Source organism: Brachyistius frenatus, unplaced genomic scaffold, assembly GCF_029030835.1.
Source record: "Brachyistius frenatus isolate BFR_SWC_R1_liver_20210118 unplaced genomic scaffold, ASM2903083v1 Contig_10, whole genome shotgun sequence".
NCBI lineage: Eukaryota > Metazoa > Chordata > Actinopteri > Embiotocidae > Brachyistius > Brachyistius frenatus.
Genome location: NW_027210609.1, coordinates 6,159,038 through 6,447,395, shown reverse-complemented (window position 1 = coordinate 6,447,395; position 288,358 = coordinate 6,159,038). Strand labels below are relative to the sequence as shown.

At 40.1% G+C, this 288,358-nt stretch overlaps 7 protein-coding genes across 18 annotated transcripts; 3 read left to right on the top strand and 4 right to left on the bottom strand.

Annotated features, from left to right (window-relative positions):
* Positions 1-578: 578 nt before the first annotated feature.
* Positions 579-9,913, bottom strand: slc16a1a (solute carrier family 16 member 1a). Its single transcript, XM_069691092.1, has 5 exons — positions 9,657-9,913; positions 5,228-5,496; positions 2,712-2,855; positions 1,748-2,521; positions 579-1,640 (listed from the first exon to the last, which is right to left on the bottom strand). Exons 2-5 carry the CDS (start codon positions 5,442-5,444, stop codon positions 1,405-1,407), a joined length of 1,371 nt encoding a protein of 456 aa, XP_069547193.1. The 5' UTR covers positions 5,445-5,496; positions 9,657-9,913; the 3' UTR covers positions 579-1,404.
* Positions 9,914-120,977: 111,064 nt separating this feature from the next.
* tafa3a (TAFA chemokine like family member 3a) lies at positions 120,978-210,498 on the bottom strand. 2 transcript variants are annotated; one of them, XM_069691099.1, is made up of 6 exons: positions 210,016-210,498; positions 209,222-209,342; positions 158,053-158,165; positions 131,201-131,350; positions 130,262-130,386; positions 120,978-121,920 (listed from the first exon to the last, which is right to left on the bottom strand). In XM_069691099.1, exons 3-6 carry the CDS (start codon positions 158,162-158,164, stop codon positions 121,909-121,911), a joined length of 399 nt encoding a protein of 132 aa, XP_069547200.1. In that variant the 5' UTR covers position 158,165; positions 209,222-209,342; positions 210,016-210,498; the 3' UTR covers positions 120,978-121,908. The 2 variants fall into 2 exon arrangements, with proteins under 2 accessions (XP_069547200.1, XP_069547199.1); XM_069691098.1 differs by lacking the exon at positions 209,222-209,342 and having other exon boundaries at positions 210,016-210,496.
* A 7,596-nt stretch (positions 210,499-218,094) lies between these two features.
* ppm1j (protein phosphatase, Mg2+/Mn2+ dependent, 1J) lies at positions 218,095-234,378 on the top strand. Its single transcript, XM_069691059.1, has 10 exons — positions 218,095-218,613; positions 225,418-225,532; positions 226,610-226,939; positions 227,228-227,340; positions 227,478-227,562; positions 227,967-228,085; positions 228,492-228,555; positions 228,947-229,054; positions 231,654-231,805; positions 232,872-234,378. Exons 1-10 carry the CDS (start codon positions 218,351-218,353, stop codon positions 233,017-233,019), a joined length of 1,497 nt encoding a protein of 498 aa, XP_069547160.1. The 5' UTR covers positions 218,095-218,350; the 3' UTR covers positions 233,020-234,378.
* A 1,967-nt stretch (positions 234,379-236,345) lies between these two features.
* Positions 236,346-254,730, top strand: rhoca (ras homolog family member Ca). Its single transcript, XM_069691058.1, has 5 exons — positions 236,346-236,490; positions 246,869-247,026; positions 249,358-249,478; positions 249,924-250,054; positions 251,610-254,730. The coding sequence occupies exons 2-5, from the start codon at positions 246,871-246,873 to the stop codon at positions 251,781-251,783; spliced, it is 582 nt and encodes a 193-aa protein (XP_069547159.1). The 5' UTR covers positions 236,346-236,490; positions 246,869-246,870; the 3' UTR covers positions 251,784-254,730.
* Positions 254,731-254,837: 107 nt separating this feature from the next.
* Positions 254,838-266,388, bottom strand: mov10a (Mov10 RNA helicase a). Its single transcript, XM_069691057.1, has 22 exons — positions 266,010-266,388; positions 265,815-265,920; positions 265,516-265,685; positions 263,749-263,990; positions 263,403-263,649; positions 263,000-263,140; positions 262,722-262,884; positions 262,013-262,164; positions 261,764-261,934; positions 261,447-261,594; positions 260,236-260,397; positions 259,615-259,718; positions 259,388-259,485; positions 258,372-258,470; positions 258,068-258,176; positions 257,847-257,964; positions 256,770-256,961; positions 256,595-256,666; positions 256,212-256,337; positions 256,025-256,113; positions 255,755-255,873; positions 254,838-255,284 (listed from the first exon to the last, which is right to left on the bottom strand). The coding sequence occupies exons 1-22, from the start codon at positions 266,129-266,131 to the stop codon at positions 255,220-255,222; spliced, it is 3,015 nt and encodes a 1,004-aa protein (XP_069547158.1). The 5' UTR covers positions 266,132-266,388; the 3' UTR covers positions 254,838-255,219.
* A 1,812-nt stretch (positions 266,389-268,200) lies between these two features.
* Positions 268,201-273,482, bottom strand: capza1a (capping actin protein of muscle Z-line subunit alpha 1a). Its single transcript, XM_069691095.1, has 10 exons — positions 273,395-273,482; positions 271,318-271,381; positions 271,167-271,218; positions 270,882-270,945; positions 270,546-270,752; positions 270,365-270,444; positions 270,145-270,223; positions 269,962-270,033; positions 269,706-269,768; positions 268,201-269,071 (listed from the first exon to the last, which is right to left on the bottom strand). Exons 1-10 carry the CDS (start codon positions 273,428-273,430, stop codon positions 268,931-268,933), a joined length of 858 nt encoding a protein of 285 aa, XP_069547196.1. The 5' UTR covers positions 273,431-273,482; the 3' UTR covers positions 268,201-268,930.
* A 1,744-nt stretch (positions 273,483-275,226) lies between these two features.
* Positions 275,227-286,895, top strand: ncoa5 (nuclear receptor coactivator 5). 11 transcript variants are annotated; one of them, XM_069691075.1, is made up of 12 exons: positions 275,227-275,321; positions 277,108-277,152; positions 278,777-279,044; positions 279,257-279,364; positions 281,446-281,509; positions 283,442-283,681; positions 283,780-283,904; positions 284,305-284,434; positions 284,620-284,819; positions 284,939-285,143; positions 285,340-285,431; positions 285,643-286,895. In XM_069691075.1, exons 3-12 carry the CDS (start codon positions 278,876-278,878, stop codon positions 286,212-286,214), a joined length of 1,905 nt encoding a protein of 634 aa, XP_069547176.1. In that variant the 5' UTR covers positions 275,227-275,321; positions 277,108-277,152; positions 278,777-278,875; the 3' UTR covers positions 286,215-286,895. The 11 variants fall into 11 exon arrangements, with proteins under 11 accessions (XP_069547176.1, XP_069547175.1, XP_069547180.1 ...); XM_069691074.1 differs by having other exon boundaries at positions 284,617-284,819; XM_069691079.1 differs by having other exon boundaries at positions 283,758-283,904; positions 285,643-286,159.
* The last annotated feature ends 1,463 nt before the right edge of the window (positions 286,896-288,358 follow it).

Genomic DNA, 288,358 nt, shown 5'->3' with positions numbered 1-288,358 from the left:
TACACGTTAAAATAACAAGCACAACTGTAATGTTCAGTTTAAAACAGTCAAATGTTAAACACATGTCTTCCAATTACTTGACATTAGGTCTCATTAAGCAAGAGATAGACTAATTAGACAAGGGACAAAAAGTGTTAGGTGTTATGAATTTTGGGTGAATGTCATTATTTTATGAGAAAAAAACAATGTCACACTAATTGGTAACTTGGAAAGCATCAACACGACATAATCAGTTTGGCACATGTTAAAATTACAGTGTTTAACCCGTGAAAAATAATCAGAGGTTATTACTGTCTGGCCAATGTTCTAATTGACTTTGCATTGTATGAGGAGGAACACAATTAGATAAACCGATGTAGTGCTGCAGAGGCATTTATCTTAATATACATGTGTCACAAATGCCTCCATTTGATCTAATCACAAAAAAACACATTGCATTTTGGATTCCTTGAAAAAAAAACCTATATATTTTCAGAGCAGAGCTAATCTCTCAGTTTGATGAGTAAGAGAACACAGTGGACTTTTATATTCTTGTCAACTGGCCATTTATTTGACTTCCTGATATGTGTTCCATATATGTATATATATATGCACACAGTTTTTTAACTTGCAGTCAGTGGCACATTTTCCTATCATGTTAATGCATAGGGCTATGCGCAAGCTTTTACTGACCTCAGAAAAACATATATAATTGACTTCATGCATACTAAAAAAAAAATCGACCGAAAAACATGTTTTGAAAAGATATTAAGAATTAGTATGAATACATTTATGGAATAAACTGTTATAATGGCAAAAAAAAAAATTGGGATAATTGCAAACCTTCAAAATTTGCATTGTGGCGTCAAGTCCTTGTAAAGAGGAAAAAGTCTTGTGTTTGAGAGATAGTGGAGCGAGCAAAGTGGGCGCATACTGTCAATGTGCACATTGACAGGGAAAAATAAAGTACTTCAGTAGTAAAATTAACATTAATTATTTGATGGTACATTTTAGAAGAGTAAAATACTCTATATATATCTATGTAATGTGCAGCAATAAAAATACATGGGAGCTAAAGTGATATTACCTGACTAAAGAAATGCCATAATTTCTTTTAAGTGACATAAAAGGCTGAGCAAACTTGAATAGTCTTCCAGACACATCTATCAGTCTTGTTAAGAATATAAGAGGTATTTAATGTGGGTTGTTTATTAAAGTTTGAAGAGCTTTAATACGTGTTAATATTTGACATGGAATTGCAAGTGAGGCTATCATTTCTATGACTGTCTTCAAAAACATTGCATTATGAAACAGAAGAGGAATGTTGATGTGGCCTGTTTCACAGAGGCATTTATTTTTCATGAAAATCCACCTCACTGACAGCACTAAAATGAAGGAAAACGTAAGCTGACACGGTGCAGAACATTAGACGGTGTCCTCCGTGCTCTTCGCCTCTGCCACCTCTCTGGCAGCATTGTCCCTGTTGGACTTTTGTTCTCTTATTCCCACCCTGCCCCTCCTCTCTTCTTCTTTTTTCTCTTTGTCCAGCAGGCGATAGTTGAGTCCCATTCCAGCAAACAGGAAGACACTGGAGACAATAAGGAGGATCCCACAGGCCTGGTACGTGTACCTGTAGTCATGGTAGATGTCTTTGAACTTTCCTGTGAAGACAAATAGAGTCGCATTTCATTTTTTGTTGCAACATTTTACTTTGGTAAACTACACAGAAAAAAAAAAGTATTAGTTGTTAGGTGAATGCTATACTCACCAAGCAGTGGGGGTCCTAACAAGACTGGGCCACACTCCACAATGGTCACCAGCCCAACAGCACTGGAGAAGCGCTGGGCTCCCACAAGATCCATCAAGGTCTCAAAAAGCACTGAGCTCAGCCAGCCAAAAGCAAACCCAAAGAAGATGGCATAAATAATAAAGCCCTTGTAGTCTACTGATATCGGAGCTAGAACGTGACACACACCGTTGTAAAGCACTGAGGCAGCGAAGAAGTATTGTATTCTGGGCCGGACCCACTTGGTGTTGGCCACCATACCCATTGAGGGCCGGGCCACCATGTCAACAATCGCCAGCACAGACAGTAAGAAAGCTGCCTTGTCTTTAGGGATGTCTTTACTCTTGGCATAATTAGAGAGGAACACCAGCGGTGTAAAGAGACCAAAAAACATGATAATGTTGCCCATAATGTAGAGCAAAAAGCCACGGTGCTTGAACAAAGAGAGGTCGATGAAGCTGTTGATGGTCTGCACCACAGTCCTCCTCTCGGTCGTCTTCTCTGGAGGTTTGGGTTTCGGTCCTATGGGCCGCATGAGGGAACCAGCAACACAACAATTGAAGAGCAGGCCACCCAGGATCAAAAAACTTCCTCTCCAGCCAAACTTGTCAAAGAGCCAGGTGTTAAGAGGAGCCAGGGTGGAGAGAAAGACAGGGCTGCCAGCCATGGCGATCCCGTTAGCAATAGGTCGCTTGTTGTAGAAATACTTTCCAATCATAGTGAGAGCAGGATTCAGGTTGAAGGCCAGTCCCAAACCTGAAAGAATCAATCAAACATTTTTTAAGTGTATAAAAAAAAAAAAAGATTTGAGTGTTTGGAGATCAAGGTATTTATTGGGGTTCTTATTTTTGAAGAACACTAGGTGGCAACAGTGCACAGTAAAAAAAACAGAAAAAAGGGTGAGTCATGACCAAACTTGAAAATATAGAAAGTTAAAATTAGGTACCTCCCACCACACCAATGCAGAAGTACAGTGCTTCAACAGTTTTGCAGAAAGAAGCAGCCACAAGGCCCAGTCCAGACAGGCATCCTCCGGCCATCATAACAGGACGACTCCCATATTTATTAACCATGATGCTGCTGATAGGACCTGCAGCACAAAAAGCACAGCACAAATAATCACACACACATATGAGATGCAGAAAGATGGTGGTTTCCATCCTGTCACATGCACAGTTCTACATTCAACCACGAGAGGGCTCCGGTGCCACAGCTGTGGTTCGGCAAATTCAAACAACTTCTACAATCATTTTTGTCAGTGCTGCACTGCAGTAGATGTGTTCTCATGCCATTAATAATGCGGTTTGTCGGAAAAGCCACGAAAGCTGCGATGAAATAATCATTTATTTGACAAAGAGATTCATAAAAATTGACAAAGAAATAATTTGTTTGGGAATTCTTTTTAAATGGACTCCGGATGCATTTGAAATGATTATTAGAAATATCTCAGCACAGACAAGTGGGTGGGGGTATTAGTGTGTGTGTTTTGAGGAGGGGGGTTTGGCTCTGGTGTGTGCTGGGCTTTAAAACAACAACTGAAATCTTCTTTTGTACATTTCTGACAGTTTTGGCACCTGGTGCACTTGTTTCAGAGAAGGACTGACTGAATGGGGCGACAATAAATCAATCTGCGAAGATGCATCCATACAGGATTCAACATCAGCTCAAGAAAATTACTATGACTTGCAGACAAATGACTAAAATGCACCGAGGGTTCAGGTCGCAAAACACCATCTCCATCTACAACTTATAACAACCAGCCTAAATGAGTATGAGGATCCACATGGAGGACACTTCTGCCTTCCTGCCAAATCCCTGCACTACCCAATGAACCTAAATGGAAACTGACAGTTTTTGTTTAGAGGTTGTCCAGACTCATTTACCAGCGCGGTGTAAGACAAAGGGTTTATAAATTGTAATGCAGGCCGTCTCCACACAAACAATGAGTTCTTTCCTTCTGCTTTGCGGGGAGAGTTGCTTAGGATAAAATGGTTGGAGACGAACCAATGTAGAATATTATGAATATAATGAATCAAAAATTGAAGGAGTACAGAGGTACGCAACGGTGGGCCGTTAATGAACTCCTCCTGCTGATGTGTGCAGAATGTTTAACATACAGACTCGGCTGTCATCCACTCACAGCACTGACAAACATTTCTTCACCTATACTTAATTACCATGCACAGCTCGCATTCATTTGTGCATATTTACATCTAAACATTTGCATTGATTAAGAGCGAACATGTATACCTTGACCTCTGCAGTTCATGACTTGGGACACGAGCAGATCTCACAAGAAAGAGTTGATAAAGTAACACAAGCTTGGATCCATTATTTGTTGCCTTAGATACAAAGTATTAAATAACACGCTGCCAAGTGAAAGACAGATTAAGAACAATCAGATCTTCTTACAGTGTAGCTCAATAACCTCTTATCACTGTTTCTACTGCCTGCGTGTCACTCTGCAGCTGCATGTTTAGGGAATGTGTTGCTGAACAATAAGCAGCATTGATTCACTCGCGGGGAACACAATACTTCCGGCATACAGGAATGAAGGCTGAACTTTAATGTGATGTTTTGCACATCTTTAACGTGTAACAGCCTCCCGTTGTAAGTAAATAACAGACATGTGGCAACTTTGTTTTACAGGATTTATGTAGCAAAAATAAAATAAGTAAGTATGTTTTGATGTAATGTGTTCAACATCTAAAAACAATATATTTTAACTGGATAGGAAGTCTGTATATGGTGTTATATTTTCCACTTCACATCAGTTTGGCACACTAAAGCAACTTTCCTGAAACTTCCCTGAGATTAGATGCTTGACTCGTCATTCTTTCAGTTTCATGCATTTATCTAAAGAGAGCTGCTGTGTTTTGATTTCAGAGCAGACGAGCGGGACGAGGAGGGATTCTTTGAACTCTCCGTGTTGAATATCAAGCACATGAATTGAGACTTATCGTCACCTGACTGACCAGACCTGTGTGACATCATCCAGCTTCTCATTCATCTCATTAGTGCAGGAACACAACGAAACCCCCGGGGGTTCTTCCACCCTCAAAGCACAACGGAAAACAATCAGCAGGTGTCCAAGGTTAAAAGCTATTCACGTGCTCCAGAGACTGATAATGTTGCAACAACACTTCAATAGAGCAGTTAGAGTATTGTTTTATCGCAGTATGAAATGTTTGATTTAATTTGCACTATAATTGTGAGAATCTGTGGCCTCTGTGTGGACAAACTGACAGGCAACACCGTAAGTCTGTTTTTTTTTTTTTTTTTTTTTTTTTTTTTTAGCAGAAAGCAATGCATTGGCTTTTAACTTAACACTGCAGGAATAAATCTTTTAGAGTTGTGCTAAGAGCCAGAAATTGATTCAGCCTATAAATCTTCTTGATGTGCTAAATGTCAAGTGTTAACAAACCCATGCTCAGCTGCTTGTATTTCTGGGTTGAAGCTCACCTCCACCGTACATAACTGCCAACATGATGGAGGAGATCCAGGATACCTGGCTGCTCGTCACATCGAAGATCACCTCAATCTCTTTGAAGAAGACAGTGATGGACTTGGGAAATGCGTAGGAGAAGCCAATAGAGATGAAGGCCCCGGCCACCACCATCCATCCCCAGCCACCCTCAGGTGGTGTGTAGCCCACAGGACCACCGACGGCAGGCGCCATTTTGCCTCACAGAACTCCTCTTCAAATCAACACGTTTTACAGATACGAGAACCTGTTCAGGAGAGAACAAAGCCACAAAGAGTGTTACTTGATTAGTTGATAAAAATGTAATAAATTTTTTTTGGGGGGTTTATTATTCATGGTGCAGAAAACCTTTGGATAACATTTTGAAAACAGTTTATTGACTTAAGTTAACTGTTTAATAAGTTAGATTGTTAAAAGACTTGAAATCTAATCAATCCATCAACAAATGTGCCAAAAACATTTTGTTATTTCCTGTACATGTTATAGTTAGTGATACTTTGTTCACTTTAATTACCATCTTGAGTTGAACTTGATATTTTGCCCTCAGCTTTGAAACATTTGACATAAACTGAACATTTTGGTATCAAATCTGTAAATCATAAAAGTCAGCAACAGTTTGCTTTTGTATTTAAGATGTTGTTGTTACATGCTCCCTCCTAAGGATGACTGCAAATGGTTACATATCATTTCATCAACAGACATTTAATTGGACCCAAAAAAGATGATCTAGAGAGCGTAAATATATACAAAAGTGTAAATCAAATTAAAAACATTTTTAGTTGAATTCGCAAAGATATTTTAAACACTTTTCAATAATAAGCTCTCTTGCACTTGCCGGCACTTGAACTACTGCGCCTTTAAAATGCATATCATTTATTTTATTGTTTAATTTTATGCATTTGATCTGTTCTCATGCATCTCATTTCTTATCTATATTTTTAAATGTTGCTTTATATCCATTTTATGTGAAACACTGTATGTCATATATAGCTGTAAAGCACTTTGAGCTGCATTTCTTGTATGAAAGGTGACATACAAATAAAGTTTGTGAGGATGTATAATAAGCTATGATTACTTATCCTCATAATTCTTGTAATTCTTTGAACTTTTCACAATCGCAGCAATGAATCATGGGTGTTATCTTATGTTAAGTTCCCCAAATTCTCTCTTCTCTCACACTTTTAAAACCTGGTGCTGTAAATCTAATTTAGTAGTTAGGAATGAGGGAGTGGTTGATGTATACAAGTTTTCCTGTTGCTGGAAGGTTTTACATGAACATTTGATACAAGACTGCTCAAAGGTGCCTTGGTAACGTCAAAATCAGTCTTAAAACTGAGGCAAAAGCACCATGTTCACATAATCACACATTTACAGACACAAAACAATTATTGTACTCACTATGTAGAAGATATATGCAAACTGCTGTCTGACTGCTGTCTTTATCTTTTTCTTCTATCTTATGCCTTTTGATCTCAGTACTAACTCACCAGACTGGTTTTCCTACTCTCTGGAGGCCTCTTGCCTGTTTCACTGCATGCGGCATACAATGCATGCCTTGTATACTGACCTCTGAGCTCCCTTGAGTAGCCCTGCTTTGCTGATATCTGATGTGTATATGAAAAGAAACTCGATTTTTCTAAAAATATTTCCCTAACTCAATAACAGAGATTTAGATTAAGGATGGCATTGCTGGTCTTTCTCTGCTTTGAACATCTCTCTGCATGATTTCACTGGGATCTCACAGTTTCATTTTAGAGGTGATGAATAAGAGTCCATCTGCAGAGTCAAACAACTTACTGTAGTGTTTACACAGGGGAGACTATCCAGCGAGAACATTGATTAGACCATGAATACAGGTTGAATTCACACTGCTCAATAGCTCTGGGCTCTAGAGTGGGTGATGATATAGTGTTTTTCAGCCAAGGAGGACTTGATTTGGTTGATGAATTGGTTTAGTGCTCAGAAAATGTATTGGATAAGCCAGTTGTGTACAGCAAGTAGTGAATATTTAATGTATTAAAGAACTTTTGTTATTGAGCTGGGATTTTAGTTGCTGCTGTGCAGCTGTAAATGTGTCCCCTGCATTTTCCGACAGATGCGATAGGTAGTGGAAGAGAAATAAGAACTTAAAGTTTCTCTCTTATTCATTCATTGTGGGCCACTTGGAAGAATTAGATATGAGCCTCTTGGGTGAAACTGATTAAATGTATAAAACGGATATATAAAGATACCATAGTTCAGCATGAAGGAGGTGTGTGATGCTTTGAGTAAAAGTACTCTGAAAAATGACAGAGACATATCTGCTGTTTCTAACATAAACGGAAATGTAAAAAAAAAAAGACAATTGGTGCTTTTGAGGAGAGTCAAATGGTGGAGCAATTTCTTGATGGTGGTGCCATTTCTCCTTATGTCTTACTGCAGCTCTATTCTTTGATGGTGACCCCTACATCTCACTCTCAGAGTGAGAGCGAGCAAGTGTATTACACATACATAATAAACTATTCACACGAAATGCTCATTGTCTCATAAGTGACTCTCTTTTTTAATGTGTTGTCTCCAGTTTTATCAGGAATGTTTCCAACTCCTTAGAAGGTTCCATATCGATTGATGTTAAATACCTGCAGCTTCATGTAACACACATTTCACATTAAAGTGGATACGATGCTGCAATATTTCAAAAGACCTACAGTCTGTCTCAACTTGGGACACCATCAGTCTAATTAAAAACATTTTTTTTCCCAACAATTTGTACAATTAGGATTTTTGCTTTCATTTCTTCATAAAGGTTTTAATGTAAAACTTTATACCTTGAAACAACAAACATTCCTTGTTATTGTTGTGAGTAGATTCTTCTCAGATATTTCTACTGATGACACTTTTACTTGACACTGGTGTTGAATTCACAGTCCGATCTCAAAGTGTGTAACACACCCATCAATCCACTGGAGGAAAGCGTGTAAGTGTCACGTTTTGCTTTGTTTTTGCATGGAAAGTACATGCATGTATGACCACGGTGGAAGAAGGCGGTCATGTGATGAAGTACAAAGAGTGACAAAAGTGACAATTTTTCATGTGAAAAATTCATTTTTGATAAAGCAAAAGTCAAAAGGGATTTCCTTTGAGGAACAGAAGTAATAAAACAAAAGTTATTTAGCTAACATAACGTACGTTATGTGAACGATGTGACGTAAGTGACATATCTCACATAAAATTACTTCTTTAAACCCGAACCATGTGTAATCACTTTCGCTCTGGTTTTCCCTTTACCACGGTCACTTTTCCCACCATGAAAATGAAAAGTCTGCAAAATTACAAGAGAGGTCAGTCAAAAGATTTTCACTGTGAAAGCAGATGCCACACATCCACCAGGCTGCCTCTCAACTAGGACAGTATGCTGGGGAAATGTTCTTTCCTGCGGCAGACACAGCGTTGTCTGTATTTTTAAACAATGAAAAATTCATTGGTTGACATTAGATGATGAATGGAGGAACGAACTAAGACAGACAGCACCCCCCAGATAAAATGGCAAAACTGCAGAAATAATGAATAAAACAGATAATTTCATACCGAGGATTGATCACTTGACTCTAAACTGGTGAGCAAAAGTATAAAAAAAAACTCCATAAAAACTGCAGCGTCCATTCATTTAGGCTATAAGTAGAAGAAAGAAATAAGGGGCAGAAGCATGAAGGTTAACCCCTCTTACACTGTAAAGGTCTAAATAAAGCAGTCAAAGTGGGTGGCCTCAATGTGCCACTCAACAACATACACATTCCAGCACAAAGTGGAGACATGAGTAGAGCTACAACAGGAGTTGGGGTTCATGCTTAAGTGACGAGGCTGAATTTTCCTAACTAATGTATTTAAAATTAATGTGACTAAGTTTGATATATCAAGCTGCTAATCAAATAGAAATACAATTCAAAGGGCCCGCCTCTATGGATCCTGTCTAACTTCTCTTTAGCTTGTTGATTTAGGGTTTATGTTTTTGTTTGACTAAACAATAATTAATTAAATGGTCAAATTAGATAGGTTGACAGGATTCAAGTAGCTTAAATTATATTGAAATAACACAAGATTTAACATGTCTGGGTAAATTTTGGTGCTTCAAGCAAAGGAGTTTTCATTAATTCTCCCTGCAGCCATGCTTTAGGCCTCCTGTGACCCCGTGTTTCTAATAGCACTTATTAGACCTAGTGAGTTTGTCTGATTAATTATAGATGAGATGAGTGTGTTAAATATTTGCTCAGGGAAATTGCACACTCACATAATAAGGATTGTTATAACCCTGACAAAGAAATACATTTTTCATGAATATCCAGCCGAAATTGGTCTACTTATGCAAGTAATTATTTTCTAAAGTGAAGACTGGCAAATATTAAATGTACATAGTGTCAAGCATCTTACCTTGGCAGGAGCTCTTGGACGGGGACAGATGAGCTCTGCAGATAAAGTCTTGGAGGCACGTTAACACAGTGCAGACATCATTGAATGGGACAGAGCGACTTTGAATATGTATGAAATACAAAAAAAAAAAGCCACTGCATATGTTTCACAGATACTCCAGAAGGGATCTATGGGTCTCCAGCCACTATGACAGTCCAAAAGTTGCCAGGGGCACCTCGGCGCCACACTACATCTGTTTCACTGGATAAAGTAAACTTGAGTGGACTCAGTGCCGAGATCAAACAGCTGGACCATGTGGACACTATGGTGCTAAATGGAGAGGTCAGGCAACTTCTTATTGGCTGTGCGAGACTTAATGTCATGCCCCGACAATGCTTTCTCCACCCCTCTGTCATGTGCTGAGCTCACACACAAGGTCAGAGTAATTCACTGCTCAGCACTATAGTCTGTGTGGACTAAGAGGATATCAAATAGGGTCTGCACTCTAAGAGATAAGATGCATTACGAATTGCTGATTTCCTGTTTTAGCTGATTTATCACTGCAATTCAATTGGATATTGGAGGTTTCAACTATAATAAAAATGATTTGACTTCGTATCAGGCATTGTTTTCCTGAACCACCTGAAAGAAAGACTTTGGAAAACTTCAGGGGTCAGTCCTGGTTGAGCCTTTCTCCCAAACTCCCTGAGGAGCTATTCATGATTCTGTATCAGGGCTTAGGACAGGAAAGGCCTGAGTGCAGGAGGTTATTGAAACATACTTGTAAAGTGCCTCTAAATTCTTGACACCCTTGGAACATTATTTCTCTTTGTTACGATCTTTTCTGTTGTTTGTTTTATTTTAATTTTTTCTGCTCCAATGCTTTTATTGCTTTTCAAACAGAGGATGCAATGGAACAACACCTACGATTCAGTGTTTTCTCCTGGGCTGACGTTTATTCACAAGTGCAGTGTGTGAAGAATGGAAATGGATTTGGGACAAAAGCATTGATATGTATGCACACACGCACAAACACATACACAGGCAGGCAGGCAGGCAGGCTTATGCATTCATGCAATCTGACACTTCCTCTGAAATCATATTTTCGAATTCTAATCACAGGTTCCTTTTGTTAAAACTCTAATTGCCTCCTTTTTGTTTTTGAGTCACATCAGCGGCTTTGCTGCTATTTAATAGATTGCCATGACATTTTGTTTAAAAATTCATGGTTCCCAAATGATAAGAGTTTTTACTTATTCACTGAAGTATGTCACCATCTACTTGACAGACTGATTATGATTCCCAGAAAAGGAGTTCAAATAACCTCTACGGGTGCTTTCAAACTTACCCTTTTTGCTCCAGATCTTCGAACTTTTCAGGTTGGTCTAAACCAAAATAGCAGGTGTTAAAGGTGCCTCAGACCACGGTCTTGATCAAAGGAACTAAAAAACAAAATTTGGTCAGACAGAAAGAGATGTTGTCAGTCCGGATCAACCTGAATCAATGTGTGGCTGGCTTGGTGTGAAAGCACTTTTTGGATGGTCCAGGGTTTTAAACAAATTACAGGAATTCGAGGCAGCGTATCACCCCCCATTAAACATTACAAGACAAAGAATTGGAGAACTAAAGATTCATTGGCTTTTCCTCTTGTGCCGGTATGATGTTGATGCTTTTGTGTTTTGTTTTTCTTGACAAGTGCTTGAATATCAAACCAGGATTGCTTTGATTCACTAACGCTTTTCATTCGGAGAAAATGTGTCCAATACTTTACTTATCTGTAAAACTAATGTCAATCCCAGCTTCAGTTGTACTTGTTGCTTGGTGTTATTTAGCATTTTAACGCACTAAACTAAAATGGAATATGCGGTAAACATTGATCATGCTAAGAATCCGCACAACAACATCAAGGTGAATGTGTCCATTAGCATTTAGCTCAAAGTGCTGCTGGGCCTCTCGGAGCTGTTAGCGTGGCTGTAAATTTGTAGGCTTGTTTTGCATGCACAGTCACTGTTAGCTGCCATTTCTGCTTTCAATCCCAAAAGGACTCCAACGCCTCTCAGATTAAACCATATCACCCCGGCATGCTCCTACTCTTGTTTCTCAGAATGTATCTTTTGTGACGGTCTGTACAATATCTATCACTGTCTCCTAATGCAGTCCCTTGGAGGAAACTATCACATTTCCTCTCATGCAGCTTCTCAGCACAGAACCTGCCCGCCTCATCAGCAGAAACACTCTGAGCGAGCCAACTCTCAACTCAAAGACTCGGGCACAATGACGTCACCCTCTCTCCCATCTCATCCCAGAAGATCTGGTCTACGTGTCGAACCCACCATTGCCTTGGGAGTGAGGCTAATTGTTCTAATCCTATTGTTCAAGCAGCCAGGAACCAGAGATGTTTCTGACCACACAGGCGGGGAGGTTGTGAAAGGGGGATTCGGGGTGTGTGTGTGTGTGTGTGTGTGTGTGTGTGTGTGTGTGTGTGTGTGTGTGGTGGTGGTGTGTGTGTGTGTGTGTGTGTGTGTGTGTGGGGGGGGGTCATTACTCACGGGTTTATGTCTATTAAACCAACCTGCAGGTCACACAAACAGTAGCCATGGAAAAAAAAATACTTTAAGTTTCAACAGTGCAGCAGTGTGAAAGAGGCTTTAAACTCTGACGTAAAAAGGAGAAGGTATGTTGTACAGTGTAACAGAAAAATAGAGATAATAAAAACTAGCGAAACAAGTTCAAACTCTGCTTATTTTATAACCTTGTGAACACATCTGTTCGTATTGGTCATGAAGTAAGCATGACTGTTGACTTCTCTGTTTTAGAAAGTAGCAGAGATTGTCTGGGGGATATAAGGGGCATCTAGGTGAATAATGAAGATGATGGATTTATGACACCATTTAATGATGACCTACTTTAGTTCAAACCAGCTTGTCTGTAGTTGGATGATTACAGAAAGTGATGAATACATAGAGAATCATAATTTTTCAATTATCAACTTAATGAATCATAATACTTTCTCTCTGCTTGACTGAAAACTGTTTTGAAGTGCAGAGCCTGGGCTTTAGGAACCACTTCTGTAAAGGACCTTATTCATTGTCAGAGGGATTAAAATTGATTAGCTCAGCTATGTGAAACGCCGCTCCTATACATTATAATAAACTTCGGTGAGAGCTATATGTTCTCCATCAAACGAGGACATTCTCAGTCAACATACACCACCAGTGTTCGTTACCTTCACTGATTTCTCAAAAAACTTGCCTGGTTTCCAGCGCAATGCTTTGCTTACAGTATGAAGCGTGCAGCACGAAACTCGAATGCTACAAAATAAATACGATCTGGCGCGTAAAAAGCGTACTGGAAAGCTGGTTATTTTAGAAACCAGCAGTGTAACTAAAATAACCATCGCATCACCTTTAGCTTCAACTAGACTGGATGTTATTTACTGCGGGCCACAGAATTGTCACTCACAGATCAAAAGTCGGTGCCAATTACCTGTTGGCCAGGCAAAGGGCTACGGATGAAGGTGAAGTAAATCCTGGCCTGCTGCACTGAGAGCAAGCCGGGTCTTCATGAAGGTCAACATGAGGGCATAATGTAGCAAAAGCCAATTAGCTCACACATACAAGTTGCAGTGACAGGAGCATTTTCAGCTGTTACAATGTGTAAAGAGGCTACTATTGCACCCCATTACCCCCACACACCTTCACCGCACCACCCACATACAGCATACAGGCGGTGTGTGTTTCTCTGTTCATCCCAGGACTGAAATACTGTTTTTGGCCCACATGTTCTAACTGTGGAACGAGGCCAAGCACCGCAGTCACAGAGACACTGAGCCTGAAAGTGACTGAAGGTCCGTCCAGCTCTTGGCTTCGACGGCAATCCATCATTTGTCCAGGAAAGCAGTTCAGAGGACATTAGTCTCTTGAATGGCTTACTAAAGGATACAATGTACTTATTAGGTCCTTGAGACTTGAGGCAATACACTCATCCTTCTGGGAAACATTGCAGTTTTTCATCCCGACAGTGTGGTCTGTTTTATGTTATCTCAGGCTATCCAAACTGGAATCACAAACACATCTATGGCTGCATTTCTGGCTCAAAATACCGACTGATCAAAAACTGTCAAGTACCAAAAGTTAGCATTGACTGATTTGTCACATCTTCTTTACATATTTAGATACTTTCACATTTAAAGAAATATCTGAAAATAGAGGCCTGTGACCATGAAAGCACGATACAGTGAGCAAAAATGGCTAAACTAGGGGGCTCTTTTCTATTTCCTTTGGTCTGACTCAAGCAGCAAACCACTGTGACCATTGGTTTGTGAACTGCTGTTTTGAAGGCTTGAGATTGGCATTTTGGCTGTCGACATCTTGATGTTTGGAGCCAAATCTGACCATATTTGGACAAGCTGGGGAGTAGAGAAACCATCAAAACATAGCTCTCTTTGAGGCATAATATCTAAATAATTATGGAATTATTTTGGGAAGGGCCACCAGAACACTGATCAGAAGGACTGAATTTAGTTCAATACACTATAACAACGTGTGGAAAAAATGTATTGGCAATGAGAGAAGTTTAAGTTTTTTGAGTTTGGGAGTTGATAGGAGTCCGAGGTTTTTTGGCACCAGCCCCTAGTTGGCCTCAAGTGTTATTGCACTTCAAGGCACTTCTGCATTGGCTTCACTTCATCTGACCCAGAGACTATGTCCATTTTTTTATATACGGTCTATGACAGGTGTTTTTGAATTATTTATGTAAACTTTAAACCTACAATAACCGATTTTTAGCTACATTGGGGTAGAAAATACAAGCCCTACATAAAACAGTGGTAAGTTGACGTTGCATGCAGTTGCTTACAACCCAGCAGATACAGATCAACATTAGCATTAACTTTTATTTGGAGTCATGTTTCTATGCACTTTGGTTTGGTCATTGAGGTTTATCTGCCACCGCTTCAGCTGCTGAATGCTCGATGTTCATCGGCGAGTCATTGTCTTTGTCTTCTGTTTGGCACTGACCAGGCAGCACAGTCAGTTTATCTTGGCTTTTTTTGTTGTTGCTGATAATAGCTGCAAAAACGACTGATGATAGCAGTGCGAGTGAATCAAAATGAGTTAAGCAAATGATCTGTAAAGATGAAGGGTTCTGCATAGAGGGATAATTATCTGACTGTTACTATTAATGACTCCTTTCATATACAAGTGGTCATGCACTCAGTTGTTGATATAAAAATATTGATAATATCTGCTGTAAGTTTATTTGGGAAGTTTTAGGTGACTTGTCCCAAAATACAGTTAACATGACCCACAGTAGGAATAACACCAAGTTGAAAAACAGGAATTTTCCGAACAGGAAGTGTTAACTTACCTTAAAGCAAGGTATTCATACTGACACCAGTTCTAATTCTGAATTACTTTTCCCCATCTTCAAACTTCCAACGTAAAAGTACGATTAAAAACCTGGTGTCCAAACTAATTTGAAAATGAAGCTGATCATGTATCTTAAGAGCCAACTGTGTCTACATTCGGTGGTGCGTATCCCAGATAATGATTACAACAGCTACAACACTCAGTTATTGTCTAGATACACCTGAATGCATTTGTGCCATAACACAATTTAATCTCTCTAATTTGTACTGTGTTGTGTGACGTAACACGCGGGTGACTGTGCATCCTAATGTGAACAAACACACCAGCATACAGGTCTGTCTGTTCCAGGGCTCCTGCATCCAGTACAGAGGTATTTTATCAAATTACAAAGCGTTTTGGGGGGTACTTGAGTGCATTGTTACAAGTCAGAGCCCATTTCAATGTTATCACGCAGATTTTGAGTCACACATGGTACAAAGGGACACACACCAGTGGGCGCCACAAAAAGAGGCAGGTGAAAGGATCGGAAGCAACAAATCTAAAGTGTAAATACCTCGGTCACACAAGCTTTGTTTTGATCCTTTGTTTGTTTACAAGCCTCCACCCCCTCCATCAAACACATACACACTGTATACTTTCTCATATTCTTACTCTCTTACTCACTTCAAGCACTCCTTTGTGCTGACAGATATCCGGCTACACAATACTGCCTGACATAAAGGCCTCAATTTTGGCTCAATATAAGTTATGTTGAATTGAGGGCATGTGCACTCAAGTAAAAAACACAAACTCAATTTCCCCTTTTGCTCTGAACCAGTCTGTACAACTGCCATGTCTATGTTAGCTGTATTCTTACTTCCATTTAAAAATACAAATTTGTGTTTTTATAACCACAAAGTTTGCAGATACGGTTGTTTTTACTCTAAATTTAAATTTTCCTGTGGAGAAAAAAATCCTGAGGTCTAACAAATGTGCTACATGCATTATTTCCACTTAAAGCATTTAAATTATGAAGTATTCAAAAACAAAAATCAAATTGTCCTTTCAATATATCTATCAACCTGCTTTGCAGATGCGTTGCTCTGCCTTTTTAAACATTAGTGCCACCAGCTGTCAATCAGCAGAAGAGTGTGAAACCAGCGGTAGACCAGCACACACAATCTGAACAAAACTCATTCAAAAAACATCGCTTCATACTGCTGTCAAAAGTGCTTAGGGTTCCTTTAAGTAGGCCAATTGTTCTTATACAGTTTTCACTAATTATCAGTCTTTTGAGAAGAAGCATGCAGCATGAGATTCAACATAGTTTTCAGGCTAATCGTTTTTAGCTTCACATAGCAGCAGTTTTGAAGATTCTTATCCTATAATGCGGTTTTCTTTGGAAAAAACTAAAATTTAAAACCAACATAATCAAAACTTCCTTAAAATGTCTAGGAAAAAAAAGAAAATCTAAACAGCTCCATCTGCAGGAGGAAGATTGTGTGATTCAGATAGGAAGCTACAACATGATCCTCGAAGATAGAGAATACACTTTAAACCTCAAAACTTTTTCTTGTTTTCTTAACTGAAAAGTTTATATATCTAATCAATTCTTCTACTCACTGCATAATGTCACCTGTTTATGCAAAAATGATCACGTCAGGAGCTTGTAGTACATTTGGATTTAATTAATTTGAATGTGTTACACAATGCAATTATCTACTTTGAGAAAAAACTCCTGCAACAGAGGTTTGACAGTATATCTGTGATTTTCACGTAGACATATAAGCCTACCTCTGGCACAAGCTTTTCGATAGCTTTCAATATTTAATATGAAAGATGTGTGGATAATTTGGGAACATGTGTATGAATGTATGGACATAATGAAGGTATGTGCCAGCTTCAACAGTGAGACATTATTCTTCAAGGACACACAGGTAGGTTGGTAGAAATATGGACGAATTCATACTTGGCTGATAAAATGCAAACTTATAAATAATTAGACGAATTACAATATATCAAAAGAAATTTTACAAGAAAATGAATTCCCCGTTTCTGACTTAGATCCATGGAGCAACAAAGACCATGTATGTGTAGTTATTCATAGTTTTATCTTCATTGTGTTCTATTGTTGTACTATCTTTAACATCCTCTGTTCTTGCTCCATTCTTATCTATAAGTGATTTCCTGCAGCCACAACAACCCAATTTTCCTATGGGGATCATTACGGATTCATCTAATCTTTAAAAAAAAAAAAAAAAAAAAAAAAACTAATCTAATCTAAATACCCCCACGCGTAAAGCACAGAGATTCGTCTCGAGAAAAATATTAAGGCTAAGACAAGTTGAAATAAGTTTATCTAACGTGTGTTTCATGGGGAATGTACAGGCTGGTGCAGATTTAACATACATCAAACACTGCAGAGCAGGTTCCTGTGTATACAGATAAAGTATCTGTGGAGGGGGGGGGCTTGTTCCGTCATCGCAGGGGTCCCATTGTTTCACGGAGCAGCATTTTAGGAAATGATGGGAGGACCCCTGACGGCCCATCATGCAGCTCGAACATGTGGGAGAGTGCAAACAGGTCTCTTTGGAGTTTTGTTTCCTGTTCCTTTTTATGCTGCTGTTAATTATCGGTATTTGTCTTTCAACAATGACAACAACACGTTCTGGCTTCATCATTAATCATTTAAAACAAGAAAGAAAAAAAAACTTGATAAGAAATAATAAAAACATATTTTCCCTGTTACAAACAAACATATAAATTAATTGCACTCCAGGGATGCATGATATTGGATTTTTTTTCCCAGACATTTTCCCACTCTTTTGGACGATTGCCGGTGTTGATATGGACGACCGCGCATATTCTCTTTGTTCTTTACAAAGTGGGTTTTATGATCTGGGTAATAATTTTTAACTTGGGCAATTACATTTGTAGTGTTGAAGGAATGCGATTTGGCTTCTTACAAGACTGACATGGAGCCATTATTGCAAACAATAACACAATGTTGCAAGAGACACGAGAGCGCTCTCACGCCAGGTACATTGCCTCGAGCATTTAGTCGCATATTAATTCTTAATTAAAGCACCATTTTATCAGCCTACCATATCAGCAGAAACGTTCATGCCGAACCATTTTAAAGCCTTTATTGGTCATTGTACAAATGACACGTAGTTATTATCGTGCATTCCTTTTCAACTCAATACATTCAGGAATTTGGACGCTACAGGCTTACTATACAGCCCGGTCTCATGCCAAAGCAGGCAATACGCCCGTCAATGCACAAGAGGATAACGCGTCAGTGTCACATGCTGTCTCATTTAGGCGTGAAAAGTACTTACGTGTATGACCGTTGAAGAGGGAGGTCATGTGACAAGGCTTAAAGAAAGGTAAAGTCGATGTGGGAGGAGGCCGGGGGTGATTGGACAGAAAAGACACTGGAATTATACTGGGACGACTGGTGTTCAAGTCTATGAGGAAGCAATGTGGATTTCTTTTGAAATACGTAAGCTACTTACACAGTGTAACGTTTTCAACTTCCGTGACATACGCAACCAAAACTGAACACATCTAACTTTTCTTGCCAGGGTGAGGCAAAAACGTGACACTGACACAGTATATTGTAGTGGAGTGACAGGTGTATTACACACTTTGACGTGATGCTGGGTTTTACAATATCTGTTATTAACGGTAGCTCATGTCATGTTCAATTATCACTTAATTTGAGCTGTGCACAGCAATAGTATTTTAAAATTTGGCAAATACACACATTTGCTTTCTTGCCAAGAGTAGATGTAAAAGCTGGTACCACCAAACTTAATTAACATCAGGACAGGAAACAACAAGCTTGGCTCTGCCTTAGGGTCACAAAATTTGTCTCGAAGCACCTCTAAATCTCATAAATTAGCATGTTAGATGTCCGTTGTTTTATCTGTACATAAAACAACTGATATCCAACATGTTAATTAGTGAGCAACAGAAGTGCTGGTTTACGAATATTGTTAGAAGAGAGAAAAAAAGCCAGAAATGTCAAATTTTTTCCTGTAGCTAGCGAATGCCTTTTTTTTTAATGACATAAAAATAGCGGTCATTTATTTTTCTGTTGATCAACCAATTAGTTAATTAATCACAATTTTATTTCCTAGTTACAAATTCAATCGTGTCTCTATGTACATTATCCTACAGCCTAATTCTGGGATATATAATGTCCCAAATGTTATTAATACTTGATTTTTTCATCATAAATGACTGATGTTTAGATGAGGACAGAAAGATGAGTTCAGTATATGTTTACTGATACGTTTTCTGTGATTTGGTTTCTGATGTTGTTACTGGTGTTGAATACTTCAGAGGAAGAAAATGACAGGGTACTTACTCTTTATATAAAATAAGTCTCTTTTAATAAAAATGCACACAGCCTATGTTTACCTGACAAGGATTTGTTGTGGCTGAGCGAAGGTAAATGTTGTCTCTTATCGTAAATAGAGGTGACAGTACAGCGGCATGACGTTGTTATAAGAATCATGTTTGATAGGTGAGTGTACAAAATGTCAGTCAACAGCTTTGTTTTAGTGCCCAACGTATCATCTTCTAAAGTATGACAGGCATTTTATTTTAACATCTTTTGGGTTTAATAGTATTTCTAAACCTTGATTCTCCTTGATTTGAGGCCATTTTGTGTTGTCAACATGTTCTTTCCCCTCTAACCCCTGTGGTTCTGCAGGAAGGTGGTTGTAGTCATTAACGTATCTGAAACGTGATTGGAGCACAGGGGCAGAAGGGTGGATGCTCGAGGGCTGGAGAGCTGGATGTGCGGCGGGCAGGCGGTAACAGGAGAGCTGTTCTGCTACTTTGTCCAACAGCACAGAGAGCTGACCTTGAGGGGAATGGAGAAAATTGACAGGGGGGAGAGCGGTAACAAGGGCCAGCAATATATCAGGGAGGCAATTTGGAGCGGTTTATCCGATGAGGGTCAATTCCTGCTGCAGTACCATAGATCAGGGTTTTGGAGCCTGAGCATGCCTTCATCGAGAGAGGTTAGGATAGATCCATTTTTGAATGACAGAGCCACTGATCTAGCCCCCATAAATCATTCACACAAAACATACAAGAGTGGGGTAATCAAGAGGATTTGTGATGGAGGAAAACGTGCATCAGCAGGTTTATCTTCTGCTATTTCTGGCCTTGCCGCTCTGGCTCGGGTCCAAATCAAATCCTTTTTAAGAGGCAATTTCACGATGTTCCCTTCAATTATTTTAAATATCAAGGACATGGAACAGGTGATTATCGAGGAGATACAGGCATTAATGTTATTATTATTACTGGCAATAAAAACAAATACCCTCATTTGTGACCAAAGCATATTCCTCCACTGTATAGAATAGACATTAAAGACGTGTACTAAATCTGTCACTGTGTTACGGTGCAATGCCAAGAGAGTAATTTTACAGATACCTTGACTCAGTGTCTGACCTTTTCTATTACTGCTTCTATTTTGGATCAGTGTGTCTCTGCACCTCTGAGACTGGCCAGATGGCAGGTCTATTGAGTGATAAAATTTGAGAGACAAGAGCACTGTTACACCACGAGACTGTTTGGCTCGGGCCCCAGCTTCAGTCGAGGTTGGAACGAGCACATAACTCCAGCACAACATTTAAATTTCCTTCATTATTTCCCCCTCTGCGTGGCCAACAGACTGAGCCTTGTTCAGATATTCTGGGCGAGAAGTCAATATAACGGTGATGGTGAGTTATATCACATGTCCACATGCAAAGTTTTCAAATTAAATGGATTAGTGCAGAGGAGCTCTGATTTTCCTAAATAAAATCATTTTTGTAAAACATACTCATGAACTTAACAATATATCTGAGTGGTGACATCATGTGGACAAAGTTTACTTTGCGGCATATGGTTCAAATACTAAAATGTTGCTTCAAATGTTATTCAAAGCAACTCCTTTCCCTTTTTCCTGATATCAGTTATGCACTTCAATCTTTGTCAAAACATTTCAGCGAGTAGGTTGCTAGGTCAGACGTGTTTGCTGTTTCCTGTTGTGAGAGGGAAAACGGTAGCACACAATAGGGGGTACGTGATCAGTGGTAGGATTACACCAATATTTTACATCCGATGAGTAAGAGGACAGTCCATCTAACACACACACACAAAAAAAAAAAAAAAAAAAAAATGTAGGATCACCAAACGTTTTAGGGTTAATCGACAGGGAACCATGACTGGCTGTGCCAAATTTCATAGCATTCCACTGACTAAAATTGCTCTCTTTTGCAGCTTTGTAGCTTGTGTGGCTCAAAACAGAAAATTCTGAAAATAACTGGTTAAGAAATATATATTTATATATGACAATGTTTTACATTTCCTGGCAGCTATTCTACTGATGAAGTGCATTTCCAAGTACTGCACAGTTTTAAGCCTTATTTAAAAAAAAAAAAAATCTTATTATAATTCAAATATCATCCTTGTGTGACTGCTTAGGTCAATGACTAATTCATTCTCGTCATGTGTTGATGTTAATACCTGCATCTATTAGTCTCTTTGCAATGCCATTTCTGCATCACAAGCGTCTATCCAGGCTTTAGTAAATCCATTTATCCATGAATTTGTAACTAAATGGCTTTGTCAGGTCTATATATATATATATATACATATATATATATATATATATATATATATATCGTGGGCAAATAACTAATGAAAGGACAACAAAACCAAATCAGAGCCAGAAATGGTTGGATGAGCCAGGTATATTACCATGGAGCTCGTGCGAGAATATTTATGCAATGTGATTCGTGGTACAGTCAGTTCCCTGCTGATAGTCTACAGGATTTTCACTGTATGCCATCATAAAGCAGATAAACTACACAGTCGACAATGCATTTCTGCATCTTATCTGTGCTCTGCTCATTTTCCGCTTGAGGAAGTTGGGAAAATTGACTTAGAATTGCTCCATGCAAAGCAGCTGCGCTTTCCACTCACATGGTTAGACACAGGGCATCAGACTGTGGCAGCAGGTATGCATGGTTTTCAACAATGCAAGAGACCCTGAGCGGCCATGTTGAAAATAAAATACCATCAACACTCATGCTCACATTAATGTCCTGCAGGTTGTAGGGAAATTTAGGATGCAGCTTCTTCCCTCTAGAGACAAAAAAAAAAAAATGCTGTTTGCTTGTGTGAAATAATGGAATATGTTGCTGAATTGTTACCATGGACTCCTTTGGAAACTTTTCTTGTACATGTAGGTATAGTTCTTTGGATTTTAAACTTAATGTAGATTTATAAACAATTTCCCATATTGGCTTTTATTTGAAAAGCCTGCTCTTTACACCCGAGTCAGTGCAGTTATCTGATTAAATCCCTTAATACATCAACACACAACTACATAAATAAGTACAAGTTTCTCGTGCAATGCGTGCATGCTTTTCCTCTTTGGATAAAGAGTTGTATAGCGTGCCACACAACTAAATCCATCATAATAATTTCACATTTTTCAGAGAATAAAAATGGTAATTTGAAGGCAAACACGGAATAAACAAAGTTCTGAGTGAGAGAAGAAGACGGTAATACAATTTCATTTGCATTTCCTACATCTGTTTCCATGACAGGTACATACAATCCTTTATTTTTGCCTTGCAGAACTTTCTCTGAATGTTAATTCTGCCTTGCCGTCAAAAGCTTTGTCAGTAGCGGTATGTAGTCCTGGGCTGTCTGAAAAGCTCCTAATGAATAATTAATTGGTGCCACTGCAGTTAGGGCATAATTTACCTCACCATTCCACGGTGATTTCATTAAGGGGCCGGTGCAGGCTGGCTAGTCAAGTTGGAATCCATGCAATATTCATAACAGAAAAAGATGCATGGGACAACAGCCCATAGCCTGAGGATTTATTTCTAAAAAAAACAACAATGACATCAACAAATCTCCTGTAAAATCGTGGAATGCTTCACAGCTTCTCCGGCCAGTACGTGGCCAATTTGTGGCAACCTTTCTGCAGGAGGCCAAATGGCTTGAGAGGACCTGTTCGCATACCTCATAATGCCACGATGGCCTCCGGGCATTAAGGCAGCAGAATGGTAGTGTAGAGTAGGGGAGCAGTGAACGCACCCATATTGTCCTCTATGTGTTGTACATACTGTATGAGCTAAAAAAAAAAAAAAGTTCCACTTCTTCATCCAAAACCTGCTTCAGTTTCCCTATGTGCTATCAATAAATGTTGTCATATCTCATCTTATCTTATGGAGGGATGCAATGGAGGTCCAGCAAGGTTTTTCAATATAAAATCTGCAGTGACAAATGTAATCAAAAGATGGTCCCTTATTTTGTTCAGTAAATTAAAATCCATATTTTTTTTTATCATGGGAGGCAAACAAATGACTAAATGCAGCTTCATGACCGATTTAAACTCACGAACAATCCTAACCCTTGATACAGGAAACACCGCGGATCACAACAGGGTTTTAATGCAGCGAACATCTGTATGCAGGGAGGAAAGGTTTGGTAGGTAGGAAGGATGAAATATTCATCAGTTGCCTTCTTTTGACAATGAAGCTACATGACAATGGTCTCACTTTCAAATGTCTGAGGTGCACCAATCCAGAAGGGAACTTACCTTACATAATTTCAGCTTGTTTCATTCAGTGCTCAAGTGCCAAAGCAAAATAGACACTTGAAATTCAACAGTACAATTAAATGAGAGGTTAGTGAATCACAGTGATAAAAACACTGCCCTTGAAAAAGGCTCACCTACAGAGATAAAACACATTGTATGTAAATATGAGGAAAGCAGCCCATGAATATTAAATTTTCTACCAATGTAGCACAGAAGATAAAAATAATGCTTCGTCCAAGTGAGGACCTCTTTATGAAATTGGGGTAAAAGCTATTCTGTGTTATCAGATTTTCTATAAGGCCCAGCGTTTCTTTTTGAATTGCACCATCTTTTATTTAAATGTCAGGATCTGGTTCTCTGCTGCTGGTGTTAGATGATGACTCTTGCTTTTCACAGCCTGCTGAGATCAGGTGGATGAGGTGGACCAGAGAATTGGATTTGATTGAACTTGGAACACAAAAGGTCACTATAAAAAAAAAAGGCAAGCACAATTTACTTTTTTGTTATAGAAATGATTTTTTTTTTCCTGTGTAAAGTGTAGAGGATTGTTTCCTTTGAGCACTAATAATTATACGGGGATCTAATTTTCTAAAACCACTCACAGTCCTGACAGATACTCCATGTTGCCTCAATGTCTGATGTGTTCAGGATGAATTTTAAATACCAGATTACCATAAACAGCTGGCACTCAGAAAGAAACCATGTAAAACTGAGTATGAGAGAAATAGGGTTGGCTACAAGTAATAGATTAATCAATTTCTAACCCGAAATGTTCACCTGACTAATCTTTTTATATTTTATTTTTTATATCAGAGATAAGGTTTGAATATACTGGGGTTGTATCATATTTGAGAATGAGACAATTACATTTTAGTGAGAAAAATCGGATATTCTTCTCACCCTGTGAGTGTGTTGAAGTTCATTTACAGTGAGTCTTTTAGAGTTAGTCAGCCCTAAAAATGCTTCGTTAGCACAGTTTACCCTACGGGGGTTTCTAAAGGCTTGTGGAGCGTGTGCTGCTGCCAAGGAGGAAATGAATTTATGATGAGTGAAAACGACTCAAAAGGTTGTACCAGCTTCAAAAGCACAAACACACCAGGGACGAAATAATCTCAGAAGCAGCCGACAATTACCAGTCGCAGATGATGAGGTGCCCAAAAAATACAATCTGAACAATGCTAACTTCTGGAGGAAATTATTCCAAAAGAAGAGATTTATTTTTCCCACAAGAGATCATGGCAGTTTTGATAACACTGTTTAGATAACAAAATATTCAAGAGAAAAGTAGGTTTTGGAATCAAAGTTTCTCATTGCCGTGTTTTGGCGTATTTATTTTTGGGATGTTTTCATATTGTTAATTTTGCAGCTTTGCTAAAGTTTCATGAACGTAAGCTGATTTCTATGAATATTAGCAGTTTTGAACTCTGTGATTTATCCTCCTTGAAGATATGGACTGACTGCAACAAATATTTTTCATCATAGCTTGATTTTTACAGAATGATTCATGTAAGAGGTTTGAAAGAAACGGCATCAGGAGTCTCACCGTCAGTCACGATGCAAAAACATTTGATTTACATAAAGCGGTGGTTGTCTATCATTTAAAATGTACCAGCATTTCTTCAAAGACAATTTTCAACATATGAAACTTGTTATCTTTTCAAAGCATTGGTGTGGGGGAAAAAAGAGCGTTGCATTTGAGACTGTTGAATTTGATATCATCTGTCGGCACTCTTCTGGACCATTGCTTTGTTTTTAGGACCAAAGGCACTTCAATTAAAAGGTCATGTACTGCTGGCCAGAGGTGTCAGTGCTGATGCAAAACTTGCATAGTGTCTTGCAACTACTGCTCCCGCAAGTCCAGTGCAAACAATTCAACGGGTAGCTGCCTGCTTGCTGCTAGAAGAGACTTCTCTCACCACAAATTGTAAATGTTGACAAACTTACAACAGTTACGGCTTTGTTTAAAAATGATGACTGTCAGGAAGTGGGGAGATCATGCAATGTGATATCATGATATGCTCTATACATTTAATAATTGACTTTAAACCACATCAGGTACTGTTTTCATGTGAACACACACCAACATCACATAGATGACATATACATTTTAATTGGGACAATACACTTTTGTCCTAGTTTCATCCAAATAAAATTCTGGTGTTAAATTTGATTGAGAAATATTATCTGCATACTGGAAGTGTATGGCTGTTTATGCGTAAGACTTAAGTGGCACTCTGTCTCCCTCTTGTGGCACTGATGTCTCTTTTCGTGCTGCAATGCACCTTTAGGTCTTACCACAGCTGATCATTTGTCCCTTGTCCCCCCCATGCTGTGTCTTTGACTCCGTTATTATTGTGGAGCAACAAATAGTCTGGTCTCACTTTAAAGATGCTTTATCATTCAACAAGAGACTTTGTGACTTAGTTTTATTGTAAATATGGGTTTTAGAAACTGCTCAAATAATTCTTTATCACGTCCCTAAATTGCCCCTCCCCTGCAACACAGTTTGTGAAAGTCATCACTTGATTTGGATCAATATCTGTTTTTATGAATGAGTATATTTTGAGTGATATAATTTGCGATTATAAGCCTAAACAGATGAATCTATCAGTAACGCCCCACCTCAAACCGACCACTATGCCCGCTGTTACCTGTTACATATAAAGAAAAAAAACACTTAACAGATAACAGGCAGAATTGTACATATCCAAACATTTTACCAAACCTTAATCACAGCATTAAAGTGCTGCTCTGCTCTCCTGTGGTTTTACTGCTAAAAACCCTCATAAAGCCAATAAAGATTTCTTGAATGGTTTTAATCATCATTTCAATATCAATAATTCAGTACATCTACAAAGCAACAGGAGCCCATAGATACTGAGGATGAAATCTGACTAACGTTTTTGCAGACAGGGTGACGGTGGCGACGTTGACACGTGTGGGAGTTGCCATAGAGACGTCTCATTAGGCCGGACACATAAAGACAAAGGCAGTTGAGGTGCGACAGATTTTAAGAACAAGAGATTCCGTCTGTAAGGTGGTTATTGCAAAAGCCAGAGTGGTCTGAATTGGATATCGATCCTCTCGGGGTAACAGTGTGGAGCGCGTAGTAACTTGCTGAAACGAGCCTCGATTCATTGAGAGCAGGCACGATGACGGCCTTGGTGAAATTCACACAGTCGTTTCAGTACCTAAACTCTGGGCCACTGCATAAATCACAGCGTGCAAGCACGGAATGGCAGGTTTCTTCTGAGTAAAACTCCAACACAGTCTGCACAGTAATATCTAAAAAGTTAGCCTTGAATGATTAATTAAAAATAATTTAGAAATGACGACTCATATCTTTCCTGAGGATCTTATGTAGCAGTATGCCCTTCAGAACAGGATGGTAAAAGTTTCCAAATATTGATTGCTGCTCTCTGCACATGATCTTTGAGCTGTGATTAAAAATAGTTATTGGTTAGGTTAGGTTAGGTAGTTACTTTATTAATCCCCGAGGGGAAAATTTTTAATTTTGTAAGAAAAGAGTGACTTGACATGTAGAGCTGCAGTGTCGAGCTCGCATATTGTTCTGCCCTGTAAAAAAAAAAAGAGAAGAACCCTTTGATTACAAATTAGTTTAAATAGGTTCAAGTAAGTGATTAGTTAGTCTGCAGAGGAAATTAACAGGAGAATAAAATGACTGTGCTTCTAAGTTTGAGGGTAATTTGTGCTGCAACTAACAATTACTTTCATAAGCAATGGAACTGCTGATTATTTTCCATATGGATCAATCATTTGATGTAAAATATTCAAACATAACACAGAAATGCCCTTCTCGCTTTCCTAAAGCTCAAGGAGACATCTTTAACTCACCTGTTTTGCCTAACTAACAGTTCAAGACCCAAAGACATCCAACTCACAACTGCACAAGACATAGAAAAGCAAGAAATCCTCACATTAGAGAAGCTCAAATTATAATTTTTTTTTGGCATTTTGGCTTGGAAAATCACTTAGCATTAATTGTGCATACATTTTTTTTATTTTCTGTCCACTGAACAATCAATGAATAAATTAATTCAGCTTAATGCGTTGTATTTGTTCACAAGTGACACGAGCAGTTGCAAATTCAAATATTTTGGCTCCATCTGTAGAGAAAGTAAGACCTCTCTGTGATGTACGTATATGAATACTGGGATTTAGGTTTCAACTCATTTTCTGTCAAGTAAAATGGAGCAATCAGCCGTATCAAAGGAAATGTGAAGATCAAGAGGGATTAAAACAGAACAATCCTCAACACTGGCAGCCAGGAGAAGATCATTAGTGAGTTTATGGGCAGCTGTTTTGGTGCTGTGAAGGGCTTAAAAGTCAGATTGATTAAAAATAATTCTATTTTTATTCATTAATACAAAGGCTTCAGGGAAAACTTTTCTATAGTTGTTGATTAAAGACCGAGGTTTTTAATTGTGAAGCTGAAGTGGAGACAAAGATGCTTTAAATGATACGCAGAGATTATGTCGGCTTTGTACAATAGCAACTGTTTGCATACGATACACAACACATCAAATTTGAGCTGAATGAAACAAATAATCACTTAAACTCTAATCTAATACAATTAGTGTGTTACACGAACTCAAAAGAAGACTGTGGCAGGAACTAAAACTGTTTTAAATTCTACTTTCTCATTTTTAAATGTAAAAAAAAAAAAAAAAATGCAACAAAGGACAGCCAGAAGAGCTAGTATTACCGCCTCGTGGTTGTCTGCCTTCATCAACCAGTCAAGCTGAAGTTTATATCCATAAAACGCAGCATGTAGTGAGACTTTGAAGGGATGAAACAAAAGGTACTGAATGTATTTGGTGAAATTAAAGTTTTCACTAGATTGATGAGTCCACTAAAATATTTCCAGAGAGAAACATGGCATCTTCACTTCACAGACTATTTTTAGAGCAGAGTACAGACCACTGATAGAGAACTGCAACAGCAATCACCTAAAACTCAACATCAGCCAAAGCAACAGGAGGCTCCCTGTCCCGGTTGCCATGGCCACAAACTCCTTGTATGAGAAAGCGTACTTGACGATAAATCCAATTCTGATTCGGAAATGTGTTTTGGTGGTCAAAGTGACCGTTGGTGGTTAAAGTGACCTTTGACCACCAAAATCTCATCGGTTCATCCTTTAAGTTTATGAGAATGAGATGGATGGACAATATTCAAAAATAATGTCTCTGGCCACGGTTGAGACATACAAACATCAATCTGAAGGAAAGGAAAATGGAAATTAAGAGGGAGAAGAGAGACAGTTGATGTGCTGCACAAAATAAACTATGCAGTTATTGACAGGAACAACTGGGATATCTGTCTGTATATGTCTGTATGAACAATAGCACAGACAAGCTGTCTTGACAGATCAGATGGCTGAGGGCAACAAACAACCCCAAACTAAACAAACACACCTACCATTATAGAGCGTAGCTCTTTCAAAAATGTTCCAAGAGATTCATTATTAATGATTAAAAGAAGAAAAGAAAATCCAGTATAACATATGAATGTAGACCGTGACAAATGTTAGCAACGGTCACCAATTCAAACAAAAGTGGAAAACAAAATCTATATTATTAACAAGATTAACAGTTTCCACGCTAACATGTTTTAGAGGATAGGCTAATATTTGCTAAGTAGCTCTGAAAAAATAATGCTGAGACTACCTTTACTCTTGTGTGAAGTACAAAGTATTGGATCATGAACTAATAATTGAATACATTCAACTTGATGGTACGGGTAGAAAAAAAAAAAATCAAAGGATCACCGTGATAACTATAATTATTATCGACCTCATGGTGGAGAACAGTCAGAGGATTACTGAAGTTACTGGAATTTATTGTCTGGGAATCATGAATGTCGATACAAAAACACAATCAATCTACAATTTTCTTTTTTAAATATAGCTATTTCAGTCAGGACCAACTACGTAGATAATTTGTTCCAAATGACGTACTAATGTGCTAACACTCACTGTTGTGAGTTCATAATACTAACAAGTATGAAAACAGGCAGTGTACTACAAGGAATTGGATGATGCACTCAAAACTGTTCAAAAAACACGAGTGTGAAACATTGAATACTTTTCACCCTCAACGGTCGCCATCTTTGCTACGTTTTGGGAAGGGACGGACCACCGACTGTTGCTGAACACTGCACAGTTTTTATCTCTGACTAAGTACCACGATAATGCTGTTGAATTAAAGCCATCAATGTGTTCATTGAGTCTGTGAACCAGAGGGCACGAAAACACGTTTATTTCTGGGTGAAATCATTAAAGCCGGCAGATATGTTGGTGGGTGATTCGTATGCTACTGTTATTTCCAGTAAGTGCAGAATGACCCTGTCGACATTCAAGTACTGCACAAGTAAGAGTCCTAACACGTTCTGTAACACAAATTCTGTAACAACTAAACTGTCATAGTTGTTTCCTTAAAAAAAAAAAAAAAAAAAAAAAAAAAATTCTAGATAAATTGAAAGACCCAGGAGAACAGCAGGTCTGTTATGGAGGCCTTTCATGGCCCGTCACACAAGACTTTCTGAGGAGAGCTGTGTGTCTGAGATACAACGCAATCAAGCCAACAACAACTCCTCGGCTCTGGTGAGTTTATAAGACATGTTGCCAACAGATAGTGATTGATGATAGCATCTGATGCAATTTACTCCATGTCCAGGGTTGCTGGTTCACATTCTGTGGTTAATGGTGAAAGCACGGGTTGCAAAGAAAATCTCCTCTGAATCTGTCAGCCGGAATTGAACTCTGGGCTTAAACAGCGAAGCCTGTGGATTGGATTTTGTGTTTATCTGCAAATGCAGATGGGAAAATTCATAGAATTTGTGCCATGTGTAAATGAAAACTGCACAGGATTCTGGGTACTTCATATAATCATACTGACTTGTTAGAAAAAACACAAACATGCACAATATTTGCATGTAACATTTAAAAAAAAAAAAAAATCATCTACAGACAGTGAAGAAAAACGGCTACGAATTTGTATTTATGATGTGTTTTTCGAGATACAATGCACTCACCAGAACAACAACAGGAACAATTTGTACATCAATACAATCAGTGTGGCTGGCTCTCCATTCGGAAGGAGGAGTGTCCACAGAAAGGCCTTTGTTGGGGAAATGAATCGTTAAAATCTGAAAAATTACCACGTTAACTAGATTGGGCAGGGCAACTTATCAAGTAATCTCTTGATACGCTATCTGAACAGTTTGATGGATTGTGTGCTGTCTTTTTTTCTCCAAATGTATTCTTAATTGCTCCTTGCAATTAGGCGTTGCAACAAAAAAGACGTCGAATGTCCTGTTTTCCCAACACTGTTTGCATTTGAAGTTGTTTCAGGGTTCCCGACAGTTTGCGCTGCTCTTCATGCAAATCAAAGGATCCATACAGATCTGTCTCCTCAGATCCAGGGTTACGTTTTTAGCAGCCTGGCTTCAAATCAAATGGGTTTCTTTACTGTAAACAATATAACCGAGCTGCAGGCTGATATTAGCTCATCACTGACACATCAGATTGGTGTGTGAAGAATATCGGCAACTAAATGATAAGAAATTTCAGTCCAGAAATGCAGAAGATATGTTTAGATATTGTTGATTAAGTGTCTGCAGAATCGTTTGTCCACTAAAAGAGCATTTCTCAAATGTAAAATGTCTCTCCTAGTACAAATCCTGCTGAAGAGAAGATCAATACTACTTTCATGTCTGAGGGAGGGATCAATCTCCTCATCTTTAAGAAAGCAAAAAAGTGTATAATACTAAAAATGTTGAAGGATTACTCTGAAAAACACGAATTCCTCCGCATCTATATCTATAACTGAAATATTGATATCGTTACAGTCTGAGCTCAGTTTGCAAGATGTGTCGGCTCCTGACTAGTTTTTAGATAACTCATAATATTGAATCTGTCCTTCATTGGAGATTGAATTTGATGTAAATGCCAAAGGTTATAACTGTGCAGTCAGAAGATGTGGTTTGAAAAGAAACAAGTGGAAAATCAAGTACGCTGTGTTGACAGAGACAGAGGTGGGTGGGGTCTTTGTTCTGAAAGGACATTACATTTCTATCACAACAGAACCTCAGAGAGTTAAAGATGTAAATAGAGTGTGTGTGTGAATGAATGTGTATGTACCTTAGCACTGAATGAAAGAATACAGTGGTCCAGAGGTAACTGTGTGTGTGGGTGGCTGCTCCAGTGAGGAGAAGACTCTGCTCCTTAAATGGCACTTATTTTAGGTGCATTAATTTGATGTCAGTCCCAGTTTCTGAAAATGAGAATGGATTACACTGACCTCCTCCTAAGTGAATTAACATGGGTGATTGTGGATGTAATTGCTAATTAGCATGACTCACTGATTCTACAGTCTCACAGGTGGATCATTTTCACTCTCAGAGGGTTTTTAAAAAGCGAGGCAACCTTGTGAACAAAGCTGTTAGATTAATGCCAACTTTTCCTTAATGCGAGAGCTGCTGCTCTTATTTTTGGGAGCTGAAATGAAAAGTGGCTCATGATGCAGCACCGTGCACATAACTATAGTAGTCCAACACCAGACAGACCCAAAGATTTATATCACTAAAGGTTAACAGAATAATTTTTCTTTTGACAGCAAAGCCTGCAATCATATTTCTCTTAATATCTGGTGGCACACACCACCTCCCAGCCATCAAATACTTCCGAGACAATATCATAATGGGAGACACAAACAACCCTCTTGCCCCTTGACCTCATGATCTCATAAAAAAAAGCCAAAAGATCCAAGCTCCACTGCTCTTACTGTCACTCCTTCTGGGGGTTGAAATAGGTGAGCACTTTTGTTTACTTAAATCAAAATCCAATACAAGGCCCAGGCAGTTTCTCTCCCTGTTTTCTTGCTTTCCCAGCACTCAGCTGTGGCACAACTCAAACAGATGCCCTTGACTTTTTTTCATTAGGTTATTAACCTTTCGCGAGGTAAGCTATGATTCAGGGGTGGGCCAGGAGTCCCTGGAGGCAGCACTGCAACACAGCCAGAAGATTCAGGCAAAGAGAACGGAGCAGATGTAACGAGAACGAGCACGAAGGGTGGATGAGAGGAGAGCAGGTAGGGCAGGTGTTTCTGACAAATAGAAAACAACACATTTTAAAAGACTTGAGTGTTGAGTCCCAGAATCACTGCCTGAATGCATAAAGTCTACGACTATTGTTCACAGAGGAATGAAAAACAAATATTTTGTTGGGATAGATGTTAGTATCACACATCACCACTTGGATATCAACTTCTAATGCAGCAAAAAGCTCTTCTACTTTACCAGGAGGTTTAGCTGGGCTTGGCCAAAGTTTACATTCAAGCTCTCACATTGACAGAACAGGATTGTACAGTGAAATATCAAAAGATGCCATGATGCCTTAATAACAATAGTGTCCATGATTTGGACAGACTCATTCATGGGATTTTATGACAACGAACACATTATAGAAGACAAGTTTTAAAAGTGGGCTAATGGTTAATGAGATGTCTTTGTCACACTTAGTTGTTGTTTCAAAGAGAAGCAGGTCTTAACTACATGTTCGAATATTATCAATAAAATGTGGTTGAGACAAAGGTTACCCTAATTTGGGCTCAATTTAAACAAGACTTTTAAATGTCTTTTAATCTACACATTACCGACAGTGTTTCATTTATTATATATGTGGCAACGGTGCAAAGCCTGACCCCAAGAAAACGAATATGCAACAGTTGGAATGATGTACCCAGCAAGTGCACCTGTGGCAAATACAGGTAATTAAATGCAGCTAACCTCGAGTATAAAAATGTGGGCTAAGCTGACAGAAAGTAAATGGGAGGCACATGTGAACCGTTTTGAATGTGCAGGAACGTTGGGGGAAATTGCTTGCCACGCTCTGCTCTTCAATGTCTCAATTATACCCTGAGGTATCTTTGTCAGTTCTTTAGATTAAAAAAGAAAAAAAAAAGAACTCATTCCAAAACCTGCTTTACACCTTCACCATGTGATGACAAACAATAGTGAAAGCCAGCAGTGATCCATAAATCCACAACAAAGGACTATTCATAATCATTTAACCTTCACACCCAATTTCATGCAAATATAAAATAAGAACTTGACTCTTTTCTTTTGACTTTACACCTGTATTACGTGCACACCGGCTCCCGTAGAGCTTCAGGGAGCAACAAAGGAGAGTTCCACATTAAATAAAGAATGAGCAAAGCGAGGGAAGTTTCATTATTCATCTCACACTGGCATGCCCAACTCCCCAGCTTCCCAAAGGGAACACTATGAAATTTCAATTGGCATCATTCTATGTGTTGAGTTTTAATGTCAATATTGCAGACAGTCTTCAACAGCCTCGCAGCCTCCCTTCTGACTCCAACAAGAAACTTCAAAGGAGCACTTCTCTGAATCCCTCAGTCTTGCATTAAAAATGTTAACCTTGGAGACATGCTAACTACCCAATCGTGTACGTTGCCGAATTCCAATGAAGATTCTGATCATTTGAGACGAGGAAGAAAAGAGGAGTTAACCATGCCCTCTGCCTATTGGTCTGTCCATCTTTCCATGACCATCAGCCTGCTTCTCTCCTACAACTTACGTGCCTTTGTGCTCACATCACTCTTGGAAAGAATGCTGTATGAGTGGTGCTTCTTAAAAATGTAAATCTGCTGACATTTAATGTAAGAAATCCGCATCGACGGACACTCGTAAACACACTGTTACGCATCAAAGTAAATGGAAGAACCCCTCGCTCAATAGGATCTGAATGCCAAAAAAAAAAAGCAACAACAACCGCAAGGATAACTGAGCTAGTTCGGTTGGTGCTTGTGTGACTGCTGCTCACTTAGCCTCAGGTGTCGAGCTCTAATGGTTGGCAGCAAACACTCCATCTCAGTGCCAAGGTACCCATAATGATGCCAGAGCTTTGGAAGTAGTATCAGACGTACACTGGCAGAAATATCTGTGCAGGTGCTGACGTTACACTTTGGTATACTACACAGCGAGTGACATGGTGTTCTCCAGCAACATCATGTAACAAGACATAAAATCCCATAAGACAAAAAGAAAACTTTAAAAAAAAAAAAATCCAGAAGGTTCAGCATTTCAGCAGCAGATAATTTTTTTTTAACAAATTTAAACAGATTGAAAATTTGGCATTGCGCAAAAACGGAGCGCAGCACAGTGGTGTACCGAGAGCAGGTGGAAGCAATACATTTTGGGAGGAAGTATTGCAAGTTACATCACTTGATCAACATCAGCAAGGCAACCTGAAACTTGAGCAGAGCGCACTCAAATTCGGTGTCAAACTTGGAAAATCGTCAACGGAGAACCTTGAAATGCTTAATACAGCCTAACAGCAACGATGCAATGAACCAGGTTTTGTGTGGCATTCGTTTTTCAAGAGTGGCAGAACTTTAATGTCAGAAGCCGAAGAAGGATTGTCAGGTCAGGAGTGCAACCGGTGGATGGTCTTAGACACTCACAGGCACAGTGAATTCGTTCGGCCGCCACACAAAGTTGTCTGAAGTGTCTGAAGGTAAACGTTCAGCGCAAATGACCTGAAATGTGGCGCAAAGGCAATTGGGTTGTCCAAAACTACAACAGCTCACAGTGCATTGAGAACGTGCAAGTTTCTCTGCCCAGAACAATACTATCGTCATTCCCGACCAACCCTCCTCTCCATGTTCGCCTAAATGCAACGTCTCTCTGTTCCCCAAAATAAAGTTCAGGCTGTAGGAAATCCAGCGCTTATTGCAGATAGTGCTTGACGCTCTTACAGAAAGGGACTTCCAGGGAGTGTTATGAGCTTTGCAGGAAAAGGTATCACCACTGAAGGAAACTACTCTGAGGGTCATGGCAACCAGAATTTAATCAGGTGTAGTTTTTGGTTCTTAGAAGTGCAGTGTCAGAACTTTTTAATTGCAATTAGCATGTAATTTCTCTGCACACAGTACTTTTTTATGCTAACTTTAATGGTGAGCTGAGGAGGGAATAGTCATGTGCAACGTGTAATTAGAAACTGCCTTGACCATGCCAGTCAACTATGCTGTCAACACAAAGCGTGGTTAACAAACAAAATGCTTAAAGTTATTTCCAAACTCTGTAGTATTTGATCACAGGATATGACAACTCTAAGGACCAACCTCCAAGATCTAATTATCAGTGCGATGCCTTCAGGGTTTTGAAATTGTTAATATTTGTAGTAAGCTGCATGGTCATGAATTATTCATGACTTAGAAGTGAAAATGTTTTATTCAAGGGGAAAAAGTATTTTGTAACTACTAGGACAGCAATGGCATAAGAAAGATCTAATGCAGTGAAAAAGTTGGTTTTGATTCCGAAAAAAAAAACCTTAATATTGAAAATATGTCTATGTTTCAAATTTCAGGTTAAACTGAAAAACTTAAAAACAGTTCTATCTACAGAAAGCTCCAGGAACTTGCAGACCCTGCCCCATATGCTACAGCTGATGATGGGGCCAGTACTTTTCAATAAAAATCTGTCTGGATGTCAGTCTGCCCTCATTTCATTTGAATTAAACTCCCTGCAAAGACAGAAAAAAAAAAAATCCTCTTTCCCCTCTTGCCCTCACTTAATATATGGAGAGGTTCGAATAATCCTCATAAAGTTCATCTCATGCAGCTGGGAATCTCAAGAAAAGCATTTATACATAATGCGAGCTGTCCATCTGATAGACCTGTGAGGAATAGATTATCATCATCATCCCTGCACATTTGGAACACCCACACAGTCTCTCAATCGTCACATTTAGAGAGAGCATGAATGGGAAGGAAAATGTCATTAGTGAGATAGGTAATCTGTTTCTGGAGAGGAATCAAAGATCATAATTGGATTTTCTTCAAGGCTGCTCAAAGCTTTTCAGAGTGTCAGCCCACTATCATATTAATGATTGTAAACTGACTGAGCTTGAGAGTGAGCTTGGTAAAAAAAAATGGCCTCTACAGGTGCCCTCCTATAACTTAAATCAGAATACAGCAACTGTGCTATCACAGAATGCCTTTCAAGGAGGTATGGCTATCTAAGTGGATTCACAATATGGACATTGAATATTATATAAACGATGAAAAGAAGGAGGGAGGAGTAGTATTGGGTAGAAAAGTGTTTCACCACAAAGTGAAAAATCTATGACAAAGTGGGCTTATTCTTAAGTACACTAAAAGACTAGTGTTACCACCTCACAGGTGTAAGCTTCCACCAACCAGTCAAGTTACAACCCGGTCGGTCCAGACTCATACTGTATATGATGAAGACTTTGAAGGAATTTGGTATAATGGCAACACAAATTTGTTGCCATGACAGTAGACAAAGCATACAATATAGATGTTTCTGCATCTTCAACCTATCGGCACCAAAAATCTATACAATCACCACAGTTTCAAGGTGGACGTCCAATAGTGTCACCAATTCAGTATCTGACCAAATGTGAAATATGGTCACAACCTCCCCGACTGTTCCTTAGTAATGGCATCCCCATCGGAAGAAGAAAAATTGGATGAAAGTGACACAACAGTGCCCTTAGACCATCAAAAACTTAAGTTCACTTCATTCTTGAGACCAAGTGAGCATTCGTGCCAAATTTGGTCCAAGTGAACGTTGGTGCCAAATTTGAAGAAGTTCCCTCAACATTTGTTTAGATATCGCATTAATGAGCTTTGTAAAGAGGGACATACGGACGACCTGACCACATCAAACCTCCGGCCGCAGCTATTGCTGTTACGGAGGCATAAAAACACAATGGCAAAAATATTATGTAAGCAGCATACTGAACTTAGTACCTACAGTAATGACTTAATGTTTTTTCCAAGGTGACATAGGTTTAAGGGGTAACAGGCTATGTTATAAAAGGCACACTTAACATCCATTATGCAGTATTTCCCCACTGCGTAGGTAGATAGTGGTTCTGAGTGCTAGCTGAATGACTTCAGCAGCTGTTTTGCTCTCGCTGCATTTTGGTAAGTTTACACCTCAGCAACACAAATCAAAATCATCCAAGATTATAGTATGTTGGAAAAGTTGGTTACTCGTCCTCCTTATATTTTTCCTTTCCACATAATAAGGACAGTTTATACGCAAACACACACATGCACAAAATATACATATACAATCAAAGTGCAGATCCATATATATCAGAACATACACACCAAGAATAATGCATTCCCTGGACTATAATATTGCACAGATGTTCTACATCAAGATGTTGCATATCCCCCCTTAAGGGCCATAGTGTCCCTTCCCCTCCCTTCTATATCTATCTCTCTCTCACTCACACACCCACACACCCACATTTCCTCTCTTACTATGCAGTAGTTTGATTGATAGTTGAACTAAAGAAAATTTATACCTGTTCAGCTGAGTTTGGTAACCTGTACCTTCTGCCCGAAGGCATCAGCTCGTACTCTTTGTGAAGGATGTGGTTTGGTTCACAGGTGATTTGAAGGCCATGCCTCACTGTCTCCTTAAATATATCCTGGAGAGAAGATGGGGTTAGCATGCCCACTACTTTTTCCAACCCTCCTGATCAGGTTTCAGAGTGGTGATTTGAGCTTGACGGACAGCTTACCAAACCACGTTGCAATGCTATAACGAGTGATCGAGTCAACGGCTGCCCAGCTGAACACTAACGTCATGCTTTTATCCACCGAGCCTTCGCTGAAAATGCAGATGTTGACTGATTTGTGAACAAACATGCTCCACCTGATGAGCCCATTGTAACAGAAAATCAAAGTGAATACCTGAGCAGTTGTATGTTGTTACCTGTTCAACTCTCTTTCTGACTGAATTTGGGCTGAAATCCCAAACAGATCCCGAAATAAAAGACTATTTTTTTATTTTTTATTTATTTATTTATTTATTTTTTAATGTTTAACATCAAGGTTGTGTCACTCACATCACGACACAACCTCTTTGATCTCTGAGTTATACAAAGCAATATGTGATCTATTTGTTTTTCCTTGTTGAATTGGAAATAAAGACTTGATATATCAGGAATCACTTGTATTTGATGAGAAGGGAGGAGGGGGCGGAGAGGGGCTGGGGGGGGGGGGCGGCTCCAGTTGTAAGAGGGAGATGAGATGACTTTCCCCTGCTGTTGTGTTCCTATGAGAAATGCATAGTACCATCTAATTATACAGGGGTTCACCTTCATCTGTTTAGACTTATTTCACAGGAAATTGGGGATTATAGTATTATACTATAAGAAAAAATAGTCTAGCATTAGCTGTAGGAATTTTAAGGGACGATAGTGTGTTGTAGAGTTTAAAGCATCAACATTTCCTCTACCATGTTTATAAGCAAATTGGGAGGTTCGCAGTTTTCTTAATCTGGTTGAAAATCATTTACATTTCTTTTCCGAAGATCAAATCTTCTCTGAAGCAGCCCTGGTTGTACCTCACTTTGTAGTTTCTCACCCATAATGCGTTCATTATTTCATCATTACTGATGTCAGTGCTCCTGGTGTAAATCCAAGACTTTTTTTTCTTTCATTTTCTGGAACGGGAATAACGACAGCTTTTTTCATGCACATATCACCCGCGAGGTGGATTAGGGGGCTCCAGGCAGGGGTCAGTCCATTCTTCAATCCTGTCAGGCCTACATGTCTTCTTAGTGTGCAATATATTAAAAAAGCTTAGCCACAGCACTTGGATTAATTACTATTTTTTGTTGGATCACATTTCACAGTATTAAAGGGTTTGAATGTTCTGAATTCTGCAGAATAAAAACATTTAAAGAAGTTGTTGAGTTTGTTTGCTTTTTCTAGTTCATACAGCTACATGGATTTCTGTCTCGTCAGAGGTCAGGTTGGTCATTTCTTTCATGGAGTCCCACAGTTTTTTGAAGTTCTTGGTTAAAAAGGTTTTCCAGACGAAGCCTATGTAACTCTTGCGCTACCTTTAATTTCCCCTTTAATTCACTTTACAGCTCTCAGTTCTATTATAACGATGTTCCAGAAGACTTGTTTTTTTTTTTTTGCTTATGATGCAATGTTTGATCTGAGGCGTGATGTAGTCTTTGTTGTTTGGGTATATCCTCAGGGTGCTTTTTTGGCACTGCAGTGTCAACATAAAAGTGAATGCACCCTGTGGTCACTTCAGCAACGCTGTCAATATTATTGCCTTGTTGAAAAACATCCCAATTTATGGCCAAGAAGCAGCCTCTCAGCCCCTCCCTCCTTTTAACCTGCCACTGACAGCATTAGAGACAAGTTTGCTTCTTTAAAGGTCAAACCTCAATCAGGGAATTAACTGGATGCCGTTATAATCGGAGTTTGAATGGAAGGGGGTCTGATCTCAGCAGCATCTTTATTGTCGCCGTGGCATTTGTTCAATAGCTTATATTTCAGAAGTATTAATGAGTTCTTTGTTAATGCTTTCCTTCTAAGTATTTCCTCAGACGCATTAATAAACAATAATTCTTTAATTAACTCTTCTCCCAACATCTTAATTATTTATTGCGGGGCAAATTGATTGCAGGGTTCCCGACGATAACAATGGTGGAATTGCCCTGCAGGTCTCACAAAACACACAAAATGTAGCTTTAAAACTGAGCGAAATTAAGTCAAACCTTAATTTGACTATTGTAGGAAACACAGCAGGACCGTGAGGGTATTTTACTCCATTGCACTTGAACAGTGCTCCATTCTCAGCATATTTAAAATTGAATTGCTAAATGTCAAAAATTCCTCAACACATAACATTCGGTTAATCTCATCGGTCTTTTTAAAAAGACTGATGCATGTACAGGTATGTGAAACAAGACAAGAGTGTGAGGCTACATCATATCCCTGCTAGATGTCTAAGCAACTGGTAGTTCTGCAGTTATGAAAGAAGGTAGCTATGAGCTGAGGTGCTACCAATCTCAATTGATTTTGAAAATTGCTGTAATAGTGCAACACATGACGCTCCATTACAGCAGTCTTATTTTGCTCACAGTTGAGGTCTCAAACTTGTGTTTTATTACAATTATACACAAGGATTCTGAATAAAATTCCGACAGAGCAGCGGAGGCATGAATTTAAAGAATAACCCGCATTTTCTGCCAGGCGCAGGTCTGTCACGTGTTGCTGTGCTGCTTTGCTCCGTCCTCTGCACAGCTTCAGACCCATTTCAGTAGCAAAGCATTTTGTCCGCTCATTTGATTATTTCCTGATTTGGTCATTGTCCCTTGATTATTGTACGGACTACTGGGCTTCTAGCAGGTAAATGTTGTGACATGTTTTTTTATTTGGCCATTTTCTGTTGGTTGCCTTTGTGCTGCAGCATACAGACAATTTGCTGTGCTGTGTTTTCGTTGTTTAAAAAAACCCCATTCCTTCTCCTCTTGAATTACTATTTCCCATACAGTGCCTGCAGCTGGACGAGAATGCATTTCTTGTCCCACTTGAAAGAGAGCGGGGGTAGATGTTTATGTAGTGATGTGCTATATTATCGTGGGCTGCACAGGGTCTTTTTATTTTGAAAATTGACCAGAAGCTCTTTGTTTTCCTCTGTCTGACTTCCTGCTGAGCTGATTTGCTCTGTTCGGCTAGTTGTCCGGTGTTGTGTTAAAAATAGTCTCTGCACCTATTTTTTAGTGCAGCTGACCACCGACCCGCTTCTAGGATGCTTCTGGGACGCACGCAAAATAGCGACAGGTGGGTTATGAAGCACTTACTTGAATGGTGGCGATCAGCTCCGGTACAGAATGCAGACGGAACTATTGAAAAATAACCTTAACAGACCAAAACCATATCAAACTTGGATACCTTTATAACTGGTGAACATTTTCTCCTTCGGAATAAAAATTGTAAAATCAAAGGTGTATCTCCACTGATATAAAATCTCTGGAGTAAGAATTTATTGAAAATGACTTTTCTTGCAGTTCATTTTCCTCCCACTTCAGCCTTGCTCCCGTTGGTTGTTGGCTGGATTACTTTTTTGAAATCTCTCGTCAATTCGTGGAAAACTTCCCCTTATGCAAGCCTGGACCTGATAAAATCAAACGGGCTTGAAAAGTTGTGGTACGGCTCATGCCGGTGTCAACTGGCCCAAGAGCTTAAAAAGAAGTTGAGAAAAGGATCCAGATAGAAAACAAGGAGAAGCGGGGAGATTCAAGAGATTTCTGTTTGCTGCGACAGGCAGACCTGTGGCAGTCCAGACGTTTTGTAAACCAGCTTTAGGCAGGTTGTCTTTTCTGTATGTTTGCAACATCTTATAATACCAGAAAGGCAAACATGTGCATCTCTGTGCAGCTTCAGTGATGGTCATCTGGCTACCTCACTCACCTCACCACTAACACCAAGAAATAGGCTAACCCCCCTATTGTTTCACTAATTCATGATTTAATATAAACCAAAGTCCAGCAATAACAGCAATCAATATTCCCCTCATAAGGATCATAATATTCAGTTGTTGTTCAATCTGATTGAAAGAAGAGTTAATTAATTTAATGGTAATTTCACAGACTGTAATTTGTTGTGCAGTTGAACAGCTCTGGGCTGTACTGAGAGGTGTTCCTAATATTTTGCCCTCCCTATTCGAATGAATTGGGTTGACTTCTACAACTACGATCGTCAAAAATCTTCTGCGTAGAACTCCTTTAAAAGACTAAACAAAGATGAGATGCAGTGCAAACGCTGCCTGGTGAAGCTGGCATATCATAAATCTACCAAAGCTATGCACAGTTTTTTGAAAGCGCTGTCTACCTCAAAGCCAACATGGAGCTTAGTCAGAGACTCACTAGCGCTAATCCTCTTCCTCAGGTTGACCTTCCTCTTTCATCCTTTCTTATAGTACAGGCAGAGGTTTAACATTATGCAGTTAAAGGTTTGACATTTTAAAGAACTCCCAACTACATGTATGAAAGTGTGGCGGGCAGCTAGTACTCAGCTCAGGTCAAACACGGGGGAGACAAGCCAGACAGCCTGGATCTATCAAAACAAGGTAACAATATCGACTTACCAGCACCTCCAAACGCGGACTAAACAAATGCATTGTAAATACATATTGTGATACATGATAATAAGTGAGCTTAAATGTTTTTGGATTCAAAGCATTCTTAAGATTATACAGTGAATAACATGTCAACCAATGAGCTGCTAACAAAGTGGAAACAAACCATCATGTCTGTCTATGTGCCTGAAGCTCGAGAGGCCCCCACAGCTGGCGTGAAATGGCCACAGGGAGCACGAGGCAGAGTTTAATACCTCCGAGGGATTTGACTGTCAGGTTGCATTTTTGTTGCATCATGTCTCTCTTGCCTCTCTGGCGAGAAGCTGCTTGTGCTGACCCATCCTCTGCACTGCATTATGTCTCAATAAAAAGATGTCATTAACCGCTTCAAAGCCAGTGAAGACTGAGGAAATGTTTAACTTGCTTTAAATGTAAACGCGGAGGTGTTTGCTGTGTGTGTTATCACAGAGGGGAACATGGTAGCTGACTCCTGAAGGCAGCAGTGTTTAACCCTGCTTCCACATTTCACAATTTACACCTAATTGATATCATGTTATTGCACAGGAAGTAGTGCTCTAGAAAGAAATTGACGTACAGATTAAAAGTGTTGGCTTTGCATGCAGCGTGACATCATCTAGGAAGCTGAAGTTTACATCCTCTACCGCATCTGCTACTCTCGTGTGGATTTTTAATTTATGACGATCTTTCCTGAACTTAAGCCAATCGTTTTAGTTGCCAAACCTTACTATTTGTCTTCTGTGGCTCACATGGCCACAACAAGTTCCCTCCATTGTTCAATATCCTTGGCAACATGTGAAGCCAAGTTAGGTTAATCGTCATCATAGTTTTCCACCAGATCATTTCTCTGCAACTTTTTGGGTGGTGAATTCCAAGCATAATACCCCATTATCACATTTCAGCCTCATTGTCAATCTGTCAGATTTTTTATTTTTTTTTATCTTAAATCAAATTTATAAATAGCCTGCTGTACAGAGTAGCATTAGTTACATCTTTGTGATGTTCTACATTTATATACTACCAGTGAAGATAGTGCGACTGTCTATTGTGTATGCAGGAAGCTGTTAAGTGCATTATCTCTAAAGCCTTTTAGAAAACACAGTTTCTCGCCACTGTGCAGGGGAAAAAAGTGCTAATTTCTATTCTAAAATCTCTAAGAGAGCACAGTTGATTTGAGTCTTTAATCACATTCAGGTACACAGAATCACCTGTAGTCGTGGATTTGCCGGGACCATTTATATTCAAGGTTGATTACTTGTAGGGTGTCATTTGCATTATCAGAGACTCAGCACTAATGAGACTCCTGGTTTTAGGCCTTAATTGGATTGCTTCACCATAGTCCCTTATTGATATTTGCATGCCACAGTTCATCATGATAAGTAATGAGAAGATTATTCACTGGAGGTATCCAATTGCCAACTCCATCTGTGAAGTAGAGGGAATAGTGTCCATGCTATAGTTCCCATGGGCCCTGAGAAGGGACTATAGTATGCAATGACAAGCTTACATGGCAACACATACAACACCATAGATAAGAGTCTGATGACTGATCCACCCTTAGATCCAGCATCAACTCCTGTTTACAATTTCAAGAGGCAGTTGTTGTTTACCTTCTTAGTGTTATTATGGCTTCTACCAGAAATAAATTACTGCTGTGCGAGCCAACCAAAGGAAACGTCTGCCTGGGAGCACGGTAAGGGGATTAGAGAGAATGTAGCTACCTTAGAGAAACATCCTCTGAAAAGAAGCATTTGCAGAATAAAAGACCAGGGATTGGAGAGGCTCGGGAACCAATACGGCTAATTTCTTTCACCTGATAAGAAAACACCTCCACTCCATGACTGGACGGCATAAAACACTCACAAAGCCAAGAATCACAGTCACAGAAGGCATCGCCGAATTAATAGATTTCTCACTACAAAACAAAACCAGCAGCTCACTGGAAACATGGTAATAAAGCTGTGGGATGAAACCTTTGACTCATTAAGGCACATAATGAAACAAAAATTGCTCATCAAGAACGCATTTGTCTAAAATTAAAAATGGTTAAACGTTTCTGGATTGCTGTGCAGATGGTGCTTTTGCTGTGGGCAGAAGAGTGTGGAGGCACTTTGGCAGGAATTCAAAGAAATAACTTTATCATTTTACCTTGTCAGTTAGCTTGGAAATAGCTGGGCATCTGTGGAACAAATGTTGTTTTTCACAGTTGTCATCATATTGTAAATTGAAACATGCTGAGATTTGTATCTGCAGAGGTTTCTCTAGCGGGATTATTCACCTGGTTATCCATCTTTCATTTTCAGAGAGGAAATCTTGATTGTTTGTTTGTGTATGCAGCACATGAGATGCGAGTATTGCATACAATGGGATTTGCACATGCACAGTGCTGTGGCATTTTCTGTAGCTTTACAGTCACCCAGAAAAACTAGTGATTTGGCTTCCAGATCGAGAAGAGAGGCATCCTGGCATGTGCTGCCTCATCCCTGCTATCATCAATCCTCTGAGCTTCCACTGTGGACAACTTTGAGATCCATGACTGCTGATTTGGTGCAGTATGACTCCCATTAAAAACATTTCTCTCTGCTCGATAGGCTTTCAGGAAAATAAAACGGGGCTTGCAAGGGAAGCACATATTGTTATTGTTTCACAGATATTCAAATTTTTCCCAAATGCATTTCAGCACTGGTGGGGTTGATTAAATGGATGGATGGATAACATGGCTTTAATGGTTCCATGTGCACATAAAAATTTGCTGTGTTCTGGCTGGACCGCAACAGCAGGGCCAGCCCTATCATCGCAAATGGGGCTGAGTGAGTGAGTGAGTGAGTGAGTGAGTGAGTGAGTGAGTGAGTGAGTGAGTGAGTGAGTGAGTGAGTGAGTGAAATTAATGCTGCTTTTGCACATGCACTGCAACTCAGAACTTATCCAGATATTATTCAGAGGTTTACAAGAACATGAATGTCCAAATCTGTTGAACTGACATTAAACAGAAGCTACCCTGTACAAAGTCTGTGTAATGTCTGACTGAGCAGCCCATTTTTATTACAAGGGCATTAAATACCTTCATTTTGTCAAAGCCATTGGCAGCAGAGAGATGCAGTAAAAAGGTCATGTGACAAGATAGAAAGCAGGACAAAGTCCATGCAGGGGTTGGTTGAATGGAACAAACATTGGACTTTCGCCTGGGAGGCAAGTGTTTGAGCAAAAATCAAGATGGGTTTCCTTCATGTAATGTATTTAGCTCTGGTAACAGAGGTAACGTAACACAAACAATTGTTTTTTTATGTAAAATTATAAAATTTTAATCCAAACCATGATCTTTTTCTTCCCAAGTAAGTTGTTTACCTAAGCAAAACCAAACTGCGACTGAGTCAGAGTTAATCCGAACCATTATCTTTCCCTAAGCCTTGCCTCGTGGTTTTTGGTGCTTAAACTGTGTGTTATTTATGCATGTGTACGACACGCCGAAGGGAACTTGTGCATATTTCTGACATATGACTGAACGGCAGTATTTGACAGTGTGGAATGAGAACAGGTTGGTTTTAGCCCATGTGTGAATAGAGCAGGTCATATTCTGGTTAATTCACAGCAAAGCGAGTGGTTGTGTTGTTAATGTTTCCATCGGGCCTCCTGCACACTCTACCCAGGCGCTACCCCTTGTCTAAATCAAACAGAGTAATTCCAGTAGGTGAGAACTCATCTGATAGATCTGATAATCTTTTTTAGTAGGCAACATGTGTGAATGGACAACAACAGCTCCAGACATTGCCCAGTGCTCATATCAGAAAGTCACAACTTTGTGTATCCGTTTCAAATTATAAGCCCGATTTCATACATGGTCCAAAACCACAGTATTAACGCACATACTAGGTTTTTACCATAGACTTGTTAAATGACAAGCCATTTTCTTTCTTTGGCATTCGCATCTTCAAAGGACATCCTGTTTGTGTACAAAAAAAGCAAGACTCTTTTGCTGCAGTGTTTTCAAACCACATTGTCATGTCAGACATCATATGGCTACATCTTCAACTGTCAAAGCATTGGTCTCTTTTGACCTGAACTGGGAGAAGGGAATACGCCCAGAGCAGTATTTGACACCTCAGTGAATCTCATTTCCATAAAGCAGGGTCGAGGAAAAGCCACACTTACGCAGCATGAAATATATAACAGTGTCCCCCAGCCAGCTGTGCTGTCATAGCTCATGGTCGAGGCATGACAAGTGACACAAATGAGCAGGAATGTTTTGTTTTGGAAAATGAATCGCTGGTAAAAATGTTTACATGAATTAACATGGTTACTTGTGGTGTTTACTTCCTTTTGAGGTGTTGTGAATGGATAAAAGCGATGACAGCCTCCTGCAGTGCTTGCCAATGTGATGTCAATCTATGAGCGGTCAGTGCAGCATAAACTTGGCTATGGCTCTCACCGCTTGGCCTCTCCTGCTTTATCTAATCACTCAGACATGGCCAGGCCTCAGGCATGCTGCCCTAACTCTACACTAGCTTCGGGCAAGGTTGAAGCAGAGGGTACATTGGCTAAAAGCACATCCAGTCTTATCCCCAAGATTATCTACAGTAACACCCAGACATCCTCTGCACTTCTCATCTCTTTCTCCACTCTCACCCTTTTATCTCACTCAGGTTAGTTTTATATTCAAGTAAAATGGACATCTGTGTAGCACAGCACAGTCCTTGTGAAAGAAATATGAAATATATGAGCAGAACAGCTGATTAAAGGTGCACAACGATTGAAATGTGAAGTTAAAATCGAACGAATTCTGAGTAATTCTGCTCAGACCTTGTTCATACAAGACAAATAAAAGCACAGGAAAACCTTTAATAAATCCCACAGACTGAATGAGAACACAAATTATTTAAAAGTAGAGGTAAAATTCATCAGTAGTTTTGGTGTATTTTAGGGAAACAAATATTTTACACGTGCAAAAAAACTTTAGTTTCCTCTGGATATGCCAAGAAATAAATAAGCTCATAAAAAAAAAAAGGAAAGGTCACCGGTTTGTCAACACTAAAATATAAATCTCACCACCACCAAAGATGTAATTAATAATTGCATTATAAAGCTACAAACTTGAGGTTGCTCGTGAAAGTTCTTTTTAATCTGAGTGTCTGACTTTCCACTGCTGCCCCGAAGCGCATCATCCAGCTATAAACTGAGATATGTTGCATCAGTAATCTCTCCACCTCTCTTTGTGTCTTATTGGCCGCAGGTCTATTGAGGCATCAAAGCAGCAAGGGATCTCAGAGAAGAGAGGCCTCCTCTGCGCACTTCCTCTGATGGTCTGGCAGATGCAGCACTTTCAAAGCAGAAAGGAGTGGGCATGGATGAACGACAGTTGAAGGCTTCCAAAGGAGAGCCGGCTGCCAGCTGCAGCTTTCTCTCTCTTTTTACACGCTTCAATAAAGGTAATGATGAAAATACTGTCAGAAATGAAACTAAGCAATAATTTGTTAAGTGTTAGATCTTCAACAAACCATGACATTTGCTAACTGAATTTCTATTTTAGGTATATTATAAAATAAATGACTGCCAAAGTACACCATCATGAAAATGTAAACATAAAGACATGTAGCAGATTAAAATACGTAAGGATGTAATGATGGCCTTTATGTTTAGGAGAACGGGAGAAGACTTTTCTGATGGGGTTTGCTTACAAAGTGCTCGACTGATAATCATCTCCTGGTTCCAGCTTCATACTGAACAGATGGACATAAAAGTTGTAACTCTCCTCTAATCTAACTTTCCACTAGAAAGTAAGAAAGATTATTTGCCAAAATGTTGAACGATACAATTTCTTTTCAATTCATTCTTTGCAAGTAATATACAATTGTAATATCCATTCGGACCAAGAGTCTGCCTTTAAATTAGCATGTTGGATATGCATCTAGACGCCTTTCAAGTTTAGATCATAAAGCCTGAGCTGCAAGCTTCAACACTATTTCAGTACCCAAAGCAGAGGCTGCAATTAAACCCACAATGAAATATCATTTTTAGTCTCTGCAGACAGCACAGATTCCTGTGCTGCCAGCTAAAGTATGTGGGGTCAGGCGTCTCTCAGGCGTGTTTAGCTGGGCTGCCTTATCCCCTGTTCAATCTTGCCTTTTGTTTTCCTTCATGAAAATAAATGAAACAGTGCAGTCATCTGCAGAGGCGAGCAGAGCCCTCTTGACTGAGGAGGCCTTCGGGCTTCGTCAGGCTTTTCCAGCACGTTGTCATGGCAGTTCAGAGAGAGTGAGGGAGAACATTGCAGCCCAGTGCTGCTGTGGAATGACAATAGGAAAAGGGCTATGGAGGGGATTGCTAATGCAGAATGCCAATCATAGCAATGTTGTTCTAATGGGCTGTATGAAAGACAGGTAATGGAAGCCCGAGAACAAGATCCTCTTGAAGGACAAAAGGCTGACAGAAGAGGATTGTGGTAGAGAAATGATGCTTTATATATCTACATTTATACATATACACACACACACACACACAGACATACACATATTCTGTTGAACTGCACTGTTTTATACCGAGAGGTCTTTCTGATATTTTGTAAAATTAATTAATTTAAACAGGAGGAATAAAATATTAGGGGGACCACATATTACAGTGTCCAAAATGACCATAAAAAAACAAAAACACAATTAGACTGAATAACAACTGAACAACACACACCTTACAAGGCAGGATTTATTACTGAGCTGTACTATACTTTTGCTTTACCTGTCAGTGGTTCTAATGTTACGGCTGATTACTGTATACAAACATATAGTAAGGATGGCCATTTCAGGCAAAAACACTATTCGATATTTGAAAAGAACCAAATAGCAAACCGCTTACCCACCTGCGCAGGTATAGTACCTGGTGGTAGTAACGTATTAAACCAACAGCGGCTAAAACAGGAGCAGAAGGGAAAATAATGAAGGATGATAATCGCATAATACTATTAAACCTTTTATATTATAATTAATATTTGTATACTATGACCTATGCCTCACACAAAACCAAAACCAAAATTCAGTCCTTCAGTTGTGAGGTTTATATTTCTCTGATTTGTTCAAGACCTGAGTGTTCCAACTGCTTGCAATTAAAAACACTAAAGACCTTGTGCTATTATTTCCTCTGTGACTGTTAACCCACACGAAAATGAAAATAACAGGTCTGATTGCAAAGGAGAACGATGGGTGTAACAATGCTTAATGACGGAGTTCAAATGGGCTGCCCTCAAGTTGAATTCAAGCTGTTAGATCAGAAAGTTTCACAGAGTTTGCGGAGGTCTCATAGTTCAACCTTCTTATATGGCTTTATTTGCTCAAAGGCTGCAAGTTTAGAGGGATAAGGAACCAACCCAGGAGAGAGCAGTGAGGTCTTAATGAGTTACGTAACTTCTCTGGCAATGCACATCCTCTGATGTAGCACCAGCCCAAGGTTTTGGAGGACTTAAATCTAATCCACAGATGGAGGGAGATTTACAGGTAGACAGGCTGGAATTCTTATTTGATGGCTTTCTTTTTCGAAGCAGAGAGAGATGTCAGCATCCCCCTTTACGTAGTGACAGATGAAGAAAGCTGCTTTTGTATTCGCTTCAACTTCAAGTGTTAGCGTACAGTAGTCTGCAAAAGTTTGGGCACCTTGGGCAAATTGCACATTTTGTTGATTTGTGAAGTGAAAAGAAGTAAATACAGTACAGTAGTGTACAGACATAAAAAAAAAATGAAAATCAGTAAATGTGGCATGAGCAAACCCGATGATATTCGCATCCAGAATTTGCAGGTATTTATTGGATTTCATTCTTCCCTCTGTCTGTGCAATGCTTCCAGCGACACTGGCTGCCAAACAATCCCAGAGTAGAATATTTCCAAAACCCCATGTTAAAAAAAAAGTTGGCAAGGTATTCATTTAATCAAATGCTGCTTCTTTTCTGCTCCAAAAATACATTTGATTATTATGGCCAAAAAGCTTCCGCCTAACTTCCTCTGTCCACAACAGTTGTTTCCAAAAGATGATCTTTCAATATTGACTCCTGTGATGAGGCTGCAGGTAAACTTTCCTTCTGATCATTTTCCATGTGGACTGTTTGTTCATCCAGGCTGCTCCACCACTCCTGTGTCAACTAAACTCTTCTGCAGGTCCTTTAGTCTTTTGCTTTGTCGCTCTGCCCAGTTTATGTGCAGTTTTATCTGAACGATTTCTTAGTCTGTCACATTTTGTCTTGACGTATACAGTTCCCCCTTAACTGCCATTTATTTATCAAATTTTTAATAGTGGATACTTTATATCGGAAGGGCTTTGATGTCTCCTTCCCCTGCTTTGGAGGCATCAATTAGTTATTGTGGCAGCTCCGGGGTTGGCAGGAGATTGAGCACAGGGAACTGGTGGTTAGCTTTGTGGCATGGTGTGGGAACAACCACCTCCTCTTCAATGTGGCCAAGACAAAGGAGCTGGTTGTGGAGTTTAAGATGAGAAGGACTAATTTGAACACCAGGGAGAAGAGGTGGATGTGTAGTGGAGGACAACAGACTGTACTGGAAATGTAACACTGACACTTTCTACATGAAGGGACCGAGCAGATTCTTCTTCTTGAGGAAGCTTCAGTCCTTTAATATGTGCAGCAAGATGTTCCATATCTTCTACACGTCTGTTGTTGCAACTGCAGTTTTCTTTGTAGCCATCTGTAGTTGCAAGAAAGCGAAAACGAGCGACAATAAGAAACTGAACAAGCTGGTAAAGAACAGCTACGTGTTGAGGACTGTGGCTGTTTAGAAGATGTCGCACAAACGTCTCAACATTTGATCTACTCGTCAGACAGCAGACTGCTGTCATTGTTTACCTTCTTTATTAGTCCTAACAAGCCAATTAAAGCCAACGAAATTCTGAGAATGTATACATCACAGGGGTTTCAAACTTTTGCACATGTCACAAACACTGTTAAATTGTTTATATTTTTCAAAGTTTATCAAATAAAAAAAAAACAAGTGCATTAACATTTGAAGAATTTTGCTGCAGTGGTTGTATTTACTTCATAAATCTGCAGAATATGTAATTTTTCACAATGATGCAGACAGATTTACATATATATTTAAAATGTATCTGTCATTACATGTTAGCATGTTCAAAGATGTCACAGAACCACTGTCAAAAGTTAAGGGAAAAATCTTTTGAAACTGATTTCAGAAAATACAGCTCCAAATTAAAATGACAGAATATGTCCTTTTGCTTGTAAATTTATTAAATTCATTAATTATAAAAATAGTTGCAAAACAGGTTTCTGTCAGTAGATTAATCAATTAACTGACTAATCTATGAAACTCTAGTGTATACACACACATCCTGTGAATTTGAGTGCAACCTGACAACTATTTTCTTTGACATCCACCTCACTCAAAACATGGTCCATATAAAAGTTGAAAAATAATGACTCTGAAAATATTTCACAAAACTAATGACGGGAATTACACATTTTTTAAGAAGTTAAGCAGATAATTAAGAATCAGAATTTGAACATTGCTCAGAGGACATAATGTTAACCACATCTAAAATAATCCAGAAATTGCAAAGACAACAAGATAGTGGGTGAGACTACTGATTTCTGTACAGAGTAATTCAAGTTTCCAGACATCAAGAAGTTACGATAGCTTCTGTGTAACAGAATTCAGTATACAATTTATTTATAAAACGTATAAGTTAAAGGTGACTGGGAAAAGAAAGGGCAAAAAAGAATGGCAAAGATATGTTTTGGGAGCTTTATTATTGTTATAAGAACCTGTCTGGACCAGTGTTTAAAACAACTGTAAACATCAATCATAAAACCTCAAGAGTGCAAAGCCAATTATAAACACAATAAATAAAAAGAGACATCCCTGTAATTATTTCTCAACTTTCCATCCAGTGTTTTGTAATGTCAAACTTAGAAGGTTTCCTCTTTGAAAATCAGTTCAACGATTTTAGAGAATCCGTTAAAGTGTGACCACTTGGGAAATTGCAGTTTTGAAGTAATTAGTGATTAATCTTGAAATTAGTCCAGATTATTCCATCCCCTGGCGGATGCAGATGAATCTGTGCCTGCATATCCTTAAAATAGCCTTCTTACAGCCTCCCTCACTCCGACGGGCAGCAACACAGCAGGTGAAGGCACTGGCACAGTTCTTTCATTTGTAATTTCCGGCCACATGCTTTCTGATGAAACAGATTCCTATTTAAAACTCGGAGGTTTGTACCACAGAACAAAATGTGCAGACTTCAGAATAAAAAAAAGTGTAAAGATAATATTTTGTTTTCGTAGAATGCTCATATTAATAGTCCTAACACCTGTATCCTGGAGCTGGAAAAGATCATGGAGGGGAGATTTTCTGCTTCTATTTCTGGTGCCACTAAAAGTGTCCAAAAGTGTTTATTTTGTTTTCACTTTCAAAGGTGTTACAGAATCTCCATCATCGGGCTTAATAAAACATAACCTCTCCGGGTGTGGGTCTGTGGTGTTAATGGAGGAGATGGGAGAGTCTATCCGAGGCAGAGCGGGGCTTGCAAATGGCCACCAAACTGAGGCATGCACCGCACGTTGGACCTGCCAGGGAAAATAAAGTTCACCAGATCACAGTTCACTCTGGCCCTGTATGTAATCAGTCAGTGGTGGGGCCTGTCTGTCAACCCCCTGACAGCTGCCTGTGCCGTTAATGTGCAGAGATCAGTGGTCGTCAGAGCCCTTCGTGTGACAGCCTCTAAACGAGGACTTTAAATTAGTTCCATGGGTGGTGGAGCATTTCGCTTGAGGTCCGCACCGCACCGCACACACACACACACACACACACACACACACACGCGCACGCGCACACGCACACACACACACACACACACACACACACACACACACACACACACACACACACACACTCCAGAAACCTCTATTTCCATCACCACCCCGAGTTCCTCTGCTTCGCCTGCCACTGCCAACCAGACTGTGATTACATATCATTAATGGCCCTCTTCACCTGATATTGCAGTCTGTCTGTCACCATGCTTCTCCTTTCTGGCTGTGGACACTCAACACCCTGCTCACTGGAAAGCCACTGTTCAGTATCAAAAAGACAACAGCATTTTGTCAAGAAGTGATAATAAATACCTCACGTTATTTTTTTTTCTTACATTGCAACCCTGTCTCTCATTTCCAAAAAGTGCTTTTGCTGCCTAATCATATGAGAGACTCCCGAACCCCAGTCTCTAGTTTGAAATTCCACCTCCATTCAGTGCTGGCCAAGGTCTTTGTTTCTTAGAAAACATGCAACACATAAGCAGCAAATACATTTCCCTCATAATCTACCTGGCCTAGAAGAATATATACACAACACAGAGGCTTTAGGACCCTTTGCTCTTGGCGAGTAAAGCAATTAAGTTAGATGCTGCACTCAAACAACATTTCCGCTAGACTGATGAGTAAACAGCAGTTATTGCTAACGGTAGGTATGTAGTGATAACTTATGAATGCAGCTATAATCAGTGAAGTACTGGAAATCGGAAATACCAGTAAAAATTCCCAGTGGGCTGGTGGACTGTCAAAAACTCCATGAAGTTGTTACGGCCCCCCCCCCTCTATCTGTTGTGTGCTTGCTATTTAGATTGTGCATGAGATCGTGCTGAGGGTAGACCGGCTGCAGATAAATCCAGGGCTTGTGCACCTCTGTATAGCATTACTGACAGTGGTAATATGTTTAGCAAGTTGTTTGTTGATACGTGGTTCAGACCAGTTAGAATAGCTGTATGTGATATGTCTCAATTAGCTTGTTATCTAGCCATTTACCAAACTAAGGCAATTTTATGTCACAAACAAACGCATCGTACTGACCTTATTTGTATATTTGTATATCTTAAATGCAACGAATGAAAACACAAACAGAGCTAAGAAAGCGATAACATAAACTCCAAGCTTAGCAGCCATCTTTTTTAACCCTACTGGGTGCACACAGTCTGACTTTACAATCATGTAACCATTAACGGTGGAGAAAGAGTACGTAAATCTACAAAACTGCCGAAACACTGAGAGCCAGAGTTACACCAGAACCTGTCGCATCCTGATATTCTTTCCCTCACTCCTCATACCTAAACCTAACCAACACTGGAGGTCACAGATTTCAATATAAGATTAAAGTGAGTGAGAGGGCCTGGATGCTACTGTAACTCACTATCGCCTCCTAAAGTGCAAACTGCAAAGTATTCACACTAGATGGGAGTGAACTTTTACAAATCACGCCTTTAAGGACACTGAGGATACACCTGATGCAAACCTGAAAACTCTCTGAACAGAGGACTTTGTTCCATTGACACTGAAGCAGTCCCTCACAATGTTTGATGACGTAGCATCCTGAAAATGCAGCCTATGAGATGAGAATACTCACTCACTCCCTGACAGACGTGTGTTTATAGGACTGGCCCTGCTGTTGCTGACCATCGAAAAAAAAAGACCAAAGAGAAACGGACAAAAAGAGAACATGACTTTGTCTTCTGTTTACAGCCTAAAAAAAAGCATATTTTTCTGTGACAAACCAACAAGGCAATCTTAAGAGGCCCCGTTCACCGTTAATCCTGTGCAAATTTCTGTAAAATCTAACCCTGTGTGGTCTCCATAATCTAGGATTACATTGGGTAGAAAAGGAAAAAGAGGCAATCAATCTTCTTTAAAGGTTTTAATCCTTTATGAAATAGACTGGATTATTTCCTTGGGTTAGGCTTTATGACCAGGATTTAATTCCCTCGAGTTTCAGTGCCAGCTCTATGCATTTCCCCTCTCACCATGGGTCTCTCTCACTCTCCGCCAGGGGATCCTTGATTTATAGATATCATTTGACCTGTTAAGGCAACAGTCTGCCAAAAGTCCAAGATTAAGTGCCAATGTCTGGGCTGACAGGGGTTCCTGCTGCTAATTTTACATGATCTATGGGGCTAATACCTGTAGTCCATCCGCCCCTCTACATTCTGTAGGGGGCCAGTGAGAAACTGTCTATACTTCAAACCATCAAGCAATTATTAGAGCCAGTTTTCGCACTCAACTTGAAAAACGTAGAAAGGGAATTTTAGTCGATGTAACAGATGCCCTCCAAGAATGACTTTGCAGAGGGATATAACAGGTTTACCTCCTCTCCACCGTTTCAAAGTGTCTCCTATCTGCAGATTCTTCAAACAGTCCTCATACATTTCTGTGGGTTGCTACTGCGCATCCATATATGTGGAGTCATACAGTGTGAGAAAGACTTGGGGGAGACGGAGAGAGATAACCGTGTTCCAATTTAGGAGCTGTCTTCCTCCAAATCCACATATTAAGACAGAAAACTCTATTGTGAGTCAACAGTGTTGTTTCATTACAAGCGAGCCTTTCAATGTAGTTGAGAAATGCAGCCAAACTTGGAGAACACAACTTGTTTTTCATTTGTGACCCTCAGGACTCGAAAATCCACAACTGGAACTTGTTTAAGGCTGTTTTTAGACAGTGCTTCTAAACTGACATTTGGGTGACCAATTACAAAGCCATGGGAGTCGAATAACTCCATCTTTGCCTTGGTTTTTGTTATTAATCTCCGTCAGTTCAATATTATATAGCATTAGCTCATGAAATGACTTCGCCAGTCATTTAAGGGGGCAACTTCCCGGATGCTAACATAGAAATGTAATTTCTGTAATTGTACAAGGAATTCGTCAACACCACATAAGTTCTGATATCTAGGAAAATCGGGGCAGTGATACTTGGCGAATCCTCTTCACACAAAGTGAATTATTGTAGATCACAAACATTGTATTGCTTAGTTTGTGTAGGGCAAAACAGCATGAACTAAACGTACAAACATTAGCTGCACTGATTGCATGTGCATGCGCTATGCTTATGTGGCAGCTTAGGAGCTGTATTTTCTTCTTGTCTCTGCACATTCATTAAGCAGGTCATGCAGCCTCAGGATAAGCGTAAATCTTTATCTAAAGTTTTTAACTTTTGTGCAGTTGCATCTTTGCCACAGTTTTCCAACCCTGGGCAAATTTCGCTGTGATTTACATTCACTTGTCTTTGCATTGACCCTATGTTCAATTTCCTTGCTTCTAAAATGGGCTTTATGTTAAATTAGTCCTTCAGGCTATACTTTCGTATGATGCACATTTCAAGGGAGAAAAAAAAACCTTTAATGTGTCATGTGCCATAGATAGACACAGATGATAATAGATGACGATATAAAAAGACTGATAAGGCGAGTGAAGAGAAACAGGAAGCATATGATTGACAGATTTCCTGTTGGCACACAACATGATTGAAATGCAGTGTCGATAACTACATCCTTTTTTCATCATACTGATACTCATCATCGCCTTAAATAGCAGTGTTACATTAAAGTCTCCTTTATCCAAATCACTGTTTTCTCATGAAGGAGTCTTGCAAGAAGTGAAAACAGAAAGAAGCCAGAAAACTGTTCAAAACACTGCAGAGACTTTGTGGCAAAATCGGATACATCTGTGCAGCTGACAACTGTAATAAACTGCTTCCAGCTGGTTTGAATGACAGTAAATATGTATCCCTCAGTGAGGAGTCTAAGAGTATTTAGCTGTCTGGTTCGTTGCACACCATTTACGACCGTAAGCTTTAACATAACAGAAATCTAAAAGTGAATGAGTGTAGTTTTATAATGATATTGCAAATTATTTTGATACAAAAAAATTCTCAGAATGATCAAAAAGTACCATCTGTGTCAGTCATGAAGGACAGAAAGGTTTGTTAAAAAAAAAAAAAAAAAGGGAATGAATTATATCAACAGGAACCAACAAACAACCAACAAAAAGATGTAGGTTTACATTCAAATGACAAAAATCTCTAGCAGCGAAAGTAATTAGGATGTGAAGTTGGGGTGGATGGATGGCTCCACAAAACACGTAACAAGGGAAACAGCTGTTTGTTTCCTGTTTTCAACTGTTATCTTTCCATAAAGCTAGCCAGACTTGGTGTTTATCATGAAACTGCAGCTCTATGAATGGTGAACCACATCAGAATCCTCTGTTTCTGGTTTTAGAACTAGTTCAACCCACCAACAATAAGTGAAGAACCATAATAACTGTATACAATGAGAGACAACTGAGACATTTAAAACACCTCTACTAGATGAAACTTTGTCCCACAAATTGTAAAAAGGTTGGAGGCAGAAGCACTTTGAAGATCTGAGAGGATTTTCTCCCCTGTAAGACTTACTGAGGCATATTACACCCTTATTATACATGTATGTAGGGATCACTTGAAGCCTCTCTATGAAACACGACTATCCTTCTGTACTGAAAAAGGAATGCAGAAGTGTTCCTTAAATTATAAAAGCAGATGTAATCTTTCCCCTTTGTCTCATCTTCAGCGATATTACACCTTCATCTTAGAGTCAGCTGTAATAACGGAACACATAGCTCAGGTTAAATGTCAAGAGAGACTTGGCTGAATCATTTACTTAATCGTTTTCCTTGATAACAACATCCTCTGTTGCTGTGGGCTGCCACATTACATTAATTAATAGCTTTCTCTATCTACAGTGAAAACATCTTGTCCAGTACAATCCCAATTCAATTAAAAGTATTTCTATGTCTAGATTTACCTTTACACAATGTTTACAAATGATTTTGTGTGATTTTAGTTTGCAACCAGCCAGTCAACTCAAACAGCTACGCTTTAATTTTCAACTCATGCTGAGAAGCTTTATGCCATGAAAGCATTAGTGACAGCACATTGCTTACAGATTTAGAATCATCACTTTATCCCAGACAAGAGCTTGTTGTATTATTTATAAATATATTTGAAGATTGGAAATACAGGAAAAAAAAATGCTTTATTTAAAGACTATGGCTGGCAATATCTTAAACTGTTCTTACTGTCAACAGACCAAAACTGAGAATGAATTAATAGTATTTCATGTGTATCCAAAGCCTGATATACACTCATGGATTCCGCTGAGCCAAGAACATTTTCTTTACTGTGATAATTCTTTCTGCTTCAAAAAGCACCGTAACGCTTCACTACAAGTGTGACACGATGAGCCTTTCCTTTTTTCAAAGCACAAAGTGTATAACTCTATGGCTGAAAGGAGTTTCCCACAAATTCATTCACTCCTGTTTGAGTAACATTTCATAAAAACTGCAGTTCCTATCTGCTTTAGGAAATTATTCACAACTATTCTGTCTATTTGTGGCCATTTTTTCAAGGTTTCGTCTTCAGTAGGGATCAACGGGTTTGGGGTTGAGTGCAAAAGAAAGGGCAGGGAAAATGGACAAATAGATTGTTTTTTGTGTTTTCATGGGGTTGCTTAAAAATTGCAAAATTTTAAGACCATTAAATGAACAATCATTGGGTTTAAGGATGAGAGCCATTTGGGAGAATTTTGAAATATAATAAATCTCCTTGTCCTTACCACAATGTCAGAGTGAGACTTAAAAAACTCCAGCTAAAGTTTGTATTTTTACTCCAAAACTGTAAATAAAAAATACCATCCCTGATGATATGCATCTCGACCAAATCTGTTGCAACAGAAACGAAGCTAAAAAAAAAAAAATGCTGCTTAAATTTATGTCATCATAGTACCTGGAGGCCCCTTCAGTGAACGAGCCAATCTCTGCAACTTTCAAATAAAGGCTGCCGGTTGTGTTTTTCTAAAAGATATCAACTGGTCCTGGTACTAGGACCTCCATGGTGGAATGGGATGAAGGCATTACGAAAGGGTTAAGGGGATGTTTGCTTTAAGTTGAAGCAAACTTCCCTCACATTCCCGCAACATGAAAAGAAGAAACATGGGTGTCCAGTTTGTGCTGTTCTTCTGTGCTGGAGGAATTTGACATCTAAGTAAATTCATTCCCCTAAACTATATCACTCATTTGAGTTATTTCTCATTTCTTTACCGTCTGAGGATTACAGAAATAGAGGGTACTGCAAATTAATGAAGAATTAAGTTCGATTAAGCGCCAGCCTTGCACGAGTAATCTGTCTGAATATTTACGAGCAATCATGATTTATTTAAATAAAGAGCCAATGCATCTGAAACATAAGATAAAAATACACATTAGAGTGTTTTACAGCATTTCACAAGACACAGAACGGAAGGATAAATAAGAAATACATTATTTATTCTGTTGACATCCCATGATAATACCACCTCAGAAAAACACTGAAGACTAATGTTAATGACTTTCTGTAAATCCATTAAAATCTTTTCATAACAACTGTGCTCTCTTTTATGAAAATCCAGTAGGCCTATCTCTAAAGAGCATATTGGAGAAAAGCTGTCACATAGTGGGACCACAGGGAGTGCCTGCGATGTGTTTAAGAAGCGACGTATTATGCTGCCATATCCAATTTATAAAGATAGCTATAGAGCAGCCGGTCTATCTCTGCCATGACAATTCCCTTCAGTCTTCACACATAGAATCACACATATACTCTTTTTTAGACCAGCTCACACACAAAGATCCTCACACGCAATGTCAAATATATTACGTGAAGTTAAAGTGCTGACTTTCATCAATACCAGGCAAATGGTAAAACTGCAGCCCTTTTTTTTTTTTTTTTTTACAAACTAAGTGAATGATTGGCTGGTCAAATGTTTTCTAGATTTAATTCTATGAGCGACATTTGTATTTGGAGTCATCTGTCTGTCAACATGAGGGGCCAAGAAGTGGTATGTAAGCAGAACATAAAGAGGATTTTAAAATTAGCACACACATCGGAGCAAAAATGATCAAAATATCTTTGTAGTCAGGGAGTTGAAATCAAGTGTTTGAAGGATGCATTGGTAAACTCTGCACTATCCTACCATCAAGAGTAAACTACACCAGCATGACTAGTACGTGCCACAAGATGTTTAACCCTGGTAAGCACAAAAAAAAAATTGAAAAAAAAAAAAAAGTACCAAATGAAAGAATGAACTAATTTTGTTGTTGCTAGTTTAGACAGATTTTCAAAGAGCTGTTGGCATCGAAAGTCATTTTCAAATCTTGTGGCTGTGTAGTTCAAGAGTTTGCATTGCGTTACATCCGTGTACACTTGATCTCTAGTCAACTTTTATCTGCAGCAGTGTTAACAGTGTTAAATGTAAGTATGTGAGAAGGGAGGGTGTGAAAGGAGACGAGGAGCCCATCTTGGACCCAATATCTCTGTGATGGAGACAGATTTCCACACAAAATCCAGATTGAGCCTTGCTGGCTGGGGATCCCTTTGATATGAGAACAGGGCTAATCCCTCTAGTTCTGGCTGCTGCCATGTCTTCATCCTCCCAACCAGGTGCCCTTTCATTAACCTTTGACTCGCACTGGCACTGTGTTTGAAGAGGCTGGTATTAAACGGGCTTATCCTAGATTGCTGCTGTTGCAGCAGCAAGAGGACCCGCTCTGTTTCTCACAGGTCTTTTAAGGTGCTGAATAGTACAACAGTAACATTATGTAACCAGCGGTTACCAATTGGCCCGGTCTTCACTCAACTGCACCCTCGGTGGCGGATAAGATGTTGTTAAACTCAAAATAACTTGCTCAATGTATGAAAAGTCAGAAAAGCGCAACGTTTAACAATTTTCAGGAGCCTGTCTGAATTCCTGATGTTTTTCTTTCCCTTTGAATGATGAGAAAAACTCATTGAAAGTCCAACAAAGTTGTTTGTAGGAAACAGTGATTCTCTGCTTTTCTTTTGACTTTTCCTGGTTTTGACATTTTTGTTTATTCACATCTTTACAACATACGAGGGTGGATCAATAAGTTCCGAGACTGCTCCCGTTGCGTGTGAACGATGAAAAAAGCATGCATGTATCTCTGAATGTGAATCTTTATATTGCTGGATTAACAAAGAAATAAATATTTGTATAGGAATAAGTCTTTTTTAACCTGATTTTCCAGAAGTATTACTGTGACATGATATTCTGTATATCAACAGCACAATATGTTTTATATTCTGTAAAGCAATAGAAAACTATTTTGTTTCCACATTCCCGCACTGAAAAATTTGGCATGATGGGTATCTGGAAATACAGTCCATTTAAGGTTCAGACAGAAATATCTCAAGAAGTCATCTGCAGAGTTTACAGCATCCTTGCCCTGTTTATAACCCCACACATTCAGAAATACATCCTAGCTTTTTTCATCCTTTCATTTTAGTTCAATGTTGTCTCAAGAAATAATTTATTAGCATTACAGCCACTAGATTTAGAACATTTCACCATAGGATTCTAACAAAAAAGCCTGTCTCTTTGAATCCTTCTTGCAGTTTGAGGGACAAATATAGGTTTTGTCATGTCAGTGCAGTTGTACAGACTTTTAATAGCCCAGGAGACACAAAGCATTTAAAATGACTGACAACATTTCTGATTTATGCTTGGATAAACTAAATATGAGGGAAAAACCTTGTATGTTTTTTGGAATGATTTCCAAATGCACTATAGACTTAATTGAAATAGCAAAAAGTCAGATGTTGTGGCAGCATTAGCTTTTTGCATGACAAACTGACGTCCCTCAGTTGACGCACTTGATTTGTTATATTTTGTGTGTCATAAGTGATTTTCAACACTAAGAGGATAAAATAGATTTGAACTTAAAGTTGCAGTAATCACAAACAATAAAATATTTGAAAATGCTTACCAGACGCCTTTCTATTATTTTAGGATATTTTTGTACTTTTTATGAGACAAAGGAAAAGAGGATGAACGAGCGAAAGAAGCCATGCAGTGCAGGGACATCGAGAACCTCAAGCGTTTATCATTTTTGTTCAATAATCTACTTTTTTTTACAAACTGAAACTACACCAGATGTGTATAATCAGCTGCTCACTTTGAAATGAGAACAGGGTGGACATTGAGCATTGGTCCCTGAAATTACAATTTTGTTGTTCAATTATCCATGACATCACAGAATGATACATCTTGGCCAGAGGCCCATGTGGTCAGTGGCCTTCTGTGAGAGCAGCCTCCCCTTTATTTGAATGCTGGGAATCATATAATTGAGTCTAAGTGCTTTGTGAATGACACACATATGAGAATATTTATTAGGATATAACATGCACAACGGCTGATTTTGGATAGATCTCATGCATGGTCGAATGATTTATCAAAGAGGAAATTGTGGGCTCAGCAGTACAACAAACAACAGCATTAGTAACCGTCTGTGCATGAAATTATGGCCATTAAGATAATAAGATCATTAATTCTGTTGAACTGTGAAAATGTACGTGGAAAATGAAAGGGCATGAGTGTTTGGTGGCATTTCTGATACCAGCGTGAGGACCTTAAGACCATAGAATCAGAAATTTCAAGTACAGCAGAATAAAATCAGAGATGTAATCTAATTACTGTTACACCTTTGTCGAAGAGGAATTGTTTAAAAGGTATGGATGGCTGACAGTATTTTCCAACCTGATAATCCTGGCTCAATGGCTGTAAAGCAATGTTGCATCAGTGTCTAATTTCTCATGGCCCTTTGATTTGAAGCCCACCTTACCCCTTCCCTAACCAGTCACCTCTTCGATGCCTCACCACAACCTAGCTCCCAATTACATCGGAAAAACAGACTTCAAGTCAACAGGGTCAGTCCACCAATTTTACACCTAACTGTCAGTTTGGTCATTATGGGGGAGAACATCCTGTAAAACCAAAATAATGATTTCTGTAGTTCTGGACGCATCTTTTTGTGTGAATGACATCTTATATATGCTGTATATTTTCATGATGGATTTCAGTATTAAATGAAGGATACCTTGGTAAACGACTATCTTTTTATAGGTTTGTGATGGTTGCTGTACACATTAGAAAACTGAATCTATACCGTGTCTTCTTTTCATCATTTGGTTCTGCGGCGATGTACAGTTGTGTATAATCTGCATAACTTTGAAAACAGACTTTGTGCTCTCTAATGATGTTCCCCAGTGGCAGCATGTAAAGTGAGAACAGTAAAGGGCCGAGGCAGCTGCCCTGTGGAACCCCACAGCAGCTGTCATGTTTCTCAGACACATGATCTCCAATGCTGACATAAAACTTCCTCCCTTTGATGTATGTTTTGAACCCGTTTAAGACACTGTCGGACAGACCAACCAACTTTTCGAGGATAGATCAGGACACCGTGGTCAATCGTATCAAAGGCTGTCTGTGGTGGGACTGAGTCCTTGTGTAGGAGGATTTTTTTTACTGCGGTCGCTCTTCAAGCAATGTCTGACCCTTTGGCTTCACTGCTTCCCTTGCACCACTGATTGACAGCCTCGAATCTGACAACCGTAATCACAAACACTCTTAGTATTCCAACATGTTTTCTGCTGATGTGATGGACTAATCGATGATTTCAAAATGAATGCCACCAGCAGAAAAGCATATACTGTACTTTATACACCTTCTCATTTTTTAAATATACTAACTGTGCATTCATGATGAGCACACACTTGTGTATGTGCAGGAACACACTGTCAATCAAACTGGTACTGAAGAGCCGCAGTACTTGTAACACGATCACAATCAGTCTGGCTACAAGTAATACCACTCTGTCTTTCTCAGAGATAGATGAGCTCCTCTTTTCACAGTAGAGTTCAATAAGAAAAGGCTGATATACCCAGAGGCGAATCTGTACCACCATCTCACTCTCGCTTTCTATCTCAGAAAAGCACTGAGGCACAAGTGCATCCAATGGACAAAGTGTTCTTACTGATTTGAGTTATGTGTTTTGGCATCAAACAGATGAGGATAATTATATCACGTTCATGTTATCAGATTGCTAAATATTCTACTACAAAAACATGGTTCCCAAGGTGCCTTTTCTAATTGTATTTCAAAAGTAGTGTGGTGATTTTCTAATACACCTCTCACAACAGCCAACCAAAATATTATTAAAGCTCAAATAAAGAAGTGTCAAAAAATAATCTCACAAGAGGCATCTGCTTGCAATTCACGTTTTTGCATTTGAATTAATTTATTATGCCACTTTCACAACGTTCTCTTACCAATTTTCACATCAACTTGAAAAAAATAATAAAATAATGGAGCTGAGACAAAGCAAACATGGAATCTTTTCCTCATTGAAAGTCAGGTTGTGCAGGTTTTCTTCCACATGATGACGGTGTTCTGAAATCTCCACTAAAAACTAATTTGCCAATGCCTTCACAAGTCTACACATCAATGTGTTTTTACTGCCATAGAAATGCTTAATACTAAAATTGGGTCGGGCCTCTGTTTACTCTCAAACATCCAGTTCTTGGTTCCATGGATTCCACAAGATGTTGAAAAATATCCCTTTGAGGTTCTGCTTCATGTTGACGTGATGGCATCACATACCTTCTGCTACATGTCAGCTGCCAATCTACCGTCGCATCCCAAAAGTGTTCATAGTGGATTCAGATCTGGTGACTCGGGAGACTACTGAAGTACATCAAACTCCTCGTCATGCTCATGAAATCAGTTTCAGGAATCTCTTGCTTTGTGACGTGGTGCATTGTCATGCTGGAAGTCAGCAACAACACTCAGTCTGTGGCATTCAAACCATGACTGATATGTTTTAAAAGGCCCAAATATGCCAAGAACACATTCTCTACACCATTACACGTCCACCACCACCAGCAGCCTGAACTGTTGACACAGGGCAGGTTGGATCCATGGTTTCATGCTGTTGATGTCAAACTCTGAGCCCTCTGCAGCCTCAGCAGAAATTGAGCGTCATCTCACCAGGTTACATTTCTTGTTCTTGTCCAGTTTTGGCGAGCCTGTGCCCACTGCAGACTCGGATATCTGTTCTTGGCTGACAGGAGTGGAACCCAACATGGTCTTAAGCTGTTGTAGCCCAATCGCCTGAAGATATGACGTGTTGTGCATTCTGAAATGCTTCTCCACTCAACCGTGCAGAGTTATTATTCGAGTTAGACTTTCTGTCAGCACCAACAAGTCTAGCCATTTTACTTTGACCTCTCTCGTCAACAAGGTATTTCTGTTTGAAGTACTGTTGCTCAATGAATGTTTCCTGTTCAAGTCAAAATCTTTCATATGATTAAAAAAAAAGATCCATGTTGCTATGATAGCAATATTCAGACTTTTACTGTTATGCAGCGTATCTGTATGACGTATGTTACTTCAATAACTTACGCACAGCAGCACCAAGAATGGCTGAAAGCGGCACCACTGTAGAGGAGTTAGCACCAAAAAGAGGTTTGGTTACAAAAGATCAGTGAGAACAAACCACGTGAATGTTTTTTTTTTTTTTTTACTTTACTTGAAAGAAAGATGTTACATTTATACTGACATGTAAAACTATAACACATTTTTTTTGGGTGCAAAAATAGGCCCCTACTATGGAGACTGTTGAGGTGAGCGTCCCAGGACATCAGCATTTTCCAAAATTACTAATCAGCCCATCTGCCACTGAAAATCACACTGTGGTGATCAGTGATGTTGGATCACTGATGAACATGAACTGAAGCTGTGCTACAGCTACTTATGTACTGCATTGTTGGCATATGATTGGCTGATTGAAAAATTGCATAAAAAAAAAAACCCCAAATCTATTGGTGTTCCTAAGAAACTGCTCACTAAAGAGTGGAAACTAGCACGAATTGATAACTTTTCATAACTGAAATCAGTTATGGATTAAAAGTAAATCATTGGAAAACCCAGTCAAGTTCCATCTGGCTGTACCTGAAGAGATGCAAGTGATGTAGAAGACCGCGGTGTCTTCCTTTCCAACCCTTTCTTCGTCTCTGTCTTTAGTTCTCACCTCTCTTGTGGAATGAGCAGACACCGCAGTGTGGCAGCTTGTAAGTAACACCTGCACCCGTCCATCACGACTCCGTTTCATGGTGTCGGCTTCAAGGGGCTGCCCAAAGGCGACATCCACCCATCAGTGGTTTTCACTCTGAAAATAAGGAATGGACAGTTTTTAACTAAATAATTAAAGACAATTACGTATAACAATGTTTATTTTATCTACTGTGGGTCTCTATCGTAGATTTCACAACTACGGATGAAACAAAGGTGTTTGGCTAACTCTGTTATTCACTGATGTACTCAGTCTGTTTGGGCAAAAAATATCTGTATGTCCCATACTGATTTCAGGTCTCAGAAACACAAATTTAATGCCGTAGAGGCGAGTTGGCCTGCGGCTTTAAAGGTGTGGCTAAAGGAAAAAGAACACAAAAATAGCTACAGCGTTCAGATAGGATGTCTAACAGCAGTCGTAAATGCAAAACAGGAAAATGACTTTGTCCTTAGATAAAAAATATCTGACCAAAAAGAGTCCATGTGTCTTTGTACATCACTGAAAGAAATTATCATTTCAAATAGTCCAGGAATGTAATAACTGTAGCAGCAGTTAATACTTGCACCCAGCGAGCCATCGTGGGACTGAATAACATCTGCACTTACAGATCTGCTGAGCGAGCCATCTGCTCCTTCATCTCCTGCGATCAGTTTTTTAAAGATGTTGTTTCAATACAGACTTCTTATCAAAATTAGTGACAATTTTGGGGGCATAAATTTGTTCAACTGACGTGGATGTAGGTGGGGATAGTGGTATACCTCGCCGACTCAAGGTAAGACTTTGCATTGTAGCTTCAACTCAATGACTAATGCTGCAACAGTACTGTCCTGTAGGTTTACGTTATAAAGTGCTACAGTTTGTTTTCAGTGCTGTTCATTTTGTTTGTGTCAATTCTTTGTTTTTCAATTTTTTATGTTTTCTTTTATGACATCTCTTCAAGTTTGTTGGAGGGGAAAAGTGTGAGCGTGGGTGTGTGTGCAGTCAGAAAGAAATCTGATCACATCAAAACAGGATCCAGATATTATGATATTGCTACTCATATGTTCATGATGTATGCATCAGGTAAATGGGTGTGAAAAACATTTATACATAAAAAAAATTTAAAAAAAAAAAATGTGAGAGAAAATATTTTTTCCAGAATCGTGCAGCCCATTTACAACCACTGACAACAGCAAAGAAATATGAGTGCAGTAAGGACTTCCACGCCCTGCTCGGCAACATTTAAATAAAGTCTCATCTTTGTGAACAGTACAAAAAGAGTGTAGTAGTAGAAATACTACTTCCAACACTACTATCACCAGTAAGCTAGTACTTTACGGTATCAATAACTGTTATAAAAAAATAACATGGTTATATCCCATATTCTGTCTACTGAAGCCACATGTAAAGACACATGCAGAACTAATCATCTTTGAACCAATATCTCATTCAAAAATGGTGTCCCCATTAATTTCTATTACTGTTAGGTCGGAAAGCCTTTTCCTGCTGCGTTACGCACTCATTCACAGTATCATCAACACTTAACAAATGTTTTGGACCAAATCAATCATCAACTTAATAAACCAAAATGTTAATGTCGTGAGGCAGGTGGTGATGCACAGCATGATCCAATTTTACGGCTGCTCTTTTTCCAATGATTACATATGGGAAGAGGGCAGCCTGGGCAAATGTGTGTCACACGATGCTACCGGAGATTGAAATGCAAAGTGCAGTGAGCTGTAGGAGAAGATGGATGCCATTTTTTGAAGTTTGGCTCGTATCTTGACATTTGAAACAAGAATTTGAAAAGATTGCTCAAACTTATTCTCAGAGGACCAATTTGCAAGAAGCAGAGAGCTGCGGGGTGACATGCTGACATGCTGACATGCTTAATGTCTGTGCGAAGTGACCAACACAAAAGTGCTCTGAGGGACCGACGGTTTCTCTGCCAGACATTTCTCCATCCAATCTAATTGATAAGCATCTCAATGGGGCGTGAACCCTTATTCCTCCTCAGACGGTGGCAACTGAACATGAAACAACCCTTTAAATGATACAGTGTATGTGGCTGGTTTCATGGATGATTTATGAAACTCATTGAGAAGTGATGGTCACAGTAATAAAGGAGCACACAGAAGTGTCTGCACTGTCTGTTCCAGGGAAGGCAGAGGCATCCACAGCTGTATCCAGTAGGATCTGTACTTAGAAGAAGAGAAGGCCTTTAAAAAGTGAACTGCATTTTAATCTCTTTTGAACATGTTTCCCTCTGGCGCAGAAATCTTCTCCATGCTCTTTCCCATCATCTCTGCTTCACCGGGGCATATGATGGGAGAGGTTTCAGTAGTGTCCCAAGGTAGCCGATCTTTGAGAGATGACAGGCCACAAGTTCCATTTTTATTATGATTTATTCGAGCCAGCCAGGTTTCTATAATGGAAATTCATTAGAATCAACGCCCCTTTGCAGAGCCAAACGGGAACCGTTAGTGGCCATCTGTGAGCCAGGAGACATGGAGACGGGCCCCATTTTGCAAAATGAAAGCAACCGTTCTTAATGCAAACATTCGCCAAGCATGAAGATGTGAAAACTGGGGTCGAGCCCCATTTTGTGGGCCTCTGTTTCCTTCCCACCATGTGGTGGGAAATACTGAGAATATGATTTTCTCTTAGCTTTGACAAGTTTCTGACTTTTTTTTTTTTTTTTTACAGAAATCTTAGCATATCTCATTTTACTAAACTGAATTTTTATTTACCTTTTTTTTTTTTTTACAGTATAACTGCCAATAATGTCCACATTTTCCTCCCCCCCTCCCCCGCCCCCGCACAGAGCTTGTGTCAGGGTATTTGCAAGATAACAGAATGACAAATTAGCTACGTCACCTCGAGAGAGCAAAAAGCTGTTGAGAGCGACTTGTAAAGTCAAATCTTAGATCTTGTGGCTTTGTGAAAGTCTAGCAAAGTGTTTAGAAGACAACCCTGTCAAAAGAGGAAAACATAGCACTAGTACAGCACCATGTAACTCAAATTATTCCAGATGTGAATGCAAATATGATTTGAGATAGTTTTACATGTTCACCGAGACACTGATCCCTCCAAGTGAAACAGAAGATATGAGACAGGAGATAAACTGCACATACTGTATTGCAGGGAAGGTCAATGAGCTAAAGATAAAATATTCAGTCGAATATTTCATTATGGTAAATAAATGTAATTAAACCATTAGTTCAAAAGCCATGCATAATTAATCACTTTCTGCAGCAACTCTTGGCTTGTGGATGTCAGCGTCTGCAGTTTGTTTACATGTAATATTTAGCGATAAACATGTATTCAATGTCCAGTTTTACCACACAGATTAAAAAAAAAAAAAAAAAAAGACTTAAGACTTAAGACTTTCATAAAACTAAAACCCATCTAATTCAAGTTTTTCAATTAAATGTCAAAAGAAATGCAGTTGCTTACACAGTGTTTTGTGGTAAAGTACTTGCATTAAATCACATAAAATCCGCTCACCGCTGCTCATGGTTTGATGGAAAAAGGCAGAATATAATGTTTGTTTGACTCCAAGCACCTACGAGTTGTCCTCCCGTTGCATTTCCTACAAATTATTATTATTATCACAAAGTAGCTCAAGGTGTCGCCAGATGTTATGAACAGTCACCACATGGGATGGAATTTTTTGATATATTGTGGTTCAACATTAAACTAACTTTCATGCTATTTTACAGTATTTTGGAACTTCGTATTAGCGGAGTCACAACAATACTACTTTCTAAAGGACATTTTTTTTAAATTCATGTCCTACTGAAACTGAACTTAAGGTGATGATGCCACGAACAGGAGCTCTTTTTTGCAGGGGTGCCCTGCAAAGAACATGTGCAGTAAGTCAAATTTATGTGCCAGACAAACCCACCCAGTGACTTATTCTCAATGCTGGTCTGAGCAAAAAAGGATGGATGTTTGAAAATGTGATTACTTTAAATTTAACCACTCTGTCATGGCGACAGCTGCTCCATCCTCCTCTGCCTCCAGTGCGCCGAATCATCGACTGCAGCGTTCGAATCAGTCTGTGCTTTGTGTGCAACTGAGATTTTCCTGTCATACGAGGTCTTGTCATACCTCACCTGTCCACAAGTCACCCACCTCTGCGGTAACCTAGCTACTAGGAAACTCGTGCTTACATGCAACACATTAGTAATCACAAATCTCTGATCAGATTATTGAACAAAGATGGACTTTATGTGTATTGGTGATATGAAAAGCTGCCTTTTTTTTATTATTATATTATGCAAATGTTTTACATCTGGCCTCTAATTTGTTTTCTTTGGAAAATAAAATGCTATTCAATATGATTGATGTGATTTTGCTGCGCTTGTGGTTTTTGGTCTCAGAGCATTAGAGACTTTGTATTTACTGCAGTCTATTCAGTCAGTTTTTTTTTTTTCAACGCTGCGATTTATTATCTAATGTTCAGCAGTGGTAATGGACTTCTTTGAACTTCTAATGGAAACTCTCCTTGATTTTATTATTTGCTTTGTTTTCAGTTTTATTATTAATTTAATCATGTTTCCTTTACTGCCACGCTGCTGTCACTGATATATTTTCCTGTCTCGTGTCCCTGCCAGTAGCTTATACATTACCAAGATGTTCAAATTTTCCAGCAGAAATGTTATTTTGATTAACCAGGCTTCCATAAGCCCCCTTTCTAATTTGCAGGAACTGGTTCCCTGCAAATATTTTGTTGAAGAAATCTGGTTTCCGTAAAGAGCCAACACTAACCTGGTTAATTATATGCGCGTTAACACGCTATGCTGCCTTGTTGCAATGACACTCCAGTCTCAGATCGCTTTTTTTTTTTGTATGTTGATTTACATAATCTCCATGCACGTAAAGTTCTTCTAGACTGTTTGCAACTTCTGTGTCAGCCTTGAGGACCAGCTTTGCGCTCCCCATTGTCTTGCAGTTAGACATTCACAAATCCTAAATTAATGCCCTCCTTCAAGTGATACAGTGCCAATTTAGTTTCATATTTAAAAGTAACTAACAAGAGACTCACAAGAGCACAGCTGGATCCTACATTTTCCATGATTTAATAGTCTTTCATTTCTTGATATAATTAGGGTTAGTTTTCCTTTTCTTTGAAAAGGTCCCTCCAGAGAAACAAAAAACATTGTACAGCTGTTTAAAAAAAAACAAAAAAAAAACAACAACAACAACATTGTACAGCTGTTTTAAAAGAAAAAAAAAACACATTGTACAAGTATTTCCAAAGGCTAAATAGAAGTCCTTCAGGCAAGTAAACTGAGCATCATGTCTTGAATCAGTGGAAGATCAGTTAGATGTATTTGCTCCTGTGAGGACAGACACTGAGGCAGTCCTGTATTCTGAATAGTGTAGGCCACTTGTAAGTGAGATTACAGGTGTTATTAAAACAAATCTTTTTCACTTTTAAAAAGTAGAGTAAGGCCTAAGTGTCTGTTTCTAAATGCGCTGGATTTCTCGTTTACAAAATAGCTTCTCAGCTGAACCTCAAAGCTGAGCCCAAATATTGAGCCTTTGTTCTGCTTGGTTTCAGGCCCTCAGGTGCTGTCTGCGTCTGTGTCCACAGAGTCTGGATTCAGTGTCAGCCGCAGTGAGACATCAGCGCTTAGGGCCGTCATAAGCTTCTCTGTAAATGTCAAGTGACAAAATGTGAACTCTAGGCGGCATAAAGAGGGACAACCCTTTAAAGGATGACTTTGTATAGATGTGACAAATGTATCATCACAGTGTCACTGGGTTCATCCATAATTCAGTGCTTGTGTGCTTGTTTGTGTGTGTGCGTGCGTGTGTGTGTGCGTGTGTGCGTGTGTGTGTGCGTGCGTGTCTGAAAAAGGAAGCGAGTATGATGTGCCAAGGAGAGGAGACATATGGAGGGAGACAAACTGAGTAGAGTACAACCTGGACATGTTCCAGCAGTTATGGACTTCACTCTCTGACGCTCTTCCTCAGTTGATGCGAGGCTGTTCCGGGGTGTGCGTGTGTGTGCGCGTGTGCGTGCACGTGTGCGTGCACATTTGTGCACTCTCTGTGTGCTTGGCCTAAGAAAGACGAATATTGAAGATGATTTCAGTCACTCAGAAACTGATGTTTTCCTGAGCAAGAGAGGCACCCAGCTTGGCTGAACGCTCGCTGTCATGTTCTCGACCGGGATGTCAATCACCCTCGATGAGTAAGTTCACTGCAGTCGCTGACTGTCAATGGAGCTCTGAGGAGATGGTCTTCATGTACTGCAGCCAAATACAGTAAAGCACAATAGACGGCAGCATTAGATTATAGCTCAATACTGTGTAATTAATTACAGCATTTTAAATGAGGTTCTTCAAAGCAAAGACAACGAAAGCAGTCTTTCTGAAAAAGCATTGATCGAAGCAGAAATTTTCCAATAACTTCTGTTCATAACATATCAATTATAATTGCTCCGTTTGATTGAGAGTCTGTGTATTCAGGCGCACTGTATAAGCTTTCACCCACATAAGCTCCAAACTAAATTATATGTTCAATACACCAATAATACATATCACTCTTTTTGACAGTTGATGCGGTTTAAGTGGCAGCGGATATGAAAAGCAAATAATAGAGAAATGTATGAATAAAACATTGGCATTTGGAAAACATATAGATAGGGTAGATATGTCTTATGTAAATATGCTAAACAAATATCATTCCAGGGTATATACATAAATGGAATCTTCTTTAGGACTAGGGAGCGAGAGGATATGCTTTGAGAATGGAAATCTCATTAGTTTGATATCAAATAAAAGCAGTCATCTGGAGGGAATGGCACCGACACTGCACTGAGGGAGCACAAGACACAGAGGGAGAGTGAAATTTGTCTTTGAAGTCAATGGTATTTACACAGGAAATTTTGGGCTATTTCAAGCTGTTTTCGTTCTGAAAAGGCAGCATGTGTATTCTTGCAAAAATTTGCCTCCAATGTTCTGGATAAAGTGGCAACGACACGCTTTTTTTTCAGGTTGTAACCTCCAGGCATCCCATTTTTATTGTTGTTTCTTCGCCAAAATAAGATTGTCAGTTCCCCTTCTAACACCTTTCATTCATCGTATGTTCGTTTTCTACATCAAGTATCGTGTAAAACATACTAACAGGGAGGTTTTTTTTTACAATGACATTCTGCTACATGAAATACAATTGTTAAGGCTTTATACCAAATGAGTGTCTTACTAATGACAAGTGTGTGTCAGCCGTCAGATATTTGTTTACCGCTGCATTATCATTCATCCCATCGCCGCGGTGGTCCAGTCCATGGGGGATATGATCAAATAACATGCAAATAATTTTTTTGACATAGTCATAATTACAATTTGCATTTGCATGATGTTGATTTATATTTAATTGTCTCACAGCTTCGTTCAAAACATGTCCCACTGATGACAAAGTCATCTGACAAGTCGGGCCTAATGAGGTAAACCATGACAGTTAATCTCTCCAAAAACATTTCCACAATTCGAGTTCAAGGTGATGAGCAGATTAAAATCAACAGTTACATCAGATGAAACAAGTGATTATCAAAGAAATATCATAAGCCGTCTTGAATCTTTTTTAGACCACTTAGCAGCAATAATGACAATGTAAGCACTTCATCATATTATATAATTTTTTCAATACAAAAAAAAAAGTTTGTGGAATCGAAAATCTTAATGTTTGTGTCATTGGTTTTCAGAACTTTCAGTTTTCAATTTATGTGCTATATAATGTGGTTTTTACATCTGAATTCATTTTATGACCATAAAATGTATTGTTGGGTTCCCAGCAGGACACAGGAAGGACACGAGAAACCCTGTTCTTACGATGATTATTCCTCAGCGCTATAAATTGAAAAGGTCTAGCTTGCTGTTGTGGTTGCTTCAGGACATTGTCTGGTCTCGTATAATACATTATTCAGCCCCCTACAACACTGACAAGGATCTAAAGGATGAGTGCATCTATTTATTTATTAATCCAAAATACTATATACATTGAATTTCAATAAAATGTTCTTTTCATTTTTGAGACCACCACTACATCATAATCACCGTCATCACCACCAGCAGCAGCCACATCATCCACTATGATATAAAAAGCCCAAAATGGGGCGTGTTGTCACAGCCCATGATGGATTCAGGGGGCAATGCTGAATGTTGATCAAGGTGAGGCATGGAGGAGGCCCTGCTTGTCAGGGACCCGCCAGCATCCCCAAGCAATCTCTGCAGTCAGGAGATGGAAAGAGCACCGCTCTAAAATCCATCATGTGCCACCTACGAATGGAGCATTGATAGAGAGGAGCTGCCGTCCCCTAAGTAACAACATGTGACTGATTTGGGATTTCGGAACCCGTGGCACAATTTCAGGAGGAATAATTAATTAACAGTGCCTGTTTGCAGATGCAGAATAGCTTCTATTTTTTGCTCCCCAAATAGGGAAAAGAAAACAAGAACCAATGCACACAAATGTGTGGTAGAGTGTGTGAATTAGCTTTAAAATATAACACTGAGTTAGACCCCCCCTAGACTTCTTCTGTTGCACTGGCTGATCACAATATGCAGAGAAAAAGCTAAATTTCCTCGAATCGTTTCCGGCTGCAGTAATACAAATTGGAAAAAGGAGTGAATGATATTGTGTTTGCTATTAGGAAATACTGTAAATACTTTTACCAATATTCAGCCATGCACTGCACTTCATTATTGAAGAAGCCTGTTTCCTTTTCATGCAAAAATCATTAAAGAACAGGAATGTTTCAAGTGCTGCAGACTTGCTTTAGATGTAAAAAATAGTAAAGACCATCGATTGCATATAGTATTACTGTAGTGTATGCTGAAGGTATTTGGAAATGCCATACTTCCCTCATATGTCCGATACATGGATGTGGTTTCAGTGTTGAGGGAGAAGTTTAAGGAATTGACTTTGCAATAGTTATCGCAACATTTCTGAGAGTCCATAAAGGAGTTGGTCTCATATCATGCAGATGGAACAAACCCAGATCAAAGCATGTAAATAACCATTAGAGGACAGTTTCCAGTGGGGGAGGAGAGCCAGAGATTAAGGGAGTTGGTGAGGAGTAAATGAGTCATTTCCTGAATAAAAAACACAAATTCAGCTGCAATATTTGCTTGATTTGAAACTATAAACCAACATAGGGGAGGGAGGGGGAGGATGTCAGACTTGGACTGGTGCTCAAGGTTGAGGTTGTCAATACAGTCACAGCATTGTTAGGCAGAGGCGGGAGAGGAGCCATCCAGAAATAGCATAGAGTCCAAACCATTGTCGTGAAAGTCGTCTCCATTTCCCTTGGGTCGCAGAGAGAGATAGAGATCTGAGAGGCAGCGCCTTGATAAAGATCACAGATTGACTGGGAAGCCTCCCCCAGGATTTAATTGAAGTCAAACCAAGTCACAACATCTTAGATCTAAAAGATGACCCAAGCCACACTCAATTCATCATTCTCTATTTTTATCAGTAAGGCTCTCCCTCATACGTTTATTTGTTTATTTATTAACATACGCAACGTCCAGTTTGAAAGTCAAACAGGACTCTGTTAGATTAATCTGAAAGTTGTTTCATGATACATCCCCACTGTTATTGTAAAGCACGTTGTATTATGTAGTTGTGGTTCTGGTTAAATGGGAAAATATGACATATAGAAGTTTGATAATGCAGAATGTGACACTTCAATTTGGTCTTTTATGTAAGAGTTACTCAGTGTTGAATTTACCGATAGGAAATTGAGGACTCTCAAATCCTAGTATATGGCTGGACTTTGCATGAAACCCAAGGGGCTTTTAATTTGAAATCTGGGCTTTTAATTTGAAACAGATACAAAACGTCATGGCATTGGTCTGAGCCGTTATCACTCGGTCAGTCAGTGGCAAACATTTTCAAGACCTTTTTTGTGCTCCTCCAAAAATCAACCTCATCGTTTTTTTTGTGTGCAAGATGCTTATTATGACACACGGTTATTGTCCGTGTTAAAGTTACGTGACCTCGAGCGGTCTTTTAAATACCAACAGTCCGGCATCCTGGAGAAGTGAGGCAGTTAAGATGAGGTCTATATGATGCGAGTTTTCTCTTGTGGGGACAGGTGGCTGTTTTAATACAACAGTGTACTCGGGTACACACTGTTCAAGTCATCACTTAAACCCAAACCATTATCTTTAACTCAAACCAAATGGCTGTGAGCGGAATTTTAGGTCGTTTATTTAGGTCGTTTATGTACAACACACAGAAACCTTCCTCCAAATCCCATGAAAAAAATTATCAATTTATTGACAAGACAAAGCTGCCAACCATGTCCAAAGTTTTGTTGACTGATCCATCCACCTGATCCCGACGTGAACACTGTCACTGTAATAACGTCACTTACCTTCCTCCCTTGCTCACATCATAATTACTACAGCTGCGACAGGGATTTGTAATTTAATGTTAACATGTTCTGGGCTCTTGCTGAAATGACTAATCATGTTCTTCGAGGCAACACCGTCAAGCAGGACAAATCCTAGATCCTATAATTCCCATAATGCCATTCCTCAAATCAACCAAAGCCCATCTTTTGAGGTAATTCAACCGAAGCTAAGTTACTTCCACAAAATAGTGACCACAGGTAACAAATACTGAATAATGACAACTGACAAAACATAGCACAGATGAGCGTTCAAACTTACCGAGTAACGTCAGTTGCGATGCAATAACTACCTACAACACTGGTTCTGAAACTTTTTCAAACCACAGCACCCATATGCGATTTTCTTTTCATGGACAACCCTTCATACTTGCAACTGTGAGCTTTCATCACTGATCTGGATGTTTGCTCCTCAGTTTTGATATATTTGGGGAAAGTATACACACAACTCCTGTTGCACAGTTGGCACATCTTCATGACACCACATATTTTTGTGGCACTCTGTGTAGGAAACACTGACACTAACTTTGCTAACATTAGCTAACTTTACAGCCACTGTTCACACGAGACCAAGAAAGTCAGTGGCAGCACATTTAAACATATTGAACGGAGCAAGGATCTGTTTGTTTCTTGGATTGGAACTTTTTGTTTACAGGAAGAAAGAGTTATTTCTTCTTTCCAAAATGGCAGTCTTACTGTGTGCTATATTGTCAAAGTTAAGTATTTTCACCCTTCCTCGCCAAACATACAACCACGACCATGTCTGGCATCTATCCTATATAATTTGGACATTGAAGCCTTTATCTGGTAAACAGACTTAGTCATCCCTTACTCCAACGTTTCCCTCTCCTATTGTGGGTTCCCAACACCCGTCACTGCTCAGGCTTTGCTATGACAGTTATACCTCCTTCATCTGTCGACATTGTCAGACAAAGTAAAGCCTGACAGTCATTCAGGCATGTATTACTGCTGTCACGCATTAAGTCTCTAATCTTAATTACCTACTGTATACTGCCTGAGCCAGCTCGGACCGATCCGGCTCAGGTTCAAGTGCGTCCTCACGGTGGGACACGGCTCCGGTTGTCTCCGAGCTGAGCTGTCAGAGTGGGACAAGGAGTCAGTGATTGATGTATTTCCCAGAGTGGCGGATTGTTCCGCTGAGTTGCCTCATGCACCAATAATGACACATGATGGAAACCCCTGTCAGTGAGCCATGATAGGAAATGAAGATGGATAGTGTCTTGGATGGGAAGTGATTTTGTTGAGCAGGAAGTTAAGAACATTTTTGTAGTGATAATCTTGCACAATAACTGCCTGCAGTGCAGCATTTTGAGTCGCTGACGGCAAATTCTGGGCAACATTTTTTTACGCCTAATATGTTTGACTTTGTTCAAGTATGTTTTGTTCGGGTTTTTTTTGAAGAAATTTGAATGTTTTCAATACCATACTGTGTGACTGTTTCTCTTTATACTGAGAAAGCAGTTGCCAGTCAAAGGATTTCATGTTTATGTAAAGCTTTTTATTTTTTTTAAATATTTTTAGAGATATATACACACTGTATAATAAAGCAGTGTTTCAAAGCACACCCATATGAGGAGAAAATAATGGGTGCTGGACTGGGGATTAATAAGCCTGCAGTACGTTTAATACTCCCCTCGCAAAGAAACGTGTTTATATTCAGCGGATTAATCATGTTTTTCATCATTAATGGATTACTCTTGCATCTGTGTAACATGCTTGTCACCGTCACACACATTTCTACCCATTATGAAAGACTAGGAGCCTGCAGTGTTAATCATCAAACCGGGAACTCCTTAAGAAATCACAGCACGCAGGAGGTGACGGGATTCATTAAGCAATTTCGTATTTTTAAACACCGCTGTGTTATCTTAACATTCTCACTGATGACACGTTTGAGTGGGCAGTTGTCTTTCGCTCACACTATAGAAATAAAACATTTCGTAGCCACAGCTCACTGAGTAAAGCTGTGAGCACAGTCGGCATGTACACAATGTGTACTTGAGCCGGCCTTGTCATTGGAAAACAGAGCTAGCACCCTCCTCCTTCCCCTGGTTTATGGCTTTAGTCTCTTCACTTGAGCTGGGTGATTTTAATTTGTCAAAACTGTTTACCAGCATGCCTCCAAGGCTATTACTGGTATGTCATGAGGGAGCAGATAGGTAATGAAAAGCATACAAATGGCAGATAAAAAAAAAAAAAAAGCATTGCTGAGAAGGGAGACGGGTTGGGCGGATAGTGCAGGGGGATCTTTCATGTAAGAGAAGGCCGGCAGTGATTTATTATTCCATCTTTTCTTGAGAATCAATTACGCTAAAATGCTAATCGAGGACATTATGAATTTCTCCATTTGTTATGAATAATTCAAATATTTATTGGGCGTGGGCAGACATCTCAAACGACTTTGTCCTTAGTACAACGCATAACCCACGCAACCTAATGAGGTGATGTCGGCTTGTCCTCTTTTCACCCTTCTTCTCTGGGCAATGATTCACCTTTACGCAGCGCAATACCAATAAAAGGGCTGAACAGTCTGTCCTCCGATACTTCAAACTGAATACAGCTCTAACACACAACTCACCACGTAAACACCCATCCAGTGGCACAGAGCAACGCAGCCGTGAGTGTGGAAGAGGAGAAGAAGAGCAGCGGAGGAGGAGGAGGAGGAGGAGAAGTGTCACTGGCCAGAGTAATGAGGCCACACAGACACAAGGATGACAAGGACACGTCTGGCTGGCTGTCGTCATTTAAGTCCCACAGAGCGGACCACCACACAGTCAACCCGCATTAATGTCACACTGGTCCATCATGGAGAATTAATTACACACCTGTTAATGACAGGCAACTGGAACGGTTCCTTCTAATATCCATCTGGGTGTGACACCTGATCGCATGATGCTACGGCGGTTACTCTAATCAAAGCATCTACCAATGTGCCTGTGATCACGCTAACTACCGCAACATATGCCATTTCTGCAGATGCTTTTATCACGATCGCATACATTTCAGTATGGATGCTCCAGCAGGGAATCAAACCCCTCGTATGAACAAGGAAAGCACAACCTTCTGGCCACTGAGCTGCACAGTCGGGACATAACGAACAATTATCTACACGGTCAGTTAATCTTTTGATGAATGGAATAGTCTTGAAAAAGTAGATTTTTTTTTTTTAATTTTTTTTTTTTAACTGTCAGTCCAGAAGACATTTGAAGCCGTTTCTATTTCTTCCAGCAAACCATAAAGTCTTCCAATACTCATCCCTTAATCACTTTACAACCGTTTTTGGGAGAAAAAAAATTAATAAACAATATTAATGATTACTGCTTTAATGGACCAACAGTCAGCAATCCAAAGAGGGATGTAAATGGCATTAAATATGAAAAAAAAAAAAAAAAAGAAAGAAAAGAAATCAGCAAATTCTGACACTTAATCAAATGAAACCTGTTTTGCATTTTGGATTACTGCAAGAATTCATTACAGCTACAACTAACACTTATTTTCATGAATTAATTACTTGGTCAAAAAATATCAGAATATATTGGCAAATGCCAATGTAGAATTGATATAAAACAGAAAAGAAAACAGCAAACGCTCTCCTTTCAGCTTTAAAATCAATTTATTTAGTTGATTTGTTAACTGTAATTTTATGCTAAGCAGCAAATCATTTTAGCTCCATCACAAAGCGACACATAAAACAAATTTACAGGAAGTCCTCCACTGCTCTGTACGTTCAATCCTGTGAGCACTGCCCTATCAGGACCATCCAGATGAGGAGAGAATGGCAGTCAAACTATGTTTTGAGGAGAATTCAGTGACGAAGTGGAGCAATGACACACTGGTGTTAATTGGACAGCAGCAATTGAGGGATCGCTTGATCCAGTGCTCTGGCAGCCTGGTAATCAGGTCACGCAGATTGATATGATAATCCCAGGGGCACAGCATGAAAGGAAAGGCTAACTCTGCATTGGCAGGGTGCGAGCCTCGGATGTGAGGGGGAGATATCCTTCTGAAGTCAGAATCATTCTCAGGCCTCGGAAGGCAAGTTGAGTACCAAGGAGAGAGATACTCGTCGAGGGAGAATAAGAGAGGGAAAGAAAAAAAATTCCTCCTATATAGATAATAATCTAAACCAATACAGAATTTCAATCAGGAGAAGAAGCTGGGGCCTGACATGCACAAAAAAAGGCAGATGGGACTCAAGACATGTGACCGAGGATCACAGCTTTCTATCTTGTCCAGAGTCAAGGTGGTAGGAACCAAAAGAAAATGGTGCAGAAATCTTCACAGCAGCTTCTTCGTAAAAAGTTGCACTTAAAAGAGTGCAACTAAAGAAACTGCCTCACAAAAGATGGCCAACATTTGGCTTTGCGCTCAATAATCATTCAGGCTTCAGGGTCAAAAAGGCAGTCACAGGCCCTGCAAACATACTTTTTAATTATGGCTCGTGTTTTAAAGTGAGCAAGTAAGTAATTAGCTCACCAGCTAACTGTAAACACATTCACAATCTGGCCCTGCAAGTATACGTCAACAAGTATGTCAACAACCAAATAATTTACATTTTCTGTTCTATCACTTTCTGGTGTAACCAGGCTTTAAATCTGGAAATAACATGGGTGCAGATAACCGGGACATTTTCCCAAACTTTCACTGTGACTGACGCTTATATAGTCATTGAATATTTTCGGTAAACATAAATACTATGGGATGTTTTCAGGGGCAAAGTAAGCAACACTAAAACTGAACTGTAGATTTTATGAACACATGTATGACCATCTGCAGCTGGTAAAGTGCACTGAATACTTCATTTCACGTCAGGATTCTTGTGAAAGTACGAGCATCCTTCAATCTAACATCGTGCCACTTCAGAGACACGAACAGCAACAACACGCATATGAAACACCGGCCGACGTACATGACGAAGAGCACAGATCAAATCCAGTCAAGCTTTGATCTTGATAAGCTTTCACTTCACAAGAGGGATCCACTATTTTCCAGAAAGAAAGGCACTTTGTGTGGCTGCTTCAGAGCCACATAGGTTGCCGACCAAAGTCGCTCATCAGCAATGCACTTTTCTTGACATTTGCAACCACGTCATTACAAAAGGGTCTCGCTTTCCTGGCGTGACATTTAGGCCCTGAGTGAGATATACTGTATCAAAACAACATGGTGCAAGTGGGGACCGATATCTATCCTGCCGTCATAGAAAATGTTAAGAAAACAGAGTTGGGGTCATGTAAAACTTTTAATAAAACAACGCAATTTTATTTTTGTTGTACTCTATATAGAATTAATTCAGATTTCTGCCTGATATAACAAATGTGTGAAGCACCTAAATCTTCATTACATCACTGGAGATATTTGGGGGTCAAATTTGAAAAAACTGGAGAGCCAGCCATCACCAACAAAGCTGTGTGTCCGATTTGCTACAACAAAGTCGTAACAAAAGCAGATAACATCAAACTCTCCAAGGGTGGCCGCAAATACCTCTGAAGGCAGACAAACCACACTAATCATCTTCTTGGCAAAACTTAGCTCAGCTAGATCCGCACTAAACCAAAGGTTGGTCCATTACTGATTTATATGTGTGGTCTACGCTGTAATTAACCTAAATCTGAGGTTCATGAACTTTTCAGACCATGTACCAGTACACCAAACTTAATTTGCTATGCACAACTACCCACTGAAATTACCAACATTTTTCTTGTCACAAAATAATATTGACAGAAAGGCAAAACACCGTTTCAAAAATCAAAGAATACAAATTAATTAGAGCATTCACAATAATCCCTCAAAATTAGCCCGAGAGAGCCTGAAGACACATAGCTACAATACATGTACAGACCATGTATGCAAAGGTGACAAGGCTTCTAATAATATCTGATTACTTTCTGCTCTGTGTCAATAAAGAGGCCAAACACTCAGAGGTCAAATCACATTTTGTGTTTCCTGAATATCATTTCAGAGGCTAATGAGCAGTCACCAGAGGAAAGAGATACACAAGCTGCAGCGAAAACACAATGTTCAGCAAAAGGGGGAAAAAAAGGAAATGAGTGAGAGAGAGAGAGAGAGAGAGACACAGGCAGAGAAAGACGCGTTATCAGATGCATTTTTGACAGCATGTAACCCAACTGAACGGCTTTGCTTTAGAGAGGCTGCCATGACCTTTTCAGTATTCATCACCACATTGCATCTCCAGCTCCTAAACCAATCAGCAGTGTGGAATTTCCAGGTCAGCGTAACCACCTTAAAGCAAAAGGTCAGTATGGAGGATCCTGGGTCCGCGATTACTTGGGAGACTGTGCATGGCGAAGAGGTTTATCTACCTGGCAAATGACATATTACCTCACCGCGGCTTAAGCCCACTTTACTCAGCTGCAGGACGACTTTGGCTGGCTGCAGAAAATGGGGTTTTCATCTTAAAAAAAGTGCTGCTTCAGAAGGTGTCAACCTCAATTCAGATTGTGCTGATACACATTATGCAGACTGCAGAAATAAGCACGTAGCTATTTGTGCAAAGTGGATCAACTGCAGAAATATTGATGTGTGATACTTGTAAAATATTGATTTACGAGTAGAACTGATAGAGTGATTGTAAACTATGTACACCGTAAAAAAACGGCTGTGAAATCCACAGTAATTTACTGCTTCTGAACAATAAATTTATGTGAATTTCATGGTAAGTTTTTAACAGTGTAGTCTTTTTTATTTTCTTCACAAACACATTATTATTGTTTTGTCGACTGTTAAACTGCAATATATGACAGAATCACTGTCAGCTGCTTTCAAAGAAGACAAACTGAATCTATACAATGTGGAAAACAATGGTTTTGTTAGAACATTGAGAATCACGGACCTGATTCAGAGGGTCAATTTATTGCAAGTGGAATCAAATTCATTCATACGAGTTATCCGGATATCCAGGCACATATTAAACTAATCAAATCAAGTTGTATTCCATTTGCATGTGACAGTTAACAAGATCCTCCAACAACTCACTTTCCAATTCGTTTGAAGTTTATTACTGCCTTAAATAGCATCTCCTCCACACTGATCACGCTATACATGCGACTGTTTCTGAAGTAAGGCTTCTGAAATAAAGGTTAAAGATGTTGTAAAGTAGAAATGAAAATTTGTTTTAAGTTCATCACCTCACAGAAGTATGGGTTGTTAACTACCCATCCAAATTTGAATGAAAAAAACCCACAGACAAGTATGTTAAATTAGGCTTTGAAATAGTGTGAAAGTCATCAGTCTTCTCTGCTCTGAGACTGGGGGGGCGTGTCCCCTGAAGGCTGAAGCTCCGCCCCCTCGCTGGAAGGTGTTCAGTGTCCTGTAGGACAGTCCTGTGGCTGCAGTTCTTTTCCCCACTAAGCGGTCCGTCTGACATCCAACCTCTCCGGTGACTTCATGCATGATGTCCCACTGGTCCTCTGTCTCTCTGGTGGACGGAGCAGCCTGCTTTGTGAAAACAGAATAGAATTAGAATGTATTTGTCCAATGAGTGAAACATACAGATGCGAACAAATCCAGCTTGTCCCCCCGAGCTGTAACACAGGAGTCAAACTGGACACCAGAGACAGCAGACAGTGAGTCTCCAACTACTTCTAACGCACCTGCATTACAACAGTGGAGATAATAAGAGCGGAAGAGTTGCCTTAGTTCTGTAACAACTGCAACATGAACAACGCTGCATTACATCACATGTTAATTCATTACATCACATGTCAATTCATTACATCACATGTCAATTCATTACATCACGTCAATTCAAACTTTGAACCTGCTCAGGTCCAGCCCAAAGTCTTTCTCTTCCACTGATGTCCCTTCACCTCCACCTCCACCTCCTCCACCTCCACCTGCTCTCTGCAGCTTCCTGCACATGTAGTTGTGCTCGTTTATCCGGACCGGTACCGGTACATGTAACCCAGAGGGTCTGTGATTGTAACATTACACCGGAGTACAAAAACAACAACCCTCATTAGTCGGGAGGACAAGGTGTCCTCTGGTCCATGTTCACCATCACCCCGACACGTAAAATACAGAGTTACATATATTATAGTTCCTGGTCGTAGCAAGATGGACACGCATTAAAAAAAACCTGCGGTTATCGGAGCATTTTCCTCTGAACTCTGCTCGGCTGCGAGCTCAATAGAAGCTAATTAGCATGTTAGCTCCCATTTCATGAAAATAAAGTTATTATACATCGAGGGAGGGCGACGGTCGGTTCAGCGCCGCGCTGCAGGAGAAGTGGCGTGTCCGTGGACTCTGTCCGTCTCCAGTGGAAGTTGGTGAAACAATCCGCTGTGAAATGGCTGTTGGTGTTAATCCTAAGGTTTTGCGAGGCTCTTCACGAAATCAAGCCGCCTCTTTTTCCTTTCTTCACCAGTAGGGAATGTAAACAGCGATGCGGCGCTGCTCTGGAGGTTCTCGCTTCCAGGAAAGATGAACTTGCGGGTGGAGGGAGACGTCCTGCAGCAGCCGGCTGATGTACAATAACAATCTGACTACGGCAGGAGCAGCAACTGAAGTGGAGTGGGATGACGTCTTATGGAAATGAGCTCCAGGCTTTTATAGCGTTTCACCGTGTGAGGAGGAGGAGCCACGCAGAAGGTTTTATAAACCGTCTGTTCGGTAGCTCGGTGACGTACCGAAGCTGGCTTTTATCCCGCCTAAAAAAAAACGAGCTGAAGGCGGACGAGAAACTGTTTAACGGTCTAACTCCACATTTCAGTGCGACAATGTTCTCAAACTTTGCACATGCTTTCAGAAACTCTTTTGTTGAATTTGCTTTACAGCATCTTTAAAAAAAAAAAAAAAACAACCCTGCCAGCACAGCTCCATTGATCTCCACCAATAGTTGTGTATCTGGAGTCTCCAACTCCACCACACAGCTATAGAGATCAAAGCAGTGATATCAAAGGGCACACGGGAGAAAACACGGTTGGATTTCATCCACCATCACTTCGACTTACTCCAGAAATAAGACTCGACTAAACACTTATTGCCCTTTCAACATGAAGACATGTCACTTATCACCTACTTGTCTCATTACAACCACACTTTCTTTAATCAAGGTTATCAAGCGTGTAAACTGGCATGTAATCGCAGTCATTATGCAACAGTAATTCAACATCAGTCACAAGCTGAAAACAAATTGAAGCTCACCGTCATTGACGTGCTCATCATTTTGTGAGAATTCGTGAGCATACTGGCATATAATGCAATGTGTAAACATATTCTGTGACACTCAAACAGGCAGACGACATTTTAAATCTTATAGCAAGACAGCTCAAACGTCTGGAATAGAAAATCCAGCTCCTCGTCGTTTCTTTGCATTGCTGAATCACAGCGTGTGCGGTAAAGTGAACACGCTGGGCCTTAAAAACAGTTAGACGTAGTGTCAGTTCAATTAACACTGAAATGTAATTTTTTTTTTTTTTTAAATAAGTGTGAATGTATGGTAAAAAGGAGTGCTTTGGAAGTAGTGTGAGTTATCTTCAACAAATAATTTCAATGACACTCTAAATTAAATCTCTGATCTTCTAAACAGGTGCTTTACGAAGGGTGGATCCGCACAACACGGAGCTCCCCACGCAAAGCAATGGAGAGGATCAGCTAAATATTTTTGGCACGTTACGTTACTGCAAGCAAAAATAATCGTGCCACAGAAGCCCAAAAATGATTTATCAATGGACGAATGGCCAAAACATCTGATGATGTATCTGACGACAGTTGCAAGGAACTAATTAGAAGCTCTGCTGCTAATCCTGGTGCAGCCCTCCTGCTGATACAGCTGCACCCTCCCCAGCGCTTTATGCAGAATCTTACAGAGTTCCTGTTTTTGTTTACTAAAGAACTAAGAGATCCTTTTCGTTTAGTTTTTCTAAATATTTAAAGACAAACTGTTGCCGTATGCCAACATATAGAACTATAGCCTAACACTTATTTTGTTGAAATTGTATGTAATGAAAATCAATCATCAAATATTTTTCAGTATTTTTTTCACATCATGAAAAATATCTATAGCACATAGATATTGTAATATTATTTGAGCTTATTATTGGCGCTCCCCTAAATCCCATCACACAAAAAAAAGTCCCAAGAAACAAACTGGATTTTTCTTCCCATAAGTGTAAGTTACAGAATTGAGCATCTAAATATCTATAGATGTGCTGTGATTGTAAGATGGGCTCTTAAATGGATTGGCAACAAGTCATAATTTGTCAATATTCACACATTTCTTTAAGCAAAAATGTCTTTATAATTTTACCTTCTATCATGTGAGGAGAAAATAGTACAACAATCATTTTGGTGGTTTTTGGCAGAAGAAAACAGGCACTTTGTGAATGTCACTTTAAATCAGGGTCCTCAACCTTTATTCCTCAGAGCTACTTTGACAAAATGAAAGTGTCAGACGCTAACCGAGCTCCATCAAACCAGCTGAATAAACTTCTTTTACGTGAACAATAACAAATTGATCCTCAACACACCCATATTTAACCTCACACTTAACCTTTAGATTGTGGGAGGTTATAACAAGCATTTATATTGATAGCTTTACATTTTTATAGCGTTCAATTAATGCCTAAAAGGAATACACTTTTATGGCATTATTTTTGTTACTTCTGGCTTAACAACTGATTACCTAAGAGTCCGCTGGGACCATTTTCCGTGAGCCTGTCAGCATATGGTACCTGGAGCATCGAAAGCTCTCATTACTTGTGTTGACATGGAGCTTCTCAACGGCTGAATATGTCACTCGGGGTTGCGTCGTACGAGTCGTCCTACGTGTGCACCGTCAGCAGAATTAAACATTAGACATTAGAGGCATCTCACCTTACAAAAGGGTGACTTCATTCAGCATCTTGACAGATCTACATGCGGATCTTTTCTCCCGACATATAATGAAATGAAAGCTACGCCAGCTGCACATAAATACAGTGTGCGCTTTCATTGTGCAGTGCATGTGCTGTCCACGGTGAGGGTTATCAGTTTCCTTTTTTCCCCCGACAGCCTCGGCGTAAGAACTTTGCTTTTATTATCTTGACTCTTCGATTTTTGCTGCTACATAGGAGTGAATTCCATCATGAGAGCACGCAGGATTTGATAAGTAGGAGTAGAGGTTCTGCCTTTGCCACAGACAGTTTCTTAATACCTCTCTGCTGCCGCCACTAATGGTCAAGAGTGGCTACTAATACTCTACTGCTGGATATTTAATCACCCAATCAATCTTACCTGTGACAAAGGCTCCTTAGCTACACTTGGCAAGAACATCTCTGCCTGCAATCTCCACCACATTTCCCCAGTCAAAGGGACGGGAGAATAGCTGGAGAGGAGAAAAGAGGGGAGGTGAGGGGAGCGGAGATGGGAAGAGAGAGAAGGAGGAGGGGGTGTTTAATCTACTGATTCAATTCCTGCCAATGCTCGTCACTCTCCCTCTCTGTCAGGGAGGGCAAATGGAGCATGCAGCCCAAAACACCCAGACCAAATCACATTTTCTCTCAACTTCTCAGTTTCTCTCTTGCTGTCTCTCTTGCATCTCTGTCGATCTCCAAGTCCATCTCTCACTCTCTCTCTCTCTCTCTCCATCTTTCTGTCTCCCCACTGCATCTTCCTCCTTTCCCGTCAGCCACTCACGGGTTGATTCCTTCTCCACACATCCTTCAGTCCAGGGAAAACAAAGCTTTTGAATCCAGCGCTTATCCGAAAGAATACGACTTTCTGTTAGTTGGTCTAAATCACAGTTTTCGCCGTCCACACCTCAAAACCATACCTGAAAAATAAGACATTTCGCCATGTGGCAAAAGCTGCAAAAGTTATCACACTCTCCATCCATTTATTATATGAATAATAAATGTAGTGGGTGATGGGAGTTTACCCAGTCAGACACATTTTTCAAAGAAAAGTCGAGTGGGGAAACATAATGCCGACAGAAGTACTACTGAGACAAAGAGCTGCAGATTTCTAAAGTTTTTTTCTTTTGAAACAAATGTGTCATTGCGAAAGGTGTTACATGCAGCGATGAACCTGCAGAGAATTATTACCCAAACGTTACTGCTGGCAGACAGTCAGTCAGTGACTAGCTAGTGAACACAATTGAAGAGACCAAAATCACAGATTGAAAAAAAACATAGAGGGAATGCTGGAATACATTTTTTCTGCTGGACAGAAGCACGACTAAAAAAGATCATGTTGTTCTGTGTCTGCTGGATGTGTACGGAGGCAACAGTTTGGGAACACGTTTTCAATATCAACTTAAAGGGTGATGACATTACATTATGTTCATGATGTTCAAATTCCCACAAAGAGCCCCCCAAAAAAATATTAAAAGTTTAAAGGATCAATTTGACATTTTTGAAAATGCACTTATTTGCCTTGTTGTAGAGACCGAGAGCAGACTATCTACACCGCTCTCATTTTGTCTTTTTGGTTTTTGTCTTGTCTGTGTCGTGAGGTTGCTAGACAACCAGAGGGGGAAACAACATGCAACGTGTTAATTAAGATTTAGAGAAGCTGGTAGGTGGATTATGTCACTGTGGGGAACAGCCATTCTAGCTGCTGTATGTTAAGCTAACCACCTGATGGCTCCATCATCATAGTTCGCGAACATATACGAGTATGAAACATCTATTGATATTGTGATGAGACTAGATATCGTCTTAACTTTTTTGGTATTGTAATATCGTGACTATAAGTGTTGTCTTTTCCTTGTTTTAAAAGGCTGCATTGCAGTAAAGGGATGTAAACCTCAATATATCCAAATTACTAGTGATTACCTATCAAACGTGTGTAAACATATTGTGAAAGTACTAATGGTCCCTTTAATATTGTCGCACTAACTACATTAACAATAATTAACAATGTTTGGTGAAAAAAAAAATGTAATTCTTGAATTTGTCCATCTGTCCCAGCTCTAGAGCGAGGTATGAGACTTCTCATCTAACGCTCAGCAAGAAATGGAAAATACATATATTACAAACTGTCGTGAGATACGATGAGCCTCTTATGATGCATTGTCATTGATACGACAAATTAATAGGTCTATTAGAATCAATATTTGTTAGGGAATGATAGCCTTTTATCGTGCTTACGTGTAATTTTCCTCTCGCCTTAGTTAAGTTTAATTGTTCACTGAAACCGCAACGAGGCTGAATGACTCCAAACTCACACATTGTCAGATGGACTACACTCATACGTTTTCTCAAATCATCTGTTTAATTATTGTATCACTAAATGTTTAGTATAACAGGTTTCCATATCAGAGACAACATACAAATCTAAAAGCACACATACAGTATGTAATTAGGAAAAATGTGTCTCAATGTAGCAGCTTTGCTTTGCACTGCTAGAGATGAAGCAGCTTTATTCATCCACTTGCCAGCTTACTGAGTTGACACATTAGCATACATGCCTTATGTTCTGTCTTTTCCTCTGTCCTCTTTTCATCTGTGCAGAGCCTCAGGCTGAGAGCGCCACTGTGCCGCTATAAGCTTTGTCACCCTCACATGGGGCCCCTGGCTAGCCACGCCAGCTCTCTCTTCAGTCCTTTCATTTACACCCGGCATAATTAAGAGCTTCGACCCTAAAAAGCTGGTGACTCTTGTAGAAACAACTCCCAGAGGATTTCACACTAAAGCTGCCGAAGCAGCTGAGAGACTGAAGTCAGAAATAACCGTGCAAACTTTCAGTGAGTCAGACCTCCTCTTCAGTGGAATTACAGTATACGAAAGATCCAACAAGCAGCCACCATAAGACACCGCAGTATACATACATATTTTCATTACGTCTGCATGCCAATGTTCGTATACTGGGCAGAGTGGAGCTGTTATCGCTCTAGATTTCAGTTGATGTTATCATTTATAGTCAACTTGCGCACTCGCTTTATGCAAAGTTGTTGTTTGTGCAGAACAGGAGCAGCACTAGAAAACTTAACCAACAGACACTATGCATGCCATCAACTAAAACCACGCTAAGCCTCGCACTGCATGTTAGAAAGAGACCCTATCCTGAAGATTTCAATTAGACATTTTGCTGATGGTCGGCGATGTTAGTGGTAACTTACGGAAGCAGGTGTTACCAGCCGAGTCTTTCCCTTTGGGAAAATGGCATTGTGGGTAGCGGGTGTCATAGGGCCAGTGGGCACCTCGTGGGAAGAGAGCAACGCTCGCATGCATGAGAAGCAACATTACACCGTGACGTGCACGTCAACAGCGATGACTAAGTTACTGCAATAAGCAACAAACGGTCGAGATGAGCCCAGGTTTCAGTAGAACAGCTTTTTAAATGGTTTCGTTCACTCCCCCCCCCCCCCCAAGAAAAAGGAAACAAAGGCCCGGTTCAAGGAAAGTAACGACGGTGTCTCTGCATCCCATCATAACTGCAGAGTTGCTCTGGAGATTAGGTACCAGCTGAGAGCCATAGAGGCTCGAGTAAAGACCCTACCACAGCCAGGAGCCATGGATCCAGGAAAATCAACACATTCCCTGCGATAGGCTTTGGAATATAGGCGTTCTGAATTGTGTGTACTTTCCACCTTCTATTCTTCACTCTGTCACTCTCTCTCAAACACACACAGAGCCTGGAGGGTGCAGATCCTCTGTGCCCGGGCTGTCAATAATGTGCTCGTCGTCTAAACACGCATGCCGTCAGGAAAAGATCAAATATACTTTGTGGAAACAAATGAACGATATATTCAGTCTCCTTGCTGGCTGTTCCGACACATTCAGAATCATTACTGCTTTTACCATTAGCATTGTCGTTAACAGGCAGCTCACTTAGTCTTTCAGTTTGTAAAAGTTATATTTTAAAAGCTCATTGTTATGGTTTTGTATTTCTCTGTAATGTAGCACACTGTTAACAACCTTGGTTATTAGATTCTTTGTCAGCTCTGGAACTTAACCCGTTTTTTTATTCCCCAAAAATATACATATTTAAAATAATTGATTTAACATCATAAAAGTGTCACAACGAGTTGAATTTTGGCCTGAACTAATGACTACTAGTCGACTAGAAGAATCTTTGGTCTGGAGCTGCCCTTATAACGAACTGAGGCATACTTCCAAAATCAGTATCGAAGGTTAAGGGAAGACAGAAATCATCTTTATGGTAAGAAGGAAGCACTCGTCTCTGGTGTTCAGATCAGATTGTCTCTATTTGATCCATCCCAACCTGCTCTCTCAGACCTTTTACAGTATAAGAATGTCAAATAGACTACTTCTAAAAACAGACTTAACAGTTCAAGATATTTTTACAAATATCTAACACTGTTGTTTTACATATAAATGAGCGTTCCTTCCATTCAAGCTTTTGCCAAATGAGTTCTCGCATTGCTAATCGCCGGCATATAACTCAGTATCTCACTGTGAACTGAGTTTTTACATCTGTTGTCTGGTTAAACATTCCAGCACTGGTCACAATGCAAATTGCACGTAATTTAAGTCTCCAGTTTAACCTTATGCTGACTTGAATAGGGTTAAAATAACCCAATCATGCAGCTCTTCTAGACTTTCCAAATGTCATATGACTGACTGGATCAACGACTGATAGTGAAATAAATACATTTGTGGGAGTTGTGCCTACAAATGGGAATTTCAAGCAAAACCATACGATAAACGATCTGTACGATTCGACTAATAATAGAATTGCAGACAAAACATTTTGACGGCTCTTTACTTTTAGGTGCATTACCGCCATTTTCTGATGGGAGTCATACTTTACAACCAGGCAGTAAAAACAGGGATATAAGGAAGAACGGAAGTCACACACACTAATAGATTGAATTTTTTTTTAACTATTCAAATATTCGCAAATCATGACCCATCCCTAGCTGTGACACCTTTCACTTCCTTCATCCCCCCACATTTTATCCAGCATTTTACAGAACCAACAGTAGTGTCAGAGTGGGCTACGGTGAAGCCTATGATGTAAGAATGTGTCAACAGGGGTTTTCTGACCACCACTATGTCTCGTTCGCTTGGACGAACACATTGAGGACAATTCGGTGTGAGGAAGGTTCCTTTGTGTGTCTGAAGGTAGCCTGTCTTAATGCATCCCGTAATTCAGAGGATAATCAACAAGGCCAGTTTTACACACCAACATTCTCTGACCTTCCTTATTATTCCATCAACAAAAGAACCCATACTAACAGTAAGATTACCAACAACACACGTGTAATGTATACAGTTAACAGCTGACAGGTGGCCCATACAATGTGCAGAATAACAACACCCGTCCCCGCACACAGGCTGGAGAGATCCCCCATGTCGGAGATTAAAGAGGTGACCCTTATTTCCCGTCGGAGCACTTACATCCCGTCTCCCTCCAACCCCCAAATCCCCACTGAATACATGATCGTTGCCGAGACGGCTACCTGGAGGATTGGATGTAAACATCCCAGAGAGAGAGGAAAAGAAGAAGGCTCCTCGGAGCTCCTTTATCAACTTGATAGGAGGTGTTATTTCTTAACCAGGCAGTCAATATCCACGCGATCTGTCAAGGACGGGCAGAGGAAGGTTGGAAACAGCCTATGACAGCATGTTCTTTGGAGGTGCTTACGTGGGTATATCCACATCCACATATACATACTAGAAGTCCAGGCACAATCCAACAATAGTAAGGATTAAAAGATCTCTATCCTGAAAATCCTATGTCATTACATGAGGGGGGATTTCACTCTGGATTGTGAATGGGTGATCACATTCAAATCACGGCATTAAAAAAACGACTGAAAGGCTACCAACTACTGCCACTGTCAACATTACACGGCGTCGTTTTCTGTGCAGGTATCCAAGAGAGCAGAAATATGAAATATGAGTCATTGCATTCCCCCACACAGCTGTCTTCTGGCTTTGTCTTTCGCAGCTGACATACCTGCTTGTCATATTTTATTGATGTCATCTGAGATCAAAGTCATCCTCAAATTAACCGCTGATATTCAAGGTATATCATATACACCACTATTACAAACATCATACTGCACATAAGGTGACTGTCCAATTACGATGACACATATATTCACTTAACATGCTTCCAGAGTCCTCCAAGAATACTATGGCTTAGGTCCTCGGCAAGCATTAGTCAAACATGTCGAGGGCGTAAAAATAAGGCAAAAGAAAACACCGCCTGGAGCTGCGTTCCCGACTGTTACCTTTTTCTGTAACAGTGGAATTAAAAATGTTTTCAAAACATTTTGCCGAGCTTTCTTTTGAAATATTTGCTTTCTAAAGGCGGGATAAGGATCTTTTTAGCACAATAATAATAATAATAATAATAATAATAACAACAATAATAATAATCTTTATTTGTATAGCACTTTCCTAAACTTCATTCTAACAAGTCTTAACAACACAATGATCATGTAAAACAATCATTAAAAAAAAATAATTTAAAAACCAATTAAAACGGGGTATAAAAGAAATAAGAATTGATCAATAAAATCAACTAAAATCAGCAAAAGCCTCTCTGATAAAACTGTTTTAAGAAGAGACTTAAAAGTCAACAGTAAAATCAATTCTAAAACATACTGGGAGCCGGTGCAAGGAGGCTAAAAGGGCGTGATGTGGTCCCTGTTCCTGGTTTTAGTTAAATAAACGGGCCATGTTTACTCATTAATATTTGCTTGTCTAATATATTAGGAAACAGACCTTTATTTTCAAATTGTTACGACAAAAAATGTCCTATCTTGAAGATCTACGTTTTCATTCTCAGCTGTGGCGATAAGCAGTTATTGGCTTTATATATATATATATATATATATATATATATATATATAGTGTTTTTGGACTCCACTTTGATTCTCAGAGAACCAAACAGTGTCGTCTTAGTAATGCCAGTCAGCAGATTTGAGGAGTTGGTCCACCAACCCTCTCTGGAGGAACAGCCGCTGCTGGGTGATGGAAAACGCATCACTATATGCGCCCTGCTTGTGATTTTTGTCAGGAATGTCAGCTGGTTCAGTTCATAATGATGCAAATGTAAAGGGTCCTCATCAGTGGGCAAGAGGTACCATTGTGTTACCATATTCGGCAAAAGATAGTGACTTAAAACATGTATTCCAACTTTTAAAGTTCTTGCCCCGAAAAGGAAAACCTGAAGAGCTAAAAAGCTGAATGATGGAATCTGGACTATTAGGAGCTACAGAAATAAGTTAGCAGACTAAGCTCGCCAAGTGTTAGCCAAGCAGTCTATAGTACAACATGCTATGCTAAGCATGTAGGTCAGAGAGTTGGGAAAAACAGACTGGAGTGCTCTGGAGGACAATCTATAAATTGTATTTACCGTTTTTAAATGACTGCAAACCTTTGGGATTTTTGTGCTGCAATGTCTTGGCCTTGGTAGTTTGTGTAGCTACTTGTTTGAAAACAACAAAGATTATGTTCAAAATTATTTCTCAACAGGATACTTTTCAGATATATTTTTTTCTCCTAGTGGTCTTAGTGAGGATTTTGATGTAAAGCATTTTCTGGAAACTTCGCCTGCTGAAGCCATTTAGAGACCTGGCATTTATCTTTATTTATGTAATGGCTTTTGAATCGTATGATGGGAAGTTGATATGACAAAGTCCCCGCCTTCTTTCCCCTCTTATGATTATAATTTGAAATGCAGTCATTTTAGTGTCAATTTGGTCTATTAGTTGTTTTAAAGTGAGTTTTGTATAGATTTTTATGGTCTTGCGTTGCTGTACATTCCTCTCATAATTATTACATTTTACAAAAAATGTTGACAGTACAGGATATGCATGAATGTGGGAACTGTGACTGTAACATGTGATTTTCTTCCATCACAGATAATGATTTTACTTCATGAACTGTTCATGTTATGGCATCAGCATAATGTAACCAATTTGTATAAGTGATTGCTCTGTCATATTGGCCGTTACCCAGGAAAAGACCCAGCATCATCAAAACAGTCCCTTTCTACATATCCAATAAATTGTTGAGGACTTTGTTTCAGTGCGCACACTTCTTTTTTCCCCTGAATGCTTACTTAATCACAGTACAGTTTTTCAGTGATACGGGAAACTTTCAATGTTTGTGCACAGAACAAAAGTGTTTTCTTTTTCCAGTTATGATTGCTTTTGAAAAACATGTACAATAACTTTAGAAAAGCATTATGAGGCACACATTTTTCAACAAGCCCAAAATCCCATAATATCTGGTTTACAAGTAACGGTGTCTGCCAAGTGTGATATCTTGTGGTTCTTGACTCATTTTTAACAATCACGATAATTGAATCTGCAGAACATCTGCCTTTACACCAGAGGTTGTTAAAAAAATTAAAAAAAAAAAAAAAAAAAAGGCAGTGACACAGAGAATTACAAGTGATCCATGATTCTGTCTTTTATCAAAAATGTAATCTGGCTGTTTTTTGTGGCCAGACTAGTAGGACACGCTAGTCTTGTTCAGTCATTTTTTTATAGGTTAGCCCAGATGCCCCTCGGTCCAGGGGTAGCTGGTTTATTATCAGGGCCAGAGGGGGATGTCAGGGGCCAGTAGAACTGTTGAGTTGGATGTCCCCGCTTCACGGCTTGTTGCGCCCACCTCTGCGACCCACAGCACAGGGCGCACGGCTCCGAGCAAGGACACCAGAGAGAGCTGTGCGCGCGTAGGTGCTCTTGTGGTTTGTGTTTGTGTGTCATTAACAAGACAGTGTTTGCACAGGCTAGTCGGCATGTGCACGTGATGCATGTGTCCTCCCTAATTAATCTCCATGTAGCGTAATTAACAAAGTGTCCCGAAGGTAGAGTGCATCACTAACTAAAACATAAAAGTGTGCCATGTTCCTTTAAAGTGACCACAGTCTATATTTTTGGGTTGTTTACCTGTTCACGTGTCCTGGGTTCATCTACTAAACATCAGGCGGTTGGTGACTGCAAACATAAGCAAGCACAAGACAATCTGAAATGCATTCATCTGAAGTATGGTGGCATTTCTCCAGATGTTTAATTCAAAGCACACACCTGTGTTCTCGACAGTTGCCCCCTCCCACACTCCCTCGTTGTTTTGTATTCTGCCATGTTCCTTCCCCATGCTATAATTATTCATTACAAGGACCTTCAATCCACTGTGACAGAGCTCCATTATGATGAAGTAGGCTTTGTTTGAGCTTTCACAGCTGGACAATCTGAATACGGAGAAAATCCACTTCTGCAGGTGTAATGCTGCCAAGCTGATCAACTTTTTGAGTTTGAACAGATCTACAAAGACAGTATTACTGAATGGGTCGATGCAAACGAAGCACAATGTCTTTGGTGCCCAGATTGTTTTGGGTAATTTTTTTTCAATCTTGAAAACAAGTGAGATAAATGAATTTTGACGCAACAGACATCCAAAAAGGCCAGTCAAGTGATCTTAACGCAAATGATTTATGACACTTATTAGTGAGCAACAAACACAAGCGGTGTCTATACAAATGTGACTGTGTGGAACTGAGTATAATGAGGAACAGCAGAGAAAAGGACCCATCTAGTAGGGCAAATTTTTTTTTCTTCTCAAAATACAACTGACATTAATTAAAATTGCCAACTTTTAATCACCACCTTCAAAACTACAAAGAGTTTGTCTTTGAAAGGACATCATTTTAAGAAAATCCTCAGCGATTTGGTTTTTAATTTCCTAAATTTTTTAAAAATATTTTGAAACATTGTTAGCTGGAAAAGTAGCAGTAAAGATGTTTATAAACCAAAAGTATTACACTATACAATGATCAATTCCATTACTGATAATCCAGTGTTGAAATGTTCGAATGGTATTACATTTGGTGAACAGCACATAGCCTCAAGTCATGGACTTTAGTGCCAAGACTGGAAGTTTAAATTTGAACTCCCCAAGCAATAACTTGGTCCCACCTGTTTATGGTGTAACTGATGACTACATATCTGTGGGAACATTTCACGACGAGGAGACAAAGCCAAACCGCTGAAGCGCTGAACTGCCTCCAATGTTATTTATTGTTATTCATTAATAGTTAACTTTATAGAGGTATTGGATTTCAGCAGCCATGACTTATCAAGCTGATGCACTATGTATCCTAAATGATGGAAATAAACATTGAATTTGCTTGTCATCCTGTAGACGTTTACAGCAGCTGAGAGCTGCTCTTGCTAACTCTTGCATTAAAACACGACAACAGAGAAAACCTTCACCCTTCAGAAGCTAGATGAGCTGATTATACAAGACATACTTTTACAAAATTAAATGGTATAAATAATCAGTTTTCTTCACTTTGTATCAGCTATCATCCACAGTCTTACCAAATATGGTGAAGGGGAGGTTCATTCAGCATCCCCACCACCCCGTCGTAAAGGAATGCGAGGGGTAATGAGTGGAAAGGGCAGGGTTCAGGACACGTAGGAGGTTGATCTGTATTCTTCACAGGCAGCCAGGACCCTGGACCCCTCTCTGGGGGTCACGCAGCTGCAGCTGTTGCATCCCAAACCAAGGCTCTGGCACCTCCACTGGGAGAATAGAAGCAAGGTAGAGGAGGGCTAATGTTCTACGGACTTAATATGAAAGTTGTTTATTTTTATTTTTTTAAACAGCATGCCTGTTCATCAGTACCTTGAATTTCTCATCTGGGTAGTTTGCTTGGGAGGAAATGGCAGGGGAGGGTATAGAGGGCTGAGATCATACCAGCTGGGTAAGCATAATGTTACACTAAATGGGTCAAACGAGACAGCACTGATTACTGGAAGGAACTGCATCGAGTGTGGGTGGTTTGCCCCTAAATCTACTGTGTGGCAACCTGAGAATGTATTTATGGAAGCTGTTGCCATCGCCCCAGTCACAAAAACTCTAAATACTTCACCAAAAAGGGCCACAGGGATTTGCTTTTGCAACGGTTTAATTCGCAAGATACTCAGGCGAGTACATTTGATACTTTACATCACATACAACTATGTGCACTTTAATGGATTTTTTTTTTTATTTTTAAAGCTCTTCTTTGTGTCCTTCATAGTGAGTCAATTTGCAGATCCGCTCTCAGTGTATGCTGCATCTTCACCGCAGCCCGTCACCGAAACAACTAGGTTAGACATCGTTCTGTTGCCTTCGATTTCATCGCAAACTTGTCCTCTCACGCTGTTTCCTTGCTGTTTGTATTATCATTTGCCATCACCGGCAGCCTGCCCAGGCCTGTCCCTCTCGGTCTGTCACTTTCTAACTCCGAAGACTGTTTCTTTTGACTTTTACCTTACGAGCCAATGAACCGCACAAGCATCACATTCACTTACTCTAAGAAAACATAATCTTCTCAGGGTGGGAGACTATTTAATCAATGCAAAACTTGTTCTGTGGATCCTTTTTCATCAAATAATTGATGCTTCACACACATGTACCCTTGATTAAAAAAAACTAAATAGAATGTATCTGCATTCACACTGCTGTGAGATAAAAGAAAATTGATTAAAAAGGGATAGCTGAAATTAAACAGAAAGGGAGGGACCCTCGGGGACATGGTTAGCATATAAATGGTAGAAGGAAAGAGCGGAAACTTCAGCAAAAGTAATTGGTCCAATTATTTAACTCCATTCCTTGGGGTTTAGTGGTCTCTATTTACTGGAGCAATCACACCTTTTATCACTGACACCAACAAGTCTGTCACGTCTTAAACAAGACTGCGCCAGTCATTAAAACCTTGGAAATGAAATAATGATCTCGTGCTAGAGGACAGAGAAAAACACTGCAGTTACTAAAGAGCAGAATCGGACCATTGGTGAACCCTGCGTAAAACCCCACAGCTAACACTGGACGTTATGACAGTCTTAAAGGTCCACTGCCAACTTATGTTAACTATGATTTAGCCTCTAGTGCCTGATGTACTACAGAATTGTAAATTTGTTAGTTTTAAATATATAATTTATTTTTTTCCATCGGTGGGCATATAAACAGGAGGAATCCCTGGCTTTTCAAACCACCCAGAATTCCCATTGTAAATTTTAAATTCTTTCACCATTTGTTTTATTTAGAACTTTTATTTTAATACAGTGAAACACTTTCATCCCTACTGTCATCTTTCTCATCTCATGGCTCAAAGGAGCCCTCTGAGCTCGCTCTTGATATAGTACATCATAGCGCTTCCTAGTTTTCTCACCTTACCCACAGCGCACTGTGAAAGCCTGCACATCACACCAGGGAGTGATGATGGCCCACTCAGTCACACAAGGGCATCTCAGACACCAGTGGCTTAGCATGCATTAAGTGCATACACTCTGCATCTCAGTGCCTCAAAGAAAAAAATATATATTACGCATCCTCGTGTTCTCACTCTAAAAATGCAATATGGTGCTTGGAAATTCTGGCAACACCTTACAAAAAAAGAAAGTGGAAGGTTCATTAAGGGTGGATGGGAAAAAAAAGACAGATTAATGTGTGGTTTTCATCTTCTACGAATCTGAAATTATTTGCAAACGTCAATCTATGATTTTTGTAATGATGTTCGTAAAAAATGTTATCTTGATGGATCTACAGAAGTTTGCAGCTGACCACATGGACAAAGAAAAAGCTTTCCGGAGACGAGAAAAAGTTGTTTGGCCACAATGACCAGAGGTATGTTTGAAGGAATAAAGGTGAGGCCTTCAACCCCGAGAACACCAACTCTTAAGTCTTTAGATGGTAGATTCATGTTCCAGTGCCGTTTTGCTGCCAGTGGAACTGGTACATTGCACAAAGTGGATGGAGTAATGGAGGAGAAGTCAACAAATGTAAGGCAACACTCACATATTTGGGCTAATCAGGTATTCTTTCCCTGCAGCGCTGTAGAGAACTCTCAGCGTAGTTTTTTTCTGTTAATTTGGCTAAACTGTTGTGCAAAAACATTCATATAAAAGCAGCATGCAACTTCTGACTATATACGGTATATTTCTTTGGCAGTGATCATCAAAAGCAATGAGTAACAATAGTAGGTAGTTGGAAGAAAAATAACAAGGCAGAAAAACAATACTTGAAAATAACAGCGGACACTTATGAACAGATGCAGATTACCCCAGATTCCAACTAATCTAAATTATAACGAGAGTTAGTATTGATAGATTTTGGTATTGAAGTTGCCTAACTGATGGAGAGGAGGATATAAATAACAATAAACTAACAAAGTGTTTTGTTAAACCAAACTTTAAGACTACAATAACTACAAAAGAGTTTTTTGCCAAATACCTTCTGTTTTAAAGTGGCACATTGCAGCAGTGAAACACCATCACTATTCTTACTGCTTTGAGTTGTAGCTAAAGTTGTACACTTTCCTGGACTGGTTACGCCCACAACTCTGACATTTGCTCCTCCAAACACCGTGGTAGAGTCTCCAAATGCAGAGCATGGATTCATGCAGTATATTTACCACAATGCTGGAACAGCCTAACATTTTAGGATATATACTTGTTCACCATCTTGCCCCGTCAAGAGGCTCAATATCTACATCATCCAAGTTTAGCCTAGCTTAGAGAATACGTGCAAGGGAAAACAACCAGACTAGTAAAAAAAAAAAAAAAAAAAAAAACATGGTCATATTCTTCTAGTAACTTCCATATTGTTCTTTAAAACCCAGTGTGGAAGACTCGAGATAACTTCAGCGTCAACCTGTCCATATACAAATACAAAGTAGGGATAACATTTGACTTCTCTTGCTCAGATAACTAAATGTAAACAGGACCTAAAAGCCCTAAAACCCTCATAAAACCACTGTGTGTTATGATAATCTGTCAATCTCTGTACCAACAAGTACTATCCAGTTGTTTCAATCAGGTGATTTGGCTACATCCAGTCAAACAACAACAAATCCATCAACCATGATCAAAACGATGTGAGTAAAGCTGTCGGATGATTCTCAGTAGGCGGACCTTTCCGCTTTAGTCATTTGAATACCTGTCAATATAAAAACTATGGCAATTTTAAAGCGCTAAAAATGTTTATTCCATAAACAAAAAACGTGTACGATTTGTATTCTGAAGACATGCTGGACATGTTGATCAAAGAGTGTTCCTACACAAACACGGAGCAGCTTCTTCAGCATGCTGAAAGATTGATCATCGTATATAGAACAAATGGCAAGCAGATGTCTTTCATTAACTCTTCTCCTAACGAAAGTCACAGAATTCACTCGCTCTGTGACTTCTTGTACATTTTAAATGCTCCCTTTCATCCCTCAACAAAGGCTTCCATCTCAAGTTCAGAGCCTTTCTTAGTCTTCCAGGATCATGCATGGTCCAGCCTTGGCTGTCGCCGTTTCTTCTTACCTTTTGATGACGTGCAGCTGGACTGATGCTCTTTTTGTGTTCGAACAGTTCTTGGGATCATTGCGCTGTTGCAGACTCCGTGTTGTGTAATCATCTCCCTAAAGGGGACAACACAAGGCATTAAATCACACTTGATCTTCTATTCTTTTTCTTTTTGCTCTTTCTTTTGTTTGGACAGAAAGCCTGTTTGTGTTATCCATTGTCACGCAAGTGAGCAATGAAGCATCTGGATTATGAATCGGAGTAATACAAAACATTATTTATAAACCACAAAGGATTAACTTCTCATTCTATCAGACATCTTGAACTTTGTAGATTGTTGGGTTTCTAAAATTACGAATCATTTTGTTGATCTTTTTCCAACCCTCTCATTTGAGGTCTAATTTGTATGCCTACACTCAAGACTGATTGCAGTACCAATCAGTTCAGTAACTCTACTTTGAGAACAGAATAATTGATTTGCTTCATCATTAATTAATCTGCCATCAATAAAAATTACCGAATTTACCCACTGTGGGATTAATCAAATCGAATCTAATCGACATGTCAAAAGGTTGAATGTTATTCTTGCAAAATCATCATGTAAACATGTTTTTGTGTATGACCTTTGTGTGTGCATTTATATCACATGCAGCTTCATATATATATCTGATCGCCTTTTCTGATATGACTTGCTTTTTCTTCTCACTTCTCCCTTGAAGTCAGGTTAGAGGAGAGCCGCTGCCCCGCCCTTCACCAATCACTTTAAAGCTGCAATGTGTTATTGGGGACACACAAAGGACAAACATCAAAGCTAAGGCCCCAACTTGTCAGCAGTGGCGGCACTGCACTGCATGGGTACTGTATCATTTAAAGAAAGGGGCATAATGACAGGGACAGGAACATTAGGGCATACAGGTCACTACAAACACGCGTACAGTAAAACTTACATCCCCTATAATTGAAGGTGAGCGTTTCTCCTTGGATTATCAAAGACCTCCCTGACAGGTATGCAAAGACGAATGCATTAGATATAATGGTGATTAAAACAGAAAAAAAATATGACTCTGGGAGAATCACAAATAATCATTTTTTTCATGATAGATTATTTACATTTCTCAAAAGATCCACCCATATCAGATGCTGCAAAGTTTGTAGCTGTAGTAGTTCTTAAATACAGCATACAACTCTTGTGAGCTACCGGTTGGAGACCCCTGCAATACAATAACTTTTTTTTTTTTATAATGAACAAAAAATACCTATTACAATTAGGGTGTTACCTTGTACTCAAAGTACAAAGTGACAGCATACAATCACTTGTTTCGTAAATAATCCCCCAAAAATATTTGTCTACCAAAACAGGAATTTAAAAAATATGCAAATATTGACATCCAAGCATGTACCCAGAGAATATTTGGCATTTGTGCCTGAAAAATCACTAACATGACTTTATCAAATCATTTTCTGTCAACAGAAATTTACATCCCCTTACATCCCCTATTCTGTCCACAGAAAATTATTTAAGATAATTAATTAGAGAATTAATTAAAAAAATAAATAAATAAATAAAAATTAATACCATGTAATTTATATATATATCCTTTAAAATGTTGCCCAAACAATGTCTCCCTTTGATCTTCATCTGCTTAACCATAATTCAGCTGCTCCACTTTCAGCGACTGGGCATAGGGCAGCACCGTGCAGAACAACAATACCAACATCAACAACAACAACCACTGGCTGATGAATGACTGTCGAGATGGAGACGGGGATCGAAGGGATTGATCCGTGCCCTGCTATCTCATCCCTGTTTTTACCCTCTGTCAAACAGGTGCCGAGGGGAGATGGATTCTGTCTGCCAAAGGAGTGGATTAATGGCAGTGGGAGAGGGGGGGTCTGGCTGCACCCTGGACCCAGCCGAGTGGTGCTCTCCTCTGGGCAGAATCGAGGCAGCAGAGGTGTTATTGACAAGGCTCCAGGACAAGAGGAGTTGCCAATGCCTCTGGTAGAGTTGAGAGAGGATTGGGAGACGACAAACTCTCTCCACGCTTATTCATACGCCAATACACACACACACACACACACACACACACACACACACACACACACACACACACACACACACACACACACACACACACACACACACACACACACACACACACACACACCACTGCAAGTGTACCTCTACAAGGCATAATGATGGATGGTAAGAAGGTTCAGCCTCTCATTCACCTTTGTTCAGACTTCTTGCTCTGTAAATTAATTAGTCAAGGTAACACATGCATACATAGATGATGTTCACAAGCTCAACACAGAGCATATGAATTGCCAATTGCCCCGAGTTAATGACACAAATGTAACCCTTTGTTCAATTTCAATTGACTTATTCTGGGCAAAGTTAATTGTCTGGCTTTCAATTACAATGGATATTTTTAGTGAATGGAGATGTATTCTGTAAACATAGATTACATTATTCTAATTGAGGGAAAAGAAAATGTGTCGAAATCATTCCTGGTATCACATCAGCGCTAATGGCAAAACAAATGGAGCGAGCTCGTTCGTCTTTGCCGAAAATAACTCAATTAACTGTGCAATAAACGATACATTTAAATGTTGAAGTGGTCACACCTGATTGGTAACCGTGGTAAACTTTGAAGGTCACAGTGCAGGAGCTCTGCTTGTGTGGAAAAGTGTTATGGATTCGCTCGCTGGCTAGGAGGCCCCGAGTGTTGTGAGGAGGGAGAGCAGAGAAGCTCAGTATGCTAACGGCATCCGTCTCTTTCACTCTCAGCGCATCTCTCCTGTGAAACATCACTGACAATTTCTCAATGCAGCAGAAGTGCTAATGCTGGTTTCTATAAAAGATGCTCAGCAAGACAACAGGGTGTGCCCCGTCTCAGATTAATGAGTACTCAAATGCAAGCAGACAGGAGTGGAATTAACAACCTCATCTCCCTCCATCTCTACCTCCTTTCCTCTCTCTCTCTCTGCTGTTTTTTTTTTTTTTTTGTGTGTGTGTGTGTTTGTTTTCTTAAGACTCTGGCGACTAATTAAAGAAAAGGCCTTGTGAAATGGGTGCTTCCTTCTTATCACCCCTTTAGCCCTTCATCACTGAGAAAACAGCAGCGACTGTCAATCTCCCTCTCACTGCTCCACTTACGGCATGACATACTTGTTGATGTTTACTGTGTGAAGACCTTTGCGTGGTCTCTCACTCAATGACAACTAAAAAAAAAAAAAAAAAAAAAAAAAAGTGTGAAAAACCGTGACCACCCCTCCTCTCCCCCCCCCCCACTGTGACCGACAGATGAAAGGAGATAAAACAGCTGGAGGTAGACACCAACATCGCTAAATCTTTTCAGGTGTAATTAAAAGGGTGCGATATCACCTCTACAGCCCAACAAATTAAGCGAAGTCCTGTTTATTTATGTCGTTTTAAAATGTTCGAATGAGGAAGCAATAAACACTGTTAAAAGGAGAGGAGATGTTTAATCACACATGACAGCCTCCGATTCACAGATACAGAAATAGGCCAGAAGCATAGACTTCACAATGAGGTGCAAGGAGCAAAGTAACTGTGACTTTAACCTCAGGCTATTGGAACTGCAGCATCTACAGCACGTACATTTAACATATCTAAGGGTAGACAAAAAAAAAAAAAAAACACTTAGGCTGCTGTTAGTCTTTATTTTTCTTATTATCAACAAATTTCATCAAAACAATCCAATAATATTTTCTGGCCTGCCCAACCTGTAGATCTCAAAACCAAAGCTCATTCCTTCCTACTGAAGTTGGTACACAAGACAAACACACAGAATCAACATATATATATATTTAAAAAATAATAATAATAAATATATATATATATATATATATATATATATATATATATATTTTTTTTTTTTTTTTTTTAAAGGCTAAACAACCAAAACAGGTACCTACATTATTAAAACAGGGTAACTAGTGAATGTGTTGGGGACTATTTTCAGTTGCTAAGTGTTACACTAGTCAGTATTTACAACAGTGGGGTAGTTTATGTGGTGCTTACTCCAAATAAACAACAGTGAAACTGTTCATTTTAAAGAAGGAGCATGTCACTAACAGCGTGACTTTAGTTTTCTTCTTTGCATGAGATTTGTTGAGAATAAGAAACATTTAAGTATTGCCTTTTTTTTTTTTAAATCAATACTTAAACTTAATTACATTCCCAACCACTGTTTTAAAATGAGGTTGTAATATTTGAATGATCAAATGTGATTAACTACATTTTGTCAGCCACAAAGGAGGTCGGGTGATTAGTTTTCTTTTGTGCCCAAACGGTAGGCGAGTCAGCCCAAACGCTGCAAAATGATCTGACTTCCTGTTTTGTAGCTCAGTCTTTAAACTCTTGATAACATAACGTAGACAAATCTGTGTCAGCCCAGGTTAAAAGTAATCGGCAAACAGTTAAGAGGAGTTACTATGTAATTATGCAACCTAACAGACCCACTTTGTGTTTGCAATAGAGATTTAACTCGTTATTTTGGATTAAATGTTTTGATGAAGCTAATTACCTCCTAAACAACATAAGCAGATTAGCATTTCAAGCAGAAATACTATTAAAAATCGTTTGGAAATATGCAATTATATATTCGCTTTCATGTGCATTACCGCCACCGTGTGATGGGACGCGTTACAACCAAGTGCCGGTAAAAACAGGGGAAATAAGGAAGAACAATAGTCGCGTGTACTTATTATTATATTAAATTAAATTACATTTAATGACTCTTCGAATATTCAAAAATCACATCCCTTCCCTAATAAGCACACAGTGTGCCACATGGACAGAATCTGAATGACGCTATATCCATCTCAGGACCCGACTCATCTGTCAGGTGGAGATTAACCTTTTGCCAAGCGACTAGTAAAGCACCAGTTAGCCTCAGCTTATCTTCGAGCTCCTCCTGTAAAGGGATTACAGGGTTCTTGTGCCCACGATGTGCCATTCAGTCACGAGAGAAAGCGGCAAAAAAGCGAGGATGGATGTGTGGGTGGGACTGGGATTGGGATTTAAGCGATTTGCAGACAAGGCAGAGGCACAGGCAGAGGGGGTCGGCGGGTGCCTGATGGATTGTTTTCTGTGAGCAGGCGAGAGGACTTGGAGTACTTTTTCTACTGTCCCCAATTGTCCCATTTGTCTGTGTCAAAGCGAAATACAGATGTCTGAGTGTAAGAGAGGAGTTAATTTCAAAGAGCGTTTTGCTGGAAACCACATCCAAGTGATGATCACTTCGATCCGCGACTCCATCGAAACCAGAAATTCACACACAAGTCCACAAGGAAAGCTCCATTTATTAACATTTTAAGTTTGAGTGAAAGGTGCTACACGTGGTGTTTTACCATCAGTAACTCATTACTACATTAATTTTGAGTTACTAATAGCTGGAGAAAGGCCTGAAGCCAGATTTACAACATGTTACCCTCTCTAGTGTAGAAAAAGAAAGACATACGCTTTGATCCAAATGACATACTTCCCATAGTACATGAACAAATAGTGCTCTTCTATGTTAGGACTACTTACTAATTTTGACAGGGTGGTGCTGTTTCAATCCGCACACTGACGTTCCGCACTGACTGGAAATGACCTCGGCATGTGAACACATAACCCGTCAAAATATCTGCAGCTTTAATTATTCTACCCAGAAACCAACGTGTTTTTCTGCGCTCTGTTTAACACTCAATAAATCCACCGTTTCTTCTGTCCAGCAGCAGTGAAAAAGAAACACATTTGTTCAGGAACAGCTGCAGCTAACCCTAACCCCAGACGCCTTAATTTGAAAACTATTCACGCCGGTGGCCCCACCCCTTCCTCTATGGAGCCAAGATGGCGACCGTATAGGGTGGAAAGTGTCTAGCGTTTCACACTTCTCTGGGAGGCGTTTTGAGCGCACCCATTAGTACACGGATTTGAACTTCTGATCGGAAGTGCGTGTGTGACAGAGCAGCATAAAGCGCAGCTCAGCAGCTTAAAAGTAGAGCAAGCTGTCACATAAATCTAATGTTTGGACACAATACAATCTCTGATGTTTGCTTGGCTTAGTGTGAAGTGTGAGGAGAAAATGTGAATGTAACTACCGTACTTTCCGGACTATAAGCCGCTACTTTTTTTCCCCCCACGCTTTGAACCTCGCGGCTTAAACAATGACGCGGCTAATTTATGGATTCAACGGGTTTCGAAAGGCTGGACTGCTGCGTGTTGAAGAGGGCAGCATGAGCTCAGCGGGGAATTTGCCTCCGGGTGAAAGTAACGAGAGCGACAATGAAAACGATCCAACATCAGATGAAGCAATTCTGAGGCTGTTCAACTCCGACACCGAAGGAGGTGACTTCAGTGGTTTCAGTGCACAGGAGGAGGAAGATAGTGACCAATGACTTTCTTGGTAGGCTACTGTTTACCACTCATTTTTTTTATTTTTGTTACAAGCCGTGTTTCGTTAAAGCCTGTGTAAAGTTCATTTGTTTCAATGTACCGGTAGGCACCTGCGGCTTATAGACATGTGCGGCTTATTTATGTTAAAAAATAATTATTATTTTTTTTAAATTCAGTGGGTGCGGCTTATATTCAGGTGCGCTCAATAGTCCGGAAATTATGGTACCCCTGCTCGGTGTGACAAAGGCCACGTTGCGTTTCCCCATGAAACAGTGAAGACATTATGTAAATTTACCATCACTCACATTTACATTCCTAATGCATATTCAATATATATATATATATATATATATATATATATATAAATTATAAATTATATTCCACAACAACATTTTCAGTGAACCTTAAAAACAAAGGCAACAACAGTAGGAAACAATGCTGCAAAATTAAGTCAGCACAGAACCACAATACAAGCAAAAACTACACCATTTCCCCACCACACAAATCATCAGCACGAGTTATAGCAATTTAAAAACAGCAAACCCAGAAAAAGAAATTAATTCTGCAGCAAACAGTCACAGCACACATCCATATCACAATAAGCATGAGAGCCGAAAACAGCAGCCAGCAGAAGCCAAGACATTAAGCAGAAGAAGGCAATGTGACGTTTGTGCACACAAGCAGTTCCCAGATCTATACATACTAATTATATACAGTATTTAGCCTTATAATACAAAATAATCAACGTATATTACTGCTTGTATGTTTTATTAAGACTTGTCTAGACTCTGAATTATATTCATCTATTTAGTTATGGCAGTACCATTTCCCCTATTTTTGTGCTTGAGAATTTATTTCAATTTTTTGTTTTTGTTGTTGTTTTAACTGGAGTGGCACCATTGGTGGTAACACCTGTGATTTCCTATTAGACAAAGTCAAAATGTGGGACAATTATGTCGCGCTAGCACACAGGAACCCAAACATTTGGGGGTACAAACAAGTCAGTGACTTGAGTCCAAAACTTTTCCAGAATGAAAACTAATAATCAATACCTGGTTACATTCAGCACAATGTACGGACTTGGGACACCGCTATGGACGCGTTAAAGAAGCCGGACTTACTTGATGAAGAGCGGCGTTTACTGGTGAAACCGGTGGTGTGGCGCAGCAAGACCGCTCCAAAAAGTGACTGAGATAACGATCAGCTCCAATTAGTCTTTCCAAGAGGTGCGTTTTTTTTTGTTTTGTTTGTTTTTTCTTCTCTGATTTGATTGGCGGATCGCAGCCAACTTGAATAGGTGCATACCGCCACCTACCGTAAAGGAGTTTGTAGTTTCAGGGTGATATTTTCATAACTGTTTTAAATGATAATTTAAAAAATAAAAAAAAAAAAAAAAGAAATCCTACAGCCTAATCCTGTTTCTTTAAGAAAACAGAATAGTGCCCTGCAGCACTCTTCATTCACTGCATCTTCATCCCAACTGACACATTTTCTCCTTCAAAATGTTCCTGTCAGTATTGTATTTACTACACTTTAGGACAACATGCTCCACATCTTCAGCAACGTTACATATAATACACTTATCTGAGGCGATTTTTGCAGGTGTTGTTTTTTGTTTTTTGTTTTTTTAACTAAGGAAGTTACCACGTCTGAGCCTCCAAAATAAATCACGCAGATTCAGTATTTTACAATTAAATAGCCTATGTAAGCCTAAAATTAAAGATGCTGCGTTTGGTGACTTGTCCACTGCAGAGTCCACGATATAGCGCACAAGTGGAGAATCAGGGGCAGTTGTGGAGAACAGTAAAGTGATGCTTAAGAAAATTGTCCGTCTCCATCCTGCTATTTCTTGTCACTGAGAGTGATCCAACCACCACATAATCGAACCTTTACGTCTGGTGAAATGACATCAAATGACGTGTGGAAGTTTTTAGTTGTAAAATATGACACAGAAATCATGTTTATGTGTGTTGACTGAGATTACAAACGTGCTAGTTTCTGTTATTTACGATTGAATTAACCTTTAACCGAGGCAGGGTACTTAAAACGTGAAAACATTTCGGAGGCTCATCGTAACGGAGGCCAGTATACAAAGTAATGACCTTCCTCTGCTTCTCTTTTCTGTCTTTCCGGCTGAGATCTCTCCTCTCCCGGATCTCTGGCACACATCGGCTGAGTTGTCCCTTGCAAGCCTCCTGTCACACAAAATAAATTGCCTTCGCTGTGAATGGGTCAAAACAACACGGAGATGTCATTATTTCACTGCAATTGATCATACCGCGGGAAACACAAGTCAATAGTTTCTATAATTGCAATGTCTCCTGCCCCTCAGAGGTTCCTCCATGAGGGCTCCTTTGTTTCTTTTCATCTTCGCACTGATTACTACTTTCATGTCTGATGTGTTTGCTCTAAAGATGGCAAACATAACAACAGGGTGGGCACATTATGAGAAGATGTATTTTAATGATTGGAAGAGGGTGTTTGCATGATGGACTGAAAACCTAATGATTCCCTCTGGTTTCAGCCTTGGGTGACTATTAACATTTTAGGTAAGCTGTAATTTTCAGATTACTAGAAGCAAAAAGCAGTATACAGAACAGCCAGCGAATCTAAGCTGTAGATTCAGGCATAATAATGGTCTTTTAAGATGTCAGCCAATGTAATTATAATGCATTATTTGCAAGTGTATTTATCTTATAATTGAGTTATTGATTGTTTTAACTGGTCCTCTGGAAGCCCTTGACCTAAAATGCTGAAATGACACATTTCTGGTTATTGTTATGATTATTAAAATAATGTGTTTTGTTTTGTTTCCTTTTGTCCAAATATTTGCAGAAGCTTTCGTACATTCCTCCAAACTCCAGGGAAGAAGTCATTAAATGGGCAGGCACACATAGAATCAGTCGATAAATCATCTTCATCCTTCTTTTTGTCTTTTGATCTATCTTGATGTATGTATTTGCTCATTGTAATATCATTCTTATTCAGAGACCCTCTTCTGACCAAAAAACAAGCCCACGAGAATTTCTGTCCCTGCAGATGACTAATTCATCATTTGATTGACAGTAAATGAACATGGAACAATTTCCATATTGATAAGTGAGCAATTGTTTACATCACTTGTAAATCAACAATGCTGAGCATCTTAACGTTTCCAGCTTTGGGTCAATTTGGAAACTATGATCTTAAAATTAAGATTAGTCAACAACAAAAAACAACGATTAGTTGCACCTCTGAATCCATGTGATAAAAGAAGTTTAGATTTATTATTCACAATGAGGTTTGTTTTATTTGCACACTGCTGCGAAGCTATATCACCTTATTAAATCCACCAAATTAGCATACGGTACATTCATAAACCGGAGTCATGCCGTGGTGAGCCAACCGTGTACAGCAAAATGAAAAATGGAGGTACAGTGCAGAGGACGGGCTGAACAAAGGAAAGTGTGCTGAGACTGGAGTTTAGTGAAAGTGAAGTCCTGCAGTGTGTAGTCAACCAAGCTTTCTGTCAAGCCTCACTTGTTCAGACACCACAGGCAAAAATGTTCCATCTCCATGCGCGAGCATTCCCCTTCTTTGTGGTCAAAACACTGCTGGATTCGATGCATCGCTCAGTGTTTCATTTTTTGCTTTCATATCAAATTCATTTGTACAAATTCATTGACAACCTGAAGTGACAGCGGCAGGTTGTTCACAGCTTTTATCCATTGCACACACAAACACACACACACACACACACAGATACAAGCAATATGGGATCCACTCACATCATCACTTTCCTAATATCCTGATAATAAACACACACATAGCGAGGATGTAATTTATTCACACCTGCGTACAGCCACGCAGACATATTCACGTTGCATTGTGTCAGTATCATCAGTCCCTAATGTAACCATCTGCTCCACTCTGTATTTGGTTTATGCATAAAATGCTAACCAACTTTTGGCCAGAAGCCCTCACTCACCATCTCACATGCATCACAGTAAATTAATGATACCTGAGAGAGAACATGGATAGAGTTTTTGGAGGTCTAATGGGAAATTAAAAAATGGCTAACAACTCTGAATCAGCCAAACTAATGGAGAGTGCTGGTGAGGTCTTTCTGAACGAAGCCCGAAACCACGCCTAGCTGAGAAATAAACAGGAAGACCGGCGCGATGGTTCCATAACCAGCAGGCCTATTAGCAATAAAGGGGGGAAAAAAAACAGGGTTACCCAGCGAGGAGCATGAAACAGAACTTGATTAAAAGGTTTTCCCTTAACCACAAAAAAACAACTGTCACTTATGAGATACGGTCTATCTGTGATGAATCTGCTTGCTTTATATTTATCATTTTATATTTGTGGTGAGCTGTTTCTGATTCACAAGTCTGTTTGTTCCACATTTAGTTCAGCATGCCCACAGATCTTTGAGCTGAGATCATTCTAATAACAATGTCACTTTCAAATTTTTTTTTTTTAATCTCTGACAAGCCATCCCTTGGGGTAGCAATGCCTGCCACAGGAGAGAAATACATCAAGGGATGAAAAATTTCGAAAGAATATGATATGTGTGGGTACAAGGGTGATCATTTTGTTTTCTTAAAACTTCTATAAAGATTCATACCAAAAAAAGAAATTGATCCAACGAACAAATGTTTTCCTGCCTAGCCAAAGTGGGATGTGTCCATAAATGTAAAAAAAAACAACAACAAAAAAAACCATTGACCTATATTGTTGTACTAATGGACATGCTCCATTATTTGGGAATAATGTTTAAATTAATCTGTGGCTGGAAACAGTCTCCTGACAAATACTTAGATACTTGAGAAACATTTGCTAAAATCCACAGCGCCAGCTTTTCAGTAAAGTACAAAGCCTTTAAAAAAAAAAAAAAAATTGTGACACATTTTCTAAGATCTTTGTTGGGAATAAACTGATTCAAGGCAGAGCAACCCTGTGTCACACCAACCCATGTAATACACGTGTCAGTATAGCATGCTCTGTCTGTGTCGAGCTTTGGCGTCATAAAAAAGGTTAGGTTTAAGGGAAAACAAAAATGTAGTTAGCATCAGGAAAATATTTATTTTACAGAAATCCACATGGCTTTCTTCCAGTCTCGAATTCTGGTCTCTTGGGTAAAAGTCCTGGGTTTGATCCATTCAACCATTTAAAAACTGCATCCTGTTTGAACTTTATCACTCTTGTAACTTGTCAAATCACGTCCGTCATGCTAAAGGCATGTTTACTTGACGGTGGATTGACGGGAATAGTAAATGCTTTGTAGTGAGGCTGGGCTGGGCTGGTAGACATGGTGACAATAAAGAGCTTAAAAAGAGTCAAAACAATAATAAAATGACAAAAATATTTGCTTCACACAGTTACAGAGCATGTTGACAACATTCATTTCCTGTGTTTGCATCTACTGTATTGTGTTGTGTTACTAAATTAAGGAATTCATTGTTTAAGGTTTAACACAAAGCGACCAGAGATGTATGATTGGCAGGAAATTTAATGAGCTCTCATTATGTAGCCCCTAAAAATTCTTACGTGAACTGGTTTGAAGCAGGGGACTGCGAATTCAAAGGTGGCAGCATCAACACCCTTCAAGACGCTCTTTTACACCTCCCTTGACTTCATCTCTTCTATCAGCCAACATGGTTTAATCTGAAACGCAAGCCTCGGGTTTCAAAAGTCACCCTACATCTTGTCAGAACAATATTTTCACTGCCTCTTTTTTCCCAGCGGCGATGACCTTCCTGTGTCTCTTTGATCTGTGTAGCAAAGACACCCAGCCCACATTGACAGGACTGCGAAAGGCAGTCAGGCAAATCTTAATCCATTGTAGCTCTGCTTCAGCCTGTGTTGTCCAAGGTGCAGCCGGAGTTCTCTCCGCGTAAAAGAGGGGTTTCCTTGACCAGATAGTCCATTAGTCCGAATGTAAGATGCTAGTACAGGCCGGGGAGATTTAGACAGCTGACAGAAGCACAGGAAGTCTGTCGGCTCATGTTATGCAGCTAAACCCGCCAATTTTCTCTGACTTTCGCCTCCTGAAATATTCAGACTGTGTTTGTGAAGCGCACGCGGTTTCAATTTGCTCTCCATGTAAATGCTCTTTTGTTAAATTATTCATCTGGAATAAATGTACCAACATGCTCATTGTAAGAAACGGTGTTCGGAGCAGAAAACTCATTTTCGTCTCAGATGCTAAACTCTTTTGAAAAGGGATTCACATTGCATTTAAGTCTGCACACTGCTGTTAAAGTACCTTTGAATCATGTCACAAAACAATCTGTTTTTCTGTTTCACGTTTTTTAACTTGTGTTAATTCTACTTATTGAATTGGACGTATAAATTAAATCTGAATGAAAATTTTATGAGTTTGTTTCAAACGTGTTCAGAGGTCTGTTTCTATAAATAGCCACATGGGTTCATCACTGCCTACCTCCCCCTTGTGTTTTGCAAAGCTCACTTGCATGAAAGCTGTAGACTGTTGCTCTTTATATAACTCCTCTCCCGTTGAGCCTAAACAGCAGGACGGAGAGGTGTTTGCACTTGAAAATGACAGCTAAAGGTGTGTGTATGGCATTGTATGTTGCTGGTGGGCTAGTCTGTGCATCTCTGTGGTTCTCTTCACAGATGGAGAGGAGTGCCTCAGGTAAGTGGAGACCAAGCCAAGGATATGAAACAGGGATGACCAGCCTCCCATCGGAAGACAACAGAGGAACTGAGGGATTGTGGGATCTGTGCTACAATAGATAATTAGTCCAGAACATCTGTTGGAGGAAGTTCCCCTGCAACTCATGGGCAGCAGATCTTAAATCACTCTTTTGGCTCAGAGTCGAGAGTGAGCGGCTCGAGCTATTTACTTTGATAAATCATTTGTATTAATCACAGATGTCCACCTGCACACTTCCATATGGATATGACAGGGTGGTGCATGAACTTGCGTCAGTCCCAGTGTGGTGACAAACTAACATGATACGAAACTAAATCAAATATTTGGGCGTTTTTAAGGGACAATAAGTGCCTTTTTATTTGAAATGCAAAAATAAGCATCTGCAAGTGGCATCAAAACTCAATGGAAGGTGGATTTCCACAGTTGTAGCTTTAACAGGGACATGGGTATGACTCCTACTTGAGTGACAGTGAGGTGCTTTGAGTGTTTGTCAAAGTGGAACCAACATGGAGCTGTACTTGATTGGATTCTTCTGTATCCACCTCTCACCATTTCATAAACGTCACTTCACAAGACCATGTCAGTGACGACAAGAACAAAAAAAGAGCCAGCAGCTGTGTGAGGCTGTTTTACAGAAGCGTTTTCACAAGGTAACACATAATAACTAGTACTAGACATAAAATACAATGCGGTTGATTAATTTGGCAGCTAGTTGGTTATCAAATAAAGTTTTAAACAAATAGATTAAATTCTAACTTGATGATTATGCTAGATGAAAAGCCAGAGGAAGATCAGTGTCTGCAACAAATTTCATGCCAATCCATCCAAAAGTTATGAAGACATTTCACTAAGAAAGAAAAATGTCGACCTCGTGGTCTACGGGATTTTATCCTTTTGGGCACAACGAATTTATGTACAAATAGTTGTAACGGTGATATTTTTCTTAAAACAGTAGACTGCTGTAGACAGCATTGCCACTTCTACAGCTAGCCACAAGCTTCACAAAACAATCCCAAACAGTCCATCTGCATCTCACACCAGTCAGAGAAATTTGTAAACCATAAACACAATGGAGACCTCCTTTAGCATAATGACGGTCCATTGACCCCACCGATCTCTAACAGAAAAAAAATATATCGATGCTTTAATTTCATTACCATCATCTTCAGGTCCCCTAAATCATCGCAAGGTCACGTTGGGGCTGCCCTGCTCCTGGTGCAGCGTAACCTGACCATTAGCAAAAGAAATAGATTCTATTTAAAGTGTCAAGAAATGAGGCAAATAAATAGATAAATGCACAGTTACGCATCGTGAAATGGGGCCAAGGAGAAAAAAAAAGCCCGTTAGAAATCCATCAGAATGTCATTTTGTGTGTCTCTGGCTCTCCCTCTCTGCCCATCCAGATAGATATCAGCTCATTGCAAACCTCACTCCCATTAACCCGTTCACAGGTTGCCAAGAGAGGAAGGCAAATTTTTCACCTTTCGATCAACTCCCCTGGCCTGTTGATACCCACTCACCCGCCCTCTTCCTCTTCTTCTTCTTCCCCTACTTTTGGCCTGTCTGAGTAAGTTCCACAAAAGATAATTTCCTTTTCAAATTACAGCAGGCCTTTTCACTGACCCGAGGGGCATTGTGATAATGCAGTTTGGGAGTTGAGAGCATCTCTGATGAGAGGCAGGAGCAAATGCAGCAGCCAGCACTAATGTCTTGTCAACACCGTGCTTGGAAACGGGGCGCCTATAGGACACTGCACAGCTTCAGACTTGCTGAGCAAGGTGGTTCAGTCAGATTCCTCTTCAGCCTTTTGGGCCACAGAATACCCCAGTGTGAAGTATGATTAGCTGGCACTCGCCTCACATAGAACTTGTTGGCGGTGCATGTGAAAGTACAGTATGTGCTATTGTAAACAACCAGATAAAAAAAAAAGAAGATTTGGATTGGAGGCCTCAACAGAATGTGTGAATGACTTGTGGAAGTAGCTTGCGGGCTGTGTTGTGATTCATGAGTTAATCGCCTCTCAGTCCAGCCAGGCATGAGAAACACAGAGGAGGAGGTGTCAGGTACAGCAAGGAAGGCTTTGATATTAGAATTCAAGGCATCTACGTCTTGCCTTGAGCAGGATAATCCCGTTATGCCTCAGGTCACAGCAGTGCACACACAGTGAGAGGCACAACTCACTTCAAAATAAACTGCTTACAGTTGACGAGGAGAACACAAACAGCCGTCAGAAATAACATCAAACTTTGACCAAAACCGAATTAGAACATCCAATTTAGGCAAGAAAAACAGCCCAGATATTGAAAAGAGAGAATAACACAATTCATTTTTTTTTTAAAAAGCAGGAAAGTTTTTCCAGACAGACTTTTACAGTTCATCTTAGGTGTTTTCAAGATCGAGCGGTGTTTCATTACAGTCTGCCAGCTTTCATTATGAAATGAGAAAATCTAATTTTGGTTGGTGTATCTGACAGTTTTTCAAACTAATTCATCCTGTCAAGATAAAGCCGTGGCAAACCCACCAGATGGTGTTTGTGTAACTGAGAGCTTTGTTTTCAGCGTAAGCACTTTGTAAAGTGCAAGACCCTTTTTGATTTAGCTCTAAATATGCACTGCTTTTTGTTTCTTTTTTCTTTGGGTGGGGAAAAATTGTCTCAACCAATCTCTGATTACAATCTTGTCTGATTTAGACAAGCCTAACAACATAAGCAAACTGGTTGTTTGTGCTCCTAAAATGATGCAGACTTATTTAATCATTAATTCTTTTCAATTGTATTTTTTGAAATAAAAAATATGACAAATAGAGGGCTGCAACTCTGAGATATGGTTGAAATTTGTTCTAATATTGTCCTGCGAATAAAAATAGGTCTGGTGAGCCGGTGTCATTCACTTCCAATAAGACGTGTGCACCTCCCTGACCACAGCTAGAAAATACCATTTTATAATTTGTATTTATTATTTCCCACCTCAGATGGCTGACCAGGGGATTTATTCCAGGGAGGAGTTATGGGAGAATTTTAATCAACAGCTTGAGAGGCATCAGTCTGTAAAAATTGCCATGAAACCAGCTGTAAGCTAATGACCTACATACTACAACACACCTGAAAGAATTCCATTAGTAGGAGATACATTGGAGAAGCTTAATGTGCAGGATGATTTAAATGCAATTTCCGAGGTGTTTTCCTTCCCGATAAGAAGAAAAACGGGCATTATGTTGAATAATTTGACAGGAAAATTGCAGCATTTAAAGAAAATTCAGCACAAAAATGCAATGTTATTGGCTGTAGAAAAATATTTACCCTGCAGACATGAGAGTAGACCCATAGGTGTTCAGTGCTTCTTCAAACAAATCTTAAAAAAATGAACTGGATAGACTGAACCGGTAGAGTCACTGCATCCTCACTCAAGCCAAAGAGAGTAATACTGCTGTCAGTTAACCACAAGATACCGTGTCAGTGTCGCGTTTTGTGTCGCCCGGACGAGAAAAGTAAGGTGTCTGAGGTTTGGCCAGCAAAAAACAAGCGGTTACGTTTACGAAAACACGGCTCGGTTCGAGTTAGGACATGAAAATGAAAAATGAAATTGATGTCGCTTCCTCAGAGACTCATCCCTGCTCTCTTAGGTGAACGTTTAATCAATCCAACCACCCTCGATGTACCTCCTTACATCACTTATCACTTTTGTACTTTGTCGCATGTCCTCTGTCACATGACCTCCTTCTTTGATCCGGGTCATGCGTGTGTGTACTTTTCCCACCTAGGCGAGGCAAAACGTGACATTGACGCAGTAACCTCTACTGGACTGATGGGTGATCAGGCTAATCGCTGAAGCAATCAATTGTGTTCAGCAGTGGCACTGGTGACTGAACATTGAACGGTTTTCTCTCAGCAATGATTCACTGTACTTACAGGCTCATTAACAGCTTATTAAAAACACAAAACCATTCATGTTTTGAGAACCGTTTCAAAAACTTTGAACGTCAAGCTAGTAACCATATAAAAAGTGTTTGTACAGGCCTTGGTTTGCTGTGACCTGAACATAAGCCAGATAATCCTGTGTTCACGCTGTCGTCATTCCTGTGTAAAAAAAAAAAATTAAAAAAATTGCACTCCTTGAATAAAGCTACTCTAACTATGCAAGCACTTTTGATGGAAAAACTCAGGGTGGTTGGGCAAAAAAAAAGTTGAACAAGATTAATGCGACAAAGAGCCTCGCAGTGCGATGCACAAAACTGTCAGACAGCCAGACCTCAGATCCACATTGTGGTTTTCAAACACGTAAAAAGGCATTTCCATTCAACTTTTGTTAAGGTTTTTTATGGCAGAGCAACAAAACCCAGAGGAGCTTTGGTATGAAAAGATCTTTCATTATTAATAGAATATTAGCCCACATAAAGGTGAACGACTGAAGAATTGTGTTTCAACACTGCAAGGGCTGTAAAGTGCACAGAGGTTAATTCTCTGATCCAAGGGTAGATTTGTATCATTGTTTGCAGATAGAAAGGGTTTTTCCAGGGGAATGGATTCATGTCTTCTCTCTCCGTTCCTCGGAGCACCCTGGTAGATTGCCTGGTCTGATTAATCTTAATGAATTATGCAAATAACCTTTATCTCAAATGATTTAGCAATGTTTCTGTATTGTTTTATTAATGCACTTTTGAATTACTCTGTATAATCACGTAGCCTTTCCTCAGCCGCTCGCTGTTTGTAATTCATCGCCAGCTCTTTATTAAATCCATGGTGGTCTCCGGTGAATTGCATGCAGGAATGAGAAATTAGTCATTACTGTAATTTAATGATTTCTAACCAAACAAGAGGCAACCTGGATCGCTAACCATAGCAACTCCTCTGCACTCCTCCCCTTCAGCGGCGGTCTCTTGGGTCTGATCTTTGGGAGCAAGCCTTCTACATTTTTGCTTAATTAATTGTGTTTAGTATAAGAAGCATTCTGTGGTGAATGTACCGTTTCAATTACTGATGGAAATTGACTTACAAAGTGTGAAATTCCCCATAAAGCGATGGTTTGTTCGGAGTCTAGACACACTATTAATTGACTGAAGCTTCCAGTGGTTTCAACGTATGGATCCATGCCAGTTTAGCACCAACTGTCTTTTTATTAAAGGAAGAAATCTTTTAAATGAGATGGTATGATGTCATGTGTCTTGGAGTCATAAACATGACAGCTAGAGAAACAATTTACATTTCAAAAATGTATTTAATTACCATATGAGAGGGGGGGTCCCTGCATTATATAATGTGATTTCCTGTCTCTAAGGAGTATGTTACGTGCAGGTGAAATATAACTACATCCCCAGTTGTCTCCTGCCTCCTTACAGAAACCTGTCTCTGATGTTTGGCTTCCACAGAGAGGAGAATGGAGTTTCACGTTGATAGAAACCACATTATACATGTCAGTATGGATGGACATTTATATTTGCCCTTGAACCTCACTGATCCACTTTTCCATTCATCCACTATCTCCCACCCGACCTGCCTGACTCCTTCAGAAGGCGAACTTTCTATAAGATATAATGAGACACGGTAACAATCATTTTGGGGATTTTTAACAGAAAATGCCTCAGGGAATCCCAAAAGAAAGAAACAAGTGGTATAGTTTGGTTGGTGATGGGTATAGCATTAATTTAACAGTAAATACAGGCTCGGATGACACCAACATAGTTTGGGAAATTAATCAGACAGGATGAGGGTTGTTTCGGGGTGCAAGCTAATTAGCCATCTCTCCCTGGAACAGATTTCAGATGGCTTTTTGTGAAGTCTGTTCATTTTAAAAACACTAGTGAGATTTTCCCATTTGTATTTTTGAACATGGCCTAATTTTACATTTGCAGATTTTCACATTTCAGTTCCAACATGAGCACAACCTTGATTAGCTGTGAGCTCTCCTCCTCTTCTTCCTCCTCCTCCTCTTACTCCTCTTCTTCCTCCTCCTTCTGTCAGATTATTTGCTTGACCAGCTAATTATAAGTCCCAACAGCTTCTGCCTATACAGCACTATGTCCTGATATACAAATGCATTATGCATTAACACAGACTGTGGAAAAAAGAAAAATTCTTAACAGCGATATCCATTGAGTTAGATTTATTGAGATAATACTGACATTGTAATGAATAGTAGTCACCAGGCTTTGAAAACAACAGATACCATTAAAATATTTTGGCAGAACTCAGCTATGTTGACCCTTGGTGACTGGTAGTCAAACATCATTACATTTTTTTTCTGGGTTTTATTATTGTGGCATCGTCTTTTGTCTTTGAAAAGAAGACTCGACGACCTAACAAACTTAAAAAAGCCAGACACTTTGAATGAACAAAAATAACCAGAAGAGATATCTGCTCCATAAGGCTAAAAGGAATGGAAATGCTTATGATCTCATGAGATCTTCAACACAGATATGCATCAAGAGTCCTGGGGCTCTTTGTAGCAAGAAAATAACACGAAAGTTTCACATCACATGGTTTTGTTTTAAGGGTGATTTTTTTTTTTCTGGGGTAATCCACAGTCTCTTATTCAATAAATAATATCTTCAATGTTGAGTCTTCTAGTCCGTAGGAATAAAACTATGATACAAAGAGAGATTTGGTGGGCAGTAGAGCTCAGAGACGGCTACTGTTGATACTGGATCGAAAGTCAGGGATCTGTTTGGATATGTCGTCTTACGTGACGCTCCCTGATCCTTCTCCTCCATTTGCTCACTGGAATGTCCGTGATTATTGTCCTCCTTCTTGGTCCCTGGTTTCAGGGTTTCCTCAAAACACATGATGTCCAAATGTCCTACGGTGTTGGTCAAAGAAACAATGTCTAGTTCCAAATAAGGTTATCCTAGAAACAGACGACTATCGGGTGACCTAGAAACAAAGAGAAAGGGAAAAAGAGTTAGGAAACAGAAAAAAACACTGAAATCAAGACAAAAACCCTTTGGTAAAGGTAAAAAAAAAATTAAATCCAAGCTTCTGGCTGTAACTAATGATTGACCAATAAAATGTTGGCTTAGAAAATGTCATAAAACAGAGAAAAATGCCCACAAAAGCTCAAGTTAAGATTGTTAAACAGGTTATTTTCATCAGTAGAATGCAATGTATTTAGTTTAATATGATAGAAGACCAATAAAGTTTGCAAATACTCAAGTTCAATACAAAGAAAACAATAGATTTTGGGTGTTTTTGTATACAAATTTGCTTAAATGACAATTCATTGTTAAAATTTGTCCTGACTTTTTTTTAGCCAGGCTAAAGAATGAATGGCTCCAGAAATGGCAGTGTTGATCTTTTCATCCACCAGACTAAAATAGTTCTATAATTGTGATTGCCTTGACATTCATTACACACACCATCCTGAGAATGAATCCAAATGACTGGATCGTGTCCCCCACAGGATGAATTGTAATAACCCCCGAACCCTTTTTTTTTTTTTTATTTTATCAGGTCACATTTCGTCCAAACCATACGACCATAGTTTGTGCCGACCCTCGAATACGACCCACAGGAGTGTTTCCTAAATTACTTACCCTGGTTATGTTTAGGTATAAAAACCACTATGTTTGCAATATGCTTGGGTTGATGACTAGACCATGTTTTACGCTATACTTACTAGCCCTTTACAGTTTTACAGCAACGGTAAACGTGGTTTTACAAAAGTGTCCCAGCTCATAGTTGTAAACAGGAAAAGAACGGTGGTCTCCCGCTCCCAAATCCACTGCTTTATCCAACCTGCCTCCTTCTTAGAACAAAATCACAGACGTGATCTGAACTGCGTTGCTTCTCCAGGACAACAGATTGTGATTATTTATATGGCCGCGAGAGGTCTTAACTTCAAAACATTTTGTCAGATGCTGATAAGTCAACGTTAGCATGCCAAACACGTAACTAAAGTGGACATAATCATAATCATCTAATATTAAAATATGATGATAACAATACCCACTAAACATCAGCAATTTAGCATTTTCTGTAACGAGGATAGCTGCATTATCATTGAGCTCAAATCACTTGTGTATATGAATATAATCTTAAAGACTCATTAGGATGGCACTAGACTCTTCGTCATGAGTTTGTCTAACAGCTTTGAGTGCATATAATCGTATCTCTCCTTCAAACTGAAGCGATCCTAATAAAACAAGCTTTTGTTTTGGTGCTGCACCACTAGCAATAGTCTATCTGTCAAAAGTGTGACAGGTTCAAGGTGAGCATATTCCCCGCTGGCATGTTTATAATTCAAACATCTGTGGTGTTACCCAGCGAAATTGGGAAGACATTCAGCAGTTAGAAGTCAGATGTAATGCAATGTACATCATGGTCGATGATTTCCATGCAAACACGGGGAATATTATTATTCATGATGGCATACCGCTGGCATAAGTAGGCTCAGACGTTTTCATGAATATTAATCTAAAGGATTGAAAGATACAGTTTGGACTTCTCTCACTTTAAGCAAAACTCTAAATATACTCTGGTGAATGTTGCTCCTTTATGGTCTGCCCTTTAAAAAGTAGAACACAGGTAACTTTTTGACTTGGCCTGTGATGTAGGAAGCACTTTAACACACATACACACACACACACACACACACACACACACACACACACACACACACACACACACACACACACACACACACACACACACACACACACACACACACACACACACACACACACACACACACACACACACACACGCACGCTTGTCTCTCTATATTTGCGAGGACACTCATTGACATAATGCATTCCCGAGCCCCTTACCTTAACCATCACGACTATGTGCCTAACCTCAACCCTAACCTTAACCTACTACCTTAACCTAATTCTATTTTAACCGTAACCCTAAAACCAAGTCTTAACCCTGAAACTCCACTTTAAAGTTGTGAGGACCAGCCTAAGCATCCTCACAAAGTGTTTGCCCTCATAAATATGTTTTTTTTAACCAAAATTTAACACGTATGCACCGATGTTCCCTTGTGAATATTTGCACATTAGTGCCATTCAGTGGGAGATCACTAGCTGAATTAACAGGGCCTTAACACAAACAATTTTGTGAACAACAATTTTCTGAACAATGCAATTCTAAAACTAAGTGTGTGATTTTTCTGTTGCTCTGAGCTGCAGCTGATGACACAGTGCGTGCTGTTTGGGGAGCCACAATTTAATTTTCACTTCTATGTGACCATCCTCGGGAATCATGGTGAGAGAGAATCTGAAAATGAGTCGGTCTCGCTACAGTTGCAGCAGCATGCTGTACACCTAGCATATTCATGCATTAGGTTAAGCCGTGTTATTTCGTCTCAACATTATAAAAAGAAAACATATTTCTACTGCTGCAGCGGTGCAACAAGCACTCGCTGTATCTACAAGCAGTGCGATACTGATTTATGTTATGATTGCTACGTATACCTGCACAAGATTTCTACTTCAAACATGATCGGAGCTTATTATAAACATATAAGAGCTGTCTTTGCGCAAAAGGAAAGTCAAAACATAATAACACAAACAATTAACAGGAAGAGCAGATATTTCACCTCGAAAGAGACAAATGAAAGGAGAAAACACACAAAAACAAAGCAAAAAAAAAGTCATCGGCAACAAAAACGTAAAGCATGGAGAAACCTTATCAAAGCAATTAGCATGCTGTGGTGCTGTGGGTGTCACTGTGAGGGTTATCGGAGAGTAAACACACTGTGGAATCAGATGAACGCGGGGCAGCTCCACAGGGTTTGATGCTTAAGCTCTTTCAGATGAAAGACCACACTTGACTGGTCAGCTGTAGGTTCAAAGTCCCATTGACAAACAAACTAAGACCCTACCTTTGAAGGAAAGCTTCTGAAGCACACGTGTGGGTGCATGTGCACATTTTTGTGTATCCCGAGGTCATCATTATTTACATAAAGTAACAAAATACTAATTATCTCTGAATATTCACAGTTTTAATGCATGTTTGAACTCAGCCTGAGGTATATTCTAAATTTTGTTAGTCTTCATTGCTGCTATAAAATCACAAATAACACGATTTCAGCCTGCAGCGATGTCTCAAAAAACAAATCGATCATCAATGGAACGATTTAGATCCTTTTTTCAAGCCATCCATTGATTGAACATCTCACACCATTTTCCTGCCTTTAAACACTAAATACCAGTTTCATTCACATGTAGTTTCTGACAGGAAAAATACAGTTGAGAAATAGGTTATATACACAACTGACCTCAGCTTCATCAATTTTAATTTGTCATGAAAAAATAAACATAAAGCTAAAATGCTCTTGAAAATGCGCCTTTTCACGCAACCCCAGAAGGTGTTTTCATATATCAGTTCGTTATTTGAAGTCGGTTTGAAGAGTGAGCTGGGAGTACAGCTGCTGATGGATCAGCAAATAAAACCCTCTGATACAGTACATGTGAATTTGGTCTAACCACATGGTATCAGGCTTGTGGGTAGGAGAAGGATGAAACATGCGTCCACAAGACCAGAGTACAGTTCATGTCTTGGTGGCATGTCGTAACAGGCACATCTGATAGTGTTTGTGAGCGATCATGTCATCACAGCAGTGGCGGCTTCGACTGGTTGGTTTGGACAGCAGGAATCTGGGTATAATGGGATCTTCCATTTGAATTATTATCTTCTCGTGAGAATGTTAAATTTGAACTTGATTGTATTGTAAAATCACTGCAAGACAGTAAGTGTTGTGCATTGTAATGACATTTATAATGCATTCACCTCAATATTTCAAAGATTGGCTGGATTTTCAAATGGCTGGAGTGAGTAATGTATGTATTTGGTCGTTTGTTTAATATCTTTGTTATTTCCCAAAATATTGTTCATCATATTGTCTTGGAAATATAAGTTGTAATTTTATGAGTAATAAACTTGGTTTAGAATGTGGCCATAGAATTGATTGTATTCAATATCTGGTTATTATTGCATTATAACTGTTTTTATTACTTTTTTAAACGTGTTTTTATTGTACATTTTTGCTGTTTTTATACAAATTGATGTTTGCCAAGCACTTTGTAACATTCGCTCTATAAAAGGTGCAATACTATACAAACTTTGCTTACTTTTTTATTTTCTCAACCTGTCAATTTCATAGAAATAAACTGCACCTTCAGAGTGTGTTTGGAATACTAAATCTAGAATACACATCTTTTTTGTGGTGCCGCAAATGTGAGGCCTATTTTCATTGTGTCTTGAGAAGAAATCTCTCTCGGACAGCTATCCATCACCAAACTTCAACACATTCCCTGCAAGCGTAATATAACACCTGTCAAGTGGAAAGGCTCTGTGGTCCTTTTGCCTTCTGTCCTCTGATTGATAGGAAGTGAAAAGCAGGAGCCGCCGGGGTTATAATTCCTGACATTACCAGCAGGACTATAAAACTAGCTGCTCCCAGACATGCAAAAAAACAGAGGGAACAACTGGAGTTGTCTGAGAAGGGGCCTAGAGGGCGTTAAGACGTCTGATTTACTGATGTAACTTCATCATGAGGTGAAACGACAACATCATTTCTTATCAACAATGCCACTGTCACAAATCAAAGAAGTAAGGATTTATAGTACTGTATGAGGCATCTACCTCAGTGAGGAGTTTGTTTACATCTGCAGTATCTATGATATTTACTTTACTTCTAATGTTCAAAATGTACAATAGAGCTACTTTACACTCTGCAAAGCTGTAGGCTTCAGAATAAAGTCAAACTTTAAGTTGTATTAACTGTAAATACAGATATTGTCATTTTAGTATATATATATATATATATATGTATATATATATATATACATCTCATAAAGTTGTTATGACAACCATGTTAACCAATGGCTGCTTATCAAGATCAAGAAACAATGAAAACGTTGAAATGGATAACACTAACACCAGTCATTAAAGGAAAAAAGAAAAACAAAACAATGTGCTGAAAGGAACTAAAACACATTGTGGACTGAGGTAATATATTCTGGGGGGTTGTCACTACCCTTTCACAGACACATAATTATTTGATCATATTGTATTCTAAAAAATATTGAATACTACGCAAAAAGAGGACTTAAGACTTGACAAAGATCCGATTGCTACTGGACTAAACCTATCGAACACTTTAAATGATAAAAAAAAAATGCAGGTTATTTTGGTGAGATAATGTGCTAAAATATGGCATATTATGTGAAAACAGAAATGTAAAACACATCTTTAAGTAAGGTTTTTTTCTGTATCTATTAAACTAAGTTGGAAACGAGGCATTATACGTTTGATTTTTGTATGTTGGAAGACATTTTTGAAAAGCTGCTTCAGAGAATAAAAGACAGAAAGGGTCGCTGCACCAAAGGCCCATTTGGGAACCTGAGCTCCATCCTCAGAAAGCCCTCTGCTCATTCCTCAGAATGATGTTAACTGTCCAGGAAGCTCGGGCACAGAGCCCTCCAGCAAACACAAGCCGTCCCTTGCTGGCTCTCTGTGGGAGGCAGCAGGGCCATGAGCATGGAGCGAGCCCCTCTGACTCCCTAATCAAAAAAGAGTCGAGGTTCTGACGGGTTCTACTAGCCACCTGGACCCCTGCTTGTCCGTGGCTGTGTTTCTGCTTTCCCGTGGCTGTGTGAGAGGGCATGAATTATTAACCCAGCTAAAATAAAAAGCTCTGCTTCATCCAGGCCTCCTGTAGCAATGAATAATGGAAGAGGCAGCTCAACTACAGGCATTTGGTGAGTCAAACAGTGGACTGTGATGGATGGCTGAGGGCCTACCGTGCCACCCCCTCTCCTCCTCACCTACCATCCACTCAGGTTTACCACACCCTGAAACCCAAAACACACGTACACATAACCTCTATTAATCCCTAGAAGTGCTACAGCTCGAGCCCTCCTGCCCGGTATCAGCACATCCCACTCGACAATTGTGCTTCCTGGAGGGATTTTTGTTTTTGTTTGTCTTTCTCCTGCCTTTGCTTGCCTTTGTTTTGCATCTCGCTGGCACTTTTGAAGTCATATGCAAGCCTGTTCAAAGGCAGGACGTGACTCGAGCCGGCTCTCTTGCTTAAAAGCTCGGAGATGAGATGGATACATGTGAGTGGGATTTCTGCGAAGTCATCAGCAACATTTTATTATTCCCCAGAGGCTGCAGTTTCAAACTTGTACCTCGCTGGTGTAAAATCACTCTATTACAGAAGTGATAATTGCGTTTCCATTTACAAAGTAGTCTTGTGCTATATGCGTCCATATATCATTTCTCACCTAAACCACCCAATGACAAAAGGGTGTGATGATATTTTTTTTTCTATTTAGTATGGCCTTGTATATATTCTATCAACAGAAAGTTTAGTTCTGATTTAATCATCTTCATATATTCTTTCAACCATGTAATTCAGAGTTTTGTGAAATTACACAGCAGTTCACGCAGAAACAAGACAAATGTCTTGTTGCATATGCTAATGACATACGTCATTAATATTCACAAATAATTTTGACACAAAATATTCTGCGGTGTAGTTAGGTCCTGTCTTAAAACCATCTCAAATGTCAGCTCGTAATAAAAACCCTGAGTTTATTTTATGATTATTAATGAGAACACTGGCATCACAGAACAGACAAACTAAAACTAGTTTTTAAGTACGAGTCACTTTTTAATCAAATGCATTTAATTATAATTGCCTGAAAAATTACAAAGTTTAACAGCTTAAAACTAAAAGTCTGAAAAATGTATCTTAATGAATGACATCATGTCATAAAGAGGGAAAATGACTTCTAAATATTAACAGATTATTCTGAATGATGGTTAACGGTTACTAAATATGCAATAAAGTGAGACAGCTCATCTACTAATGCCAAATGAAGCAGACAATAAGGACTATATTAGTATGAACTTGATAGGCGTAATGAACAGAGATTACAGCACATTTACATACAAGACATTAAACAAACTCCCCATCAACATATGACAGCGCTGCTTCCTTCATTTGTTCAGTTTATATCTGATATAATAGGGTTCACACACGTGTGCAGTACTTTCTGTTTGTCTTCTCTTGTTTCTGAAGATAATATAAGTATAATTTTTTTAAGTCCATGTGGGCTAAGTAAGAAAATATTAATTAATCTATTCATAAACAGACCACTTGGAAGCAGATCCAGAACATCGTCTTCCTCTTTCAGGCAGTCTTAGTCCGCTGGTTGAGTCCACAACAAATTTCAGAAGACAGCTTTCACTCTAGAATAAATTAATCCAACCAAATGAGAAAACATACCACAAATTGTTTGAATTACTGACCTCTACATACGGTTTCTTTGACCTGGTGTGAAACACTAGATAAGTTCAGTGGTTTGGTTTAGTTCTTTTTGCAGAGAATAAATTTAGGCGAACTCCAAGCCTCGTGAGAACGTTCAATCTTCTCACTGGTCTGATGTGAAGAAGACAACAAACTTTGTTTCAAGTCGAGGTCAGACTGAGATTCATCTTTTGACTAGCTGCTCTCATATGTTGATTTTGCTCATTAGTAGGTGCTTTTGTTCACACCGGTATGACTGCTGAGTCTGAAACAAATTGTATCAAGAGGGACAATGAACCAGTCTCAACTATAATTGGATTAAACAATGCAGGTTCAAAAATGTCATATAACAACTTAACATATTCTGACACTTGTCTTTTGTGTTCAGAATTCTTTGGTTTTAACTGTAATGCATGGGAGGGGATGTCTTGGTGCTGGTTTGGGAACAGTTTCACCAGTACATCCTGCTCTGTCACACAGGCTCCTGGGTTGCTGATCTACCTGGCTCAACCCAATTAGCAGCTTAGGTAAAATACAATACCCCACTGTAGTTAGACTTCTACAATAAAATGGGTGTGTAGCTAAATATGTAGATAGCTGAACTTACCTCATCTCTTTCTAGTGTTGTAAGCCGATCACTTCAAGACACACTTCACTGACTCTCCCCTGTGAGTCACATCCTCCTCTCCCGCTGCCTCCCACTCTGTCTACTCTGCTCTGCACTCATTTGAAGTTAATACAAAAAATCTCAGTGCTCACTTTAGCTCTTGTTCCTTTCTTTTACCCTGACGCTCCTCTATTATTCCAAGATCACGTTGTGTTACAACTATTATTTCTGGGCCAGAAATTTGTAGTGACGTCATCAACTCTTCGAATGCTTGTGAATCTATACATCAAGGGTTAGATACCTTAAGAATATCCACTATTTGCCCGCAAATATAGAATTGAACCCACCTTGGTTGTCTTGACTTTGTTTCCTGTACTGCAGCTCCATCCTTTGAGATCTGGCAGCACTTTACACTCCTCCCCATCCATGCAGGGATGCATCTGGCACCACCACTTCTGTGCAACTATGGATGCTGTGAGGGAAATAAAGGAAGAAAAACAGTTAAAAAAAACAACAACCGCTGTTTGAGAGGGCAGTGCGGCTCTGCCCTGGCTGAAGCAACAACAAGGGCCTTCGGCTTCTGTATACATCACAGTGATTGAAGAGAGGGTCTTGATCTGTGGTTGACGGTGGAGACCTGTCAGTCCTGCCCCGGTGTGTTTTCAGGTCTGAATTACAGGCTATGGGTCAATGTCAGGCCGGTGAGTGTTGTGGGCAGGTACGTTCAGTGTGAGGAGGGTGCATGTTTGTATGGAGGAGGGGGAAGAAAGCACACAGGAGGCTGACGCGTCAAGGTCTTGTGTTGCTTTGAGGAGGGCTGCAGGGAAGAAAGAGCTTCTTCTGACATTTCTAAAGTGAAGAGAGAACTGTCAAAATTGAGGAGGCGCCTGTGAGAGCTATTGCAGTGAAAAAGGGACATAGGGATCGATTCACCTGTAACTGAGGCCACTTTTGGCATGATATTAAATGACCTGGCCTTCTGTCTGCTCCGCTGAACACGTCTGATACAGGCTCAACAGACAAAGAGTGGAGTAAATGAACTGGTCGGTGATTCGATTTGGAAGATTATGAGCCTTTGGGTGACACAACAGCAGGATCATGGAAATCTCAACACCATATTTTTTTCTTCTTTCATACAATAAAACCTCTCGTACCCAAATAATCAGTGGAATAAGCACCAGAGGCACAGTGACAGGTGTGACAGATTTGCACCGTGCCACATTTCCAGCCTAATCAGAAGCTGGTCTCAAATCATTACCAAAACTGTAATGAGAAGCCTGGCATACCGTCTACACAGGATGGAGCCGCTCTTGTTGTTCCCGCCACCTGTCCGGGGAAGCAGGAGCACTTGACAGTCTGGGATCTCTCTTCGATCTTGTTCTTGTTGCAGCATCGGTGTGCAGCAATTACCTCACAGGTTCCTGCTTTCACATGAACTGGAAGCACAAATATACACGATGGTTAGAGTGCATACGACAGTAAATCCACTTTGTGTTTTTAATGTTTCTCACCACAACAATAGAGCCACAGCTCGGTAATGATGTGGTTTGTATACACCTCTTTGTATCGTTTCTTTTATGTATGTATAAAACCATTACTTTTTTTTGTTTAATTTGTACAATAGATTTGCATAATGCTGGTATTATTGTATATTTTTTAAATAGTCCATAAAATCACATTAAAATATGAAAAGCATTAGGTCATTTTTATTTACTTTTTTTTTTAAACTTTTTATTTACCTACTGAAGATAAACATTTTTCAAAACTGGTCACAAATACATAGTTTCATTTCTAATATAGTCAAAGTAATGTCCTACAACAGATGGACACTTTAGCTTTTAGCAAACAACTCATTCTCTCTACTTTTAGTAAAGTTAGATGTTTTTATCTAAAGTTTGTTTGTAGTTATTAACTTATATTACTACCAGCATTATTCCATTTTAAATGTCTCTGTTTTAATGTCTCCTGCAAAGCTTTTTGAGCTGCATTTGATGTATGAAAGATGCCATAAAAACATAGTTTATTACTTTTAATATTATATCATTATTACAGGAGTGAATAGTGCATTTGTTGGCGACTATTTACAGCAGTAGGACAATGTATGTGGATCAGCTAAAAATAAAGTAATACAGTGCATGTTGATGGTAAAGAATGAATATAATACCCAACAGTGCAACAGCGTGGCTTACATGTGGTTTTTGGGGGGTTTTTTTTAAAGGTTTTTCAACAACAGTAAAGGTCTGTGGCTAAGAATAATAAACTAAATGAGGCTTTGGCTCCTTAGAGCGCTCACTTCATTGTTGGTTGTCTTCCCTGAGATTATACTTGACACTTAGCCCCTATTTACAGTCTTTGTACTAATTAAGATAAATTAACCAGCTGCAGGTGGTGGATTCATATTTATTGTACAGATATGAGGATATTTTGTATGAAAGCAACCAATCATATTTTCTAAAATGCTCATGTTTTCCTTTAGGGAAGCTGCACAGCCTTGTTTTGAAATATGCTGGCAGTCATCCAGCTAATAAATCTATCAAACCACTCATTTCTAATAATCTCCCGTGTTTATGCTTAAGGTGTTCAAACCTCACCAACCAGCCATGTATTATGTAGAGATCCACAAGAAGGTGTTCATGCAGTGTAGAACATGCAGTTCTGAGCAAATGTTCAATAGAGATGATCACTGAGATTCTTGTTTTGTCAGTAAATAAATCTGGCACTACAGAAGGTCGAACGGAGTCTACGAGGACGCTTTCCTCAGTGAATTTTTGTTTCAAACGTGAACACAATCGCAACTTTAAATCCAGGACATCCCCCAAGTGGAGGAGCCCGGCTTTGAACCGCAGTGCAGCCCCAACTGTCCACATATCCTTGAACAACATACTTAATCCACTGACCCGGCACACCAACCAGAGGACAAAAAGAGAAGCTCTCCGTTGGGGTATGGCCGATGTGGTCAATTACATAACATGAAGAGCATATGTACCTCAAGATAATGACTTGATTAACATTTATGGACTGCTTATTTATGTGAACGAACATCACAATATAAATTACAAGGACACTGTTTTCACTGCCATTAGGTTGGATCAAACATCAATACTACTGTCTATTTTATAGACTCTGTAATTCTGTAACAATTCTGAGCATGTTTGTGTATTATACAATAACAATCAGAACTGGATGAGTGAAAGAAATCCCCCCCAAAAAAGCATCTGAAAAGTTTTGACATTCCTTTCAGATAAGCTTTAATTATGCCTGTAAAGATTTTCAATTTGGAACTCGACTTGAAAATAGATTGCAGCAAGCTTCCATCTTCCCATTAGCTAGCAATCCAGAAATCTCATCTACAACATTAAAAACATTTTGCTTCCAATCAATAAGGTGCTATTCACATTCCCACGAAAGGCAAGACAACAATTGCCGATTGAGTGCTTTTCACTGAGCAGAAACTTACTGATGCAAAAACAGGTCAGGCTCCATGCCCTTGATGTGATTATTTTTAAGCCACCAGCACGCCCCCCGGTCAAAGTTAATTTCAAAAGTTGGAATAGCTTGGATAGAATATTCAAAGTTTGTTTAAGAGATAGATGCGCATGGACAATAGGCAATCACAGGAGGTGGAGTGGGCAAAGACAATTATTGTGAGGGAAAACAAATTTGTGTACAGAAAGTGCTCCGTTGTTTTAAAAGGCCAGTCACTACAAACCTCAAATAAAGACTGTGATGTAAAAAGATAATCGTCTATTACACTATGAAATATAACTACTCAAAAAAAAAGAAAAGAAGAAGGAGCGTCAAGGACCAGATGTCACACTCAAAGAGTTGAAGGGCTTCATTCATGTAGTAATGCTGTGTGTACGCCCGCTCCACCACGAGCAGAACAGCAGGAAGGAGATCTACAGCATGGGCAGCGTCTGGGTCTGGCCTGGGACTCTCGGCTCATTAAGGTGCAGGAAGCAGCTGGTTAGGGTTGCCCGTGTGGAGAGAGCTGCTGATTAAAACCGGAACTGCTGGCCAAGGTCGCTGACTCGGAGGCTGGACCCCAAAACACCATGCAGTGTGGAGAGGATGGGAGGTCAGAGAGCAGGGCGTGGTGGTCAGCCCAGTATCGATCAATACGAGTAGAAACAACCATGAACTGTCTGACTACTGTTGTAACTACATACTGGGTGCCGGCACTGAGACACGACGGAAGCAGGGAAAGCGTATTAAAAAACTCAAGAAAGAATTTAAAGGTATTATCATCAAGATTTTATTGAAAATAAACCAGTTTTTAGTTATTTATGATCGGCATTTTTCCTGCCATAGCCATACAGTGTGTTTGAATACATCCAGTAATACAAAAAGGCAGATTTGGAGCCGCCCACGGGTGCTTCAATGGAATACCCAGGGTGCTGATGCAAATTTATGCTGTGAACTCAAAGCAGTAGATTTCCCCTGTTTGGTCGATTTCTCTTGTCTTTTGTCAGATCATTTCCATCATTTAGAGGAGTTGGTGTCCATCAGAAAAAACACTAACTACCATACCTTATAACATAAAGCTGTTACAAAGCCTTGAGTTTGGATTTTGGCCGTCGCCATTTTGCTCATTCGGAGCAAACTCATTCAGTTCAGGTTTAATAATCCTAGTTGTCTTGTATTCAGCGGACATGTTAGTAACAACAGAGTATGGAAGGTTGTACTCTTTACTCACACGTTGTGCTCCTAAATCATTTTTCCGACTCACACACATCTACTTTTCGGTGAAATACTCGCCCTTTTGAGTCTAAAAAACATGATTACGTACATTTCAGAGCTGCAGCTGAGGGCAGGTAAAAGGTCAATGTTTCCCTCAAGGACACCTCGGCAGTGATGGGATGACCACTGAACCTTTGATTCTCTGGTTGTAAAATGGTCTGTCTAACAACCAAGGTCACCCCGTCACCTTATTCGCACAAACCAGCCTTTATATTTATGCCATCAATGGCAGCAACTGTTGTATAACACATACATGAAGGAGAGAGGCTGGCTGTTGTCTGCTCTGCACGTGACTATCCAGGTAGCCATGTAAATGGCTCAAAAGCCCTGTGATCAATACACTTTTATTAAAGCACTTAGGACTACCATCAGCTTGAACAAGCAGGCACCCACGTCAGCAGGAGGGTGACATGAGAGCCAAAGAAAGGTGGAAGGACAGAGGCCGCTAATGAGAAGTGACACAAGGCCCAACCCTTCAGCCAATCAATACCACTCTGAAGCAAAGCACTCTGTCCTACAATCATATTCATCAAGCCCTGATTGACAAATACCAATATGCAACTAGATCCCACACAGAGCTAGAGAGGGAAAAATAGGGAATCTCCCAATGTTCTATTACAACACCTGCTCGGACATTAGATACTTAGTACAGCAGAAGTAAAGCCTTTGTTTTTGAGGACCCAGGTTGTCCTCCAGCATTAAATGATTGGAATTTGAATTGGGTCATAAAACATGCAAAATCTGAATCTGTATACGTTTAAACTGATAATAATCGAAGAATCTTTTAGATGTTTATTTGCTGTATTTTATTTCCTAAAAGGACACAAGTTTGGCAGCATAGACATAAACTAATACTTTCATCACATATTTTACAAAATACAATGAAAACAACAAAAGAACAAAACTACTATCTCATTTTTGAAGTAAAACACCTTCATCTTAGAGGCTGTGACGTTATTTGAGACAAAAAATGGGGAAGAGTCTCACTGACCAATTAATGGAAATTTGACTGATATAAATCACTTTTATAACTTCAATTTCCAAAACTTCATGAGCAGCAATTCAGTAAGAAGCACCATTTGATTCAGTGTTCCTGTTGTAATCCCAAATTGTAGATTTTAAGATTTCCTGATCGTAACAATAATTCCTACATGACAAAAAGAGCTGCTGATGGAGTGAAAGTTCCATGTACAAAAATTTGATCTAAATCAAATTCTAATTTAAGGGGATATATTTGTATCTGTTTTTACTCAGAAACAGAAAAACAACACAGCTTATTGTTGGTTGTCCTTGTTATTATCTTGTTTTTGTTTTTTTTATCTTCTTAATCACTTCTGGTCTGAGAGTCACCAAACTTAAATTTTCTGTATGCCTAAATAATGATGAATAGATCATAATACGTGTCTTTATTATTTGGAAAAAAGATATAATTTAGGCTACTTAAATGCTATGACCAGGCTAACAGTGAAGTTAGAAAATGGGCTGATTTCCTGTGCTTCCTATTCCAAGATATACTACTACTGTATATGGAGGCAAAAAAAACATGTTTCATTGCTCCTATGACTTGCATGGGGGAGACTTCAGTTTGCATCCAATCACAGACCCACATTTCCTGCAAGCATTTTTCATAACCATTACAAAACCTTAACTGTTTTAGATGCCCAGTTTTAACTAAATATTAGCCCTTTAGTTTATCTGCCATTATCACAGTCTAACATTAACCAGAGCAAAGCTGTCATGCAAAGTTATTGCAAAACCTAAAATGTCTTTAAAAAGATCAAATTCTGGACAGGAAGAATTAATTTACCAAACTTGAAACAATACAACATATGGACAACATAAAAGTAATCCACCTGAGGGAACAGATGAGCTACACTGACTCTGTTACTCTGTAAAGCAGAAAGTCTTTTTTCTTTTGCATTTTTAATGCAAAGTGAAGTTTAACAGCTTTTAAAATGAACAGACAAAGAATGAAAGCCATGTTTCTGACAAGCAGTGAGTAAACTGACTGCAGTAAACAGTGTGTGACAAACAACGTGAACTTTTCAGCACTCTGCACAGGTTTGTTGGGAACATGTAAAAGTAGAAAATATGAACCTGTTATTACTTTTATGGGGGAAAATGCCATTTCAATTTAAAATAATTTGCAGGTTGTGAATCCTCTGATACATAAAAAAAAAAGGAGGAAGTCGAGGGATGCACTCTCCCTTCGGTTTGCTTATTTTACCTGTCACTTTGCCCACTGGCTTTGACTTCATATCTTTCACATAGACACTTGCTAACGTGATGACAAAAGGCAGGCAGGAAGAAGAGAACCATAGCCCCTGAGTTTATTTTTTAAAAAGCAGCATTTTTGCATTTGCAGGCATTTGGTTTTTCAAAAACATATTTTCATATTGCTAAAAAAAAAAACAGTTATGTAAAGCAGGAAAATCTAGTGCGGATAAGGAAATGATCTGTTTAATCTAACAGTTGCCCTTCACATGCACCCACAATTAAGGAATAATACAAAGGCCTGAATAGATTAACTCTGGTTATGCATGAAGAACATTTATTAGAAACTTAAGATATTCACAATTTTTAAAAGTATACCAATGACTATAAATCAAAGATCAAGCTAACATTAAGTTTGTGAGTACAATATTGCTGATCTCTGCAAAATTGTATTTATATAGGCCATATATACATAAATAGGACATACAGTAATTTGTCCTCCAACTAAAAATAAAAACATTTCAAGGGCTTTCTGAGCAGAGCAGAAAGCCCTTGAAAAATTCCACTGGAGACCGAAACCGTTTGGGACAGTGCTGCGCATTCATTTCTAAAAGTTGTCGCCAGTCAGTGTGTAAAGTGCTCTCCTGTTGTCCTTATCACAGACCTGATCCTGTGGCTTAGAACACAGAGCCACAGGTCGCTTTCAGCCTCTACGGCAATCAAGCAATTGATCTAACGTGCAGGTAGAGAGGCTTCAAGAACAACACACTGTTCAGCTGTCAGCTGCATGACTGGCTGCATCGGCCTCACCCGGACAGTCAAGCACAACATACAGTAATGGAAGCACAGCAGGGGATACGAGAAAAACAGAAGCGTGGTGTTCATTCTAATGCTGACAGGGCGACTCCACCGACCGCAACAAACCTGACTCAGAAATACTTCATGTGCCAAAATTGATGCACAGGATGTTTCATTTGTCACGGTGACACTCAGGAACTGTCTCAAAAAAGACATCCAATGTCAACCAGACATCTATTACAAGTCTGTTATCAAGTCCTAAAGAGGTCTGTCAACGAGATGAAATCATGTCTGAACTCCTGGAATTGGGTCATTTTCTTTGTGCAGCAGTTTTTGTTAGCATCTTTTCAAAACTGCTAATTACTTTAACATGTCTGAAACAAGGTACAAAAGAAAGGAAAAATATTATCTAAGACCGCAGGCAAAGTTTGTCTTTATTAAAAAACAAACATCAAAACAACATCACAAAGCACACATGAAAGTCAATAGCCTTGATTTTACCACTACATCGGCAGTACCAGGGCCTTTAATGTTACATCTGAACATTTTTTTTGTTTTTGTTTTTTTTACAGAAATGATAAAGACTGACGACAGAGATACTTGTTAAATACACAGGTACATCCTGGGAAAGCCAATCTACACGTTTGCACTGCAAGAATGTGTCTGCAACAAGAGTAAATATGCCGTTCCTGAGCTGTGCTCTATAGATTAAAGGACAAGCTGACCTTTGATTATCATAAAAACTATGAATTTCAGCACACATGAATACAGATATGAGATTACAGGGATGTCAAAAACAATCCATATACATCTGTATGTTGAAAAAAAAAGTGCAATTTTGTCTTTTCCTTGGCTGGGAGCAGTCTCATCAGCACCATAGAGTTGCCAGGCAACCGGAAGGGACTCCCTCAAGTTACTGGTAAAAGCCCAGATACTGTATAGTCCTGCACACATCACCCTGTCTTTTTTATATCATTTTTTTTTCTTTTTCTTTTTTAAACAGATGAAACAAACCAGACTTACCGATGCGTAACGAGTGTGAATACGAGGTGTTAGAAGGCAAAGTCTGTTTCCTTTAGGCAGAGTCAGGCTGGCTCATTACTCTTGTTTCCAGCCTTCATACTATAAGCTAAGCTAGTTTACTGCTTGTTATAGTTTCAGCTGAGTGGCATCGATTTTCTCATCTAATTCTTGGCACGAAAGTAAATAAGTGTATTCCCACAGAGTGTTGAACAATATATTTTTACAGTATTTGTTCATGGTAATAAAGGTGTATTTAGGGGGTCTATTGGCCTAAAGATTTACGCCAACACCATATAAAACTGCTGCGTTATCAGTTTGATTCCGCAAACTTTTGTTGAATGATAGAAACAAACGACAAACATAATAAATATATAAATTTCATTAAAGATATTAATAATTGACATTTGTATTGTTGTTAAATATTCAGTATTTGACATTATCATAGATCATTTATTTATAAAGTAATTTAAAACTGTCTTATTGCTGATATTTTACAACAATCACTGATTGCAATTGGAAGTGATGACATTTTAATTGTTGTTGTGTTACTACTGTTGTCACCATTATACATGTAGCAGTTGTCTGAGATCAACATCACGCACATCTTTACAACTCCAGTAAAACTCTGTAATGTCAGAAATTCAAATACATAAACGTGACATTTTTTTAAAATTTTATTTAAAGCTTCAACGCTCCAATGGGCAGCCAGAGGAAACAGTGAAGGTCATGAAATATATAGTTTTGTTTTTTTCACAAGTGTACAATGAAATCTACCCAGTCTCCCTCGAGGTCCTCGAGTGAGTTAATCAAGGAAGTGATACATGGTAATTAAAAAAAGACACGAAATATGGAATATCAATGACATAACGTCAGACAGGGGAATATTCACATTGGGCAATTATTTCATGGTTTGCTACACCAGTGTCATGCTGATTCAATGACATCAGAGCAACAACAGTACGGATTATTAACCCTTCAAGCCCTAGAGGCCCCCAATTGGGGACCAGGGAGAAGACTTAACAAAACTACTATTAAAATATGGACATATATACTGACATCTGAACAAATCTCACAAGTGTTCCCTTTATTATTACAAATGTTTTTTGTATATAATTTTTTATTGTGGTTGCATAGATATACTCTTTTTTATTATGGGTATGCAATTTTCGAGCAGAGGCCTAAAAAAATAGGTGTGTTTTTAAAAGGTTAATGACTGTTTGAAAACTAAAAAGAACTAAAGCACTGTAAATCACAAAGTAGGTTATAGTTATCAGCTGTACTGCAAACCTGCTCAGGGAAGTAAAACTGTGTGGGGAAAAAAAAAAAACATGATTAATAAAGTTAATTAAAGCATAATAATTAGACCATATTCTACCATAAGTCACAGGACCTGGTCATCTGAAAGTGCAGAGATCAAACAAGCACGCGAGAGATTCTAGTAACCAGGAGGCCAAATCGATTGCTCAAAAATGTTCAGTTGAATTAACGTCAAACCCAATGTTATTTTTTGGCATCAAGTTGATATGAACAGATGTAGCCACCAAACAGGGAACAAACCTCTAAGGCAGGAAGCAACAAGTCCAGCTTCACTGTGCTTTCACCACAGAGGGACAGAGAGCCAAACACGCAGTGGGCATTTTCTGTTTCCCTCCCGCCTCACGCAGCGTGCTGCCAGTCAGCTTTTTTCAGTCAACGAATGCAGAAGCAGATCAAATCACTGAAAACAGAGTCACGTCTTGGCCACAGGGCCCGACCGCAGAAGCAGCAGCAGCCATAAAAACAGAGGTTGTAGGGCATACAATAGAGACACCCTATGAATTAATAATGATTCAAATCATCCTGTTTGCTCCGAATGCCGATAACTCATTTTGGTCGACACAAAAGCCTCCACATGCTGAACACAGCTAAATGCAGCATATTTTCCAGGTAAAACCGAGCCTATGAAGGACCACAGCTGCCAGCTTCACGCAGCCAAAAGTCATTAAAAGGAGACGTGAGTGGGCAGTAAAACTAGATCCACGTGAAACAATTCAAATGGCCACATTAAAAAAAAAAAATCTGTGAATGTGGCAGCAGAGATACTAGAGACACACTGAGGTATTGGTTTATGCAACATTCATCCCTCTCGCCTGGTGAGAAACACAAAGTGATCTCTCGCAAGACCAGTGTTTAATTGGATTACCATATTCAGAAAAGACTGACTCATTTCTATCCAGCTGTAAACCTGCTGAGCTGACAATCAGGCCCAGCACGCATCAAGAAATGCACTCACATCCGAGAAAGACGGAATTGAAGTTTAGTTCAGAGGGAAATTCTGGTATTAATCAGCCTGGGTGTTATTCTTCATATTTTTGAACATGATGAATATTGATTAAGATCAAATTTAGCTCTCCTCTAAGATTGTAGAGATAAAACAAATGTGGATTCTGGGAAGACACTATAAAGATATAAGGATGGTGAACCTCAAACAGTGTTCAAAATAGTGTTCAAAAAAAAAAAAGGGATAGTAAACATCAGAGCTGGGTAGCCTTCAAAAAAAATACCAGGACCAATACCCTGACTGCACCACCAGCTTCTAATTATTTTTTTTATATGAATTTTATAAAATCCATTTAAAGAACACGATTATTTATATTTTACATCACTGTACAAATCTTTAATTTTCATGCTATTTAGAGGCCACACGTGATGAGTAGATGATCGCTCGCAAACTGGGGCTTATTAAGCTTATAGATATACATTAAAAAAAAAATTAAAAAAAAAAAAAAAAAAATTTTAAAAAACACTCAGTTTTTAACTTAGGTGTAACCAAATGTTTTATTATAATTCTTTATTTCACTCTTTTCAAACAGATTTTTGGCTACATGTCTGTCTAGGTTGGGTGTGTGCAGTGACTTAAGACTTCTCTGATCACTGTTATACACAAGCTTACTAGCACCAAACACAAGACAGACTGTATTAGCGACAAGCTGGTGGACATATAAGAGACAAACATTTCCCAGTTGGAGGAGACCAAAAACAAAGCTAAAAAGAGAACATACGTTGGCCTTAAATTTGCCGGGTGGAAGGAGACATGACTCGAATGTTAATAAATGTTGCTTTGTGTGTGCTAGATATGCAAATAGGCAACTTTCATCTTACCAATTTATAAAATGATGATGTTGTATCGTCAGTGTTGTGTTTACAGCTTGCTGAATTGCAAGTTGACAAAATGGCTAAAAACTAGTCATTGCCTTTTAAATTGAAATGAGATCTTAAATCTGTGTAGCTAAGCATAGCAGACCCAAAAGGGGTCCACTTTCTAGCCAATGTTACCAATTACTGTCAGAGTTTGTGTAAATCAGCTACAGTATGTAGTCTGCTACAACAGCCACCGAAATTTCCAGGGGATCGGTATCTGTATTTAAGACTGGGTGATTTAAGACTGACTTGGCTCAATATTCTTTGGCCAGCAATTTTGCTATTTAAACAGAGTTGTCGATGAATTCTATGAGATTATCTATAAACAAACCACGGAGAAAAAGGTGACGATGGAACAAAAAAATTGGAGAATAACACCCAAGGCTTTGTCCTTTATAGAATCCTTTACATGCAGTGTGTTTTATCCAGTAGTTCAGTAATCCTGTGTGAAAAACCAAACCAAAAATCAAGCTAATCATAACCCAATTTAAGGTTCTGAGAGTATAAAATGATCGAGCAGCATGGAGACTTTCAGTTTCTAAAATAAATTGCTTGCTCAACTGCCTTCATTCTCTTAGGCCATGTGAAAAAGACAAAATGTTCTTTTATTATTTAATCTTTTACTCACTGAGGACGGTCTTTAAAGAGAAAGAAAATAGAAACAGATGAGTGTGCTCTCATGTTCGCAGAGTGTATGCTTTAGTGGTTTAGATGAAGTCCATGTCAGTACCATTCATCTGGCTGCCACAATGTAAGAGCCCACCACTGACTGATCAATTGGAGTCCCTTAAGGAATCATACAGCCTTATAAGTGAAAGGCTACTGAAGTTATTAAATCCAATGACAGCAGCGGCAGCAGCAGAGAGGCACAAAAAGACCTATGCACAGACACAAAGCCCTGTGCAAAGAAAGTGTTGTCTTGACACAGTTACTCATTCTCTAGACAGTCTCTTAAAATGTAATAAGGAGTGTTCAGGTAGACGATCAAACACCCATTATAGTCTTTTTCATCACATGATTTTCCGGCACTTTTAGCATATGGTACTGTATGCAAATTTTTAATGATCTCATTTTAATATTTAACACAAGATTCGATAGAAGGCATTTTTGTTCATTTTCTTTCTTGTTACCTGCAAGTACTCCAGTGAAAACAGCCACTACATGTATTTGAATGCACGTTCAGACCTAGAAACCTAGAAAGTAGAAAAAAAAAATCTAAAGATTGTGCATCGTAGGCTGCTGTATTTGCTCCATTTTTACATTTTGACAGTTAGGCCTCAAAATACAACAACACTGAGAAGTGAGCCATTTCCCTGGCTGTAACTGTTTTTCCTGCATGCCTCTATGAAGTGTAATGTTAGACAGCCAAACTAGATCTTGGTACAAGCATGCTGCATGAGTACTGCAGTATTTCCCACAGGTAAAGCATTTATTTTGTTGGTTGGTGGCACTGTGTGTGACAGACGTGCATGCAGACTCTTGCAGTTTAGAGGGGAAGAGTGTAAACCAGAGTATTGCATTTTGGTGGTTGCCATTTTGTTGGGGTGGAGTGAGGGGTGGATCTGACTGAGAACCTGAGAAGACTATGCCTGCCCACCTATCCTGAAAACCTGACTACACCCCAAGCATGTCAATCAAACAAGGCACACTCTCAAATATACATCTCCGGGAGGACTAATATCTATTGATGGAATTATTTTCACACAGAAAGGAGCTAACTCAAAGGGGCAACTAATTTGCAAACAACACATCACTGCTCTAGTCCCCACTCAGTTGCAGGAGCACATGAAACTCAGAGAAGTCTGTGGCCAAAACAGTGAAATGGGGGGGTTCCTTTGCAAGATTTAATCAGCTGAAACATAGTGGTCTTATTTGGGTGAGCTGCCAAAGTATAGCTTATGTATGGTAAATGCTGTATTGGCTCCCTGACACTCATGAAATGTACTTCTTAGGCGTTGAAATGTGGAAGATAGTATCCACATATGTATAAAAAATTTGGTTCCCAACCCTACTGTTGACACAAAGACACACATTCCTGGCGACTGTTTGTTATGACTTAAGCATATACTAATGCATTTTTATTTATTTTTTTAAAGGAAAACAATGTAAATATAACTGTGAAAACAAAACTCCAGAGGAAATATAACATCAGGGAAGAAATCAACGGTTTCCATCTCATGCTTCAAGCTTCAATATTTAGCCATCAACAAAATTGACCAAGGGCTCAAGTGATCAAAACATATATTGATATGAAAGAAAAACACTTTGCACAACAATCTCAGCAGAATTACTTTTCCTACAAACTACATATTTTCTATTGGAAGGGAGCTCAATATGAACAGACAGAGTTTCCATTGTATGTTAAGTTCACATCAGTGACTGCCCAACTCAACAGAAGACCCAAACCCTTTTATTTATGTAGAGGGAGAATATTCACATTTAAATTCATGAGGTCTAAACCCCACTTCTGTGTATAATAATTTAAATACATGGTATAACTCATATAATGCATGTCTGATACTGGATTTTTTTTTTTTTTTAAGCATTATCAATAGCTCTTTATGCCAAGCTTTCCCCATGTCTATGTTGGGCTCCACAGAGGCAGACAAAAGAGAAGCCAGAGATCCTCTACTCCCGTCTCTGGTCTCTCATCTGACATGCACACACACTGGTTATCTGTCAAGCGGATGTCATGTCTGCTCTAAACGGCTGCCATCTCTGCTCTCCAACTGGATTCCCATGTTTTTCATCTTGGGCAGATTCCATTGATGCCTCTCGGAGCTGAGTGACAGGCACGGTGTCATGAAACACAGAGGATTGGTTCAACTAAAAGGGGGACGAGGGTCTCCAGTTAAACTGTACATTTCTGCAGCAATGACAGAAGCACAGCGATCTGAGATGCAGACAGATCCATCTTCATTAGACGGAGGAAACGATAGACTGCGTTAAAACTAGAGCAACAAGCAGAGTCTGAAAATAAAAAGGATGGTTTGGCTTCAAATTATTCATAGCTGAGCATCAGAGATTATTCTCCTCTAAATCAAACTGTCATGTAATTACATTAACAACGCTCCTAACTGAGAGGTATATTTAACCAGTTGCTCTAAATCAAACCTTGCTCTGGAAACAATATCCTCTCGTTAGTGGTGAGGCAGCCACTGGCACTGATCCCTTGTTGAATTGCGGGCCGCCTGAGGACACTATTAAAGGAGCATCTGACCCGTCCACCCACTGACAGCTCAATATAAATGTTCCTCTTTTTAATAGACCATCTTGCTGAAAAATATGTCGACAAACCTTTTAAAAAAGCCATTTCAGGAGAACTCCAACGGTCCCACCCATTACATTTTATGCTCCAGTCCGTTCACATAAACTTGATGCTCAGCCTCGGCTGCTGTTTTTATGGTCCGACGTGGACACTCAGCACTGCACTTCATTCCTGGGGAGATGTGAGCCAGAAGGCGAAAAGTCATGGAGCGCAGCCGGAAGACGGAGAAAAGCAATTGATGGACTGCATTTCAGAAGCTTATATTTCACTTTATTCAGTCAGTATCCAGCCTCTTGTGAATAACCAGCAGGCCGAAGCGTAGCATTACTTTAAAAGAAAAGAGGAACCTACCCGAGGCTGAACGGCGAAAGAGTTTCTCCTCGACTTCCTCTCATACGTCGCCTGACTACAGATGAGAACTCATAAATGTCCGTTAGGATTTATATGATCAAACCGCACGGAAAAGAGGTTTCAAGGGACAGTTTCTAAGGCAAATTTACGATTGGGGACCGCAAATCTGTAATAGTAAGTACGGGGAATTAGCGTTTAGAGAGGATGTTAAACTTTCCCAACATGTTCTCAGACATCTTGAAATAATAGCATGTGCCAATTTAGAGACAGATGTTTGAGCCGGTGGAAAGCCTTCACCGGCCGTAATGATGGAGGAGCTACAAAAAGCAGCCCTCAGAGGAAAAAGAGAATCCTTCAGATGAATTTCAATTGATCATGACAAACACGTAACGCGACTCAAAGCAACATCTTTCACTTGGAATTGATCTGAAACAGGGGTTTTTAACAGCTGACAATAATGGCTACCCTTCAGACAAAGACAGGCTTTCAAACCTGTTCAAAGTTTTGAGACAGTTCCCATAATGCTTTGGGGGATGTTAACAGACAGTGGTATTGATTCAGTGAGTTGTGGGCTACTACTTGAGCCACTTGAGCTACTTTTGTAGCCTCAATTTGTTTGTAGTTTGCTAAACTGACACGATTAACATTTGCCAATTAGCTATTTGCATGTAGGGAATATTTGCAAGTTATCCATACATACTTGTAAGTAACAATTACTGGATGACTTTAGGGCTGGGTATTGCCACTGATTTCCCAAATCGATTCAATTCCGATTCACAAGGTCCCCCTTTGATTTGATTTGGTTCAGTTACAATACCAATTTTTCTTGGCTATGAAACAGAATCTCAGAGAAATTATTCTGTAAATTGTACAAGGAACCCTCTAACATTGTGCTGACATTAAGACTAGACCCCAAAGCAGTCATATTAATGCACCTTATTATTCAACAACAACAAGTCTTCTCAACAACAAGATTTTGTTTCTGGTATAAACCCCACCCACTGAAGCCGCATATACTTGTGTTCAGAATCTCATTGGCTATACAAAGCGTCGATCATTGTCATGGGAGTGGGCGGTCGGAACATTATGTGACTAAAGGTTCTCTGGATTTATGAATCGATATCAGATTATTCAAGTAAAGTTTGATTTGAGCCCTGTTTGATACAGAAGAACATTCTGATTCCCAGCAATGTTTTATGGGTTTTAAGTTAGTTTCTGTTTTTTGTAACAAACATTGGGTGATATTAGTGTCATATCCATTGCACTTGCTACTAAAGACTTTACATTAGTTCAGTTGACTTGACCACGCTGCAATTTAAATTAAGTTGATACTGGTGTTAAAACCCGAGTTCTCAGGGCAAATTCATAAATAATCAACCACTGTTTCAAAACTTTTGTAACTTATAACTAGGACCACACCAGAAAGATCAACACCTTTGGTGTCTTACAGACATTATTTATGAATCTTTGGCTCAAATTCAGTATAAACTCAGCAGTTGGTCTTGCTCTTTGAAGTTTGTAATCCCCCCGCTCCACAGGAACTGTGCAGACATCAGGTTGTAAATATCAAATATGCTTGATAAGATAGGGGCCTCACAGATCAGTCTGTGAGTCAGTCACTGTAGTTAGGACTAAAATGCAAACCCCCTCAAACTACTGAACAATCTGCTCAGGCAATCATTTCATACCTGTTTCCTCTGTCCCATCTGCTCTGTATGAAAATGTTAATGTTAAACTTTGATGCCCCGGATCTGGATAAGCTGCACTGTTGTGGCAGACTGGATAATGTAGATAGAAAAGGTGTGTGACCCGTGCTGTTACGGCATATGGAAGTACATCATTGAATTTAAAAACCTTCCCTTAAAATTTCAACAAATGGAAAGTCTTTACTGTGTTTATTTTACAGTGTTTTTTGGTTGCCCTTGTATTTTTTTCCTCCATCTAATTGGTTCTGCACTCACACATCTCAGGCTTCTCTGAGTACAGCTGCACCTGTCAGCTTCATTTTCCATCATGTCCTTGCCTAAGCTATTAAACTGCTATGATACGCACTACAGACATATGTGTATCCCTCCAGAAAACACTCAGCTACAGTAAAAAAAAAAAAAAAAAATAAAAAATTCTACAGCATTTAACATGACTCACCCGAGGTATTAACATGTTATATTCTCATTGCTCAGAGCTTCTTCTTCAAGAATGAGAGTCTTTGAAATTTTCTTTGAAAGCACACATCAGATAAGTTGATGGATAATATATGATTTTCTGCTTTAGATTTTTATTTTTTATTCATGAGCAGGACATACATCACCTGCCTGAACATTACAGAGGATGCACGAAGCAGTCTGGTGGAGTCTGAACAACCAATTTATTATGTGACCCTTAACTTCCTATCGAATTGTCTATTTCTCTCAACTTGAAAGTGATTCCTCTGCACATGGCAGGTAAATAGGCTGTTTCCCATTGTTGTCTGTCTATCTATGATTTCCCTGTTTGCGCATTAATTTCAATCACATGTCCTTTATATATTCAATATTCTAACTATACTAGTTATTCCAGTGGTTTTAAACCTGAATGATGCACCGTGACAAGTCGTGTAGTCACAAATTAAAAAACTGTATCGGAGTAATGAGTGTGCTGCTACCCCCTCCTTCATTTAATACTAGCGACGCTACCAGCACATTAAGAACAATATGTTTGAAAGCTGAACAATCGCACTGTTCTGCTTTATGAAACATAAACTGCAGATAGGCAACTCATTCCAAAGTTAATGTTATGGAGCAATATGCACCAAACAGCTGCCCATATAACAGTCTGTGGAGCACTGAATCACCATCACAAACACATTATTCATTTCAAAAACTCCTCAATACATTAAAACTTCAACACGGCACAGAAACCTTGTGATAAGGAACAGAGTCGTGGCCAATTTGAAAGGGGACTGTATCTCCTTCTGTTAAGCTTCACCCAAGCATAGACCATTAACAGCAATGCAATTGACTAACTTTAAAGGAGGTTGCTCTAATTGCTGGGTAAGGGCAGGCCTTTTAGTTTGTAAGACCCAATTACTGCCATGCTGTTAGCACTTTTTCCCTAATTGCATTCATCAGCTCAAATCGTTATCACCAGGCTTTCCTTCGATGACTATCAAAAGCCAAAAATCCTCATTTCTTTTGAGTTTCAGAATAGCTAGAGGTAACTCATAACGTGGCGAGGGATAATGGGTTTACATTTGAGTTGTAATTAGAGAGAGAATGGAGATGGAAGACTTCTGGCGGGTCTGATTCTGACACAGTGGGGGTCCTTTCTGTTGCAAAGAAACACAAGGACAGACTTAACTTTGAGCTATAACGCAAGCCAATGTTTTCTTGAAAACATGTTTGCATGGACTCAAGTATCCCCGTTATGAGGCTTATCTCGGTTTTGATCATATTCGGGATATGGCGCCTGTAACATTTACATGGGACACAGAGAAATCTGGTTATTCATATCCCCGTTTACAGGATAAATACCAATGTCCTGGTTACTGATTACTACATGCTATTTGGCTTAGCACTATTATATGCCACGATCGCATTGCGGCTTTGGCTTATCCACCTTATTGCCAGCAATGGGAGCAGAGACTGACAGAAAATATTAAACATGTCCCCTACTTTGACCGGTGTTAAGATGTCACTGCCACATCGTAGGACAAGGGAGCAGTGCATGAAAACATGAAGCTGTGACTGACGTCCTGTATACAATAGACTTTAGTAGGTCAGCATTTTAATGCTTTTTCCATCTAAACTGCACAGAATATTTAATTCTGTCATTAACGAAAGACAAAACTTTTTCCCTCCAGAAGTTAGTTGCTCTTGTTGCCGCCATTGTTTGTGTTTCGTTACATCACTTGCATAAAGCAATCAAAAACATAAATGGGATACTTACAAACTAATAATAACTTGGATCTTTAAGGTTAAGTGAAGACATTTGTTGATTAGATGTAAATTGACCATAATGTCTTTTGGCCAAAGTTTTGGTTAGATTTTGGCTTCTCTTCAAGTTAAATGTTGAGATCTGGTGAACACTGTAATACCCCAGTCAGACAATCAAAGTGGTTGAGAACAAGCCAACAGTTTATCCAGTGATTTACAGCCACCATCTACAAATAATGTTTTTACAAAGTATATATACTTTTTATAGCCACATATTTAGTTTAGGATGAACATTAAAAATAAAATAAGATTACAAATAAGTGGGATGAACTATCATATACATATTATCACAATATACAGTAATTGTTCAGATTACCTACGAGGTTGTCAGAATAAACAGCTGAAACATCCAGTTTCTAGTTCTCCATGACAGAACCAACTGAAAAAGTTAAATACCAAGAATGAAAATACAATTCCAGGATTGCTACGACTTTCCCAGATTCATATGTGCAGCCACAGAACGTCGGGTTACTCAACGTAATCCCTGGTTCTTTGATAACAGAGCGAGGTGTTTCACGATGGGAATTAGCGCCCCATCACTGCTGTCGTTGTGGCCTTAAGCAGGCTCTGAGCCCCTGCTGGGGGTGGGCGGTGGGCTTGCGTGGAAGGCAGAGGTTGAAAGCCTTTGAAGGTGCTGGTCTCCCTCATCTTCTCCCAGGCTGGGCCGAAGAGACCCTTGGTGGGGTCATAGGCCGAATCCATGACTTCAACCTTCTGAGCGTCACCCAGGCCTGACAGGTTTAACCATAGAGCTCTCTCACCCGAGATTGAGAGCCCCATCACTCGACCAGAACCCCGGACTGCGCCCCTGGAGGAGCGCACAACACAATATGTCATCCCAGAGGACCGGGTTGGGTGTAACTGAATCCAGCTGCCGTCCCATTTCCTCCAGGATCTCACCCTGATAAGCCGACAGCAGTGTGGCAGCGTTGAGGGACCCCACCGACTGCGCTGCATACTTATACGACCTCTGAAAAATGGACGCTGTTAGCTGGTCCATTTTACTAGGCAGGGAGATGCTTGAGGAAGTTCAGATGGAACGGCGGTGAAGTTGATGAGCCACTAAAGGCTCCACCGCTGGGGGCTCGGTCAACCCTAGCTCACCCATCCCTTGGATCTCCAGCTTCGAGCAGCCTTTTGTGGGAAGTTTGCTCTTGAAAGGGCTTGATCAGTAACGGCTCATTGCTTTCATGCAAGCAGGGACTGCTGGTAAAAGTTGCTTTGCTTGAGGCGAAGCTGGTGGAAACCTTTTACCATCGTACAAGTCACGTTCTGCTCCCTCGGCATCCTGGACTACGAGGTTTGTAAACGGGCCGCGGTGAGACCGGGCATACCGTGGCCGGTTTACACACCTCGTACAGGTTGTTGTTGTCCACCGGGGAAAACAAATGAGCTCACTTTGTTACGAAGGACTTACTCGGCAACGTCCAGCTGATGCCCAGCTGACGCCAGGAAACTGCGTTCTGCGACGTGCTCCTTTACGGGACGGCTAAGAACTGTTACGCAGCTAGCCTGATTAGCGCTGGGGGAGCTAATTGTAGTTTCTCACGAGAAGAAAGTTAGAAGGAGTTGTAAGGGGTCGGTCGGCTGTGATAATATGAGGGGGGCTTGGCCCGAGCACGGCTCGACCTGTCTGTCACTGACAGCGACAGTCCACGGGGCAGACACTTGGTTTTCTTTTTAAGAGCAAATCCTTGATACATGTACAGTTACAGTTACTTATAGTTCATTTAGTCATTTTGGGCTCACGGGCACAGACAGTCAATGAAATAAGATTATGTTGGCCCTTGCATGCGGCCAGTCGGGGCACAAGGGAAGTAAAATTTGAGCAGCTGTGAGGTTGGTCAGAGTTAAGTAGTAAAGGCTGTAAACTGTGACGTTTACCTTCTGATTTGGCCAAAAATCACAAACGTATGACCCACCCTGCGTGAAACTAGAACTTCCTTTTAAACTTTGTATTATGGTAATCTAAGCTTCTTTCTTCTTTTTTTTTTTTATCACCGCAACATAACCCCCAGGCTCCGCCGTAAACTTTGATTTCCTCTGAGTTTGTGAATAAAACTATTGATATTCTCTCAGCACATACTGTCCCCCAGCTCCCCTCTGTGGGCTACCCAGCCACACACACAGAGAGGATACAACCCAGGCCACACGCAGCCACTCATGGCTCATCTATACAGCTGCCATTCAGATGTGTATAGCAGAGGACGTTTGATGGTTTTCTAATCTCGGGAACTGCCACTGGGAGATGGGGCGAGCTGACCCCTGTCATCCCCACAGTGCATCTCAAACAGCCCCGCATCTCCATCTCAATCTCCCTCTGCTTGCTAGCTCCCCACCATTGTGTCGTCCACCTGCTCTCCAAATGTCAGGACGAATGCTCCACAGCCGCATCCCTGCACATCCCCAGGGTGGGGGTGACCTGCTCCGCAGCCGCTCGGTATAATGTCATGCTATCTCTGGGCAAGGGTTCCACACTGACCTGCAATGTGGAGTGTGCTGCACGCTAATGTACGCTATCAAACACCAACTGAGGTCCAGATACAGTACATGCGCTGCATTACAAAACTCCTTACGAGCGAGTAAACTGGAAGAAAGCGCATACGGTGAAGCTGCTGATGAGAAATAATAAGGTAGAACATGCACAAAGTGTAAATCCACTTTGGCTGGGATTTAAATAATCCCATACTAGGTTTTATAATTTGAGATTCTTTGCCTTAGTTTGTGTAGGGGAACTGACAAATGAGGCGCGAACTGATCTGTGGAGCCGCTAATAAAACCAATGATGTGTTTTGTAGTTGACAATTAATCTGACAGTTCTTTTAGCACCACAATTTGGTCCTTTTTTTCCTTTGGCAGCGACTATGTTCTTTGACTGATACTACTAAAAATGTAAATACTTAAAATTGTGTTTTTGGTTGTTTTTTTTTACATATAGTTAAAATTAACAAACTGTATCAGATTCATTATTTATTTTAAAGGGACCATGTACACTTTTAGACATAAATATTACCATTTCATTCATCAGTCCAGCGTTAGCTTTACACAAAATATGCAGTGTTGTGACACATGATATAAATTACTTACACACATGCACCATGTTGCCAGCAAGTATATTTTAACTATTATATTGTATTATATGTTAAAAGCAAGCATATTTGTATACTAGCCTATCTTCATGTTGATTTCATCTTCGAGGGCATGTATTTAATCGTATTCATTAATGACAATTGATGGTCATTGATCTTCATCAATCTTCATCAATGACCATCACTTCATATCTTCTTTTGTTTTTACTTAGTCTTTACTTTACTTTTAGAACATGGTTAAATATGCCCAGAAGAAACTGCCATGCAGTTTAAAAATAAACGTATTTATTTTTAAATTTCTTTACTAGCACACTGAGAAAAACAAAAACAATCCAATGGTATTCATTTCTCAAAAACACAATGACTAAATCCACCCGAGTTATTTGGACTGTCACAAAATATAATGTTCTAAATTTCTAAAATAATCTGAGCCTTTAAACAACAAAAAACGTACTATGCTGCTGCCTCTCATCAAGGCCCATCAAGCATGAAAAGCTCTCTTCATCGGCTTTTTCCCCTGCAGGACGGCGACAACGCTAATTCATCTCGTAAGCATATTCTAATCTATATTTCTTTTTATTAATGTGACGCATCCTAATATATCTCTTCCAGAAATTAATCTGACTGGCACAGTGTGGAGAAAATAATAACTTGGTGTAGGATTCTGACATTAATTTGGGCTCCTGAGTTTGTTCATAATATGAAACACTGAAAATGAAGAGCAAAAAAAAAAGTTTCAGACAATTTGCATAGAATGAAAAAAAAAATCCCCTCTAGCATGAAAACCAGCTTGACAATGAGCCATTAGAGTGCATCACACAGTTTTTATAAAGTCTCCACCATAAGCAAATATGGAAATATTCAACTCAATTCAAATGAGAGCCAGTGTACGGTTTCATCTTATTAATGAGGCAGCGTGGCCCCTTTTGTGTGTGTGAATATAGAACAGGAGAATTAACTTGATCTCCAAAGTCATTTTGCAATTTGTGGAGCTATCCATGAGCCATGCGGCTAAATGCTTTACATCTAAAAATCTAACGGAGTTTACGACCTGTAAACATCTGTGCTTAGAGCATTTTTATCTCAAGAAGAGCGAGCTGCTGTCACGTTGCATCACACAGCCTCAGTGGGAAATGTGCTTTTCACGCCTCTTTTCCTCTCCACCACATTTGCCCTCGCAGACACTGACCAACAGACCACAGAGCTTGATTTCTATTTTTTAAATAAGACAGAGTGAGTTACGGCGAAGAAAAAAGTGTCCGAGTATCTAAATAGCTGAGTAATGAAGCTCCAATTTGACCTGGTAACATCATCAGTCTAAACCCTATCGATGGGACCGAAACAAATTGTACAGCCGAAAGGTACTTGTTATCGCGCTCACTCTCTCTCCAGACTACTCTCTTCTGGCACCCTCTCTCGCCCATCCTCTCCTTCTCCACTCTTTCATGACTAGCTAATGAATGTAGATGGTGCTCTGGGGGATGCAGTGGTCTTATTACAAGGGTATGTGTGCGCGCTGTAAGCTCAGCATGCTCCAGCCAGGCTGTGGCGAAAGGTTCAATTGCTTTGGCAAAGCCCCCTACCTCAATAAACAGAAGGGCTAAAGAGGTTTGTTTATTGGGCCCACCTTGGCTTGACCTCTGTAGCTCAGGGACAAGCTGCGTGATTACAGAAGTGTCGATGTAGCCCGGGGAGAACGGGGCCAGGCTACTCATACTGGCCTTCTCTCTCTGTCCTAATAAATCACAGGAATAAGTGCACAAAGCAAAGGAGCGGGACAAATGCAAAACCAAAGAGAGTGCAATGTAAGCCCGAAGATTAAATGGTTTATCCGACATGTTTGTAGTCAAACAAGTGGGATTTGGTGCTCTACTGTCAGCCTACAATGATGAAATATATTCAGAAAATATTAAATGAAGTGATTAGATGATCACATAAAAAGGTTAAAAGTAAACAGAGGATTTGTCATGTGTATTTTCAGTGGCCCAAAAGACGTATTAAACATGGCTAAAAGGACACATGCATATCATACGTGCATGTGATGAAAAAAAATGGTCGTGTTTTGCTATAGCAACCGATGCCTCTGCTGGGATTCCCTCCTGTTCAGTCACGTAGTGTTCCAGTTAATCTCAAAGCTGTTGGATGAGGTGAGGTGAGGCCTCTGCAGACCAGTCATTTCTTTATGGAACTGGCTTCGTGAACAGTCCTGTTTAAACAGGAACATGTGTGTCCCTGTCGCCACAAAGTCAAGTCGTTTAAAATATCATGTGGAAAATAGACCCATAGCAAAACTACACAAAAGCATATGGAGAGATTCCTTTTGGCCATATCGCGTATTTTATCTTTGATATCCTTTTATATCATAAAAAATATAATTACTGCCTCGCGGCTGTCTGCCTCGGGCCACCAGTCAAGTTTTAGTTTACATCCATATCTGTCCAGACTCATAACATATGTAGGTAGGTACGTGTATTTAAAATAGCACCTTTCACAGACGAAGTCGCAAAGTGCTTCACAGCAGAAATAACAGTAGAATACAACAATATTAAAAGCAACCTACAATCACACTACACAACAACAGACTACTGAAATAAAAGCACTAGATATCAAGAGGTGAGACAAAGGCCAATCTGAAAAGATATGCCTTAAGATGTCTTTTGAAGGCATCAACTGACGCTGCCAAACATACATCGAGAGGAAGAGCTTTCCACAGAGTTGGAGCAACCGTTTCAAAATATATATCTATATATATATATATATATAGATATATATAAAAATATATGTAAAAATTAAAAATAAAATTTAAAAAAATTATCCTATCAGACATTTGTGTGAAGTTTTGTCACAATTTGCGTGCACTTTCTGTTATGGCCACAAACGGGTCACACTCACCTTGACCTCTGAACTTTGATTACCAAAATCTATTCATTTCTGAGTCCAAGTGAACATCTGTCTCAAATTTAAAGAAATTCTCTCAAGGCGATCTTAATATATCGCATTCACAAGAACAGGACGTACGTAAGAACGTATGTAAAAACAATCGGACAGGCAACCTGAAAACATAATCCTTCGGCTACAACGACTGCCCCTGCAGTGGCATAAAAATCAAAATGACATGAATAATTTGTAAAAAAAACAACATAATTTAATATATTGAGTTGATCATCCCACTGTAAATCAAACTTTACACGCTAAACATTAAATATTTATATTTACCGAGATCTTCCTGCGCCGTATTAGTTTAAAATTGTGTGGTTGCATACAGATGGAAAAACGTACAAGTAATTGTGAAAAGTGTGGATTTGGGACACACTAACAGGAAATGAAATGTGCTGGTACGCTCCTTATCAATAAAAAAATGGAACGATAACATAATTTAAAAAAAAAACATTTACTCTCTTCCCATGTCCTGAAGTATCACAGGTGAACCTGAAATAAAGATATTAAATACTTAAACTATTTATATTTGCAAAACCTTTTCATCGTGTTGTGATTTGATTCGAAACGCAGCCAGACAAGGTACATGCTGTAATCCATGTTGTTTCATATAATGTGCACCTTCTCCTCCAATCAGAGTATTTTGCAGGTCATGTTTTTGTTTTAGGTTAACGTGGAACCATTTCCCTCTAACCATTGATGGTGTTTGTCCTCCAGTGGAATGAGGCTCATTATTTCAATGTGTAGTCACAGTTTCTAACGTTACGCCCAGGGATCAGGCCATCTCTCCATTAAGGAAAATCGCTTTGAAAGGTCTTGTTCCCCTGCTTCAAACACGCATGCATACTGTAGCGATAGATGCATGAACACACTTAGTGTGTACCGGTATTACTTTTTGCCTTTTGACTTGCATGACTGCTAAACATTTGAATTCTAATGTGCACAAAACACAACCTCGCAGTTCATCTCTGCTTCGCTGTTCAGCCCAAAAACCAAGAATGTCGAGTTAATCATATCGATTCCTTTTGTTCGGAGTCCGTGGGGTGAAATGTGGACAGCACATGTGACTGACCTGGGACTGCTATACTGATTTATTCAGAAGGCAGTCAGTGAAAGAGGTCAGCTGTAATCCCTCCACATCACCCCACACATGATGTCCTACTATTTACTGACACATTATTATTCTTGAAGCGTATGTGTAAATTCAATAAGAATATCTGTTCCCTCACGTTTCATCTCCATTCCTCTGTGGCCGTGCATTTCTGGCTGTTCTATTTTCTTCGTCACTTCCCCTTTCCCACGCTGTCTAATCACTCATTCATAATCTCGTCGTCATCATACTTTCCCCGTGATCTTTCGGCCTGGGCTTTTTGAGCCAATCGGTGTTTCGTCCCTGTTCTTTAAATATCATTATAATTTGGTCATTCGGCCTTTCAGACCTCCGGAGCTTGAACCCTGTTCCTCTGATTCACCACCTCATCCTTCTGGTTTGAGTCATCTCCAATCTCCCCTCTCCCCAACCGGTCGAGGCAGATGATCGCCCACCTCCGAGGCTGGTTCTGTCGAAGGTTTTCTTCCTGTTAAAAGGGAGTTTTTCCTTCCAGCTGTCGATCATGTAGGAATTGTTCAATTGTTGTGTTCCTGTTTTGGGTGCCTTGAGAATTCTTATGAAGTGATTCTGTGCTACATAAATAAAAAGTTTTGACATACGCATACTGTACTCCACTACTTCCAGCGCCCAGGCTCATGAGGGCCCTGGCCTATCCCCTACAGTCAAACTGTCATTACTTTAATTAATCATTTTCCACTCCTAATAAGCTCTCATTAATGAATTGAATTTGTTCTGATGCACTTCCCTTATGTTATTGCGAAGAGTTTTAGTTCAGTGTGAATAAAAATGGCAATAAAATCATATTATTCTGTCTTTAGGAGCAAAAAAACTCTGTCTTTCTTTGTTTTAATACAACTTTTTCAAAAAGCTGTTAACAAGAAACAATTTAATAACACAACATCCGTGGCTGAGAACTGACTGGTTTAAAATCCTGGTAAATTATCTCCAAAAAAATGTATGATAGGAAATTCAACGACTGATGCTTAGTTTACCATCAATAAATTGAACGAAATAATTCAATTCTATTCAACCTGAAACCTCAGGGATATTGCTAGTGTACCAAAGCCCTGTTTGTTTGTTTGTATGTTTTTGTGCTTATTGCCATTAATTGCCATGACATATCTCTCCTGCTGGTGTATTTGCCACAGACGGAAGCTGCTGTTTTCTGCTCTCCTTCCTTCCTGGCTGTCAAAAGCTCTCATTATTTTCAAAGGTACATAAAGAAAATGTTTTCGGTCAAAAGATCAGTTTTTTTAGGCTTTTCATGGATCATAACAGTCAGAAGTGTGAATGAATACAGTTACTGTACATCAGTTTCTCAGCTTCTTCTGTGGAGGTGTTGATTATCCTGCGGTAGCAGACTTTGGTTGTTCTGGGCAAGATGCCCAAAGCAATACATCCTGGTTCAGTCATCATTACCTGGAAAAAATAACAATGGGAAGCACATGCAGTTTACCTATGTGGCTTCTGTGTGATGATGCACTGGTCAGTTGTCCCCAGAGAGACACCATACAGACGGTCAGCAGCAGCGCCCTTCTGTACATGCTCTGTAGGTCCCTCTCCGGCATTCTGAAAGAAATAGGATGGAAGAGAAACCATAGCAGTGAGTCGTACAGTATTTCCATCACATGAACACTCAGATATGCAGGCTGACTCACTTGGCCTTAAGCCAACAAGCTCCCAAAGCTTTGACTTGGCCTTCACAGGTGGTCAATTAGAGTAACTCCTAAATTCACAAAGCTCGGATCGACAGAGCTTTGACTGGACGCCTCGACCGCATTAAGGATTAGCCTGCTGAGGGCCACACACAACAGGGCATCCCATCGTGCACAAAATGTGGCAGCATACCACCAGGAGATTCAAGTAAGTGCCATGACAGCACACACCAACAAAAGCCTTTTATGAACATCCTTTCACAGCAGCATTTAAAGAGGAGAAATTTCAGAGAGAAATTGGTTCCATATAAAAGAATAGTGGCGACCGGTGGATTCGCTCCGAGGGTCATGTGTAAGTCTGCATGAACTGTTCAACTGACCAACTGCACTTTGTTTTGACAGTGTTTGACCCAGTGGTCCGCTGGTTGCAACCTGCAAACTTTACTGCTAGATGCCACAAAATCCGACAAATCGATCCAGTAAGCTATTAAGCTTGCATGCTGTCAATTAGCGAGCAGGGTTATCTTCACCAAACAGAACAGGGAGAGAAAGAAACTTGAAGAGGTTTTTGTTCCAACTGTCTAATGCATTAGCTGTTAGCTCCTCATGAACTGGAGTTCACCAAATATCTCAGTAGGCACAGCAGTTCATGGAGCTTTAAGAAAAAAGGAAACAATTTGCAGATGAACTTTGCTGTGTCACTCTCTGGTGTGAATGAGGCTTTCTTATCATACAGTCATCTGCACGTTCTTATACTGTACGATGATTCATACTTTGTTGCTTTTTTGAACAAAATAAACAGATAAGTAGAAAACGTTAATTCATATTACATTGATTCAACAAAACATGAGGTTGTGTTCAGGTGTCATGATATTTACCGACATGTAGGGTGTGATGAGTAAATATCTGGCTGCATTCTTGCAGAAACAGTGATTATTTTAGAACCTATTAATACATTACAATTCATATAATACCAATTTAGAGAACAAATGGAGTCGTTTTCTTTTCTCTCCCACTTGCTGTTATCGTACTACCTGGGAGGTGAGTGATGCTTTTTTTTTGTGGTCCATGTTAATGTGCTAAGCTCAGTAATCTTTATGCACTTTCAGAAGACTGTTGTCCAGTAATACTCTCCATCTCCATCTGAGAGTCCCACAGAGAGTGGAACAAGCAATCAGTGGCTGATCGTACTGCCAACAGAGCTGGCCTCCTCTCTCGTGCGAAGGCAGCTGCAAATCACAGCCCTGCTTTGAACTCTGTTCCAGTGCAGCCACTCAAATTAGTGAAATGCTTGGTTTCAGGCAAAGAGATCAACTCTTGCTTATCTGGCAGAGGCTTGCATATGAAGGAGATATTTTGCTGTGACTGCCTTTGTACTGACAGCCAGCGCTGGTGAGATCTTAACGGGACGCTCTAATTCTGCACAGGCTCAGACGGCTGACGCAATCAGGATGCTATGAGCACGCAGACTGTAGAAAAACATAGACATGGCGTCTGTAACATCACCCACAAATTCATCAAAGGAATACTTGAAGCTTGGGGTGTTATAGGTTGACGCTTGTTGTTGTCTGGTCATGTGCTCAAACCAAATAATCAAGCGTTTGGAGAAAGAAGAGGAGCATGGTGGATCTGAGATGAGGTGAAAGTGAGGGCTGACACGCCTGCCTGTCAATCAAGGCAAACTGTGCCTACGAATGAACGTCCACGTAAACCGCATTAATCTAATAATCCTTATAGTTTTGAGACAATATTGTAAACATAATGTCAAATGAATGACTGCATTTGTTTTTCTTGTGACAGCTTTTCTTGCGACAGCTTCCAAAAAAAAAAGCTTTATGATATTAAATGTTGGTTATGTGATATTGAGGTAATACTTTGCCAAAAAATGCAGGCAATAGGCCAACAAATAAGAGGAAGCAAACTTGGATATGAGTTTTAGATTGTTTAAAAAAAAATGTATTATGAATAAGGAAATACATTCACTTATAACAGACTTTAAGGAATCCCACAATTCATGTTGGTAAGAAGATGTGACTGTAAACTATAGACTGTATATTGAAGTGGAGGTAGCTTCCAGGTCTGAAAAATGAGACTAAAGTGGCGGTGCTATAAACTGCAGCACCACAGAGGGCCGATAGGGGTAGGCTCCAAAAACCCTCCGGCTCCACAGACTCCCACTTTTCTCATTAAATAAAAAGTCCCCCAAAAATGTCCACAAGTTGTTATGGTGTTTCTGGCTTAAGTCTCTCTTTCTAGCAGTCCATCTGAAAATAATCCCGTCGTTAATTTGATTTTAGGCCTCAAAAAGCGATGTTTTTCAGGGCATATCTCTTTGATTGACAGGCTTGTAGCACAGTCAGGTTTTAGCAGTCAGTGGGCGGGATGTAATGTCTTCAGGGTTCCAATCAGATCGATTCAGATCTACCGCTCTCACCTCCCAAACTCGGCCAAATATATATATTTCTGGCTCTAAAACGCTCCGAACTAAAAAGATGGCGGCGGCCAAAATACGAACTCGAGGCTTCATAACGACAGTTCGCAAACCAATGGGTGACGTCACTGTTGGTTGCCGCTCAACGTAAACGTAACACTGTCTGCTTCCAAACTGCTTTAACACCTGCCCACAGTCACAATCTGAATTTGTGTGGCCTCAGCTGTACATTAAAAAACTACTAACAGATACTCTGTGCTGCATCTATTGTAACCGAAGTGGTTGATTTAATCTTTTCGCTGGTTCGGCGGGGACTGGCCAGGCAAATTAACTCCTACGGAGTTAGAAAACTCATTTTCACTTGTAGTCCCTGAATTTCGGTACAACACCAACACATACCGCCTCCGACACCAGACCAGATGAAGTGGTAACATGATTAAAAAAGAAGATTCTTCACTTCGTTTCACTTATTTGCAGTTACTAATAACAGGAAAGAGAGAAAACTAATAAATCTGCTCTGACAGCTGAGCCAGATTTTTGGTCGGGGCTGCAGGATGCCAGGTTTTATTCCAAATTTAAATCTACTCCCGCATCTTATACTGCAATTTCCATCTTGTGTCTGGTAGTGCTCAGGTGGCTTATTGGAGCTGGTTAACAGGAAAATTATTCCACCTGACTGATGTGACACTGAGACCAGGTGGCTCATCATGAAATGCCCTGAACAGGGTAAACCTATTTTAGGGATGGGTTAAGACAGATTTTTACAAGACGGCAGCGCACACACACATTAAGTGTGGGGATCTGTTTGGAAAGCAGCCTCGTCATGTTACGGCCCACAAGTCTTCCCCAACATGTGCATCTTTGGTTTCCTTTCATACATGAACTTTGTAGTAAATTGATGGCAATTACACCCTCTTCAACTGTGCATGTAACGTCTCAGCGTACATTTGATGAAGCAACAGAGTATGAAAATGTGAATTTGCTCTCACAGTAGTTTGATTCTTGAGTTCTTCTTGATAAACTAAGGCCTAAAGGCCTGATGTTTTGTGACTGTGCCAACTTTTAAAATGCAACTTTTGTAAGAGCAGTTTGCTGTGAACTAAACACAACACCTTCCAGATTTCCCCTTTTTAAACAACATAAGCACGTTTTAACTACAAATACCAACAATATTCATATTAAATCCACTATCAAAACATTAACCTCTTTAATCAATTATTAATACAAAAATTTCATTCAAATAATAAATCGTTGTAGCAACCAAAGTGTCAGTCATGTTTTGTTTAAGGTTAAGAAAAAGTTTCTGATGCTGAACAGAGCACCTCTCCTCAACTGGTTTGTATACCACTATTACCTGTCATGTGGCTTTAACCTTTTTTTAACATTGGTGTTTTAATTTGGTTGTCTTATTTCAGTATTTATACATTTATCCACATTTGTCTATATCAATAACTTATTATTGTAAATGTTTGGTTCTGGTCAATGTATTCTTTGTAATTGAAAAGAGTCTTGGGATTATGTTGCATTTTAATACTGTGCTTTACATGAAATTGATTGATATACAATATCTACATGTATATTTTCAGCATAAGGTGGTACAGGGGTTTCACACTATTGCCACACAGCACCAGAGTTTCCATGTTCTCCTTTGTGGGTTTTCCCCGGGTACTTCCAGGGAGTGCTAGTTTAATTGGTGATTTTAAATTGGTTGAAGGGGTGCAGCTAAACGTCTGCTGTGCGGAGCAGACGCAGGTAAAGGGCGCGAGGGGAGATTTTCCACTCATTAATTGATCGTGGTGACAGCATTGTTCTCTCGGACAGGTTAAAAAAAAATACTGAATAAAAAAAAAAATACTGAATTGGATCGCCAAATATACTTGGGCAGCCGCCGTTATACCTGGGCGGCCCGCCCATTTTAGTCTATGTGTGGGAAACACTGTATATCGTTCGAACCTTCCTTGAGCTACTCAGCGACAGGTGGTGAGCTACTGATAGCTCATGAGCTACGTGTTGGAGGATAAAGCAGGTATAGATGATGGCTAGATGTTTAAAAAGCAAACAGCGCATTCACTGTTTACAATAACAAACAAACCAATCAGACTGAGAAATATGTTTCCTATTTAATAGTAGATAAAAGCTGTTTTTAGGTGACAGCCTTGGCTGGCTCCAATATGAACAAATGAGCTAAATAATGTATGAACACCATATAATTAATTTACTGAGTGTTTTTCTCTTGAAACAGATGCTGACTAAATACAGGTTTCAAACAGAAAGCATAATTAAACCACATTAAACTAGAGACTCAGCTTGTAAGTCAATCAGCAGTCATTTTTCAATAACTTTATCCACATTATTACATCGGCATAATCATTTGATAGTAAATAGATATCTTGAATGCTTGTGTTGCATAGCAACCACAGTAAGATAGCACCTAAGATGTAGTAACCCTTGATCCCCTGCTCTTTCTATTATTGGTGATTCTCACATTGTGAAATAATGGCACCTCTCTGATTGCAGGCTAATGTAGAGACATAATGGACACACACACACACACACACACACACACACACACACACACACACACACACACACACACACACACACACACACACACACACACACACACACACACACACACACACACACACACACAATCTTTCACACAACAAACTTGCCCCCAAGCACCTTGCCTTGGTGCAGCAGCCAGTCAATGGGACCAAAAAGACAGAGAAGTGTGTTTACAACTGATACATGACAGAGTGGATGAGCTCAAGGTGGCTGGCGGGGTTGGACGGCAAAACAAAACTACTGTTGTTTTTTGTTAGGCGTTTTTGTTTACCTCTTATCTAAATATGACACACAGTTGGTTGTGTACCAGGAGTCAAGCCTGAGGCCAAGCCTCCCCTCAGTCACACAAACAGCTATTACACTGACACGAAAAATATGTGCAGAATTACAGTCTCCTGAAACACAGTAAATCACTCCACTTCAATAAATCTTAAGTTTGGGAGCTGTTGAACGGTAGAACTCAGACTTTATTTATTATATATTATATGACACACTTTATGTCTACAGTGCTGTTCCCGATGGAATTAATTTAAACGCTTTAGTAGCTTTAGAGTTGTTAAAACCATCCAGTTTCACAATATCTGCAGCGTTGTACCTAAGTACCGCACGTTATTAAAACATTTTAGGTAGTTCTTCTTTACCCGAGTCGTAAGTTTTCAGAGTTTGACCTGAGGGATGTTCTGAGGTACATAATGTACTGCTGTTAGCAAATACGTAACCCAATTATTTTTTTATTAAGTAGTTTGGTGAATCACTTTGTCAAAACACCATTATATGCTCTTACTGTATGACACAGCTGTATACAGCACTTGTAATGTCGGGTTTACCTGTCAGTGGTGAACTGCTGTAGATACCTCATTTAATGGAGGTGTGAAATGAATGCATACAGTATCTTTACGATGAAGATAATTAATTTTTCTTTCATCTTCTCTGGCATACGTCTGAAATGCAGTTGTTTCTCGTTTTTAAACCTCTCTTTTGATAACAACGATGAGTTGAAATGCAGAAAACAGACGCAGCAGATCCAAAGCGCTGCTGGAACGCCTGCTTAACAAAAGGATTGTAATGACAGGATGAGGGGAAAAGTGTGCTGCTAAATCCCAAGATGAATGGATTGAGGGAATGGCCATTTCCATAAAGTGATGGAATTTGCTCCGAGCTTGGTTTTGTACCCACAAATCCCGAGCAATCCCACGGATAACTGGAAAGAAGAAAAAGATTTGCACGTTACACAACGGACTGCTGAGGAAAAAAAAAAAAAAAAAAAAAAAAAAGTCACACAAGTGACAGATGAGCTTCACACAGCCTGTCAGCGACAGCTTTACCTCAGCAGGACTGATTACCTGACAAAATTCTAACTTCTCAGGGAATAGTGCAGGCATGTAATCAAATGCACAATTAACATGGCAGCATATGGCTCAGTTGGCAGTCAAGTGCATGTTGATGTAAGTATGTAAATACAACAGCATCATATAAAAGGAGGGGCTGCAAAATCCAATAAATTTAATAAAAAATGTGTTCAACTTGCAGGTTTGAGCTCATGATAAACAGAAAGATGAGACAATAATATTACATTTTTATTCTTTTTTGTCAATTTAATAATTATCCTTAATATAAGGCCAAATATTTGCAGTATGGCATTGGCAATTGTTTTTACATTACACCCAAGTAACTACAGATGGAAATCATTTGGTTTTAGATCATGGTTACTTTTCTTTATAGAAGAGCATAATTTGCACTTTCAGTTTCAGTTTAAGAAATTTACATGTTGATAAATCAATTTTAGCCTGTGCTCACAGCAAACTTTACAAAACAGTGGCGACTATTTTGCCTCTCAGACAACATACATGCTGTTCTATAATTTTTAGTGGAGTTTGTTGGGTAATATGCGGCCTAATACCGCATGAAAGTCCTATTGGCTAAAAAATAAAGTACTTCTTTATACTTTTAGGCCAAAATATGAACAACTGTAAATACAAACATAGACAAGAACTAAAGCGCAGTCAAGGAAGATGCACTTTACAGTACAGATGGTAATATAACAATAAACGTAATGAAAAGAGAAAAAAGGCAGAGAACAATATGTAGTATTTTGGAAAGATGTCTGAATTCAGTTAATATTATGTAGCCAAGTTTGTGTGTCAAGCTCCTTTAGTTGTGTTTTTCGACCAATCAATTACAGCTTGTCCCACTGTGCTTTCAGGGAGAACAACGACAGTGTTCGAAGACCTTTATGTTCACACTATTTAAGAATGGCTCCGACAACTGGTGAACAAACTGCCCTCCAGTCACACTATTTTTTGGACCGTGAATTTGTGGGTATGAATGTATGTTATTTAGATAGGAAGATAAAGGAGCAAGATATTTCTGGTTCAATAACTAGCCACAATCAAACTCTATGTGACTCGCCGGCTCCCATTGTGTCTAATGCTGATAGAGAAAAACGGAGATATGAAAAACAGCAGTAAATTTAGCGGGCAGGGGTGGAGGACTGTGGCCTCGTTCCAGCATTTACTCCCCGCTGGGCTTGATGTGGTGTTATTTTGGAAGCGGCAGACCAGAGGAGGCCGAGTACTTAGTTCCAGAAGCCAACATTAGGCTCAGACCTGTTGGAAAACATCCCCTCCGGTGCAGAGGCAGAGGTCGTCTCAGTGGAGCTGCAGAACTCTGACACACTTGGCTAGTCCCTCTATCTCGCTCTGTCCCTCTCTATCTCTCTATCTCCTACGCTGCTGTGGTTCAGCGAAGGTCTACTCGCTTCTGACTCATCCTGTGTCCGCACAGCATGTTCTGTGCCACCGGACACACGGTACAACGCAGCAGGGATCAGATAGCTGTCCTATTGCATCATCACACTGCACGGGCACGAGGGAACACAGGCAGAGTCGGCCACTGCAAGTTCAAACTGGAAGTTTACCATAAGAGCGCTGCCCTTTGTTTTGTTTTTTATCGAGTCACATTTTATGTGAATAAGGCAAACTGCATTCAGCACGCTCTACATCTCCATCCAAGTATCAAAAGGGAGAAATTAATTATTGATTGACTTTACAGTTACATTAATATTTATAAATCACCATTCAGGACTTTTTAATATGCAACAATGAGATTAACATGTCCTCCTGAAACGCCTTAAAGATTAAAACAAACGGTTCCATCCTCAAATTATAAAATGGTCACACTGTATTTTACTTCCCTCTATTCAGCATTAATAAGCACTACGTAACCTGCTAATAATAGTTTATAACATTATAATTAATTCAACATTATAACAGTCAAGGGTGGGGTGAGTAGCCCCACACTGTAGTAAACTAAAAGTACTGTTACTTTGTAAAAACAAGTAAAAGTAGTCAAATAATTACTTCAGTTAAAGCACAGAGTAACGAATAACGTGGGAAAAACTGCCCAGGTCTTTCAATTGATGCAGATTTTCCTGACGCCGCCTCTCAGTCGTCGTCCTCAGTGAAAGGTAAAGACGTCCACCAGTGTTTACACATTATTTGTTTACATACACTGTACATCTTACAACATAAAACAGAAGTAATTGTTTTTGGTGCCAAGGAAGAACGATTGAAAGTCAGCGCTCAGCTTCAATCACTGATGCTGACAAAACACAAACCGAGCCAGAAATCTCGGTGTAGTCATGGATTCAGACCTCAATCTGAACAGCTATATTAAGACAATTACAAAATCAGCCTGCTATCACCTGAAGAACATATCGAGGATTAGAGGACTTATGTCACAACAGGATTTTGAAAAACTTGTCCGTGCACTTATGTTCAGTAGACTCGACTACTGTAACGGTGTGTTCACCGGTCTCTCTAAAAAGTCAACCAGACAGCTGCAGCTGATTCAGAACGCTGCAGCTCGAGTCCTCACTAAGACCAAGAAAGTAGATCACATCACTCCAGTTCTGAGGTCTTTAAACTGGCTTACTGTCCAACAACAACAAAAAAAATCGACTTTAAAATACTTCTGTTGGTTTATAAAGCATTTCTGATCTGCTGCTACCTTATGAACCATCCCGACCCTTCAGGTCGTCTCCTTTCTGTTCCCAGAGTCAGAACTAAACACGAAGAAGCAGCGTTCAGTTTTTATGCTCCACATATCTGGAACAAACTCCCAGAAAGCTGCAGGTCTGCTGAGACCCTCAGCTCCTTTAAATCAAGATTGAAGACTTTTCTTTTTGCTGCTGCTTTAAATTGAACCAGATGTAAGGATGTTGATTAATTTCTTGCATTTCTGCATCTTACTACTGTATTTTATTTCTTAAATTGGACTGTAACTTTTATGACTGTTTTTAGCGTGTTTAATTTCTTAATGACTGTTTTTAATGTTTTAATCACTGTTCTTAATTGTTTTTAATGTCCTTTTCTTTTGCGTTATGTTTTGATGCTTTTAATGTTTTTTATGTGAAGCACTTTGAATTGCCTTGTTGTTGAAATGTACTATAAAGATAAACTTGCTTTGCCTTGCTTACACAGAAGGAGTCACACACACAGGCAGACCATTCGCCTGATTAAAGCGATTCATAAAACTATGTAATCCACAACAGTGTGATATATGAGGTCAGTGTGTTGAAACATTTCTCAGCCAATTAAGAATATTGTTGTCTGATATCAGATGGCCCATTTAGGCTCATTAGGGGATAATGAGGTGACGTTTCACCGTGATTTATCTGCTAAATATGAATGTGCTCGCCTCTTCAGTTTACCCTGAAAAGACCTTCTGTGGTTGAAACATTTCCACGTCTCGCCGCGGGACGCTGCGTGACAGATAAACACTGTTAGCAGCAGTATTTACATGAGGAGGAGCAATGGTACTTCGGAAGCGCAATATAGGCTACTGTGTGTATACAGTATTAAACTCATTAGCGCAAACACAACAGAGACCACTTTGCTCCGTCAGTTCAATGTCAGTGCGGTTCTGTGATGTACTGACCTCAGACCAGTGTTTACTCATCCTCTTGCAGCCCTCTGCGCTTGTGGTCTGTTAATAAGAGCTCCCAGCGTCAGTGGAAAAAGGGGGGAAAAAAAGGGTCATCTGGATCTCCTGTTGTAAACTTCAGCCATTATTGTGCTGCGATACAATAGCAGAGCGCCAGCAGACCTGGGATCACAGACATCTCTTTTCACAGAATGTGCACGAACGCACAAGGTCAGAATTGTAGCCAATTAATACATAGAAGTAAAACTACATATATTTTTCTCCAAAAAAATCTACTCAAGTCAGGGTAAAAAGTAAGCTGCATAAAAACTTCTCCACAAAGTACAATTAACTTAAAAAAGAAACTCAGTAACATGAAGGGAGTGAATATAACTCACCCACCTCTGGTGTTGCAGCTATTATGTAGTCTATCAACCTTCAAGCTGAAAGTTTTAAACACAACGGTTTCAAACTCAGCTGTGAGTAATTTGTACATGTGCAGTAAAAGTTCATAAAAAGTTCAGGAATATTTTATAACTAAAAGGCTTTCTTTCAGGAGTGTCATTATATATCAGTACATAAGATAACAGCTGATATACTGTAGTATCTATTAGTCATTCAACTGTTTGTACAACAGTTACATATTGGGGTGTGTTACTGCCATAAATCCAGGACATGCTCTTTCAATTTGAAAGCATGATTTCTTGTTTTCACAGTAAAATATTGTAAAATTCTCTCTCAAAAAACTTCCCTCAGACTCAAATAGTCGCTGCTTGCTTGCAGACTTGAAGAGCTCTCTTTATGTCTGCACTCAGTTTTCCTGAGCTCCAGTTTAATCCCTCCACCTCGCACTCAGACTTTTTCCGTGCTCGTGCAAAAATCCTGAACTCGGCTCTACAAGAAATTCACCAACCAATCGAATGCCAGGTATGACGTTGACCAATAAAACCGGGACTGCCTCCTTAGGGGTGCACTCACTTTACGTCTGGCAGCATCCTTTACGGGCGGTTACCGTTTAATTAGTCATCTGGCCCTCCAGGGCCTTATTAAATGAACTTAGCTGATTTTCTTTGAAGGACTTTTTGAGTTGATTGATGTATCAGGGTCTGTATTTTTTCTAAAATAGCTACATAAAAACTTACATAAAATCTTTATATTCAATGTAAATACACACCATATAAGATATAAATAGATTTAATTTTGCAGTTAACTGTTTCTAAATGCTACATGAAGTAATCAAAGAAAAGTATTTGCCACATATTTTTGCTGTTTGTAATATGAAAGGCTTGCTTCATGAGTCTAGTAGAAGTCAGCTCTTCATTGCCAACAGAGTACTTCTAAGTTAATAACTGGTGCAATATACAAGCTTACAGTTTTGATTTTCTGAGGTTTGAATCTCTAATTTGTACCATTGTATGAGTGAGGATCCTTTTCATAAATACTGGCACAGCTGCCAAAGAATAATAAAATTCAAAACCTAAAACCCATTCAGAATTCAGAAACCAAATTATGGTGATAAATGCGGTCTTGGCTGCATCAACATTTCGCTAACACAGAATTTATGATCTTGTGGATACGTTTGAGTAATTTGCATTTTAAACACTAAGACAGGTTTGTTGATGGTTCTGGGTTACTCTCCTAAATTATTTTCTCTCAGCAGCACTGTTGTCACTTCTGATATTGAGTCAGTCACAAAATGCTGTTTGGGAGTGTGCGAGCTGTGTGTACCTCTGACTTAAATGAATATTCAAAACCGTGAAAAGTATTTTGACACAAACTGAATGTGTGAGCCAGCCATAAGCTCTAATAAGATCAAAGTAATGCCAAGTGGATCTTCAAGCTTTATTTCCACATTTCATCCAACAATGTGTCTACTGAAGCAGAAAATTATTCTGCTGCTTTAAAGCAATATAAGTCACTCTAGAATAAACAGTATTCACTCCGGTCCTCATACTCGTACAATTAAGCTCCAACGACTGACTGAGCAGATAAGAACTATCGAGAAATGAAGCCAAAGAAAAATGAGTAATGATGGCAATAAACCGGCAGACCAGCAGTCTCTGTGTAAAGTTAATGCTGCTCCTCAACGATTTTCAGGAGATAGTAAAGTGGGGGAACATTTCAAACACATTTCCACATGAAACTGGATTTTAACAACACAAACAGCCCAATGCAGCTCTGATTGCTCCCTGCAGTCCTCCTTGTAGCTACAGCAACTCTTATCAACAAACATGCAGACAAAATAATGGAGTCGGAGAGAGCAATGTCTTTATAGTTGCCAAATAATATCGTCTCTAAAGGCCAATTGGGGGCCAATGGAGGCATTGGGAACAAAATTGATAAAAATTGTGATTAGATGCATAAATATTTGTTGACGGTGCAATCACCAATGAACATCAAGCAAGTTGTAAAATATGAAAAGCTGGGAGTGTTCAACATAGAGCCGATGATGTCTTTTCACTCAGGCGGCACAATTAATCCTATTAAAATAGCTATTCTGATTCACGCCCGTACACCATCTCATTCCTAAAAGGCAATGATTGTAGCTGCATCAAAACAAGCGCACCGGCTTTCTCCCGCAATAAATAACGACGCGACGTGACAACGTGATGTGACACCCTGTGATGTGACACCCTGTGATGCGCAGCAGCAAAAAACCTACAGTGAGGAAAATAAATGCAGTGAGAGACAGAAAGAAAAAGAAAACACACAAAAAAATACTTGTTCAGAGGTTATGATTGATAAAAGACAAACTGAATTTGACTGTTTTTATGTTCAATACGAGATTCATAAAATGGCATTTAAGTGTCATGCCAAATTCTGCCTGCCCGCTGAGAATTGCATGCACCTCGCGGGATCGCGCACAGCCGCAAGGAAAGTTAGACATTGTAATGATTTGGCAAAGTAGCAGGTCTAACGTTTAAAAAAGATGCAATCTTTTTTGTCAGATTCATCCATGATGACACATTTTGCTGCTAAATCTATTTGATTCCTATGAAACTTGGATTTGAAGTGTTCATTATTGAGTGATAAGAGGTGCATGCAATTTTCAGCAAAACATCCCGTTATTTCATCTTAGGTCATAATAAAATGTGTGAAATTCAAACCGTCAACACAAAACGACTTCAAATGTGAGGTACATCTCGTGAGGAAAAATTTCATTCTTGGCACTATACATTTATATAAGAAAAAATCTTGTGAGAGAGAATCGTGATCTGAATTAATTATTGTGCACTTTCCACTAGGTCACCGCAGCAATATACGACTACAATTAGGGAGTGGGTGTAATAGCCTTATAATAATATCACCATATTTCAGGGTATTTCTACGATAACACTCCTGGCGAAATGACAAAATACAGAAAAATCTGATGTCATTACGACAAGAAATCAAAATATTGCCATTTTCACTATATAAATGTTTTCTTTTTATCATATTGAAAATTATTCAATGTTATAATGAACAATATGATATGGCACACTTCTGGCACACTTCTACTCCATGGCTTCCTAAAACACACGGTGGCATCTTAAAATGGTGCAGTCTGAGGCCAACATTACAATGGCTGTAATTTAACAGGAAACTCCTGCTCCTATTTATTTTTATTGCCTTCTGTAATTGGCAAGTAGGGGGAAACCCATATTAAGTGTAATAATTTTTAGCCATGGCCGATATATTTCTTTTTTTATGTTAAAAGGAGAAACACAACTAAAGAAACAGCAACCAAGGCTTCCCCTGTATGTCTCCATGTTGTTCGGACCTGGTGAATCCAAACTTTGTCTGACCTACATTTTGCACCAATATTAAAGTGAATGTTGTGATTCTCTCAGAAAAAAAGACAGTTTCATGATGTCATGTCTATATTCAGCGAGCTTCCCAGTGCACTCCAGCGGTTACAGTGCTGAGCTGAGTCTTAAATAGGTCAATTCCAGAGATGAGCAGTAAGAAGAAATGAGATTCTAATAAAGTGAGATATTGGCAGAGTGAGTTGGAGTGGGGACGGTCTTCTGCATAACTGCTGACCAGGGGCGATGGCTCTGGATCTCATTACAGATTAATCAGTTTTGAGTCATCGATAAGCAGCGTGACGGTTCTCTGTTCAGATCAGGAAGTTTTTTTTGTTGTTGTTCTCAGAGGCAAGATTTGACCGAATTGTTAAGTTCATCGAAAGATGGTGAAAGAGTAGAGCTTTCTAGGAAAAGCAGTCATAGTAACACTTCAGTAATGAGTCCCCATGCTGCTATGCTGCTGCTGCTGCTGCTGCTGCTGCTGCACTCCGTTCTGCATCATAATAGGTTTAGGGTCAAAAGAATAACTTGGAACTACATAGTGCACCTCATTAGCCCCCCTCTACGACAGCAGAGTAGGTGCCAGAGACTCCAAAGGGCAGCTTTTTGGGACATGGGCCAGTATAAATGGGGCTCCAAAGTTGACACTGTACTCCATTGTGTAGAAGTCCACAAAATACCTTTAAGAAACTGCGAGTTCCTGCCAAATACATTATTTACACAGGAGTATTGCAGGTTCCCGTTCTATTTGCTTCAGCAGAAGTAGCTTTGCATGTATTCATAAATAATAAACGTGCAGCACAACACGTGGGAACTAGGAAAAGCAAGCGAAAAGAGAAGCCCAGTCACACAGCATGAAAGAGAACAAGGCTGCTTAATCTGGGCATGGTAAAACACTGTCTATGCAAGTGCATCACCCGTGGAGAACTAAACGCCCCATGACAAAATGCAGACAGAAAACCAACAAGGGCAAGCAGGCAACAAAAAGAAAACCTAAATTTGCATCTCTGGTGGCATTTGGGCGCATCACCACTAAACTAATCTAATCACTGTGTGGCAGGAGGAAGAAAGCAGAGAAGGGTGGCTCTAGTTTAGATGGATATTTCATAACGTACAACGAGAGGCTTTCACTGACACTTACAACAACTAAGCTGAAATGCACTGAGACATGGTCGATTGCATGTTTTCATGCAGCTGCCTCTTATCTAATTCTTCTTTTAAGCTGCGTGGTGAGGGCTCCACACAGACTGTCGTGACTGACGCCATGAATATGAACAAACCTTCCGAATGGGATTAGACGTCAACCCCGACCCCTCACCAAACTGGCGAGGATTTGCAGAATGTTTGGATTCATTTTTCATAAGAGAGTAGTTAATAAAAGTTGTTCAAGCCGATAGCCCTGGGAGAGCAGTAGCCGTAATTGGATGTCTAACTGAGTTCTCTGACATGTTTGGACAAGCTAATTCTCAGAGCAATTTAGAACTTTAGTTTTACTCTATACAAAGCTCTGCCACTGTGCTCTCCTGACAGTCATACACAAACATTAGTTACGTGCTTCTTTGTGCAATTTTTGGTTTGGGGTTTGGTGAGCAGTCATTTTTCATTTTGGTCAAATTAAATGGCACAGAGGTACAGTTCAGTAAACGCAGGCAAGTAATGCCAGTGATGTTCAGTTAACAATGTAAAATGAAAATATAATCACAAGGCAGTAGTAGATTTTTATCACAGCCTCACAAATATTGCTTAAGATTTTTACAAATTCCTTATTGGTTTGGAGAGCATTGAAATATACTGCCAACAGTTGGAGCTGGAGACATCGTTTGCCTCTTTGTCGTTTGTTATTTTCATTGTTTTTAGGTAAGTCGATAATGATATTATTCATGCCATAAAATGCATCGGCGTCCCCTTTGGAAGCAGTTTGATTTCCAAATCAATAAAGGGCACCGAAACTCAGTTGAACCAAGCAGCAACCGACCATGACGTCGCCAATTGATTTGTGAACTGCTTTTTGGAAGCCTTAATTTCGGATTTTGCAGTCTCACTATTTTGGAGCCAGAAAGGACCATATTTGGACGAGCTCGGAAGGAGCGAGCTGACACTACACCTGCCCACCAATAGTGGAAACCTGACAGCTCCACAGGCCTGTCAATCAACCAGACACACCCCAAAAAAATACAGATTTTCACACTAGCCTCACTTTTTAGACCCAGAAGCTACGTCCACTTTTATATACATTCGATGGTTTGACGAAGCAGCAACCTGCTGTGGTGTCACCCATTGGTTTGTGAACTGCTGTTTTGAAGCCTCAAGTCTGGCATTTTGTGCGTTGCGATTTTGTTTTCTTGGAGAGACAATAGCTGGTAAGGAACGAGGGGTGGATCTGACTGAGAACGTGAGGACATTTAGCCCCACCCACCTGTACCAGAAACCTGACTGCACCCTAAGAATGTCAATCATGTCAACCAGATTTGAATGGGAATCTATTGGTGCCAAAGGTTTTTGGGGCCAGTCTCAATTGGACCTCAGTGGTATTGCACTTTACAGCACTTCTGCATTGGCCTCACTTTTCAGACATAGAATATAAATGTATTTTCATATGCAGTCTATGGCTATAACCTCTAATAAACAGCATAAAATGCTGATGTTATCTGTTTTTCTGATGTGATATTGATATTGATACATTTTTTCATGTGTAGTTTATATGAACGTATTGGGCTATATTTTTACAGCACAAAGTGTTTGATTTAGCTTGGTTCTCATTGTGAATAAATGAAAATCAAAAAAATTTAACTAGTTAATTTTATAAACCTAAAGGTAACATTTCTTTGCCTGGAAAACCATTCATGAAATGGAATTATGACATGAATCATATTATATCAACATGCACTGACAAAGTCTATCTCCATCTACTAGAGGTATCTAAGCTTGCTCTGTTGACCTAATATAATCATAATAATGTATATTGGTGTACTCAATCTATATTGATAAAATATTGATATCTTTCTAAATACAGTTGTAGATGTCATTCATTCGGAAGACAATGATCTGATATAGCAGACTGCTTTCAGAAACGGTACATTACATTACAAAAGATCAGGCATACCTGACTGCTCCACAGAAAATACAAGTTTGGTTTTGTTTTCCTTTTTGTTAGCATCATCATAAATGTGTTTCTGTTTACTTCATTCATTCATGTGCAGTAGTATGAACAGTCCTTGGTCTGAGTCACCGTTTTGATCAAAAAGGCTGTAAATAATAATAGACCACTTAAAAAAGGACAAACTGTTCTTATACAGCACATCATATCACAATAAAACTGCCATCTGAGATAAAGTGATGAGATCATTTGTGACGGGCAAAAGCTACTTTAGCTCTCCTCTGCTTTTCAGAGAAAATAATTATCAAGTCAACAAAATACATCTGAAAAATAATCATTCAGATTAAAAAAGAAATAAATCTGGTAATCCCTGGTTAAATTAACCAATTGGGGACTATTACAAATTAATTTCATTAACAAGACATGAACTGGTTTAACGCGAGCTCCATTCGTTAAAGTCTGGATTAAAAAAAAAAAGAAGAAACACAGCTCAAGTATTGTTTTTGTGAAACAATAAGCAGCATTAACAGACTGTGTGAGGTTTTCCTCCGTGGCAGAAAGATCTGCAGTGTGGACTGCAGTGTCTTGGCAGGGCCCCATGTATTCTGGGAGAAGGAATGGCGAGGAGGAAGAGAAGAGCTAAAAGAATCCCTTTTCAAACTCGAGCCAGTTTAATTTTTTGACAGGCCTGCTTAATTCCCTTCTAGAGTCCCTTCAAAAGATTTTGTTCTGCGCTGCTCCTTTGTGCCTTTCCAGCGGGGAGCCTTGTGTTTCTGTTTTCCGGGCACACTTCAGCCTATTTATGCAAGCTAATTTAAAGTATAAATTAGGCTGCATTTTTGGTGAGTGCACAGACAATTGCAAGTGGGAATAGAGTTTACTGTTTATTTCACCTATAGTCACTGGAGCGATGATGCTTGGTCTCCACTGACTTCTGTGTGAGGATGCTGCATATAATTGCAGATTTCAATGAAACTCATAAGCTGCATTAAATAAAGTGGAAGTTGGTGTAACTTTATTACAGTAAATAACGATAAGGATGATGTTTTCATGACCCTTCACAAAAACACTGGAAGCAATCAAATCACAGCAACAGCTTCAATTAAACAGAAATATGTAGAAATCTACAGTTTCAATCTGTATAACATTTTGGTACATTTTCTTAGAAGTGAAATTGCTCCTTATACATTAGGTAGACATTCACCTTTTGAATATTAAACAAAATCACCTTTCCTCACCCCCGACCAAATGTTTTGATTGCCGCTAATGGAACTGTACAAATATTTGTCATGCTTTAGTAGCCACAAGCGTAGATATAGCAGCACCAAAAACTAATTAAATACTTGAACTCCGAACATTTTGCAGATCTGTAGTGTACAGTCAGTCTGAATAATAATGTGGCTTCTAAGATGTACTGTATTTTGTACTGCAAATTAATTAAATATAAACTAGATATTCATGAAGATGGGTTGCAAGTGTCAAACTATAATGAGGGTTATTCTACGAGGTTTGATGACATAGTTGGAAGATCCTTCCTGTTGCGCACTAACGTGAGAGCAGCACCGTAACATGCATGGAGCAGGGGAAAGCAAAAACCTTTATGAGTAAATATTCCACGTCAGCGCCTGAGATATGCGCGTTTGTAATTTAACCATGGAATTGACACTTGAGCAAAGAGCATCAGATTTTTGGGAAACAGAAAGAAGAAGAAGAAGAAGAAGTCGCAGGGAGCAAAATCCAGCTAGTAGGGATGGTGGAAAGCTATGATGGGGTTGTTGCCGCAAGAAACTTGAGTGGGCACGTTGTCATGTTGAAGAACCGGAGTGCCAAAGCTCCTCAGTTGAGATTGTCCATGCCAAAAGTTTTTCCTCAGATACCTCAGAAGGTCACAGTCGAACTCAGTGTTGACAGTCTGACCCTGGGTGCACAACCCCGTAAATATCAAAGAATATCAAAGAAAACCCATACATACAATTGTAAAATGTGTCAAGTCAGTCGCTCAGTAACATACATACAGCCAATTAAACAATGAATACAACATTAAACAATTAATACAAATCTAGTAGAAGGGGTGCAAGATTTCAATAGAATCCAATGTGAACTACCTGCTGTGTTTAAGTTAAGTGTTTGCTTAACAACTGCATTAGCTGCTAATATTTCCTGCTTTCTCTCACCCCGACTCCCCCCTTTCTTACTTCGCCTCGCCCCTCTTTTCGTTCAGCTGCAGCGCCACTAGAATCCCAGTTCCTGTCAATTTCCTCTCCACAGTATCTCAAAACTGCGTGTACCTCCTGAGTGAGAGAAACTGCTCTCAGCTTATCTTACAAACCCACTCGGGGGAATTGATTAATTCATCACTGCGAGCTGTTTTTAATTACAGTGTCAAATGATCTGTTAATGGACAAAGTGAAATCTATTACATCATTCTATATATAAGTGAGCATTCTGCGCCTGAGCCAACAATCCCTGCTCTCCAGTGGCCGAGGTCATACAGGATTACTGATATATGAAACTATATTCAGAGGCATGAGCAACACTTAATTAGCTCCTGCCTGCTCACTTATCACCGTCTCAGTCTAATCCTGCAGCTCGGACAACGTTTGACACCACTTCACAAAAGACATTTACATTAATGCCTCAAGTGCCAATCAGGCCGAGACATAAAATTATAAAAATCAAACATTAACGTCATGAAACTTAAACACAGTGTTATTCAGCTCGAGACAATAGTGTGGGGAGGTGCTCAAAACGTGGAAAGTATGCAACCTTGACATTGTGGTGAAATAATTGGCAGTACAATTGCCAGCCTGCAAGGCGAGCTCAAGGCCCCAAGGTTGAAAATTGCTTTCATTGCATTTGGCCTGAAACGATAGCACAGCACATATTATAATGGCATTCTACCTAACGTCAGGTGAATGTTGATATGTGCTGTGTTATCAGTTTCACTGAGACTCTTTGAAGGCTTTTCTTCAGCTTTGTACTTCATCCCATAAATGAAAAATTAATCTCCACATAAAGGACGGAGAGCCTCTCCACAACACGTCGAGACAATCTTTTTTATTTTTCTGACGATTTTTGTTGATTTCATCCTTTTGTTTTTTTTTTTTTTTTGTAGCTGAATTGGGGAGCAAGCTGGGTGGGGCAGAAATGACATTTTCAATAAGAAAGATTTATGGATGCTATCTGACCCAGAAATGTGAGGAATGCTAGCTCTGCCTTGAATTCTTCCCTCACAGGACTGAGAAGTTCTGCTTCATAATATATTTCTTTGTGATCAAGCAGCCTTGAAAATGTTCAGGAAACCTGCCAGATTTGTTGACATGAATTATGCTCTACTATCACAGGCACATGGATAGGTAATACAGACATCGGTTTGTGGTCCCCACACACCTCTGAAATATTGTTTTGTCACCGTGTTGAGTCTTACAGGTCTCGTTAGCCTTGAGGAGCAGCGAAGAAAACGCTTCTTTTAAACCGTACGAGGCACCAACTTTCACTGTAAACAGTAACACTGCTTTAATGACTACCAATCCCCTGAGCCAGGCTGTAACATAAAATATCAACAGTCAACACAGGAGTTTGTGAAATGGAAACATGCCATTAAGGGCAATAGTAAGAAGAGTGTTATCAGTCAAACAAACATGCTCTTTGAGCATTAACAGCCTCTCGGAGTGACAGTTCCTCTCGTCTCTCTCCTTTGACCCGAGAGCTGAGAACACTCAGTCGGCGCTCCGGTGATGATCTGCTAAACACTGCTCATTAAAATATTACCTTACACTGCACCACCTCTGTGAACAACGCTGTCCGTACTGCAGCAGCTGATTTCCACTCTTCTCCTCCTGTTTCCTATCCCCTCTATTCCTTTTAACCACACTTAACACTCTTTTCCACTTAGTGTTGCCCATATTCCTCGGGCCCCCTGGGGACTCGCCGTGCACATACTGCGCGTCGGGGGAGGAGGGTGAGGAGAGGCAGAGTGCCAGCTATTAAACGCAAAATCAGGAGTCCACTCTGCCTCAGATCTGTGCATGACTCTCACTAATTCCTTTAACCACTTCTCTCAGAACGCGTCTGCCCGGCCGGTGGCGGCGGCAGCAGAGAGGCACCACTCTACGTGTGCTCTTCCGTGTAAGCTGCCGGATTAAACACAGCTCTGGGACATCGACTGGGTCATGCATTAGGAAAGGCCTGATTGGCCCAACAGATGGGTTTTAGTGAAGAAGGAAGGTTTAATCAATCCAGTTTGCACTCTGTTTACAGAGAAAATGTTAGAGCTTAGAGTAGGAGAGAGCAGAGGGGAAGGTTGGGTGATATTAAATAAACTTTCACATCCTCTAATTGATTTATGTGTTGTTGTGTCTGGCTCTTTATTGACCGGATCGTTTCAGAGCAAACACAGAAAGCCTTGTTTGAATTAATTCGGCAGTGGAAAACAACAGATACTATAAAGTTACTATATATGTATATATACACACACACACACACACACGTGTATATACTGTGTGTTCAAAATGGCATCTGGACCGGCATTTGTCTGGAGGCCTGAATCCAGTAGCAAGCAGTGCAGATGTAGCAACAGCTGTGATCAGTAGGTTACCGGTAACAGGGAGCCCTCGGGTCAGTGCACACGTGCAGAGGAAAAAAAAAAAATTGTTTACCAACCAAGTGCACCATTTGTTTCCAAGAATGGTTACAAAATTTGACATACTGACTGTCCCCGACAGTCCTTCCAGCAGTTGTCCAATCACAGCTCAGTGAGCTAAACTAGTTACAGTGTGTAATACAAATGTATATCACAGGATGTCGTGAAAAGTACACGCATGGATGACCATGGTCAAAGAAGTAGGTCATGTGACAAAGTAGTCAGAGTCAAAATGTTGGTATATGAAGAAGGTTTGAGGAGGTCGGATGGAACAAACACACGTCCTTCACCGGAGAGACTGATGCCCGAGTCTGTGTGAAAGCGAAAGACAACGTGCTTATTACATAATGTACGTATTTAAAGTACGTAATGTAGATAGGTCAGTGTCTTTTTTATTGCCTCTCAAAAATTAAAATAAAAAGAGCATACAATCAGCCCTTCTTGTTTTTTCGGACAATTAAAGGGTATTTTCACGGGGTTTTTACCTTATTACCGTTGCTCCTTTTCTAATGATTGTTTATGGCAAAAAGGCTTTTCGAGCCAGTGTGATGAACATGGAAGTTGGAGCAATGTGGTTTGGCTGCTATGTGAAAGTCGCCTGACTTACTTAGCAATCTTAACTGCTGTTACTTCAAAGTCCAAGTAGCACATCTTTGTGGAAAAAGTAAAATGTCTGTTTATCGTACTTATGATTAAACTAACTGGCTCACACTGCATTGCAAGAACAATTCTGTTTTCTGTGTCCATGTCTTCTGCAAGACTCGTCAGCTTGTGGGCATGCTTACTTTTATCCTGGGACTTTAGCTGCAGTCTTGTATCAAAACAGGATTTATTTACGTAGCAGTCATATACACATTTAACACCCTTTTTGTTTATGGTTTGAAAAAAAGATTAAAAAGTCAGTCAGACACCATGTTTTCAACCAACTCATTGAACAACTGTTGGCCTAATTAGCTAGCTGCAGCTAAAAATTTGTGACAGTCTGAAAGATCAATGGTTGACAGTTAGAAACGAGAAGCTGCTTTTATGTAACTCCGTCTAAAATCATTGAAACTCATTGTTTCAAAAACTACTAAGAATTTGAGAGATAAACCTGCTACTGTTCGCAGATTACCAGTGTGAGACTGGAAAGCTTGGCAGATGTAACAATAGTAAAAAAGAAGAGTGGGGCTTAGCGGACAATCATTTTCGACCTAAATTCTACTGATGCATACAGCACATCTTATCTTCTAGCTTTTGTAATAGTTATCCACTGTGAACACTGGGACATCGTATGCAAATGCTGTGATTGGACTGTCAACAGTTACCGTGATAACAATGGGATAGATGACACTTCACGACGCACACATTTTTAACTCTGAGAAAAGAGAATCATACAGCGGCAACAACAGAAGCTGTGTGTAAAGAGCAACGTGACAGAGGCAGAATAATGACAGCTGATCTGAGCCGACGGGACGCTAATGGAGGTTTATTTCTACATGTGTTTTTTAAATCGCTTTAACGATTGACACGTTTCTGAGAGTGTGATTTGAGGCAGAGATGAAGATGGCACACATCATAGTCCCTGTCAGAGCATTTTAATGAGATGGTTCCAGAAATGAAAATAGATCCTTCTAGTTATACTGAAGGACCTGCACATTGTCTTGTATGATAATTGTCACATTTTTCACCCTTGGTGGGATGCACATCATCATAGATTAACGGGCGCTGCAATCCGAGCTGGTTACATCACTAACAGTTAAAAATCAGTTGTTTTATACATTTACACTGTGATTAACTAAAGAAAAAACAAAGCCTTAGCTTTGTTTTTGATGTCTCTTTGATCAACCCTCCATTGTGTGACTGAACTACGTGTTGCAATTTCATAATTTTGTTTTTTTTATCCTGGATTTATTTGGCCTGTGACTGTGCATGATAATACTTTATTACAGCCTGTATGCTTAAGTGGATTGTATAAGCTTGCTTAGCATAATCCTGGCGGTGTAAGCATATGCACCGCATGCTAAAACTCACACACACATTTTCGCTGCTAACATGCTAAAGCTTAAGTTGATCCATGACCTTACTTCCCAATTAATTGGTGAATTACTTTTAAATTTAGTTTTTTTTTTTACTGGATGCACTCCAAAAGACGTCTTGTTCAGAGGAGTGAGAATTTCATTTCATTTCAAATAACAAAACAAGGTGTGCTACTGTAGCCGTCTACCTCCTTGCCCTCTTGTCTGTGCAGAGAAATCTGAAGAGCTGTTTGACATGTTGCGGACTGCTGACTTTTCTCACCTCCTTTTTTCCCTTTATAGTATCCTCTGTACTTTCTTTCTCCTTCTCTTCCTCACCTTTGCTGCCTTCTTTTTCCCTGGCAGCAGACTGTTCTGCTACCTGCGAGTGTACGGTATCACCTTCCAGACAGGAGTGTGGTGCAGCTCACAAAACTAAGCCTCTTTTCTGCACTACTGTTTTCGCAGCAGAGGTGCAGATAACCAAGAGAGAGAGGTGCTGTGAGAATGACCCTTTTTTTTTTTGTAGTTTGAGAAAAGCAAAAGCACACCAAAGAATTAGCATGGATCAAGTGAATAATCCGCCTGCGTGAATATAAAATATGGACGTGAGATTTGTTCTTTTTAATGTTAAAAAAAAAATAAAACGGTATAAACCCAGTGCAGATTTACTCTCTTTGAAGAACAAAATATTCCAGCCAGAGAACCGGAGCTTATATTTAAGGTAGAGTCAGTGATTCTGGAGAAATATTGTTAACATTTGAACTTAACAGCCAAACATATACACCTCTCCTTTTAGTACTCTTTTAAAAGATCTGCCCCCCAAACTTATGGATGCACATTGCCATGACAGGGAGACAAACAACTGGGCTACACGTTCCAGCTTTCTTAACAATTAAGAGAAGTACAAAACTTATTTGTCTGAAACAATCCGTCTAAAGTTTAACATCTCTACACAGTAGGAGCTTTTTTTATGGGATTAATTAGCAAAAAAGTGCAAAGTCAGGAGGAGTAGGACAAGATCTTCATCACTTGATGATGTTGAAATCATCATTTTTCTGAAGAATGAGTTCAGCGAATCTTTGCAAAAAAAAATTTTTTTCACAAATTCACATCACTGCTTGTATGAAGAGGTTTGACAATTAAATATTTGCATGCGAGTGGTTCGCAGTTTTGTTTAATTTAATTGTCACAGCTCGGTGTGTAAAGGCCTTTAGTCTCAGCTTTATTTTTCTTAAATAGTTTGGAAATGTACTAATTTTAATGAAATTGTTTCACTGAGCTGGTCTCTAAATAATTATTGGATGTTTTGTAGCTGTTCTTGATTTTTAAAAAATCTTCAGATGAGGTTTTTATTATAAAAACTGGAAATCATCCTTAGAAGTTGCACTTAACACGCTGGCTTTGTTGTAGACTTGATGCAAAGTATCCACACGCCATGCAACATAACAGCATACATCATACACCAATACATTCCGTCTGATATCATTTACCAAAGGAAATCAAGTCTTTCATTGATTCCTGGCACGTTTACTGGTCATTTCTCAGCTGTGAAGCCGAGTAGCGATCCGGTATTGACATCATCCTGCAACCCGAGAGGCTTGTCATATCGAGTCATGCTCAGCTCTGTTATGCTGCATTACAAAGGACAACTGAAATGTGTCACCTGACAGAGGAGCACAAACACGACACACACAGAACTGCAGCTCTGACCCAGGAGGAGAAACGGAGATAACAGCAACTAACACAGCCGGCATGCTCCATTTGGTAGCGCTGCTTGTTTGTACATGAGTGATATGTTTCATTGACTCATTCCTCATGTGGACATAATGTTGTGTTTACTTGTTTTGTGCACCAATATGTTCACAGATATATTAGCCAAAGAAAAATGTGAGCGTGTTTTCATTTTTGACACATTTATAATATCTGTCCAGATATTTTTTGTTTTAATATAAATGTCAGTATTTCCACGTCTTCATAAAATTCATTCATAAAACCTATTTCCAGGTAGGTTATTTTATGACAGGTCGTATTGTGTGAAACATAGAAAAGCGTGTTGGATATCTATCAGTGACAGTCACGTTGGCAGATATGTGAAGATCTGTTTTTAGCACAGCAGGTACTGAAAGACGGTTTCAGTCCAAATCTTCAACCACAATAATAGTCTATCTGCATATCTCCCCTAAACAGAGCCATAAAGTTGTATACAAACATTTTTAATTCTATCATTTATTTTGTTTACTGGTCTCAGAACTTCCTTAACTTGTGAGACCTTAATGGACTCATTAGGACTTGTAAGGGGGATGAAGCATTGACATTAGGAATCGCAGCTAATGACAGTTTCAGAGCTGATACATCTCTGACTCTTCAACAACAGTAATCTGTTCTCATCTGGAAATGAAGCTAACTGATGCCTACATAGCATAAAAAGATATCAGAGTGCTTACAGCTTGCAATTCCCACTTTCTGAAATGTTATGAAAACATGGCGGGTAACAGGAACTATGGAAGTCAAGATAAAATGTGGAGAACCTTGAAAGATACACAGATAGATAAAACTGCATATTGGCTGGGCAAAAAAGGCAACACAAAACTCACTTATGACTGCAGGAAGGTTAGTGCACCATCCCATTGTGCGGCATTGACGCACAAACAAGGTTTACAAGGAGGAGGCATCAGAAGGAGGAGGCATCAGAAGGAGGAGGCATCAGAAGGAAAATACACCTGCGAACTATTCACACAAGTCTGCAAAGCAGCATCTGGCTAAACAGTCATTTTGGAAACAGTTGCTGTGGACAGATGAAGTTAGAAGTGAGCTCTTTCGGTACAATCACAAAGGTATGTTTGAAGACAAAGGAGGGAAAATATGCGGCTTTGTGTGGCAGCCAATGATGTAGGAAACTTCGTACAGAAAGAGGGAGGGATGGATTGTACTAAATATCAGCAAACTGTGAATGCAATAAGTCGAGAAAGTGAAACACAGACAATGATCCAAAGCGGGCCTCAAAATCTACAATAAATTACTTCCGGAAAAACAAGCTGAAGCAAAAGAGTAGGTTAAACGTCCTAAATCAAGAATAGAGTGTTTCTTTATATTAAAAAAAAATAGTTTGCTAGACGTGATATCTGAGACTATACAGATTTAGGAGGGTGCTCAAACCTTTGCACATGCCACAATTACTATTTTACTTAATGAAATAAAATGTAACAGGGCATTAAATATTTGAAGAATGGCTCCTTTAATTGAACACAGCATGTTATAGCCCAGGGTTCCAAACAACAGCTGTAGCTACAGTAGAGGTTGAATGTTCTCACTGTTGCATTTGGGAATTTGGGAGGTTGAACAAGGATTAGGTTACGTTTAACAACCGCATGCTATTGACAGGTGGTGAGTTTTTAAGGGCAATTCTAAGTAATAATCTACAATTTGACCATTTTAGGCAAGTAAACAAATCCTAATAAAGGATATTCTTATTGCCCCTTTAAAATCAAAGTCCTGGCACTTAAACAGGGTTTGGACATGTATTTGAACAGTCTAATTGTTTTAGGCGAGGATGGAACTGGTAGGATTCACACTCATTCCCTTCATTTATTATAAATCCTTCGGTAGTCCTCCAAATTTAATGAAACATGGGAGTATTTACAAAAAAATCCCACACACTTTAAATAACTATTTCACAAACTAGGCTGCACAACTGCCTTATGGGTTGAAGGCAACGGCCAAAACTAGCAATGTCACCACTTTGAGTTTAGCCAGGGACTTTTACTAGACGTCGTTGTTTTGTGAAATCAAAGGAGACTTAAACTCTGCATGCATCTGACTACACACGCCCAACAAAGCTGCATTATGCACAGGATAATAAATGATGTGTCTACAACAGGAAAAAAAAGAAAAAAAAGAGTATTGTGCCCTTTAAAAATGACACATCTGAGACAAACAGGCAATCGGACGACCAGAAAACAAAGGATAGAAATCTGAAGCTTTAAACATAGACATCTCGCGCATGATGATGACAATCTTTCACACATCATGCCTCCTCCAGTACAATCTCTTCACACTCACATATCGTACACATTCGCACAAGAGAATCACACATGTATATATTCATCAACACGTACATACGAAGGGTGCAAAGATGATCTCATTCAAGAGCCCTGAGGCACAGCTGTGCATCCTCACCACATCTGCACAGGACTGAGTGAACACTGGGACTGTTATCAGGTCAAGTCAGCCATCTTTTGACCGGGGAACCTGATTCGACATTCAAAATGGTGAATATTGATTTCCCTATTAGTGTCTGCATCTTTCTTGATGTGTCACAGTCAGCGATAACGCGCTCTCCTTCCCTCGTCGATGTGGCTGGAGTTTATGTTGCATTTAAGTGAGGTGGGATCAATCTGTCTGACAACAGGACAGCTCAAAGCAGCGAGTTTGACATGGTAATGTATTCAAACCGTTGGTGGAGCTTGTCAGTGTGATCGTGTGGAAGGTGCTCACGGTGATAAGTTTATAGAGAATTATCACCCAAGTTTGCAGCTTCCCTCAGCGTCACAGAGCCTTCAGCTCATAGTTCTGCTGTCAGGCTGCGATGAGGTCGCTCCTGTAGGTGTGGGAATAACAGTTTGCAAACAAGTTCATCACCTCAAAATCAAAAAGGTGATTATTTGCCAATGTTGCTTTCGCAGCCGGTTTTTACTGCCAACAAGTGGGCAAAACATTATTGCAGGTTTAAGAAATAATATAATAATACAGCTTCATTTGTGCTTTTACAACTGCATGAGAAACGAAGCGGCAGAAAATTAGACTAGAAGTCCAAAACTCTGCAGGGAATTTAAAGCTGCATTACCATTTGAGCCAATTGGGGGCAGAAAAGAAAGCTAAAAAAAAAAAAACACAACACTGAAACAATTATCAAAGTTGACATAGCCCACTTTAAAGCAAACCTTTGAACACACATCCACCAGACAGAGCAACAATAGTCACATTTGTTTTTTGGTTTCTCTATTTCCATCTCCTAAAGCGGTTTTGATTCAAGCAGCAGCCACCTGCAGTGAAAAACGATCCTACCGTGGGTGCTGAGAGAGAAATAAATCTGCATGTTACAAGACCAATACCAGCTGAAAGAAGCTAAAATGCTCTGCAGAGCTGAGAGGAGCTGCAGAGTCAAGTAATCTTCCTCAATGGGTTCATCATCTTTCGTGGCTCCTTTCACATTAAACAGCTATTTGATGTGTTATGTGAAATTTTACTGGTAATCCCAACCTAACTCAGGAAGGAAGCAGGGTGCAAAAGACTGTTTCTGGTGGCAAAGTCACGAACAATCTACACACAACCATTCACCCCACATTGTTTCCAGACATTTGTGCAGTGCAGGAATATCCCCCCCGTGCACTGAATAAAAAGTTGATACAGGAAGCAACTACAACTCCCCCTAAACGTGTTGAGAAGAAGCCAATTAGTAGAATATAAATGTAGTTTGTGGGGCTGATAAACAGCGTTGCTCTTTATAGCTCTCAATCAAAATGAATAATTTCCCATCTCATGTCTCAGTTTTCGTTCACTGCCTGAGATTTGAACTTTGTGCAAACATGCCAAAACACACAAACACCCTGTTATCCCAAACATGCTCATGAGTGACAAGACAAGTAGGTAGTGTTATGAGTGCTGCTGGAGACAGTGTGAAGCCTCCTTACCAGACTGGTTAATGAATTGGCAGAAGCCCCCGCGTCCTCTGCCAAACAGCAGAGACTTATCAACAATACAGTCCCGGCATCTGTTTCTCAGCCAGAAGGGCCCTTCCCTCTTTCACTCTTTTTTGTTCTTTTATTAAATTTTTGTTATTTATTTTATTTATTCATCATCACTTTTTCACAATCTTGTTTCTCTCCTGGAAGAGAGGCATGTTTCTAATTACCTCAGGGCTATTCATTACAAATGACACCCTCCACATTGCACTGCGGAGATACTGGCAGTGTTGAAGAAAATGGGGTTTGCCTTCGCACTGTGTTCTTTTGTGTTGATGAAAAGGGAGATAGAGGGGAGGAAAGCTTTTATCTTTTGACAAAATGCTATGCCGGGGCATGAATATCTGCTTTTATTGTCAGACTATCTTCCGTGTGAAGATTCTGTTAAAGGGAGTTGGTCTTGCTTGAGAGAGCACTGAGAGAAAGTCTGATCTGCGGCGGTGAATCACCTGGAGGAGGCATTCAAGATACAAGTGACGGGAGAAAGATTCATTATGCTGCAAAAAGGATCAAACCCAGAGGAAGCAGAACGTCTACACCATCACGGTACAAATGCTCTGCATTTCTATTTCTGCTGTAGCCTTGTGTTTCAGAGGTCACACAGTTTTCCAAATCTCTCAACTTTAGAGTGTTACTTTGTATTAATGGTTGAGGCAATTAGAGATGCGGCTGCCGGCCTCCCTTCCGGACAAAAATTTTATGTACGTATTTAATCAGCCCCCAATGGAGCACAATATTTACCTCCTGCTAGTTAAGGCATAGCGAGTACAGCTGTCGACAAGGCTAATACTGCAATCACACAATCAATGCCGTGACGTGATTGCTTTGTCCCGGCTGCTCTGAGTGAGTTTTAATGTTTGTACATTCTGTGGGAAGCAAATCTTGATCAAAATGTATTTTCACACAGTTGTTCGCGTTTCCCAATGTGTTTGCAGCAGAGTTTACTATATTAAAATTTACATAAAAGACAAACGTGTTTTTGTTTTTATTTAAAGAAACCTGAAAACAAAAGATAATTGAATGGAATTCCCAAAAAAAGACATGCCGGGTCAACGGTCATGTTGGCCTCATCTTGATGTAAACACTAAGTTGCCTTAGCTTTAGGTGCTAATGTGACATGGTCACAATTTAATTAGGGTAAGTTGCCAAAATAAAATAAGTCATTTTACATAAGTAACATAACATACAGTATGTTGAATATGTTACTTAAAGTAATTACGCAAGTTAAATATGATGCGTAATGTAAGTAACTTACTTGGGTAACTTAAAAGAAATTCACGTTGACTTTTGTTTTCTTACAAACTCAAGCACTGGTTTTCTGGTTGAAAGATCTATGTTTGTTTTATTCAACCATCTTCGACCTCCTCCCCAAGCTGGCCTTATCACCTCCTTCTTTGACCCAGGTCAAACTGGTCATACGCTAAACATCACACTGACCCGGTACCCGTAGTAGACTGACAGGTGTATGTATGTACAATATTTATATAACTGGAAATCATTTTGAAAATAAATCCAATATCTATATTTAAAACCTGGTGTTAAGTGAGTGATAGTTACCGAGTTGTTGGATATGGCATTGCACCACCAAGGAACATCCGCTGCCATAGTTACAATCCTTCAAGAAGATGTTGAGTTATTTTAGTCGGGACCGGAGTGGTGGACTGAACGAGCGAAAAACCAACACATCCACACCACGAAAATCATTTCTCATGGAATTAGTGAGAAATCTCAACCATCTGATTCTCAGCATTTAAGAATTGTCTTATCCATCACACTATTATCCAGATTTTGAGTAAGCCAATCCAGCTTGGACTAAACAGTTGTCTCAGGCTGATAATGATCTTTTTTAATAAGAGTTTTGTGAGTTATTGCTTCCTCTACTGTTTATTGACCAGAATTTCCAACAGTAGAAATACAATTCTCAAGCAAAACAACAAGAGAAATCCACCAGATGGCAATTTATCAGCGAGAATGAATAGTCAGCCATATAAAAAGATAACATGCAAGTGCTATTTCCTTTTTGTCAACTCCAGCTGGAAAGTCCACCTTTCAACACCTAGCAGTGACTGTAAAAAGCTACTGGCACAATAATGTATCATCTCTGGGTTCATTGCTCGGTAGTTTATTTTTCTCATTTCCTGGCAAAAGGGAAGTAACATGACATTTCGATATTTGCAGCTACAAACAAGTTTGAAAACAGAAGAGCCGCCATGATGTAACATCAACAGTAAACATCAGATTTGTTGTAGGTGTAAGTCGCTCACAATCAAAGAGCAGAAAGCTTCTGGATTCCTACCTGGATTACACCCAGCAATCACAGATAGAGAGCCGCTGCAGAAGAAACACAGTTTACAGTTGGTCCACAAGCTGTTGCCGCTGGACTATTAGCACACAATCTGGTGCAATCACTAGACATGTGAAGGTTTGACTAAACAGAGTATCTGTCACTTTCTTCTGGGGAAGAAACACACTTGCTTTCTCACCCTTATCACACGATCACTGCATTTTTGCTCTCTCCACCTACACGGACAACCTTCAGCTGAAAAGAACAAGTTCAGTTCAGCAGCAAAGGTGTGATCTCTGTGCTCCCGCTCCTCAGCTGCTCTCTGAGACGAGCTGGAAAAATGTTCCGCACATGCACAGAAGAATCGACAGGGCTTTTATTATGAATTTGCAAACTCATCTTGAAGCTCAGTCTGCAGACTATAAAATGGCAACAACATAAACGGCAGCTAAAAGATGCATTTATATTAACACTTAAAGTTCTATGAATAATAATAAGAAAGCAATCACATGATTAGAATAAACTATCTAAATATTAATATGAACTATTTCAGTTTGCATCAGACTTTTAGTTTATTAAATGACAAACATTTGGTCAGTAAAAGAGCTCAAACAGTTGGAGGATTAATTGATAGATTGACCGACAGAAAAATGTTGGTCAACTGTTTTAATTATCAGTTTGGGGTTTTTAGTTTAGTAATTACTTTTCAGTTTGGGAGAAAAAAAAAGTTATTTAAAAAACTGTCAGTAAAAAAACGGGTCTTACTCCTGATATTTTATATCTCAACCAATTAACTAGTTAAGAAAATGAATGGCACATTTAATTTCACAATTACAAAAAATGGAGATAATCATGATTTTGCAGAACTCCTTCTGATAACTCTCTGACTTTGGAATATCCATAGGCTTTAATGTTAATTTATTAAAGGGTCAACTCAAAGACATCCAACTCCCTCTTGCACTGAGTTGGCACTTTTTTTAAGCATTGTAATTATGTCCAGCCAAACTATCTTTGAAAAGAGGACATAGCCTTTTGTGGCTTAGAGGAAAAGAGCTGAACAATCACCTTTCAGTAGCTCAAGCCTCGGAAATGTAGTCTGATTAAACTATTGCATCAAAAACTATTCTTTAAATACAAAAGCACAACAGCGACTTAATAAGAAAGCCAAGTGTGTTTTTGAAGGTGCATCTTTCGTATCTGTCAAAATGTTATTTATTTGTGGTGCAAAGTTGGATGTTGAAAACTGAACTCGCAGTGGCTCACTGCAGGTGACTAGATCCCGGGTCAAAGTGCATCAGCCACCTCTGAGATGAGCATCAGTAAACAGAAAATGTACTCAGGCAAAGCCCAGAGGGCCACGTGTGGCGGTGCTGCTCAGTGAAGACAGGTGGGAGAAGCTGAAGGAGTGATACTCAGGAGGGCGCAGAGGGAGGCTGACTGAGCAAAGAGGGAGTGAAGAGGCAGGTGAGGTGAGGCAGAAAATGAAGAATTCAGCAGCGGCAGGATGAGAGAGGCGAGGAGGAAGGCAGAACTTTAGGGATGAAAGGAGTCAGGAGACAGGGAGAAAGTCGGGGTAAAAATGGTGAGGTGACGTAGTTAAGAAACAATTGAAGAGAAGGGGGGAAAGAGATACGGGAAATTAAGTGGAGAGAGGAGAGGAAAAGACACCGTGAAATGAGTCTAAGAGAAAAAACAAATCAATGTATGGCACAAAGATCTATAGCGACAGACAGAAGAACAGTAGGAGCTCAATTATCCACATTTCCCGCTGCTTCCCTCTCCGGCTGTGATTGGACAGCATCGATATATCACCTCATACCGCAAACTAATTCATGTTTGTTTGGGGGAGTCATTTCAAACAAAGTTTAATTTTGCATCATTATTACACACAAAATTCCAAGCTGTTAGTGCTTTGTAAACATTTGATTAAAATTAATTGAGCAGCGGGGAGTACTGTCAGAACATGCGGCAGCACAAGAAATCAGATGTTTTTGGAAAGATTGCTCACAAACTGCGCTCACGATCCCTCGGAGAGATGATGTCATTTCGGGCTAATAATAACAATAATTTAGCACACTTTCACAAGGGCTCGCACCCGACTTTCTGCTTCACTTGTTTTCTTCAGTGTTTGCAAAAGCCTGAGCAAACCAGACGCTCACACATGCATAGAAACACACAAGTTATATCGAAAATGTCAGAAGAGAGATCGCATGCATCCGAGTCTGAAGGGGGGCCAGATCAATAAAGCTTTTGGATATTTTAAGAAAATGACTGAGGAGGCACGTAGACAGCCCAGAGCTGCAACACGGCTTCAGCGCTGTGTGTATTTAGAGAGATATTCCTGAGGGGAAGGCAAAGAGCAGCAAAGCTCAAACAGAGCCACAGAGTCATTATTTTTAGTCCTGTTTGCTGTGGGCTCGTTCAAAACGCCCTCTCTCCTTCCCGGGAATAAAGAGCAGCAGCGTGAGAAGCGAAAAGGAACAGGCCCCGAGGAGACCGCACGCAGGCATACACATCATTACGGAATCTGATAGAGACACAGTAATAATCACTTAGTTTCATTTGTTACAGTTGGGTTAAGTCATTACGGTCTTAGGTGCATTCTGCAAGAAACTACTACGGGCTCGTAGTTGGAAATCGCGTGTCTCTGTCCAAATTGCGTTCATCTGACGAAGACATTTTCCACATCAAGCTACGTTACACGTTTTCTCTTTGTGCTGGTGGACTTTTACAGGTCATTAGAGAGGAGGAAGGGTCTAACACTGTGGGATTTCAGCACTGGAAACGCTCCTTTATCAGCGCCAGCATGGCTCGATGTCCATGTACGTGCAGGACGTGTGCAGCGGGTGAAGCACCAAAGACAGACACTCATTCGGGTAGCGCTAACACAGAACAAAGCGGAGCCAGAGATGGCATCTATGATCTATCACACTCAGCCACCTGCTTCCCCAAAAAGAAGGCCATTTAAATGCCACATCTGCTCTGTTGCACCACCATCCGCCAACCGTAAAACACAAAAGAACCACGAATCCAGCACTCCCAGAGCACACAAGAGTATTTCCTATATATACAGTAAATGCACACTTGCACATGGAGTGCATGCACACAGGGGACGTATTCATGCTGAATCCTGACAACCATTTGGAAAAATAAAAAAATATATATAACCTCATTTTTGCTCCACATGGAGCCAAATGATGCATACGCAGCTGTCATGTGTTTTAGAAATGGCCGAGGAGAACTTCAGAGGTCACCCTGGCTGCACTCACTGAGAACCAAAAGCCCATTGGTCACAGAGCACATGAGGTCCAGCGAAATCTGATCCGCTGTCTGTGTTCGGTTGGCTCATCGTCTGAACTGGACTGCACTGGAGTGGACACTAAACGAATGCGCTTTGCTTATTCTGCTTTGGACTAACAACAAGATTCACACAAGGATTCATATTTCCTGTCGTTAGGGGGTTGTCCTGCATGTTTGTTTGTTTTCATGCTTTTTAAAAAGTGGGACGTGACAGATTTTAATGAACGTCAATGAAAAGATAGTAGAAAAAGCAGATCTAGTCATTTTTTGAAATATTTGTTTTGTACGTTTTGACAGGTTCAACCATCTCCTCGTGAAGTACTGTCCTGTAAACTGCATATCCTTGATTGTTTATGACAATAAATATGAATATCAACGCAGGTGTAACTGAAAAGAATACTTCAGTATAATATAATCGTTTGTTCTACCCTGAAATAAAACCAACAATGTTTCCAAAATTAGGCTAAGCTGCCCTTACAGAAAAAAACTCATGCTCTGTTTCCCATGTTTTCCACATGGGAACCATGTGAGCACATGAGTTTATGCACATAAGACAAAGTGTAATACAATAAGCTGCAGTTTTAGTTGGGGGTTTTGAGCTTCAGAGATGCTGGGAGGCCGATTTCGTCATCTTTGGACAGAGTTAAGCTCGCCGCTTCCCCGTTTCCTTTCTTTATGCTAAGTTAAGCTAACTCGCTGCCGGCTTCATATTGACCGTTCAAACACACGAGTGGTGTTGATCCAACTGCTGCTTTAAACTACATTTAAACATCTGTGCAGGGTTTGTAAAGCTACATGTTTTCCGGGGTGATTTCTAGCTCAGTTTTCCGATTTGTAACTGGAGCTGCCGCGCCGCTGTTGCTGTTATTGTTAGAAGTCTCCATCAACATGAAATACATTTTGTAGGGATGTTGGCAACTTCTACCTCTAAAGTTACCATTTTAATACTCAAAACGATGCCAGAATTTGAAAAGAGAGCGCAACTGAGGAATAGGCGGACTGCAGCGACAAAGTGTTTACAAGATACAGAACTGTGCTGTACCATGTGTTTACATGAGGAAAACACTGTAAAGATTATTATCAGCCTTCAATGTGATCATTTTCAGAGGTTATTTTGTGACTTTTACAGTGTACCGGCTCCCTGTCCTTCTGCTTTGTCTTCCTGTCCTTGTTTGAGACGTTTAACTTGTTTTCGATGGACATTTTGTTTTTGTTTTGCTGTAATAGTAGAGGTCTTTGATCAATTCTGCTTCATCATTAATGGCAACAACATTCGGAAGCGCTAATCTGTTTGTTTTGTTTTTTTAAATCTTTTTTTTTTTTTTTTTCCCTGAGACAACTTTCAATAACTGATGAAGATTTATGATTCATCATAAGTTAATTACAAGTAAAAAGATCATCAAGCCACCAAGGCTGGCATTTTCTGTTCCTCTGTTTTTTTTTTTATTTAGTTAATTAGGCACATAAATTGTCAGTAAAAGTCAGTAGAGAAATTGTTTCTCTCTGGCTGATACTTCTTTATCTCCGTATTGTTGAAGATTGGTGCAAAGTGGAGAATCCAATAAGACTAAGCTCCTTAAATGTAAAAGTCTGATACGAGATAAAGGTGTTAAAACCTAATATTTCAAAGTACTTGCACTAATGTGGTTCTCTTTTAGCTTAAATATCTCGGTAAAATATCTTGGAACAGTTCTTAAAATCAGCACCATGCAGAACAAGATGGATTACTAACTACTGGGATTTTAATTTCTTTTGCCAAAAGACACGATAATGTATCAATGTACTCCACAAAATGTTCAATATCAGTGTCACAACCTAAAAGAACATAAAAAGATATGTCGCACTTGGACACACCAAACTCCTCAATTTTATTTCCGTCTACATTATGAAGGTTTTTACATCAGAGTTTGTTCATATATCAATCATTTCCTGATTTATATAACACTTTATTCGTAAAAACGTTGCAAAAAATGTTCTTATCTCAAAAGAAAACAACACTTTTAAGACTGGCTTTATCCAATGTTCAGATATCTGTTCTGAAAATGTATGCAGTTTAGTTAAACATTGCCTCATGCATATTAAAACAAAAAATTTGAAAACTTCTAGTAACAGCAATACATGGCATTTGCATGTATAAAGTCTGTATAAAATGAAGATGAATCTAATTTAAATGAGGAAGTTTCTGAGCAAAAAAAAAGTGTGACATGTTGTATCTTATCTTATCTGCATTAAGAAACTTTTCTGTTTATTCTTTTTCTTTAGGCATTTGTTGTTGCTGAACTGAATCGATGTGTGGTGAGATCACATTTTGACCCTGTTTGTTTAGCAAGAAAGGTTGGATTTGGTTCAGGAGCCACAGAGGAGGCTGCGTGGGCTATTTTAATGAACTCCCTGCTTCAGAGTGATGAATAGGTGTGTCTGAGCTCAGTGTCTGCTCCACCCCTTCAGTGGGCTCAACTATCAGGGCACTCGCATAAGCAGACCCATGTGCTTCCCACACACACACACACACACACACACACACACACACACACACACACACACACACACACACACACACACACACACACACACACAATTATGTGTACATATAATAAACACACAACGATATGTGCATTCACATAAAAAGATACACATAATCAATGCAGCAGTATTCTTGGGTAAAATAGATCAAACTCTGAAATTCTTGGCAAGAAAGACTGAAAGATGAAAGGGCATATAAACATAACCTCGAACCACACAGAGCATCTGAAGACAATTAGTGAAGAAAAGCAAACGGCTTCCGCTACTGATGCTTAAAATAATAACAAACAATGCGCAAAAAGTGACTGAACATTTTTCTTTTCCCACTCTGTATAAGAGCTTTATGTACATGATTTGTAGATCAGATTCTACTGGGGAAAAAGTGAAGTCGCTGTTTTTTTGCGTACCGATCAAAATTCTCCATGGATCCACCATGTTACGCCACCATGTTTCTACGGTAGCCCAGAAGGGACAAAAGAAAACACTGGCTCTCTCTCTCGAGACGTTTCCAGGACACCGTAGATTTTCCTACATGCTTGGAAAGGGACGCTTGGGGCGGGAGAGTTCATTTAGTTGCAATCTGCAACCTCACCACTAGATGCCACTAAAATGCTCCTTTAACCGCTCGGATCAACTACTATTGCAGACTTGGTCTTAATGTAAAACGACCTTCGGGATGCAATGTCAGGCTGAATGAATGTGAAAGGAGTTCAGTCTGACTGTCTAAGTGCTTTTCAAAAGCTACAGGGGGGAACGCAGGCATATCAAATGCATATAGTAATGTCAGTGTACCCAATAGTGCTCTTGGTGGTATTCTGGTAAAAGTCAAATTAATTCCAACTTGGGTTTTGTTTTTGTAGCTTTGCCCAACAGTTTTATTGGTTACAACAACACTGTACTTACCAAAGTACAAAGCTGATCTCAAAATAAACAACAACACTATAAAAATGAGACTAAGGGGCCGAGAAACGTGAGCAGTAATATGATCACACAGGCAGTAAACCTGCCAGCCGTTCAGCCAGGTTTTATTTGGAGGTTAAAGTGAAAGTGAGCACACCTGTAATGTCACTAATAATCACGCACGGGAAATCTGTGAGTACAAACGAGGTATGAGAGGTCAAAGCAGAATGAAAACATTTGGTCTTTAAACTGTCATGGATGTTAACAACAAACACGGCGTAAAGTTATCTTAACAATTGCTCTTAATATCCATATGTTAACATCAATAGAGCTGATGGTTAGAATTACAGATTTAAACCCATGTTGCCTGAGTGCTGATGTATACGGGTCGGTAGTGCCAACAGGAAATTGAACCGTTATTTATCCGTGGCACGCCTGAAGAACAGGTGGCTTTTTGTTATGCTGTGTTGCGTATACACCAGAATGTCTCTACAGAAGGAAGAACAAGAGACATACAGTACAGACCACCATCCCTGCAGTTTTTCCTTTCTTTTTCTTAACAGATGGAACAGACAGCTTCTATAACATATCACAGGTCATTAGCAGTGAGCTAAACCTGTTTCATTCTCTTCTCTTTTCAGCGAACATTTATTCTCCTCCTCACAGCGGTCAGGATGATGTCCTGTCAAATTCTTACAGTTGTGTCAGTGAATGTGCTCTTTGGAAAGAACATGCTCGGCCCGCAGCCGCCTCTTCTATGGCTTCACTCTGGAGCTGTGAGCGGGAAATGCCTTCACAAGTCTCAGTGTAATGCAAATGTCTCCGTCCATGTCAAACTCTTTAGTCCCAGCGGTGTCCAAAGGGCCTTCAGGCCAAGATATACCATATCTTAATACCAAATCACTGCCTGTCAAGTCTCACACCATTAATTCTGTGGAGCCTCCACAAACTGCTCGCTGTCAAGATATCAGCTCCCGTTTTCTCTCGCTCAGTCTCTCTGACTCTCGCTCTCTTCTTATAGACCTCATTTGCAGATAATTGGCCATACAAAGGGAAAAGTGCTCTTTTTAATCATCCAGAGGATTATGAGGTTTGAGTTGTTCCCAAATGCTAACACATAGATGGCAGCTGTGCATCTTTGCATAAGGAGGGGTATATTGCCCTTCCATTTGGCCTCTGTTGCTGATGGCTTACAGCTGATCTTTGCACACCTCATTTGACAAGAAAATAAGAGGCTGGAAAGCTCCGCATGAGAGACCTGTGAGCTTAATGAAGTTGTGGGATCCGATTAAATGCTAGAACTCACACAAGTTAATGATAGAAATGAAAGTTGGAATCAATCGGGGATTTCATTTTGAACAATAAAAGATACCGATGATGACGATTTTATGGCAGCGAACTCATAAATTCAAATTCAAAGTATTGATCAGATCTAATTTAATCGTAGCAGCAGATGGCTGAAGCTTGCAACATCGGGATGATTTGGCGATGCAAGTTGAACTCAAGTAACTTTCCAATCGCCAGCTGTAAACATCCAAGTTTATTGTGCTGCTGTCTTCCTGCCATGAATTCCACCCATCAGAAACTATAAGTAGCTTAAACTGTACGCTACAAACACAGGCTTTTCCCAAAAGAGGATAACAAAGAGAACCAGATCTATTTTCTACAGCGTGGCCTTGTCTAACACTGAATGGGCATGATGGGCATGAACACAGAGGCTGTGCATGATTCATACACTCAAAAGAACAGTTACTGAGCACTGGCTCTATAAGCAACACAATGATAGACAAAGAAAAACCCACAGTGAACAGTTAACACTCTCACTTGACCTCAAATTTTATGCTTTTCTGACACTCTGTTCCGACCACACGCACGGTAAGATATCAGTACAGGTTTCAGCAAATCAATAACATTCACAGTCGTCATTAATTACAGCTGTTTGCAGAGGTATACAGGATTTTAAATCACACAAATGTTCTTTATACAGTCTCCAAGCCCCCACAGCAGACGTATTTATTTTCTTCTCTTTAATTCTGTATCTTTATTCTTGGCTCGCTTAGCTGCTACTTTGTCAGCGAATGTGGGAGACAAAATAATTGCCTCTATATTTCCCGAATTGATTTCTTGCACAGTTCTAATACAGTGGTCAGGCTGGCACTCAGGCATCCATGACAGGCCTGTGTGTTGCAGGCTTTGTATTTTAAGAAAAAAAGAAGCACTTATGAGTCAAGCTTCTTCGTTTTCTTTTTCTTTTTCAAATTTCCTACAGTTTATTATCAAGGTCAAGTGTGAGCAATCAAAAGAGAAATGCCTTGAAGAAAATCCAGTTGGGAAATTTGAAGCTGCATATTAAGCACATACTGTAGGAGTTAAAACTATATGAAATGAATACTGATAATTAAACAAAAATGTTTTAATTATATAAAAATATACAAATGATGTCCAACCTGAGGGTCAGAAAGAGCCAGGGTGGGGTGGAGGGGGCGGGTCGTGAGATGATTAACAAGCAAACGCAAAAAGCAAAACCATTTTCTGACCATTTTTTTGACTTTTCTCAGATCTGTGCTTTGCTGTGCTTCAAGCTTATATATTATTTTAACTTTTCATGCCTAATCTATTCAAGTTAAACTATAAAAGGACTGATATCATACCAGGTCCAGACCGTTAAATGTATAAAACTATCCAGTTCTGGATTTTCTTTTTTTAACTTCTGCATTGATTCGGTCTTAATAGTACAACAGGAAGTGCTAGAACAGAGTGGAAATAAAGCAATACATGCATTATTAGCCTTTACAAATATTAATTCGTAGGTTATGTATAAATTCACTGTCTTTTTCTTTTTTGTTATGTATATGCAGTATTCGTCGTGTGGTTGTGTAATCCTCTGATCACTAAGGGGCATTTCCTTGTTTTAGGTTATCAAGAACTAAATGAAGTCAGCTCAGTATGTCTACAAATTAAATATAAACTCTGTGAAGTGAAACTGGATATTTTCATTGAACGCACAACAGTTTCTCTACAGCTGCCCCCCCCCCTCCCTCCACAGTTTTTTTTGAAGTGAAATATAAATACTGTGGAAGTGTCACAACGCTCAGTCCGCCGAGAAATGCAGATAGCTGGTACTCAGCAATTGTCCCTGTAAACAAGTCATTTGGACTTGCTTAGATTTGTGATGTCACAAACTAATGCTCATGTCATATGTCCGCTCTCAGCACGGTCCACCATCCACTGAAGAAAACGCTGAGTGGCCGTTCTATCACAGAGCTGCGAGATACGAGAGTGAAAAAAAAACCTGTGGTTGGCTGGGGAAGCATGCGCCACTCAGAAGAGAGGATCATTGACATCAACACACCTTAAAGATACAGAGACAAAACAACCTGTTGTTTTTAGAGCGCTACGGAGAAGCTTATAAAGGCCATGTAAAACTACATTAACCCTGTGAACTCTAAGCTATTTTCATGGTAATTTCACTACCTTCACTTTGAAACTGATATCTTGGTCATTATAGGAGCTAACTATTCATGCTATATCTTGTTTTTCTCACAACAGTCTAGGCTATCCAAATCTTTCATTATTTGAGTTGATAATGCTTACAGATTTGATATATTTTTTTAAAAATATTTTTTCATTTATCACACCATAAAATACTGGAAGTAGAGATATCTTTTCATAATTGTGTAAAGGAGCTTATCTGGCAATATCTGAACCATGTTTGTGGGACATTGTATGACTTAGAAATTTGAAACAAAATATGTGCTTAGTGCCTGACAGAAATAAGTGTCAGTGTTTAACTCAGTTAACCATTGCACGTGTTTTGACAACAACTTTTTTTATGATTGCTATGAGAAGCACAAACATTATTTATCTTTTAAAAGATTATTTTGTTGGTATCTTATGGCTAGGGTATGAGGGGTAAGAGAGCAGGTGACTGGCATGCAGCCAGTGTACTTGGGTGAGCCAGGACCTGAAAAAAATATGGGACCTTCAGACAAAAAGCTAAACACAGATTAGAATAAATGTTATATCATGGCAGTAGCAGAAACAGTACATGAACTGTGTTGGATTTAAGTATTGAAATCAAAACAATGATTTACCCTTTAACATACTCTATCAATAACCATCAAAGTTGACATTGGGTTGCTACAATGTCGTTAACTGAAAAAAGATGCCAATACACAATTGATGGAATAACAAAAACAAATTTCTTGATGAACTTCCAGCAACTGATATTCAGAAATGATCAGGACTAGAGACCATTAACTCTTTCTTTGCCGCGAGCCAGTTCTGCCCATCTTATGCTTTCCTTCATGAGTAGAAGCAACACAAAGTCCTTCATGTACGTTTTTTTCAGTCCTTAATTACTTAACTTTTCATCATCTTTTACTCTTCATGTTTTATGTTCTCTGTAGTAAATGTTCAGTAAAATGACACTCCCGAACCTTCCCTTCTCGTACAGACTGCTTTTTAAATTAGGCAACAGCAGAGGAGGTGTCAGCTACCCACACACTGAGCTTGAGGAAGAATACCGTGCCGGCTCCACGGAAACAAAACCAGGACAGAAGTTAAGAGACGGAGGGAAGAAAAAAAAGAAATGTAGGTTGTCCACTTACACCAGTCTTGACTCCTGCGGTCCGGCCATGAACCGAGTTTTCCTTCAGATCGAAAGTCTTGTCAAACATAGTCTTTCCTTTTAGCAGTCCGTTGGGGTGAAGGCGCCCTTTGAACCTTTTTAGCACGACTTCATGACATCACACTCTCTGTGAAAACCCCTCACGCCCTCAGTGAGAGAGAGAGAGAGAGAGAGAGAGAGAGAGAGAGAGAGAGAGAGAGAGAGAGAGAGAGAGAGAGAGAGAGAGAGAGAGAGAGAGAGAGAGAGAGAAAGAGAGAGAGAGAGGCTGGATCGGCAGGGAGAGCGAGAGCGAGACTGCATTAGACCTCTGGTGTCAACTGAGGCATCAATTAATGAGCAGCCTGGGAATGTGTCCATCCAGACACACTCTGCACCACGGTGCCACAGGAGGCCAGGCCAGGGCCACAGACGGCTGGGGGACATGAATAATTAAGGTCCCCATTTTAAATGTTTAAATGCATTAGGGCCAGGGGAAGCGGTGTTAAGAGATGTACAAGAAAGAGAAAGGGAATTGCAGCCAACATATCTCTATTGTGTCACTAATCATGAAACATAGAGGTCGTCTGTGTCAAAAGGAAGACTTGTACGTCATGTCATTAGTGGTGTTAAGTAAGTTCAAACAAAGTCCTATTTAAGCTTTGACAGATGGATTATATGAGAGCGCTGCTTTGTTTTATTCACCCAAGCAGGGACTTCAGATTTCAAGCTGTGGAAATTATTTTTGACAAAATGCATACACAGAGTGTTTCCCCAAGGCAGACAGCGTAGGGGGAGGGGGGGGGGGGGGCGGATGGGGGGGCGGATGGGTCATCTTCACACATGCACACACATCGAGGTCCTGACGATTACGACGGCCTGCAGCAGCTCTGTGTTGGACAGCTAGCTTGATCAGCAGCAGAGCCACTAACGTTTGCATCCTTGCTACTTTAAGTAGGTACAGGTAGGGTGTGTTAAAAAAAAATAATATGCTGGTCTGGTTTTCAGCAGTTTGAGATCGAGCTTTGTCCATTTATAGCTTTAGACTTGTGTTGTGCTTTTTTTTTATAGTCACGTAATGAGTGCAGTTGTCATCAACTTAAGTAACGGTCCCCCGTGTCCACCCTCTGCACTGCTGCGTTGCCTGTGAGCCGAGGCACAGCCCCGCCCCTCATGATACGCAGACACGCTACAGAGCAGAAGAAACAGACACATTAGTGACTTCTACTGACAGAAAAATGCATGAGCAACTCTCACACTGAGCTGAAATGAAACGGGTGCACAGGAACTAATGAAATAAATAGTAGGTACTGTGCGTAACTGCAGTTCTGCGAGTATGGTCCTATTTATTTTCTTTCAGGGGCGGCGGGAGGTCCCATTGGCGGGGCGGCCCACCCTGCCAAGACAATGGTATGGGAAACACTTGCATACATGTGTCATGGAGTGGGTATCAGATAATCAGACAATCACAGGAAGTCACCGCTCAATGTCTTAGCAGTACATTGGGTGCAGTCCCAACAAGTGAGATGACTGCCATCTTTTTTTCTTTTTTTTTCTGACGTACATCACCACATTGCCAGTACCATCATACAACCACTCATTCAAGTTTTTAATGATATTCAATAAATAATGTACTAATGCTTCCATTAATAGCATGTTAGTCTTGAATAAATGGATTCTGATGTAGAACTAATCAAATAATCAACTTATCGCTGCAGCTCCAGACTTCACTGATATTCCTAAATCTGAGGAAAGTCTTTAAGTTTAATGTTCCTGCTGAGCTGCTGCCAAGACTTTCAACAATCTCCGTCACCCAATCCAGATCTGCAAAAGCACTCTGGCCTTTGAAATTGTGGTTGCAACTCATTTGTAACCGCTATCTTTTATCTTCTTAAACAGATTTCAGCAAAAGAAGATTTATTTGACTCGAGCTTTCATCGCAAATGCTGATTATTTTATCTGATGATGAATCCACAGACGAATTCCAAAATGACTTTTAAAGTCTAAAACACTTTGTTGTTTTCTTATGTAACTAATGCATGTGCGCAACATAAATCTGTTATTTTTGTGCCAAATAGCCTGTTCGAGTTCAGTGTTTATGAAATTGTACAAAGGCACACTGTGAGACACTACAGCAGCTGATATTTGTACCAGCCATTTCTCAGCAGGACGCAGAGAGTCAACAAAGCCTCACTCATTGGCAGCCGTTCCACTCCACCGAATCCAGCCAAGACAACTCAAATTGGATGCAAAAATGGCACACTTAGATTTCAATTTCTCTCCACAGATGGGATATCCATGCACAGTGCTTGTGATTTATCTCCAGTACCTGAAACTGGGGAGTAAACAGTGATCAAATTGACACAGCCCCACAGAGGCAACACGCACGCAGGGTGCTCAGGGCTCGCGCAGGTTTATGAGACAAAACAGACCGACAGGCGGCCAAAAGGCGACATGAGCGGTGGTATCAGGCGCTTCGATGTGGGCGGCTTTCTCCAAGCTGCCAGCGCACCACTGCCTCTCTTCTCTCTTTCATTTTCTCCTTCTTACCCTCTCTCAAGCCGAAGTCTAAAGCCCAAGAGAAATTAGTCACCGCGCGCGCTGCGGTGAGGGAGCTGTTGTGATCGTCCTAGTGTGTGTTTGAAGGAAAGAGCGAGAGCGAGGAAGACGAAAGAGAGCAGAGAAGATGAGAGAACAAAATAGTTTTTCATCCCAAGGCTTATAATTCCGCCTCCTATCTGAAAATTGATGCTGGTGTGGAAAAAGCACATCAATCTCAGCATCAGATATTGTGCCGCAGTAACAGGAAAAGCCTCACTGAACTGTACGCATACAGCGGTGGCCACGAGAGGTTCGACTGAGAACGATAAGAGAATCTACAAGAGCAGCGATGCTTGGATGTTCACACGGCCTCGTACAGGGTTTGAGGCTGAGCATGCCATGAAATTGATCCCTTTGGAATATTACAAACATTCACTGCAACCTCCCTCAACCCAGTCGTCGCCAATGGAGAGGTCAGAATCTGTGATGCGATTTCGTAAGCTGTATCGAAATATATTGTATCTTGTTGGTTAAACTGGAATCTATAATAAAAACCTGCACACTTCCGCAATCTCACCAAGTCGTGCGGAGATGTGTGTAAAGCTACCTCACTGGTTGATTCAACAAGCCTGCCTGGAAGCTTCCTGTATTTTTCTCCTTGTACAGTGTGAGCATATTCTCCAGAACATACTGCCACAAGTGATCTTTTGGCAGAGCACAGGACAAGAAACACCTCTTCATGACACTTCGAATTATTCATAAATCTAATTTCTTTACACCGGGGTTCATTTGATTACCATGTTTTACACCGTGGTTCTGTCACAGTTAAGCTCTGTTGTTTTCCGTGTATCAACAACCTCCCTCCCCATCTGATGCCCTCAGTCATGTCAACATCAGTTGATGTTGTGATACCTGATGTCTTCAGCTCTAACTGTCAGATACCAGCTGTTTGTCATTATTATCACAAGTGGGGGAACTACACAGCAATTATCAGTGAAAATAAAAACAGTCTTGAATTGAAATATCTAAAATAATCTTTCCAAACGTTGTTCAGATACAAATGAATTTTAAAATTAAGAGAGTCCTTTCCCATATTTTGGATCCATATGATCTTAAAACTTGTAATACATAAAGTGAAATAAGTTATGTCGAACGTTTCATGTCTAATATTAATTGTTGTATTATTCTAATATTTTGAAACGTTTGGCATTTAAAACCGTTTTCAAAGGTAGTTATTTCTGATCCCGTCGATGGACCAGTGGCCACCAAGAAAAGCACTAACGAGCCCGACTGACCTCCGACCTGACATACCCAGCTCAAGACGTTCTCCGTTTCCTCTCGCACACCGCCGCGCTTCATCTGTTCGTCATATTAAAATGTAGCTGATAAAATAAACTGCATAAGAACAAATAAAAGTGAAATACTCTGTATGTATTTATAGTGCACGTACACTGCGCATTATTGACTGCCAGAGGGGGCGTGTTTGAGTGGATAAAAGAGAAGCATGAACCACAGCTACCCCTGAGCTAATTCTGTCACGGTGGAAAGAAAACACAAGTACCCAGATTTCTGTCTCTCATTCTCATCTCGTACATCAGATCAAGGCTCAGAGGCTGGCTTCTGCACAACGCTTTTAATGACGTTTTGAGAACAGGAGTCTGCTTTGAAGAGTCCTCAGCTCTTCCATTGTTGGGCTCTCGTAATGAGAAACCTAACCGGCACTCCATGTCGGGTCAGAAAATCCACCCCACCTCCGATTGTTAACATGATGAGGGGCAGGAGGGCAGAAAAAAAAAAAAAACGGGCCAGAATCATGTAAACAAACCACGGGAGGAAATCGTCCATCTTTCAATTAAAGAAAAAAATAAAGACAGAACCAGCCCTCCTCCATGAGGCGCAAGCAGCGACCTTTGACATTAATTGCCAGTCTTATTGAGTCCGATTTGTTTGATTATAATCACATCAGGGCTGCAATTCTCTTTCTTTCCCAATAAAGATATTACAGGCGTAGAAAATAACAGGCCCATTTTTAAAACCCGTATTACATTAGCCCAAATTACAGTCCAATGATTACAGGCACGAGGTGGAGCTGGACAGCAAAAGCAGGGGGGGGGGGGGGGGGGGGGGCAGGAGAAAAAAAAAAGTTATTGCTACGGACCCTCAGGCACCACTGGAGATGGAGAAAGAAAAAAATCTGCCAAAAAAAAAAGAGAGAGCTCCCCTGCTACCCTGCTCCCCTGGGAACCAAGGCTTAGAAGTGGGGCTTCTCAAAATCTGCAATTCCCCAACCTTTTCACTGGGCACACGGTTAAGGGCTTGAAGAATTTACTTCTTTGCTGCTGTGCTCTGCTGGAGAAGGAGTTGATGGGAATTCAGCACAATGATACAATATTGAGAGTGAAAGCTGCCAAATAAAGACTACCACAAGGAAAAGCAACACAGACAGAGATTGAGGGAGGAGAAAGAGAGAGAGAGACGGAGGAAGGTTGGTAGAAAAGTCTGATGGCCAACAGAGCTTACAGCCACCTCCATGGAAGAGTGAATTTCTCTGCTGAAGCGCTTCTCCACTCAAACCTAACTGTCCTCAGTGTCCACAACACTTTAAGAGCCAGCAGGAGAAATTCTCAGCCAGAGTCTCGTGACTCCTTTGCTGTATAGAGAATAAGTTCAGGGTGGACAGGAACATCTGGCCTTAGAAAATACAGGTTTCCTTGCATATGTCGTCCTTAAATAACAAGTACTCTGGGAATCAAGTGGGATTTATTTCAAAATGTAAAAAAATAATAATAATCTTGAAGTGTCACACTTCTCTACACACTAAAAGGTTTGTTTACATCAGTGGTGCCCAAACTCAGAGCAATCCGAGTAGGTAAAATATAACAAACAAAGGAGGGAATTTAAAGAGACATTATTCCCCACAAACTCTGTTGTTTATATCAAAATCTGCACCACAGGTTTAGCAGAAAACTGTATAACTACTTTTCTCAACGGCTATTTTAAGCTTCCACAAACAATCATCACTCTGTGTTTGGATGTTTCATGCTGAAATGCATCTTGGGAGCTGTACTGTAGTTAAAGTGTAACGTGCCCCCTGGCTATCTTGTTTTATTGACCTCCAGAGGTTTAACCTGCTGCAGTGATGTAAAAGATGTATTCCAGCACAATGTGACATCACCGGCAGTGTGGAAACAGGCGTAATGTCCCCCCCCCCAAAAAAAATACTTGAACGCGAAGCCACTATTGGAAAGATACTTAAAGATAAGTACAAGCTGTTTATTCTGGGTGTAAACGGGAACGTCGGATGAACTTTACATGGTTGTCTGTGAACACTGGGCAGACAACGGTGGCAGCTGATATAATACAATGAACACGCACGGAGTTAATTGAGCAGCAGGAGATACAGAAGCCTGCGCACACGTGCACGATGTGCCCACGTACATCACTCACACAACCTCTCAGGAAAACACCTACTTCTACAAACACTGCTGCACCCCAACTCTCTCTCTCTCTCTCTCTCTCGCTCGCTCTCTCTCCCTCTCTCTCTCTCACACACACACAGCCAAACATGCACACAGCAAATCAGCATGAATAAATAAGAGATGGAGTTGCGCTTCAGAGCCTAATCTCTCAGGAAAAAAAACAGCTTGCCGCATCGGCGAGGATCAGCCGGGGCGAGTGAGTGGGACACTGCTGGCTCCCACAAAACCAATTTGCTTGTTTATTGTCTTCGTGTTTAGTCTGCGGTTAGAGTTCATTTCAACCAGCCCACCTTGGGCATGCTCCTTTAAATGGCATCTATAAAACATGGGATGTGCTCTCCTCATGTCCTCCTCCTACTTGTACTCCTACTCCTCCTCTTTACATGACGGAGCTGCACACGAGCGTCACAATGCTGCATTTCGTTTGCTACGGTGGGGCTTTGAATTTTCCCTTTAAGCGCCCGACGGATTCACCCCAGCAGCTCAAGCCGACGCTTCGAGAGGTGGAACAAACTGTGCTTTCTAAACACATTAGACTATGAAACACCAGCGAGCAGCGAATCTTAAGGTGCTGAAATCGTGTGTAATCATGTAGCTAGATGGCTGACTTCTTATTGTTCCACTAAACCAAATCTGCAGGGCTGGTGGTGAATACAGAGTTTCTGAAATGATGCAATACCCGGGATTTTATGGTTAACTCCTGGTGCTGCTGTGCCATGTAGTCTGTGACAACACGCTGGGCTGTCATATGTACTGTACATGTATCCTGCATAATCAGGCATGCTCACACCACAGGAAATGCAAAAAAAAAAAATAAAAAGTCAGCCTCACAGGGAGACATCTGAAAGCACTGCAACATAAAGAGGCAATCTTAGACGTGCCGCTACACAGCACCATACATGGATGTATAAAGTGCAAAAACTACAGTGCATGTTGTTGTGTCTCATACAAACACAATCCGGCCTCTTCTATTATGCCCTATTGATCTGACAGAGGGAGCAGGAAGCTGGCGGGGAACACAAATACTGCCTGAGGTGGCTCCTTAAAACTAGAGACAAGCCTCTTATCCATGGTGTTCTCTTCCTCTGGAAATCACCTGGTGGCTTATGCATATCAAGTACTCTCCAAGCCTCAGTCTGCGCTCTGCCTTCTTCAGGCACTGCTGTTTGTTGCAATGTCTGTGATGGTGGCTTTACAAAAAAAAAAAAAAAAAAAAAAAAAAGACGAAATTGTAAACTAATCTGTCTTCCCTCTGCAAGATGTTTATTTTGCAGAGATGCAGTATTTTTTTTTCTCACCTCCACACAGCAGGAGCCACCACATCTGTTTCGCCACTTGTTGGACAAACATGTGTGCCAAAGCGCAGTGTGGCAAAGGTTTGGTGGCACAACTTTATTTTACAGCTGCGTAACAAATTCCCACTTCTCACAACAGCCACTGCAGAGCGAGCAAATCTTTTTTGAGTTTCCAGTGTTACTGCCAAATACAGTGGAACTGTCACAGGAATCCCATCTCCAGTAATCCCAGGGTGGCCTTTGCTCTGCCTGTCAGCAATACCAACCAATAACCCTGCACAATAAAAACCCTCCAGAACAACAGTGTGCAGCTTCAAGGGCTACTGACGGCGATCTATAAAACAATATAATGGGCTGCCTTGACAGTGAGTGTGAAAGGGAAGATCTACGTCTCCTCTGACTCTCTGAGGGAACTTCAATTAATCACAGCAGAATTGTATCACCCTGCAATAGGAGTGTAAGGTTATTACCATGCCCGTATTCCGCAGGATGAAATGCGATGATGGCACTAATTGAGGGGGAAGAAAAAAAAAAGAAAAAAAACAGCTGACCGCACAACACTTGTCAAAGGGATGAAGGGCAGATAAAAGAACAAGGAGATAGACCGGGATGGAAAAAAAAAATAAAGAAGAAGAGAGAAAGAGACAAAGTGGGAGGGGGGGAAAGAGGGGAAAGACGGGGGGTCGCAGAAAGAGAAATAGTCACAGTGGTGTGTAAGCATAATCATAAATGTCTACAGTCTGTGTGCAGAGCAGCTGACAGCAAACACAAGAGACATCTCACGTATTCACAAAATAATACAACAAAATAACAGCACTGGACTTTTTCTTAAGACACAAACAAGCTGCTTACAGCTGGAGCTGCTTCTGTCTCTTGGAGTTGAGGGGAAGCACAGCGGGCCAGGATGTGAGCTCCAGGTTTAATTTGGCTATAGTGCTTCACGGTGGGGAGCCATGTTTATGTCTGGGGTTACCTGAGCCAAGGTACAAGTGATGGAAACGGAGAGATAAAGGAATATTATACCGTATTTAGTTTGTTTTTTGTAGAGAGATAGACAGATAGAGAGACAGACTATTGTCAGTAAAAGAAGATCAGAGGTTTAACGCTTCATTTCTAAAACCATAATCAGATGATCATTTGTCTGAATGCAATCCCTCATTTGGGATGATCACTTTGTGTTTTAAAACTAAAAAAAAAAGGAAGTTTCCTGCATGTATTTGCACATAATAAGGAGTTAATTTGGTTCCTTGGTCCATCCGAGTAGGCAGATATCTCAGAGGGGAAACTTTTTGTCGATTTTAAGCAGTCACTGATGGTTTCATGTTGCTGCACAGATCTGATTTGCTCTCAATCTTTAAACAATATGAATTTGAACCTGCCCGCGGCTACACCTGTACCCCACCTTAAGTTATTAGTTTCCAGTAGCCTATAACTATATATATATATCACAGTGGAAACAATCAATAGTTTAATTGATACGCCAACTTAATCATAGATTTGACTGCTTGCCACTTGGCTATTTCGCAGTCGCACGTGAGCTGCGAGGTTTTTAAAAATTCACAACCACAAGTCATTTTGTAGTCTGTTAAAAAAAAAAAAGTCTCGAGTTGATGGAACAAATGAATCAAAGTACGATGTGAACGTACCTGTCGTTGTTCTGTCAGTTAATCCCGGGAAACGTCCCTTTCATTTCATTTCTCCATTGTCAACCACAAAAACCAGAGAGCTCTTCTTCAGGGAAATGCCATTTCCTCGTCGCTTCAAGACGCCCCCGACAACACATAACCTGCAACACACTGCTCTAATGTCAAAGCTCTCCTGACGCACAATCCCCGAGTCAAAGAAGTCTAAATTGAAGCTGCTGGCTACTTGCAGGCGGTTGACTTGAAAGTCTATAAAAGTTGCTGGTCCTCCGGCTCTGACTCACAACTTCCCATCCGCCAGAGCGCCTCGGCAGCTGGACACCACGCCGGACTGTCACTCATAGTTTCTGCATTCAAGCACGGTGGGTTGTTGTTGGTTTTTTTTCACAATCCTCTTTTCTTCCACATACTGCTTGCAGTCGGGTTTTGGCAGCGTCTTCGTGCAGTTAGAGAAATGGATTTTGAGGTGTCCGACGGATGAGAGAGCAGCCGGATTCATCGCAGTGTGTGTGTGTGTGTGTGTGTGTGTGGGGAGCCCGGTGGTGCTGCGCCGGTGTTTGAGCGCCATCCAGTGGTGGTGTGCGGTGGAGGCGACAGGAAAGAGTTCAACCAGCTTCAGAAGATGGTAAACCGGATGAGTGCCCTCTTGAACGCAACAGCGAACAAACTACAAAAGAAGAAGAAAAAAAAGAAAGTGCTTCAGAGCATAAATGTCTTAAATTTCGTCAGAGTAATTTCCAGGAATATTTGTGCCCTTTTAAGTTGATAGATCCGATTTAATATGATGTTTTCAGCTCTAATGTTTAGATACAAACAAACTAGAGAGACCAGTTTTTTGACGTAGGAAGTGCTTTGAGCTATTTTGGATCAGCGTGTGGGCGTAAAAAAAGATGTAGGGGCTGTGTAAAAATTATTTAGGTAAGGAAGAGTGCTAAATTTAGGCAATAGGCTCTCTTTAATTTTATAACGACACTCCCCAGTATTATTATAAGGACATTCGCAACTTTCTCCCCAGTATCTCAAAATAGTACATTTTCTATATTTAAAAACACATCTTCTGAATTAAACAATAAATCGTTTGCCCATTTCCTTGACAAGAACACAAAGACGTGTTTCATAAATCTCACAGTTTTCTGTGTCTTCAAAAGCTCAGTCAAAATAAATGATAATATTGTTGAACAATCATGGTCATGCTCTAAAAAGAAAAAAAACAACTGACTGTCAAAAGGAAATGGGAAATTAGGTCTCCTGTGTTTTGCTGTCATCTCACCTCACTTCCTCTTTTTTTTCTCATCAAAAATGCAGCTGCTGGAGGGCTTCGTCTTCTCTTTGAATAAAAAAAAAAAAAAAAAAGATGTTAAATAAATCTTTTTTGTAGCCACCAAATGTGAGTGAACGGCGAAAAGGTGAAAATTATGTGCCGCAATATTTTTACAACCCATATTTAATGCAAATGGGGAAAAACATTGCTCTGTGGTGCACATGAACACCCCGCTTTGTTGTAATCTATTTGATCTGTCTTTCTTTAATAGATAGAAATGAATAGAATCCTTACAGGGTAAGAAAAAGAAGATCCTCCCCTGTTTCAGCAAAGAAGACCACCGTAAGCAAAAATAGAAAATGCAAAACCCTTCCCCCCTTTTTTTTTTTTTTTTATTCCACCCGCACAACACAATTTGTGCAAACTTCCTCACGCTAAAGAACTTTAATATCAGGCACCCGACTTCTCACAGAGTGTACGGTTACACAACAATTTGTCTCTCAACATTCAACTTCCACTCTCCTCAAGCATTACTGTCCGGTCTACACAGGCTTCCCCGCTGTAATTGCATTATCATCTCTCCATTTCTCAAACAGTCTCTTTCCTCTGGCCCCTCCGAAAGGCAGGAACGAGTGGAATAATCAATACCTACCTTTGGAAACGCCTGTAGAGACGGGAGACAAGCATTTGGATTTGATTGATTTTGGACCACCCTCAGACAGTGTTATCATCATAAAGCCAAAGCCATCTGCCTCCATACACACACGCACACACACACACACACACACACACGCACGCGCACACGCACAAGCAAGCAGAATCAAAGGGTAAAACACACAAATCCCTGCAGACAGTACAAAAAAATGTCAGCTCATTACCACTGACCAGGAGGCCGGGCTATAACATTCAAGGCAGATATGAGGACCAGCGCCCGGTTTCACATGATAACACTTGAACAGAAATGCAGTTATTTCTATTCTATTTGCATCATTTATATGATGTGATCCCCAAAGTCATCAAGTTTCCTCCTCACTTTGTGTCTCCCACACACACTGAGCGAGGAGGTGACCCCATTAATCTTTAGTGCATTGTATAGACCTATCCTGTCACACCCGACACTGTGGTTTGTGACACAGCTCCGCTCATTAAATCATATGACAGGATGAGGTCAGCCATGAGGTGAGGGAGTCTCAAGCTGCGTTAGAGCCGATAAAGCCTGAAGTGTAAGCCTCTGTTAGAGGGCTCAGCTGTAGGTGGCAGCTGAGGTGACTTATAAGGTAATACCTGTTGGTGAGCATTTGGCATCAAAACCTAATAGAAGTCTCTGGTTTTGTCTCTTTGAGGTCACGCCACAGGGAGGAACACACATCCGCTGCACTTGAGGCGTCATGTGATTTGACAGCTTGTGGAGGAAACCTTGCTGCCTTTGTAGGTCTGGTCGCTGTAGGTGGCACCTTGCATAACACTCATCATCCCTTGCTTGTCATCCTGTGATTACTTTCACTTCACACAGGGAGCAGGAGTTGTTGGGGCTCCGTGGCTCAGCATTGATTCTGGTAGTTCAGCTTAAAATAACAGAGACCTGCAGGGAGCATTGCGAGCACTCTGTCTGAACCCTCACGCGCCTCCATTGCGGAAGTGTGTTTGAAGACAGTGAGGCATCTAGCAGAAAATTGCAAGGGGAAAAATAGGAGGCATTATGGCCTCAGGAATAGAGATCTCCATCAATAATGCAGAGGAAGCGGCAGTTAATGCCCCCTTTAATTCAACAGGTCTGGAGACACCGACACAGTCATTCTTCCTCAGCTGCAGATGCTCGATGAGAGGCAGCTACATCAGGCTTTATGGCTTTGTGTGCGGTTGCTCTGCCGCGCTCTTCGGCCGACCTCAATCCCGATTGCAGAGCCATTAATGGGTTTTCATCAGGGGCCCCCACTAATGGAGTTTCCAACTTCAACAACACTCTCAGATACCAGTGGGGCGCTGCAACTGCAGAGAGAGAAATAATGTCCACATAAAGTAAGAATATATGAGCTCAATTTAGTGTGAACGCCGAGGGTACACCTTTTACGAACAAAAGCAGGGCATCGCCAAAACAGAAAGTGTTACATAGCAAAAACTAACTCTAACTTGTGTTGTCCTGCAGGTCTGGCATTCAAGTGGAACACAAGTAAAGATATTTGCTATCAAAGTAATAAAATGTCAAATATGTCAGTGATGTTCCTGTCCTGAGATTTTAGTTTTTCAGAATGTCATCATAAGAGCATCCTTAAAACATGGTAAAATAGTTTAACAATAAATCAACTGATTCAAAGAAAGGCGGAGGAGGCCACATATTCATTAATCTGATGCAAACTTTATATTTTAATTGGTGGTGGAGTCAGTTTCTTTACTTAATTAAAAGTAACAATACGCAAATAGTCCTTTACAAGCAAAAGTGTTACATTCAAAATCTTACTTAAAGTATGGAGATATTGTCAGTAAATGTATTGTATTTGTCGAAAGCACAAGTAGTAGTTCTGTGGAAAATTGGCCCTTGTAAGCGACGTGTCATTATCTGACAATATTGGATTGTTAATACTTGTGATTCAGTGTGTAGGAACTCTCTTCAAATTTGGCACAAACGTTTACTTGGACTCAAGGACGAGGTGATTCGATTTTGGTGATGCAGGTTCAAAGGTCAAGGTTGCTCTGATCTAATTTCTATCCCCTATTGAGAATCAGACATATCAGGAATGTCTTGAGAGGCTTTCTTCAAATTTGGCACAAACGTTCGCTTGGACTAAATGATGAACCAATTAGATTTTAGTAAGGTTAAAGGTCACTGTGACCTCACAAATCAGATTTGTGGCAACTCAGGAAGTCATTTGCTAATTTTAACAAAAGTTTACACAAATGTCTAAAAAGATAACACGGTGAGGCGATGCCATTTTATATCCAAAAGGTAAATTTCCCTGTGACATCATAACGTTCTGGAAAAAAAAACGTTTCTGGGTCAGGAACAGAAGGGGAGATGGTGACCATATTTAATACTTTGTAGGATACTGAATAGGTGACACTCATCTTGGGTGTCCACCTTGATGGTATAGATCTTCTAAGCTTTCAGGTTAAAGATGTGTAAGTATCCACGTTTGAGAATTTATAGCTTCTCCATAGCATCCATATTCAAAGCATTGTCTACTGTGAGTCAGGTTTATCGACCAAGCATGTGAGCACAAGGATTCCTTCACAGTCTTCATCACATATATTATATGAGTCTACACAGACATTAATGTAAACTGTAACTTGATCAGCTGGTGGAGGCATACAACGAATAACTAGTTTTCTTTGTAAAACATTGGATGTTGTGACTTTTTTGGGCCTATATTACAAGTTTGACCAGGCAAAATCACTGGAATGCTGCAAATAACTTATGGACAGGCATCACAAGCCAAAAACTCTGGGAATCACAGAAATAATATGTAAAAAATAAATCCTATTTCATGAGGTGATTGTGTGTTGTTTTGTGTAGAATGAAAAGTAACTAGCACCTAAAGCTGTCAAAAAGATGTAGTGTTGGGAAAGGTACAGTATTTAACTAAATATAAAAGTTTACAGTTGCATAAAATGGTAACTTTAGCTGTCAAATAATGCATGCATAAGAAAAATGAAAATAGTGCCTTAAAACCTAATACAAATATGACATTTCAGTTATGATTTGAGGTTTTCCCCTCTTTTCCTTGATGTCGACCTGTGAACCAGTACCTCACTAGAATACAGTACCGGTGTGTTTTCCTTCTACGTCTTTTTTTACGTGATTCAAAACAAAGATGAGATGAGATGAAAACCTCGTTGAGATGAACATTTTTCGTGGTGTAGATCTGACTACAGAGCATTCACTTCGCGCTGTCACACCATAAAATATGAACCTTAGATGTCTTGTTTTTCCTTTGTCTTGTTTTCCGTCCTGACGATCTGCATATCAAATGTCTCTTCTCACCAGGGATTTTTAAACTGGGACTAACATCTGCTATCACCACCTCATGCACACCTGCAGAGGAAGCTAGAGGAATCATAGAAACAAATTCTCCTGTCATTTCTCTGTTTCACTAGGATTCAGGGTTGTCTGCCTCAGCAGCCCCTGTCAGAGAGGTAGTGGGTCATTCATCAGGAAAGAGATTAAATCTTCATCCTCTGCCACTGGATGTTGGGAGTACTTTATCTTTGCAAGAGGAAATAAAAGTCAAGAAAAAAAATCCATCCTTTGAGGCAAAGGAAATCATTTAATTTCCTTTTATCACTTGCCAGCATGTAGTGTTGTAGGCAGTTTGAAACAGAACAGCTGCTTTTACAAAAATGTGATGAAAAGATGTGTTAACATACAAACACGTTTCATACAGAGTCAGATATTACATGCAGGATAAACATGATCTCAACTGTTTAAGAGATGACAAACATACCAACAAACACAATGAAGGAAAGATTCCTATTAGTTTCTTGTTCAACATCAGATTGTTTTTCCTTTTCAAGTTTCTTTTCACCTGGTAGTGTTTTGGCTCCATCTAATGGAGAACATATGCTGGCGCAAACATCTCTCATGGAAATTACAGTATACACAACCTTAACACAAAGCAAAACACATTTTCAGCTTTCTTTTTACTTCACTTAACACAGTTTTGTGGTGGCAAAGCATGGGAAATATATAGATTTATTTCACAAAGTAATGTAGACAGAACTGATTAGATTAGATTCAGACTATTTAGTCAAATAAATGAAGCATCGCCAACAAATATTCCAATTCAAGTAGAAATCCTTTCAAAATTGAGTCATATTAAAGAAATACTGCCATCAAAATATTGTTAGTATGAAAAGTCAAAGCACTCATTGTGCAGAGTGGGTTATTTGCATGTTCTGGTTATGTTACTGGTGTATCATGCTTGATGCATTGCATGAGCATCCTTTTAATGTTAGTTATTTAAGGGCTGAATTAACTTTAACGTCTCTATATACTGTTGTTTACACTGTGATCATAGTCTGTGATATGACATCATATTTCCAAAGTCATCATAGGTTATGAGCAGTAAAATCTTAATATGTAAGAAATCTCAGCTGTGGAAAAAAATGCAATGAAATTAAGTGTACAGTAAAATGAAAATAGTTGAGTACCTCATAAATTTACATGCGTATATTAAGTGAGTAAATGTACTTTGCATCACTGAAATAAACAAATCAGCACAAACCCAACGTGGTTTGACGCTGTGTTGCTTTCAGTTGGATTGGCGGAAGAAATAAATAACAGTCGATAATATATGAGTATTGCTGCAGATGACATGCAGCTCTGATGTACACTGCACTGCTACAATAGTAAGTGCTGCAGAAACAATGCAGAGATGGTAACAGAGAATAAACCGTGTGTTTCAAGACAAAGTTTCAAAGCGATTCATTTTCAGCAGAACCATAACAAAGATGACATTACTGGTAGGAATAAGCAGAAATGGATCGATGGGTGTTGTGATTACCTGGGGAAACTGATTCGTAAGAGCAAAAACAATCACGACCGGAGCTTTTAAAAATATCAGCCTCAGCCCTTGAGCGGGATTGGCTGAAAGATGGACTGTGACCTCAGATAAAAACACTTATGTAACACAATTACAGGCTTCTCTTCATGTCGCATGAGTGCAGCTCTTCTTTGAAAATCGGACCAAAACAAGGACTCTTGTCTAATGCCAAACTCCAGCTTCCTTGTGCTCTGAATAACTGTGAAAGGTTGTGCTGCTACAATGGCAGCAATATGGTGAAATATGTTCGCTGGCCTTTCATACTGAACTTTCTAATAAGGTACCCTCTATAAACTGCCAATACAGTACGATTAATTTCTTTAATGGTTAATTGAGTATTTACCGGTCCTTTATTGATCAGTTATCAGCCATTTTTATGGATGAACTTTCCGGGTTGACAGAAATCTGGTGTTTTCCATTCACTCATGTCTTTTAAACACTTTTCAGGTCATCAGGTGGTCCCCTGCGATCAGGCCAGTATCAAGCCCACTAATACGGAAGGCTTGACCTTTGACAGTACTTGTTTGACTGCTGAGGCCTCATATTGGCTTTCGATTAACTTTGAAACATAGTTTTACGTGGAACGAGAATAGATTGTGTCCCCCATCACTTACGTTGTGATAAATGCAACCCAGTAAATAATATACCAAGCAGTCTGCAGAATAGGATATTTTTGCATCGCTTATAGGCGTGAAAAGTACGTGTTCTAAGTTTAGCCACCGAAAACCATGTGGCTATAGGTTTAGCATTAGATCATGGTTTAAGTTAGAATAAAATAAATTACATAATGTAAAGTTATGTACACTGTGACTACACATTCACATTTATAACTGCAGAGTTGATGATTTGAAAGTTAGACAGTCATTATCCTTTATTATTAATTTGGCTGAAAGCTGTCACGTTAATAAATATTTTTTTTCACATGCTGACAATAAAAAGTTGTTTTAATTTATGGCTTATACCTGAACAATTAAGTATACAGTATACCTACTGATTTTGTTTTCATTTCACCACATTACATTCTGTACCAGGAAGGTTTGTTAATCTGTAAAACCTATAGGGTGGTATAGTGTGCACGGATTATAAATTCAGTCCCTTACAGTATTGTAGGCTATAGCTGTCCATGTAAACCCATAGGTATCCCGCATTTGTTCTTAGCTGACTTTCACGTTAAATTCTGTGTATTCTCTTGTATCCGCGGAGGGTTTGAGTGGTTAGAGGTTTTTTTGATGACATTTCACGACTGGTTGCACATCCCTGTGAAGCCCTGCCTTCTGAGAGATGAGATATAGCCTCCTGCCGGATTACAGCCTGCACGCAGCCAGTGAGGGTTTTATTCTGTGTGAATGAGGAAAACGTCGCGCCTGCCTCTCTGAGAGCTGTCACATGGGGCCGAGGAGGAAAAAAAATCGCTTCCTGAAATGATCCTCGTCACTGGCGATGTATTGTTGTTTTTGTTTTCTCCCTCTCTAACGTAATTTCGCATCGCGTTTCATTTTCCGTCCGGATCTCTCTTTTTTTTGGCCGAGTCTCGGTACCGATGATGATCAGCAAAGTTAAAAACGCAATGTCCAATCTGGTGGGAGGGATGATGCCGCACGGACACCACCACCACCACAACCATCACTCAGGTGGCGGCCAGACGTGCGGACCGGACAGCCTGCCGCCGCGCTTCCCTTACGGCCGGCCGGATTTCTTGGACCTCACCCCGGAGCTCCTGCAGTACTCCACCGAGCACGCATCACGGCCGGTGCTCACGTTAAAGAGAGGCAGCAGGCTTCACTGGCAGACAGGATACGCAGAGTGAGTGGGTCAAAGCATTCAGTGACATCATCCATTGATTAAAATCATCAAATGATATGTAATAATTTCCTTACAGGCTTGATGAGTGCCAGGCCTGTGAGGTGGTTTTGTTGCTGCGGCAGCACCGAGTGCATTGCAGCAGTCAAATGATGGCCAATATGGCCTTTTGCTATTGAACAGTTTCTGCCTCAGTATTCTCCCTCTGAGCTGCTGAAGGCTAAATGATGTGGGTGCATTTGGAGCAGTGTGTCTCTGCTGTAATCAGACAAAACATCTATCGTGAAACAGTGTCATTAAAGATCTTCAGGTTCCTCCTCAGTTCAAGTTAAAGGCTTCAACTGAAAATGCAAGCCAAGACAAAAGTGAAACAGGAAATGTTTACTTACTCACTGACAAAACCTGTCAGTGGGTTTTCTTTTCACCCGTTATGGTCTTTAATAGGTAAAAGATGCATATAATGCCTTTCTCTTTGTTGTGTTTGTCTTTTTCAAAAACACAGAAAAGGTTTTGTGGCTCAATGATACATTTACATATGTAAGGTAGACCTATAGTGCAGAACTCCGCTCCTCGTGTCCTTGCTTTGCTTTCATACTCGAATACACCTGCAGTGCTCTTACAGGTAGAAACAATGCAGCAACGCTTCATTCACACTATTGGCCAAAAAAAAGTGCTGTAAGGGTGATTCCTGCTGAGGAACAACACTTTCAGACATTCCACTCTCCCACAGTGGGGGGGGTGGAGGGGGGGGGGGGGAGCGTTATGAAGGACTGCATAGCTTCAGCCTTACAGTATGTGGGCTATACCACCCCCTGCCTGTCCCCCTGGACCCAGAGTGGAAATAAAAAAAATTTAAAAAAAAGGCTGACTCATGCAGAATATCTCAAGGGGACAGGCAATGAGATTTGTGACGACAACCGTCTCAGAAGACTGAATGAGAAGGGTCAAATGAGGTTAGCCTGATGCAAAAAGTCTGTTTTTTCTGTTGGAAATCGCACCGTCAGACTCAAAATTCAACTGCACCAAATTACTTTGATGTAAGTCACTGAAGCTGTAATCACAGCATTAGCGGGTGCTGTTTACAACACAACATAATCGGCTGAGCGGATCACACATCAGCAGTCACCGCTGCTCATTTGGAGTAAAAATCCCCCCCAAAATATCTGCACCCATCCGTGTTAAATGCTCAAACTGTGATCAGACAAAACTCAACATCAGCCCCAAATTAATGGCACTAAAACGTCAGCATTTAAAACCAGAACTTAAGACTCTGTCCACTCTCTAAACTGCAGCGTTGTTATAGCTGCTGTCAGGTTGTAAAGGTTGCACACATGCAGGAATGTGCAGCAGTGTTTATCGGGATTGATTGGAGAAGTTATTTATTCACTCACACAACTGATACAGCTCTGATAAGGCTATTCAAAGCTATTAAACTGTGTTCAATTAACTGAGATGCATGTGGCGTGGTCAACAGTGATTTAGCTGTAAAGGACCATTCTGGATCAGTGTGGCTGAAATTATGATCTTCACAGAGCAAGATTTATCAATTGAAGCATCTATCAGCTCCGTCCCTTTTGCCCAGTGCTGTTTACTCCCCTTGAGCTGTAATGAGTGAGAACAATGATGACCAAACAGTGCAGGTGGATGCCGTCCAGTTGGAGGCTGCCCTTCTGGCTCGCGTTCAAAATGCTGCGCAACTTCTCTTTGATATCACTTAATTAGTGTCTCTCTGTCATGCTGGTGGTAATGAGGATTCATGCTCATTGTTGGTCGGTTTTCTTGGCCTGGCTTCATCGCGATCGAGCAGATTTTCAGTACGTTTTCTATCAGACTGGTCTCGGTTCAGGGTTGCAGCACAACGGTTCACAAGATTACTTTCTCCGAAATGAGACTGACACACGGGGTTTAATTTCAAATGGAATGTTGAACCTAGATTGTGTCTGCAGTTTTAACAGCACACAGGTGTAGGATGCTCGAGATAATGAGTCTCATTAGTGCTGCAACATTGTGTGGGTATAAATATGTGAGTGCACTTACGGTAAGCCACTCAGAAGGCTTTTTATCAAACGGTTATTTAATACTCTTTAATAAGGAGGCACACTTCCAGGCCCTGGCACTGCGATCATAAAAGAGAGTTTGAGGATGCAAAGCCTCAGATGCAAAAGGCTAAAAGAGTATTTCATGTACTCAGATCATTTTAGTATTTTGGATAACAAATATATTTGGTTTTAAGCTGAAAACGGCATGGGAACGAGTTTAAAAAAAAAAAACTCATATATAATTTATCATTCTCTATGATATAACTCCATATGATATGATTAACAATTCATGAAAAAACAGATGCAAGAAGAGCACAACAGTGAAGAATGACTGTCCTTATTTATACTCTGATAGTTCACACACTTTAACTGACAGTGTTGTGTTCAGATCCAGACTGGTGGTGACACGCAGTATACAAGTTGCAGCATGTTATAATTAAAGTATTTGCTGTGTGTTCTAAAGAATACACAAGTCCCCGCAGTGTTTGTTTTCATTCTACATACAGTTTTGTCACATCTTGCCTGTCAGCTTCCGCATCCTGCTTGTATCATGTGGCTTACATATGTGAAGAGAATCTCCCTCGCCCTGAAAAGGAATTCAGAGTATGATTAGTTGTAATTCTTTAATGTTCCTCATGAAGTCTTTACTTGGACACTGCAGAAGATTTTATATAACAGGGCCTGCAGTGTTTGTCAATCTGCCAACTTCAACCTCAGGCAGCTTCATTCAGCAGCAACCAGGGATTCATCGTTTTCATGTTGAATTTGTAACAGTACACTGTTATACTCTGAAATGTGTCTGTGTCACATGCAGGGATTAATTACACACCCAGAACAGGCCAAACTGCTGGGACAGGCACACTGTTGTTATTTAAAACTCTATTAAATCAGTTATGAACTAAAGAGGAACATACAAACATGCCTCACAGATACAAGGGTTACCTCCATATTTCAGACTGGAAGCAACTCAAAATCTAAAAGGGTTGTTTCAGAGGGGTTTCCATTCACGAAATTACATGCACCACTGATTTGCCTTGGATTGAACACAAAGCTGTGTCTATGTCACTAAAACAGAACTTCCTCTGTCGGAGGTCATGATAATACAGGAAGTGGACTCTAAACCTTTTTTTTTTTAAACAAGTTTTTTTGTTTTGTTTTTAAACCTATCTTTTGATTATAGCACCTTATACAGTCAAATTCACAATTTTTCAAACAGTTTTTTTCATTTTTTACAGATTAACTGTAGTTTATAAAAGTTTACTACAGAATGTGTCTTTTGTCTGTGAGATAATGTCCACAGAGGGACATTTTCATCAAACGTATGATGTTAAACCGCCCAGCAGAAGCAACTCAAGAATTCACTGGAACTCTCAACTTCCTCTTTTGAGTTCTCCTTGCATAATATACAGTAGGAGGGATCGAACAGAGACACGCTGCTTTACCAGACGTGACCCGATGTGGTTTTCAGTCACAGGTTGTGGAAACATATGACCGAAAGGCAGATATGTGAAAAAGTTAAGTCACAGTATCGGAAGGCTTGGGATCTTCATTTGGAAAGGCATCCTCCCACGCAGGCAACACTATGTACAATTATAGCTCATTAAGCCCATGTGACTGCTTTCTAAACAGAGTAATTGCTGATTCTTCACTGTTGGTGTTGGAGCTTATTACAGCGGGAAAAGAAAGCATTTACTTTTACATTTAACCAAGTCTCATCATTTCTCTAGTATGACATTTTATCCAGCTAAACATACCGTAGGCCTCCGATGGTTAATAGAACAGATGTATTTAATAACAAATAAAAAAAAGCATGTGTTTTATATTTCATCACAACTCCAGGGCAGTTTTCAGTCTTCACAGATAGCATATGACCTCAACAAAAAGCTGTTGGCTAAATCCGAGTGAAGCCACAGTAAACTAAGCAGTACACATGGCTGGGCCAACAAAGAGTGCCGTCAGAACATTGTGGATATACTGTGATCATCTTCTGACACAGATGAAGAGTTGTTTCTCCCCGACCCTGCGTCCAGATCGCGCGAAAAATGTCCTGGCCTTGGCAGAAAGTTTAGATGACGATCGGCTGATTTTAAATTCTTCCGTGTCATTAGTCCTAATGCAGGGAGCACAGTGCAGGACACTGTGGTGCCTGTCCACTGCTTTCAACTGATTAGAACGTGGAAGGGCTTTTTATAATCCAGATCTGGGCAGCCGTTGCATTTTGAGCCTTATTTTTGTGTCTCTCTGATATCAAGGCTTCTGGCCAGCCGGTGTCCATTTTCTGTAATGACTGTAATCAGTTGAATTATATGGAAATTGAGAGCTCATAAGTTTTGCTTTGACGTAGCTTTTACTTTAGATTTCTCCTGCCGAGTTTGTTTGACTGTCGAGTCTGTCCTCTTTCCTATTCACAGTCAGCCTCCCTTTTATTTTTCTATTCAGTCGGTTTCTTTTATGTTTCCTCTGGTGATCCCAGCAGTAACTGATAAATTGCTAATCCCTTCTCTGCAGAAGTTTCCGCGGGAATCTTAATGACAATGCTTGAATTGCGCAATGGGTATTATGCTCCATTATCCAGCTAATGTGGCATTTATCTATAATTGAAAATGAAAATGTTACATAATATGCCAGCATGATGTCCAGACTGCAGCCTTTTCCAAGTCTGCCTCATGTCAAGGCTTAAAGGGCCGTGCCAGTGGGTGTTTGCATGTTGCTGCCCATGCACCACAAATCCCAAACGCTGTAAAAAAAAACTCAACTTACATGAAAGGTGTATGAAAGGTCTATGAAATACCGAAGACATGTAGGTATACTGTATATGAGACGATTGCTTTAAATTCCATGACTTTTCAGGGGAATGACGCATTTGCTGTATCTCACTTCGCAATTTAAGACACAGACATTGTTTGAGCCATAAAGGTACAAACACATTTGTCCACATCTGTGAAGAAAAAAAAAAAAAAAATCATATTTCTAATTGCACGTCATTCCTGTATAAACATACTAAAATACAACTGCACCACATTGTGGCTGTTTGTTGTTGTAGAAATATTGGTGGTTGTGATTTTAAAAAGGCTAAAGTGTTAGAGTTATTATTATTGAACAGAATGTATTTGGTGTAATAAAAGTTGTTTAAGACCTTTTAAAATAAATAACGGAATTATGTGCCAACATGCTCATAATGACCACGCTAACATGCTGATGTTCACCAGGTATAATATTTACTGTATTTAGCATTTTAATTTACTGTGTTAGCATGCTAACATTTGCGAATGAAAACAAAGAAAAATGGTCCGGACAAAAGATTCGGGATTCGATTAGGTCTTGTTAAAATGCATTTGAGTAAATACCAGCTATTTTATTTTATGTTTTTTTTTTCAACAGTGGAGTTCTCCCGGGTCTTTTTCCATGGAGCCCACTGTCACTTAGAAAGCAACTGCAATCAGACGCTGACGTAGCTTGACTTTAGTGTTAGGCTTGTATCTGGCTCTTTGTTGACCATATATAAGATTCTTCTGTTCAATCTGAGGTCCATTTTGGACAGTCACTGTTCTGCAAAACATATTCTAGATGTAGTTTTCCTACTCCTCCAGACAGCCATTAGTTTCCATTTACTTCACTACAGTATGAAAACCCATTAGGAGATACTTGAAACTTGCTTAAACTGAAGTTACAGCAGATCTGATCAATATTTGATATTAGCAATGTATGATATCATGTTTGAATGGATTAACTCGAAGAATTATCTCCCAACTCACCTCAGCTTCATGGATCTTGCTGGTGTCTTTTAGATGTTTCCATTTTAGGCCCAGAGCTTTGCTGCATTGGTTCAGTCTCACTGCTGGACTCCAAATGATAGACAAAGTTAGAGTTTTCCCTCCAACATCTGGTGGAAACAGACCTGTGAAGACATTAAATATTGGTCTTAGGTTCATCAGGAAGCCAAAAACATGATTCCAAATGTACGCAAATGTTGGTCTGTGTCTGCTGGATGTGTAACTGTTGGCTAAAATGTTTCCCACTTTGTAAGACAAGGGGATACTGTGAGAGTATTGTGTTTGAAGCTTGTTCAAGTGCCCATAAATGCCCTAAGAAATCAGCTATGGAAGTCTAAGAATGATTGGAAGTGTCACTGCACTGTATAACTGTAGTGATATAATCCATCACTTTAATCAGCTATGAATTATATCGCAACTCAAGCATGCTTCAATTGGGAATTTGATAACTAGCGGCTGCCTGAAAACTATTGTATTTAAAAATGTTTAAAAATATAAAGTAAAATGATCTGTAGAGAGACAGCATGAGAAAATACGTGTATGGCCAAACTAAATGTGTCATGATATTGTTTGAGCAAGCCCTTGTTCAACATACCTGAAGATTACATGTAACTGGATGTTTTATTTACAATTCACCACCATTTTGCTAAAGAGATTTTCCTGCAGACTCGCCTATCTTAACATCGCAGTTTTGCATTGGTAGTTTGACTGCAGCACACACAGGGATAGATTTTGGTACGAGAGTATGAGGCAGTGCATTACTCAAGAGCCATTATCCTCCACAGGCATCAGCTCATAATAAAAACACTTAATCCCTCCTGCAAGTTCCCTCTGGGACATAACTGCATCCTGCCCCACTTTTTACCTCACCGTTCGACTCTCCCTCCATTTTTCTGAATCCTATTGTGTTTCCATGTGGTTAGAGGTATGAGAGCAAACACTATAAATCATGTGAGTCCAGGCTCACCTTTCTCCCTCGTGTCTTTCTCCCTCAGGGTGATCAATGCGGGGAAAAGCATGCTGAACGAGGACCAGGCCACTTGTGAGAAGCTGTTCGTGAAGAAGCCAAGTGGCAAACATCGCAACTCCACTCTGCAGGAAGACAACGGGGTGAGCGAAGGACAAACTCCTGATTAACAAAACAGGAGTCAGGCAATGAGGAATTAAATATCTGCTCAAGGTCTGGTAGCTATAGTAAATAATCAGTGATAATGTTTTTGAATAAATTTTGCATTTAACCCCTAAAAAGAGCTCAAATGGAGGAACACGTACGCCCTATAAACCTAAAAGATGCTAATAAAGTGAGTCTGTGTTGTGTTTACAGTTTGTTTCCACTGCCTCCAAGTGGACAAAAAGTCAGTCATTACAGGTTTGATATTATAAAATAAAAAGTGTATATACACGACAGACTGTGCATCCTCAGTGACTGTTGTTCTGAAATCTGAAATCTAAACTATATTCAGGTCAGTATATCTATTTGAGATCCACAACTCCTGCAGGGTCTGCACAGACACACAAACATGCATTTTCTCCATTTGGTGTAAATAAATGACATCATCCTGTGTTGCACCCTTCCCCCACTTGAGTCAAGCATCAGAGGGGTGAGCAGATGTCTTGTGCCTGTTTATCTGCTAGTTCGTCAGGCAGGCCAACTTGGCTCATAAACATGCCTGCAAACAAAAAAATGGCAACGCCCTTCCATCACTTATTGCCTCATATTAGAGCAGACGAAGCATTAATGGGACGAGGAGATCATTTTCCTGTAGTCTTTCCATCACTTGTGGAGAACAGAACACTTGATTTATACTGAGGGTCAACATTTGTGGTTTTCGGGACTAATCCAGTACCAATCAAACACTAATGCAGTATGTTGTTTGAGACTTGAACAATGTCACAAAGAGTTTCCCATAATATTTTAGTCAAGACTGACTGTAGCTGTTGTTCATTGAGCCCTGAAATAGAAGAAACATATTGCTTAGCATTAAAAATGTCAAAAGCCGTGTTCTCAGAGCCTGTAAACCCTCACAAATCTGTGCCCTCTGCTCAGAGTTGTAATCTCGTGGGAGCTTTTTTTTAAACCTGGAAAACATTGGAATTATTTTTCTACTATGTCATATATTCCTACTACTATTACGCTTACCAGATTTATTTGGAACATTTTATGTCCATCTCCTTTTTTTTTTTTAGGATGGCACAGGAATCCCTTTCCACTTCTGGGGGGTGTTTGATGGACACGCGGGTTCTGGCGCCGCCATCATGGCCTCCAAGCTTCTTCACCGCCTCATCAGAGACCGACTTGGAGAGATCTGCCACCTCCTGGAGAATCCCAGCAGTGCACCTCCCATCTGCCTGGCCAAGAACGGCAGCCCGTACCAGGCGGAGTCGAAGAAAGGAGCCGCACAGGAACAAGAGGACCCCGACGCCGTCAGCGACGCCACAGTGCGCTTCCACATGGAGAAGGTTGTTAGTTTGGAGAGCCTGGTGATGGGAGTCATAGAGACCGCCTTTAAACAAATGGTGAGCAGATGATAACTAACAATGCATGTGAAAAAACAAGTTAAAAAAAATAAAAATAAAAGCACTTTTCACATTTCAAGCTGTACTAGGCAAGTTGCATCTTTGAACATCAACGATTTCAACTTCCACACCCACAACTTACTTGTGGCTTACTAACGTAGCTGCTCATTATCATCTGTAATTGAAAATGATGAGCTACTCATTGCAATGAGGGGTAAAGTGAGCTTTCAGACCAATGACATTTTGCAGCCTTTTGCTCAAACTTTGATGTTTCTCTCTGTATTTCAGGATGACCTAATTGAAAAGGAAAAAACCTCATATGCCATTTCTGGTGGGTGTTGTGCCTTAGCCGCCATTGATTTAATGGGAAAACTCTACGTAGCCAATGCTGGAGACAGCAGGTGAGAGGAAATTGATCCGTCATATTAGCTTCATGTGCCACCTCAGGTTAACTTTAGATCACGTAACCTTTTTCTATCAACTCTGTTTCCCATTGTTCTGCCTCATCACTGCCGTCTCTCCCTCTGTCTCTCTGCAGGGCCATAATCATACGAAATAATGAAGCTATTCCTATGACGAATGAATTCACACCAGAGTCAGAGAGACAGCGGCTACAGTATCTGGTATTCTTTATCTTTGATTTTACACATGGCAAATTTAACCAACAGACCAGTGCATGTACCGCTTTAGAATATTTTTTTCTTGAAAGTACACAGCTGTCTGTAAAAATAAGAGTATAAATATGACTCGTCAGTTTCGTGTAAAGTCCTATCACACTGAAATAAATTAGCGATCATCCGTTTCCTGTTTTAGTGACTGTTTGTAGTTCTGATTCACCGAGTAGGCGGATGATGTTTGCTGCTAAAATAGGGTGCTCTATTTTATCTTCAGCGTACTGCAATGCAGACCTTCTGTCATACATGCGGTCCTCTAGTCTTTCGTGTTTTAGAAAACCCACTAAGTTGTGACTTAATGCTTTTCATTCTCCACTTTAATATGATCTTCCCTATTTTGTCTGTTACTCCAGGGCTTCCTGAGGCCGGAGCTCCTGGGTAATGAGTTCACTCACATTGAGTTTCCTCGCAGGATCCAGCACAGCGAAGTGGGCAAAAAGATGCTCTACAGAGACCACACCATGACTGGCTGGTAAACCTCGAGATCCATGTTAATCACATTTCTGACAGTTAATCACTTTTTTTCAACACGTCACTCTGAACTGGGTGTCATATAAAAGTTCAGAACAGTTTTGTAGTGGAGTATTTTGAATAAATTAAAAACAATTTGCAAACTAGGGCAGCAACTCACAATCATTATCATGTCAATTAATGCTCCAGTTATTTCCTGTTAGTTTTTTTTAGTCTTTTTTTAAACAAAAATTCCAAAACCCTAAGTATCCAGTGTACAATGATATGAAATAAAGAAAAGCAGCCAATAGGGAAATTTAGGAAGAGTATACTTTGTGTTTCCGAACTAATCAACCAATTCTGTCATCTTTGTTTCAAGCCGTTTCTGTGACTTCGGTCTTGAAGTCTGTCTGCTGTTTTTGTTGTAGGGCTTACAAGAAAATCGTGGAAGATGACCTGAAATTCCCCCTGATATATGGCGAGGGTAAGAAGGTAAGAAACAGGGGGAAAACTTAATCTATTTTAATAGATACTAGCTTGTTATTAAATTATTATCGTTAAGGTGCTAACAAGTGTAATATTATCATGTTGCTGTCTGAGGTAGTGTAGTATGACGCTGTCTGATTTTACTCCGTGCCTATTCAGATTTTAATTGCATTTCATAGCATTCTCAGAGCTTGAGGTTATTTGTTAAACACAGTGTCTGCCTGGGTAGAAATGAGACCAGCTTGGTATTTTCATTATCGTTTGAAAGAACGTGGTCTGCATTTAATAATCCCTCATAAATGGATTTTCCGAGAATTGAAGGACCGGAACAACATCCTATATTATTGTGTGTTTGTCCTTGCTGTATGTGTGTACCTGTGTGAATGTGCGCATACAGGCCCGCGTCATGGCAACAATCGGAGTTACCCGCGGACTGGGTGATCATGACCTGAAGGTGTACAACTCCAACATTTACATCAAGCCTTTCCTCTCATGCGTCCCGGAGGTGAGTGTTAGGAGTCAGGAACAACAGTAGCCATAGCGGCGGTGGAGGGATGTAACCCCGAACACCCACATGAAAATGATTCTCCACAGATTATCTATAAATGATATATAGTATATTGTAAAATGTGCATTGACTGTGCATGTTTTCTTGCATACATGATTATGTCCCTTAAAAATAAGTTGTATATCTTGATGAACATATGCGCAATATTTGTTTATGAAAGGAAAGATAATTATAGAACAAACATACATGAAATATCAGGTATATGCACACGTGCAACAGCGGCTGGGCACAGGCTCAAAAGAAATCCAGATTTAAACAATAAGCGTTAGTGATAAAACAGCGGCCAACCACACTATTATTTACTGGCAAAGCAGGTGATGATCTCATGGCAAGAATAAACAACGTATATGCAAACATTAAAGCCAGATTTACTAAATATATTGATGATAAGAGCATTGACCACTGGTATGGTTAGTATTTACAGGCAAATCAAGAGCTTACAATCCTCAAACTATCAGTTAATAATAATAATAATAATAACAATAACTGGCTAATGAGCAGTCAAACCTGTAGCATCCTATGAATATTGAATTTGCTGTACTTCATGCCTTTAACCCACAGAGACTCATTATAGAGCAGTTTTAAGGTTAACAGTGGATCTTCAGGGGAACATAGCAGGTTGACTGCATATGCCACATAAAAGTGGTATAAAATATCTGAACGCTGGGAACCTGAAAATGAATGTAGTATCTTCACTTCACTGGCTTTAAAACTAAGCACTACAACCGCTGAAACACAGTAATGCCTGCCAAGGGCAAAGTCCATGCCATAAGTAAAACACAACTTGAATTTCAGTTGTATATGCAATGTGCTGTGAAAATAAACTTACGTTACCTTGTGGTACATTCAGCCTTTCCTCTTTGCTCTTGGCAGCTGTTAGCCGCCAGCTCCATGCTCTCCATGAGCAGAGGTACTTGTTTGTTATCGTGTGTGTAGCAGCAAGTACTGCTGACAGTTGTTCATTCTCATCCACCGGGTTTTGCTCTTTCTATTGGCTTCATAAAAATAAACATAAGAATAAACAACAGAATTTAAACATAACTGGAAAAAAAAAAAAAAAAAAAAAAAAACTACAGCTTTTTTTTTTTCATTTTTAATTTTGTAGTTGTTGGCATGCAGGTGCTCTACGTTCCGCCAGGGGGTGCTGCAGCACCCTACGCACCCATGCCGACCTACAGCTTTAACACTTGTTTCCAGCTCGACTTAAGGAGGCATCAGTTTCGCTATTTTATCCACTTTGGAGCCTTTAGGATACATTCAAATCGCAGTGGGGCCCTCTCTTGTATTGTCCAAAGCTCTGCTACAGATTGTGATATTTCTTTCTTTTTTACGACTTCAGATATTTGGAAAGAAGCCGGTTAAATCCCTCCAATGTTGTATTGTATTGTACAAAACAAAGGAAAAAACAACCATCAACATATCATGAGACCCACTGTACACATTTCTTACTTTACTGGCCTGATGTTCATATTGTCCTTAGATTTATCCAAATAGTGCCCTTGTTATATTTAATCAGGGTGCTCTAATTCCCCCACTTTCTGCAAAAGCCCTCCTTTACTCTAATGGAAAATGTTAATATTTCCATTACATCCATACCCCTTACCATACCCATCTATTGTTTAGGTCCTGGTTCCACTTTATACAAGTTTCTCATCAAAGATTTTTGCAGGCAGTCGACTTTTGATGCCTTTTTATTTATTTTTTTATTTTTTTTTACTTTCCATCATGTTAGAAAAAGTATAATACTAAATCAGTGAAGTATTATGAAGTGTCCTTTGGGGTCTGAGTCTTTTAAAGTTAATCCTTAAATCTCCCAAAATACGTTGATCTTGTCACATGACCAGGAAGTGAGAATGATAAGCGTTCATCAGCCCTTAAAATTAAGTTATTTTTAATGTTAGATATGATTAAATGAATGAATTAACAATTATCAAATTGTCTGTTTATATGCACCCACAAGTACTGTACATTAGTCGGTGTAGCATTTGTTTATGTACATATCTGAACAAATCTTCAATTCATTAACACTCCTAAATTCTCTACACGGATAAAACTGAACAAAAATGCACAGTTGCAGCCATCTTCACCTTTTTTTTTTTTTTTTTTATGTAAGAAGTCCACACAACCTTTTTTCAATATTTTGACTCTCATTACAGCATTTCTCATGTTTGTATAATGGAGTTAAATATACCTTCTACCTCACATATTTCCTGTTAAAGCACACTCCAGCTCAGCCTTACAAAAATGTTGTTCAACCTGTATGTCTTTAACCGAGTTTGTTTGACCACATCAGGCTTGTTGAAAACCATTCCAAATAAGTGACTCAGCTTAGTGTCAAAAAATTGGACTGAACATGAGCAGCTTTACTACAGCAAATAGAGGTTACATCCTTTGCATGCCAGCATACACTGCATTTGCTAATCTTCTAGCTCTAAACCCATGTAAAAAAAATGTTGACTGCCTTCTTAGTTTAGTTTTAGAAATCCTGGCAGCATGATGAGTATGAAATCATTACTAATATATTTGTCAATCACAGGTGAAGGTTTACAACCTGGATGAAATTAAGCATGGCCCAGACGATGTTTTGGTCATGGGCACAGATGGATTGTGGGACGTAACAACGGACAGGGATGTGGCAGATGCTGTGTCAGCCTACTTATCCTGCTGTGACCCCTCTGATCCCATGAGGTATGCGGTCTCCTAAATAATCCTTTACATTCAGCTCTTGTTCTCGTTATTATGTTCAGTCATGTGCTGTGTGGTCATGTTTGGGAGAGCTACAGCTTTATGATTCCATTGTAAAGAAACATTAGTTTTGTGCTGTATGTAGTTTATCCACTAGATGGAGACAAATAAACATCTCCTTCAAAATAGCTTATATTAACATCTATTGAATAAGTAGTATATCCACATATAGAATATTTATCAGATATCAGGACAACTTAGACATTTGTTAATGTAGTGTTTTTCAACCATTATAAGTTATATTTTAAGTTGTTATAAGTGTGTTTTATTACATTGTCTTTCATTATCTGTTTATATACCAGCATCCAATAGTGGGAGCTTCACAGAAAGTGTTAAAGTTGTTGCCAAATACATCAATAAAACACTTAAAAAGACCTTATCCTTACACCTGTATTACAGTGTCCTATAAGCTATTGATTAAAGGCATGTATACTGCTCATAAGTGCTAAAAAAAAAAAAAAAAAAAGGTGGTTACAAATGTTACTCATCAGCTGAATTAAGTCAGAAAGTAGCAAGTAGCATAATCAACAATGGTGGAAAGTACATGTAGTCAATTCTGTGCTCCTACTTGTAATAATGCACTTTCTTGTCCACATTCATTTGACAGCTTTATTTACTATAGTTTTCAGAATGAAATTTTACATCAGTAGACATATTGGCTTATCAAATAAAAATATATCTTGTGTATAGTTCGGTCACTTTGTAATGTTTTACATGTAATGACTGATTGACCAGCAGTCAGAGATATTTTCCCTCTAAACTTCTGTCATTTAAATAAGTGTTTAGGTGTTTTTACATTTTACTTAAATACAGGATCTAGGTAAGGCCTACTGGAAATCAGTTATTTAATGCACAACAGGCAAAAACCCAGATGTATATTGTCTGATATTCTTACTGAATATGTATATAATGTGTTTGTGCTTGTCCTTAATCAGAGAGCAGATTTTAAAGAATTGAATACTATTTGAATGAGTGTTTATGCTTTCTGCCCTCTATGCGTGTTACACAGATATACACTGGCAGCGCAGGACCTGCTGATGAGGTCACGAGGAGTGCTGAAAGAGCGCGGCTGGCGGCTACCCAATGAAAGACTGGGCTCGGGCGATGACATCACCGTGTTTATCATCCCTCTGGCAGGGCATGAGGCGGAGACATGACGAGATGTTGCAGCGAACGCTATGACAGGGCTGACTCTTGAAGGGTCCTTCAGACAGCCCCTCTAAGCTCCCCAAACCCTGGACCGATGGGGGGGTGGGACAAGAAAACACCTTTGTCATAGGGAAGACTCAGCTCTAAGCAGCATCTTCATCGACCCACTATCAGACCCAGTCCCTTCAATTCAATTTAACCCAGGATCAGACTCCCATCTCCTTTGGTTTGGTCTCAATCATGCTGCAAAAGATTTTCAGCGACATTATACGAGAAGTTTAAATCTTTCTCCCAAACTGGCTGTTCGTGACATTTGCAAGTGAGAATTAAATCCTTATAGTGTTTCTTGTTTTTAGTTTGTGTTCAAGGCTGGGCTGCTTCTAAAACCTTTGAATGGATTGTTTATTTTCACGTCATGCCCTAATTGTGACCCCTTTTTCTTAAAAAAAAAAAAATAAAAAGACAAAAAGAACAGCCTCCCCCAATTTAACAATCATATATTGTAAAAGGGATCGCAACAGAGAATGTGAGGAAACCAAAGAGATGCTGCTGTGGCATGAGAATGGAAATCTGTAAAGATAAATACAGAAAGGATAAATAACAACGACAACAAAAAATCATTAGATTCATGTCTGTACATTAAAAGAGCATGGAAGACATAAAAACAGAAGAATGGACCTTTACAGCACTGGACCCAAACAGAATCAGTTGTCTGTATTGCAGTATTTCTTTTGTTAAAGATAAATGAATGAAGACACCTGAGACACTTGAAGAATGTTGTACATGCTCTGTAGTAGCCTGTTGATTTGTGATATATTTTAATTGAATGTGCTCATAGATTACTTGTTTTTATTTTTCTCATTACAGTAAGGAGAACAGAGGGTTGTACTTGTAAGGAAAATAAACAAGGAACAGAATCATTTGTTCAATTTTAAGTACATGTTTTCTTTGTTTAATGCTCGGAGGAGAAAGTAAATTGTTCTCCTTAAATGTCTCGGTATAGTAAGATGTGATAAACTTCACACATATGCCTTATGAAAATATGAAAGGGAAGTTTTTTTCTTCAGATGCACTAATTTTGGTCATTGTAGAAGAGGCAAAAAAAAAAAACATTGGTCGCCCTCAAGTGTACCACATACCTCTTTTGTACCATTTTTCTTACGTCATGTTGTTATTTAGATTATCCATATATTTTTAAAGACAAATTTGGTTGTACGCAGTATTAGAAGTTTTATTTTTATGTTTCTATCCATAACTGTTTGATTAGACAGATGGTGTTTCCTAGAATATGAGCTACCACAATGTGTGGTGGAGGGATAATGTGTTCTGGTTTAGAAATAAAGAAGAATTTTCCCATTTGCTTTGAATGCGTGTATTTACTCTTTTGTGTCACTGACTTCCCGCCCCTTGTATTTGGCAAAAGAAAATGAACCTTTAGGGCAGCCAAATGATGGGTCAGAATAGTTCAAAGGGCAGTTTCACTGTTTGAGAAGGGAGTTTTACTCCTCAGTATCCTGAATATATATAAAACAAGGTGTTTTATCACTCTGTGTAGCTCAGACCTTCAGCTTTAGTCAAGTTAAACAATAAATCACACCACATGTTTTGATAGAGGTTTTTTTTTTTTTTTAAACATGTATAGTCAAAAAAAATGAAAGATTTAATAACATTTGCAGTGGATGTATGCAATACTATTACTATTTGTACACACAGTGGGGCGTCAGAGGGGATGTGGGACAGTTGTGGGAGACAGGAGAGGACAGTGGAGGTGAGGTAGAGGGCAGTAAGGTGGAAACAAATGAGGGAAAGAGGAGCGAGGATGACAAGGGTGAGGATAAAGGAAGGCCTTAACTTTGTCGACCAGCGAAAAGAAAAGAAAAGAAAAGAAATTCACAAAATAAATAATATCTTTATATATATTATGGTCTTCTAATTTTAGGTTTTATTTAGGTTTGCTACAGATTATATGAATTCTGCAATTAAAAGCAGCCCATATAGAAATTGTGCAGTTCATCGATGACCTTGTCAACAACTTGAGGATGCATGCACAACTGGACACTGGTATATGAATGACAATATAATATAACAGTGGTAATTATACAGACTGTCTCCTCTGAGAATTGTTAAAAAATAGGCTACTGTACGTTAATGACCCTGTCTTGTGCATAGTGTGCGGTTGCTGAAGTAGGTTGGATATAATGGCAAAAACTGTGTACTATCTATATTGTTTATAGTACTATTGTTTTTTTTATGCTGCACTTCCAGCTGTATCAGACAGCCATAAATCTCACAGGTCTGCCACACAGCTTGGAGCCTGCAGGAAGTCAATGTTCAGATATAGTGATTGGTGGGGGAGGGGGGGGGGTCTAAGGAGAGCCACACTGGTGAGATCCACACCCATCCCTCCTGTTGCACGAGTCTTCTTGTACTACGGATGATGTCATCTTTGACCGGGGAGGGGAGGAGGGACCTGGGTGACTCCAACGCCTGCAGCAGCTGCGTCAAGTTAGTTTGCGGTAACCATAACAAACACCGGAAATATGAGCATCAGCCTTCGACATAATAGTGTAACCCGAGGTGTGACTAGGAAATTAAAAGTGTATTTAACACAAATGCTTGATTACGTTGACGGCTGATGGTGGACATGCTTTAAAGTTTCATTGAGAACAGCTGTAAATGTTTGTAAATAATGGATGGATGATCATCACAGGGTGTGTGTATATAATTGTATTTAGTTTTTTTTAGAGCTACCAAAATTAAGGTATTTTGAGAACACAGAAATATAACAGATGGAAATTTGCCTTTTGGTTGCCAATGGTACGTTTACAGTGGCAATGATTCATGTGTAATGACTGTATAAATAAATGGATTAGTAGGTAAGTCAGGCACTTTATTTTCATTGTAGGCACTGGGCATACAACCAAATCAAATTTGGTGACTCTCAAACCAGCAGTAATGGATAAGATAAAAAAAAAAAAAATCAGACAAAAAGACAAATAGCACCAGGTAGAAATAATAATAATAATAATAATAATAATAATTTTTTTTTTTAAACAGCACAATTAAGGTGCAGATAAAGGTGTGTGTGTGTGTGGGGGGGGGGTTTGTGATTACTTGCATAAAGTGACCCTGATGGTTAATTAATTCCCAAACTCTGAACTTGCCACATATGCGTTAAGGAGCTTAGCGTAATTACCCGACAAGCTGCCACCGCCTTTTATTTTGAAAGCCCCGACCGGAAATGACTGCGCGTCAGCCAAGCCCAGCTTGTCGCTGGTGTCGGTGGGAGGATCTCTGCTCGCCTGCCCCGTTTCTCAGCACCCTCTCTGTAAAATTAGCGAACACTGCAGTAAGAAAGTGTGTGTGCATGTGTTTGTGTGTGTGTGTGTGTCACGATCAGGAGAAAAGAGCAAGCGGGGATTAATCTTTATAACAAAACAAAACAAAAAAAAAAACACCTCTCACCCGGCTGGCGACAGGTAATTATGAAACGGGGGCTGTGGTTTGACTAAATGTTCTTATTTGACACAAGTCGACAGTCTAATTATAGCTCACTTTGTTGGTGAACGAACAAGGTGGTGGCTTGTCCCCCCCCCCCCCCCTCCCTCGTACTTTCATTCGCCTTTTTTTTTTAATATATTTTTTTTATTTTTATTTCCCCCTCCTTATGTTGTTAGTTAAATCCCGACGGTGCTCTGAATCGAGATGAAGTATATCCAGTGTGCTTGTAGTTGTCAGGGTGTGTTTCTCTACAACTGTTGATAGCTTCGTTTTGCTTTGCCAGTTTAAAAGTCAAGCAGATCAGATCCTGTCGGTGCGAACAGTGTGTCCAAGTGCTGCGACCTCAATAAGCAACTCCGCATGGCAAATCTCCTAAAGAGCCATTTCTATTCTTAGGAACCACTTCATTTCCTCCCCGTGAAGGCTCGACATTTAATGTTAGACTTAACAAAAACAAGTGGAGGTGGACAATTTGGGAGTTATTTTTTGTTGTTGTTGTTGTTGCCCAAAACGCCCGAATTGGCTTAAAGAAAAATCTGAATTATATTCATATATATTTTATTAATGAGCCTGACCTACAGCCCACTTCTCGTTGTACAATTCTACAATAACTCTACTAAGTTTGTTAAAAAAATGTTTTAGAAAACCAAACAAATTCCTCCACGAGTCAATTAATCAATTGGTCCGTTGACAGAAAGTTATGAACAATTTTTAGGCTGCCATTAATAAGTGAAATAACTTTGAATATTGTAAAGGAAAAAAAAAATAAGTTGGTCATTTTCCTCTTCCACTTCATAGACTGAAGGATTGGTTAATTAACCCAAAATAAATATTGCCTGTTAAATAACTAATTTTACATGTTTAAAATGTTTTAAATTCATTTTTGCAGTGTTTGCAAACTTGGCCCATTACTGTCTGAAATCTAAAGATACTCAAGCTAAAATATTTGTATTTATTTATTTTTTTAAAAGAGGCAGCAAATTTGATAAGCCGGATGGAGCGAATGTTTAATAGTTTTGCTTGGAAAATGACCTAAATGATCATACTTTAAAAAAAAAAATTTTTTTTTACCTTTCAACTTGTCGGTTAATCGACGTGTCTTTTCTTCTTTAGAGTAGAACTTTAAAAGCAGAAACAATAGATGCCAACATTTCACTCATTCAATCATATTAAATGTGAAAATGTTTATTTTTATTTTATTTTTTTGTGCTATTAACTGTTATTAACACAAAAACCAGCGTTTTGAACTCATTGCGATGGATGCTGTTCTTCCGTACGCTGCAGACCAAATAATCAATTCGCTGTGCAAATATTGGTCAGGTTTATCAACAAGGACGGTAATCATTAGTCGCGTCCCCCGCAGTAGACGTCTCCTGGAGGAACAGAGGTGTCCAGGCTCAGGAAACCTGCTAGACTCCTGTCGGCCAGTCCCCCTGTTTGTCTGCTCTTGACCTGAGTTATTGAACAGAAGTGAGTCGTGAGGTGTCCGTTCCCTCAAAGCTGTGCCGTGTATCCGCTGCCCCTGTCTTTGAGTTTGCTCATCCTGCGCCGGCCGCCAACAGCCGACTTAACTCTGTCGTCTTGGCCTACTTCCCCTCAGTATGTTTCAAGAGCAGGAGTGTTGTCCTTCGGTGTATTTTTAAAGTCATGGCTGCCTGACAGAAGCCGTGAAGATGAGCAGGCTTGCGGGTCATTAATCTGAAGATGGCCAGCTGATATGGTCGTTGGACGACTTCTGAGCCTTTTCTCCAGTCACCGCAACTACACAACTACCTGAATTTAAAGGTGTAATCTGACATTTTGGACATTGCACTTATTCCTTTTGCTGCTGAGGTCTTTACACACTGCATCAGCCAATCACATCGTGTGGAAGTGAAACGGAGTTCACAATTCCTGATGACAATGCTGATTGTTTGTGTCTCGAGCCACCTGGTGTTTTATGGCAAAGGGCACGAAGCTACAGAGACAACGTACGCAGCTCTGAACAACCAGCCAACTCAGGATAGTCAGAAGTTCCGTAAACTGGAGTGAGGAGGAGCAGGACATGATCTTCATCACAGGATGACGTTGAGTCCGTCATTTCTCCGAAGGATGAGCTGATGTCAATCGTTTCTAACCTGTTTGTTTTCAACTATCGCACATTTGCATCTCCGCCGTTACCAATAGTTTTGATTCGAAATATTCACGGCCGAGTATTTTACATTTTCATGTCCTTTATTTGTCACACCGTACGTGTGTTAAGGCCTTTCAGATGAGAATACCAATAAACCTCGTGTGTACGGTCAACAGACAGTTAACTTAGCTTAGCATAAGGACTGAAAGCAGGAGGGAACGGCCAGCCTGGCTCCGCTCCAGGATCAAAATTGAACTACCAACTTGGCTGAAGCTGACTAAATAATGCGATGTTTGTTTTATCTGCAACAAATATCAAAGTGTAAATACACCCTGGTGTTGATTGTGTGCCAGACTGTTTCTTGGCCGGGTGCAGCGACTTCCTGGAGTTATATCATTATCTTAAGGCCTCGAAGTTAGCGAAGGCTTCTTATTCATGAGACACTAAGACAGGAGAGTTGTATTAATCTTCTCATCTAATTCTCAGCAGGAAAACAACTAAGGACGTACCCCGAAAGTATTCTTTTAGCATTAAAAAAAAAATCTGTTAATAATCGGCTATGAACTGAACAAGTCTGGTTTTCTTTGTGAATAAATAGTTTGTTGTCCTTAATACATATAAGAAAGAGGTCATACCTGATGTAGTGTTTTTTTTTTAGGGATGACTGAATGTTGGCAGATCGGATCCTTTCCATGGGTGTACCAGTAAAGTCATGACTCGGTGAGACCGAGGAGCTGCTGTGTTTGCAGCATTCGCCTACAGAATGCGAGTAAATGACCCGATCTGCTGTGTATGTCCCTGCTGTTGTGTAACACAGCTCGCCACTCGCATCTCAGTTTTATTCACTTGAGTCCACATCTTATACTGAGGGATCTCTACGTCTAATCTATAAATGCCTGGTCTTAGACCGCGGCTTTCTTGCCAGATTAGTTTTTGAGTAGTCACCAAATGTCTGATCCTCCGAGTGATCTGTCGTCTGTCGCTGCCTGTCAGATTTAGTCAGATAAGATGTTTTTACATCCGAGTTAAGGTGCTGCAGACAGCTGGTGTTGCGGGCTTGTCTGCTCTGTCTCAGCCGCAGCCCTCTGCCAGTTTATGAACTTTGGCCCATTTCTCAGACGGACTCGCAGAAGGGGAGGCTAATTCTTGGGTGCTTTCAGAGCTATACGTTTTAATAGACTTGTTAGCTTGCGCCTCTTGAATGGAAAAATAAAGTGGGAAATACTCAAACTCCTTGTTGGAAATGATTTGTTGTTGAGGTGCCACAGTTGCTGGAGGACATTCCTGTAAATTAATGTCCCTAAAGTGCATTTAAATGCATTTTCCCTGTCTAGGTTTGTGTTGTTCTTGCAGAGATTTCAGCCCAGATTACAATCACTGGGTGAAATGTGATCACGATCCAGCCGTACTTTTATTCATGTTTGTTATGAAACCTTTATCTACAACCACAGTTGGACAGAGCTCCTTGACAACTCCTCTAGTAACAAACAAAAAAACCTAGGAAATAACTTGTCAATGATGATATCAGCTGATCTTTAACTCTGGGATGTTTTTGAGTGTATATCAAAGAAAGAGGTGCAGCCTTGGGAAGCCTGTTAGACGAGCAAAACAATGCTGCTTGCAGTCATTTCCTGTAATACGTTTGCTCGTTTGCAAGACATCAGAACAAAAACCAAAAGGTAATCATCATTATCTCAGGAACAACAGGCCCTTTATTAGTTGGATGTTTTGTCTTTGCTCAGCATTGTTGTTGATATTAAACTTGCACGAGGACTCAAAGGTAGCCTCAACTCATTGGTCGGGATCACGCTCCGCTCTGCTAACTCGTTGCATAACTCCTGTTGGCCCCTAAGCTTCAGGAAACCTCCTTAGAGAAGGAGAGAGGTGGTGTGTTCATTAACCCGGGGCATTGCTCAAATAGTTGGAGGAAGCAATGGTGCTTTGCTGTTCTGTGGGTTTTAATCGTTTTGTCTGGAGCAAGTTTTGTGCATCATTCCCTGCATCTGAGAGCGTTTGTCTTCGTCAAAGTGAACTCGCACAAACTGACACTTTTGGTCTGCATTGAACACTTAATTATCATTGTGAATCTGCGGATTCGTTTTCAATTATTAAACCGCCCAATAAAAAGTGAAAATGGTTGTTACAGTTTCCTGGATCCTGTGATATCTGCAATTTATTTATGTTGTCTGAGCAACAGTTCAAAACCTGATCGTCTTGAATTGTGATGATAACAGATTCAGAAGCTTGAGGCAGAAAATGTTTTGCATTTTTTGCTTCCTGTCTATTCCAGTTGAATTGTCCCACACCAGACCCGTCTCCATCTCGCTGTGTCAGTCCTGGAGAAGGATATAATAGGAAATTGGGGGACAAATGCTCTGGCTTGTTTGCATTTCTGTAAACCAATCACAGTCATATTGAGCCCAGGATGCAGCGACGGTGCTATTGCAGAATAATGTTGGAGTGGAACTTGTTTCAGTGGAACATTTTCATATTGGGAGGCGAGACCTGATGTTAAAATGACTAAATCATCACAGAATACAGAAAAGAACAGCAATCTTTGTCAAACCTTGCCAATTTCACTGTCCCGTTTGCTGCACGGAAATTGTTGTTGTTGTTTTCCGTTGCAACAAGGGTTTTGAAAACGGATATGGGAAGAGGCGGAGAAGGTCGGCTGAAATGCTCGCCCAATGGCAGGTCAACATTTGGTGAGTCCGACTACCAGTTGAATCATGACCTGACTTCACCGAGGTGTTAATTTTTTCCGATTGATTGTCTGCGGATAGCCAAGCTATACAGTATGTAAGATATACTGCATTCAGACCATGGGTATCTACCGTCACGCGTGGGCTCTCTGTAACAGTGATGATTAACGTCACTTCTCCCAGCCAAGACATGGGCCTCCACACAATCCCCCAGGAAACCACAGTGTGTTGTACATCCATCCATCCATTATCTATACCCGCTTTATCCTGAACAGGGTCATGAGGTGGGCGGGGGTGGGGGGGCTGCAGCCTATCCCAGCTGAACTTGGGGCGAAGGCAGGGTTCACCCTGGACAGATCGCCCGTCCATCACAGGGCCACATAGAGACAGACAGAAACAATTCACACCTAAGGGCAATTTGTAGAATCACCAATGAACCTGACAAGCATGTCTTTGGATGTTGGGAGGAAGCCGGAGTACCCGGAGAGAACCCACGCAGGCACAGGGAGAACATGCAAAGGCCCAGGGTTGAACTCTGAACCACTAACCGCTGCAACACCGTGCTGCCCGAACAAACAAAGATATAACGGGTTAATTAGTGAGCTCTAGAGGTGCTTGTAGGAGGATTTTGCTACATGTGAGCAGAGCCAAACAAGCTGTTTCCCTTGCTAACTGTCCTCTCACTATGACTCCATATAATTTGACAGTTACATTAGTGGTATCAGTCTGCTCATTTAATTCTCAGCGCAAAGCAAATGTCAAACTATTCTTTTAACGATATCGTTGCAAAGTATTACTAAAGGACAGGGCTGATAGGATGAATATGAGGAGGTGCGAAAAAGAATAAATAAAAAGAAAGAAGACGATATATTCCAGACTTTCCTAAATTCTTTGCTTTTTTTTCTTTTCATGTGCAGAATGGATTTTGTTTATCTTCAGGCCTGTGTTTTGGTGAAACAATGGGACTGCTCGGTTGAACTACCCTCAGCTTATCGACGCATGCCATCTGTGACGAGGAATCAAATTGTTTAGACCCAACTCAGCCCTCCGTGAAAATAACACAAGCCTTGATGGAGGCGTGTTGCCCATGAGACATGAAATACAATCCAGGAAGTCCAGTTTGGGGAACAGATCTATGAACTCAAAGGCTTTTTAGAGACCAAAACAATAGCAGCGACTTGATGAGAAAATACTTTACAACTCTGGAAACTTAACACGGTGGTAACTGTTTATCTTTTAACAATAGAAATACATTTTTGATTGTATGGCATTGGCCACCACGAAGACGCGCTGGGGGACATCGTGTTGAGCCAGATTAGATTTTGTATGAGCCCTGCGGCACCATCAGACTTGTCTCTTTTAAATGAATTACCAGGATGCTTTGAAGTTAGTCTGAACATGACCTTGTTTATTTAAGTTAAAAAAAAGGCGCCGTTGCCTGAAAAGTGGCAGGAAAATATAAACAATTCACAAATAGAAAAAACCTCTCCAGCTTTGTTTAAAGGTTTTCCCTGGTAATAAAAGATAACATGTAGGCTTTAATTATATCAATTCAACCATGACTGAAAGAGCAGTTAATTAAAGTTGAATCAGTTTGGTATTATTCAGTGCTGTTTTACAAGGCTGCATGATTCTGGATAAAATGAGAAAATATATTTTCTTTTGTCTTCACAAGATCATAATTCACATTTTCTTTCAAAAATATTTACTGCACACATTTACCCGACACAAAAGGAAAAGCAACAGAAACCGTGATGGTTCCTGACATCGGACCGACACATGAGCTTTGGACAGCAGACAGGGAACTATCTTGTTTTTAGCTTACATGCAGCAGTCCTCTCTTATTAAAGGCAACCTTTGACCAGGTATTTTTCTGTGCGTTTCACCGGTGTCTATTTGTACGGCAGCATTTTGAAACTGCTTTTTCACGGCTACAGTTGGTCCTCAGTCAACCTCAGCATGATAGAGAGCTCCATGAATATGTTCCAGCATATTTCTGTGCACCAGCAGATAAATCTCAGTTGTGCTGTGAGGAGTCACCGTGACAGGTAAATGAAAACGTCTAAGTGATATTTATGCAGAGCTAGCAGAGAACTATTTCTTCTTTTGTCACGGCCTTCATGAGGACGGTGAATCTTTCAGGAACAACTTCACTTTTATTCAGCGGTGCGCGGGGGTTGAATGTGGAGGAACACGATGGACGGTTGTTTTGGCTGGCTGAATTACAATTAACAGATTTGATATGGATGACAGACCAAAATCGCTTACCACTGGTGACTATTTCCTCTTCGGTTGTCCCTGCCATTAGTGTCCATTAGTGGCTAAATTGAAGGCATTAGTTATAGCGAGGCTGTGTATTCAGCACAGTTTGTGACTATCGGACATTTTCACGCATAATTTCCTTTTCACGACGTTGCTTCATTGGCTCCCAATATCACGGTGAAGAACTCGTGCAGCTTAAGGAGAACGAAAGTGTGTTATGCATGTATGCATGTGTGACTAAGCAGGTGTGTGTGCCTGCATGTGTCGCGCTGCCTCTGGCTGCTCTCTCCGTGTCCCGGCTCTGCTGAGGCCTGTCCAAACAGAACTGCAGCCAAAAGCTCCTCCCATGCTCCACAGAACAGGAAGTGGATTGTTTTGTTTCACAGAGTGAGCCTCTGAGGCCTCGGCGCTGCTGTCTCCCACTTGTTTGGCTTTGAACTCATTGAATTCAGGCCATCTCTGGTCCATTTGGCAATCTGTAGAAAGCAAAGGATGCAGTGAAGTGTCTCTGGAATAATTATTTGTTAAAAAAAAAAAAAAAAAACAAGCAGCTGAAGTGGATACTCATTTTGGGTTGCCCTTTTACATTATATTCAGGATTACTTGTCTTCCATCACATATTAAACATGTAGAAATAACAGGAATGAGCGAACCACAGCAGCCCAAATTCAAACTTGAGTCTTTGGCACATCTGCAGCCGTAACACAGTGCAACCACTGGAGTGGGCCTTTGGGCAAAAGGCAGAAAATATGATCAAACCATGACTGCACTTTCCATAACGAGTAACCAAGATGTTAATAAAACTGTCAGACACGCAAACGCCCAAACTTTCCTGTGTAGATGATGGTTATGCCAAGTCCTAATACACATGGAAATAGAGCTTGGAAGTCATTTGTTCACTTCTTTTTGTATTCTTTCCAGGGGTTCTTTGATTTCTTTACAACTTAACCCATTTTAATCGTAAACCATTTATATATTGATTTGTTTTAATAATTGTATTTTTTTTTTTTAGCAGAATGTGTATTTCTTATTCTTGCAGTGTATGCGTTTAAAAATACAATACCCACAGTGTGAAATGCAAACTCCATTTTTTTTATTTCAAAATGTTTGCTAGAATTGACTAGTCGATAGTGGATAGACAGTTTTAATAGCTAATTGGTTGATGTGTACATTTTTCAAGAAAAAATATCCAAAGATTCAGATTCTAAAATGTGAATATTTGCTGGTTTCCTAGTTCTCTGACTGTAAACTATAACCGTCTACTCGTGTGTCCGGGCTGTGCTACGCTACAGTAACTGGCAGCTAGTAATAGCTGACCAGAGCTTCAGTTTTATTTTACAGTAATGATTGGATCAAACTGGCAGCAAGAATGCAAATATGCGCATTTCCTAGAATGTCAACCTATTCCTGTAGCAATAACCATGAAATCCATTGTGCCCTTTTTTTTTTAAATTATTATTATTATTGTTTGTATTTGTTGTAAATGTGTTCCATATTATTCTCAAAAGTAGCTGTATCATTTTTCTGCTCCACAGTGGAAGAGTTAGTTAAAAAACGGGTAGCGTCCTCACAGTACAGTAGAAATGGTACAACAACCATACTAACGTGTTAGTTTTTACCGAATTTGAAAGCAAATTATTAGGTAAATGTTGGTATACAAAGTGATAACACTTATTTTGTTGCAGTCAAATGTTTTTTGAAATGAATAACAAAATATTTTTTTAGATATTTTGTCATAGTGCCAATAATACTGTTATTGCAGGAATACCCTGAAACATTATCCTTATGTTATGGCCACATCACCTCACCCCTAATATGCCAACTCAGCTGTTTACAGTGCAAATGAAATCCTCATGATTTGTCAAGAGTTTTGTGAAAGGTATCAACTTTAAATGTAAAAAAGATTGAGATGTATTTTCTCATACTGTATCCCACTGCTCTGTATGGACTAAATGACATTTAACAAGCCGTCTAGATAATCTGTTATGATACCAAACCAACCATAGTTTGACTAATAACCTCCGTCTGTGTTTTGTGATGACTTCCGATTAATGGCCTGGCGCTGCTCATTGAAAGCAGTGTTGCTTTGCAGAGATTAAAAGTGGGCGTCGGGGCAGACTCCACTCCAAAAGTTTTAGCCTGCAGCACTGAAAGATGAATTTCCCCTCATAAGTGGGTGCCCTCGTGAAAAGGATTGCTGTCAAGGCCGTCTGGCAGAAATTGGATGAGGTGAGGAGCCAAATGACTATATGCACAGCTGCTCCCCGGCAGCAGGGATCCAGCTCATCCATCAGCTGCACCACTAACTCATCCCCATGCAGCCCGCAAACACACCAGCTAAACCAGTCCTCCACTCCGGGGGATAGAGCAGAGATGCTTCTTGGTTCAGTTCGTTTAGAGGAATGTAGTTTGTGCAGAAGAAACAAGTTGTAAAATCGAAGCCTTGTTCTCAAAGATGGATCCATTTTGGCTCGCATGATAATGTTCTGGTGGGGAGTGCTTGCGTTGTGTTTTTGCATACTGTACAGACACGCTCGCACCTCGCTGAACCCCACGTAAGCTGTTACACCCTGACACGACACAATATATAAACTGGGAGGTTTAAAAAAAAAAATTCATTTTGAAATAATTTTAGTGTCATCATCTATCAAAGTGTTCCTGAAGAAGCGTCTGGAGAGATCAAAGGCAGAGCAGTGTTTAGTCTGTTTTTAGGACACCACCATGTACTCCACCAGCTGCTCTAATTTCTTCTCTCCTCCATACATTTTGCAGAGAGAAGCAGGCGGGGGGGGGGGGGAGCAGCAGCAGCCTGATAGCACATTCCTTCATGTCCTCACTTGTCTCCACACTCCTCCTCCTCCTCTTTCTCCTCTTCCTCCCTCCACTCTCATCTGCCATCTCCTCTGATCTTCATGTGGCTTTGTTTAGATTTGGCGTTGGGGATTCAAGGTCTGTGACTGCCGTTGTGTTGTTGGTGACAACGTGCAGAAAAGAGAGCCTTCCCTCAGGTGACATGTGATGCAGAGCTGTCAGTCAAGAGATGTCGGAGCATGAGCAGAGAAAAGGGTTTCCGTGACATTTGTTCTTGATTTGTCTGGTATTTCCACGATCTCTGCAAAGACTTTAAATATCTGTAGAATAGGACACACAAACGGATGACAACGGGTGACTGTGGTGTTTGCCTCCAGCTTGACAAGTAAAATGTCCCCTAACAGCAAAAAAAAAGTTTCTCTTTGTTGAAATTCTGTTTGTAAGGACATCTTGTTTTTCTCCCCACAGAAATGGCAGCCATTCGGAAGAAGCTGGTGATTGTTGGCGACGGAGCTTGCGGGAAAACTTGTCTTCTCATTGTTTTCAGTAAAGATCAGTTTCCCGAAGTCTACGTCCCAACAGTGTTTGAGAACTACATCGCTGATATCGAGGTTGATGGAAAACAGGTTTGTACTATTAACACTAAAGGACGCTATAATATACTGTAATGGGCCTCAAAGCTGGCCGGTTTAGACATTTTCAATTATCACAATCATTTTGACCAAACACTTCAATATTTATATTGCGACATTAGTGTAAGGATGTCTTTCACAAAATATTTACCCAGATTTATACTTGGTAATGTGGATAAAATTGACTTAAGTGGGTAAAGGCAAAATATAGAAAAGGTAAAACAGTCTGGTATGTTCAGAAAATCATCTTTTTACCCGTATTCAGCTTTTAAACCAGGCAAATACAACACTCATATTTATCAAGATTAAATATCTAAGACCATATCTCATCACGTACCACGATACTTATATTAATATTGATATATTGCAGAGCCCTAATTGGCCAGTGTGACTGTTTGCTAAGTCCCTCCCCCCTTAAGTACTGATGCAACATCTGCTAACCTTTCAATGTTCGCACAGCAAAAAAAAAAGTGATGATGTGGGCAGATTTACCGTAAACTTTTTTTGTAGAGATAAACTAAAGCAGGCATCTCATTATTAGGGCACAAAGTATTGCAAGCAGTCTTTTTTCTTTTTTCTTTTTTTTAGCTCCATGGAGGTGGCTGGCTTAAATGTGCCATTGATGGCTGCATGCTAAAAGAATGAAGCTAAATCTAAGTTCCTGGGTGGAAAAAATGAAACATCCTAACTTGTTGATGAAAATGAAGAAACGGCATTGTCTTTTATGTAGATCAAGGTAGTCCTAATATTTTATGTATATCAGGCAAAAATGCGAGATCAGACTTTTGATGCTATAAATAATGAGTTCTTCAGGATTATAAACAAGATGTTCTGCACTGTCTTGGTCTGTAAGATGGCAATTTCCTCAATTGGGCACAGGGTCCAGTCTGAGCTGCAGATGGCTTGTTATGTCAAAGGGTGTTGTTCTCTTGGTCTGACCACCGCTGCAGGATCACCACTTGGCAAAACAGGAAATGACTCTATTTCCCAGCTTCCTGTTCAGATAGGGTACTGGGATGTCTCCTGGCAATCCCCCGCCCCTCCTCCAGGACCCCCCTCCTGCTCGTGCCCTGATAAACGTCTTTCATTTCCTGTCCTTGTCCTGGTTGCACTTAGATGGAGGGAGGCCACTGTGATCTGGACAGGAAATATAAAGTTAGCAGTCCATGATGGACATCAGTCTGGAAGGGGATCATTTTGGAAAAGATACGAGTGTTAGATCCTTCAGTCTCTCTCTTTAGGATGGTTGTCCAGGAAGAATTTGTCTCTTATACAACCAGCTGGATGAGATTTGTGTTCTCCCCTAAATTTCAGTTCCTCTTTGCTTGAGGCTAGACAACATCCTCTGACTCTCACCTTCAGTGGATTGAGTAGATTCTATAAATAGCTGTTTTTTCCCTCTTTTCTTTTCCTCCCCAAAGTCTTCAGCTCACAACTAGTCTGGTGGGAAGATAACGCTCCGGTTGCTCATGCAGTCTCAGTGTATGGCCACTTCCCACCCTCTGCCTCTGCAAACCTCTATTTTGGGACCGTTGACAGATTCTTCTTCTCTCTGTGGACAAACCAGACTCTACTGTCACTCAGTAAAATTCCAGCACTTAAAACTCTGAGAAAGTTTTTTTTTTCTTTTTTTTTCCCCTGAATCTATTGAGTCGGCTGAAGAGCAGACTGGAGTGAAGAACGGCTGTTAATGCTCGAACAGGGACAGAAGGTATCTGGTGTGATGCTCGCTAATCTCCTATTTTCCCTAATTGAATTAATCGGCGGTGTGATGGGATGAGGCCAGTCCCCAACTTCATTTCCACAACACTGACAATATAACAGACTTATGAAGCTGTGTCGATAAGCAAACGTCTTTACACCCAATTATACACGGAAAGTGGCACGGGTAAAGCAAACAAATCACAAGTTATAATTAAGAGGTGAAGTTCATGTTAACATTATTTACTTCCTCAGATCTGAAGCACTGACCTTTTGGTGAAAATACTGAGAGTGCCTCATTGTCCAAATAATTTCCCCTCTGTGGATGAGAGAAGAAACTTCATCACAGATGATGTCATGACTGGCTAAATGTTTGTTTGCGTATTCATCTGGATCAGGAGACAGCGTTACATCAACTCGGAGATATATTTTTAGCCCTGAAGATGGGTTCACGTCACCGACGTTCAACAAAATGACACAAGTGAATGAATCACGGTGAAAATAAGGAGCAAATGAGCCTCACTCTGTTTTCAAAAGCAGGAGAAATCAACCGTCATGAACAGTACATGTAATTTGTTGGCGTGTGTGCTGCTTTTAATCGACATCTCTTTTTTTGTTTTCCAGGTGGAGCTGGCGTTGTGGGATACCGCAGGCCAAGAAGACTACGACAGGTTGAGGCCTCTCTCGTACCCCGACACAGATGTCATCCTCATGTGCTTCTCCATCGACAGCCCAGACAGCTTAGGTGAGGAACTGCTCATGTATGGCGGCATATTTAAAATGTTTGATTTGTGTTTATTTATATAGTCTAAATTGGATGAAGGTGGCTAACATGGCAGCGGCTCTCAAAGTCAACAGCCAAGAATAGTCATGCGCTATGTCGAATTATACAAAACATAACTTGAACTGTATAAAAGTTCAATTTTGTTAATATATTTATGTATTTTATTACAAAATGAAGCTAGTTGTACCTGCTACACAAGCTGCTTGTTAAATGCCTTAATGGACTTGATGGGAAGTCGGATTAGTGCAGCTAAACATCTTTGCCTCGAGCAGTCTGCAGAGCAATCCATCATGAGACGTGTTCTGCGCCATGACTCTGCTGCACTGCCTGTCCCTTTTTATAGTCCCCCCCAACCCACGCCTCACTCTCGAGTATTTCAGTTTTCTTCTTGTCTTTCCCGGAACAGAAAATATCCCTGAGAAGTGGACGCCCGAGGTGAAACACTTCTGTCCCAACGTTCCCATCATCCTGGTGGGGAACAAGAAGGACCTGAGGAATGATGAGCACACACGGAGAGAGCTGGCCAAGATGAAGCAGGTACACAGGCCTCTGAAGGTCAATAAACAGCGGTTTGGGCTGATCGGGAACAAGTTGACACAATCTCTGTCAGGCACTGAAGACCGGAGGATGTGTGCTTGAAACATTTTATGAGGATTAACTTGTCAGGGTTCTGTCCGACTTATCTATGCACATATCCGTAACCTTAAGGTACTGGTTACACTGCCATCCTGCAAATATTTGCTGTGTCTCCCATTCATTTCTGTAGAGTTCTGCACAACAGTAAACTTAAAGCATTTCATGTTTCAGTGTCATCTCCAGCCAAAAGGGAGAATTGATTATTCAACTGGATTTTATCCCCGTGTTTACTACATTACACTTCCAGTCTTTAAATTGCTGCATCAATCTCACAGACTGTTTAGTTTATGATCTCGCCGCTCAGTGTTTTTTACCACGTCGGAAGCGTGACAGAACAAAAATTTTCACGGCTAAATGTGGGACAGGTTTTGATGAACAGAAGGCTGATGTGACTGCACCCTCAGACGATAAAATGTGATTCATGAATGCCCGTTTGATAGGATTTCACACTCATGGATGAATTGTGCGGAGTCCAAAACACTGCACAGCAGTTGTACACCTTGATTCAGTTGAAAAAATATCTCAAGCTAAAGTTGTAATGGGCAGCAAAAGGGAGATAAACCTGAAGATGATAAAAGAAGGAAGAATCTGTCCTCTATGATGGACAGACATGCAATTGCTTAAATTACAGTAAAGGAAAGCAGATAATCAATAACGGGTAAATAGTGCAAACATATTTGTATATAAAGTGTGTTTGTGAAGATCTAAAAAAATTGTTTTCTAAAATTAAGAAAACCTCCAAAGAATCCTGACAGTTTTGATAAAACATGACTTGAAATTAAACCTGTATTATCGCCCCTTTTTTCGATTGGTCATTAAAAGTTAACGCTCCCTCGGAAACAACAGTGAAAATGGTCTGAAAAGCTGTGACTGGCCTTTCAGTCATAATATAGCGGCCGCTACATACGGGTTTACTGTCACAGAATGGCACGACGTGCCACTGTGCCCCATTCTCTTGTCTGTCTCCAGGTCCAGCTGATAATGGGAACATGTTGACAAAGCTCTCCAGCTCTTTCAGACACCGCCGTCAGCTTTTCCTTTCTGTAGAAATCAGGAACTGCGGCACAAAGAGTAGCACTAAGTCATCAGTTCAAGTGTTTTGGATTTTACAGGGTTTTGGTTCAACACGTGTAAGTTGTGGGTTAGTGATGTTTGTGCCACTCCGAGACAGTGGAGATCACATTTTTTTGAAAGGAAAATGTGATAGTTGGCAGAAGGACTGAACATTGTATTGAAGGCTGCATCTAAATAATTGCAGATTATATTTCTGCTGATTGACGAACTGCTTTATTGACTAATTGTTGTAACTGTAATTTGGATTGAACAAATACAAGGCTTTGCTGTCCTCGGACTGTACCTTTGACTGAGACAAAAGGTTAAGAAGTCAAAACTAGACAAAAAATACACAGTCCACTCTCTTTTGTGAACGCTTCTCTCTCTGCTAACTTCCCCACAGGAGCCGGTGAAGCCAGATGAAGGCAGAGACATGGCCAACAAAATCAGTGCTTTTGGCTACTTGGAGTGCTCTGCCAAGACCAAGGACGGCGTGCGGGAGGTGTTCGAGATGGCCACTAGAGCAGCGCTGCAGGTCCGCAAGCGCAAAAAGAGAAGCGGCTGTACGCTGCTGTGAGCGGTTCAGACGCCACGATATCAACCGACCAACAGGAGGAGAAACAACACACATTAAAAGGCCGACCTATTACCAAAATGGATCTTTGTACTGTATCTCGCATGTCACGACAGCAGGCGGGCAGATGAATCGAAAGCAAAAACAAACCTAATACAGGAAATGGACTTTGTCTATATTACAACCGTGGCTAGAAATTGATGTTTAAAGTTCCTTATTGATTTGATTTATATTTTCCAAAATCTGTCTTTACACATGGTATGTTTTGTTCCAACTTGTTTTTCTTCATATTTGTAATGTAACAAGGCTGTGGTAGGTGCACATATTTGTATGCAATATTGTTCTTCACGAGCTCGGGCGAGCAGCATCTTTGTTAGCTTGTATAAAGTCTTCTTGAGTAAGGTCTTGTCCATTCAGTCCAGACTGTCCCACTTCTGTTTATCATTGTAGCAGTTGTCGTAGAGGACAGAAGTTGATGTCTTTTGACCAATAAGAGCTAGTGCCTTTTTTTTTTTTTTTTTTTTAAGTTTGTACACCACCATCTACATCTTTATATTTGTCAGCCAGCTAACATTTTAAGCTGAGGCCCCTCCATTTACACGGTGTTGTCATTGTGAAACCTGAGCAAAGCCACAACCAAGGCTTTCGATGCTGGTGACAACTTGTCGAGCACAACAAATGGCTGCTTGTGTCACTTTTTTGTTGGCATGAAACATCGGCTTTCCCGTCCGCATTCTCCATTTTCAGTCCACTCACATTGAGGATAAAGGCAGGCAGCTGCTTATGCAATGTGGTGAACGGTCAACAAAGGAGTGAGCTCATTTTGTTGTACTAGATTGTTCGCATGCACCCCTCATAAAGTGCTGCTAATCTGTGCAGTGGACCTAGATGTGGGGGGGGGGGGGAATAGAAGTGGTCGATCGAGACACAAGCCAATATGACTCAACTATGCACAATAGCGGTTAGGACCAACGGGGAGATGACACAGCTGAAGCAGGAATCGCGCGGAGGCCGAGACCCGGTGTTTGTTGGTTGTGAGAGACTTGAGTGCAGCTCATCTTTTGCTCCGCTGACGACCGAGCCGGTCACACCCGCCGTAGGAATCTGCGCGCGTCGGACTGGCTAGCCCAGTCCCGGGAACCGCGTCTCGTTGGAACTGCAAGCCTGTTGTCGTGCGGACGTTTCCAGTTGGATGACATTCTTTACATGGTTGAGAGGAGCTGAGATGTGTGCGAGGCGTTTGTTTTTCCCCTGGTGCCTTTCTCTGTTCTGGTGTGCCTTTTTTTTTTTTTTTTTTTTGGTTGTTCTCCGCCAGACCAGATTGACTGGCTGCTGTATGCCAGCCTGATACTGACTGACAAGGTCAAGAAGGAGCGACCTTTCTGACATGTTTTACAAGGCTTGGTTCTTTTGAATATTTGGAAAATAGCTAAAGGAGCTAAACATCTATTCCGTCAAGGCCAAAATATTACGATTTTATCTATAAATGCAGTCTCATCTTGGCAGATGAGCAAGATGACGCCTATTTACGTCATGCAGTTTTGCGTCAAGAATGACTCATGGGAAAATTACAAGATTGTCACGTTACATATTTCCTTAACATCACTTTGAAAACATCTTGTCTGCAGCCATAAAGATTTCCGTTGATGTTTTTCCGAGCCACGTATTGCTGCCAAAAAATTGTTTTCACAGCACAACTCTACTAAAATGGAAATTGGGCTTATTTTTCTGTCTTTATCTCGATCTTAACTTCTTGGCAAGACACATTTCCATATCTCAAGACAAAGGAGCGGAAGACCATGAAAGGTGTACCACTGAACTGTCGTCGTAGTAGGTGTTTAGAGACATGTCAGAAACCGTCCACAGGTCCCAGTTTTTGCTCGCGTGTCGTCTCAGAAAACCCGATTGTGAACTCGACCTGACGAAATAATGGCTTGATATACAATGCTTGAAAAAGGCCCAGCGACTATCCTCAGGCACACTCTTCACAGCATTCCTTCTCTCCGCCTCTGTTGCTCATTCATGTACTGTACACGTCCCTCGGTTGCATGGAGGGTGGATTTATGAAACGTGTGTGACAAAACGAAACCTTTTGATGTTGCATGCAACCTTCTTGTAACGCCAGTAAAGGCACTTAAACCTACCAGCTGGCGAGGTCTGTCTCTGTTATATTGTAATGTATGTGATGCAAACTTAAACCCTCTGCTGGCCACGCACATACAGTGTGCTTTAACTGAGTGGGCCAGTAGAGAGGCTACAACTTGTGAAGCATATTCCACAGCTCAGCTGAGGTGTTTCTTGTTCAGGAGAGGGGGCATCGATTACAATCACACACAGGCACGATATTAATGTTACCTCAACTCTTCAGAGGTTTGATGCTACGTTTTAACCCAGGACCCGGTGTATTATTGCAGACCACAAGCACACTATGAAGGCAAGAATAAGCAGATCCATATCTTTACGACTTAAGATTCTTATCAATGAATACACAGACCACCGTCGCTGTTCACTCGTCTCAACAAGCTCATCACCAACGAATTCTTGGGAATTAGAAGGTTAGCGGAGATAGTCGAATAAATGTCAAAGCTGGAAGCACAACGTGATGGTCCAGTGTTGAACATATCACTAAGAGCATGTACTATACTGTTAACATGTATGCACATAATGTCCAGCTAAATCTAACGTCCTTACAATGCATGAGAAAACCATGGGTCTTTCCTGCACACACACACACACGTAGACACACATAAGCAAACATGTCTTTGGGAACAGCTTCTGCTCAGTGTTGTGCAACTTTTCTTTCTTTCTCTGGAAGTATTTGAAATTATAAAGGATCCAGATTTATATAAAAAGCTCATTGTAATAATGCTTTGTAAACAGAAAGTGTTGTAGTGAATGTTTGATCTGAAGTGAACATGAACATTGTTAATAAACTATTTTTGAGACTAGACAGACGAGTTTCATTTGTCGGTTATTGAAGAAAATGATGACGTTAAATGCTGTTTTACAGCACATGATGCCATCAAGGGTGGTGATACACACGATTGGTCCGTACAATGTGGTTAAACGAGTTTATTCTTTAGTCTTATCAGAAAGGGATAAAGGAGTTAAAGAGATTCATTTGTAAATTGAAAACAGTAGTAAGACATATGGTGATCAGTTCCTGTGAAACAAAATGTTCTGCTCTTTATTTTTTACCCCAGAAAATGTTTATGTCATGTGCAGAAAGTCAATAAAGATTTACTTTGGCATTGTGTTGCAAAACGGCAGTGTTCACAGCACCAAAATGTGCAAACTGCTCTGAGAAATATTCATAGAAAGGATGTATTCTGAAATAATATGTTGAAGCACAAAAGCAGGAACAGATGTTTATGTATTTAAATCTAATCATCTTTTGAGGATGTAATTGCCGGGGGGCGCGGGGGGTCTAAAGGAAATGTTAATGCTCGTTCTTCCATCCGGGGTCCACGTGCTGTTGGAGGGCACTCTCCTCTGCAACAGGACCTGCAACACATGTAGGAAGACACAAAAGTTTTGTTTCTCGCAAGCAGAAAATGAATGAATGGTGTGTCCGAGAGGTACGAGCTTGGAGAAATGTTTTTTTGTTCAAATTGTATTATAACTTCAACTTCAGCTGGTCTATTTGTATCAGGTTCACTGAGCTTTAGGCTTGCAAATACCCATTATTTTCGTGAACAAATAACCTCTCAATTTGGTCCATAAATGGTCAAACACAGTCAAAAAAAATGCCAATCACAATATTCCTACAGTGCAAGGTGAAGTCTTCAGATGTCTTGTTTAGTCCAACCAACAGTTGAAAACCAAAGACAAACAGTTTACAATAATTTAAAATAAAGAAAAGAAGAAAACTCCCACAAGCTGTTGCTTGCTCCTCTGCAAGCTTGAAAAATTAAATAAAACGTTTGTTTTTGGACCGATTGTTTGAGCTCTAATGAAGTTAAAGTTTTATTTACGCTCAGAGTCAACGTTGATTTTCAGGGTCGCCAGTCTGGACACAATATCATCCTCTCCGTCTACGTCTCTGAAGTCAAATCCAGCGTAGCCCTTCTCCTTCACACAGTAGCTGATGAACCTGAAAGTGAAAAACCACACATGAAGCAAACGTGGACGAGAAGTCTGGAAAACAAGACAATTTCAACGTCAGAAAGACTGGGCAAACTTCATCTGCAGAGGTAAATTGTGTCATCCAATCAAAAGCTCTGGAAAGGCTCGCTCTGTCTTACTTCTCCCAGATGGGGTCCTTGTTGAGGATCACAGGGTTTCCCACCACGATGAGCAGGGACTTGGCTCTTGTCACGGCCACATTGAACCTCTAAAAGTAAATATAAGATGTCAGTAACGTCTTAACACTAAACATATAAGATTTTGTTTTAATAGCACTTTTAGTGAGAAATAAAACATGTGACAAACCTTTTCATTGGATAGGAATCCAATATTGAAGTCTTTGTCCATCTTGACGTAGTCGACGCTGCTACGTACTGTAGAGACCATGATGATCTTCCTCTCTTGTCCCTGAAACTCCTCCACAGAACCAACCTGATACCATGAAGAGAAAACAGTGGGAAACACATTTTGTACGCTACAATCTCACATGATATGCATGTGAATAAACATAATCCTCAATAACTTAATTACGCTTTTGAATAAAAGTTAAAAGAGGAGATCCATCTTTTGGTTTCCTTTTCATCTAAACTATCGAGAAGATACTTTAAAGTAGCATCTTTAGATTTCATGAGGGCCCCCCGAGACGATGAACTGACACAGAGGAATGTATTTCCAGCAGCACTGCTCACCTTGAGCTCTTTGAGATCACTCCATCGACTCAGCGCCGACACAGAATTCAGGGCCTTTCGGATTTTCTCAACCTGTCAGAGATGGAAGCTCGTTACGGATGACTAGTTACAAATGAATCCTACAAATTTCCTCTCCGCATCTTTGAAACACAAATGGGACTCCATGCAGTCTCACCTGTTTCCTGTAGGGGGCGATAATGCCGATATCTTTTGGAAAGAGCTTGGGGATTCCCTTCTTTCCTTGAGTTTCTATCAGCTTGATGAGGTAGTCGATCAGGACTTGGATCTCGGAGACGTTGAAGAAAGACGGACTGTTGGCCTCTCTCTCATCTTTCCCCATCACTCCGTGGAAGATCACTGGGAAACCCTGCGGCGATGGAGAGCAGCTGTCAGTTACTGGGTTGAATATGATTTACATGCTGTTTGGTGACGGCAATCTTGGCACAACTGAAAAAGGGGACCAGAAATTTGAGTTCATTTGTTTACAAATTATATAAAATTGTATTTTCCATCCACCAGAACACACCCAGAAGATAAGTTAAGTTTACTATAAAATCATGAAATGGAGAAAAGCATCAAATCCAACCTTTTGCTTGATAAGTAGCTTAAACAATTAAATGATGAACCAAAGTTATTGCAGATTCCCTTTCTGTCAATTGTCTACTTGTTTTACTTCTCATGTCATTTCATTGACTTATTTTTTGCATAATCTCGGCACATTTATTTCTTCTTGAATTCTAATGAGACTTTTGATTTCCTTGCGCAATGATTTCATTCAATACTTGTTTCCCTGTGACAGTTTCAGGCTGGTTTCTGTTCAATTCATTCAGATAATATGGGTGTTCATGCCTCATGGCACTAATTACAATTAAAGGGACATTCACGCCAATTAGTGTTGTACTTCCATTAAGTTAAAGAAGATTAACAAAAAACTGCTCAATTAAGTTTAGGGGAAGCAGAGCTATCTTAAAAAAAATACAAGCATTTGACAGTGTACTTTGATTTGTAAATGTCAATTGTTAGTCTGTAACAGTTTTTAATGTTTTTTGTTTTGTTAATATACAAAGTAATTATTTAGCTGTCTCAACTGTCTTTAACTGTTCTCTTAAAGCACTTTGGTTAACTTCTACTGTTTTAAAATATGCTCTGTAATTAACTTTTGACTTAGTTTACAGTTAACCATTCTCACATGTACAACGCATTAAGAGGTTTTAGGTATTGTGATGACTTCAGAGTTAGAAAATGCCCACACCTTTTTGGGAAGGTGTTCCCAGTTGCAGTAGAATTCGCGCACTCCCTGGTCGGCAAACACCTGCAACTCATTCTCATAAAACAGCTCGTTGGGGATTTCCAGAATGGCAGCATGAGACCTGAGTGAAGAAAAGAAAGAAAAACCAGAGTTATCAGTAATCAAAGCAGTAAGTAACAAGTAACTCCAACAAGTAAAATGGAGGTTAAAACATTGAGATGCACCTGTAGTTTCGCAGCAGTTTGGTGACAAAGCGAGTGTCAAAGTGTCCAGAGTCCGTACTTTTCTGATACAAAGCGTTATGTGTCATCAGCCTCTCCAGCAGAGAAAGTCCTGGAGAGCATTCATATCATATTATTAAATCAATTTGATATTCTGAGACAAGATCTAATACCGGAAGCAAAACCTGACATTCAGTTAATCCTACACTTTCATCAGTTTAAACTGCAAGTAATATGCAGTGTAACTGTCGTAAAAGGTGCGATGATACATAATGAAACGATAAGAAAAAATAACCCTTTGTCCTACCGAGTCCGTGCTCCAATGCAAGACGAGATCGAAGGATCGGTCCCAGCTGCTTGGGATCTCCTGCCAGCACCAGCTGACCCGTCTCTGCACTGAGCAGACCTGTGAGACAAAGAAAACATCCAACCAGTCAGTAACAACAAGCATCAGATTCACCGCAGGTGCAGCACTTATAAGTTCTGACCCTCAGTCACGTGACTGAGACTGTAATGTGTAAGAACAGATGGATGTGTCGAAGAATGTACTGCTACATAGTCTGAAATTTGTTGTATGAAGTTTAGAGACTTCTGTCAGATTTTTTAGACAAACTGTTTAACTTTTCTTTTTTACTTTTTAAATGGTTATCCAACAGTCAATTTTTTTTTTTTTTTTTTTTTTTTTAAAGTACAGAGCTACAGATACTAATAAAAACCTGGAGTGGTTGAGACATATCACATCGGAGTCTCCAGTTAGAAAAAAAAAAAATTGTTCCCTCCGCCTTCCTACTTCTGCTTACTGAGGAACTGCACTGATCGCATGTGTTGGCAGCAATAAAGAGGCTGTGAGCTTTCAGAGAAGAGACAAGAGAAGTGCAGCTGAAATCTGGAGCTAGTTTTCTACAATGTAAGTAAAGAAATCGGTTCAGTGTTTCACACCCACCGTAGACAGAAAATCCACCCCATCATAAACACTTATTCTGAGAGGTTATGCTAGGTTCTTTAAGGCATGGCAGAAATGATGATAATATTTAGAGTGATCGCTAGAATAATTAAAATTAAAAAGAGTTCGTGTGAGACATCAGAAGACATTACCGATTGTGAGTTATGATGCAAAGATTCATCTTTCTTTAGATTTAATCCAAATAAAACCCACTATCTAAAATCTGAGAAATTGTGTTACCTCAAAGATGTATTTGTATGCACCTATAAAATGATTTATTCTTAAAAAAAAAGAAATAGCATGTAAGACTTTGCAGATTTTTTTCCTCAAGATCTCATAAAAACCAAAAATGTACTGCAGTTCAGACATTCAGTGTTTACCTGCAATAGCAATGATGCACTCTGGCTCCACGGCCTGTCCTCCTTCATCCACAAACACGTGTGAAAAATGGCCGACTGGGATCCCTCCAGACACGAGTCTAAAAACAGAAACACAGCAGCAATCTTACAGGAGTAATATACAAGTGAAATATTGCTTACATCACAAAAAATGTGATTGAGCCTAATACCGTATACATTTTTATATTATGCAAGCCGCTGGGTCTTACCTGCCAGCTGTGACCATAGTTGTTACAATGACTGTGTATTCCATCAGAATTGCTTTCTCTGGAAACACAAAGCTTTCTTGTCTCTCGTCCCAGTTACAGTATTTCTGAAAGAGACAGAAAATATGCCACAAAAAGTTTCCTTCCATCCACTCATTGAAACATTTGGATGTAAAACATATACGTGTATATTTTCATTTTTCATGACATATTTTTGCACTAGAAGGTAAACAGACAACATTTTTACACAAATATATCATAATATGCACAGGCAGTTCGTTACCTGATTATTAAAGCGACCAACATTTGGTTTAAAAAAAAAATAAAAAAAAATGAGTCATTCAAATCATACTGATAAGCTCACCAGTTAGGCTCTAGGAATCAAGATGTTGCGCTACTTGTTTGACTTGCTGAGACAAAAGAATATCTTTCTATTTCCGGTTTTATTCTTAAACATTATGGCTCCTGAATACACATGGACACACACACACACACACACACACATACAAAATGGGATCATCTCGATCCAGACTACATTGTGCTTCAATACAACTGAATCTCTTATCAAATCTGAGCCAGTTCGTCAGCCAGATTGTGGATGTAACAATGAAAGCTGATGCTCACCAGTAGGTTCTCGGGGACGGTTTTAGAATCTCGGCTGCTGGCGTACAGACGGTAAACCTGATGACAGTCAATGTTTACCATCAGTCTCTCACAGAGCAGGTCACATGCACTGTTTGAGGGCGCACAGGCGAGGATGTGGGCTGACCGATCTGCCTTGCTGATCTGACAATGCAAGCAAAGCAAAATTCATTACATAATAATAACAGGCTTGTATGTAAACACCTAATGTGGTTTGTAAGGAGCCCCAGGCTGCAGCTGCGCAGCCAGCAGGATCCAGACTGCAGCTGCTGTCCATCTCACAAGGTCGAAGGGCACCGATCCACGCAGAGCTGGAGTACATTGTGGCAGGGACATATGAAATATATTGTAGTTTTGTTGGGAACAATCATGAAGCCACGCATAATAAAAAATAAAAAAACATTATAACATTATTGGGTTTTAAGGACCGCACACATTCTTGTAGACGGGAATTAACCCCAAAATATGTACACAATCTCACAAAATATAGCCAAACCGAATAGAAAACTAAGTATCCTGTTGTGAGTGCGTCCTCATAGATTGATAAACAACTCCTTCTTTCATACACCTCAATTAAAAACAGTTAAGATGAAAACAAAAATATTTGTTCTATTTCTCCAAAAATTAAACATGTATGACTAAACAAGAATTAATTAATAATAAAAAAAATTAAAAAAGCACAGTGGTTTAGTCATATGTTAGTGACATTGGAACAATATAATCTGCCTCTTCAGGGTGTGGTTTGATCAGTATAGCTGACTCTGGTGTTACTACGGCAACCAAATCAACAGGCAGATGTAAATACATGACATCACCTTTTTGTCCCTCGACGCAAAGACAAAACAGAGAAATCTACCAAGTGAGATACTTGTCTGACTCTATGGGATAGTATTCATTGATTAATCTGCCTGTTATTTTCTAGATTGATTTGTTTTTGGTCTATAAAACATCAGAAAACAGGAAATAATCACAATATCTACGGAAATCTTCAACTTACTATGACATAAGAGCACATAAAACCTGCTTAAATGATTAGTTATCAAAAGAGTTTTCTGTGCAACGACAAATCAACTAATTGAGGAATCTCAGAAGCTGTAGTACACATAGATCCACACTGCATGTGGAAGAAGGCTGATAAAGTGAACGGTTTTCAGGGTCGATCTACAGACCAACAGAAGCAGAACATTTAATACCTGATGCATAGCTTCAACCAGAGTGATTGTCTTTCCAGTTCCAGGAGGCCCAAACACCAGATGAGGAGCAGGCTTCGATGATCCAGCAACAATGCACTGCACCGCAGCTTGTTGCTCCGGGTTGTTTTTCAGCTGACGGTTGCACAAACTAGACAACACACAGGTGAAACATTTTAAACATGTGGAATAAAAACCATGAATAGGGTCAAACCAAAACAGTTGATTACACTTTCATAATCAGGAACTCATTATCCTCTGATCACCAAACTTCTGTGTGTGTTTGTAGGTGGTGGTGTTTATGCAAACTGGTACCAGACCTGAGCTCGGGCATGGGAACATTAGTCACTGCTGCACCAGATGGGAACAGCACCTCTCCAAGCTCATGTTTGGCTGCCAAGTGCACCGCCCGGTGCTGCAGCTTCAAAGGGAACCGGTTGATAGTAAACTCCACGTCGAACTTCATGTTGCTGATAAAAGTCTTCAACAACCTGAGAGCAGTAAAAAGTGGGAGTTGGTTATTTTTTTCTGGGTTTCCAGCAGACACGTGTCCTTATTCGAGCTCTTACTGTTTTGAGAAGCCCAGCTTCACACTCTCCAGCTCGACCCTGTGAACATATCCGGTGTAGACGGTGAGCGGCTGGGACGTGTCCTCAGATTTGGACGCCCTGAGACAATCTCCTCGAAGTACAGATGGCCGATTCTCAGCAACACCAGGAACCTGTTGGGAGGACATTAATGTCGGTCTCATATTTGCTGCGTATTTGAATTCCTTGAAGATAATCGGTACATACTGTAATGTACTGTTTATCATGGTACACATATTTATGTTGTACAAACATAACTACATGTTTGCAGCTCATTCAGATGTAGTAAGAGATCGTTTTTGATTGAATATTTGATTTAAATAACCATTTTATCTGCAGCTCAAAAACTTGCCTGCTGATCAATAAAGTACTGGACAAGATAAGCTTAAAAAAAAAAAGAAGCTTAAATGAACAACTATATCAAGAATTCAGCTGCTTTAAACTCATTGATCACAGAGAGCAGGAGGAGATAGAAGGCAGGTTTAACAGCCTGTCCTCCTCCCTCCCTCCTCCTCTCTGTACAAAGTGTGAAACAAATTACACACATTATTAAAAATTGATTTCAAGTCAATCGCCAGGAAATACAGGCATTTATATAAATTTGCAAGTGAATTTCATGCTTCAGAGATGCAAACAGAACCGCAACACAAACAAAAAGTAGGTCAGTGTATTCCAATCAAGATATATTTACCCTGAGTATGAGGAGCTTTCTGTTGCTTTGGTCTGGCGTCATGGTTTGATTGTGGAGGTCATACTTCCGGATGTCCACCTCCATCTGAATCTCTTCCAGGTGCAGCAGGAGGTGAAATCGATCGGAGTAGTTGTTCATCTTTAAGGCACAGCTGAGAAGACTCCTGGACACCAACAGACACACAGACGCAAACGCTGGATGTGAAGACGGTTAATCCCATAAAACACTTCACCCACCACAGTCATGGTTAGCTGTGATTAATAAGGTCGTTCTCTCACTTCACTTCTGCAAGTTTCTGTCGGGCCGTTGGAGACAGGTGCTCGGAGTCCTCCATCCTTTGGTTAGCCAGTTCCTTCAGGTAATAAGGGTAGTTGTAGTCTCCCAATTTCATGGCTGTCTTCAGGCGCTGGACCACAGAGCTGTAGAGATGAACACAACACACCATGTTACAGTAATTAGCATGAATAGAACTGCTCTGAGTCCATCTGCTGATCTCAGGTACAAGTGAGGAAAACTGTTTCAGCCAGCTCCAAAATTAAATATTGATATAGAAATCTGTTCTCATTAAATTTGGCGAGAGTCAGAGTGTGAGCTGAGTTTATCTGTTAAACTACGGACATTATTTTTTATGTCTTAAAAGCCTATTTGTGACTGGTTTACAACAGGTTTTTAATAGCTTACCTCTCAGGTGGTACTCCATCCACCACCATAGTGTGTAAAGCCTTGTACGTGACCGCCTGATATGGTTTATAAGGAGCCACAGGTCCCAGCTCCACAGCCAGCGGGGTCAGCGCTGCAGCCTCCATCTCCCTGACAATGCAGAAGGGCACTGACCCGGGCAGATCTGGGCAGAACTCAAAGTACATCATGGCAGGGAAATATCCGAAGTGGTTCAGCGTGTACCGAACCACCACTTCATAGCTCTCTCCTGCAGAGGACAAAAAGAAAGCAGGGACGACTCTGTGAGTGGTAACTCTGGTCGTTTTCTGTCATTTAAAAGGCAAAGGAGGTGTGTTTGTTGTCTCACCGGGACAGAGGAACAGCGGACAGGCTCTGGTCACTCTCCTCTCATCGTCCAGGGTGAAGCAGCGTATCCGGTGCAGGGCAGTGTAGTAGGTGAAGTGGATGCAGTCTGTGCCCTTGTTTGCGATGAGGAACTTGACGATGAACACCTCTCGCAGACGAGTCACGGTAAACTCAACCTTCCCACCGCTCGACTCAGGGTCAGAGGTGATCTCAATGCCCCCCTTGTCAGCCATCAGCTCTTTTCTGTTGAGGGACAGAAATGAACGTTAAGTCAGCATAATGGGAAAATATCGCAAAATCAGTGCATCCTGGTAGTTGACATTATAAGTCTGAGATCTACGTATGTCATCAACCTCATCCTGACTGACACTGGGCTTTTCAGGCTGATATTGAAATCAGTATTTGGGTGTTTTCAAGAATATAGATGAACAATACTGATACAGATGACTCAGCAGGCATTGAGACTGTTGCACTGCTCTGCAATAAAACAGTGCAAAGGCTAAGTTCATGGTGGCAAATCAAAAAGCTAACCTCAACACATATCCAGAGAAAGGTTTTAAAGCTGTGGAAAGTTTTCACATTGGGAATCATTTATTCTCTTTTCATCTTTTTCCTTTAGTCACTAAGTAGAAGGAAGTAAGAAGAAAAATAGAAGTGGTGATTAACAGTTCTGAATATTTTCCACACTGATATGACTGAATGTCTCAGGTCTCTGTCCTCAAATCTCGGCACAGATGCCAGAAATGTTGGCTCCCAGTTTGGGTTTAGGCGGAAGACACCCTCTACATTTAAGATTATGCTTAAAATTTGTTTTCAATTAATCATTTTTAGGGCTGTCTCAGGTTACCCTGAAGCATACCATAATTCTTCTTATAAATCCTCTTACTCGCTCTTTTACTCTCCATGCATTTATACAACATTATTGCGTGTCATTAACTCCTAGTGGCGCTGTAATCCTGTACACACGGTGCATCCATTTTTTAAAGGGTATGATTGTAAAATAAAATCAGATCCTGTCTTATTTTTGGGCTGCATCAACTCACTAAAGGTATGACACTGTGTTGTGTCCGTAACATGTTGCAAACCAACATGAATCAATCTCTCTCTCTTCCTCGCTCGCTGTGTGGACTTTGCTCAAATGACTGCAATCAGATGATTAAGGAATAATTGTGACACACTAATTGTAATCTCAAAATGTTACCATGTGAAATGCCCTGAGATTACTTATGTTGTAATTTGGTGCTATATGGATACATTCGAATTGAACAGTATATCTATTTTAAATGCTAAACCTCTTGCAGCAGGGTGGAGGGGCGGGGTCCACTCTGGACACGTCACCTCATGGTCTATCATGGTTTATTACACACTGTACAGACAGACAACCATTTGTGCTCGGATTAACATCCGTGGGTAATTTAGGCTGGTCAGGTGACTCTGGGAGGAAACAGTCGCAGTCACGGGAACAATACACAAGATGTTCAACAAACAAAGCCCCAACTGGCTGCAAAGTTTGAACCTAGGACCTTATTGTGACACCCTGTCTTCTCAAACTAGTCGGTTTAATTGAACAACGACCAGACTGACAGGCTCTGCTGATGCATGTTTTCCTTGCGTGCATGCAAGGATCTCATTGGAGGAACAAACTTAATAACACCGAACATGGATGAATGTGACAACAATACAAGACAGAATTTACTTCTATGGCTACACATGAGTTAGTGACACATATTACAGCCTCGTACAATGTACAAACTCCAACCTAATTTACCTGTTCCCCTTCAACTTGTGAAGGATCTCTGAAGCCAGCTTTTTCTTTGGGGTCAGCACAGGGTTCAGGGGGGTGGAGGACGGCGCAGTAGTGTCATCTGTCTGCTGAGGGCCAGAGCTGTGAGCCTGAGGGGCCCGGGGCCTCCGCCACTGGTCACAGTACACACGGACCTACAAAGATAACATGATGGTTCCTCATTTTGTTACTATTTTATTAGCAGCAAAACGCAAAACATGTCCAGGCTTGTCTCCACAAAGCCCTCAATAATAATTAGCGCAAAAGAAATGTACAGATCTTACCTGAGGTTTGACATTTATGTAGACTCTCCCCTGTCTAATGTAGGCTTTGTTGAATTTCCGAAGAGCGAAGATGACAGTGGAAAAGTTGGGATCTTTTATTCCCTCTCTGTGAACATGGATTTGAGACAGAATAAGGAGGGTGTTACAGACGGCTCAGTCTAACTGCATGTGACACGCACTGTGATAGCAGCCTACCTGCCCCTAAATTCAGAGTTGTAGATGACTCGAAGTTCATTTTTGCTGTTGTTGGATATTCTGTCTCCCAGAAATTCAATGAAGTCCAGTCCGGATTCAAGCGACTGTGTAAGCGACGGCATGTCGACGTGTTTCACAGGCCGCTGTTACTCACTGACGCCCAGCTGATGAAAACTGAGGAAGTTCATCTGCTCACCAACTAAGTTTCAGTTTCCTGGAATATTATTGCGGCACTTTGAAGTCAATGCGCTCGAGCGACGAGGACATTGCCCCGTTTTGCGCAACTGAGGCGCTTATTCGCAGAGGATGGAAGTAAAGCGTCGATTTTTCATTCATTTCTCAGTTTAAAATATCTAACAAGTTACATGTAAATCTACTATTTTACGCATTAAGCGCAAAACCTGAGCTGATGGACGCTCTCCAACGGTGCCAGTCAGGAATTGTCCGTAAATGTGTTGCACAAGCAAAGCGGAAACACACACACACACACACACAAAAAGGGACAAAAAGACTGGTCGAAACGAACGACCTCACGGCGATGTGTTCTGGATTTAATATCTTTACGAAGGGCCGAAATAAAATAAAAAAGTATTTCCGGGTTTTATGTGTCCGATGGCCGACACACGTTTCTTCGGCGATGTTATTGTTGACACTCCCTGGACTCGATCACATAACCGCGAGCAGAGCAGGTACACTGCACTGACTCCGGAGCCGTAAAGTCCCGTAAAACAATACATCCATTTCAAATACATTTATTATAGGTTAAAGTACACTAAACTGCACACAAACCGTTTTATTTACGCTTAAGCATGTGATTCTCACACCAAAGGATCGATCATGTGGTTTGTCACAAGTTTTTCCTTTTTTTTCCCCCCCTCGCCTTATTTACTTAAATATATTTTTTTAGTTCAGAGTTTCTTACATTGTTTTGCCGATATAGCTAATCCATAAATACTTAATAGGCAACTATATACAACCGTAAAAAGCTGTGAATCTACATATTTGAACATATGACAACAAAAAAAATTCCCCTCGGGGATTAATAAAGCATATACTTACCTACTGTTGGACTTGGGCTCCTGCTAAAGTAACCAAAATGTGTCAGCCCCCAGTCCTGCGTGTTCTTTAACGAGGCAATAGGAGAATATGTCAGGCTCCAAGATATTTCTTTTAACAGCAGCAGAATAACCATTTTACAGAGCTCTGGGGTCCAGACTATGTTTCCCTGACCGCAACAGAGTATGCGTCAGTTCACAAAGTCTGAGCTCCTGACTTTCCCTCACCCAGTCTTCTTATAGTACAGACACCAAAAAGTCATGTGTATTGATGGATCCTTTGTTGGTTGTTGGAGGACTTCACATCCTGGAGTCCTCCAGACAGCCGTCTGTTCCTGTTTATGCCTCAAAGAACAACAGTATGTGACCCCAGAGGTTGCAGACCCCCTCCTGTGACCTTTTGGTTTGGCATAGTACTCTCACTCTTATTTACAAACACAGCCTTTTGTCTACACCTTCATTTACAACCACACCCTGTTGTCTACACCTTCACTCACAACCACACCCTGTTGTCTACACCTTCACTCACAACCACACCCTGTTGTCTACACCTTCATTCACAAACACAGCCTTTCGTCTACCCCTTAGGATTAATAGTTGATAATACGACCTATATATAATTCATATGATATGGCATATATATATGTTGTATTATTGTAAACATAACCTAACACAGAATCGCACACTACCTACCTACCTACCTAAACGACTTGGTGAATTGCTTTTCAAAATAAGGGCTGCACTTTTACTGAAGTTGTTTGAAATGTTTTTACATGTTTATGTATCGTAATTACATCTTCGTTCTTGGCCTTTTATTGCATACTATAGATTTTAATTTCAATGCGACCTTACACCTGGTGAAATCAAGAAATTAGAATGAGCCAAAAAGAAATATTTTTCACAAAATTAGCATTTGCAAAACAAATTTTCACGAGCTCAAATTCGATACAATATTGTGCAATAATAAATATACTTACTGTATTGTTGCTATATTATTGCAAACAGCTGGCAAGAGACAAATACTTTTTCATTTGCAATCATATACAACAGTGAAAAACTGTAAATTTGAAAATTTGGAGTCACAAACATTTGGTGCCAAAAAACTCCACACACAAATGACTGTTCACAAAATCATATTTGGTGCAATATCTTTTATTTCATCAATAATAAACGTACTTACAGTTTGTATAAAAATATAGCACAAGCTAAAGGCAAACAGCTGGTAAGAGGATGCTAATACCTTAATCAGTAGGGGGATATAATAAAAGTATTATCACTGACATTATCTCTCTACAACCGAGAGAAATAAAACAATTAAACTTTAATTGTCTGAGGATGGGACAAGGAAAGACGTTTTGGCATGCCTGCTGGTTACACTCTTGCCACCAGAGGAATAATTTAATATAGGTATATGGGATCTTTTGATTGAAATAGAAACTATGATTTGATGCTGCCCAGCCAGGTAATATTTTGAATTGCATACAGTACTTGCCCCTCTCAAAGAATATTAGTTATGTTATATAGAAGGTGTAAATTAGTCGGTACATGTAAATCAAGGGGGGGGGGGGGGTTGGGGGGGATGCGTGTCCGTTTGAAGCACTGAGGGATCAGAAACTGTTTATAATCTGTTTGTGGGAATTTGATCACCCGGACTGTCACAGTGTTGCTGAAGGCATTATTTGTTAAAAAATAATATATGTTTACAAATGAGCGACAGTCAGCCCACTCAATGTAATTTTAAAATCAAGGCGTCCCCTCTCAGTGCTCAACAGAAACTATAATTCTCCAGAGGGCCATACAGTACGTTAATTTGCATCACACATATTAGCGCGATCAGTTTGTCATAACCGAAAGGGACTCCGTCCTCTAAGCGTTCTGCATCTCCTTTCCGATCTTGTAGCTGAGGATCTTGTTCCAGTCAATCTTGGTGCGGGTGACTGGCAGCTGTCTGCGTAAGGCTTTGAATGTGGTGTCTGACATGGTCTGATAGTTCTCACTGATGGCCACCTGCAATCCAAACAGGATAAAAGTCATGCTTTGCAGATATATGCAAGTTGTATTATGATGTAATCCTTGGTTACACAGTCGTTATGCAATTGTCACAAGTTGCCGTCGCCCATGAAGGTACGATGCTGGCAGGAATGTTTTCAAACACATTATTGGTGAACGACGGTTGATAAGGAAGAGATCAAGAGGCAGATAACCGGGAACAGCATTATTCGCACACATGTGGGCTGCTAAATCAGATAGGCACCCGCTTATCACCAAAACAGGTGATACACATTCATGACACTCGAGAAACAATAATATCCAGGACCACAATAAAAGCTGGAGTGGTGGTGGGTGAGTGAACCGGCAGAAATATGATCTGAAACAGGGTTTTCAGAAACACTTTCCCCATCAGCCTCTCCATCTAATGATTGGAAGAGAGAGATGTCGGACATGACATCTTCTCTATAGGCCGTAGAGGAAGTCCAACCTCTCAGACATGTTTTCCACCCCCACCCATTTCTAGCCTGTAAGTAAATTGTTCTGCATCTCTCTGGGATTGTGACTAAGCCACATATGAATTGCAATTACTTACTTGGTTTGAAATGTCAAAAGGAGGGCTAGGTGTAATAAGCAGACAACTGTCACATACCTGATATTCATTCTCTGCATCCTCAATAATCTTCACCAACTCCTTGGCAGTCTGGCTCTCATTCTGCCAAAAGATTGTGGATTAGTTAAAAAAACAAAAAAACAACAACTATGCAATCTAAACATACATGAGCCTAAATCAAATATAAAATGCCCCAATCAATTTAATTATTTTCTTCTTTCTGAAATTCAAATTTTAAAATGTCAACAGAGACCGTCAAAAAAAGAATCAAAACAGAAACTTATCAAACACTTACAGACACCGTCAGTGATTCTTGGACATCTTTATGGCTGACGAGCTGCACATTTCCATCCTCATAATAATGTACCTTGGAGAAACAGGAAATTAAAAAAAAAAAACTGAGGCGAAGCACCCAACAGTGAAAGAAAACCAACCACACAGCAGAGTTTACACTGCACGTGATGATCACTCAACATACCTGTATTTTCAACACTCCGGTCACCTGAGCTGTAGACTGGGAGACACTGAACTTCCACTCTGACCGGCAGCGACCGTTCCTGGGAACAGAGGAAGTGAGCTTCAAAACCAAACCCATTATTGCCTCCACTCTGCACCAACATAACTGCCTGAGTGAATTTGATCAGTAGGTCTAAAAAAAAAAAAAAAAAAAAAAAGTTCATTATCCTCGATCAACTCACCAGAAGTTTTTAGGCTCAAATTGATGGCCCTCGATGCAGGCGATAATGGTCTTCTGGCCATCAATTGTTTTCCCATAAACCTGAAGCAAATAATAATAATAATAAAAAAGGATCAGTGGGTGCTTGTTCTGCCTAATGCTGAACACAACAGCTACGGTGCGGATTGGGAAAGGGATCTTACGGTGCAGACTCCACTGGGGTAGTGCTCCTTGACGTAGGCCCTCAGAGCAGAATCACAGGCATCTCTCCATGACCTGAGGCCTGCCTCGCCCTCATGAGGCTGGGGGTCGCTGGCCTCCTTCCTCAGGTGGTCAAACTTGAAGGAGATTTTGTTGTGAGGGTCAAAGAAGCGGCCGTTTCCCAGGTCTCCGTGCTCGGTTATCAGAACCTACGTGGAACACACACACCGTGTGTTACTTATGCTTATAACTCAGGCATAATAATGTCGACTAATGGAAATTTTATAGGTTAATTAAATAAGAAAAGTAAATTATTTAAATATTTTAAAAATGCTTGCCTGATCTTCATATCCATCAATTTTGGCAAGGGTGAACTGATCCATGTTGTACTGGGCGAAGGCACTTTAAGAGAGTACAACTATAAGTTCCATGTACATAATTAACATCAGAATCTTTCTGGGCAAGGCAAGGCAAGTTTATTTGTATAGCACATTTCAACAACAAGGCAATTCAAAGTGCTTCACATAAAAGCATTAAAACATAAGACAAAAGAAAAGGACATTTAAAAACAATTAAGAATTTTCTAGATTAAAAAAAAAAAAAAAAAAGGAGAGGACACTTACTGAGCTGCCCCCTCTCTGAGAAGATTATCATTGTTGAGCAGTAGTCGCACATCTGTAAACAACAATTAACCTCAAGGTAAGCAGGAACATTTTGTTCTGTACACGATACTTGCAAGAAGTACTAAAGATGTAAATCACAAGGAGGGCTCACCGTTGAAAACTTCATTGAACTCCCCTGGAGGAGAGTGCATCACAAAATTAGCTGCAATGCGGACCTAGAAATAAATATAACATCTTGTCATAAAGCTGTAAAATAGTAAGAAGCATGACATTGTCACCAAATACAGTGCAATAGAGTTCAGTTCACTTCCTCCTATAAAATAGACCGTAATGCACCACAATAAAAACTGCCTTCACCACAAGCCAAAGCATGTTGCATGTTTGTTTGTTTGTTTAGAAAATCCAGGCTTTTTATTTGTCTTTAGAGATATTAGTCGAACTGACCTTTTAGTGTTTATAACTTTTGTATGAATTTCAGGTCTTCTGCACTAAACTGCTGACCATTGCACTGTTTATTTTCATTCTATTATATTTGTATACACTGTTCATTTTTACATTGCATATTTTTTTTTACCTCTATTTTGATTCTGTCATTTGTATTGCTTTGACCCTGTATCTTTGCATGCTGTGTATATCTATCTATATGTATTATTGCTAATACCTTCTCTTATTATTCAATTTGAGTCTAGCTAAGCATTTTGTAACATTTACTCTGTGAAATATCAGATTCTAAATAAAACTATGAGGCAGAAGATGTCTGTGATCAGTTGAAAAAGGAGCAGAGCGAAGCAGAGAGCAGTGGGCTAAATATCTTGGCCGCAGGCTTGTTAGCTCTATTTTGGCCACTCCTTAGATGGCAGGCAATATATGTCACCAAAGGGCTTTTCTTAGCAGCCGGTATGGCTGTGTAAGCATGTGGTGTCAAAGCCATGAAGTTAAGGGGTTGCAGCATGTGCTCCTCTTCCTCCTCAGTGAGGACTGTTGTTATACATTTACATCAGCAAGGACACAGTAAAGTGGAAGTAAGTCCACAAAGTGTTTTTTTTTTCCACAGCTTCAACCAGTCCAAATGTCAGGGCCACATTGCAGGAAAAGTGGTGCCAGTGGTGCCGTCTGTCAGGCAGACAGGGTTAGTAAAGCCTCCGGGGTGGGGTGGGGTGGGGTAGGGGGGGGGGGGGGCTGCAGCTGGCACCGACCTACAACTGGGGGGTGTCCAGTTGAAAGGGTAGCGGGACATCACAACGAGTAACCTAGTTTAACCTCAGTCCTGGATCGGTACTCCACTAAAGCACTCGAGACTCAGCGTCTCTTCCGTGCAATTCAAATTCAGACTTGGGTCTTAATAAAAAAACAAAACAACACACACACATTCAAGGTACTCCCAACTCTCGCTTGTGACACAGATTTATTTACATCCATTTCAAAAAGGGACGTCGCTGGGGTGGACACACACACACACACACACACACACACACACACACACACACACACACACACACACACACACACACACACACACACACACACACACAGCTTTGGGAATGCGCGGTTATTTTACAACATGTTGCAGCATGGCATGATGCAGAAAGCAGCAGGCACTACGAGGCCCTGCAAAACACTGCAGGGAGACGAGCCCTGCAAAAAGTTACTGGCAAACAATGCAAATACGAAATACATGCGCACTCCAGTATGTGACAACTTGCGTGAACTTCTATTTATTTATTTGTTATTATTATTATTATTATTTTTTATAGCAAGACTGGTTTAGGAAGCTGCATTAAGTGCCAGTAAACTGGGTGTGGGTGGTGTTGTGCTCCCGATGCTGTCACGACTGTTAATGCAGGAAGTCGCTCGACTTCCCTCGAGTTAGCATGGAGCTAACCATTACAAACGACTAAATATTAAACCGGACACCCGAGCTCGGCTGCACGATGTATAAGGATCCTTGCTGATCAAAGAGGAGACGGGACATTAGATGTTGTCGGACCGTGTATTTGTGGCAGAAGGAACACGCGAGGTTTTCAGCTCTGAACTGTCAAAATGCAGAAATGGTTTCGGTAGCTTCACCAAACAAGACTCCTCCGTAACGGCGACGCGCCCGACTTTAAAAAAAAAAAAAAAAAAAAACAAAAAACACCAAAACCCGCCGCTGTTGTTCGAGACACAGATTCACGATGAAAGAGGAGTTACAGTGTGATTTGTTTTGTTGTTGTTTTTCATAGAAATACCTTCTCTTCATCGCTGAGTTCGTCGAAATCTGCCATCTTGACTCAATGAAGTGTTAACAAAGCGGTAAAGGAGGTTGCCAGGTACGAGACGGACTCCTCCCTGCGCAGCGACGAGCCCCAGTCCGGAAACAGCACCGTGGCGGGCTGAGCAAAACGGTCGAAATAAAAATAACGGACTGTCAAATATTTTGTAAATCACGTTAGGCTACATAATATGATGTGCGGTTGTTGTTGTTTTTTTTGTGACACGTGATATTCAGGAAATATCATTCAGTTCACGAGAACTCTAAAGGAGATAATATCCCAACCTGGCAACCCCGCCGCACTCGTTCGGGGATGAAAGGCAGGATACAAACCAGAAAGATTTCTGTTTACGACTCGTGATGGTTGAAAATCAAAAGCTTTGATAATATATCACGATCAAGTTTGTGTTTAATTACAAAAAATAAATAAAAATAATGTCAAAATAAGACAACGAGTTTGGACATAATGGTCTGATTTATTTTTTTGCCATAGAGACAGAGAGGGGCTCATCAATAACAAGTCAGCATTTGGGTACTATCCTAAACTAAAAAAAATAGCCTGTAGGCTATATTATATATGGAGGGTTTTTTTTTTTTTTCCCCCAGTCAGATCACCTGGTAGCTCTTTCCTCGTGTTTGCATGCTGCCTTTTCGTTTTGTGTTAAAAAAAAAAAAAAAGGTTTATTATTACCACAATAATTTATTACAGGCCTGATAATTAAAAGGAAGATATGACAAAACAATGAGTGAAGAGAAAGAAAAATGGTGAGGTTAAAACATGAATATGAATCACTCCGTTTACAAGCCATAGTTTGACATAATGGTCCTGGTATAATCATGGTTATGGCGTTTAAGTAAGTTTGCAAAGTTTGTGTGCGTACCAGCATAGCTGACCACGCTGCAAGTACAACTTTGATATGTCCTTCTGCCTAACAATGAGTTAAAACAACTTTCTGAACGGATATTTGAGATAGTGTTAAAAATAAATATAAAAAAACAAAAACATGTCAAGTGAATCACAGAGGTCGGGGCCACCTTTTTACATGTACACTTAGTTGGCAGTTTATTGTGTTCAGCTAAATCAAACGCATTGCGGTACATTAGTCCCGCAATAAACCTGTAAGAGCTGTAGTGTTCAGTTTCAAACTTCGGAGGATGTTGTCTTTGATGATATCAGGTGTTTCTATTATTTTGTCCACCTTATTCACATCAGTGACACAAACACCTCAGCAGCTAAAATAGGTTAGGTTATGTTAGGTTAGGTAGTTACTTTATTAATCCCCGAGGGGAATTTTTTTTCGCTACAGCAGCATACAGAAGCAATAAGATAATAATAGAATAATAGAAAAGTAATAAAATAGCAGTAAAAAATATTTAAAAAAATTAAATATAAATATATAAATATATAATAAATATAATATAAAATATAAAAAATATATAAAATATATAAAATTATAAAAATATATAATATAAAATATAAAATGCACAGTATATATACAGTACAGTATATATCTATATATATTATATACAACAAAATATAGGAAACAATCAGTATTTTTTTTTCCTGATAATGTTATGAGAGGGATGGATGGGGAGGGTGGGGTGGTGGTGGTGGTGGTGGTGTGTGTGTGTGTGTGTGTGTGTGGGGGGGTCACACTGTACATGTCAAATGTCCCTTTTCGCCAAAAACACATCTCGCAGTTAGCCAGTAGATGGCGGTGTTTGTAGCGATAAACCGCATTTGCGGCAGCAGAAGAAGAAATCGCCGCCAGCTGCCGTAAATGAAGTCGAAGTGTCGCTCCGCGCAAGACAGACCGCTCTTCATTGTGAGAAGATAAGCGCCCGTCTGCGGCCTAAAGGGGGGGGGGACTGAAAACGGAGATAAAACAAAATACACGTCGGAGGTGAGTAAAGAGTTACCTCTTGTCGATTAAATAAAGGCAAACGTGCACTCGAGGCCGTTTTTTTGGTTTGTTTTTTTGTTTTACGTCGGTCGCAACGAGACGGTTTTTTTTTTTTTGGTAAACGTTTCCTGGGAGCTAAATCTTGGGAAGCTATCCTCGCTATGTTCACCACGTAGCCGAGAAATGGCGCCGTTAAAGAGCAGCTGTTTCAGTCCCGGACGAATTAAAAAATCAAAACCCGGTTGTTAAGCAGGCGCAAGCAGCTTGTGGTACGATTTTTTTGTTTTTGTTTTTAAAAGCGAACGGGCTCGTTTGGACGGAAATAACCATGTTGGCTAAACAGCTAAATCTTAGCTCGCGGTAGCTCTAAACTGTTAGCATTTTAGTAAAAGTGGGTTTTTTGGGTTGTTTTTTGTTTTGTTTGAAGAAGTGTTTGATTCTTTTTCTTTTCTTTTTTTTTCTCCACACAACTTAACACGAGTAGTTGCGCATAACTTTAATACCCAAGAAGCAGAATTTAGGCTGACACAGTCCCATGTGCTGCGGGCAATATAATCGGTCGCATTTGCGACACCATAAACACAGATTATAAACCGTCATTAAAAAAATCCCCTATTAACATGCTCCGTTTGAAGGCGTCAGACTCTTTCATATACATATATATATATATATACTTAAGGCCTGTACTTTGCTGCAGGATTTGCGGTTTTCGAGGTAACTTCAGGTTTTAATTCTGTTTTTTTTTTTTTTTTTTTTCGAGACGTTTTCGGAAGTGGTTCAATTCTTACCGGGATGAGTTGCCATGGTAACTAATGCTGCACGCACACATCAATTCTGTTGGAAAATGACATCACCAATCGTAAAAGATCCTGCGCGTGAGAAAAGCCAAACTTTGACTTTTGTTATTGAAGATGTACATTTTATGTCATCCGTGCATTTGTACTCCCGATTGAAACAAACAAAGCCTTGATCTTGGTTTACTTATAAGACGATTAAATTATGTTTATGTCAAGTTCTCACAGTTCTATCTGGTTGTACGGGTCATAAGAATACAATACTTTATATTATATATATAGATATGTACTGTATGTATATATATATATGTATATATATATATATATATATATATATATATGTTGACTGTGTTTATTGGTTTGTTGTATATAATATATATAGATATTTAATGTACTGTATATATACTGTATGTACTGTGCATTTTATATTTTATATTTATATTTTTTATTTTATTGCTTTTCTATTATTATTTTATTCTACTGTTTCTACTATTGCTCCTGTATGTATGCTGCTGTGGCGAAAAAATTTCCCCTCGGGGATTAATAAAGTATATACCTACCTACCTACCTACCTACAAATCACATTAAAATATATCATCTTATTTTGCACACCTGTCAATTCATCATATCTGATAGAGTATTATATTATTTTTTTTTTTAAATATCTGATACAGAGTATTATATTTATTATTATTATTTAAATATCTGATAGAGTATTATATATATATTTTTTTTAATATCTGATGGAGTATTATATTAACACAAGTATTAGTGCACTTTGAATTATTACATTACACACTTGCACTGGTACATATTTTTGTACTTTATCTCCCGTCTTTTGTGTTTTATTTTTCTCACAGCTTGGTTTTTCCTCTTTTCTCTTCTTTAATGTTACGTCAAATTCCTTGTATGTGAGCATTAGGAAATTATAAAAAAAAATTCAACTGTGTAAAGTGGTTATTTTTGTTTATGCATTTATTTCTTTGTTTCAGAGCATCTGTGGACGGTGAATCCAGGCCACCCAGGTTCAAGTTTAGGTATGTAAGGGGCTGCTCCCTAAAAAGCATGCATACATTACCTGCAGCATACTTGCAACTTAACTTTCTATTGTGAGTTTGTGCTGTGTCTCGGCACTGTGACCTCCTTGAGGTTTTCCCTCTAAAATAATTTTACATTGTGGCATCGAGGACATGTTGAGACATTTCTCCACGGCAATTTTCTTCTACACGACGACGCGTTTGAATTTTGGCATTTTCAAAGCGACGGCCCGACCACGATTTCATTTCGATCAATGCAATTTTCCTCAAGACAGCTTTACCGTTTCAAGAGAAGAAGACCGTTTCATTGGATGCTGCATTTCGCGTCGTAGAAAGCACTGTTGGAGAGTCGTCTGCACTGTTTGGTGAAATTTTACAGACCTAATGGGATGAATTTTTCTTGTGTGGTGTGACTATAAACTTAAATTACTTAAATTGCCTAAATATTCTATTCAATTCAGTTTGAACTGTTTCTTGCATCAATTCAGAGTTCAATTTAAGGAGCAGCTTATTTCCCTTCATACCTAACACTCGTGTCTCTTTCTCACAACAACAGAGTAAAACTTTAGGATTTTGTCAAAAATGTTTGAGGCTCCTGATTTTTATATATAAAAGTGTGCGTTTTTAGGATCAACTTAAAAAAAAGAAATAATAATTGAGTGATCGAGACAATGGTGTTTACTTGTCACACCGACGTTCGGGCTGCTTGTACCTTCTCAAACATTTCATCATCACGTGTTCATCCATCGATCGGTCCGGCTTTTTTGACGTCGTCATCGTCCGCCCTGTCATCTTATCGTGGAAATTTTGCATTTATTTCACAATAAAATGGATGCGTATGGAAACGGTCAATCAGCCATTTGTACCAGTTACATTTAGTTTTCAACTACGAGATGCAAGACCGTCCGATTTCAACTCAGAATTTGACCGTTGGTTCCCGGTTGAAACTTCTAGACTCCGTCCTGAACAAGTATTTCAAGTAAAATTTAATCTGAAATTTCTGTGGGTAGTTGGGGAGAATTTTGTCTTTTCCATTACAGATGCCTTCATGAAAAAAAAAAAAAAAAAAAAAGCGAATTTTTCCGATCGAAAATTGAATTTGCGGTACTTAAAAGAAATGCTCTCTGTGTCCAGCAAAAATGTCTTACTGGTCCACAATAAGTGACATTGTGGGCTGGTTATGTGAGACTTTCACATATTTTCAAGGGGGAACTTCAGACTGAGACTGAGGCCCATTTGTATCATGGAATCCCGACGGAAAGGCGGAGTTGCGTTTTTTGATCGATCTACTCGACATTAATCACACACTTGATACCCGACTGCTGTTCCTCGCGTTTGAGGAAAGCTTTCAAATATGGTCCACTTTATTTGTTGCGCAAATGAGCACAAAGGAAACAAAGGACACAAAGAAAAGCAGGACTTTTTATATCAGATTTTGCATTAAAAAAAAAAAAAAAAAAAAAGAATTTTTAACGGCATTTGAATTTGCTTTGTTTAAACTTTGATGTGATCTTTTTTTTTTTAATTTCATTTTTTTTTTTTTTATCTGCAACTTTTGCTCCACTAAAACTCTTTATCCCTCCAAGAAATTTCATCTCTTCTCTTAACTCACTGACATTTTCAGGATTGTGGACAATTTAAAGACTTAATAGTAAACAAACCAAACTGGTCCGAGCTTTTGAGACGCACAAGGAAAGAAACCGGTAAACCTTGGGATCTAGTCATGTCTCGCCGAAGAAGCCGCAGCCCATCGCCAGCACGTTATTCGCGCTCCTGCAGCAGCAGTGATCCGAGGGATTTGGAGAGAAGAATTTTTGTTGGGAATTTGCCGACTTCCGACATGGAGAAGAAGGATTTGGAAGACATGTTCAGCCCGTATGGGAAAGTCATCGGTCAGTAAACACAACATAAGCGATAAGTTGCCAATTTCACAGGCATTTTAATATTTTAGATATCACCACAACATTAACTTAGACACACAAGTCTTTTGACGTAATGCAAGACTTTTCATTTTGATCATTTGTGAAGTGGATACTTGGGTAGGTACCCAAAATGTTCTTCGTAATGGTCCTAAGATTGTACCACTTAAATATTCCTCTTCCAGGCGTATCCATGTTTCGTGGGTTTGGATTTGTACAATTTGAACGCATTGAGGAAGCCGAAGCTGCGAAGGCGGCCCAAAAGGGTCGAATATATAAAGGTTATAAAATAGGTAAGCCTTAACCGCAGAGGGTGTGATTGTATGACTAAAGAAGACGCGTTTTTCTCGGTGCTGAGCGATCAACAAAACCAAACTCATAAAAGATTAAGGTCAAGATTGTGATTGGCCCTGTTCACACCTGGCATTAAATCGCGTCTTGTCGTCCCACCAGGAAATCGCTATCTTAAGATTCCGATGATAAATGTTAAGTTGAACCAATATCAACAGTATTTGTGGGAGCTTGACATTTTCTAAAGGAACTGAATAGAGGCTACGCTGAAGGCAAGGCAGCACAAAGTGTCCAAACAAAAATTCTCTCCATCAACAACAAAAAAAAATAATAGTATAGTCAGCGTAATGAATAGTCAGCAAGGTTTCTTCTGTTGCTGCTCATTAAAACCAACCGCAAGTCCAATGACTAGAAAAAAAAAAAAAAAAGCAATACCATAAGGAGAGGTGTTTGTTTGAAACGTGGTCTTATCATGAGAATAACGTGTTTTTAAATGGCATGCGTTTTATCCACCCATCCACTTATATCGTGCACTTGTTTGTACAGCATACAGCATGTGTTGCCTAATATCTAAAAAGATGAACTGTAAAGAGATTTACTTTAACTGTAAAGCTGCTTGTTTCACCAAAGTCACCTCTTGGTTTATCTTATTTTATGTTATTTTTTTTTTTTTTTTACCTCGTCTAACTTCTGACAAACATCAGACCATCTTAAAGTCCCCCCCCCACCCCCAAAAAAAATCCATAAACGGAGCCTGAAGAGACATTTATATTTTCCTACACAAGTTTTCTGAACGTGTTTTGACTTTTGCTTTGTATTTTGAGCACAAAATGAAAGAGGCTAAATAACCAATGTTAATTTTCCTCCTCAGACAATTTGTCTCCGTGTGGCCTGCTGCATTTAGGACAACGTCGTCGTAATAATGTAAACCTATCAGGCCACAAAAGAGAAAAATGTCTTAAACGCGTTCTATCCAAGTTCGCTGTCCGGAGGCTTTCGGACAGATGGACGTCATTATTATCGTAATGACATTTATTTGCACAGGACTTCAATTCGGTCGAATAATAAACGATAGCAACTTCCAAATTTGAATTATGGCACGAGTACACTAGCTGAAGGGTGGAGCGAGAAAGGATGTCTTTTCGTCAAAACGCCTGTCGCTTTCAGCTCCGATCCTCGCGTCCCCGCATGCGTCCCCGCATGCGTCCCCGCGATCGTTCACCGATTCACGTGTTCATCATTTGCACGTCGGGAGGTCGCCGGAGAAACCCGACCGCACGTCGTCGCTCGGGACCCGTCGGAAGGGTTGAACCGACGTTGCTTTGAGCCTTCCTCACGCGATCGGATCGCTTAAGACGTACGTTAATACCAGGTGTGAACCGGCACGTGAGAAACTTTCAAGAGGCATGACGATTGTTCTCATCTGTTACTGTGAAATTGGTAATTAAACAAAAAACAAAAACAAAAAAACAGCAAAGAAAAATGAACAACTTTTGCTTTATTTTTTAAAAAGACAAAACAATTTTAACGATGTAATGTGCTGTAACCGGTAAAGGAAATGCCCTTCACAATATCAGTGGAGCGCTACGCAAGCCAACAACTAACCTCAAAGATTGTGGATTGTATATTTTTTAATGTGCAACTCATTTTAAACAACAGTGCAAAAATAAACAAGTGCTTTATTAAATTCTGGCGAAGCCCGAATCTCTGCAATCTCTTGTTTCATTTGCAGCACTGTTTTTTTTTTGGAGTTTTCTTCCACGTGGACTCAAATGTGTCACTTACGTTTTGAAGGGGAGCAAACATTTCCTTCCTTTTTTTTGTTGTTTTTTGTTCCCCCCTCCTCCTCCTCCTCCCCCCGTTCATCCTAAACTCGAGCCGACAGATTCGGCAACTCAAATTTCGCTGCATTTCGTCCAGTTTGGATTTTTTTTTTTTTTTTTTCAAATTTGGATCCCGGCACTCAAAAGTTTCATTTGGATCGAGAACGTGTCGGCGCGGCCGCTCCCATTCTGCGTGAAACATCATGAGCTAATCTACATGTCACTTGTTATGTTCAACGTTTGGATTGATTTATTTTCAGATGTAAATATGGCAGTGGAGCGACGGCAACCTAAACCTCAATCCCAGCAGAGCCCTCCACGAAGGTAAAGTAACGCGAAATTGGTGTGAAGAACTACCATCATGGCCTCCGAGGTGTCGGTTAAAAAAAAAAAGAAAAAAGAAAAGCAAAGAAAGAAAAAGAAAAAGCGTATTTTAACTTTCCCCCCCTCACCTGTCAGTCCGCTTGACGGAAGCTGCCGCACCATCAGATGGGTTTGTGACGGTTTATGGAAAAGTCAATATTTCACCCCCGAAGTTCAAACCGCCTGATGTGTTGAAATAAAGAAAAGCGACATATGAATGTAATTTAAAGTGTCCTCGCCTCAAACATTCTTGAGCTTTATGGCTTTTCGGCGCCGGTTTTCTTTGTGTGATTTTTTTTTTTTTTTTTTTTGGACCTGAATTTCTTCATTCAGCTACAACGTGCAACTTTTCCATCTGAAGTGAATCGATTTTTGTTGTTGTTGTTGTTGTTGTTGTTTTCTCCACCCGGCTTCATATCCGGAAAGCCGGTTTGTGTCCCGCAACATGTGTACGCTGAGCCTGCGTTCAGTCTCGAGGCGCACTAAAGCCAAGACGGCACGCCGAAATGAAAACGCATTAAATATTACCCTCTGCAATCTTTTTGGGAAGCGAGTTTATAATCGCACTGAATTTCCATCCTCAAAAGCATCCGCCGAGCCAGTTTTCCGTTGTTGTTGTTGTTGTTGTTGAAGAAGAACTCGACCTATGTTGTTCAGATATGCGTTTCTTCACCTGCGACCACCAAAAAAAAAAAAAAAAAACCTAAAACCGCTCGCGTCCGGGAGATACCGACGATCGGGGTCATCTCCTCTTAAAAACACGGCTCGGCCCTCAAAGTAGTCTTCAGCTCCACGGGGCGCCCGTTTAAAAAAAAACAACCCGCGCGTGGACACTCGTCTACTGGAGGTTCGTCTTTTAACACCGACCAGCTGAGGAGTCTCGTTACGTCCCACAAAAACACCCCGTCCACCACCGGGGGACGCTTATTTCGGGGACACCACGGGAGACCGACGTCGACGCGATCCGGTTTGTGTATTTAAGGCGCGCGATGCGCGGTATCCCACGGAAACCCGCGAGGCTCGAGGTTGTTTTTTTTTTTTTTTTATTATTATTTGGGAGACTTTACTTTTGCATTCCTTTTTTTGCGATGCGTGTCGCTTTACTTCTTCTCCGATCTGCCGGGAACGACTGATGTTTGTCAGTCCGGTTTATACTCGTCGGGTAAAGAAGAAGGAAAAAAAGATCCGCAGGTACGACAGCGACGAGATGAGACGCTGAAAAAAACAATCAATTTTGTGGCCCAAGTTTGAGTTGAACATGAAATTAAATCGAAACTTTTGTTGGAAGATGTTTACTGAAAAAATGAACGGTTCTTTTTTAAAAAAAAAAAATGTTTTTTTCCTCACCACTCTGACTGTGATGGTAAACTTGTCGTCTCCACGAGTAACACCTGAACATCGGACCGTCGATCTTTAGGACATACGAGCAGTCCTCTACGTGTCTTAATCCGGGGACATTTTAAGAAAGAAGATTTTGGTGAGCTCGTGATCGGAGGACGGGAACGCGGCTCACGGGGGGAAAATGGAAAAAGCGAACGGTCATAAAGTTATTGATCTAAATGTGCAAAAATAAACCACCTCGGTCCTTTCAGAGTTTGATTACTGGACACGGTTGGTTGCCGAGACTTTTGTGGCGTCACTTCCTGGATTGAATTTGTGCCAACTTCCTCTGTGAACAAAAAAAATGCTTTCGGTCGCACCGCTTCGGTTCGTGAATACTTAAAAAATAAATAAAATTCACATTAAATAAATCCTGATTAATTTGATTTAAAATAGCTGCAGGGGCCCGTCCTCACCATCCGAGGCCCGAAACCCTCGCGACCCCCTGCGGTATTCCTTTAGGCATCCTAGACTCGTGACTGTTCCTGCAGTAACCGACGGTATCTCTCTCAGGGCCCCGTACAGCAGTTATGGGGACAGCAAGGAACCCCGGCCTCGGTCCCGTTCGCCCGCTTACGGGCGCGAGGCGCGCGACGGGCGCGACGGACGCGACGGACGCGAGTCTCAGGACGGCCGCGACGGGAGGGACTCGGGTCGAGAGGCGAGGCCGAGCCGCGACTCTCGCGACCACGATTACCGCTACCGCGGCTCGGAGAGCCGAGACAAGGACGCCAGGGGAGACGCCGCATACAGGTGAGCGACGCCCCCCCCACACCCCCGTCCCATCAGCCGGAAGTCCCGAGTTACGTTGTCCGTCTGTCGTATGAAGCGGAAATGTCTCCGTCATACAGCAGAGACGAGTACGACCGATATTACCGCAGCAGCAGCAGCACTGCAGACGACTATTACCGCAGGAAGGAGGAGCCCTTCAGGGACCCTTACATGGACCCCTGGAATGGACGCCGCGAGCCAGAAGGTAGGGGGTGTGTGTGTGTGTGTGTGGGGGGGGGGGGGTATTAGTTCGTTATAATTAGTATATATATCGTTAAGTCATAGTGTTCAATCGTAAATGTATATTTGTTTTTTTTCATGGGTACATTTGATTTTCCTGATTATCTCTATTAGAACTCACCAGTTGGGTTTGGACCCCCATCCCGCCTCCCCTCCCTGTGTAATTCAATTTTTTTTGGGGGGGGGGGGAGAATTTGTCCTCGAATCATCCGTTTCATTTTAAGATGTTTCATAGTTTTGTCATATTTAACCGGCTTTTTAACCGGATTGGTGCCAAATTTAGAATCGATTTTGAAGTAGAGGAAAAAAAAAAAAAAAAACACGCTTGTGACATTTAAACCTTGAAATCACCTCCCGGACCGCAGAGGACCGCGCTCGACCGGAAGAGCGCCGGCGCAACGAACTGTACCGGCAGTACTACGAGGAGCTGCAGCGGCGCTACGACACCGACCGACCCGTCGACTGCTCCGTGATCGTCGTCAACAAGGCGCAGAAGTATGTTCACTGTCTGGTCTCTCCGCGGAGAACCGCTCACGGACACGCCTCAAAACAACACACCGGCACGCCACATGTTATTTGATATTGCGCGCGTGTGTGTGTGTGTGCGTGTGTGTGTGTGTGTGTGTGTGTGTGTGTGCGCGTGTGTCCACCTGTTACCCGTGTTTCAAAAACAACTGCAGGGAGTATGCCGAGACGGTCGGGCGGAAAGTCCGCGATTTGGGAATGGTGGTGGATCTGATCTTCCTGAACACGGAGGTGTCCCTCACTCAGGCTCTGGAGGACGTGGGCCGCGCCCGCACCCCCTTCGCCATCATCATCACCCAGCAGCACCAGGTCCACCGGTCCTGCACGGTCAACATCCTGTTCGGCACGCCTCAAGGTAAAAATACGGGAGGGCGACGCGAAGCGCGGCGCAAAAATGTCCCAAAAAAAACAACAACAACAACGGCGCGGCGTCCCGTCGCGCGCTGACGTCGGTTGTGGGCTTTGTCGCCTTAGAGCACCGGAACATGCCCATGCAGGACGCCATGATGCTGGTCGCCCACAACTACGACACCTACAAAGTGGAAAACCGGGAAAAAGAGCGCGAGGAGATCGCCAGGAAGGCCGCCAAGATGGCAGACGACGTGCTGCTCAGGGAGCCCGACAGAGAGAGCCACCCCGTTTCGGTCCTCACCGCCATCACGCTGCTGTCCGAAAACAGGTACCGGGGCTCCACGTCCGACGTCGCAAATCAACGATAAGACAAAAAACCAATTGTGTGGCTCAAGCAAATATATCTAATTTGAGTTGCGGGTTGTGTTTTACAAAACCTGATTTGGTTCATTTAAAAAAAAAAAATTAAAAAAAATCTCTCCACTTTAAATAATGAATTTTTCTTGTGTGTGGTTGTCGGGTAGATTTGTCACCCCGGAGGAACTGGACAGCCTCCTGGCGTACCTGAAGGACAAACGAGCTCGGCTGGTTCGGAGCACGGCGGATCCCCTCGCAGGTAACGACTTTCATTCCGCAGAAATCATTAAAAGGACCCGTTCGCACTTTTCACGTGCGCTTTTAAAAAACCCTCTTCACGTGCACGCGTGCCCAAAGAGCGACCGTTCCGGCGTCCTCCTTAGATCTCCTGACAGGAATGTGTATTTGTTGTTGTTGTTGTTGTTGTTGGTGGGTGCGTCACACTCTTAACCGCGCTCGTCCGCCTCCAGCCGCAGGCCACGTCGGAGCTCCTGCCGCGGCCGCGCACCACGACGTCCCGGCCCCCGCCGCGGTCCTCCCCGCCTCGTCCCACTCTGCTCTCGCCGCCCCGCAGTCCAGCCACGTCGGCCTCGCGGCCGGCCCGAGCGCCTCGGCCAACCCCAGTCACCAGCAGGAGCTGCAGGCCAAAATCCTCAGCCTGTTCAACAGCGGCTCGGGGCCGTTGGCGGGCGCCGCCGCCGCCGCCTCCTCCTCCCAAGCGCACGCCTACGCCTCTCTGGCGCCGTCTCCGTCCCAAAACCCGTCGCGCCCGGCTTTGCCCGGCCCCCCCGCGGCCGCACCGCAGGCTTACAGCAACCCGGCGGGGCGCCCGCCCGCGGCTTCGGCCGCTCAGAGACCCCTTACCTCCGCTTCGGGCATCAACTTTGACAACCCGAGCGTCCAGAAAGCTCTCGACACACTCATTCAGAGCGGACCGTCTCTCAACCACCTGGTGGGCACCGCGGCCGCCCAGCAGCCGCCCCCCAGGCCGGCTCCCGGCATGGGCCAGATCCCACCCATGTCCTATCCTCGACACTACTGACGGACTGCAGTGAAGGCATCACTACTCCTAACATGAGGTCCCCCCCCCCCCCCCCTCCCCCTCCCCCCCCCCACCGATAGAAATAGACTCCACATCTGTCTCGGTGCAGAGGATTTACCAGCTCTGTGGTAGACTACAGGAAGGTTTTGTAAAAGATTTTAATCGTTTGTGTTTTTTTTTCTCCCCCCTACACACACAACGGTGTTTTAAATTTCAAGACTCACCACGTGAAGGTCTGCATTTTCAATTGTAATTTGCTAAAAGAAGAATTACTGTTTAAAAAAAAAAAAAAAAAAAAAAAAATGAGGTTCTCGATGGACTCCTTTTGTTCTTTTCCAACCATGATCTGTTCATGTGTTTTCTAGTTTTGCGGTGTTTTCTCATTTGTAAGATTGTTTTCATCGGCACAAGACATGATTAAAAACTCCAGACACAATTGCTGTAATAAAATGGTATTGGTTTATTGCATTTTGTGCTGACAAATCTATAAAATGGAACGGGTATCGCCAGAAGCCATAGAGATAAGCATTTGAAATGTAAGATAAAACTACTTTTTCCTCTTTTTTTTTTTAATGTACCATGAATCACAATAGAGAATACATGTCTTTTTTTTTGTTTGTTTTTGTTTTGTTTAGAATATTTAACTTACACTGACACAAAAAATAAACACCTCCACACTAACTGTATTTGATTTATTTACACGTAGCCCCCCCTCCCACCCTCGCCCATAACCACCCCCACCCCTCCCACCCGCCCCCCAGCAGTTACAAGTGCACATGTACACACACACACACACACACACACACACTCCCACAGAACTGAAAGGAACACACTACGGCTTTACCATAAGAGGTACAGTATCAAGGAAAAGTCATGAACGCTTCAGAATGAAAGAACATTTTTCTTATTAGTGAAATTTGATACAGGTGTGTCTTTGTGTGTATGCTGTATATATATATCATCTACATCCCATACATGTTTGGTTTTTTTTTTTTTTTTTTTTTTTTTTTTTCTCCAAGCATCCGTACAAAATGTTTCCCACATGTCCAGTGAATTAAAAACAAGTCTGGACAGTGACAAGGTTCTTCTGGAGGGGAGGTACTTGCTTAAATGAAATACCGAAAAATTAATTTTGGGAAATATTCGTTAAATGAGAAGATTTAATATCATTCATGTCTGTCAGTTAAATATGAAGCTGCAGCAGGCTAACGTAGCTCAGCACAAAGACTGGAAACCGAAACGACGAGCCCGAGCCTGTCCAACGGGGAACTATCGGGCGTCCCCGAAGCTCGATACTCAAAATGTCATTTAAAACATACAAAAAAACAAAGTTTAAAAACGGCAAAACACTCTTTTCTTTTTTTTTCTTTTTTTTTAATGAGGGGGTTTTGTTCCAGACTATTTCTTGGTCAGGACCAGCAACTCACCGAGACCAAGATAAAAGTCTGTAAAACAGCTTCCTGTCGTTTCTACGCGTCAGTTTTTGTAAAGATAAAACAAGAAAAGATGTGATGTAATTACGAGCTCCAGAGACGCCGGTAGGTGGATGAAGTTATTTTTGAACAGAGCCGGGGGAACCGTTTCCAGTCTGCGTGCTTGTGTTCGACAAGGAAGTTCCCAAAACATAAAAAAAAAAAAAATAAAAAAAAGGTCATTTGTATGCCTACGTAGATCCGCTTTAGAGATTTGGAAATATTCAGATTCAACACACTGTATTGATCCACAGCTGGTGTCTGAAAAGAGGTAAATCAGCAGACACACTCACTTTCCAAACAACTTCCATTCAACAAAATTTGCAGGCATCTCTTCGAAAACTTTGGCACGTCCGACGTTCTTTGTTTTCACCTTGTTCCGAAACAATATTTTCATTTAACTGATAATTGCTACAAACCATTGTCAGAGGGTGAACAGTGTTTACTTGTCTGCATCTAATTCACTGGAGCACACGTTTTCACACTCATTTATGTAGTTAACTGAAATACACTTTGGTAATCATCTCATCTGCAGGTAATATTTGACACAAAGAGAGGACCTTTGTCAACAGATCTACCATAAAAAATAGAATCTTGTACTATAATAATGTTGTTGTTGTTTTTTTGTTTTTTTTAATCTTGGATACAACGATTGGCCGATCTTAAGGAAAG

Coding starts and splice junctions, on each gene's coding strand:
- mov10a (XM_069691057.1), bottom strand. CDS start 266,131: ATGCCGTCGCTTACACAGTCGCTTGAATCCGGACTGGACTTCATTGAA. Junction 265,686..265,814: donor ACATAAATGTCAAACCTCAG/GTAAGATCTGTA, acceptor TTATCTTTGTAG/GTCCGTGTGTACTGTGACCA. Junction 262,165..262,721: donor GAAAGCTCCTCATACTCAGG/GTAAATATATCT, acceptor TCCTCCCAACAG/GTTCCTGGTGTTGCTGAGAA.
- rhoca (XM_069691058.1), top strand. CDS start 246,871: ATGGCAGCCATTCGGAAGAAGCTGGTGATTGTTGGCGACGGAGCTTGC. Junction 249,479..249,923: donor CGACAGCCCAGACAGCTTAG/GTGAGGAACTGC, acceptor TTCCCGGAACAG/AAAATATCCCTGAGAAGTGG. Junction 250,055..251,609: donor AGCTGGCCAAGATGAAGCAG/GTACACAGGCCT, acceptor ACTTCCCCACAG/GAGCCGGTGAAGCCAGATGA.
- ppm1j (XM_069691059.1), top strand. CDS start 218,351: ATGATGATCAGCAAAGTTAAAAACGCAATGTCCAATCTGGTGGGAGGG. Junction 226,940..227,227: donor AGACCGCCTTTAAACAAATG/GTGAGCAGATGA, acceptor TCTGTATTTCAG/GATGACCTAATTGAAAAGGA. Junction 228,556..228,946: donor TATATGGCGAGGGTAAGAAG/GTAAGAAACAGG, acceptor GTGCGCATACAG/GCCCGCGTCATGGCAACAAT.
- capza1a (XM_069691095.1), bottom strand. CDS start 273,430: ATGGCAGATTTCGACGAACTCAGCGATGAAGAGAAG. Junction 270,224..270,364: donor TTTGAGCCTAAAAACTTCTG/GTGAGTTGATCG, acceptor CTCTGTTCCCAG/GAACGGTCGCTGCCGGTCAG. Junction 269,769..269,961: donor AAGAATCACTGACGGTGTCT/GTAAGTGTTTGA, acceptor ATCTTTTGGCAG/AATGAGAGCCAGACTGCCAA.
- tafa3a (XM_069691099.1), bottom strand. CDS start 158,164: ATGCCGGAGAGGGACCTACAGAGCATGTACAGAAGGGCGCTGCTGCTG. Junction 131,351..158,052: donor ATCACACAGAAGCCACATAG/GTAAACTGCATG, acceptor TTGTGCTTCCAG/TTCATGTGAAAGCAGGAACC. Junction 130,387..131,200: donor GGCTCCATCCTGTGTAGACG/GTATGCCAGGCT, acceptor TTTCCCTCACAG/CATCCATAGTTGCACAGAAG.
- slc16a1a (XM_069691092.1), bottom strand. CDS start 5,444: ATGGCGCCTGCCGTCGGTGGTCCTGTGGGCTACACACCACCTGAGGGT. Junction 2,856..5,227: donor GGCAGTTATGTACGGTGGAG/GTGAGCTTCAAC, acceptor TTTGTGCTGCAG/GTCCTATCAGCAGCATCATG. Junction 2,522..2,711: donor CTGCATTGGTGTGGTGGGAG/GTACCTAATTTT, acceptor TGATTCTTTCAG/GTTTGGGACTGGCCTTCAAC.
- ncoa5 (XM_069691071.1), top strand. CDS start 278,876: ATGTCTCGCCGAAGAAGCCGCAGCCCATCGCCAGCACGTTATTCGCGC. Junction 279,365..281,445: donor ATATAAAGGTTATAAAATAG/GTAAGCCTTAAC, acceptor ATTTATTTTCAG/ATGTAAATATGGCAGTGGAG. Junction 285,432..285,642: donor CACGGCGGATCCCCTCGCAG/GTAACGACTTTC, acceptor GTCCGCCTCCAG/CCGCAGGCCACGTCGGAGCT.